This window comes from Hyperoodon ampullatus (assembly GCF_949752795.1).
Source record: "Hyperoodon ampullatus genome assembly, chromosome: 2".
NCBI classification, from domain to species: Eukaryota; Metazoa; Chordata; class Mammalia; order Artiodactyla; family Ziphiidae; genus Hyperoodon; species Hyperoodon ampullatus.
Genome location: NC_136915.1, coordinates 116,900,754 through 117,189,111, shown reverse-complemented (window position 1 = coordinate 117,189,111; position 288,358 = coordinate 116,900,754). Strand labels below are relative to the sequence as shown.

Here is a 288,358-nt window from a genome sequence, read left to right as displayed (position 1 = left end):
GATTTCATTATCTTTAAATGGGGATAATAATCATTCGTATCTCATATAGTCATTGTGAAGATCAAACTAAATAATCCATAGAAAGTGTTTAGCATAATGACTGGCACAGATGAAATGCACAGAAATGCCTGTTGCTGCTCCTGTTGGTATTAATACAGAGGTCCTTAATAAGTATTTTTAAATGAATTAGCTATGTGGTTCCAGACCCTCGCTTTTCCTGTCTCTAACCTCTCCATACCTAACCATTTTGTAATGCTCCCCACATTTAACCAACATATCAGACAAGATGCAACCAATGAAAGGTCATGAATACTGGTCACCTCCCTTTTGCACAGTTATCTTTCTCATCTAATCAGGAGTTAACACATAGTGTGTTTGCCAGACCCCTGGGCTTTCTCAAACATGTGCCATTTATCAACTTGTCCTGTGAAATCTAGGGGTAGGAATGATGGACTCACCAGCCTAAAATCTAACACTTAGGGTGATAGCTTTGGCTTCAAAATGAGGTGTGGACCTGAGGGCAAGATAGATAGAAAGGACATTGGTTCCTCAGTGACCCAGGGAAGCAAGGAAAATAACTCTAGACCTGGGGCTGGGTGGGGGGAGAACAAAAGTTAAAACTAGAAAGCAGGATAAAAATGACAGTAAGGACTTGCTTTATGTGTCAGCAAATGCCAAGCTGAAGTAATCAAACTATGCTTATAAGGATTCACCCAGACGTAGTTTATACCCTGAGAGCTCTGCATGTTATCCCCATAAAGCATCTTTGTACTCTGAAACAGCTGTGAGGGAGGGGCAGAGCAGAGGTGAAGGGGAAAGGATGTGGGTTCTGGGGCATGATCTTCGGAGGAGCCACTCACTCTTGCCTTCTGTGGTGGCAGTGGAAATGTACTCAGCAGCAAAAGTGGCCACAGAGCCTGCTGTTTGGGAGCTGCTCTGGGCAACCGCAGTATCACATGTTCACAGATCATGTGCTTTCACCAGTCCAGATGGACGCCACCTATTTCTGTGCCAACATCCTGAACTTGTGGTCACTGAGCAGTGGTCAAAATGCTATGCCCCGACCTAATCGTAGCTGTGGGCCTGAGCCCTGCCACTGAATTAAAAGTGTTTCTCCATGCCCTTGTTACTGCTCTCTCTCTATGGAGAGGGGCCCATGGCCCAGGCACTAGTGGGTAAACACCAATATCTCCCTGCTCTGAGGGGTATGTGGGACTGAGCCAGGAGAGCCTCTAGTTCAGATAGGGAGCTTGGTCCTCTTTTGAATAAATCTTTCTCCAGGCCTCAGATTTTAAAAATGCATAATAAATATTTATTTATGGGGTTGATTCCTTGATTAATGAATAAAATGTTGCTTCTAAACTTAATTTTTGGCTTCTGTAAGAAACATGTAAGCCTCTGTTTCCTCTGATCCACCCAAAGATAAAAGCCCCCTTTCTCTCAAACTCAAAACTCCTTGAGAAAATGCCTTATGGGACCCAGTCCCAGATTGGTCCTTATGAGACCAGTTTTTTCTCCTGGGTTGCATATAAAGACACTTTAAAAACAGAAAATAATTAAAGTCAGAAAGAAAATTGTCTGATCTCTATTTGATTCTCTCAAAGAACATTTAAGGAAATCCCATTCAGAATCCACATTTCTGGCACAGATCAAGCATTCCATAAACAGCGGTTTTGCTTATGTTTTTATTATTAGTTTTCATTTACTGTTGTTCTGTTTTACAAACCCCTCCCCAGAGTTCCACCTCTACTGGGGCTCTGTCCTGGAACCCTAAATTCCTTTTGTGAAAGCTCTTGTTGAAACACACATCTTACATGAATCACACAGACAGTCATTATCAGCCGGACCATAGGTTACATTTTATCAGATTGGCTTCAACCACATGCCAGAGACCAAAGTAGCAGAACCATGGAACCCAGTGAGTAAAAAAGAAGTGTCCTTGCCCCCAAAGTGAAGAGCATTCAAAGTGGCACTGGTAAGAGGCTCAAATTTCCTAGTCTAAACAAAAACCAAATCCTTTGAATGACTATGACAGAAAAGCAGTAATCCACCCATAGTGGATGGAATTGCTTCTTATACACTTGGAGAAAGTAGCCACCTCCATGCTGTGAATGTGAAAGAAGATGAATTTGCAGACTTTCTATGTCATAACACAAGTGATATAATACAAATGGAGCAGTAAGGTTCTACTTTGTTACCTTCTATAAGAAGCACTGAAATGAAATGTATGTCTCTAACATTGACTTAAAGATGCAGTTCGATTATTCAATTATTGAGATATATACCTTAACAAGAGAAAGTCAATTTACCAATCAACAGAAACTTTTAAAGCGTTAGCTTTTATTTTAAACAACTTTATTGGAGTATAATTGCTTTACAATGTTGTGTTAGTTTATGCTCTATAACAAAGTGAATCAGCTATATGTATATATATATCCCCATATCCCATCCCTCTTGCGTCTCCCTCCCACCCTCCCTACTCTACCCCTCTAAGTGGTCACAAAAACAACAACAACAAAACAAACAAAAAAACAAACAAATCTTGGGTATATCCATACAATGGAATATTACTTGGCCATAAAAAAGAAGGAAGTAATAATTCATGCTACAATGGGGAGGAATCTTAAAAGCATGATGGTGAGAGAAACCAGTCACAAATGCTACCTATTGTAAGATTCTATTTATATGTAATGCATGGAATGGACAAATATATAAGGATAAAAAGTAGATTCATGATTGTTTAAGACTAGGGGCACAGGCAGTGTTGGGAGATGACAGCTAAAGTGTATGGAGCTTCTTTCTGAAGTGGTGAAAGTGTTTTAAAATTGATTGTGGTGATTGTTTCACAACTCTGTGAATATACCAAAACCAACAGAATTATAGACTTTAAATGGGTGAACTGTATGGTATGTGAATTCTATTTTAATACAGCTGTTGTTTAATTTTTTTGTTAGCTTTTAAGAACATTCCACTGCTTAAATTCTGAATTATACAATTGCTAAATAGCTTTATGTTCTCTGCTTTGCCAACTGTGTGACCTTAGTCAAGGCACTTAAATTTCTGAGCATATCTTTAAACATTCAATGAAAAGGCTGGGCTAGATAATCACTGTGTGACTTTGAAGGGCTAAGAGATTGTGTAAATTATAATCATTTATCATTTTATCTGCTGAGTAGAGCAACCTACCACAAATCTAGCATAAGAGCGCTAGTCCCACTTCTTTTTTCTGTTTTTTTAAAATAAATAAATTTATTTATTTATTTATTTATTTTTGACTCCGTTGGGTCTTCATTGCTGTGTGTGGGCTTTTCTCTAGTTGCAGCGAGTGGGGGCTACTCTTCATTGCGGTGTGCGGGCTTCTCATTGCGGTGGCTTTTCTAGTTGCGGAGCACGGGCTCTAGGTGCGTGAACTTCAGTAGTTGTGGCTCGTGGGTTCTAGAGCGCAGGCTCAGTAGTTGTGGCGCACAGACTTAGTTGCTCCACAGCATGTGGGATCTGCCTGGACCAGGGATTGAACCCGTGTCCCCTGCATTGGCAGGTGGATTCTTAACCACTGCACCACCAGAGAAGTCCTAGTTCCACTTCTTAATATTTATATGCAAACCTCGTTTTATGACGTTTTGCTTTATTGTACTTCTCAAATACTGCATGTTTTACAAACCAAAGCTTTGTGGCAACCTTGCGTTGAGCAAGTCTATTGGCCCCATTTTTCCAACAGTATTTGCTTTGTGTCTCTGTATCACATTTTGGTAATTCTTGCAGTATTTCAAACTTTTTCATTATTTTTTTAAACATCTTTATTGGAGTATAATTGCTTTACAATGGTGTGTTAGTTTCTGCTTTATAACAAAATGAATCAGCTATACATATACATACATCCCCATATCTTCTCCCTCTTGTGTCTCCCTCCCACCCTCCCTGTCCCACCCCTCTAGGTGGTCACAAAACACCGAGCTGATTTCCCTGTGCTGTGCGGCTGTTTCCCACTAGCTATCTATTTTACATTTGGTAGTGTATATATGTCCATTCCATTATTCTTTTATTTGTTATGGTGATCTGTAATCAGTGATCTCTGATGTTACTATTGCAAAAAGATTATGACTCTGAAGGCTCAGTTGATGGTTAAAATTTTTTAGCAATAAAGTATTTTTTAATTAAGGTATATACACTTTTAAAAGACATAATCTTATTGCACATTTAATAGACTACAATATGGTATAAAAATAACTTTTATATGCACTGGGAAACCAAAAAAATTGTGACTCTTTTTATTGCAATACTTGCTTTATTGTGGTGGTCTGGAACCTACAATATCTCTGAGATATGCATGTATGTAATATGCATCTTTTTCTGTTTATGTTGCTACCTCTATTTATCTTTAGTCTGGACTGATTAGCCTACTTCTTGTGACCAATATTATTGTTCACATTGAATATCAGATTATAGTTTATAAAGTGCTGTCAGGCTAGAAGGACAATAGGGCATAATCATAAAAGAGTGGTGGCTCAAGAGCCACATTGCCTGGTCTTGATACGTTCTCTACTACTTCCTAGTTGCATGAGCTTGGAACAGTTCCTGGTGCCTCCGTGATGTCAGCTATACAAAAGGAATACAAAAATACCTACTTTGTAGGGTTACTGTGAAGATTAAATAAATTAATACTTTAAAGTGCTTCAGACAGTTGCACAGCCCATAGCAAACACTCAGTGACCATTAGCTACAATGTTATTATGATTATCATGTCCCTTGTTCTTCACAAGGCTGAAGAGGCATTCCCAGGGACCCTTCAGAAGAAGAAGCTGGAGGTTAAGACAAGCTGGACTGATTGCCAAAGTTCACCCAATGCAGAAGTGTCTAGAGATGAGAGTGGACCCAAAGCACTCTAGTTTCCAATCCAGTGATCTCTCCACACACTGCTTCCCTGTGAAACTAAGGGCTGGAGTTTGGCCATTCACTGGTCTGATGAGCTTCACTCCAGCAGAATCTGACTGGTAGGTCAGACAGTACCCCACAGTGCTCCATTAGCCATCTCAAAGTTCTCAGATTGAGAACCTTCAAACAAGGCTAATAACTATAAAGCTTTCTGTGTGGGGCACAAATCTGTACATATAGAACCTCCCAAAGACTGCTGCCTTTACGTCCTTTTCACTGGAAGTAATTAATCTCTTCTTTTAATAGCCACATCACTTTACCTGCACCTCTTCCATTGGGCATCATTAACTTCCCAGCACATGTTATGGAATCCTGCACCCATGTCTTATCTCTCTGCTACACTGCTCACTCATTGAGTAAACTGTTGCTGCCTTATTCTTTTTATACCTGACTGTGTACTCTATCAGTATCTGTTGATTGAATGGATGGATGAATGAATGAATGAAGGTATACTTGAGCGACTGAAGTATTTGGGATGAGAATCAAACCCCTGCAGAAAGACACAATTTAATTCAGCTCTAGTCAATTTTGAGTGGTGAAAATATCCCTGGCACTTTACCAGATGTTATAGGGGATCCAAAACATATGTCATAGTCTCTTAAAATTTTTTGGATGGGTAAAGACTTATCTTCATGAAGAAATTATACCTGAGGGAGAAAAAAGGAAACGATATAAGAGAGTCCTGGCAGTGCTTAAACTAGAAGGCTTCTCCAAAATTTCATTTTTTGTTAGTTGTTGGAAATTTGGAGTACATTTACATATGAAAACATTGTCATAAATTGTGATCTGTTTTCAATATTGGTCCACAATATTTTGCCAGGAAAGTCAAAGACGGAAAGGACTTCAGAATTTATCTGGTGAAAACCTTTCATTTTATAGAAAATACAGTGTAACTTTCTCAGGATCACACGGTGGGTGAACTGAGACTAGAATCTGAATCTCTTGACTTCCTATTGTGTTCATTTTAGTAACACTCAGTACTAACGACAGAAAAAGCCACCATCATGACAGTGCACTGTATTTATATAAATATTTATCAAACACCCATTATGTGACAGACACTGCAAATGTTTTTTTCACCCAAACTACTGCAGACCCAAGCATCATCCTTGACTGTTCCATCTCCTTCCTCTACCTTCTCTCCTACCTTGTCCTGCTGATTTTACTGCCTAGATATTCCTCAGATCTATCCCCTTCTCCCCATCCCTACCATCACTTTCTTAGTTCAGGCCATCTTAACTCTTATCTGGCCGATTATAGCAGCTTTCTATACAATCTCCAAAGTGATATTTCTCTGATATCTTAAAAACAAACCATATCACCTCATTTCTCTGCTCAAAATCTTTTCATGGGTCCACACTGTCAATAGGATAAAATGTATGCTCCCTAACTTGTTCTACGAAGTTCCCCATAGTCGAAGCTTCCCTACCTCCCTGTCACTCCCTGCCTCCCACTGGGTGCTACAGTAACACACACCTGCTTGCCATTCTCTGCTCAGACCATGATGTGGTTCCTCCCTGTGCCAGCTCAGTCCTCCTCCCTTCTGCTTGGATCCTCACCTCCCCTAGCTAGTCTTTATCTGCCCTTAGGTAACAGAGGTATCCATTTCACTCTCTCCAGGTTGCTTCCAACCATCTACTGAGTACAGGTTCTTGAACTCCTTACCCAATGGACTGTGATAGAGGAAAATTCAAAGCAATCCTTTCACCCCCTCATTAAGTGGCCAGAGAGTTTCTAAAGATTTGAAGTGTCCAAGAGCTTTGCTTGGGTGAGAATCCTCAGTATTGCTGGATGCAATGCATTGACTGAAGAACTGTGGATGGCCTCTCTGAGGCAGAGACAGATTGCATGCAGTGACTCTGAGTACCCAGAGAGCAAGAGTGGTCAGGGTTCCAGATGTAGATGGCCAGCTACCCTTGCAGGAGGATTGTCTCTAGCAGCCACTGCCGGAGTGGTCCTCTATGTAGGTACTATATCCAGGCGGCCTGATCTCTTGTCCACCAACCCTGGCCTTTCCTGGCCCAGTATCCCGTCTCTATAAACTGCTCTCTCAGGGACTTAGGACCCTGACACTTTTCTCTCCTGTGTCTCCCCAGGTCCTCTCACCTTTTCTCTCAGATCTTCTCCAACAAGGAGTGATTCCTCCATCTTTATATAATAGGGGTGTTGGTCCATCAGGGCCCATACGTTTTCTTAAAAGCCTATTTATCAGGTTATGATCTGGGCCATCTGGCAATTTCTCCTGTCCAGTCTTTAAACCCAAAGGTTGATCATTTTCCCAATGAGGGCAAGAAGGTGTTTATTTTGTGCCACAACATTATCTCTCTAGTTAGAAAGAAACTGGTGACATTTATTTACAACAAGGCATTTTGCTAAGCTTTGAGACTTAGTTCAACATCACCACTGACCAGAAATCACTCTAACAAGCAGCATTTTCTACATTCCCCTCCTGCTGGGCTGGATGCCTCTCCTCTGTGTCCCTTAATGAGCAGAACAATATCTCTCTCATTGCACTTATTACACTATGTTGCAATAATCTGTTTATATGCCTATCTCCACAATACCTATGAGTTTCTGAAATAAGACGAACATGTCTTATTTGTGTTCTTTATCCCAACACATGTGTGACACATAGTAGATGCTCAATAAATGATTGTTGTTGTTTCACTGACCTCCTTTGCTAATTGGAGTAAATCAGAGAGCTGGCCCCTGCCCTCAAGGAACTTACCTCCCATTTAACATTGATTATTACTACTATGAATGATGATCTTTTCCTGATAGGAGGGGTAGCTGAGAAGTATTACTATTAAGATGGGAGACACATAGAAATACATTTAGCTAACCAACAACCATCAGATCAGCTGAATGGCTAGCTGTGATGATTCAGCATCAGTCAGAGGCCTATGATAAGAAGTCCACCAGGAGCCCAGGTATCATATTCTCTGCAGGGTTCTGGATGAGATATACACTTTGTGGAGGGGTGGCGAGGGCTCTGACCCACAGAGCACAGAGTCAGGTACCAAAGGGGTATTTAACAGATACTTCTTTCAAAGCAGCTCCATGTCGAGGAAAAATCTGAAAGTCTGGAGAAGAGCTGATGAAAAAAATAATAAATAAATCTAGCAGAGTCTTAGGAATGCATGAAGGGTGCTTAGAATAGGAAGTCTTCTGGGAAGTTTCATTCTTACAGAGGAGATGAGGCAGGTCCTTGTGCAATTGGCATATAGATATCTTTCTAACCTCTTTTCTCTGAATTGCAAAAATTGGCAGAGAAGCAAGATCTAGTGGTGATGAGGGACTTCAGCTAGCAGGACATCTGCTGGAGGTCTCATGCAGACCAGCTGATGAATTCTTCCCTTGCCTTGCTGACAACTTAATCTCTCAGTAGGTAGAAAAAGCAATGAGGGGGAACTGCTACTCAGGACTTAATTATGACCAGTAAGAAAGACCTGGATCATGATGTATATGTTGTAGGAAACTGGGGGAAAGTGACTATGGCATTTCTGAAAACTAATAATAAATGATAGGGTATCCTCTTATTATAATAAAATATGGCAACCTTCTCAATACCTTTCAGGAAGCATTATATGAACACATTCATTAAAATATTCAGATCAGTGTACCCCAGACACCAGGAGAGCAGATTTCTGAAAGTTCAGAGCAAAGGATTATAATCTTATGACCCATGATGCAAAATAATCATGGAGTTCCACTCTCTAATGGGATGGGTACTTCTAAGAAATGAAATTCAAATAATATAACCATGAGTCATCCTGATAAAAAAAAGGAGAAGGCAGCTAACAAAACCCATGGGGCTTCATAAAGAGTTCTTTGATGAGCTCAGATTGAATAAAGCCCTGCACAAAAGATATAAGAAAGAAAGTGTAACTCATAACAAATCCAAAAGTCCACATGGTCCTATAAAGACAGTAATAATATTAATGCCCAATATTTACTGAGGATTTGCTGTTGTGCCAAGTATTGTTCTAAGCACTTTACATATATTAACTCATTGATTCCTTGGAAGAACATTATGAAGTAGGTGTAAAATTTATGTTGCTTTTCAGAGGAAGGTTCTAAGAAAGCAAAGTGATTAAATTACTGACCCAGGGTCAAAAAACCAAAAAGTTGGGATTTGAATCCAAGCAAGCTGGCTCCAGAGTCAGTACTCTTCACCCCTATGCTCTACTTTTATCTATTTCACAACTCTTCTCAGGCCATTATATGCAGGTTAAAGAGCAGAATGCATAGGTCTTTGGCAAAATAATAATTTAATATGGCTTTTAAAGGGGATACTCCTGTAACAGGAAGAAGAAGGAAATATAGACAGTGGAGGAGACAAAATGGGAACAGATGTCAAAGGAAAAGCAGTCCTATTAAACTCTTATTTTGTTTCCATTTTCTTTGAAGTGAGGATTTTTAAGTTGGAAAAGGTAGATTAAACATGGTTGTAACATGGAAGCCAAAATAAAAAGGAAAAAGTTTCTTGTTGCTCCAAAATAATAGCTGTCCTGGATTCTGAGGATTTTAGCTGGCCAGAAAGGAAACAAGACCCATTTGTGCTGTGATGGCATACAGGGTTCCCCTGTCAGGCGGGGTAAAGGGGTGATAGGCATGGAATCCGGGACCCTAAAGACCACCCAATTCAGCTCTTTGTCTCATTTCACTCCATATAGTTGACTAGATTTTGCTCAGTTCTGGACAGACTATTTTGTGGGAAACATTCATCAACCATTCCATCCATGTCCAGAGGAGGAAAAGCTGATGGTGAAGAGTAGATGCTGTGCTGTACGAAGATCTCCTGATGGAAATGGGGCCCCCTGTGACTATAGATGTAACGATTGCATGGTACATCACCATTCGGAAAGTGCCTTCAGGTGCATTATCTTCCTTGATCCGCACAATATTCTTCAACAGTAGATGCTCCTGGCCTATTTTATAAGAAGGTTAGAGGAGGAACCCAACACTCTTGCAGAACTGGAAATTAGTTTACACCAAAAGCTCTGCCCACTATCCCAGACTCCCTCGTGGTTGCTGTCTTCAATCATCTGAAGGGAAGTTGTGTAGAACAGGGGTTATATTTGTTCTCTTAGCTCTATTTGGGATCCAAAGGGAAAGGAATTTCCCAGCAGGGTGGCACCCTGATCCTTGAAGTGTTCAAGTGGAACCCAGAGATTAGCTTATAAGGTTATGCTACTGATTGGAGTTTGGTCTGATACCATAGTGGTCCTCAGATTTAAATTTCATGAACAAAACAGTGACAACAACAACAATAGTGATAATAAATGGAGGACCGACATAGGATTAACACTCTTACCATCTGCCTTTTATCAGCTCGTTAAAAAAAGGAAACTGAACACTGAGAGAATAGTCTACTGCTACATTGCTTTTTTTGTTTTCACATTTTGCTGTAGACTGGTAAAAAATTTGTCACAAACTGGCAACAGTCCACAGCCCATTATTTGGGAAACATTGGATTAGAGGGTTTTTAAGGTTCTTTCTAATTCCAAAAATTGTACACCTCTAAATCATACATTTTGTTACCTAATTATGCCTTTCTTATATTTTAGCTAACATCCTGAAAGCATTCTCAGTGCCAAGCAATGTGTTAAGTTCTTTACATGTCAGGCAACTTAATCCTCTAAATAACCCTATGTCATCAGTAGTTGCTGGTCCACTTTCAATGGAGACCGACTCAGAGAAGTTCTATGACTTATCCCAGGTCAAACAGCTGCAAATTCAACTTTGGTCTCTGCCTTCAATGCCTCTGCTCTCAACGACAGTATTACATGTTTTATTATTAAATACAAACAAAGTATTTCAAATATCTTCCTAGACTCTGAGTTCCTAGATGGCAGGGTGTGTACATTTTAGCTTCCAAATCCCACGATTGATGTTAGCACAGTACCTCTATTGCATTCAACAAAATTAGAAGGTATTTATTAAATACCTACTGTAGTTCAGCTCAGGGCTTCCTGAGGCGCACAAAAGATATTTGTTGATTAGCTGATCAGCAAATTAGTATAGGAGAATGTTGAAGCTATGAAATTGGTAAAACAGTTCTCTCATTTCACTTATATGCTGTCTGAGTATTCAATTTCACAGGAATCACCAGCAAGGACAGTCTTTTCTCTGATTTACCAACTCAAAGGAGGAAAGTCCTGATGTTCTATTGCTTCTCAGACTCTCCTCCCATGCCAAGGAGAACAGCAAGGACCCTGTCCTTTATTTCCTGTGTTCTCCAAGCAGCACCAGCTGCCTGCCTTGCAGCCTGAAAGACCAAATAGACTCCCCTCTGGGTCTCTTTGAGCTTCTGCACTGTTAAAAGGCCATTGGGAAGAACCCACTGTGAGCCAAATAGTGGGAAAAGCTGGTTCTCTGAGAAAAGGGGAGAGGACTTGGGATAATATGGTGAAGAGGAAAGATTCTAAAGGGACCAAGAGCCCGGTGGTTGACTTCACAGTTTATATTCATATAATGTTCATCATGTGCCCACTGTCCTGTGTGCAGAAGGGGTTTTATTGTATTGCACTGCTACCAGAACAGTGAGAAACCATGTAACTTGCCAAGAACGTCCAATCAGCATAGCTGTTATCTTAGTCTGAGAATAGCAGATGTGAATGAGCAGGCTCCCTCAGCTTGTCCTGAGGACAGGGACTCAGGCAAGGCTGCTGGAGCTGCCCTTGCTGCCCCTCTCTCTGCCACCAAGCTGGAGCTGGATGTTCCTGTCCCCTTGTCAGCACTGCCCTTCCCACAACACCTGTACACAGTCATCCAGTGTCAAGGCTCGGGGATTGTGGACAGATGAGAAGGAAAGTGAGAAGAGCAAAATCTATCCATGACAACCTGAAGGTGGCAATTATCACATTTACTTGAAAACTGCCTAAGAATGAACTATGCATTCTTGGGTGGGTATGCAAATGTATGCAAATGAACCCAAATGAGAGACCCTCTTAATTAGTTTCTGTATCTGGATGTGACACTTGTGGTGAGGCCAGAAGGAAGTGGGCTCTAAGTGATGGATTCTGCCCAGTTCTCCCTTTGGGCTGGGGGGCAGGGGTGGCTGGATAAACATATTCTTTGTTCTCTAAGCCACCTTTTTCCCATAGCTGGGATTTGGGATTTGAGATTTGGGCACGTAGCTCTTGATCAATCAATATATATTGCTTTTCTTCAGTGTGATCTGATCTGGAGAAGATGGGCTTTGTGTTTTCTGGCCCCTTCCTCATTCCCCAGCCCCTCCCATCCCAACCTGGCCCAGACCATTATGTGATAATATGACAACATTATCATGTTGCTCTCAGTACCACAATAAAAAGGGAACATTCTATATCACTGAGCCTAAACCATCAGCTAGAAAACAAGAAGGCAGAACCTGATTCTCTTTAAGGTCCCTCCCAGAAGGTCAGATCTGAATGTCTGGAATCGCTGATGGAAAATATAGCAACAGGGCTATGCTGTGATGACTCATCACCAGCTGGATGCAAGAGAGGAAGAAGCAAGGGCTTTAAAGTTGAAGTCATTCTGCAGCACAGACCCGGGTTCAAATCTTAGATTTTTCTAGTTCCTAACCATTTATGCTTGAACAAGTTGCATAATTTCTGATTAGATATTCCCTTTTGGTACTTAACCTCTGTCCTCCTTACATGCGTTAATACACACAACAGACATTTAACATTTAAAATGCATACTTTGTGTCCAGTACTGGTCTGGGTTATAGAAATTGAAAGATAAGGAAGCCATAGACTCTGTTCTTAAGACACCTAGTCTTAAGTGGGAACAAAACACAGGGACAGAGACTAAATAACACAGGGTAAAGTAACTATTGTGCCCAAGATGCTTTGGGAGCACAGAATAGGTGCACCTAGTTCACCAACCCAGCCTATGAGGATACAGAGGATAGTTACAGGTTAGGGGACACTTGAGTCGAATCTTCAAAGACAAGTTTAGGCATTGACCAGACAAAGGGGAGGTGTAGAGAGCTTTTCAGTCCAATGGAGCATCCCCATGCAAAGGCATGGGGCCCTGAGAGAAGGTGATTTGATTTTGGGGAGTTGTGCATCATGTCTGGAACTCAGGATGCTTGGTGAGGTTGGAGAGGTGGGTTAGGGGAAACTTCGGGAGGATTGTAGGTGCCATGCTAAAGCTTGGCTTTCCTCTAGGATGATGGGCCCAACAGGAGGCTGGAAATGCTAGTTCCTCCACTTACCCCAAGAATCTGGATCTGTGTAATCCCAGCCCACATCCTACCCCGTGGACCAGAGCTACTCCTTGGCAGAATTGTGAGGCTGGGAGAGTCTATCTGGGCTCCCCCACCTCTGCTCCTCCTTCCATTTGGTTCTTTTTTTCCTCCTCAGCTGCCTGATTTTCTGCTGTTGCCCTCGACCGTCCTTGCAGCAACATTTCTGATAAATTAACTTGCACTTAGTGTCTGTTTCTTAATTCATTGCCCCTCTTAAGGGAATATATATGTTAAAAGAGGAACCCGGTTGAGGGCAATGTTTACCAATGAGAGAGAGCTTTCTAACAGCAGTCATTTCAGGAATCAGCAGAGTGGACATATGTGTGACAGGGATTGGACTACGAGGCCTTCCCTACACCATCCCGTCCCATCCCCTTCCCATCCCCGACACTCTCAGACCACACAGTAGATCCGAGACAGCCTGCTGGAGTTATGTCTGTGCCACCAAATTCAGACAAGCACTGGCCTGTGAGGATGGGGCAGCACGGCCTTTGCCTAAAGGGCATGGTGCCCAGACAGCATCTGGAAGGGGAATGTGATGTGTGGCTGTGCCCACAGGCAAGTGTGAGTGTGCCTGCCTGCCTCTGTGTATGGTGTGACCCTGTGCGGTCCCCTCGCTACCTAGAGGGACTGATCCTTTTCCATTCTGTGGCCAGCAACCCCTCAACACGTGGTCACTTCTTATCCTCTCTTACCTCATATGTGACTTACTGACAGTTTCCCACTGTTGCCCTTCCTAGAGATCCCGCTCACCCAGAGTAAGAGGAGAAAAGAAAGGTAGAAAGACTGTATTCCCCATTGCCCCACAGCCCTCAAACCTGTGCCATTTGGGGCAAGACTTGAGGAAGGTCTATCCTTCTGGGGCAGAGGGAGCCTGGGAAGGAACCTGGGTGTGGTCTTTATCTCACTTTGTCTAAAGCATGGAAACAGTCTTTGCAGGACCTCCCCCCACCCCCCCGCATGATAATTCCTGAATTTTGAAGTGGAGTCTAGAAGACAGGGAGAGTGGAGAAGAGAAAGGTTCAGGGAACCAGGTCTGCTACCTGCTGGGGGTGGGGTGGTAGATGGGGGATGCTGGATGAAAACAGAGCCCAGGTTGAATACCCAACAAAGTGTGCGGTGCTCCCCAAACTTCCATGAGCCAACAAATCACCTGGGATCTTGTTAAAGTGCATATTCTGATTCAGCCGTGGGTCTGGGGTGGAGCCTGAGAGTCTGCATTTACTACAAGCTCCCAGGTCTTGCCAATATTGTGATCCATGACCCACACTTTGAGTGGTAAGGGTGTAGAATATGTAGCGTTAATCTTTCCCAAAGAGTTGGGGGAAGCTCACCATGGGCTGCTGAGCAGGCAAGTTCTCCCACAATAAGGAGCCTCCAAAAGATGCCATCTTCCAAGGGACAGAAACTATAGGAGAGACCATGTGAGAAGAGCTGGAATGTGGTCATTTTAGGGTCCCTGGGGAAAGGTTGGGTATCATAAACAGCATTTAGGTGATATCACTTTTTGGCAGTCCAGGAACACTTTGTGCTCTGCCTTAAATAATACTGTAATGCAGCAAAAGTCAGCCCAAATGCCAGCAAGATGTCTGCAACAGTCCCTATTATTACCACCACCATCACCCACACTGGGTCAGCCTCTCTTTTAAAGGCTCACTTCCTGGGAGCTTCCTATTAAACTGTCTCAGACAGATTCTGTTAGCCCTTTGGTCACAGGGTTAAGTGGAGACACAAGGACAGAGGTGGAGGTGAGTCTCAGCAGTCCAGCTCATTCTATGTACTATTGCCTTTGTAAAAACATTTCAGTGGAATGGCCGAGAAGGCAATGGACAATTTTCCCAATTGCCTGCCTGGCAAACTTTAATACTAATTGCATTGTATTTCCTCCTAGCTGTAACTCATTTTACAGCTTCCACATCTGCCAGTTCATTTAATCTTTATGTCAGATCTGTAAGCTAGGCAGGCCAATGTTGTTACCTGCTTTTTCTCAGGTGGGAAAACTAAACCTCAAAAAGCTGGTAAATGACACATTTCAGAATGCCATGATCCCTATCTCCCAACTCAACCCAATGCTCTATCCAAATACTCATTTCTCATATATTTTATATTTTCCCAGGGAATTGAAATGACCCATGGAGTCCCTAATTGATGGCCTGGTGTCCTGGGGAGTTGTCAACTCTGGTTTTTAGAAGTTACCTAAATTGAGATCATCTAAGACATGGCAAGGGGCAGGAGGAATTTGGTAAGCAATTTCTTAGTTTTACCACTTCTATTTATTAATGTTAATTCTACTGAATAACTTTCTAAAATATGTATTTAGGCTTCTCTGCTTTATTTTCATAAGGTCTCTCATCTTCATAGAGCCTGTGTCAGAAAATAATTCTCTGGCTAAACGGGGGTCTGGAGAAGTGGAGCTGAAGTGATAATTTCTGACCACTAGAGGGACCCCAGGCACCAGCTACAATTTTTCTGCAGCAGCTGGTGCCTGGAATGGTACCCACCGCCTGGAAAAATTCAGGTCAGGTGCATATCTGGCTAAGAATCCCTTTATTGTTCTACAAACCAGGTCTGGAAGAGACCAAAGCATCCCAGCTCTGAACCAGAGGGCTTTAATTCGAGGATCCAAGCAAAGAGATTAAAATGGTCACAAGTGAGACCCAGACACCAGAATCAAAGAATATGCATTTTAGTCTATAGCTCTTTCATTTAACATATCACCTTAGGGTTTTCAGAGTCTTCTAGTCCCAACTATTCGGGTTCAGAATATCCTGAATTGAGACAAGGGTTGTTGAAAAAAATCTCTCCCCGGGAGATTCTGATGCACTGCCAATTTGGGAAAAAGCTGCTGGACTGGTCCTGGCTCTATCCCAAAGCATGGGATATCCCTCGACTATATTTTGATGATTTGTTACTGTCCAGCCTCAGCTTGAGTCCTTTCTGTTACTGTGAAATCCTGACTCAAATCAGTTCTATCCTTTTATTCTTTTCCATGGCACCAGTTCTTTTCTCTTATAACAGCATTTGTAATTTATCTGTGTGTTACGTGTCTAATCTCTGCCTCTCTTGTCTCTAAACTTGACAAAAGCAAGGCCCTCATCTGCTATGCTCATCACTGTGAAACAAGAACACAGAGCAGTATAGAGCACATAGTGTGTGTGTCTATATGTGTATGTGCATGTGTGTGTGTGTTATTTTTTTACATTATCAAGAATGCCAGGGCTTCCCTGGTGGCGCAGTGGTTGAGAGTCCGCCTGCCGATGCAGGGGATACGGGTTCGTGCCCCGGTCCAGGAGGATCCCACATGCCCGGGAGCAGCTGGGCCCGTGAGCCATGGCCGCTGGGCCTGCGCGTCCGGAGCCTGTGCTCCTCAATGGGAGAGGCCACGACAGTGAGAGGCCCGCGTACCGCAAAAAAAAAAAAAAAAAAAAAAAAAAAAAAAGAATGCCACAGCCCATCCCTGTAATCTACAGTCTTGTTGAGGAAAGCCTTTCCTAATATTCAGTCAAAATCAATCTCTGTTATTCCTCCACATCCCGTGTTTCTAGTTCTAAAGCTCCAGCTACATATATGTTTAATGCTTCTTTCAAGGACAACTCTTCAGTTATACAAAGATAGCTATGTATTTTTCTACATTTTTCCAGTGTCAATGCCTCACCCGTACTCAACCCTGCTCTTCCAGCCCATGCTTAGAGAAGAGGTATGGTCTCCAGGGTGGCATCATTTTGGCACCCCCCCCCCTTGGAAGAGCTCTGATTTGTTAGTGTCTAACATTTGGTACCCAGAACTGAGCCATTTATTCCCCAAATGGCCTGTCTTGGGCAGGAGAGGATGGTGTAGTGCCCCACCTTGTCCTGTACACCACATCTCTTAATGCAGCTGGAGTCTGCATTAGCCTTTTTGGCTGCTACACACAATATTGAATCATCTTTAGCCTGTGCCCAAGCGAAACATCTAATTTTTTTTTTTATAAGAACTTTTGTTGAGCCAGGCCTCTTCCATTCTGCTTTTATGCAACTGATTTTTTTTTTTTTTTTTTTTTTTTTTTTGCAGTACGCAGGCCTCTCACTGTTGTGGTCTCTCCCATTGCAGAGCACAGGCTCCGGACACGCAGGCTCACGGGCCCAGCCGCTCCGTGGCATGTGGGATCTTGCCGGCCCGGGGCACGAACCCGTGTCCCCTGCATCGGCAGGCAGATTCTCAACCACTGCGCCACCAGGGAAGCCCATATGCAACTGATTTTTTAAAACACAGGTTTTACATTAATCTCTCAAACTTTATTTAATTTCTGCAAATTTTTTTCTATCTCAGTGACCTTCCCTCCAACTTATTCCTTTCACACTTCCAGAGTTTCCATAGATCTCCCTCTGCCAATCAATCAAGAATGTGAAGTGAGCAGCCCTCTTCTGGGGCCTGAAAGAGTGGGTGTAGAGGAAGAGAAACACGGTCATATTTTTGGAAGCTTCCAGGCTGATAGTCAAGAGAGTCCACTTCTTCCTCACCTCTTTCTCAGGCCACAGACAGAAAATGGCCAACTGATTTGTAAACAGCTTTCTTTTCCAATGCTCCACACCCATCCCCTCTTTTCTGGGTAATTGGCCTTCACTGCACTGGCTTCCAGAATCCACTACATCTACCTTATAAGAGTGTGAAAGGAAAAATGTCCTTTATTCTTGTATCTTCTCTGCCTCTGTACATAAAGAATATTCTGGATGTGACAGTGAGACAGAACTACCCATTGGCCATGGGCTTTATGGTTTGCTAAGGGTCTGTAGCTGTGAAACAGAGGCCTGGATGGAGCGGTCCATGTGACGGAGGGCCTTGTGTATTTCCAGTGTGTCCTGGGATCCGGATATATTCAGGGTTATTAGAGAGAGGGCTGGGGAAGCCTGCGAACCAAGGAAGGAAGGGGACAGGAGGGGACCAGATGAGTCCAGAGAGATGCTGATGTCCAGAATTGTGTCTGATTCACTTCTGTGTCTTCTGGGACCTCTCACAGTGTCTTGAACTTAGAAGGCACACAATACATCCTTTAAATGAAATGAATTATACACCCTTAAGTGCCTTAAAGGGTTAACCCGACCAAGTACGTAGAACTGCAGAGAGATAAATGCCACATTCTGGCTACAGAGACCAGAATGGGAAAGAAGGACCCAGAGTTCAGAGGTTGGGAAAGGCTAGGGGGCAGAGGCACTAAACTGGAACTAAAGAAGGGGAGGAGGGAGAACAGAGAAGAAAAAAATCAGCAAGGAGACGGAAATGACTTTTAGATCCAAGGAGGGTGTGGGCTCTCCCGCTGAGTGTGATGAAATGTGAGGAGGTGGCTAGGCTCCAAATTTGGTTCTGAGCCAATGGAAAACTGTCTCCCAGAACTCTGGTGAGTCTCCTGGGACTCACTTTTCCGCAAATAAAGACGAAAAATGACAGCCCTTCCCAGCTCTCCCCTGCTGTCCAAAGCTCGCAGTTTTGTTCCAAAGGAAAGCACACATTATTCCTCCGACATGGCTGGGGAACTGTTGTGAAGTCCCCGAGCTTCAGCCACCTGAAAGTTGATCCAGAAAACTGGTGCCCAGAAATCGTGTGCTGACAGCCCTCCAGTCTCTTCAGCCCCCAAATGCTTGCATGGTGTGGGAGAGATGGCCTATAAGACTTAGGGAGAGGAGCTCCGTTTTCTGGCAGTTCTTCTGTGCTAATTCTTTGCTTACTTGTTCCTCTTCCCCACGGGACCGTAAACCCTCCAGGGTGGGGACCATGCTTTATTCTTATAAAATTAATTAATTCCCATATTTAGCACATGTTTACTGAGCTCTGACTATGCTCCAGGCACAAAAGGGGAAAAGTTCTTGCACTCTTGGTGCTAGTTTTCTAGTGGTGGGAGGAAGGGTAGATTAGCAATAAGCTGGTAAGCAAACAAATGAAGAAAGAGACAATTTCAATGTGTGATACATGGTACACTGGAAACATCTCAGGTGAATTGGTGGGGAATCAGTGGGTGCATGAGGTGGCCGGGGGCTATAGCCTATTGGATGTCAGGGAAGGTCATTCTTGGAGGAGGCGAGATTCACATTGAGATCTCAAGTATGGGAAGGTGTCAGTCACTGAAAAAGCACAGGAAACAGCATTCTGGGCAGAAGAGATGTAAAGGGCAAAGACTCAGAGTGGAAACAGGACTTACCCATTCAAAGAACAGAAAGTCCCCTAGGTCACTGGACCTCTGGCTTAGTGAGCAGGAAGGAAACTTATGGACGTCCCAATAGGCAGTGGGAAAGCATATGAGTTTAGCTCTGGGTGCAGCAGGGGAGAACTAAATACCAAATTTGGGGTGTAATATTATGTTTTCCTGAAAAGAGACTTCGCAGTTTTCATCAGATTTTCCAAGAGACCTGCACTCTCCTCTCCCCCAGATGTTGATGATACCTGAAGTAGAGGGAGAAGAGATGGCCCAGGCCCTTCAGAAACATCCAGTTTGGAGTCACAGGCAGTGAATTCTTCCAGGATGCAGAGAATTACCCAGGAAAAAAAGTACAAAGAATGATCCTTGAGGAGGTCAAGGGTGGAACTTGGGACATTATCTGTGAAATCTGAGGGAGTAAACAACGTCTAAGTGTCCCCCAAATATGGTAAGAACATACCCCAAAATACGGGGAGAAATGGCAGGGTTGGGAATGTTGGGGATCTCAAGGAAGACATCAAATTTGCAAACAACTGGACAATGAATCAGAGATATTTGAGCATTACAAGGACCTCTTTCTCTTGTTTCTACAACTGTGTCTAAAAGGTTTCTAAAAGTCTAAGGGTGATATACAGATGCCTAAAATTCCCCTAATACTATGCCCCTAAATTTCCCTAAGTCAATTTTTTCAAGGACCCCTTTCTCCAGGAGATTTCCTCTTCCCTTCACCAGATAGTTATAGGGAAGATGAAAGCTGACACGCAGTTTGGCTGAATGGACTTTTAACCTCCCCCCACACCCCGCGTGCCCCACGCCACTCCTGCCCAAATCACTAGAAGATGTGCAGAGATGATTTGGAAGGGCTTGGACTTGTTTATTAACCTAAACAGTCACATTCGTCTGCAAGGTGCGCTATTGTTAGTTAAAACTGTGATTCTCCTTGTGCCCAGAGAATAATTGGATAGCGTACAACGGTTTTCATGCAAATCCCTGGCAATTAGAGTTGGCAATGAATTGGGTTTGAAACCCCAGTGAAGCTTTCAGTCAGAATTCTCTGAGGGTGGTTTCTGGAGGAAGGTGATGATGGGGCTGGGGGTTTACACAAATAGGAGTAGATAAAAGGGTGTGAGGACCAGGTATTTGCTTCCTAAATCCTTTGGGAGAGGCTGCAGTTTGAAATCAATGAACTATGGGCGTCAATGTGATCTTCCACCTTCCCTTAGGAAATAAGTCTCTCTCCATAAAGAAGCAATGCAGACTGACCCTACCCAGGGCGTGGAGTGTTCCCAGGGGCTTGCTCCCTGGCTGTCATCTTTCTGAGAGGATTTTTTCTTTAGGCCCAATAACTCATACACAGCTAAAGTCTCTGCCTTCCCTGAGATTAAATTCTTAAGGGTTCAAAGGAAATAGGATTTGTATTCCTGAAGGGTTTCAGAAAAGATGCCAGAGTTAGACTAGTTTGGGAGTGGTTGGCGGCATTCAGTGGGTTAAATGGACTGGGGTGACAGGACCCCAGGAAAACCTTAAAGAAATGACTGAGGCCAGGGTTAGACTTACAGAAGAACTATCCAAATGCAGTGTAGATAACACAGGGAAAGGCCAGCCCCCTAGGGGACTGGGGCAAAGCTGTGGAGATGGAATGGGGAGGAGATAGCCATGGGGAGGTGTCTCCAACCCATCCTGACCTCTTATCAGCTGCAGGCTTCTGCCTCTGCCTTTCTTTTGTGAAAGATGTGAGAGCTGCAGAGCTATCTGAGGGTCTCTCTAACAGGACTGAGCAAAGAGGGATTTCTATCTGCAGGCATGGCTTGGGGTGTAGATAAGACAACCCCAGTGATCTTAAATTAAGCCTCCCTTGCATCAGGTTGACACTGGAAGATTCAGCAAGTTGAAAGTGCCCTCTCCTCCCCCTTAACTAGGTCAGCCTCCGAATCCAGTAGCTTGTAAAGGAGTTGGCCAATATCTGAAGGATTGAGAGTGGTCAGGTGCTGGAGGGGGCAAACTACGAGAATAGGCGGGAAAGGGAGTAAGAAAAAAGAGAACACTGGGACACATGCATAAACTGTGGTTGGAGACCTTAGCATAATTTAGGTTTGTAAATTATGTATTTTTTCTTCATTTTCTCTGCTTTCCTTTCTGTTTCAGAATGTCTCCCGCCTCTCAATAGGTCCCTAAATCCCGCCTTTCAATTTAGGATACACCAATCGGCATATAATCTGGTGGTTGCTAAGAGACAGGAGGTGGGGGATTGAGAGGATTTGTCACTGCACCCACCCAGGAAAATTCCCCGAGCCTAGTATGCTCTAACTCATCTCTGCTCCTCTCCTGTACTCTCCTACTTAGCTCCCAAGTCCAGAGTCAAGCAGAAACGGTTTAGGGGAGAAACCAGTTATAGCACATCTTTGAAAAACAAAAGACCATACCTAGATTCAGACAGATATAAGATACCTCTCAAGTCTCCCCAGCTTTTTAACTGGGTTGGAGGGAGAAACTCATTTGTGTGTATGTGGCATCTTGGGTAGACGGTGAATTTGTTGGTGCCGGTAGAAGTTGTTCCCCTTATGAAGTGGGGCTTATTCATGGCCCTTCCCATCATCACCTGAACTTGGCTGAGAAAAAGCCCTCAGGATCATGACTAAGCATCCAGAGAAAGGGGGAAGGGGGTGGGCGGGGGCGGGGGCGGGGAGGGCGCCCAGGTCGAAAGGGTACAGCGTGGAAAGCGGAAGGATATATTTGTGTGGCAAACAAAAAAGGTTTATTTTGAGAGCTGAAAGGTGTTTGAAAGGGAAATTTGGGATCCAAATTCTTGGCATCCAAGAAAATGACCCAGCCAGATCAGGCCCTTCCCCATTAAGTATCTCAGGCTTCACAACTTGGTTTGTTTAGTTCCCTGTACACATTCTTCACGGAGAAGACTAGATACAGAAACCAGAGTAAGGAAAACTCATTTGGCAAGGAGTGAGTTGCAAATCCTGATTCCATATCCTGAGAACAAGGAAGGAGAACAGAATGAGGTGGAGGGAGAGGCCTGAGAGAGATCAGAGCAAACACAAATGCAAATCAGACACTGATGGAGAGGCAAGTATACACGTAGATTATTACATGCATGTTATTACACGCATGCATCTAATGTGGATACAGGTTCTAACAGATTGAGGACAGACAGATGCACACATGCACGCACACACACACGGGGATTAGGATTATGCTGAGGAATAAACCTCGGAGAGATGACTCCTGAGAAGTGGCTTTAGAATTATCTTGATATGTTCCCTGGACTAAGTAAGGTCCCTCAGGATGCTTCTCTCCACCTTCCCTACCACCACGCTGATCTCTAAGCAAAGCCAACAGGGAGACAGAAGGCAGGGAGGAAGGCTGGACAGGCTGAGCCGGGAGGAGGAGTCATGCTCTGGCCTCATCTTCAGTCTTCTCTGTTTTTCTCTCTCTGGCTTCTACTCCGATTTCATTTGCTTTCTGCAACAGCTTCTCTTCTTTCTTTACTAGCTAAGCCATCTCTTCTAGTTTAGGTTGAGCTGCTCTCCTCATATTCTGGTCCCCCTGCTCTTCCCCCTTGAGATGGCAGTAACCCCACACCTCAAGAGAACATCTGTGTGCCCCGAGGATGTTTGCACATCATTCATTTTCTCTCCCCAGGCCAGCCAGAGAAGCAGACGCTGCCAGGAAAGTCTGGTGTGAAATCTCTCTCTCTCTCTCTCTCTCTCTCTCTCTCTCTCTCTCCATTCTCCTCCCTCTCTTCTACAATCCCAGACAAAACAAGAAACCACCAGCTTCATAAAAACAGCGTACACTTTAATTCAGGTTGACAGGTGGGAAGAGAGCTAGGATTTGCATCCAAGGATGTCCAGATGAGAAGACTGTGTTGCCGAGAGAGGCAGGGAAGGCAGAGAAGTTTGAATGGCCTGGTGGCAGACCTGGGCGAGGAGCAGGGGTGTAGCCACACAGTGCAATATTGCCAGGGCTTCTGCCAGGTCCAGCAGCACGTCCAGGGCCTGCTGGGCCAGACATGTTGACACCACCATGGCCCTGGACCTCACCAGGGAGTCCAATCCCAGCGCCATGCCCTGAGGCCACCAGAAAATGAACCAGACACATAGGATATCAACCCAGGGACATGGCCCCCTGCCCAAAGCCTTCTTCAGCCCCTTGGCTCCCAACAAACCCAGTGGCAACAAGATGAAGATGGCAAAACAGGCTGCAGCATGTATGTACCGCAAAATTTCCCATTCCCCGCTGAAGGTCACTGTACAGAGTCCCTGGGAAGTGTCACTGCCCAGCGTGATTGGCAGTGACAATAGGGCAGCCACTGCCCAAAGTCCCACACTGATCCCCAGCCTGAGGCCTGGGACGTGACCTATACCCAGTTTGGGGCCCAGGCAGGCATGGCACCCTATCAGCAGAGCTTGGGCAAAGGCTGAGCCATACGAGACCAAGTGAGCTAGGTGGCACAGGGAGGTGATGAGGGCCCCACTTAGCCCCCGTGCCAGGATGGGCACCATAATGCTGAAGAGAGCACTGCCCACAGCCAACTGCACCAGGATAGACCGGTTCTGGTAGACCTGACGGGGGAACAGAGGCCTGAGAAATGCGTAGAGGACAGCTCCACTGATCAGGATGCCCAGGACACTGGCGAGGATGAAGAAGGGCAGTGAGGAGTCGTCGAGCAGGATACAGGAGTGGCAGGGCGCAGCTGCTTCCACATCGGTGAAGTTATAGTCTGCATCGTACATCTCAAGAAATTCACTCCAAGTGTTGTCTTCAATGGCCAACTTCGTAGAGTTGTCATCAGCCACCTGGAGGACATTCTCAGAAGGGACAAGCAGAGCATCTAGTTACCCCACTGAAGGGTATCCTGGGAACCGAGGGCAAGAGGTGGGGAGAGAAAGACAGTGGGGAAGTGGGGGCTGGAAGAGCTGGATGGAGTGGGGATGGTGGGAGAGGACAAGGCAGGGTGACTCAGGAGGAGCAAAGAGTTGTAGAAAAGCAAGGGAAGGGCCTCCCCTGGTAGCCCAGTGCAGGGGGTGCGGGTTCGATCCCTGGTCCGGGAGCTAAAATCCCACATGCCTCGTGGCCAAAAAACCAAAATATAAAACAGAAACAATATTGTAACAAATTCAATAAAGACTTAAAAAAATGGTCCGTGTCAAAAAAATCTTAAAAAAAAAAAAGAAAAGCAAGGGAAGGGGAGTGGACAGGACTGGGAGAGTGGGGAGGTGGGTGGTCTGGATGGAACTGACAAAGATGAATGAGGAGGACCTAGGACACTGAGGTAAGAAGGGGAGAAGGAAAACGAGGGAAGAGACAAGGGATGAGAGAAGGAGAGAGGTATACAGACCCGAGGGGCAGACAGAAGGAGTGGTGGGGGGCAGAGAGGGAGGGGCTGTGGGCTCAGACCCACACTCACCGGGTGCAGACAGTTCCCCATGACACTGCTGGGCTCAGGGCAGGCAGAGAGAGGGGCTGGGATAGTTCTGTCAGTGGCTGTGGTTCCCAGATAAGTGCCAGGGACTAATGAAGGCCATTGGCTCTGGGCAGGGCTATGGGGCGGGCATTGCAGGATGGGGATGCATTCAGGAAGTCTTTACCCCACGCCCACTGCCTGCCTGAGCCTCAGGACCACTTGAGGTCCTGGCCCGGGGCTTCCTGTTTTGAGGGTGGATTCCGCTGGTGGGGACCTGTACTCAGGAAAGGAAAAAGGTGGGGGCCAGAAGGTGGGTATTTTCCCGAAGGTGGAAAGGGAGGCTTTCCAAAGGTGGAGAAGCCAGGGGGTTCCCAGCATAAAGGGATTCTTCAAGCACAAGGAAGGAAGAGGGGGCCAGAGGTGAGGTGTGAGACAGAGATAAGAGATGTGCTGGGAAGTTAGAGGGAAAGGGCAGCTGATGGCTGTCACTGCTTCTCTGTCCCCTTGAACTTGATCCAAGGAAATGTAGTTCAAAAGGGACGTGTTTGTGGCAGGGGGTGTTAGTGGTGCTTGTGGCTGGATCCATGTGATGCTGACAGCCTGAGCCACATGTGTGTGAGCAGGGGCTCTTTGTGTATCAGTCTGGGTGTAGGAATGTACTTACTTATCTGTTCTTGTCTGTGTGTGTGGCTGTGTATTGTGTGTCCTGTGTATCGTATCTTAGTGCTAGGTTTTAGGCAGGTGTCTTGGTGTGTGTACTGCTATCTCCAGGTCTGGGTGTTTCAGTGTGAGAGGAGGGAGGGCTTGGGGGCAGCTGTCAAGGTTGCATAATGAAGCTACTTCAGGGAGCGACTGGGCACTTGCCCAGCCACCTATGGGCACAGCGAATGCATCTTCCATACCAAGCAGAACACATGACGTGACAAGTTAAAGCAGGCTCTGGGGGACAATGGGACAGCATATTTTAAAATGGGACTGTTGCCTATGGGGTAATCTCTATTCATATTTCTGTTGGGGGATATAAAAGCTCTGGAAATGCTACACTGGTCTGGCATCTTAGCAAGACGTAAAGTTTCCTGTGGTGGGGGAGAGCTATTTCTCTCCGGTTGGCACAGGGAGAAAAGGCGTGTACCCTGCAGGAGGATGCCCCTAAACCGACATCTCTGCTCCTTGGTACTCCCTCTCCCCACCATCCCACTGCTTTCACGTGAACTCTGCTCTTTTGTTCCCTCCACCCCTACCGTGCATTTTATTTCTTCACTTGGGGACACTTAGCCTGGACATTGGGAGGGGTGAGTCATGGAGTGTCCGAGCTGGAACGATGAGATAAACAGGGTTGGTTAGGCGACACTGTTTCATTTGTCCAAGAAAGCGCGGGATGTGGTAGCGTCAGTTCTGACGAGTGGTCTTTCCCACTCACACAGCGCCGCCTGGAGGTGGAAGCAAAGGTGCAGAGGGATGGCCATCTTGCTAAGATGGTCCCCTTTCTCCCAGGACTCTATAGCTTCAGTTTCAGGTTCAACATGAGGTGGGCTAGAAAGGGAGTTTGGGGGGTCTGTTGAAGTGGTCCCGGAATGGTGTTGGGGGGGGGGTCTCCTTCTCCAGCACAGCCTGGCACGGGACATGGGGAGCAGTCAGGGACTGCGGAATGAAAGGACCTGGCCAAAGGGGATGAACGCACTTCTCTCCCTTGGAGAGTTATATCCATTCCATACAAGATGCCCTGGGGCGAGCAGCACGGCAAGGCACACACCACCCCTGGAGGCGCCACGTGCGGGGGCACCAGCAGACCAGCCCTTACACGCACGCATCCCAACTGGAGCAAGAGCGGCAAGAAGGAGGCAGCCGAAGGACACGGATAATCCAGATATATTGAGGGTGGCCCCTCTGAGATTAGCACAGGAGAGTTAGAAAGATTATAAAGATACACGATGCCCTCCCTGCTCCCTGCCCCGCCACCCACCCCCCGACAGACACACACACACAGCACAACGGCCCCTCCCCCTCCCCCCCCCCCCCCCCCGTACAAATATGGCTTCTGTGTAATATGGACAGAGTGGTTCAGCTCGAAGAGGAAAAGTCATTTTCCCAAAAGCGGGTGCTGGGAGGCAGGGAGCCCACAGGCCTGGGGCCCTAGGCTGCCTTGCTGCTGTAAGAGGAGGGGACCCCGGGCTCTAACCAGCGGCTGGAAGATTGACAACGGTATTACCTGAACGGAAAGGGGTGGCAGATCTGCTGGCTGCAGCTGCCCCCACTTTGCACGCCCCTGGGTTGTCAGGGCAGGAGGACATGCTGGAGGAGGGGCAGAGCAGTGCCCAGGGGCACCTTGGGTCTGAGGCAGGGCGGCCGGCTGGCGGGGAGGGCGAGCAGTCTCGTCTCCACGGCAACCAGCTCGGCCACAAGGAAGACAGAAACTCAAAAGCAGGGGTGGAGATGGGAAGGAGACAGGCAGCATCCCTCCCAGCCCTCAACGCACCGGGTACAGACTATGGGAACAAGAAGTGACAGTGGTCATTCCAGGGTCAGCGCCAGGGAGAGGCCTGGGGGATGCATAGCAAAGGCTGTGGCACTGACTCCGTGGCTCTGAGAGGGGAAATGGAGGCAGGGGTTGAATGCCCTGTGTTTTAGGGAGAGATGAGGTGGACGACTAAGCAAAAATACACCCTGGGACTGTTTTCTCCATGACAGATGGGCGCTGGGGACGGCATGGAAAATACCAGGATGGAGCAACATCCCAGGTGAGGTACACAGCCTGCCTAGGGACCATCAGCTCCCAAAGCCCTCCTTTACAGGAGCCCTCCTCCCACAGCCCGCCCACATGCCCAGGAGCCCCCCTGCCTCTCACTCACACACATATGTGCACAGACACACACAGACACGCACTCACATTATTCCCTTCGTTTGGGCAGGAAACAGCTCAGTGCAGTGAAGCTCCTTTTAGTATTTTTGTTGTTATGTCTGCCTGGCTGCTGAGGGAGGGAGGGAGGACTAAGGGACAGCTTCGGGAACAGGAAGGGGCACAGGGCAGCACAAGACGGGGAGGAGGAGTTGCTGAGCAATGCCATAAGATGAGTGGTTGACGTGCAACAGGCCAGGGGCTCAGGTGAGAGTGAAGGAACCCTCGGCGGGGAAGCGGATGCAGTTTAGGGCCCAGAGCAGTGCCTCTCCCACAGCTGCTGGAGCAAGGAGGGGCAGCCTTGCTCTGCTATCCACCCCCCAAGGGCGGTTCCTGGGAAAAGGGCCTGGCTTCGTTCATCGTGGGGGGGCCATCTCCGCCATCCTTCCTCTCCAAATCTGCCCCTCCTGCAAGGACCTGTGTCCTCCCCCATGGGGAAGCCCTGGGCCCCCGCATGTGTGGCTGCATGCCACCTGCAGGTCACATCCCCTCGGGGACCCCCATTCACTCCTTTCCTGTTGGGGTGGAGAAGGGGTGTCAGATGGTACCTGCTCCTGTGTCCAGAGCTCAAGGTGTGCGACTAACAGAGGAAAAGCCACCTCCAGCTCCTGGTCACAACCTCCCCGTCCCTGGAGAAGTCCGGGAAGAGCCCCTGCTGCAGAAGATGGAGGGCTGGTGAGAGCCCCCCACCAAACTGACCCCGCTTCTTTCCTGCCCTTACCCTTTCCTCATTCTCCTCCTAACACTCTGGGTTTTTTTTTTATTTTGTTTTTGTTTTTTTTTGTTGTTTGCTTTCCTCACCCCAGGACCCCTGCCCCTCCAGCCTGGAGACGGATTTGATTTGGGATTGTTACAAAAATAATAATAACCCAAACGCAGAGAAGCCACGGAAAGGGCTGAGGGCAACCCTCCCTCCCCCCGCCCTCCTCCCTCCCCATTCCAAACCGAGTACAAAACCGCACCCAAAGCAGACATTCTGTACAGGGGGGTGGTGGTGGGGGCTAGGGAGCAAGCGGGAGGGGCAGCCCTGGGGTCGCTCTGTACAAGTCCAGGTTGGTGATGACCCCAGCAGTCCCCACGGGGTCCCTGGGGGGCTGCCCCTAGATGAAATATTCCTTCTTGTCGTCCCCGCCCGACTGCCCGCCTTCTGCGTTGATGATGGCTGTGTCCGCATCTGGGGCGTCGTCAGAGCCTTTCGCCTCGTGTGTCAGGTAGGTTCCTGGGGAGAGAGAGAGGCTCCTTCTTTTAGGAGCAGTTTCCAAACCTCTGAAGCCCCTCTGTCCACTTTCCCACCGCCCACCCACACCTTGCTTCTGTAATTTTTCTCCTGCCTAGAGCTTTCTTCCTCCCCACCTGCCCTAATTTGCATCTTGCTGCCAACATCCGTCACCTGACCACACCTCCAAGAATTAATGAATCCTGCCTTTAATTAGAGTCTGATCTATAATACAGGCCAAAAAAAAAAATGGTGTGTGTATGTGTGTGTATATGTGTGTGTGTGTATATATATGCACGTGTGCATGTAAGGAGGTGAGAGGGAAACGGCTAGGTCAGCTCCATGACAATGAACCTGAGATCTGCCTAGCATTTGCCTGGTCCACGTAAGTCCAGCTGCTGGCTAGAAGGAATAACAGAGGGGGAGGTCTGAGAGGAAGGCATGTGAGAAGAGGGGAGGGAGAGATGGCAGGGATACAGGAGAGGAGAGAAAAGTAAAGGGGTGGTGTGAGGACAAGGCACAAGGACACCAACGGACAAAAAACATGAGGCTAAACAGAAAGGAGGAAAGTGCAGGAAGGAATGGGAAGAAGATGCAGAGTTTCAGCAGTTCTCTGTCTTACGGCAGGAGACCCTGGAGGCAGAGCAGCATGGGAGCAGCAGCTGACTGAGTGGGAAGGTTTGATTTTACTTGGATGAGCACCAAGGGATCAGGCTCTACTGTGGGGTTGGAGGTGCTCAGTTATCACAGGGTTGGCTGTGTTCTTTCTTCCTCAAACTCTCCAAGGGGCCGACTGAGTCTCCAAAGGCCCTTCCTGCAGCCTGCCCTTCACTTCCTACCCAATCCCAATCCCTCTTGATGCTTCCCTCATGCCTCTGACCTTTGTGCCGGATCAAGTAGTGGCCAAGGAAGATGAGCAGGATGAGCAGCAGGAAGACGATGAAAGCTACGATCCCACCAATGATGGCGTGGTAGGTGCTGGAGGATGAGGGCACCGGACTGGGATCTGGAGGGAGGTGGGATGCACACAGTCAGATCTGGGAAGAACCTTTATCTCACAGCATTTCTGACCTGGCCATGAATCATCTTACACAGTGGAGAACATGGACTAACATAAGGAGAATGGAGTGGCATCTTCCAGCAAAAAGGGATATGTCTTATTTTGTACCTAGTTTCTTACAGACTATCTGGAACATAGTAATTGGTTTAAAATAATGTAATCATGAATAAATAGATACATCTGCTCACACTTAACCCTTTAAGTTGAGTTTGTGAACCTGAAGCTTGACCTTGGTCAAAGATCATCACTTTAATGTCTAAATCATCTCTTGTTCTCTCTCTCTCTCTCTCTCTCTCTCTGTGTGTGTGTATGTGTGTGTGTGTGTGTGTGGTGTGTCTGTGTGTCTCTCTCTTTCTTTCAATTTCTGGGTTATCAGAGTATTTCTTCCCTATCCCCCATGCCCTCTTACCCTCCCGTCTGATTTACATCCTGAGCTGGCCTTTCTAGGGGGGCTTCTTACCATATTCACCCATTGTCCTGATATCAGATAGGGAAGGAGAAGTGAAAAACTGATGGAGCCAGTAATAGGCACTTTGAGAGCACCTTACAAAAGACGATGGACTGTGACTCCCTGTATAAAGAACAGTGTTCCTTCCTGGCAGGGGAGCTTAGAGTTCCAGCAAGATGCAATCCTCCAGCAGGTCTCATCAGAGAGGTCTGGGACTCCATCTTCACTTCCCCACCAACTAAAGGTTTGTGGGAAGGACAAAGACTGAACTGCTTCCTCCCATGATGGCAAGGTCTCGGCCACTGGATATAGAATCTGTCCTCCATAGCAGCATCTATAGAGGATAGATTCCCAAGCACAGGCTTGGCCAGGCATGCGAAGGAGAGCCGCAGCCTTAGTCAGAGTTCCGCAGATCTCAGGAGACAGTGCACAGGCCCAGGACACAGTTCTGATGTGTCCCAAATTACATGAGCCGTAGTTGCGGCTCTCCCACCCATGGGAGAGCTATTGTTTTTTTAATAGACTCAGCTTGAGCCTTGATGCCTCATTGACTCCTCATACATTTTGTCTCTCCTACCTTATGGCTCCTCAGGCTAGACTGGACCAGCTTTTTAGTTCCTTGCCTGTCTCCGCCTTATTTGGAAAAAAAAAACTTATGCTCTGGTTTCTATGCTCTGCTTGGGAGGGAGGGAGAAGAGGGTCCCCGGGGCTCTATAATAGGAGGGGTGGGTGTGATGTTATAATCTGGAGGAAGCACAGTGAGGTTATCCACTGTTCTTCCTCTTCTCTCCTCTCTCCCCCCGCCCCCGGGAGGATGTGAGACACAATCCACATTAAAAATCAGTCCTGGATAATTATCCCAGAGGCTATGGGAATGTAAATTCCCTAGAAGAGCATAGGTCTGCACGACCAAAATGAACTCTGGGGTCATCAATTACATGTCACTCTCTCTAGGTAGAGCTGCATTTAATTTCACTCCAGGTAGTTGGGAGGCAACACGGTTTAGGATGATTTCTGGAAGGAGATGCAGTAACTCATTCTACCACCAGGCGTCAGCACTGGCAGCAGATGCAGTCAAACAGGACCGCGCTTTCTAGCACAGGGTGGGGGGGATCAGCAAGAAACCAACCACAAGAGCACAGGAATTTTCTCTCATTGCCAATCATCGTCAGAGATCTGGGGGCAGACACAGGACCTCAGTGCATTGTCCTTGCTCCTGGCACCCTACAATAGCTTTGTTTGTTGTGCTGAGGCAGCTCCCACTTGCTGAGGTCTGCTCCTGGAGTTGGAATCACCCCATCTAGACACTTTGGTCCCAAGATCTCCGATCTCTTATTCCTGGGAGGCCTGGCTGCTATCCCTACACTGCTTTACTGGGCATTTCACATAAGGGAGTCTCTGATGTTCCCCTGATGATGCATTTCCCCTGTTCTGAGGAAAGGCTTATTAAGGCTTTCTGGAAGGATCCCACTGCTGTTGGGGTCTTCAAAAAACCTCCTGCCAACTCTGCATAAAGAGGCCTCTGTCCTAGCCTATCACTTCTCCTGAAGCTGGATTGTGTGGTCACACCTTTGGGAAGAACTTCAGAGAAGGAGCATCATCTAGCCTCTCTAGAAAATATGGCATCTGAGAAAAGATTCTGACCGTCTCTCAGCATAGTACAAACTTATCTCTGTTTTCCACCTGGATCCTGTATAGTGCGTCCAAGGTCTGCAGAAAAGGAGATGACAGCAGCAGCATGTATCCTGTACTAGTCACAGGAGAAGCAACTCTGAGGACAGCGTGTTGCAAAGGGAGATGCATCTACACTCACACTTGAGCGGCTCGGGGGCCTCTACACACAGAATTCTTATTCTTGTTGCCAGGTGAGTGCAGGGGCTGGAGGATGGTGTTGCCTGGGTCACCACTGCTAAACAAAGGCAGATGAAAGTCCACCATTCCACTGGTTTTTCCTTATTCCACATTTTGGAATGGACCTAGAGCCTAAGTCCTCAGGCCCTCTGGTGGTGGGCTGTTGCCCTACAAGTCCACTACCAACTATGATCTGGGGATGCTATCAGGAGGTGGAAAGACCAGGGTACCAGATGTTAGAGGAGAGGAGAAGGGGTTTGCTGGAGGAGACCTGCGGAGGGCTCACCGTTCACATTGAGAGTGTAGTAAGCCTTGTAGCTGCCCATGTTGCTGGTGGCTGTGCAGCCATAGGTGCCGCTGTCACTCTTGTTGAGGAAGGGGAAGATCAGGGCGCTCTCCTGGGTCATCTTTAGCGGTGGCACACTGCCCTCCTTCTCCCATAGGTACTGCTGGGGGCTGTTGAGGTACAGAAATTGAAGGGTTCAGAAAAGAGTAGGGCAGGGAGCTAAAGGACAAAACAAAACAAAACAAAACTGGGAGCAAGGAAGTCAAGGACAGTTTGATGAAGGCTTGAGCAGTTATAGGGGCCAGAGACACTGAGCTGCTCAGAGGCAGGCGGAGAGGGACTCCTTGGGGTTCAGTCTGGGGATGAGGAAGATTGCCTAGCTTGTATCTAACTGTGACTTGGTTCCTTACAGGAAACTCAGGGGCTCAGCCAGGGGGCGGCCCCTCCCCACTTCTGCTGCTTTGCAGGAGAAGCAGTCAGAGGATGGGTGTTGTTAGACAGTGTCAGGGAAAATGAGAGGCTCAGACAGAACGAAGGAGATGGGAAGACTTTAGGCAAAGTCTTTGGACTTTGGAAAAAAACTTGGAATTTGGAAAAAAAAAAAAACGTATGCTCTGGTTTTTATGCTCTGCTTGGGAGGGAGGGAGAAGAGGGTCCCTGGGGCTCTATGATAGGAGGGGTGGGTGTGATGTTGTAATCTGGAAGAAGCACAGTGAGGTTATCCACTGTTCTTCCTCTTCTCTCCCCTCTCCCCGCCCCCCGGGAGAATGTTCTGAAGAGAAGAACAGGAGAAGCAGTCAGGAGAAGCAGTCAGAGGATGGGTGTTGTTAGACAGTGTCAGGGAAAACGAGAGGCTCAGACAGTATGAAGGAGATGGAAAGACTTTAGGCAAAGTCTTAGTCTGTAGAGGTGTATTACGACCCAGGAAATGGATCTCCTTACGCAGGATTGCCACGCCCCTCACAGTGGAGCAACAGCTTCTGGCCCTCGCGGGGATGCGGAGGGTCTGGCCTAATCTTCGCTGTTGGTGTGTCTGTGGAGAAGGAAATGGAGTCAACGTGAAACTCAAGGTCACCTCGATCTCAGAATCATCCAGTTATGCATTTCTGCCGCCACCCCTAAAGGCCTAGGAGCCCAAGAGGCTGTGAACAAAGACCACCCCCCGACCTCTGTGAGCAAAGACCACTATTGCTGTTGCATGTGTGAGGGAGTCATATGGCAACCTTGCAGAGGTAGGATTATGGAAGGTCTGTCCTTGCTGGGGACCCAAGGGATGTCTTAACAGAGAGCTGAGAAGGGAGATCACTGGATCATCTGTGCCTAGCACATAAATGGAACTTAATACATATTTCTGACGGGACAAATAAACTTGAATTTAATAACTGATTGAGTTCACAACCTCTCCATCCTCTCTGCAAGGGAGCTTAAACAGGAAGCAATGCTTTAATGAAGAACATCATTTTTAGTAGCTGGTCTAAAAATGAAGTGAGAGCTTTGAAACAGCAAGAGATGGAGGTCATATTTTGGCTGCAAAAAGGCCCTGACACAACATAGATGGGTTCTGGGAAGGAATGATGGCATCTGCCACCGATGCCGAAGGGCTGCTTAGGAGGCTGGGTCCAGATGGCCACACAGAACAATACAACCAGATGCCGGTTTAGAACAACAGATAAAGAGGCCGAGCTTCCCCTAAGGAAAGAGCCAACCTTAACATCCGGTTAATGAACATGTTTCAGTCCAATCAAACGGGACGAAGAGAATCAGGCCAGGTGAGAGAACGGGTGTTCCAGGGCCTTACAGCCAGAGAAGCCTCTAGTGCAGCACCTGTAGTATAGCATTTGTTGACTGATGGCTGATCACAGTTGGGCCAAAATGATCCCTGGAGAGTAACTGCCAGATGGTCCAGTACCTAACAGAGGAGCCTTTGGGGCTCAGACAGGGGAGGGCCTTCTTTAGCCCTGGCCAGGGACCAGGCCCTGGACAAGGAGCCCAAGGCCAGGGGCTTTACATTCAGAACTAGTAATCAGAGAAACACCTTATAGCAATACAGAACTTTGAAGTTTACAAAGTTCTTTCATTATATAGTGTTTCATTTAACCTCATGAAAATTCACTGAAGTAAGAAGGGGCCGCAACGAGATTGAATGCTTTGGTGAAAGTGACATAGCTAGTAAGCAGTGGCTCTGCGGCTAGAAGGCTAGAATCCAGCTTGTCTGTTTCCAAACTGAGAGTCTGCTAAACGGACAGTGACACCACCCCAAGCCTACCTCATGGTCAAGTTTCAGCAATGGGTCTAGCAATTGATTTAAAGAGCACTGAAGTCAGGCCTGGATCTTCCATAAGGAAGAGATGAAAGCTTTGAGTTATTTTAGAAAAACACCCAGCCTTTAGATAAGTTAGGACAAGAAGTACATTCTTTTATAACTCATTATCTTCTGCCTTTCTACTTCATTTATTTCCCCTTGACTTTTTTTTTTTTTTTTTTTTTTGCGTTACGCGGGCCTCTCACTGTTGTGGCCTCTCCCATTGAGGAGCACAGGCTCCAGATGTGCAGGCTCAGCGGCCATGGCTCACGGGCCCAGCCGCTCCGCGGCATGTGGGATCCTCCCGGACCGGGACACGAACCTGCGTCCCCTGCATCGGCAGGCGGACTCTCAACCACTGCGCCACCAGGGAAGCCCTCCCCTTGACTTTTCTACTCAGAAAAGTTCTTTTTGAAAATTTGTAAATTTCCTCAGGTGAGTGGGTTTTTTCCCACCCATATTCAAGGCAGATTCCATAGAGGGTTGAGGATCCTTGGAAAGGTTGGGAGTAGTGATTTTGTCAGTGGCCATTTCAGGTCAGAATCCCAAGAAAGATCACAGACCTGGGGCAGACTAGTGGGGGTACTGTAGGGAGAAATCTGGGAATAATGATGCCAGAGAGAGCATGTTTTCCTACCACCTCTTTTCTTGAACTCATAGTATGTTAGACCAAGAAGAAGCCTTTGTGATTCCATGTCCATCTTCTCATTTAGCAAATAAAGAATCAAGCTCAGTGGGGTAATTTCCTTAACATCACTCAGCTAGTAAGCGGTGAAGGGCAAACTAGAATCTGTCTTCTAATTCTTGATTTGCTACAGTTACTGCTACAATTTACAATCTAGATGCATAACACTGGCCTAGCCCAGGAGATGGTAAATTTACCTATCGGGCCAAATCCTGCCAGCTACATGTTTCTGTAAACAAAGTCTTATTGGAACACAGCTACGTTCATTTGTTTACATATGATCTATGGCTACATTCCTGCAGCAACAGCAGAGTTAAGTAGTTGAGACAGAGACCACATGGCCCTCAAAACTTAAAACGTTGACTATTGGGCCATTCATAGAAAAAGTTTGCTGACCCTTGGCCTAACCCTGGCAACTCTTGTCTTATTTTTTTACCTATTTACTTATCTTTGCCTGGTGCTTCATATACAGTAACCCACACTTTTCTTTTCCCCACTCCCCATCTCATACCAGATCCTCTTCACTCACAAGCCCATAACATACATAAAACTTCAATGCGTTGAGCGGTGGATCTGTCAGCTCCCTTTAGAGATTCGTGGTTCACAGAGCATACAATGTCTGCCCCATCGTCCTCCCGGGTGACCTGGAAGGTGACTGAGCTGCTCACGGTGAAGGTTTTGCCATTGGGATCTTCCTGTATTCGGGTTGGTTCCCCTAGAGAGCAGAAACAGACACACACTCGCACACACACATAGACACAGAGTGAGCCCTAACATGCAGAGATTGTGTGGGCCCCACTGTAGACATACAGATGGTGCGTCTCAACTTAGGCAGACTTAGGAAGTTGTGAAATGGATATGTACACACAAGGAGGATGGAGTCCCCAACGCGCGCATGTGCACACACACACACACACGACTGTACACAGAATATCTGTCATTCCCCTTTCTTCTTCTACACCATGTCTTATGTGCACATACATAGGCATATAGACATGTGCCTCTCACTCCCTCTCTCCTCCCCGCTGTCCCAGCACCACCTCCTCCCGTCACGCCCAAGGCAGGAAGAACTTACCCTGAAGCTCTTGGTCACCCTTCCTCCAGGTGAGCTGGGCTGCAGGTTTGCTCCCAGAAGACTGACAGTTTAGGGTAGTTGTATCCTTTTCCCGTAACGATGACTTGTAGCCAGTGATTATGGGCTTCTGTGGGATTCCTGCCATGGATAGGGGATGGCCAGGATAGGAAAGAAAAGCACCCTGAGGTCACACCTCATCTCTCCCTGCTGAGGTAGACTCTCTGAGGGTTAGGATATCTGAGTTCTATTTTGGTTTATGATGGGTAGAAGGCTAGAGAAATTATCTTTCTCTTTGATAAGAGAAAGACCACCCCAGGGGGAGGAGATATGATGGTGGGAGATTTACTATACCTGAGATGATACATGACCCAACAACCCAAAAGCACAACTGGGTGGCCACAGATATATGTGAGGCTCAGGGGAGCAAAGAAGGAAATTAAAATGTAGGATCAAGATGAGAGCATGCAGACAACTGGGGTACTCATCTTGAAAATTATAATCATACACTGCACATACTTCTCATGTTTCCCTTACACAATCTTGGGAGGTAAGTGGAAAAGACACTATCATCCTTTTGTTACAGGTTAGGAAAGTCAGGCTCAAAGAGAGTAAGAGATTTGTCCCAGAGCAAACAGTAAGCAAAGGAGAAAAGATTAGACCCCAGCACTCTTTGCATTTCATTCCATTGCAACAGAAACACACGCTGAACTTTCCCAAAATGCTTGGAGACTTGCTTGGTTCTAGGCTGCCTCAGGGGCCCATGCAGGGAGATTTGTTTGCAAGGAATCATGCTGTGGAGACACTGGGGTTTGGGAGCCTCACCGAGCACGGTGACGAGGGACTTGGCAGTTCTCACGGGCATAGTGAAGATGGAGCAAGTGTATTCACCCTCGTCTGCCAGGGCCACGTTGCTGATGCTGATGCTGAGCTCATGGGGCGTAGATCTAACCAGCTGAATCCGATTATCTCGAAGGGCTGGGGGAAATTGGAAGAATTGGAAGCAAGGCTTTTACTGGTGACTTTCATCTTTATCTTCCAATCCCAGGGCCAGCTTTTTTTTCAAGAAGGGGTCTAGTGTGGTTTGGGGCAGGGGAAAAAAAAAAACTGCTCCTGAGTTTGACTAGTCTTTAGTTTATTCAGTTACTTTCCTGGGCCATTGTGCTCAGTAGCCTCAGAGATACTCAGAAAAGTAGGATGGATTTGTGGGCCACATTGGGGCAACACTGACATCAGCTGTCTCTTAGGGCTGCTTTGGGGTGAGTCACTCCAGGACCCTATAAGACCATGCATGGCCTAGGTCAGAGCCATAATTATGAAGTTTCTCTGGAACCAGCTGAGGAGCCCATGGCCTGTTGCTTCCCCAAATAGCATCCCTTCACGTTTCTCAGCCTCTGGACTACAGGGACATTTCCTCTCAGCTCTGCAGCCCCCTTCCCCAGCCCACGTTTCCCATGGAGGCAGATAACTCGTGGGACACTACCTCTCTTCTCCCCAAAGTAGAGAGTCTGCTGGGCAGGGTTAGACCATTGCAGGGATGAATCCTCATGATCTTTGACTTGGCACTTGAGCACCACGGTGCCACCAGCCACCACTGTCTCATCAGATGTCCAGGGCTGACTGTCTGCAGGAGTAGAATTGGGTTAGTTTCCTAAGGCAGCACTAGCCCCTCCACCCATTTCTGGGCCACAGTCCACCTCATCTAATTCAGACCATCCAAGGCCCATGTCTCTGTATTCTCTTAACGCATCATGGGGGAAGGAATAGAGGTGGGGGTGAGGCAGGGGAAGACAGACCTTACTTCCTCTTGCTTTGAATGCACAGAAAAACAGTCACTTGTTGAATATTTGCTGAATGAACTGACAGGGCCACACACATTTAGAGGGATAAAGGCACCCCAAATCTACACATACCACGCCCCATGTATCTTTTCTGATAGAGTTCTACCATTCACCTTTGAAAACACACATACGAGTCTGTCATTCTGTTTTACCTTCCTGCCACCACCTGCATATAAGAGCAAGAACAGAAGTGGTTGTAATAATGCCCAAACTAAAAGCGAAGAAAAGGCCAACCCCCAAGAATGTGGGTTGCACATTCATTTACACAAGAGGTAGCTGATGAAACTGCAAAATAAACAAAAAAGACTTTTTAAAAAACCTAAAACGTTTTGACGCAGACTTTTCAATTCCTCCAACAATAATTTCCCTTCAATCATCAGCTCCCTTAACATATTCCTTTCAGTATCAGTACTACCCGCCTCCCAAATCACTATCCTGACGTTATTTTAAAGAATAATGGATTAAACTTTTCCCTTCGATGTGATAGAAATATGGTTTCTAATCCCTCTCTACTTAGTCAAGTTAACCAAAAGAAGGACTAGTAAGATATCATGAGGATGAGTCATTTGAATCTCAAATGTGCCTTCTAATCAGGCCTAGCTGTGAGCCCTTCAGTCTGTGTGACACTTGCTTCCTCCACCCAATATTGTCCCATGTTCCCCAAAGCATGGATTCTGATTCCGAATATTGATTCTCTCATCTTCAGGCCTGACTTCCTGTGACCCAATGGCACTGACCTCTGCAGAGCTAAAATAACACCTGCTAGCTCTGATTCCTGAAACATCCACACAATTTCTTCTATGGTACTAACTTACTTAACCAGCATTGTCGCCTCTGAATCAGAAACCAAGAAATGTACTTCCGACATTCCCTGATTGAGCAATTTAAAACAATCCTCATGCTCCCTATGGCACCAACCTTACCCCTGCCCTGTCTGCTTATTCCTGTCTTTCCTGGTCACCAGAGCTCCATTTCCAAGGAATATTCAATGAGCGTTCCTAGCAGAGAAGGGGCCCTGTCAGCTGGGGCTGACACCAAACACCAACGCTTCTGAGTGACTGTCTCCAAATTGGAGCCCAAAGCCTGGCTGCTAGTTTTAGTGTTTAGAATCATAAAAATTAGAACAGACAGGGATCTTAGGGATCATGGAATCCAATTCCCTCATTTTACAGATGTAGACAATGAGGCAATGGAGGTGAAGTGATTGGTTAAGATCATTCTCCCGATCAGTGATTCTAGTTAGGACTAGAATCCTGACTCTCAAGGCAGTGCTCTTTTCACTGGAATGCGCCTCAGGTAATCATCTAACTTGAGAATCAAAACTACAACTTTAATGTTAGCAGGCCAGAGACTGAGCCGGCTGAATAAAGGTGGAAGTGATATCTTCCTTAAATATCTCAACAAAAGGTCTGGGAAAACCTATCATTTACTGCTAGCCATATACCGATTTTTGACTGGTAATCCCATTGTCCCTGGTTCCTTTTGAAGAATTCTATCTTGATTCTGTCTTTCCAGAACCTCTTTATTCTGAGTAATACACTCCTCCTGGAATTTTTTTTTTTTTTTTTTTTTGCGGCATGCGGGCCTCTCACTGTTGTGGCCTCTCCCGTTGCAGAGCACAGGCTCCGGACGCGCAGGCTCAGTGGCCATGGCTCACGGGCCCAGCCACTCCGCGGCATGTGGGATCTTCCCGGACCGGGTCACGAACCCGTGTCCCCAGCAGCGGCAGGCGGATTCTCAACCACTGCGCCACCAGGGAAGCCCGGGCTTCATTTTATTTTTGGAAAAAGGTGTAAGGGATACAGAGGTCCCTGTACCGGAGTGAGGGAAGGAGGAGTAGGTGCCAGAGGAGTTGGTGGTGTAGAACTAAGTACTAAAATGTCAAATGGAGACCGGGAAGAGTTGTGTGGTAATGAGGGGAGTGAGAACACAGGGTGGAGGCAACATGAGTGGGAGATGATGTGAGGATGGCGGAGGGAACTGCGGGACATTGAGATGAGGGGGCCTGGATTCTCACCTTGACTGGCCAGCATGTCAGGGCTGCTCCAGGCTGTGGAGCTCATGGCCTCTTCGAGTGGAGCCAGAGTCCCCAGCTCCAAATTCTGCTCTTGCCAGTAGCCTGGGGAGAGAGTCTCCATGAAGGATGAGCCCTACATGTAAGCTGCTACCGTTTGGGATCTGTACTTTCATTGTTGAGGATGGGGGAGAGGACTGGTCCCTGTGAAAAGCAGGTTCACCAGGGTACCTAAGAGAAGGTGGCTTTCTCACAAAAGGGGGAGATTAACTCAAGTCCTGAAAAAGGAAGTGAAGTCTTCCTCCGAAGGGGTGAATTAAAGGAGGATGCTAAGCTTTAGTGGTCAATCACATAATGATAGAGTCAACAGAGATCTTAGAGGTCATCTGGTCCAGTTCTCCCAGTTCACAGGTGAGGACACTGACGCCCACTAGGGTTAAAAGTGACTTGGCAAAGGTCATACAGAAACAGGAAAGATAACCAAAGACTTTTCATTCCTGATCCAGGATTCTTTCTGCTACACCAAATTATCTACTAAAATAATGACAGGTTTAATAATTAAAAAGTACGTTCCCATTTAATCCTTTTGATTAACCACTTAAATAAGTACGTTGGTATTATCATTACTACCTTGAAGAGAGGAAACAGAATGAAGTGACTTGCCCAAGGTCCTACAAACAGAAGAACAAAGACTGGAAATTAAATGCCTGATTCCAAATCCAAAGCTCTGTTTCAAGGTGACACCCTTAGCACTGAAAACAGAGACCACAGCTGGCGTTGAAAGTTACCCCACGCCTTCCTAGATTGCTACCTTCTAACCGGTGCTCCAATTCTCAAGCTTTCCTCCTCCACTCTCAGTCTCACTCACCATTTTATATCACTGACTCTGCTCCCTCATCTGGCACAACACACGCCCAAGACTTCAGTCACCGGCTCTCTTCCTAGTAGGTAGCCCCTAAACCCTTTTGTGAAGTACTGTGTAGTTTCCATGGCCTATTTTCCCCAACTCAACCTGAGAGACGGAGGGACAAAGAAACCGGGCTTGAGAATCTTTTCAGATCTCCTGTTGCAAAGCCAGTAGCCAATCACATGCGCAAAATTCAGTAACGTCATCGGCTGCTGAGCAGAGTCCGGAACTGCTCCTTGTCCCGGGCCTGGAGTCCGGCAGAACTTCGCCAATTGTCCCAGCGCGCCCGCTCCAGAGGCAGCGGGGGAGGGGGGTGGGAGAGGAAAGGACGAGAAGGGGGCGATGGGACCGAGGAGGATGGGTAGGGGAGGTGGGGAGGGTACGGGGTAGCAGGGGTGTGAGACTAAAAAGATAAGTGGGACGTGGTCTTAGGGTCCAAGAGAAGAAAGGGGCCGAGGACGAGAGTTGCAGAATCAAAGGGAAAGAAGGGTGAGGGAGAGGAGAGAGTGGGGGAGGGAGGGAAGGGAGTACCGGGGAAGGGAGAGGGTGTTAGAAAGAGTCCTAGCCTCGGGATAGGGCTCTAAGATAGCTTCAGAGGTTCACTGGCCTTCAAGGAGACGCCTCCCCTCTCCACTGTTCCTCAGACATCCTCCAGGAGGTTTGAGAAATGACTCTGTTCCTGAACAGGAGAAGCGCTAATGCCCAAATGGGGAGGGGGAGTAAAGCAGTGGGAAAAAAAAAAAAAAAAGAGTATCTGTAACAGGTAGAAGTAGTCAAGAAAGCGAACAAGGAAAGTGTTGGTGAAGGGAGGCAAGAAAGATGAGGATGGGAGAAGGAAAGGCGGCCAGGAAGAGGACAAGGGCGCTCAGATCCAACAGAGAGTCCTCCTGGGTGCCCTCACCCTGCTGCCTTCTGTGGACATCAAGAATGGAGGCAACCGGAAGTTGGTGAGTGTTTCACGGTATTTTGCAGGTCGTCTGTTTGTGGGCACTTCCACACACAGTGGGAAGGCAAACTGGTTGTGCTAAAGCTTGGAATGGTGGAGGGACAGGGAGAAGCCAGAGAGGGGTCAGTGCCCCACACCACAGTATTGGTACCTAGTGCGAAAGTAAGCACTAAGTAGACCTTTGCTCAAATGGATAAAATAGCCACCTCCTACGCTGGCATAGGGCTTTCAGTTTGCAGAGTGGATTTTCAATCATGAATTCATTTCATGTCAAAACAACCTTGAGGGAGAGGCAGCCAGATAGAATCACTTTTTAGAGATGAGGTTTAGAGAGGTTCAGTGACTTACCTAAGGCACACAAGTAACACCCTCTCAAGGATCCTCTTTCTCCTGCTGGTGGTGCACTCAAAGCTTTTCCAACAGCTTCTGTTTCTTATAGCATTTCAGTCCACTGTATTGCAATTTACTTGTTTAGTTACCAGCCTCCTCCTCTAAACTCAGAGTTGGTGAAGAGAAGGAGCCTTCCCTTATTCATCTTTGTATTTTCAGCACTTAGCCCATAGCGGGCTCTCAGTACATTTATTTGGCTCTGGTAATTCATTCAGTCACGACTGGCACTTTGCTGTGTCCATTCTTACTCAGGCAGAGCATGTCTTCTGTCCAGATAGCATAGGTTTAGTCTTCATTCTCTTGCTCCTTATTTCATTTGTGCTGTTTTCTGCCTTCTCCTCAGTTGCTTTTCTCCTTGCTTATATTCCTTTCATCCCTCCCCTCCTCCTGCATTTTGCTGGCTTTTTTTTTTTTCTGAATAGGATGAATAAGTGAAATGATGATGTTGATCATTCAAACTAAACTGAATTGTTTAGATGAGGGGTCTGATAACTAAACAAATAATCTCTAGTAAATGGTATATTGGGGATATGCTTGATATACAGTATTGTCTCTGTAGGTTTACAAGGAACTCACTCTGGTTTGTTGTGTTTTAAGAAACTGATTAAGAAGTAGCTGGGGTTTTTTTTTCCTCCTGGGGGTGATACTTTACCTTGTAATTCTCCAAAGTACTTATGATCTCATGTCTCCTCTTGAGAACTGTCTGTTAATATGCCTGAAAGTTTTCTTGCTGTTTTTATAAAATCGTATACCTGTAATGATAAATTCCGAAGAGCCACTCCCCTGGGTGCAGATGAGTGATTATAATGTTATTCACAGAAACATGGATAAATGGCAGAAATTATAACCTGGAATGGAATGTGAAAGCCTTGTTCTTTGGATTTAGAGCTTGCCAATTGTTTGTGACATCAGCATAAATTCCCTCAATGGATTCAGACTCGAAAGGAAAACTTAAGAGTGCTCTGAAAAGGTGGCATGCACTTTGAAGTGGAAATAATGACAGTTCTGCTCAGGCAGGGTCATTGGAAGGAAATGCAGACTTTGAGTCCACAAGACCGTTAGTAAGGGGAGGCCCAGGTTAGTCACATTGAAAAACAGATAAAGAGAGCTCCAGTCATATGGGTCATATTGTTTCCCTGCTTAGAAACCCTCACTGACTTCCCATTGTCTGCAGATGATATCCAGATTTGTTAGCCTGGCTTATAAAATCCTGCACGGTCTGATGCCAATATGCCTTTCAGCTTTGTCTTTTCTTTACTTCACTCACCCCATATCCCAGAAATATGACGCTATTTGGAATTCTTTCTATAAACCCTTTCCTTTCCTGCATACATTCCCTTTCCCACAGTCACTCTGTTGATAATACTCTTCACCCATCTTCACACATCTAAGCCCTAAAAAGCCTACTTTCTGTGGCACTTCCTTCAAGAAGACTCCCCTGATTCCCTGATTGCCTCAGATGGAAATAATTTCTGATTTTTTTTGAGTCACAACACTTTATCTACTTTTCTTAAATTATGTGTCACTCTTTACTTTGTACTGCAAGTTTCGCTTTCTTCCTAAATTTTAACGATTCTGCAGGTAGGGTTGATATCTGATTTGTCTCTGTATCTGGTACTGGCCCTAATACAGCATACTGCACTTAGAAGGTGCTTAATGAGTATTTATTTAATAAATGAATCAAAGATACTAAACATCTTCAACTGTGAGAACTAGGTTCAAAATCTGCCAGTGAAGAGGAAATAGCAAACCAAAAAGGCTAGGAAGAAATGGGCCAAGGAAGAGGGTAGATCATCCAGAAGCTGAAGCTCTATAAGTTTACAAGATGGGTGGAAATCTCTAATTATTGATTACCTTCTGTGTGTCATGATCCAAGTGAGGTGCTCTATATTCATTATTCCAGAATAACCTTTTAATAGGTATTATTATGCACATGCTAAGGATGAGTTAACTAAGACTCAGAGACTAAGACTCAGAAAAGTTAAGTAACTTATCCACAAGATGCATCCAATAAGTGTTGGGATAAACTTAGATCTCTCTGACCACAAAGCCCAGACTTTCTGCATATCTTCAGTACACTGCCTCCCTTTGCAGGAGCATGTGCTTCGTGTGTGTGGGGGGGTGGGGGTGGGGGAGGGCAGAGGTTATAGGTGGAAAGATTCCTTCTTGCACTGCTGGCCTGGGGGTGCTCACCTAAACAAAATTCACAATGCTTACCTGCAATATGATAAAAATAACAGTGTAGCGAGTTGGAAATGGGTGCTTGTGGTGGTGGTGTGACTTGTATCCACTGAATTGCATTTTTAATTGGATTTCTTGGTGTGTCTTCATCTATATCTTTGGGGGCTCACCCCAAAGGCCTTATAATTTGGGATGATTCTTCAGTTAACCAAGCAATAGACATGTCTGGTTAAAACTAACAGAATGCCCTCACATTTTCATAGCACTCTAGCACCTAGGCTACGAACTAAGATTGTCTTCTTATTTGCTCTCAGTTGTGTGGAGGGTTTCTTAATTCTTGGTCTATTTACTCATGGGTTCCAGTAGCTTTAAGACTCCCAGCATTTTAAAGGACAAAGTAGCCTTTTCACCCACTGATTTCCTTCTGATTAATTGTTCATATTAAGAGTAGCAGAGGTGGGAACCAGGGACTTACTAATGTGCCTTTTAAAGCATACATTGGCACCTCTGATTTCATTTTTCATCCATAGTACAGGACCTCACACATAGTAAGTGCTCAATATTTATTGGATAAATAAATGAGTAACTCAAATGAATAAAAATGTATTATGTTTCCAATTTAAGTGATGCTAGTAAGGAAGTTTATATGTCAGTATAACCCCTTATTGCTTGGTTTATGTATCTTCCCTGTCCTGTCTGTTTCGGGAATCTACATTGCATGGGCCTTAGGGCCATGTACAGGGTCACGGGTGCACATTTGGGATGGTGGGACAAGGGGACAGAGCTCCCCTGCATAACTGCTGCTGGCCTTGCCAGTGCTTGGGTCCAGAACTCCACTTCCCAAATTATAGAGAACACCAACTCCCCGAGTAGGAGTTGATGGTGATGGTGATGATGATGATGATGATGATTCAGCATTTCTCTAACTCCAGAGTTAAAAATACTCTTCATCCCAGCCTACTTGTTATTCCTCACGACTACCATGACAGGTGGGTGGAGGAGTGTTATCTCCAAGGGAAAAACACATTGGGGGCTGTGGCCCAGAATGCTGAAGGGACCCACTTTTAGAATGGTTTACCCACCCCCATCACTGGGCTCCCTGACCAGGTGATATCACTCTGATTCTTCCCTAACACTAGCTACGCAGTGAATTCTTATATGTATTTCGATCACACACTGAAGAGAATGGCCATGAAATCAGAATTAGAACTCAGCGCCTTAATCTTTTCTTTATGCGCAGAGCCACATTTTTCTTTAGCAGTGGACGTCTGCTCCCGCATTTGGAGGAAAGTGGACCAGTCTCATCTGAGGCCTGATTTAATAGATAACTCCAAGATTTGGGAGGGGAGTTACTTTGACCTGAGTAACTTTAGAGCACAACACCCTGATCACAAAGGACTCTCTTTAAACTTAATTTTCTACATTTGCTCTTAGGTTGCCAGGAATTATGCTACTTCTGCAGAAGTTACTGTGTACTTTCCTAGTCTAAGACACTGAGGACAGGAGTGTCAAAATATTCTCTCACTTGCTGCTCTACGTTCCTTTCTAACTTTGTCCTCCCCAAGCTCCCAATTCGCTTCCATTCCCAATGTTATAGTGCGGTCAGACAAAAGGAAGCTGGGGCCATAGAGGTAAATAAGAGTTATTCTGTCATGGGGGCTTGTCTGTCTTTTCAGGTGTACTTCCTTCCCTTCCTGTTGCTCTTCAGGGCAGGCCCCTGTCCCCTCACAGGCAGTAGGATCCCCTAAAGGATCTCCTTGCTCAGCTCAGATATGCTCCGGCTCACATCCACTTCAGAGCCTCACAGCTCAGTCACGCTTCAGCTGCCTGCCTCCCTGATCTAGGCCTTCTCTCCAGCTCGCTGGCGCCTCCACCCTTTCTGGCTTGAGCTGCTGAGATCTTGCTCCTTTGTGTTCCCTCCCTCCATTATTTCTGTTGCTGTCTGGTTTTCCCTCCTGGAGTCTTGTTTATCTACTTTCTCTCTGGCTCCCAACAGCCTCTTGGGCCCGAAGTCACTACTCTCTGGGTGTAGCTTTACTCTCCCAGGAGGTGTACACGATATAAGTGAAACTGGAAGGTGAATAGGGTGGGGAAGAGAAACTTCCCTGTAAGAAGTTCCTACTATACTGATTAGCCTCATAGCTTGGTAAAGTGTGGCCAAGAGGTACAGATTTATAGAACCAGGGATCCTATTCTGTTAGATGATCCAAGAGATTTAGGTTTGGAAAGGATGGATCTGGGCTCAAACAGATTATTATTGCATGAAGGCAGATACCTTTTGGTTCCATCCTAAGCAGTTGTTGAAAATGAAAGGCTTTTGTTTCCTGGGTTTGGAATGGTGTGGGGCTTAGCTTTTCTAGGCTGAATGAAGAGGAGGGAATCTTTAGGGTACTTGGCTAGTTGGCTAGCTTGCCTATGGTGGGCGTGAGGGTGGGGTTAAAACAAAAAGCACATCTTGATGTTAACCCTCTTTTCACTGAAAAAAATTTAAAAACAACAGTTATTCCAAATGTTTTCCTATATCCAAATGTTAAAAATGTATACAAGTTTAAGATGCCGTGAGTAACTATATTTGCTAAAACCCTGCAGTCAATTTGCATGTTCTAGTCATTTTCTACTGACCCCTAATGGCCAGAGGTGGTTATTCCTAAGATCTTTTTGAGTCTTCTAGACAGAGGATGGAACTGATGTCCTTTCTGACTCCCTATTACCAAGGTTCAGTAATTCCTTGCCTTCTCTTTCTGCACCTCATTCTTCCTAAAATATTTTCCCATCTATGATTCTTAGAAGCATAGACTTTTAGAGTTGATAAGAATCTTAAGTAGCATCTAGTACAAACTCCCCATTTAAAAGATGAAGAACCAAGGCTCAGAGAGGCTTAGAAACTTAAGCATGGTCACACAGGCAGCTAGTGGGAGCTGTGGTTATAACCCCAGTCTTCTGTTCTCATTGCCATTTGATAGCAGTCCTGTGAACTAGCTAATTCGGAAGTTAAGTTGCCATTTAGTGTGATTTTACTTCCAGTGACATCCACTCTTCCTGCTTCCCATCTCCCTGTGCATTGTAGTGTGGAACCCCAGGACCCTAGATCTCAAGGGAAGTAACTCTACTAAATGCCGGGCAGGTTAGAGAAGTTGGGGTGAGATGAGGAAGGAGTCCCTGAAGGTGCGAAGAATGGCATCGTCACAAATGTCAGGGTCTTCATGGCAGATCCCGGTTCTCACAAAAGAGGAGGCCATGGGGCAGAAGCCACTTCTATGCCCTTTAGGAGTTAAAAGGGTGATGAGGAGGACAGGCCGTGTGTATGTGTGCATGTTAGCATCTGTGTGGTGGAGAGCTGGAGGATGCTAACCTGTTTGTGATGTGGGAGACAGAGACTAGAAGAGAGAAGAACGCAGAGGAGCTTTTCCTATTCTTGAGCTAGTGAGAGAAAAAATCTGGAGGCAGAAGTGGGCTTGCAGTAGGCTGAGGTGGAGGGGCTCTCGGAGACTTAGTTAAGATTCTGAGGAGCAGAGACTGGGAAGTGGGTGGCAGAGAAGGAGGTGGGGACAGCTGTTGCTTTGATTTGCTATTGAGTCAGTGTTCTCGGTGCATTAGCACTGGGAGGGAGCCCTGGGCTGGACCCCAACAAAAACAAGCCCCTCTGGAGCCAATACTGTGTTGTAGTAAGAACTGAAGTTGGGAGACAGAAAGGAAGGGGATCTAATCCCAAAAGAGCCCCTTCCTCGCCTTAGCGCCTACCTTCTAGGACTGGGCTCTGTGCTCCAGACAAGTGTCTAGTGTTCTGTACTAAGAGGCTGGGGGGAGGTGATGAGACAGAGCAGAACGGATGGTTCAGTAAGGGCTGCTGGGAGCATGGGTTCTGTGCAGGGCTTTGACTTTCATCAGTTATTTCTCAAGCAAGTCCCTAAGGTAGGGCATGAAACCACTCCAGTTGAAGACAGCCTTGAGCCATTTTAGAAGTGTCCTTTTACCCCTATCTCCTCATTCCCTTCCCACCATGCTCACACACTCAGAAATCACAACAGGTATACAGACCTGGAGTCTGTATTCTAATGCAATAGAGAGTCAGGAGTCTAGACTTTGAACTCTCAGATGTCCCTTGAACCAAGTGCAGGCACTTTTATACCCTTTCCCTAAATGTATCTAGCTGCTTTCACACGTATGTAATAGAACTGGGGAAAAAAAAATCACCCCATCTTAGGAAAGTACTTAGGAAAGGATACATAACAGAGTCAGCATGGAGTAAATGAAAGCATAATTCAGTTTAACTTGTTGGAAAATATGTTTAGCTATGAGAAAATAGGGACTGGGAATGGGAGGGAAAGGCCAGGGACCCTGGGGAGAAGTAAAGAACAGATTCCCTGAGGAATCTCCAACCAGGTGCCAAAGGCTTGCTCCTAACCCTCCAGAGCCTCGATACCTGTTTGAGTGCATGGATGCATTCCCTTCTCAACAAGCTCTATCTTATTCTTTGCTCTTTAATGTGGCACTTTAGATATTTCAGGCTGATGGCTTGGTGTGGTGGGATAACAATGCTGTGAAAAAGTTTAATTTGTTAGAAGTCAGGCAAGAAAGCATTCATCTCGGCTGGCTTTCATTTTACTGACTTGTTTCTCTTCACTGGGTCATCAGAATCAGGGTGTGGATGACAGGTTCAGGGCAGTGATCAGGAGGACCACATGGCGAAAAAGGTGGTCTGCTCTACACACCCACACTACTCTGGGCTCCCCTCTTCTGCCAATCCTAGCTGAGATGTAGTCTCTGCCCTTCACTCTTCTCACCTAAAAATGTATTTTTCAGCAGGTTGTTGTTCAATTAGCTTTACTTTGGGCCTTCCTGGGAATTTAACCCTTCTGTGAGATAGACACATTCTTCCAAGTCTGCAGACCTCACAGTTCCCAATATGGCAAATAATTCTGTTCTGACCCAAAGAGCTCCTCTCCTTAAATCTTCTTGAGAGTCTCTTCTTCAATGTGGATATACATTCGATTTTATTCCCCAAGATGCACATATATTCCAACCTGGTGACTCTCTTTTTCTCCTTCAGTATGTGTCCCTCACTACACACATGACAACTACAATTTTCACTATTTGTATCTCTGTTTTCATTTTTTTTTGGTCATAAACATAGCATTTTCTTATGACCCAGATACAGAGCCCTTTTCACAAGCCCGTTATTAATCAAAACCCCTAATGTCCAGCAAACCATATGGTTTAAACTCAGAGACTCTCCCCAAAGCAAAATTCAGGCTCTCTCTCCTGCTCAAACTCCCCAGGAGAGGGCCAGAATCCTTTTCTCCCCAGGGCTGAGGCTCAGTCCATCTGTCACTGACACTGGACTCCAGGGCTTGGAAACCAGAAGAGAGTTGGCATTAAGCAGCAGTTGAGGATAAATGAGAATGTGTGAGGCCCATGGGCTTAGTGATGGTGGTTTTTATATTTGTTTGAGATTATAGGATGGAGATTGGAGGAGGGAATATATAATATGTGTTTGGAAATATCTCATCCTTAAGAACTAGAGTAAGAATGAGTAAGAACAAGTGAGTATAACTGTCTCACTGTTAAGTTTGCATTTGCTGAGGGACAAATGATTAAGAGCAGATGGTAAAACGGGCCCCTCATTTTATGATAATGAGAGAACTTGACTCTAGGCTCTTCAAAGACTGACCTAGGCTAGGCTAAGCCTTAAGTTACTTGTCATCGATGTATTTATTAGAGGTTTGCTGGGTTTCCAAGGAGTATTGGGTATTTAAGTCAGAGACTCAATAAACCAGTTCACTTTCTGGAGCTTTTTACTCTGTCTGAGGCTTTGGCTGGAATTCTAGAATCCAAATTGGAAGCAAAGAGCCAGGTCCCAGAAGAAAAATGAACACAAGAAACAAGGATCTGCATATTCCCAATGAAATCTGCTATTGGAAGTATAGTTCTCCATTCTATTTTGGTAACACCTGGGATTATATGAAGGAAATGGAGAGCTAAGTAATGGCTAGCTTAGAGATGAATGGCTGAAATATCAGCCTTCATTTCTTTTTCTTTTTTTCCTAGGGTGAGGTGATGCATCTGACCTTTCTGACCCTGAACTGGAAGTAAATGAGCCAAAGGTGCTTATAATTAGCAATCAATACACAATTAGTGTAGGTCTAGCTGGGGTAAGGAAAAATAAATCCTTAGAGAAAACAACATTTTAGTTCTTTATATTATTTAGCTTTCTTATTCTCCTGGAGATGTCCAGGAGAAAGATGGAGAGAGATGAGAGGGCTAAAGGATCCCAGAGGTAAGAGCTCACATAGAAGAATGATACACATATTGAAAAAAATGTTGGAGTCTCTGCATTAGAATCCTTTCAGAAACATGTCTGCTCTTTAAGAGAACGGGGTCTCAGGGAGATGAGTAGATGGGAGAAACTCCAGCTGTTACCATAACCCTAATTCTGTCTTCTTGAAGGCTCGCTTATGGAGATAAATCACTTCCATTACCTGTCCTTGAGGAATGAAGTTTCTCCTTGTATCAAATAAGGAAATGGAAGAGGGATCCTGGAAATTAATACTGGAAACCTGTTTCCCCAGCCTCACTCTGGTGTAGGTCATTCATAAGTGTTCACTATTATATGAACTATTATGCAAAATTGACATGGGGAAATCAGCATTTAGGGGAAGAGAAGCTTGTGTAGCTTTGATGTGATGGGAGGAACAGGCTGTCTAGTCTCAGACTGGCAGGGGCTAAGCATTCTCATTGGGATCATTGGCAGATACCCCCAAAAGAGTAGCAGAGTCCAGTTTAAAGATCCATCTCCTGAGATCTGGCCAAGGACTTGGACTCTGGGATAGGGTGGTTATATTTAAGGCCATGTAGTCTGTACTAGATGGTTATAATGATGAGGGACATGAGTCAGGGATTTGATATTTATCTTCTATGCCTCTCATATATTGAATTCCTCTATTATCTATTCTGATAACCTATCCTATACGTTGTCTTTACGTTTACTGCTAAGGCTGAGGGGACAGGAACAATGGGTACCATGACAGGACAATTAGAGTTGGTTGTCAGGCTCAGAGTGGTGTTAAGAGGTACATGCTCATAAACTGAGTAGGACTCATTTTGCATTCCACATTTGAAGTGTATATGTGGTTATAGTATATGAGCAATGCTGTCTCAATCTAAACCACGACTATTTGTAGTTCTGTTTTAAATCTATGAGTCGATATATGGCAAAACATTCAGTTCTTTTGAGGCCATTTGAGGTCACTCTATGTCCTAGTCTCCTGAACACTGCAAACCACACTTCTTTTCAACCTCAGTATTATTTGCTCTTTCTGTCCCCTTCCTACAGGGGATTAGGTGGTTATGAAGACTCTCCAGATCTATATCTACAGGTCTTGTGTACCTCTTTCTGGTGGAGCAGGTCAGGGATCATAACCAGGACCATGTGTGTGTTTGTGGTAGGGGGAGGGAAATTCCAGCCCTGTTCTGAGGGCTGCAGTGTAGAGAGTAAAGAGATTAGGAGCTTGGATGGGGAGCAGGACCACGGAGAGCAGCAAGAAGAGCCTGGAGCATCCCTATCAGGGTCTAGCACCATGGAGAGCTCAAAGCACCTGTGGTTTGTTCCACAAAGAACAGGGCAACCAGGATCATAGGTTAAGGCAGCCAGCTCTCAAACAAACCAAACAAACCAGACATCAGGGCTTCTGCTAGGATCACACCACACACATCACTTGCTCTCAAAGGCCTCCTGAAGTACTCTGTTTGAACCTGCCACACATACAACCAAGAGATTGTGCTAAAAAGTGAGGACTGCCACCAGACTGAGTTTGTCAACATAAGCCTCAGTAATTATGAAAATTACATTAGTATCAGTGGCGGTGGAAGAGGTTTTGACTTGCTACAACCAATTATGAATGAAATTAATAGTATCTTTCAGTGTGGGAAAAGGAGCACCACAAAGCCTGCGTCCCCTCAGAGACACACGAGGCATGAGGAAACCAAAATGTGTATTACAGTCAGATAGGGTATGAGATGTATCAGAGTCCGAGTGCTCTAAGACACCCCAAATTGCTGTGAATAGTCCAGTCTTGATCATACACAGAAAAATGGAATGGATTATGACTCTTAAAAAGGGTATTGTCCTCAGGACTTAGAGGCCTCTGTGTTAGTTGGGAAATTTGGCCACTCTCTTTAGACTTAGGGGAATTTCAGTAAAGGGACAGATAGTTCTCTCTTTCAGTACTTGTTGCTTCTGTGAAGAATATATAGCTTTAATGAGCTTATATTTTGTAAAAAATCTCAGCAGCTTCATGTGTTCAAGACTCTTGACAACTTGACTTCTCAGTGCTAGAATGGATGGATCTCCTTGTTATAACAGGATTGGATTGGGTTTTTACTTGGGTTATAAAACCTCTGAGCATCAGCTGGTTCTGACCTTGTAAAGAATCATCTCTGCTGCTGATCCTAGAGGAAGAAGCAGATCTTTGGCCCCAGAGACTTGTTCTTCTCTATTTTACAATTACGTGGAGTGTTTGTTCTTAATTTGACTGAGTTCTTAGAGACCCTGAATCTTTTTCTGACGGCTTGCTTTTCTGGTGGCTTGTTTCTCTCTATTTCTTATAAGCATTCCCATGAGGATGGCTATTCTTGGAATTTATGGATGGACCTCTAGGACATGACCTTATCCAGGAAACAAAATGTTCCAGTACGTGGACCTATAGCCAATGATTAAACAGGAAATATTAACTTTTAGCATGAAAAATGAAAGGAGAAGATATAATTAACAAAATTATCTAATACCCTGGCTTTTTCATTCAGTAGTCAGTAAGGAGCTCGTCCAGTCCACAGCTTGCTTTCGTGGAGAACCTGGAGCCTAGATTACCACCCTTCAGTGAAATTCCATTACTGAGAAATAGATGACAAAAAAGGGATTGTTGGGCTGGTTCTATTGGAGTAGGAAACAACAAAGAATGTGACTAGCCACAGCCCCAGGGGTTTTATTATTTCTCTGATGAGAACTGTGAGGATCTTCTCCTATTCCTATTTTTTTGTGACCTAAGGACAAGCAGCTTTTGATTCTATTGTATATATTATTTGGACTGCAAGAAAGTAGTAGTAATAACAAGGGGTACCAAAATCAGATCTAAGGATTTTCAGAGCAATGGCACAACTACTTAGTCTGCTGTTTCAAAGTGACCAGAGCACCAAAAAGATGCCATCTGTGGAATTTTATGGCTGCAGAACTATGAGTCATTCTTCAAGTGAATAGTGAATGTCTCCAACAAGGCGCTCTTGAAATTAGATTTGGCCCTCCTTTTCTCCTCAGTTGGAAGGATAGATAGATAGATAGAGAGAGAGAGAGAGAGAGAGAGAGAGAGAAGAAGACACCTAAGGGTAGTGAGCTGTCTCATTTACTGTCAGTCTAGGGCAGAGGATTTCAAACTGTATGTGGCAGAACCTCTGTCTATGCCTTAAGGATTAGGGGGAGTGTAGGGGAAGACAAGAAGAAGGGTGAGAGGGCTCCAGGTCTTACTTATCTGTTTCAATAAGAGTAATTCTCCTTGGATCTGTTTAATTCATTTGATAAAGGAATTTCACATCTTTAAAGATAAAAGTGAGAAAACCACTGTACTAAAAGAAACTACTAAAACCAACAGTGCTGCCTAGCCCTAGGGAGAGCTTAGGACAGAATCTTTGGTGTAACTGCTGGATAGGCCGCTGATATGCCACAGCTTGGACCCCACATCAGACAGACTGTATGATATCAGTGTCTCTCTGATGGTTTCAACTTCTTTGTGCCAGAAAATGCACATGTCTGCAGGGAGAGCATCTCCTTCCCAGGGGTTCCCAGCTGCAACTGGGAAGAGAACAGGAACAGAAACAGAACAGCTACAGCTGCAAGGAACAGAAACTGGATGGAGTAGGTCTGCCAAGCAGATCTGTGGGCAGCTCTAGAGTGAATGCCTGCTGGACTTCTCCGGCACACTGGGCATGATCTCTGCACTGGGCACCTGGCCAGGGGGCTGCAGAATGGATGGCAGTGGACAGAAGGTCATTGGGAAGGGAAAGATATTCATGTGTGAGGCAGTGCAGTCCAAAGTTAAACTGCTATATCCTGGTATAAAGCAAAGTGAGGCTGCCCACCTGTCTGTCTCTGCACTAGATCAACTCACAGAGTGCTGGAAATAACTTGAAAAGGAAGAATCCAAGGAAGTCTGGTTACAATGTTGAATGTTGAGCTGCTCACCAGAAAGACAACCACAGAATACATTAAGTTCACAGGCCTTGTATTCCCCAAAGCTGGAACTGCCAACTTCTACCAATACTAGTGGAGAAACGTGAGAAGGAAGGGGCAGGTGGCAAACTCTGAATATCTAAGCCATCCCTGAGTTTCCAGCCACAGCACTCATGGCCAGGTTCAGATAACAGTTGTTTGCCCTTCTCCAACCTCTCAATCCCTGTTCAGCCTTATGAAACCTAAAAAAAAAAAAATGTATGCTGTACTTCAGGGAGCTGTATACCCCAGCAGCATATTAAGTTTGTTTTCCTCATTCTAAATGGAAATAGCCACTCTGCCATACACCCTTGACCACTCCAGCATCCGTGTATTAGGATATCTTGTCCTTAAACTTTCACACCACATCTCTTCTTGTTTTGGTCAAATGTTACCAGGTAAGCTATATACTGCCTAGCTCCCTGCCCAGGGGCCTCAGGCCAAGTCAGGGGTACTAGACACACCTTCTTCATGATCCTGGGCAGAATGGCCTTAGGATCACCACCCATGAGCATTAAATCTATGCACCTACCTCCCCCATCAGAGTGGGTCTTTTTTGATCCTGAAGCTAAGAAGTAGAATTAATTTAGATAGAAGATCACATGTGGTTGTGCCTCTTGTACATCAGTACATCCTGAGACATTACAACCAGACATATGTCCACTGTCTGCACAGATGATGCTCTACAAGGAAAATGATGCTTGATTTGACTCTGTCTTGGGAACAGATCTCCCTCCCCACCCCCAAATTCTCAACCCCTCCTCCGGACATTCTCCATTCAAAATTTACTGCCTTCCACTCTTCCCTCAAGCCACTGCTCTGATATATATATATATGGATAAAGCATTTCTCTTCCTCTAAAACATTAAAGCCTGAGTAGGGGCTGGAGCCCAAATCGAAGACCGAGAAAGAACAGTGCAGTTGGTGAAGAAAGACTTGGCTAGGGTATGGATTTTCTCTCTTCTCCAATGTTTACATCCTAGGATTGAGCTCACAGCTTTCTGGGATGACTTCATTCTGTTTAGGTCTCAGCCTGGCCCCATCAGTTCCCATTGCTGAACAGGGGCAGTTTGGGTCATGCTTGTCTCTTTTAAACCCAGCTACCAGGATGGGAAGGCCAGGGGCTGCAGCTGAAAGTCAAGGCTTAGTAGAGGCTCGTTATTGTGGTACATACACCCAGCAGCCTCTCCTTGCCTTGCACTTAGCCTGCCCTCCCTCAGGACTCTCTTCACCTCCTCAGTGAGTAGGGTCATCAGTACAGTCCTCTGGGGAAGGGGGATTCCACACAGGGGAGAGGAGGGGCCGCTGTCTCTACGGTGACTTGGACAGGAACTCCCCTGGGGAGTGTTAATGGGTACAGAGTAGAAGGACTCAGCCAGCCAGCTGTAGGTAGGGGATCCCCAGTGTCCTCATACCAGCAGAAACTCCTTTATCATGATGGAGACAGGGCTGGGGGAGCAGGTCAGGCGAGATGGAGCAATTATTCCTCCAGCACCCTGGCTCTTCGCCTGTTTCCTTCAGATGAAATTCTCTACATCATCATCCCCAGTTTCAACCCCTCCCCTCTCCACCCCCGCCCCGCCCTGTGCCCATCCCTTCTGGCCACTGGGTCCATCACCCAGGAGCCGCCTCCCCTTTCTCCTCCCCTGCGGTTCTTTCTGTTTTTCCTTGGCATCTGGCCGGGCATAGCCACCACCCTCCCCTTCACTGTCCCCACATCCCTTGGCTCTGCAGAGGTCCCGGTCCCTCTTCCCCTCCCCCAGCCCAGCCTGCCTCAGATAGGGGCGGAGGAGACCGAAGGATGCATTCCTTTAGTCCCTTCACAGCCTGCCCTCCCTCCTCCAGGGACCTGAGGCTCGAAGCTGTGGCTCCCTTCCTGGTCTCCCTACAAACTGCCCCCTGCCACCCCATTAATCGTCAGCAGCCTTTAAGAAAGCTGAGGTGCCCCGACAGAGCTGACCTACATAGCCCGGTCCAGGGCAGGAGGGGGCCCCAAGTCCCCTCACCCCTGGCCCCGCCTCCTTCCCCCCCCCACTCTCTTCCTTCATCTTTCTACCGTGACAAACCCAAGAAGGTTTGAGTTCCTGACTGAAGCAAAGGGGGCTAGGCAAGACACCCCACCCCAAATTTGGAAAATAAATCCTTAGCCCAGGAAAGCATTGGGTTTTCTATGCATCCTCCTCCCCAAATATCTTCATCCTACCCTTTGCCCAGCCTCTCCCCACTGCCCCCCACCCCCCACCTCCTCCGCTCTCGTCTGGGTTTCTTTTACCAGCTTCTGCCACCGCTAGGGATGTTGCCATCCCGGGGCCCTCTCTGCCCAGTGTTGTTGTTTTGCTCCAAGGAGAAGCCCCCCACTTCCTTGCCCACGCCCCCCTCAAGAGCCTCACCCAGGCTCCCTTCCCTGCCCACTCGGAGCTCCGCCGCGGGTGGTGGGGACGGGCTGGGGAGCAGAAATGTTTGCATACAGCAGTTTGGGGGATTGCACTGGCTACCCAACCCCTCCAGACATACATACACAAACACCCGACACACGCCCTGACTGAAACAGCGACAAATCTCACTCCGCCCCCAACACACACTGACACAGACATACACACAGATACTGACACAGAAACGCAGAACCAGACACCAACACAGACGCGCACACCCAGACACACACACGGACATCAACACATCCATACCCCGGGATGCTTATAACAGACCCAAACCCCGACTGCACACGCAGACACACTCGACGGTGTACAAGGAGGGGGCATACCCGGCACACCCCACGATCCACAGAGACACGGACGCTCAGAAACAGACACAGGGGTATCAGCAGCGGTTGGCGACTTTAACCCCCGCTTCCAAACAAAGCCAACAGGCTCCCTCCGCCCCCGCGGCCGGTCGGAACCCCCGCCCCGGTCCCACCCCACCTCCCCTGGCGCCGCCCCCTCCCTCACTCACCGTCCTGGGAGAGGTTGGCCCCGCCGGGCGCCCAGCAGCTGGCGAAAAGCAGGAGCAGGGGCAGGGCGGAAGGGGCCCCCATCGCGCTTCCCGGCCGGCTCCCTGGCTGGGCGCTGGCGAGCCTGGGTCCCCAGGGGCTGGGGCTGGGGAGGGGGGTAGACGACGACACTGACCGAAAGGGCGCCCCCGAGCCGCTTCGGAGCCCGGGGCCGAGGCGGGGACCGGGAGGGAGCCGGCGCTGCTGCAGTCGCTGGGATTAAATAGGGCGCTCGGAGCAAACCATTCGGTTGGAGGTGGAGGGGGGGTGACGGGGGCTGGGCTGGTCGCGGGGGGGACAGGTTGCCGCATTCCCCACGCCCCCCCCGCCTCACGCACCCCCTGCGCGCAGTCGTGGTGCCTTCCACCTTCTCCCTCGGGAGCTCCACCAGCCCGGCTCGGGCGTGGAGCAGAGGGAGAGAGAGCTGGCTCAGCAGTGGGACCTGGCGCCCACCCCTCTTAGGCTCGGGGTGGAGGGAGGGAGGGGTCGGGCAGGGCCCTGGGCCAACTGGCGGGATCGGCCACTGCCTGCCTGGGCAAGGGCGTGCCCACTAGCCCGAGATCCTCCAGCCCCACCCTCCCTCCTTTGGCAACCCGGGATCCCCAGGAGCCCTGGGGTTCCCCTATCAACAGTATGCCCAGGGACATCTCTTCCATGGGTAACCAGTTACCCAGGTCATTCTCCAAAGCACTAACATCCCCAGTTCCTCTGACCAAATGAGCCCCTAGTTATATGCCCAGTAACAATTTGTAGCCCCAGGCAACTTCCTTTGAAAGGCATCTTCCAGCAAGCCCCCAGGCCATGGGAATCAACACTTCCCTCAATCCCTCCTCAAAGAAATTACTCCCCATCTAAAAACAGTGACTTCCCTTCAGACTCTGCCCAACCAAGCTGCCTACAAAGCAGCTCAGTGGTTTCCCCCCTTAATCCTTCCTATTCCCCCACTTTACTCCCAGCCCTTACCCCCAATATTTTTCTTCTTAATATTTCAAAGGAGTTTGTCCTTCCTTCTCAAATTTTAGTGAGTAAGATTCCTGGGTGAATGATCCGATCTACAGACCCTCAGGAAGCTGCCCACTTAAGGGCCAGTGCATCTGTGGCTAATGCAATTCTTGCCCCTGAGGCCACATATAAGATGAATGAGAGAGGCAGGGTGTCTGTACTTGCTCTTGGCTCATGAGTCCCAAGCCCCTGGGGTTTGCTTTTTTGTGAGCGATTGAAGTTCTCTGGAAGAGTCTTGGTACATCTCAGAAAGAGATCCTTCTGAGTCAGTTTTGCTCAAACTTAGCTTTTGGGAATACATTCCTAAATTTTAGAATCTCTGAATCAAAGAATTGTATGTATATAAGGATTCTTAGAAAATATCTGGTCCAATCCCTTATTACACAGGTGCAACTGAGATCCAAAGGGTATGAATTGATCTACCCAAGGTTATACTGACAATTAATAGTAGAAAACACAGTGTTGGCTAGGGCATGGAATCATATGATTTTTAAAGTGTCATCCAATCTTGGGAGGCCAATTTTGTCCCTAGATGAGGGATTTGGGTGCCTGTCTTCTAAGCCCTGGACCAGTCCCCTCTCTGAACTAACTGCCTGTACCTCACTGTGCTAATCTGCAACGTTTGGGTAATCTTTCCTCCTCTCAGATAGGCTTTCGCAGCTGTTTGTGATGGACTTAATGTCTCTGTCACCTAGTAACTCAAGGACAAGGATGTGGAAAGTACTTTGTAATCAGTAAAGCTCTATATAAATGTTAGTCACTGGTGGAGAGGATGAGAAAGAATATTCTCCAGGAAGACCCTTGAGGATAGCCAGAAAGCTGCCCCTCTGTTTCTCTTCTCGCTGTTTGTGGAGTTTATCTATAGTTTCTGGGAGAAGAGCTCTGCCTACCTCTTGAACACTTCCTGAGTGTCTGGGTGTTTATTAAGAATTATTTGTAAGAGTTTTTGGCCACCTTGGGTTGCCTGACTTGCCTACCTTGACAGATCTTAGTGACTCCAAACCGTTCTACTGCCCTGGGGTTCTCTGCCTCCCTGGGGGTTCTCTGACACCTTGAAATCTGTGAGAGGCAAAGCTAGAGGGAGGAGTGTGGTTGAGGGATACAGACAACTGGATGTAAGAGAGAGGTGAGACTGGGCTATGGGGTGGGACAGGAGGGGATATAAGGGGAAAATTGGACCTTCTGACAGAGGTGGGATTAGGTTGGCATGAGTTTAGTCCTGCAGAGAAAAAGAACGAGTGGGTGTGTTTTCAAAGAGAGAATACGGCTTCAGAGAAGAAGGATCAGGCTATCCTAGTTAAAGAGTCTTGATGGATAAAGAGTATTATCTTTGGAGCTAGAAGAAGTTTTAGAGATCATCTAAGTGGGATTAAGAGAGGACAGGTTAGTGTTGGGGGGAATGTGAGTGGGGATGGGTGGGATTGGGATGGCAGGATGTGGGATTAGGCCCCAAGCTCCTGTAACTAATCACCTTTTCCATCTGCTACTCTGCCATGATCCCCTTCTGCCTGTCCTTTAATTCTCTAACGACTCTGCTGGTCTGTCCCCACCCTCTGCTGTAACTGCACGGGATGAGAACCAAGTGTGGGAGGAGAGGGCGAGAGCTTTTGTGGAGAGAGAGTATTAAGAGCAAGCAAATGAGACTCTGGAATGCTCTTTTCCTACTGGCTCCTTCTCTTTTCTGCATCATTAGCATCAGTTTGGCAGCACTTTAGGCCCTGGGAATAGGAAGCAGTCATTGGCTTTTAGAATTATAGGATAAAAGAGTATTAGAATTGTAAGGGACCTTCAGGATTACCTAATTAATACCCCTTGTTGAACAGATGAGGAAAATGAAACTCAGAGAAGTTAGGTGACTTTCTGTGTTCACACCGGTATGTGGTAGAGGGGTTAAGGTATTGGATAAAGGAGGCAGATATACTCTTGGGGGCAGGAGGAATAAGGAGAATCATTACTCTTCAGCATTGTCCTCTTTGAGGAATTTCCACTTGTGCGTATCTCAGAGTGAAAGGGTAGTATCTCCTACAGAGGCAGATGTCTCCGTTTGGAATAACTCATTACCTATAATCACTCTAATGCCCTTTGTTCCTGTGCAACCAACATCTTACAGGCACCCTTTTCACTAGGAATAGAATTTTACAAAGAAAACCTGACCTACAAGGATTATCCTCATCCTGAAAACAGGTAAAATAAAAGTATCCGTGTTGCATTGTGATCTCTATGGTTACTTTTCACTCTGAAGTGCTATGACATACAATCTGTGTTTCCCAGAGACTTGCACAAAGTCTGGAGTAGGTTGTCTGTGGGATTAAAGAACTGGTCACCACAGTGAAAACTGGGGGGAACAGTGAAGGGGAGTGGAGAGAAGGCGAGTTCTGGCTCCTGGGTGCCCCTCTCCACTCAGCAGCAGCCTGGGTGGCTAGGGTTGAGGAATGTGGCGCTGGCACCGGTGCTGGGCTGGGTGCAGCTGTGTGGGCCCTGGGCATTCCTTTCCCCACGCGCCTCCTCTCAGGGAGGGGGGAGGGCAGGAACTCGGCCTGAGTAGGGTGAATACTACATATTCATCTAGGAGGGGGATGACAGCACCTGAAGGAAAAATCTCAGAAGCCTGGCTCAGTTCTGCTTTGCCCTCTAACCCTTCGCCTCTATGACTTTTTCTTTATCAGTAAATTCTACACAGGTTTCCATATTTGCTTTCCCCTTTAATTTTCCACCCAACTAAACCAGGATTCCTTATACTGCTTCTTGTTTCTGTTATACAGTTTTAATTAACCCTATCCTTAATAATAACCTTTGTACGTGTTTTAATTCTAACTTTAATTGAATTATAATTTCAACCCTAACCCTAATCTATTACAGACTCTAACTACTAATCCTAATACCAACCCCAATTTAATTGTTAATTTTAAGCAACATCTTAATTCTAACCTGTTATAAGCCACCAATTTAGGACAGCAACTTGCATAATAAAAATGATCACAGGTACCATTTTTTGGGAATCCGTTGTATGCCAGACTTTGCACTGGGTACTTTACATGCACAGTATGTCATTAAGGTACCTGAAAGCACCCTAATGTGGTTGGAATTATTAGCTGCCTTACAGATGTGAGGAAATAAAGGTTTAATGAGATTATGTAATTTGTAAATAGTGGATCCAAATCCACTGTTGATGTTCGTCTCTCTTTCTGCTAACAAATACTTTCTGATCCATCTTTTCCTAAAATCCTAATTCTGACTAGAATCACTTCTAAAATACTGAGTTTCTTGAAAGTACATTATTAGTTACGTTAAAAAAAAAATAGTGGTACAAAGTAGAAACCAAACAAACCAACAAAAAGGCCCAAATTCTCCCTGCCCAGAAACCCCACTGCCACTTTAAAACATTAAAGTAATGTATTTATAGAGTTAAACTAATCAAACTATGGAAAGAAGCAAACTAAAAGGAAAAGCCTCCTTCTCCTCCCCAGGCTTGTGCTACCCCTGGGGGCATTGTTCCCATTGGAGTTTTGCAGCACAGCTGCCCTGCCTCCCCCTGTGTATCAGGAAAGCACTTAAAGTCAAAATAAATACCTACCAATGAAATCACCGTATATATGCACGACTTAGGCGTGAGGCCCTCTAGACAATTTGAATTTACAATTAACAATGACTGTTAAAGGCTAAGGGTGTGCCAGGTTCTATGCTAAGCTCTTTACATTTATTATCCCTTTTAATATTCACTAGCTCCTGGTGCAGAGTATGCCTTACCCCCATTTTACAGGTGAGGACAGCAAGGCCTGGAGAAGCCAGACGACTGGCACAAAATCACAAAGATGGTGAATGAGAGACACAGGTTTCAAAGACAGATTTGTCTTACTACACAGCCTCAATTTTTAACCACTAGACTTAGCCAGGGAGGCTTGTTAGAGAAGAGGTCATTTGAGCTTTGTTCTAAAGGAGAGTAGGGAAGTTGCTTGATATTAGAAAGAAGGATGACCTATGAGACTGTAGATAGACTCAGATCGATATGGGAGGAGACAATACAAGGGGAAAAGGAGTGAGATAGCAAATGGAGGGAAATGAGTAAAAGGTGAGAGCATAACAGGGAAATAGAACAAATATGAGCAGAGACCTGGGGAATTTTTTGTGATGAATTCAGGCAAAAATAAAATCATGTAATAAATATGTGTGCCACTGTTGTTTCAGCTACAGGTTGATTGATGTATTTTGGAAAGACAGTAGACACACATAATCATCTGCAAACAAAAATACACATTTCAGTTACATGGGTATCTGTAGCCTCTCCAACAAAATATCTCCGCATCCCTCCCCTCACATTCTGTGCTCCATCGATATCAAATGGCTTGTAATTTCCCAAACACAGTATGTTGTTTCATGCCTCAGTGTCTTTGCACATACTATTTTCTGTACCTGGATTGCCCATCTCATTAAGCCTGATGAAACTTGTATTTGTGTTTATTCATCCAAAATTTGATTAGGTGTCGTTGCCTCTGTGAAGCCTTCTGCACAGTGTTAATCACTGCTTGCTAGGTGCTACCACGATATTGCATATATCCTTCCACTGTTACACTTTTCTCACTGTGTTACGATAGTCTGTCTACATGTTTTTCTCGTCTAACTGTGAGCTCATTGAGGGCAAGAATAATATTTTATGAATCTTGTTATTCTCAGTGCTTAGTGTAGAAACAGAAAAATAGTAGATTCCCTGTTAATTCTGCTGAATTAAACTGAAATGATATGTTTACAAACACATAGGCTTAATCAACCGATTTTTTTTTCAGAAGCATGGGCACACTGATTTCATTGGTATACTTCCTGTACGTTTGCATGTGTTCATATAGATACAATGTGTCCCAAATTAGGTGAATGAGTCTAATACACATGTACACGTATTTTCATCCACTTATTCAAGATACATTTTGTAATTCTTGGAGTTAACTTAGAGCCTTCCACTTCCTTTTGCATATCTTCAATTGTGGAAAATTTTTATCCTTGGAGGTTAGCTTTTAATTTTGAAAATAGCCAAAGTCTGGGATCCAAGCCTTATAGATAAGTGGTGGTTCATGTTGGGTAATACAAAAACAAGATTTGGCTGTAAAGTAATAGTAAATGGCTTATAGGTTGACTAATATGTTGGTTCTTAAGGCAGTTTCTGAAGAGGAGTTCTAGAAAATTTCTGAGCGGTGGCATTCTGATCAGTTTGTTAATACAAACAAAGTCAAACAGGAGTTTTGTCATTTTATAGTCACACTCGAGTATAAGAACACAAAAAATCATTTGTCCAGAATAGATCTCTGATTATTCATTCATTCATTCATTCATTTATAGTTTATTGAGTTTTTATGTGCAGTGCACAATGCTAGTTGAAAGTGGGTGTTTTGACACAGCTGTTTTTTTGCAATCTATAAAAAAAATCTATAAACCCAGGTTTTATTTTTATAATGACAAAACAAAATGATCAGTGGATGCTCTTACCCTATCCCCAATTCTCACCCTGTTTTTTGAGGCTCACTTCATCTGCAAAGAATAATGCAAGGGTCAGGATAATATTCAGGGATGCAAAGTTCATGATGATGAAGACCAATCTGACAGTAATGGCTTACTTTTTAGAATCATAAAGTAGGAGTGAATGTTAAAAACTGTTATGTCTAGTGTTGGCCTCTAGAGAATACAAAGACAAGTCATGAAATTTACCTTCAAGGAACTCATAGTCCAGTAGGAAAGATAGGCAAACATATAATTACTACACCATGTGATAAATGCTACAGTACAATTATATATAAGGCATCATAGAATCAGGGAAGGGGCAGGGATTAAATTTATGGAGAACCTTAAGAAATGACTAGGAGTTGGTCACGTATAAAAAGGATGAAAGGTATTGCAAAAGGGAACAGCATATACAAAAGCAGGAAAGCAGGCAACAGTATAGTCTGTTGTGGCTAGATTGTGAAGGGAATTTATGCTAGAGATTGCTCTTTATTCTGCAGACAAGCAGTCATTGAAGGGTTTTAAGCAGGGAAATGTCAGTGTCACATTTGCATTTTAGAGTGATAACTCTGGCAGTGGTGGATGGATGTAGTGGAGGAGGCACATCATTTGATTCAGAAGCCTGACCCTTCTGGGGACCACAAATCCAGTTCCATGACATTGAATAGGACCCACTGAGTGTGGTCTTGTCTGATCCTATGGGTAGGGTGAAGATAACCCCAGGATACTGTTGTAAGACCCAGACATCAATATATAGTGTAGACAATGCTGTGGAACATACAGACACAAACAGTGGTGCACAGCAATGTAAAGTTGTATAGAGAAAGGGGTTAGGTACCATGACCAACTGTCCCTGCTCGCCAGAGGCACTTGCCAGGACTTTCAGTGTTAAAATTGGAAAAGTTCCAGACAAACTCAGATGAGGTTGGTCTCCTTAGGCAGTTCCTGGCAGAAACAGCCTGCATTCAGGGGCACCTGTTACTTAGACCATCTCCCTGGCAAGGAGCTAGGGTCATCTCCAGGGCAGGCTGGAGTGGGAGGAAAGCTGAGCGTGCTCTTTTCTGTTTTAGGGGAGGGTAGCAGTGGGAATGGGTAGAGGTGGCTATGAGTCAGAATAGCTAGACCAATTGAACGAGAGGGAAGAGGAAAGGCTAGGCAGGAGGTAGAGGGTGGACGTTGGTTTCTGGTCCAGGATCTCACCTCCATTCTCTCTGAGATCCCGGGCTCTCTGCTGGTGGTAAGGAGTACTGCAGACTCGAAACAGAAAGGATTGCAAAGAATGAATTGAATGTATATATTTAGCTTTTCATTCATGCATGGAGTTCATATACAGTTGACCCTTGAACAACATGAGTTTGAATTTCACTGGTCCACTTACATGTGGATTTTTTTCAGTACATATAGTCAACCCTCTTTGTTGGAGGATGTGGGACCTGAGGATACAGAGCGCCAATTGTAAGGGACTCGAGCATCTGCAGATTTGGTATCCTGGGGATGTGGGTGGGGGCCTGGAACCAATTCCTTGTGGTTACTGAAGGGTGACACATATGCACACATGTATTTATTCCTTCAGCATTCATGGAGTGCTTACTATGTGCCTGGCACTTTGCTCATGCTATATCATTCAGCCTTCACACACGGCCCTGTGTCTTGTTGGTATTATTATTCCCAGTTTACAGATGAAGAAAATGAGGCTCAGGAGATGTTGTAACTTCCTACAAGTCACACATTAACTGGTGGAGTCCTTGGTCATCCAGAAACCCAGTATATCCATCTGTGCCTGATCATAGGAATTACATGGGGGCACTGGTTAAAAATAATACAGGTACCCATGAGATTCTTGTTCCATAGGGTAATAATGAAGATTCCTGACCTCACTGTTAATAAGTGCTTCCAAATGATGCCTAGGTCCTGACATTCCTGAGAAGCAACACACCACAGCTTGTGTCTCCTCATAAGGGGCTGACTGACTCCTGAGAGAACTGTGTCTGTAAATAGTCTTTTGTGTTAAGTTTTAAAACCAAAAAATATAACTGAGTCTTTCAACACATAGCAATCCAGGGATTGCTAACCTTGTTTATAAAACCCTATGCAATCTGGCCCTTGCCTATTCCTCTGACCTCATGTTACTTTTTGGCCACACTACCCCTCCCACACTGTTCTTCCTTTTGTATCTCTAACACACCAAGCTCATGCCCACCCTAATCCTTTGCACTGGCTGGCCTTCCTGATCTGTAATCTTCCCTCTCTGCTCTATGCAAAGCTGGCCTTGCTTGCACATCTCAGCTTAAAATGTCGCCTCCTCAGAGAAGTCTTCTCATTCCCTTGTAATCAGTTAGCATTTTCTGCTATTTTCTTAATAATTTATCTTTGGTTTATTTGTTGTCTGTACTCCTTCTCCCAGTAGATGTAAACTTCATGAGGAAAGAAACCCTGTCAATTTTTCTGTCAAGTTGTGTTGTCAGAAACAGAAAGGATATTGCACATAAGAATGCTTGGCACCTAATCGGTGCTTATTAAATGTTGTTTGAATGAATGCATGAAAGAGAACTCTATCCATCACATTTGGAGAAGAGTGTCCATGTTCTTTGATTCTACACGTTGATTTTACAATCAAGAACCTCCCACTGTCATTTAAGGCTTTTCCCTCTGGTTCACGAAAGAAGACATCTCTTTCTCTTTCCTAGCATCTGTGTAATGTCCCTCTAGAGCCTTCAAGACTGTTATTAAATTGCCCCTCAACCTCCTATATATCAGGTGAAGTGTCCTAATTCTTAACCTTCTGCCATTTCCTTTCTTATTTCAGAACCTCTTCTCTGATTTCTCTTAGATAGTTGAGTTCAGAACAGGTCCCAGTAGGTAAGGCCATGGCTGATGGTTATGAGTTGAACATGAGATACTATTCCAGGTTCTCTTGTATATTTTTCTGCTATCCTTGATTTTAAATCTGTCTTCTTGGCTAACTCATGATCACTTGTGGTCCATGTTGGTCCTAAGACCTTTTTAAGCCCTAAAATTCCAGAGCTTGCTACCACTCGAGTAGTATTCCCTTGCCAGGTGACACTTGATGAGATTCGCCACCAGAGATTCCAGTCCCACGGCTTCCTTGTGAACTACTGTCCCCACTACCTCTTACCACCTGTCAGGCTGACCATTGCTGCTGCTTTTCTTGTGGCGAATGAAGCCAGACGCCGAGGCAGGTACATTAGGGTGTTCTTTCTATAGTCACATGGAGCCCTGGCTAGTGCTGGTGTGGACAAAGGAGGCCAGGAAAGGCTGTGTGTCCTGCTCTAAGGAAGTTAAACAGGCTCTAGGGTCCAGCTGCAAGGAGCTATTCCTGACTCCTTGTAGAAACAGTGCAGGACAAAGGATGGCTTTTGAAGTCGGACTGTCCTGGGCTTAAATACCAACCATGCCACTTCTTTTATTTGAGATCAGTCTTTTCACTTGTTGAATATTCCACATTATTATTTTCCATCTTGCTGTGAAGATTAAATGAAGACATTTTGGCAAAACTCCTAGCTAAGAACTCAATCCATGTTAGTTACTTTTCTCTGTGCCCCTTCACCTTAGAGCAGATGTGTGAGGGATGTTTCTCTGTTCTGCCTGTGTGTACCATACAATTTTGCTCTGTGCCCATTGTCTGAATAGAAAGTACTTCTTGGGTCTAGATGTTCGGTTCCAATAACTTGTTCACTCTTACCCAGAGCATTTCTGTTTAGCCTGCTCTCTGCTACCCTCGTGTGGCCACCCTGACCCCTCACCATTCCTGGTCCTCTGCTCCCTCGCTGTGGTTGCTTTGCTGTAATGCAGCCTCTTCCCAGCTTCTCAGCAGAACTGGCTCCCAACTCCTCTGAGTTTTGAACACATACATACAACATTTTTCAGGTTAACTTCAGTCTTTTCTCTTCAGGTAGTATTATCTCAGTTCTTCTAACCTCTCCCGATTCCTTTCTAATATTCATCTCATAAGTCAGAGATTCTGTAAGAAATGTATCCTGAATGTTATGAGTTTGGATGCCAGTAAGGCTTCTTCAAGTTTCAGATCCCATTATCTGTTGCCTTGTTTAACACCAAGTTCTCTGGCCTAGGAATGCTGAAAGAGCGGTATGTTGCCATAGGTTATTTAATCATAGAAATCCCCTCTTTTTTACCCTCAACGTCAGAGCTTTTTAAGTTAATAAGAGAAAATACACCCATTCTTGCCTTGCCAAAGGGTAGTGGTGGACCTTGGATAGACCCACAATGCCAGTGCTTCAGACTAAAGACGTGTAGACAAAGGATGTATCTGCTTTCTTTCTCTCCTAATTGCAAAGCATGTCTAGCAAAGGTAATGAAGGATTATTTAGGATACAGTCAAGTACACTAGTTTGTTTGAAAAACTTTGTGGATAAGAATAAAGGGAAATAAATTTGGTGAGGTGGCTTTAAACCAAATTTGAGAAGGTAGGACATGAAAACCAGACACTGAAAAGTTTTATCTTTAGCCCAATGTCAGTGGGAAAAATTTTTGTAGCAGAATGTTATGTGATTGAATGACCAAAGTGATTCGGTTATATATATACATATATCTATTCTTTTTCAAATTCTTTTCCCATTTAGGTTATTACAGAATATTGAGGAGAGTTCCTTGTGCTATACAGTAGGTTACTGCAGGATTTTTAAAAAATGATATAATTGTAGACACTGTAAGCAAAATTTAAAAGTAAGTTACAGATTGGGATAATTTTATTTACAACATATATAACACAGTATTAAATTGATAATATGTAGAATATTTAATAAATACACATAAAAGACAATTCAATAGAAAATTGGACAAAAAGCATGAGTAGGAATTTTCAGAACAAGTATAGCTGTCCAATAAACATCTGAAAAGATGATCTACTGCATGTGAATTTTGAGAAATGCAAGTTAAAGCAACAAAGAGACCCTAGATTGTTAAAAATTAAAATGATGGATAATATCCAAGTTGCCAAGCGTTTGGAAGAACGGGCACCTTTATTTATTGTTAGTGAGAATGTAAATCGGTGCAGGTTTTTTTTGGAGATAGTTTGGCAGAATGTATCAAAATTAAAAATGGAAATACCAGCAGTGCTATTTCCACCAATCTGTGCTATAAATCTATTCACATGAGTGCCATGATTTATGTACATAGGAATCACGTCATTGTTTACAGCAGTGAAAAATGGAAAACAACCTGAATATCCATCAACAGTGAATTGGTCAAATAAATTATGCTATAGCCGTACTTTGTAATAACATATAACAAAGAATGAGGTGAATTTATATGTACCAACATGGAAAGATAACCAAGATGTATTGTTAAGAGCAAATACAAAGAAAATACACATACTGTTATCCCTTTTGTGTAAAATAAGAGAAAGGACTAAAACGATATTTTTGCATATGTTATATTTCACATATAACGTATGTGAAAATGTGTTTAAGTAAATGAATAGCTACTTGCTGGCTGTGTGACCTCTGGCAAGATGCTTAACCTCTCAAAAATTTATTCTCCTTGAATGGAAAATAGAGATAATAAGAGTACATGTGTCCTAGGGTTGTGTGATGTGAGGCTTAAATAAATTAATCTATTTAAAGTGCTTTGAATAGTGCCTGGCACATAGGACATACTTGATGAGTGCTCCTATTATTCAGACACATATTAAGCTTGGAAAATTATTATTTTGGGGGTGGGAGTGAGATTTTCAGATATAATTTTAAAAGCTTATTTTAAAAAGGTTGTCCAAAGATGATTATAGAAGTCCAGGAACAAAGTCAAACAGTCCTGAGCTAGGGTGATGGCGCTGGGAATGGAAAGGAGGTTCTGTGTTTGGTGTTGGTGATGGAAAGACCTAGAGAGGGAGAAGGCAGGGGCCGCTCTCTGTTTGCGGGTTTGAGTGATTGACTTGGAAAATGCTGAACCCTGCAAAGAAATAGTGGAGGCAGGAGAATCTTTCTGTAGGGTGTAGTATTTTGGGATGGAGGGAGGTTAGTTTTGTTTAAACTATGTTGTTTAAGCTTCTGGAAACCCATCTAATAAATATTCAGTAGACTGGATATAAAAACTGGAGCTCTGGAGAAAGTTCCAGCTACCGCTTTGAGGTAGAACAGCAGAAAAAGTCTCCAGTTCTTAGGACTCATTTTAAGGGTTTCCATCTAATATTTCCATTATAAAAAAAAAAAAATATTGTAATATTATGGGCTAATTTCTGGGCGGCTGGGGGGTGGGGCAGAGACCAGTTCTAGTCAGTTTGTTTGTCTATTCTTTTTTTTTTTTTACCCAGCAAACATATGTTTAGCAACTCCCATGTGCCAGACACTGCTGGACTGACGACGTAGAAGGAACTCAGTTGCTCACCATCTGGTCGGAGAGAGACCTGCACAAAACTGATTGCAGTACAGTGTGCTTGGTGCTCCAGTAGCCATCTGCACAGGGTTGTGTGAAGATAGGTGTGATCCAGTCTGCTTAGGGCTATGGGGGAGGTCAGGGAAGATATGATAGAAAATGAGGTGATGGAGTTGAATCTTCAAGCAGGAGGAGCAGTTCTCCAGGCAGATGAGAGGGTGGGAAGAAGGGAAGGGCCTTCCAGAAAGAGGAAGCATTGCATCCCAAAGCATGTTAGCATGGGATTGGAACAGATTTTTCATTCTGGTTTATTTTGTTTCTATTTTAGGGAACTGTAAGTACTTTAGCATGGCAAAACATGGGGATAGGGGTGGGGAATATTAGTAAATGCATTGAAAAGTGGGGCAGAGATCAGATCATAAATGGCCTTTAGGCTCTTCTCTAGGCCATGGAGAAACATTGAGGGGTTTCGCCTTCCAGAAAAATCACAATTGCTCTTGGTGGTGATATGGCAGATGGGTAGAAGGGGCACAGGGATGGTTGCAGGTAGACAAGAGATGGGTTATTAAAATTTTTTAAATTGCCCTGGTTACAAAGGATGAACTAAAGTGATGAGAATGGAAAGTGAGGGATAGATGTGAGAGCTAGAGAAGAGGCAGAATTGATAGAACTCAGTAGCTGATTAAATTTGGAGGATAAAGGTGAGGGAAGGAGCCTTGACAGTCTCCATGTTTCCAGCTTAAGTGAATGGATGACCAGTTCTTTCTCCTCAGTACTCTTTATGGCAAATTAGCCCTCTCCTGTCAATTTACTGTTGTGTAATCTCTTCTATTACTGGGGTCCAGATCTCCATCATAACTTACCTTGATGACTGCCAAAGCCTCCTCACTGTGACCTCTTGAAATTATCCACCATGCCACATCCCAAAAGATCTTAAATGCAAATCAAATCATAGTTCTCCCTCACTTAAAACTCGTCCGTCACTGCCTCTGCATCTGCTGCAGGATGAAAATCGAAGGCCTTTAACATGACATATGAATGTCTCCAGGATGTGGTCTTTCTGGCCACGTTCTTTGTAACTCCCTGCCTGAGACTTTGGACTTAAGCCACCCCTCATTTCTTGTAGTATCTTACACAGAGCTATATCATTGCTTGCACTGTCCCCTCTCCTTAGAATGCCATTTCTTTCTCTGTTTCCCCAACACACACATACACACACACACACGCACACACGCACATACGCATGCACTCTCCTTGCTCTAACCTCTTTTGCTCAGATTCACAACTGTTCCTACTTTAAACCTCAGGTTAGGTCTGCAGCTCTAGAAAACTTTCTCAGGTTCTTCAGCCTGGATTAGTTTGCCCATATTCTTTGATATTGTAGGATGCTGGACCTACGTCTACAGCTCGGCAACTTTTTTGTTTTATGATTCTGTTTATTTTGTTTCTGACTGTGACTCTATCCAGGGCAGATATGGTATCTTCATGATCTCTGTGTCTCAAATGCTTAGCACTTTCTTGGTATATAGTACATGTTTCTGGGTTTGCAAAATTAATAAATGAATAAATGAGTAGGTGGATGGCACTAACATTAGCTAGATCGGTGGATTATGAAGAGCAGGAGATTTACAGGGAACTGTAAGTTCAGATTTGTACATTTTACAGTTGAGATGCCTGTGAGTCACATAGGGATGGCTATTTCAAGGCAGCCAAATACACCAATCTGGCTTTCAGGTGAGATGTCTGGCTTTAAGATATGGGTATGAGAATTTTTAGCTCGTAGTTGGTAGTATGTGGTATGGTGCTATTTAAGATCATTCAGGGTGAAAATATGAGAAGAGAGCAAGGCACACTTTGGGACAGTATTTTTGACCACAACTCACAGAAAAAGTTAATTTTTATTGTGCCCCAGAACATACAAGCCCACACAAATCCATGTACATGTAACTAAAACAAAATTTTATGAACCAGTACATGGTCTTATTAGAAGATGATGCCCTCTGATATTTTCTTTTTTATTTTGTCCTGTCTCATCCCATCCCATCATTTCTTTTCTCTTCTATTTAATAATATGAAAACGCTGCTAACATTCTGACTGGCACTCTGATAAATGCTGCTCTGTGGAACACTGATATTTAAGAAGGAATAGGAGGGGCTAGTGAAGGAGACTGAAAAGGGGTGGGGGGCAAGAAGTAGGAGGCAAATTAGAAGAGAGTAGCGTGTGTCACAGAAACCAGAGGAGTGAACATTTTCGAGAACAGAGGTGTGGTCACTAGTGTGAAATGCTGCAGAAAGGTGAAGTGAGACTATTGAATTTGGTGATTAGCAAGCCATTAGTGACTCTAGTGAGAAGATTTTCGCATTAGCTAGGTTGAAGTCAATCGTGGCATGGGTCGGGGGTAAGGGAAAAACCCTGGGTATAAGCTCTTCTCTGTAAAAATGGAGACTACCTGGCACTAGTCTACTAAGGATTTTCTCATCCTTTATCTCATTTATTCCTTATAATGACCTTACATGGCATTATTACTTGTGTGCATTTAAAAAATCAAATGAGTAATTCAAACCTCAGAGAGGTACATTTAGGTGCCCATCATCCCATAGTAAGTTGCAGAACTGAGATTCAAACCTTGGTCAATCCTGATTTTAAAGTCTGTAGTTTTCCAATTAGACCATTATGGTTAGTCTATTTTTGTAATTTTGGATAAGTAATTTAATTTCTATGGTCATGAGTTTGCTAATCTATGTAATTACAGATGGAGAGGGTTGACAAAAATTACAGACTACAGAAATATAGAAAATAAAGAGCAAACATGCACCCATTTAGCATTATCTATTTAATCTTCAAATCAGTTTTTTTTTAAAATTTATCAGTGTCATAAGAGCATGTGGTAAAAATTCAACTGATGCATAAGGTTAAAAATGTAGACAATTATTTTAAACTCTTTTTCTATTTTGAGCCTTCAGTGATTCTGGGAAGAGGTTATTTAATACTTTTGATTTTTTAATTTATCAGTTAAGACGGAATACTAAGCATGTTGGTCTTCCCTCCCCTTCCCCACACACACTGCATAGGGACGATATTGAAGATTCAAGAGTGAATTGGTGACACTATAATGGAATAAAAAGGGCACTGAAGTTTATCACTGCTGTGTGTTATCTAGGAAAGTTTTTAAGAGAGCAAATCCTGAGAGTTCTCAGCACAAGGAAAAATATTTTTAAAAAATTGTATCTGTATGAGATGAATGAGCGCTGTATTTTATCTAAGGATTGAATCTGTTAAAATGCTTTTTTTCGCTTACCTGTTATTTGATGTATTTCATTAAAAGATGTTTGATGTTTTCTGACTCCTACTTTTTTGCACTAAAGTAGGAGTCAGAAAACCTAGAACTGAGTGCCAGCTTTGTGAATGACTAATTGACTGATCTTGAGCAAGTTATTTTATTTATCTGGATATCAGATAAATGTTTCCTGTGTTTTGACTTAAAGTAACTGAAAGGGGAGTGAGGCCCTAAAGGGGAGCCCGTAGACAGCTGCCTTACCCAATGCTGCTGTCTGTCTTCTAAGCACCATAGCCTCTTCCTCCGCCCTGTGGCTCTTTCCAGACCTGCCTGGCCCTTCTGTCCTTCCCTGGGCCACCACCCTGTGTATGCAAAGGCGGGGAAAGGTCTCAGAATCTCACTTCCTGGGACAAATCTTACGGGCAGCCCGTGCCTATCAGCAGATCTCTTCTGTGGACAGCTGGCTGGAGTGGTGGCAGAAGTCAGAAAACGGCACCGGTGGCTCTTCTGCCCCACCGCTTCTGAGCTGAGTGACTTTGGGCAAGCCACTTCATGTCTTTTTGTTTTAAAAGGTTGTGTTATTTATTTTTGGCTGCATTGGGTCTTTGTTGCTGTGCGTGGGGCTACGCTTCGTTGCAGCGCGCGGGCTTCTCACTGTGGTGGCTTATCTTGTTGTGGAGCACGGGCTCTAGGCACACTGGCTTCAGTAGCTGTGGCATGCAGGCTCAGTAGTTGTGGTGCACGGGCTTAGTTGCTCCATGGCATGTGGGATCTTCCTGAACCAGGGCTCGAGCCCGTGTCCCCTGCATTGGCAGGCAGATTCTTAACCACTGCGCCACCAGGGAAGTCCCAAGCCACTTAATGTCTTTGATCAAAGTTTTTCTTTGTAAAAGGAGGATAACGATAATCACTTTTTCCACAATCTAGGGTCGTTCTGATGATAAAATGAGATAAAGAATTCCAAAACCTTTTATCATCATTATGACTACTGTTAATAATGTTTCTTAGAATCGTAGACAGGTAGCATGAGGAAGCACCTTGAAAATTCAGCTACCACTTTTTAAAGGAGGAGAAGCTGAGCCTGAAGGAGATTAACTGGCTTACTCAAGGTAAAATGCTTTCCCTTGACCCTGTTTTCATTGTGGAGACTGAACACTCTTTAGGACAGATTTTAGAAGGCCCAATCCTCTATAGGCAGTGATGAACTGTTGTGTAAGGATAAACTGTATATAGATGTTGCTATGGCTTGTCAAACAGAAGGTCCTTATGTAAGGACAAGTTTAGTTCCTGGGATTGAAACTTACATGGTTGTACTTTTTTTAAAATTTAACTGATGCGTTGTAAAAGATGAATACCTTTCTTGTCTGGCCATTGTGGAGCCTGCTTTATTGTGTTCACCTCCAGGTTCCTTCCAGGCTGAAAGGGAACTGGAGCTGAGGTAGGCGAAAGAGAAAGAAAGCTCAGTTTACTCCTAGTATTAGGCAAAACCAAGGTTCTTTAATCCCTTGACCAATGACTACAGGATAATTGGCCTTTTAAGGATCCATCTTCTAATTCTTCGGCCTCTGTTCTAGAGCATCTGCCCCTTTAAGGACCAAGGGCCCCATGGTCACTGTGAAGATTAAGGATCCTGGTTGCCAGCCCATCCCCCTGGTAACTCAATGCCGTGGGGATTAGCAGGGCCCTATTCAGGGTCTCCCAGTTTTAAAGCCAGTGGTGCACAGAGTCCCAGGCAAAGGAGTAAAAGAGACACAGGTGTGTTGTAGAGACTGGAAGATTCCAGGATGTCTGGAGGTGAACATGGTGAAGAAGGGAAGGACCAGCAAGTCATTCTGGACAACCCTCAGAAATCTGGCACCGTATGGACTGGGTAGGAGGAGATTCAGAACAGGTACTAAAGACTGAAGATTTAAGAAGGAGAAGAGATCTGGGCTGAAAAGATGGGAGGAAAATAAAGAGATCTGGGGAATGAAATCTAGAGGAAGGAAAAAGCCTGAGGATGAAGGAAAGACAATACCAAGACTCTGGAGCCAAGTGACAGAGTATAGTGATAGAGGGTGAGGGTCGAGGAGCTTGGGGGCCTGCGAAACTCAGAAAGTCTTCAGGATGGTGGCTACGGGGACAGAGACAGAGGAGCAGTGGGCTGAATCTGGGAGAGACCAGGCACAGTGAGTTTGGGCAATAGTCCTTAGAATAGATTAATCCAAGGGCAGATGAGAACAGGTAGGAAAATGGCCAAGAAATTGAGCCTTGCAGGGGATAGGGACTGGGTGGGAAAAGATTAGGGAATGTCAACTGCAGAATGTGGGAAGAAGTGAAATGAACACGAGTGAAGAGTGGTGTAGACAGAGGGGGAAGGGACATTTTAAATCAGGAAGTGACTAAGGTTGATGTACCCTGAGGAAGAAGGGGAAATTGATGGAGATGATGAGAAGAAACTGTAAGAAAACATGACGGGGGAGTTAGTACTGAACACACAAGAAGGGGATGGCTTGGGGTTACCAATGGAGGCATAGAGACCCTGGATTTTATTTTATTAAATTTAAAAAAACCTTTTTTAACATCTTTATTGGAGTATAATTGCTTTACAGTGGTGCGTTAGTTTCTGCTGTATAGCAAAGTGAAACAGCTGTACATATACATGTATCCCCATATCTCCTCCCTCTTGCGTCTCCCTCCCACCCTTCCTATCCTCTAGGTGGTCACGAAACACCAAGCTGATCTCCCTGTCTTATGTGGCTGCTTCCCACTAGCTATCTGTTTTACATTTGGTAGTGTATATATGTCCATACCACTCTCCCACTTCATCCCAGCTTACCCTTCCCCCTCCCTGTGTCCTCAAGTCCATTCTCTATGTCTGCGAGACCCTGGATTTTAAAAAGAAGAAAAGGTGTTGAACTAGAGAGGAACTACCAGAAATTAATTCCCTTTGGGGGGAACATTTTCCAGCAAATTCTCAGAAAGATCTGGTGGGACATATCGACTCACTTCCTCTTCTTTTGTTAGACACTGATAGCTGCCTCATCTTTTTTGACCAAACAGAGGATTCATATCCTTGGAGACGTGCCCTCTTGAACTTTGTAGACAGTTTCCTAGAGAAGGTTGAGAAAGATGGGAGATAGAGGCAACCAGGAAAGGGATATTCTATCTCCAGATTCTTGGGCATTATTTAGACTCCAGTAGGAGGTTGACCCTGTGTGGACTCCATTGTGACCTTGACTAGTCATTGGAAGTCCAGCCCATTGTCAAGACAGGTTGGTTCTAGGTCTACCTTTGGGGAAGCTTGGGAGGGCTGGGTAACCCAATGGGACTGGGCTAGACCTGAAAGTTGGATGTGATGATTAAAGCAAAATTTGCTCAGTATTTGTCCTCCTTTGGCTTGATCTCAGGCTCAGTTATTACCTGGGTTAACTCACTTCTTTCTGCTTAGATAACAGGAAAAAGATGAGGATGGAACAAGCAATCTTCAGTCAAGCTCCTTGACTGAAGAAGGAAGGAAATAGAAGGCTTTAGGAACATAAATGCTTTATTATCATGGGTTAGAAAAATGCATGAGAGGAATAGACAAATGACACGGAGCAAGGCCCAAAAAGGATGCAGTATCTGGAAAAGAACTCAAGGCCTTTTGCCAGCCTTATAGATATGTCCCTGCTGCCCTTCTTTAAGGGGTAGGGAGTTAGGAGCTGAGAATCTGTTACTTCTGCAGAATGGGCCTAACCCCACAGGCCTGACCTTGCAAAACATGTTTCTCAACCTCTCTGGGAGGTGCTGACAGGAGGAATGAGGTGGGCTGACTTGTGGGGGTGACAAAGTAAGAGGGAGCTTTTAGTCATTAGGGACACTGGAAAATGGTATATGGAAACCACTTCTGGAGGATGTGCCCACATAGATGTGAATGAATAAGTTTTGGAACATTGTAGGGACTGAAAGATGAAAGTATGGTGTTTAAAGGCTGTGCTATCCAAATGACTATTACACTGTTTTACTCCATCTAATATCCCTTAGTATTTAAAACATGGACTAGTTGGTATAAGTACCTTTAGGGAAGTTGTCAGTAGGACCACAGTAGGTTGTGGGATTTAATTGTATTTGTTTCTGGGCCAATGGGAGAATTTATTTTGGCATTTATCATATGTATCCCAGCAACACTTTGTGAATGAAATAATGTATGAGCATCACCAGTGTGTCTGTGGGGTCAAAGGGTGGTATTCAATTAGAGGCATGAGTAATGCTTGAGTCACAGATCTTTGGAGAATTCAATCAGTACAAAATTTCTTTTGGAAGGAGAATGTACTCATCTTCTTAAGGGTTTACATAAACACAAATGGCGTACCTAGTTTAAAAGAAGAAAAAAGATGTACTCTCTTTAATCATTTTGAATGGCTTAACCTTATCTTTCCTGCCCCTTTAAAAACTATCACTTTCTTTGACTGCTTCCCTTCTTATTTTTAAATTAAAAACCTAGTTGAGAGACAGTATTCACACTTATCAAGAAGCTTTATCTGATTTATGGATGTAAAGTGAAATAACAGATGTCAGAGGGACATTCCTTATTTGATAAAAACCCTTGGACAAAGTCCAAGGGTATTTTTATCGAGATAGATTGTAAGTATAAGGGGTCTTGGAAAGACTCTTGTTGAGGAGGGGTGTTTTTTTTTTTTTTTTTTGCTAGAATGGAGAAATTGCTGTCGGGGGTGAAGGAAAAATAAAGGAAGGGTATTTGAGAGGAAGGAGGCAATCCAGGCAAGATAGTCAAGAATTATAACTCATGGGACAGAGGAAGGAAGGGGACAACGGTGTGTACCATGAAGTCTCAGATCATCTTTCTCAACAGCATTTTTTTATTACCCTCAGTTTATAAGGAGGAAATGGAAGATAGAGAAGATAAGTCATTTCTCCAGGGTCTTGAAGCAAGTAAGCTGCACAGCTTGCTACTGAAGCTGGATCTTTCTGTTTCCAGAGTTACAGTCTTGGTGTGAACTTGGAAAACTGACACCTTATTTGGTGGGTAATAAGACTGATTCCATCTTTTCCTGTAAGTCTTTCAGAGTAGTTCCTAGATTAGAATTTGCCTACAGGATCCTTGAGGGTGGCACCATGTCATTATTATCTCTCATCATTGTATCCCCAGCCCCAAGTGAGAACATTACGAACAGCAAATGAAGGTCCTGGAGGGAGTTGGAGAGCTGGGGCTCTTCATTCAGGTTGTGAAGAACACATGATCTCTTAGGGTAGTGAAGCTTTGGGCAAAACTTGGGACTGATAGATTTCTTGGGTATAGGGCTATATCGTTATGAAGAGCAAAGGATGTGTGTCATGTCTCAGAGAACATGGACAGAGCCTGGTGCAAAGTACCCTGAGAACCTAGGCTTTCCTATTCCTTGTGCCCAAGGGGTTCATGGCTGGCCTAAGGGTTGAGCTTCCCTTTACAGGCACACGGATCTTCTGGTGAATTCCTTGACCAGCACCTTGCTACTAGCCACTCAAAGTAATACAATCTCTGGCCAGCATGGAGTTCTATGTATCAGGTTCTTGGAGTTGTCCAGGGTAAATGTATTAAGAATGGCCTATATTGAGCCTCCTTGCTTTAGGTTTGTAATATGCATAATCTGTTTCACTTTTCTGAGCTCCTATCTCTAGGTCCTAGACGGAAGGCAGGCTTGATTGGAGTGGCTGTTTTTCCCCAGGTGTTAGAGTCTTCCCCTTGCATCCCAGCCTGACTGAATCACCTTGGTCCGTTCTCTCCCAGATCCCATCATTGGGGCTATAGGAACAGGTAGGGAAGTGTGAGATATTGCACTAGGATGTAGTCTGAGAGTTAGAAGAGCCCTTAAAGATTCCTCTAATTGAAGCCCTTCATATTGTCATATTGTTCTTCACTTGGCCATCACCTAGATCTTGAGTTAATCGGAGTCAGTTGGCAGTGCCCAGAGCCGTGGGCCCTAAGAAGCACACACTGAGAGAGCACGAGGGGAATCTGAGCCAGCACTTTGCTCTTATTGCAACCTTTTGAGTGGGAGTGGGGTCCTGAACACTGAATTAGTCTTTAGATCAATGCATTGTCCCCTGATGTATCTGGGAATCAAATAAGATAAAATGAGCTGAAGGTGAGGTAAGAAGGGCTTAGATTAGACTTTCAGAAGGACTGGCATAGTGGAAACAGTGATTATGGCATTGTCTTCTCTAGGAGGCTTTTAAAAATAGGAACTGTGTTATTGGGTCTGGGCTGGGTATGGAGGTCTTTATGTACGGTTGTGGAGGAATTGTCAGTTTGATTGTCCTGGGACACCTCTAGTGAGCCCAGACAGCTGAGAAATCCTCATTCTTTAAATGAGACAGTCCTGGGAGGAAAGAAAGGCAGACTTGGAGCTGGGGAAGGTGGGGGAAGGGAAGCAGGTATTCGTGGAGGGCTGCTTGAAGACCATCTGTATTTCATTACAGAGCTGCCACACTCTCACCCTCTTCCCTGTGTGTGCTCTCCCTCCCCCCCCCCCCACTTTCTCTCTCTCTCTCTCTCTCTCTCTCACACACACACATACACACACACTCACTGCTGCTCCGACTCCACTCCCATCCTTAATTCTAGTGAAGGTGCTAAAGGAACATCATCTCAGACTCCCGTTACCTCGACAGATACAGCTCTCAAAGCTGAGAACTGGACCAGTCTCCTGGAGCCCAGCTTCCCTGCTAGCCGCTGCTGCCGTTCACACTGTTTCTCTACGGAGGCAGCTCCTTTGTCTCAGGGATCCAGGGTTTTCCTGAATCTCCCAGCTTTGCCCAGCCCCTGTCTGAGAATAGCTGGAATGGGATGAAACCACAGCGAGGGAGAGGGGTGGAGGTAGAGAAGGCTTCGGTTTTCTCCGCTGGGCTGGGTGTGCTCTGCTTAATTAGCATGAGAATAGAGAGGCATTCTCCCTATCCTCCCTTAGGGATGGAAAGGAAAGAAGTGCAAAGGCTGTAGCTCTGTCCTTCTCCATCAGAGATTCTGGGACTGGGAGAATGACCACCTTCACATTTCTCCAGTCCTCTGAGGACCCCAGGACCCACGGTATTGAGAAAAGCTTTGATGGAGCCGGCTGGTAGATCTCCACTCCAGATTTTCCAGCTGTCCCTGTCCCCCCACCGCTCAGAGAGCAGGATGCTGAGATGGCTCGGTGATGCAGAAGGTATGTGCTTTTTCAGTTCTGGTGCTGATGCTGTGTGTGTGGTGAGGTCTCTGTGGCGCAATGGACGAGCGCGCTGGACTTCTAATCCAGAGGTTCCGGGTTCGAGTCCCGGCAGAGATGGTCACCTGGCAGGTACTTCTTTTATTTTGTATGCTGTCATGCTAGGTCGATAATTATATTTATTCCTTCCTGGTGGCTCTGGGAAGAGAAAGGAAACCCCTTTCCTTGGGAATCCTGGACCTCCCCTCTTTTTCTGTCTCCTCCCTCTTTGCTCTTTCTCTGTTCCTCCCTTACTAATTTTCATTGTCTGATGAAGGCTCAGAGGTCTGCTGCATCTCCCTGTTCAGCCTGACTGACACAGCCTTTGAATCCTTTGCTTCATAGAAAAATCATTAGCACAGAGGGACGGAGACGCCTGGCCATAGGTTTTTGGAACCACTATGGTTCCATCCCTTTACCTCCGAGAAAACAAAAAGGCAGATCGTCCCATATGCTGATGAGGAAAGGTCCAGTTGTGCTCCAAGGTGGCAATCACCTTGACCAAAGTGGGTCAAGAGATGGATGGGGTCATGCAGAGGATGATTTCTTGTGCTGTCTTTGTTGGCTATACTTTTGTATTCCAAAGGGTGGGCTTTTTGTGCTAATGCTCATCACTCACTTCCTCATCTACAAGGTGAGATGTAATCATTGCTCTTTGTCTCAGTGGAATAAACTACACAACAGCATGCTAATTACCAGCAGCAGACAAACTTGTACAAGAAAGTCAAGGTCTTAGATGCTCTTTACTGTGAAAAGTTTGCAGCCTTTCCTGATTGCAGGACAAAGTTTGAAGTTTGTATCTGAATGTTATTTTCATAATTCCTGGTTTCCAACAAGCCTTTTTCTCACCACCTCTCTCACCCTGCATCCACTTCTGCTCTCTTTCCCTATCTCATTTAATGGGCCATATTCAGCAAGATTGGGAGCTCGGTCAGATTGGTTTTCTACTTTGGGCTGGTCTGGCTCTCTCCCTTTCATATTTCAGCCTCTAGTCTATTAGCTAGAGGGAGCCACCCAAGCCAAGAACTGACCTCTACCTCAGGTGAACTCAGGAAACCTGAGAAGACACACCTCTCCTCCTGACTGCTGGAGAGTCAGCATCTCTCCCACACGGGGACTCTGGACTGGCGACCAGAGGACACAGCCAGCCATGCACTCCTGCTCTAGGGAAGCTGGGGCGGGCTGAGAGAGGAGAATCCAAACCATGCCAAGAGGCGGGGAATTGTTAGGGCAGACAGGAGGACACTGGAAGGAGACTGATGATTTTTAAGCCTTTAGGACACACGCATGTTTGTAGCAAGTTGAAACTCCTGAAATTCTTTTGAAGTAGTCTGGTACTTTAAAGGGACTTAGGATTCTTGCAGTAAGAACCAACACAGCTTTACCTTCCTGAGTTACTTTGGTAGAACACCAATTCAAATATTAACTCTTTCCTACCAGCCCCATGGATATGCCCTTTGGAGGATACTGGTGTGGACCTGAAATCCCTGGGCAGCCCTTCTGGAGCCCATTTTTAGCTCAGTTTATCCTAGATATTTTTGTTTAAAGGTCAGGCCTGAAAGGAAATTGGTCTGTGTGTGTGAATGGGGGTGTGTGGCGGGAGGGCGTATAGGGAGGAGGTTTAGAGAAGGGGCATATCAGAGTTTTCAGCCTTAATTCAGAATACTACCTACCTCTTTCTAGCCCCCCTGCCCCTGCATCATTCTATTATAATTGTTCTGCTCAACAGTAACAGTTTTGAAAAGTAAGAGGGTTGTTCTTCTGTCACTGTTAAAGTTTGGGGTAAGAGTACAGGTTCATCATGGCCTACTCTAAGGTTTTCTCAATTCTAGAAGCTTTCTAAGAATGTAGTTTTTATGAAATTGTGGGAACTGGGAGGGAATGTGTGCCCAAGTAGGCAGTGAATTGAGATTTGTTCAAGTGTTTGATCAGGGTGGAATGTAGCCTGCTCCTTATGTAAAGTTCTATACCAGTGAGAATTAAACCCCACAGATAATCCCCCAAACTTATTTTAGCCAATGATTTCCATTTTCTAACTTAGAACCAGAAGACCTTGGTTTAATTTGCAGCTTTGCCAAGTTTCTAAACCTCTCTGAACTTTAATTTGCTAATTTATAAAAACAAAATGGTACTATCTATCCTCCAAATGTAAAAATGAATGAGAAAGTCCATTGTACAGCTCTGTACAAGTATATAGGCTCTGTTAGTTTTGGGGTTGCTTTTATCTCTCTCCTCAGCATGTGGGAAAGATGCCTGGCCAGAGAGTAGGGAAATGAAAGGGTCTGAATGATCAGCTCCTGCCTGGAACCTCCACTGTGTCTGTATGCCACCAACTGGGGCTGATGCTGACTTGTGCCACTCTAACAAAGAGGATAGAATGGACTTTCTAGCTAGTGGAGTCCTTCAGAGGGCAGATGGTCCCTCTGTGCCCTACATAGGTGGTTTCATCTCAGCCAGGTAGGTAGAGGCCCCTGCTGGCTACACCACTGAAGGGAAATAAAAGCTTCCACTTATTCAAACATCATTAGCCTTTAGCTCCCTCAACCTCTGAGGGGTGATGTTTTGGGGACTTGAAGAAGGACATCACCAGCACTGGCAGCAAGATTTTCCTCATTGGTAAGAATTCCTTTATATGTGATAACAACTTTCTTCTTAACATATAAGAGATAACTTCTAATTTATGAATATCACAATTATTGTATTTTAAAGATACTCAGAATATAAAATAGAAATGGGTGGGGTTTTTTTTAATAAACTCATTTCACTGTAGGACTCAAATGCTTCACAGGTGCTGAAGATGATCATTAATTACAAAGTATGCAGGCAGGATATGTCTTATTTATTATTGTATTCGCACTGACTGAAATATGGTCAGCATTTGATGGATATATTTGAAAGAATGAATGCTGACTTAGACTCGCTATAAATTATGTAGATAGGAAAGAGAAAGAGCCGTAGCTCCTAGGGATCAGGAACACAGGGGATATCTTCACGCATTAATTCATTCACTTTACAAATATTTATCAAGTGCCCACTTTATGCCACTTTCCATGTTGCAGGCACTGGGATCCAAAATAGCATTGCCCACTTCCCTCATGGAATGCATATTCCCATGGGTGAGATAAAGAATAGATAGGTAAATAATATTATGATTGAATTGTAGGTAGGGGTACCTGCTGGAGGAACTAATGATTAAAGATAGAGTGATGTGAAGTGTGGTGGTCACAAAAGACTTTCCCAGGAGGTGGCATTTGAGTGAAGAGTGAATGAAGCAAGAGAGCTCAATGAGATCCAGAAGATGAGTGGTCCAAATAGAGAAACAGCAAGAGCAGAGAATCTGAGTTGGGCATGAGCTTGATGGCTTTGAGGGAAAGCACAAAGGTCAGTGTGGTTGGAGGGGAGGGAGTGATGAAGAGTAAAGTTCAGAGATAAATATGGGGCATGTCATATAGGATAAGGTACTCAGCCCTATCAGTAAACTCTGGCCAACTCTGCCTTGTATAATAAGTCCAGTGTCTCCTCACTTTTCCTTTACTATATTGCAGTGAAATTTATAGGTTATATAACTTCCTACACACATAATTAAAACAAATCAATAAAATATCCTCTTTGTAATATAAGGAAATAAATTTGTAATAGATGCTGTGTATTTTAATACATAAATGCCACACTAGCAGTCATACCTATATGAAGAATCACCTTCAGTGCAACAGCTATAGATGTTATATATGCCAAAAAAATGCAGGTATGTTTTAAATATCACAAGGAATGTCAGTCACAATCAGTGTTGTGATTTTCCAAGCTGGTGCACACTTGGAAAAATGATAAATTTATGATCAAAACAAATTAAATCTTCTTACAAAGTATGCAACATTTTGCATTCCTCAATATTTTAGGAAGTTTTAAACCATGCAGAAACTGTAGTTATATGGAAAAATAAGATAGACCCTAGGTCCAGACACCAACTACTAGCCTTTCAGTAGGTCATTCAAAAGAAGTGCACAACATGGGGCAAAGTCTTCTTTGTTTGAGATGCATCTACACATTGCAGGACACACAAATCCCAGGTAATCTTCCTCTCTGCGGCTAGCAGTGGTCCCCAATCATTACAAAAACAAAAAATACTCTACTAAATTTTCAAACCACTACCTAGGGGCAATTGCAGACCAACTGGCAAGTGCTGACATAAGGCTTGTAGGTCAAACTTTCCTTCATACTAATGAAAATCATTGGTGGGTTTGAGCATAGAAGTGGTGGGATCTGATTTAGATGTTAAAAGGATAATTTTGGCTGCTGGCAAAGAATAGACTGGATTGGGGGGAGGGGAATGTTTGCAGGTCTGCTGGACCCAACACCTTTTAGAAGCAGCGGGGCGTGGCACTGTGGTTCCCAAGTGGTGGAGCTAGTATCACCAGAAGTGGAGGGGTTTATAACAATGCCCACTTACAAAAGTGATTTATCATCTCTGGAGAGCTAGTCTGGCATGGATCATTTATATTTTGTCTAGGAACTAGTTACTTTTATTTATTGTCATTACAATGATTCCACTTACTAGCAAAAAAAATGTTCATTTTGTTTGTATTTAAGAGCCATAGGAAATGGAACTTATTCTCCTAAACATGATTTCAGTGTTTATATCTTTTGCAGTTTCTATAAATTATAATGGAACAGAATGTCTTTAAACTTCTCCGTGTCTTCCTTGGAAGATATATCTTTTTGCTTCTGTAATGGTAATGTTTTCCTGTGGTGGTTCCATTGAGAGAATGGACAGCAGGTGAGACACAGAGTCATATGATACAAGAAGCTGGAAACAGGAGCGTAATGGAGGAAGAAACTGCATGGGGATGACATGGATCTCAGTCTGCATCAGAGGGCTTGCTCTTTACTTGCATAACTTTGGGCATGCACTAGGTTTCTGGAGCCTTGGTTTTCTCATCTAGAAAATGAACCAAATAATATCTAGAATTAAACAAGATAAAATGGAAAAGTGTCTGGATAGGTACATACATAGTAGGTGCAAAAACAAACACTGGCTTCCTTTGTTTACGGACAGTTTGTCCAACCAGACTTCTTCAGACTGCATGCCACACGTTATTTTCTTGGAGATCCTGTGTGAGGCTCTGGGGGACTGAGCCATGGACCACATGTTTCTCCACCTTGAAAATGCTTGGGCATAGTAGAGTGCTAAGGGAAGTAAGAAGTGTACAATGTATCTTCTATAGTAGTTACCCTCAAGAGGACTCTCTCCCCTGTGGTCCCTGTGGGAGCCCTGGATTTATCTCTAGGTCTCTGAGCATCGAAACCTTGCAACAATCCTTAGTCCAGCCCTGGGGACAAGGTTTCACAGGCCCCATGGAGAGGGTTATGTGAAGCCTTTTCTGCTAGGAGCAATGCAGGGCTTTAAAGCTAGGTATGAGGGCAAGTATGTCTACACAGGGAAGGTGGGATGAGACTAAAGACAAATTCCTGGGGAGCTGGGAGGAGATAGGATACCAGAGATTGGCTGCTGTGTTCCTGACCAGGGCACTTTCTGGGAGTTTTGCCTGCCATGCACCCAGCTCAGTCCTGAGTCTTGGAGAAGCATCATCTGGGAATCACTAACAACCCCTAATATTCTTCTTCCTTCTTTCCTTTTAGGGAAATGGTACTATCCAAAATAGCAGACAATTTAGGACCAATTATACTTATTTTGAAGGAATATGCAACTTTTTTCTTTTCTAATTATGCACAAACTTCCAACAGTACTTTAAAATTTTTGTGCTTAAGTGTGCCCCAAGTAGTGAAGGAGAGTGATTGCTTACCCCCAGGTGTCAGGAAGCGGAGCCTAAAGCGGCTTTTGCCAAGTACAACATTGCTTTGAAGTCTCATACTTTATGCTACGTTCTAGTACAAATTTTGGGTTCTACTTCATTATATTCATTTTTAGGTACAAAAATAATTATCTGGCTCCAAACCTTGTAATAAAAATGACTGGTGTGTCCCACATATGGGTGTCTGGTATATATCAGTTATAAAATCACAGAGATATATTAATATTAAGACTGAGTTTGTGACCCCTGAGTATTCACTCAGAGGCGATGGGGGAGATAGCCTAGAGACTGGTTAAGTAGATAGAAACCTGGCAGGGAATGAACATTCATTCAGTTACTCATTCAACAGATATTTATTTAGTGCCTACTCCGTGCTAAGCATCGAAGTAGATGCGGGGATACAAGGATAGGCAAAAAGAGACAGAGATTATCACACAAATACATGTAGAATTGCAACTGTAAGTGAAGGAGAGGTCGATGGAGCCCAGGTCGTTTATGGCAGAGGGAGCTGACCTCCTCAGAGGGGCCAAGGAAAGCTTCTTCCAGGAAATGTCTCTTGACTTGAATCTGAAAGATCAGTAGGAAATAGGCAAAGAAGAAAGGAAAGAGCTTTCCAGACAAAGGAACAGGGAGCACAAAGGTCTTGTGGTGGGAGGGAGGACAAATGACTGAAAAGCGAGTGTGGTTTGACTACAGAGAGGAAGGCAGAAAGTGGCGTGAAATGAAGTTGGAGAGAGAAGCAGGAGGCTGACCCCACGGGGCCTTGTTGTGACTGCAGGGGGTTTTGTCCTTATCTGAAAAACAGGGGGAAACCACTGAAGGGTTTTAAGTCAAAGAATAACATGATTAGTTTTGCATTTTAGCTTTGCTTTTGCATTACTACAGCTGCTGCTCATGGGCCAGGGTGGAAGGGTGCCAGGATAGATGCTGGAGCTGAATAGCAGTTCAGTAGTTGTTGTGCAAAGTGAGGTTAGCTTGGATTGGCAGGGGGGAGGGTAGTGGTGCAAACAGAGAGAAGTAGGTGGGGTTTAGAGATATTTAGGAGCTAAAATGTGCAGGATTTGGTGGTGGGTTGGAAATGGTACAAAGAGGAAGGACTTGTCAAGTATGGCTCCAAGATTTCTGGCTTGCCTACCATTGACTGAGATAGGAAACACTGAAAGAAGACCAGGTTTGGGGTAGGTGAGTTCAGCTCTGAGCTTCTAACTTTGAGGTGCTATGAAGTTGAGAGCCGGGTCAGGGTCTGAACTGATGGTTTGATTTTGGGAGTCATCTGCATGTTGGAATTTGAAGCCAAAAGTATGAATGAGATCACCGGGGAGAAAGTGTAGAGTGAGAAGGACCTAAGAATGAGCTAAGAGGAACTCTAATATTTAATGGCACAGTAGAAAAAGAGAAAAGCAATGGCAAGAGAAATAAGAGAGAAACCGGAATATTATCATTTCTGAACTCACAGGAAGGGAGCGTTCAAGATGGGACTTGTTTAGTACCACATGCTACTGAAAAGTCAAGAATAAGCAGAACTAAACTTATCTGTTAGATTCAGTGACGTGGAAGCCAGTGGCGGGAGTTATTTCACTTTCTATGGAGTATCAGGGCAAGAAACTGGATTGGAGTGCAGAGGAAGGGAGAGAGGAGGACATGGAGGAAACACAGAGAGGCAACTCTTAAAAGTTTGGCTGAGAAGGGATGAGGGGAGGCTGGATGGCAGGAAGAACCAAACAAGAACATCTTTTTGCTTTTTTCTATTTTAAAACTTTTAATTCTGGAAATTTTCAAATGTAAATAAATTCAACAGAGTAGTATCATGAACCCTCATGTACCCATCACTTAGTTTCAACAGTGATTAACTCATGGCCAAACTTGTGTCTATACATCCACCCATTTTATTTGTTTTTTCAGTGGGAGAGACTTGAGCTGTTTGAAAACCACTGGGGAGGAAGTCATTGGGGAGGAAGTCATTGAGAAGGAGAGTTTGAATAGTCAAGAGAGTGAAATAGAGGAAAAAGTCAAAAATGATAGCCAAGGTTTCTGAGGAAGTGGAGGGGAGTTGGGAATATGATGTAGAGTACCGTGAAGGGATTTACTTTGGTAGCTGAGAGTCAGCTTCTCTCTTACTGTAAGATGATAGCATGTGTGCGGATGTAGATTTGCATGTTGACATCTGGAAGATAAGAAAATTTCACATGATAATGGAGGTGACTCCTTCTCCTCCTCTCTTCCTCCTTCTTTTAAAGTAAATAATCATGTCATCTTGTGAGAATAACTGGGAAAAAGAGTATGTTGCATGTTTGAAGAAAGCATAGAAAGTGGATTCGTTGTTATTGTGGAGAGAGAGAGAGAATGCTATTATAGCAGAGAAATGTGGACTATTTAGTAGATGGTGTTAAAGGACCAGTTTGGAGGAGACGGATTGGCCCTGAGAAGCAGATCCAATTCACATATATATGTATGTGTGTTTGTATGTCTGGCTTGTTAATGTTAGCCTTCAGAGTATAGTAGTGGTATATAAAATGCTACTCTATTCCCCAGTGGAGGAATGTGTCTAGGCACATGTATATGTGTCTGCACAGAAGGCATGGACTCCACAATCTCCTGAGTGTGTGAGCAGAGTATATATATCTCAAAAGGGAGGTGATTTAATTCTTAAAACATTTTAATTCTTAAAATGTCCAACAGCACGTTGGCGTTTGTGTTTCACTTTAATTGGTTCAGGGCGCCACCTGCTGGAAATCTTGCTCAACAATGCCAGCCAGGCTTTTCCAATGCAAAATCTAAACCTTTCTTCTCTGGAAAGTCAGTGTTCCTGCATACAGCATTTCCCTCATGGTATGTGAGCCTCATTTGTTAGATACTCTTTTACTTTCTTGATTTGCATGTCAAACCACAAACATTAAAATGTGTTCTTTTCTGACTTGATTTTGGTCAAAGATTGCATCTATTCCATTTGAATGCACACATTGTCTGTAAACCTCACCCATGATCCATATAGGAAAGAAGAGAAATAAGATGTCAGACTTATCTGAAATGGCGTGAATAAGAAGTAGATTATTGGTTAAATGTGTAGAAAGTATAAAAGATAGAGTCCAAATTTGACCAGGTTAAGAGATGTCTTATTTAGTAATCCCTCAAATTTGGATGTTGTCCATGGCTTCCTATCCTAAATTCCTCTATATGTATTTCTTTATAATTTCCAAACTTGACCCCTCAGGAAACCAGTCTATTATAAAGGATCCTTTTCATGGTCTATCTTAATCTGAGTACGACGCCATTAAAACCTTTTCTCCAAGGTCTCCAGGTCACACCACTAAACGGCTCCCAGTTTCTAGGTTTTCTTCAAATAATTCCTTTCTTTTAAATTAACTTACTCTATGGGAGAGTTCAGAGATAAATCACTCTAATTGCTCCTTTAATTCAGTCAATAACTTTTAATTATGGTCATTTTACATATACAAACTCAGTCATGATTCACGGGGAATTTAGAGAAATGCTGTATAAAGTACTGAGTTATTCACAAGAAAAGCAGCATTTGTTTACTTTTTTTATTGGAGTATAATTGCTTTACAATGTTGTGTTAGTCTCTGCTGTACAGTGAAGTGAATCAGCTATATGTATACAAATATCCCCTCCCTCTTAGAAAAACATTTGTCTGTTTCCTCAGCCTGTCTTCATTAAATGCTTACTGTGTGTCGGGAGCTGTGAGAAGCACTGGGGAGATATGGGGAACAAGACAGGCATGATTCTGACCCTTACAGAGCTTGCTCTATAGTGTGGAAAGCAGACATTAATTATGGCATCCCAACATGTTCTGGTGAGTTCTCTGCTAAAAGAAGTACAGAGAATGTCATGGAATATCTGGAGGACAGAGAGTCATGGAGGTCTTCCTGGAAGAAGTGGTATGAAGCCATGGAAGAAAGGGAGAACAAAAAGACACCAGGCAGGCTATGGGACGGGAGCTGAATGCTGAGAGCCAGATTGTGGAGGGGCTGATAAATCTTTTTAAGGAGTTTAGGTTTTATTATAAGAGCAAATACCAGCAATGAAAAATTTTAACTGTTTGTGTGTGTATGGGGGCAGGGGTGGCCACACTCAGATTTATATTTTGGAAAGATTATTCTAGCTGAAATTTGGAGATGTTCTGGAGGAAAACCCCCGATGGGACATTTGTTTCAAGGTATGTGTGATGTGGTATTGGCTTATATTAGGGCAGTGGAGAAGGAGAGAAGTGAGTGAATCTGAGAGATATTTAAGATGTTGAATGGATAAGACTTGGTGGAAATTGGTTTTACGAGGTCAAGGGAAGAGACGAGTACAGGATGGCTTGCAGGTTTCTGGCTTGAACCAAGGGGTGAGGGGAGGTGCCACTTAGTGAGACAGTGAGTACTAGACAAGATGTAGATTCTCGAAATGGTCAGGGAAGGTGACTATTCCCCCTTGGACATGTTGAATTTGAAATGTCTAAGACGTATTGGTAGATATGTCTAGTGAGCAATGAGATATGTGAGCCTGGAATGAGGAAGAGGAATCTGGGCTGGAGAGACAAGTCAGGAATCATCAGCCTGTTGGGAGTAAATTGATGTTTTGGGAGTGGTTGACATCTCACTGAAGGTACAGAAAAAAGAATGGCTGAAAAGAAGCCCTGAGGAACCCATCATTTAAGGAATCAATAGAAGAGGGGGAAGCCAACACAGGAGACCGGCCAGAGAGCCTGGGAGACAACCAGGAGGGCAGGTGCCAGAGCCAATGGAAAGAAGCTCTTAAAAAGGGGTGTGTGGGCAACAGTGGCAAAGGCTGCTGATGGCAACTGATGTTTTCTTTAGAAGTTAGTCATGTGTAGCCTTGTCCAGTGCAGGTGCAGTGGAGGGCCAGAGTCAATTTCAGTCAGTTCACATGCAAACGGAGGCATGAGGAAGGGATGAGAAAGTGGAGGCAGTGAGTGCAGATTTGTTGTGAAATGGAGTTTAGGGATGGGGTGGGAGCTGGCGGGAGAGATATGGTTAGGGGAGTGATGTTGTTGTTTTTTGGAAATAAAAGGGTTGAGAATGTTTCAATACTCATGGAAGTTATCCCATGAAAGAAAGGCTGAAGGAACAAGAAAGGAAGTACTCACTAAATAGTTTAGTCTCTAAGAAGATAACCAGAGCTAATTAAAAGATAATAATTTACTGGGGCTTCCCTGGTGGCGCAGGGGTTGAGAGTCCGCCTGCCGATGCAGGAGACGTGGGTTCGTGACCCGGTCCGGGAGGATCCCACATGCCGCGGAGCGGCTGGGCCCGTGAGCCATGGCCGCTGAGTCTGCGCGTCGGGAGCCTGTGCTCCGCAACGGGAGAGGCCACAACAGTGAGAGGCCCGCATAATGCAAAAAAAAAAAAAAAAAAAAAAAAAAAAGATAATAATTTACTGGACCCTTCTTTGTGCAGGAACTGTTCTAAGAGCACTATCTCATTTGAGTCTTATACAGCCTCTCTGAGAGGTACTTTTTTTTTTTTTTTTTTTTTTTTTTTTTTGCGGTACACGGGCCTCTCACTGTTGTGGCCTCTCCCGTTGCGGAGCACAGGCTCCGGACGCGCAGGCTCAGCGGCCCTGGCTCACGGGCCCAGCCGCTCCGCAGCATGTGGGATCCTCCCGGACTGGGGCACAAACCCGCGTCCCCTGCATCGGCAAGCGGACCCTCAACCACTGCGCCACCAGGGAAGCCCTGATAGGTACTATTTTTATTATCCCATTTCTCTGAGGTGAGGAAACTGACGCACAGATAGGTACCAAGGCCATGCTGTACATGGTGGATCTGGGATTCATACCCATGCATCTGACTTGAGACTTGAACTATTAATCACAAGACCTTGTTGTGGGATCCTCAGCCTAGCTGGAGACATAAATAGGAGGTATCCACCCTTTGTTCTTGTAAATAAAGAGGAAGGATATGGGGCAGTTATGGATGCAGGTAAGTGCCAGCTTGATTGGCATTATTAATTTCCTAGGGATGCCATAACAAATTACCCCAAACTGGGTGGTGTAAGAACACAGAAGTTTATTATCTCACAGTTTTGGAAGTCAGAAGTCCAGAAATTAAGGTGTCATCTGGCCTCTCCCCCTCTGAAGGGGTCCCGTGTCTGAGGTTGCATACCTCCTACCTCTGCCTCTTTCTTCACATGGCCGGCTTCTCTGTGCCTCAGAATTCTTTCTGCCTTTCTCTTATCAAGAGACCTGCCATTGGATTTAGGGCTCACCCTAAACTTAGTTATGTCTGCAAAAATTCTTTTTCCAAATAAGGTCACATTCACAGGTTTTGAGGGTTAGGATCTGGATATATATTTTTTGGTGGGGACACTATTCAATCCACTACAGTTAGAAAGTTGAAGGAGTTTGGTCTGATGGATCTCTATCTTCTATGAAGTAGAATAAGAGTAATTTTCTGAGAGTGAACTCAGATGTAGAGGGGTCAAGTATCTGAAGAGAGTGAAGAAATCTTGAAGTAATTATTATTGAAATGTGGAGAATCAGCTGCGTAGGAAGCACAGTATGTTTGTGGAGCAGCGTGGAGAAGGCAGATAAAGTTTATCATTAATTTATAGCTGTGTGATTTTCTCTAGCAGCGATTCGCAGCTGGGTACAAATGTGGAGAAAACTGACAGGTGAAGTGACTGGAGTTACAGTCTTGGGGGAGGGAAACGGATGTGGAGGAACGACAGAGACGGAGGAAGTTTAGGATACCGGCAAGTGGGGGTCTTCTACAGCCCCTAGGAGCAAAGCTGGGTGTGCATGGAAATGAAGTCAGAGGGGGACTAAGGGATGGGTCAAAAAACAGGCGAGAGGCTGGGAGCAATTCAGTGAACTAGCTGTGATGCTGCAAGGTTATTCTCAGAGTATAGAGTATTTGATTGTATCAATTTACGTGAGGAAAAGAATCTGCTTGCAGCAGAAGCAGAGAGAAGGTTAATGGGAATGGAAAAGTCAAAGAAAAGAGAATGCAAGAAAATAACAAAACAGAAACAGACTCACAGATATAAAGAATAAACTAATGGTTACCAGTGGGGACAGGGAAAGGCAGAAGGGCGAGATAGGGGTAGGGGATTAAGAGGTTCAAACTACTATGTATAAGATAGATAAGCTACAAGGATATGTTGTCTAGCATAAGGAATATAGCCAACATTTTATAATAACCTTAAGTGAAATAGAATCTATAAAAATACTGAATCATTATGTTGTATGCTTGAAACTAATATAATATTGTAAATCAACTATCCTTCAATTATTAAAAAAAAAAAAAGAGAAGGTAGGATTCAGGACAGGCCACCCATGTGGACAGAGAGAGTCACACAGGAAAATGGCAGGACCTGGGTGGCAAATGCTGCTAATGGTGTGGCGTTTGACCTGGAACCCCAGGACTTTGGTGGTTGGAGGAGGCTATTGAGGTTGGACGTGTGATTCCCTTGGGATGACATTGAACACTGTATTAGTGAAGATTCTTGAGAGAAACAAAACCAATAATGTGTGTGTGTATGTGTGTGTGTGTGTGTGTGTGTGTGTGTGTATGTGTGTACAGAAAGGAAGGGAGGGTGAGAGATACTGACTGATTTATTATTAGGAACTGGCTTATGTGATCGTGGAGGCTGAGAAACTCATACCCAGGAGAACAGATAATATAGTTCCAGTCCAAGTCCAAATTTGGAGGCAGGAGAAGACTGATGTTCTAGCTTGAAGACAGGCAGAGAGGAAGAATTCTTTCTTAGGCTTTTATTCTATTCAGGTTTTCAACAGATTGGACAGGGCCCACCACATTGGGAGGGGCAATTTGCTTTACTCAAGCTACAGGTACCCTCACAGACACACCCAGAAATGATGTTTGACCAAGTATGTGGGCACCCCCGGCCCAGTCAAGTTGACACATAAAATTAACCACCACAAACACCTTGATTACATGAATGGTCTTACTCTATTGGTCTTAAGTCTCTTGGATTATAAAACGAAGGGGTGAAGAAGATTATTCCTAAAAGTCCTTCTCATTTTAACTTTTGTGTTTTAAAGTGTAATTGCAAATCCTTAAGGTGGAAAGAAACATTGTATTAAAGTTCTCCTTAATTAAGTATAACTCGAAATGACTCCTGTGAATCCACAGGTCTTAGAAACTAATGATTATACCCAGAGTCTGGCTAATCTTCACTACCTATCTGCTTTTTTTAAAAACTATAAAAGTCTTGAGAAAACAACTTTACACAGCACAGCCACAGAAACTTCTCCATCATTAACACACAGTTTCAAAAGTTTCCTAGACCACGATCCTAGTTCTGGGTTGTTCTCTGCCTTTGCTGAGCATGGAGTAAGTGGTATTGTGACATGGCAGCATCATCTCAGGTGAGTCTCTCATTCAGGTTAATGCAGCAAACTTGCAAGCAGACAGTGTATTCCAGGTTGTTACTTTTGCTTGAGATATGTGCATTTTACAGGTGGGTTAAATATATCTTTTTAAGTAGGTCTGCCTGAGATTAATAAAGACAGTACTTCCTGGAAGCAGAGGGTGGGGATGAGATGACATTTTGAAGTGTGGCACATTTGTCTAGTTTGGGGTTAAGGAAAGGAGAGTGTAAGCAGAGACCTTGGTTTACACATTTGCAGCTGAAGGAGTTAGGTGGAGGAGAGTCTTCTCAGACTGGTACACTTTATCTATTCACTCCGCTTGGAATGCCCTTCCTCCATTTCTTCACTGGATGACTTAAAACATCTTCTGAAATGTCAGACTCCTCTGTGTAGCCTTTCTTGGCTAACCTTTCCACCCCATCTAGATCAGGTGCCTTACCTTTGACTGCCTGTCACCTCCTGTGTATACCTCTGTCGTAGCCTTCCCCATGCGATATTTACTTGTCTTTTATTTCTGTCTCCCCAACAGAATGGCTGACACGTAAGAGGCAATTAATTTATACTAAAGTCATTTTATTGTGGACTTTTGATGAATTTGTCATTATCTGGCTTCTGTCGCTATGTCTGGCAACTATTTTATATCAATCACTGTGTTAGGAACTGGAAGAAGAAGAATAAACGAGACATAGGAGGTCCTGACCCTCGTGAAACATGTATTCAGGTAGGAGATATTGACAAAAAGGAAAGCAGCAGAAAAAAAAAAATAAATGAAGTAGCCACCATTTGTAATTAGTTTGTTATGAAGGGAATAAATAAGAGACTGGGACAGAGGCTGATGGGTGGAGGTACTTTGGGTAAGATGAACAAGAAGCCTTTCCCTGTAGGGGAAGGGGGGCCAACTCCAGGCAGAGGAAAGGGCAGAATGAGGCCCTGAGTTAAATATGGATGGAATAGAATGAGCTGGGCATCCTGGACAGATACAGGAGTGAGATCCCACAGAGATGTTGCCCCATAGTTAGGAGTTCAGAAGGGAGGACTTGGGAGATGAGTGACAAGATGCTGCCGGAGCATCACCATCACAGTGAAGGAGATGGTACTGTCTTGGAGTCATGCAAGGGCAGTAAAGACAGAAGAATGTAGGTTTGAGATTATATGTTAAAGATAGAAATTGATCAGATATTTTGATGATTTAGATGTGAATGATGAAGGAAGGAAAGGAATCAAGGATGTTTCTCACTGAAGTAATGGATTGCTATGTACTGATCTGGGAAGATTTGGAAGAAGGAGAAAGAAACAGGCTCAAGGTCCTACTGTATAGCACAGGGAACTGTATTCAATATCCTAAGATTAAACCATAATGGAAAAGAATATAAAAAAAGTGTATATGTATGGATAACTGACTCACTTTGCTGTATGGCAGAAATTAACACAGCATTGTAAATCAACTATATACTTCAAAAAAAAAAAAAAAAACAGGCTCAGGAGAAAGATAAGAGTTCTATTTACATTTGAGATGTGTGTAAATTTTCCAAGAGAAGTCTCCAAGCAGGTAGTTGGATATGAGTTTTAAGCTCAGAAGAGCTCAGAGGCTTCACGTGTAAATTTAAAAGGCCTCCACATAAAGATCATAAGTAGTAGACTTGTGGAAATTGATGAGGTTATTTAGGGAAGAAAATGTAGAGAGAAGAGCAAAGAGGGCTCAGACAAGCTCTTTGGACTCCCACGATTTGAAATTTGGGTAAAGGAGGAGGAACCATTCAAGAAAACCGAGGAGAAACAGCCAGTAAGAGAGAAAGTGGTTTTAGGAAGCAAATAAGAAAAGTTTTAAGGAAGAGGGAGTGCCATTGCTGAGAAGTTCAGTAACATGACTGAGAAGTGTCCATTGAACTTTGCACAACATGGAAGTCAGTTGGTGTTTCAGCATGAACAGTCAGTGAGCAGTGAAGTCAGAGGCTAGATTTCAGTAGTATAAAATTCAGAATTTAGGAACGGAGGCAGTGTGTGTAAGTAACCCTTTCAAGAAGTTTGGCTGTAGAAGAGAACTGAGAAATGGACCAGTAGGTATGGAGAGGTGTGGATCAATGAAGGATTATTGTTGTTGTTATATTCTTAAAGAGAGATAGTGGATTATGTTTTTATGCCAATGAAGATAATCCAGGAGAGGGACAGAAATTGCAGGTTCAGGAGAAGAAAGATAATGTAAGGCTTGACGTCCTCTAGGATTTAAGAAAAGATGGAGTCCAGAACCCAAGGGAAAGGTTGAGCTTCGAGAGGGAGGAAGGATGCGATGAGTGCAGGTGAGTAGGTGGGTTTGTAGGTCAGAAGATGTGGGGCTTCACATCCAGTGGCTTCTATTCTCTCACTAAGAATGAGGTGAAACCATGAACTAAGAATGAGTGAATGAGTGATTGGACCTATTCTGTTTCTCATGGCATGAAACTAATTTTGCCAATTCCTCAGATAGTCAACATCTCTCTTGTCAGGACTCTTTGGCTTTGTAACTCCTTTTTGACAGAGACAGATTCCTGTTCATCTGTGCTTTTGTTTTTCTGACATTAGTTTGTTGTGGTAGTTAATAGCTTTTTGATGAGATTCAAAATTCTGTATCAGTCAATGCCCCCCAGTCATGCTGCGGGGGCTAGGGCTGGCCAGGACAGCTGGCTCTGTGAGGTGGGAAGAATTGATTGTCATAGTTTCTAGACGGGCTTCTTCAAGGCTTCGGAGGAGACAGATGTATGAGAAAAAGAAAGCATTTGTGCAGGAAAAAAGGAAGAATAGAAGTGATTAAAGAAAGGGAAAGTTTAACTTTTGCCATGTGCTACACAATATATAACACTCATTTCCATCTTCTACAAAACATTTAATAAAATTTGTGCTATTTGTCAAGGTTGACACTGGTGCTCTTTCTGGGCTCAGTGTAGAGTAAGAGCAGAGGCTACTCTGCAAGGGGCCCCATGCACATTTGGGTTACATTAATTTTTTTTATTGTGAAATAAATTATTCATAGCCAAGGATGTATATAAAATATCCAAACAGTTTAAAATGTATAATTATGATCCTAAAATAAACACTCAAGTTCCAACCAGCCAGCTTAATAGGAGAACATTGCCAGTTCCTCTGAAGATGCTTGGGTGAGCCTCCTCTATGGTACCCCTCTTCAAGCCTCCAGATGTAACAAATCACCCCCTTAGTTTTCTTTATAGCTAAATAATATGTTACCTAGTTTTGGTTATTTTTAAACTGTATATAAGTGGAAACCTTCTTTTGTGTTGTTTGATTCCCTCATCATTGTGTTTCTTGAGATTTATCCATGTCCTTAGACGTACAACAGTTTATTTATGTCCACAGATGTGTAGTGCACTATGATATGGATATACCACAATTTATTAATACACCTTGCCTTTGACAGACATGTGATATGTTTCCAGGTTTTTCTTTATAACCAGCGCTGCTAGAATATTCTTGTATCTCATGGTGCAAGAGTTTTCAGACCATATACTTGGGAATAAGATTGCTAAATCATAGGTTATATTCCTAGTCAGCCTCATCAGGGTATACTTTATTGCTTTCCAAAGTGATACATTTTTTTACCAATTTTAGGCTGTCTTTTCATCACTGATAATATCAGAGACTGCAAACCTGGAGACAGGGATATTACCTGGTTCTCCCTTTAGAGATAACCACAGTGCAGGAAATGGGTGGGCACTCTCAGGCCAGTGAAATTTTGGTGGCACATTTCCCTGTGTTTCACTTCTTCCTTCCCTAACCCTCATTCTCAGACAGGAATATCTCTTATCACATGGATGTGGTTAGGAGTCTCCCAGGAGGCTGAGAATGTCAGAAAACAGGAGATTCAAAGTTAGAAGCAGAAAAAGAAGGGGACATTGCCCTGCACACATATTTGAGGGTCTGGAATGTCCAGAAAGCAATGAAGGAAGGGCTTGATTTGCAAACGTTCTGTTCAGAAAACTTGGCCCCAGAGTTGAAATGCTTTTTGCAGCTAGGAATTCCCATGGTCACTATAGTATGGATTGTGAGAACTGCAAGTTTTCTAATCTTTCATCCCCAAAGGATATGGAAATATGGATATAACCCTGCCTGAAATTCTGCTATCCTGACACTCAGGCCACCTTGGCCCCATGTTTCCTGGAGTAAGAGTACCTAGTACCTACAGCTTCCTCTCTCTGTCCTCTTTCCCTCTAGGGAATCATCCATGAACCAATTACATTAGAAAAACAACCTCGAATCCTCACAAGATCCCTGAAAAGTAGATACTGTTCCAACTTTAGAGATGAGAAAACTGAGGTTCAGAGAGGTGAGTAACTCACCCAGAATTAGATCGCTTCTAAGTGGTGGTGCAGTGGTTGAGAATCCACCTGCCAATGCAGGGGACACAAGTTCGATCCCTGGTCTGGGAAGATCCCACATGCCACGGAGCAAATAAGCCCATGTGCCACAACTACTGAGCCTGTGCTCTAGGGCCCGTGAGCCACAACTACTGAGCCCACGTGCCACAACTACTGAAGCCCATGTGCCTAGAGCCCGTGCTCCACAACAAGAGAAGCCACTGCAATGAGAAGCCCGCGCACTGCAACGAAAAGTAGCCCCCGCTCGCCGCAACTAGAGAAAGCCCGCGCGCACCAACGAAGACCCAACACAGCCAAAAATAAATAAATTAAAATAAGTAAATTAAAAAAAAAAAAGACTTGAGAGTTAAAGTCACATCTGTTTAATTTCATCTGTGCTCTTCTTCCCTGTGCTTTCCCTGTTCTTCTATTTTCTGTCTTGTTTTTTATAACCATGTGGTCTTGAATGAGTGTCTTCTGTCTGAGCTCTAGATCAAAATTAGCAGTTCATATAGGTTTAATAAACATTTATTAAAAAATGAAAATCACCCTATGGACATCTTACATTCTAGTAAGAGTAACGTTCTGGGCCAGCAAAAGGTCTTTCTCCTTCTGCCTTATTATTGGTATTGTTGTTATTGTTTTTATATGTGCCTCCTAAATCTCTCACAGCCTGGAGCTAAACATGTGAGTTTAGCTTGTTCTGAAGCTGGTGTGTGCCTACAATTAGGTAGGTTTTTGTTATAAAGCTTGCTCCGGTGTGTTGCTGGTTGTCTGTTATTTTGCTTTCATCCTATTTTGCCTGCAGAGAGTGTTTCCCCTCATAACGGTTAGGGTTTTTAGTGGAGGCTTTCCTGAGATCTGCTGTTACAAACACACACACCTTAGCTCTGGCATTTGTCTCAGAGAAGCAGTCAGGCTTGTCAGCACAACCAGCACAACCACCACACCCATCAATACCCCGGGGACACTGCTATCACAACCTCCCAGGCTCTTTACTTCTCTAGTGACGCCTCAACCTGCTAACAGGGCATCAGAAGCAGAGCCAGGAGTTGTAATTCATATGCGGGAAAGTTTCAGATCAGTCTCTATCTTGGTGTGGCTGGGGGAGACCCAGTCACCACCACCTAGGATGCACCGGGAGGCTAAATGATTCAGACCTTTCTCCTCCTGAACAACCTCCCTGCTGCCTTGCATGCTGGTCCACCTCACCTGCTTCTCTCTTACTCTCCTGGTTGGAGAGAAGGATGCTGGTTCTCCAGTGTAGCCCTGATACAGTGGGAATGTGAAGGCCATCATCTGAGGAGTTGTTCTCTATGACCCAAAATACTCTACCCCTAAAACAATAAATTGAGATAAAAAGAAGTTCTAAACCCTTCTAATAATGGTCATGCCACATGAAGAAAAATATTAGGGGCCTTGGGTTCTGGTTCCTTTTTGCAGTTTGTTGCCTTGTTATCCTGTGTCCTCTACTTGAAAACTGGGCAGAGATTCTCAAAGAATCATCAAGATTATCGAGGATAGCAATGGATTAGAGACCAGAAGTTTTTTATAGTCTGGAATAGGGGCTGGCAAACTTTTTCTGTAGAAGGGCAGACAGCCTAATTTTAGGCTTTGTGGGCATTTCTGTCTGTTTGGATTTACAATCCTTTAAACATGTAAAATCCATTCTTAGTTTAGAAGCCTTACAAAAATGGACCACAGGCTGGATTTGGCCTGTAGTTTGCCAACTGCAGTCCTATAAGCTCATCTTCAATTTTTTTTGTTTGTTTGCTTGTTTTGTTTTGTTTTGCGGTACACAGGCCTCTCACTGTCGTGGCCTCTCCCGTTGCAGAGCACAGGCCCCGGACGCGCAAGCTCAGCGGCCATGGCTCATGGGCCCAGCCACTCCGCGGCATGTGGGATCTTCCTGGACAAGGGCACAAACCCATGTCCCCTGCATCGGCAGGCAGACTCTCAACCACTGCGCCACCAGGGAAGCCCTCATCTTCAATTTTAGAGCAGCTGGATGATAGATAAAAAGCTTCTGGGGATTTAATATTATATATTTTGGGAGGAAGCAATGAGCAGAAATATTAAGATCAAGTATGACTAGTTAAGAAATAATCTGGAAAACAAAATGAACAAAAGAAAGTAAAGGGAAGGAAGAACAGAGATTGTGAGGCAATTATTTAAAGGAATGAGAAATGTGGAAAAAAGGCAAGGATATGGGATGAAAATTGAACGAAGAGTATCTTGAATCAAGTAGAGTCTGGGAAAATGGAGTAGACAAGGCAGATTTTCTCCTAAGCATAGTTACTGGCAAATGCACACAAGCCCTGCTGTGTAACAGACTGGATTTGCAGGGGGATTTAAGGAGGAATTTACTCCCATCTTGTGGCTTATCACTACAGTATTCTTTTAACCATATGTGTCGGGTCATAGGTCTTTACTTGCTTTCCTGCCACAATCCAACACTGTTAGTTTAGTGCTTGTTCAATCAGCTTTCATGATTAAAAAGAAAAAAAAAAAAGGAGGAAAAGAGTGCATTACTGCCATGGAGAGTAGGTTGGCAAGGGTGATTGGGAAGGATGGCAGTCGTGGAAAGTTTTCTGTGGATTGGGAAATAACTGCAGGAATATGTCATGGCACTTTAATCAAAATATGAACCTTTTTTCCCCCCAGATAATTGACCATAAGAAAATATTGAAGGTGGGGAAAGAGGACAATTAGAACATGAATGTAGAGGTAATACATGTTGAAGAGAAAATAAGGAGAAGGATCTCAAATGTAAGACCAGGTTGGAAGACAGGTAAACAGGCTAATTTTTGCTGGAAGATCATTTGAAAGGCAGAGACTTCTAAATATCTAAGAAATACTGAACATCACAAGAAAGGGCCCATTTCCTCAGAATTATGAAAGAGCACTGAAGTAGGAATCAAAACATCTTGGCTTTAGTTTTTAGTCTGCTCTGTACTGATTATGTGACTTAAGGAAAGTCATTTAGCTTATCTGAGTCTTAGTTTCTTCATCAGTAAAATGGAGATCATATGTTTTTCTTATTTCATATTGCTGTTTTGATTTGTACATGCATATTAAAGGCCTTTGTAAAATATTAGGAACTATGATAATGACAGACATTTTATGAGTTTTAGTATTTAATTATTATTTATTACTATTTTATTAGTGTGTTGACTTCACTCATAGAGCAGGCTGTGTACTATGATTGAGGGGCTTCCAAAGGACTAGCTGTCTGTCAAATTTCTCCTAAATTGGACTGTGATAACATGAGTTAATCATTTTCGTGGGGTCCAAGGTTTCTACAGTCCTTAGGTTATGAAAATAAAGAATAGTAAAAATGCAAATATATGAAAGACAGGATCAATTCAGTTGTGTACATCTTAGCTCTTGATTAGCTGGTCTTCTAGCAATGTCTTGAGAGAATGGGTCAGAATTACCATTAAATAGAAGGGTCCAAAGAGCTAGGGGTCACCATGAGAGCACTGAATGAATGCCTGTCTGAACATCAGAGGAGAGCAAGGCATTAAGGAAGAGAGGAATTGTCTTCTGCACCTGACTTCACAGTTTTGACTGACTTAGGCTAGTTTGTTCTGCCCATGTCTAGGGTTTTTGAGAGATGGCAGCTTGTGATCCTTTTTCCTTTGAATTCCTTCCCAGTGCCATTTCTTTTTCCTAAACAAGTGTTCTCAGGACAGGATCCTGACTAACCCTCCTAGAGTTATGGCATAGACAGCTAACATCCCACCAAGAATTCATGCTCCCCTTCCAGGGGCCACCTTTCCAGACTGCCTTGTATTTAGAAGGGACTGGGTGCCAATGGCATGTGTATGGATGTAATGTGAATGTCTTATAGGACGAAGTGGTTGGGAAGCAAATGCTCTTTCTCCACTCTCCTTTTTCTTGTCTGCTTACTGGATATTCATACCAGTGGTGATACTGGAAACCAAGTCTTGAGGATGGAACTGCCACAAAAATGGAAGGAAACTGGGCATCTGAGTCACTGCTTGGAGGAAAGCTGCCCCACCAGGAACACTTACATCAGACTGGAATGTGAGCAAATAGTCCACTGGGACTTCTGGGTTTTCTGGTATCACTTGGATGAATACAGCTGCTGATATTAGCAAACCTTCTCAGACTATTCTGTTCTCTACAAATTGTGATCAGTTAGCTTTTTCTCTTGATCTGTAGCCCTTTCCCTTTTCTCCCTAGGTCCTTTCTACCCTTCCTGCCATTATGTCTTCAGATGAATAATAACATCAACAAAGAGCAAGGAGAATAGAAGAACAATGTTTATTTCATTCATGCATGCATTCATTCCTTTGTTTTTTCTCTGCTTGACTCAACTGCATGGTAGTAGCCCAGGTGTTGGATGGGAGCCAAAGATGGATGTATGTAGGCTCTTGGCTTAAACTCTTGTCCTGGATATAAAAAATGTATAAACAGTAAAGACCATAAGTTTCAATGACATGATTTTAAATTCGGACTCCAAAGGAAGAGTGCTTTCTCACCACTTTACATCCATGGAATTTGCTTCATTATTATTTCTTACTTCCCATGTGGCAGAGTGCCCTTGAAATATAAGATTTGTCAGTGGAGTAAGTACCCTATGGTCATTATCTGGTTTATAAAACCAGCACAGGGAGATGAAAGAGTTGTTTAAAACCTAAAACCATGTTGTGAGCCTGGAGCCCAGGTTTAAATATACTTGAATAGAAGAAAAACTGAGAGCCCATGTGTTGAAGGAGGATAACATTACACATGCAAAGCAAGTAAACAAAAACCTAGAAAACAAAACCAAACAAAAATAGGAGCTTACAGAATCACACCAAACTAGTGTCTGAGATCTCATAATTTTCCCACGTATACAGATTGTGCTCACAGGTCCCCCCACAATACAATCAAGCAGAGTCTGTACTTAAAATGGTTGTCACAGCCTGTTATTTGAGTCATGGTGTTGGGTAAGATTGTGGTTTCTAAACAAGAAAATTATTCCACAGTCACTTAGGGATTAAGGGGCTTCACTGGAATGAAAACATGGTTGGAGGGCGCCCTTTACAGTTTCTATCACCAGTTTATGCAGGCAGTAGGGAATCTCACTGGTCTTGAATAATCCTTTGACTTTCTAAGAGCCAGTTACCTGGCTCTTGGAGGAAGAGCTTCTTATGATGTGCTGGAGTTTGGACCAGGCTCTGTTGTTTGAATCCTGACTCTGCCACTCAATATCTGTATGACTCTGAGTGAATTACAAAACCTCTCTCTGCCTCACTTCCCTCATCAGTAAAATGGGGATAATCATACACCCTACCATCTAGTTGTCAGAGGGATTAAATGAGCCAATAGGGGTAAGTCATTAGAACAGTACCTGCTAAAAAAGAATCAGTTGCCTGCAGATATTAAGGTTCTGACTCAGGTTTCTTCAGCCTTATTTGGAGGATCCTCACAGCACTAGTGTGCATGACCAGTCTTTCCCTTCCAAGTCAGAGCTAGTTCCCTCCTTCTCTCTTGAGCTGTCACTCTCTCCTTTCATCTTCTCCTCATTGATTCTCTCTGTCTTCCCTGCAATCATGTCCTCCTCCCTGGCAGTTCTACACATGCCAGCCCAGTCTTCCACATCTGGCCCAAGAGTTATAACAAAGAAGGATTTTCTTTGAAATTGGTGTAGGAATACTAAATACCTAACATTTTTCACAACCAGCTCCCTGGCAGGGGAGGACAGTTTAGTTTAGGAACAAAAGACAGGCCAATAGCTGTGATAATGACACAGGTGATCAGAAAGACGGGAAGAGGTGGCAGAGCAAGCTGCACCAGGATCCTTGCACAAGACAAGTTGCACATATCTTGTCTGCTCAACTAAAAACTGTAACCAGTTAACCAAATTGAATATTAAATAGATAACATATAACTATACAGTAAAAGGAAATATTTCAAATGTCTTTTGCACACAGGACTCTGACTCACAGAGTCCATCTTTTGGTGGCAGGTTTTCTAAGGACAAAAAGAACTCAAGGGAATCCTAAACTTCACTCAGTTGTTTTATTGTTGATGTTATAATTTTGAAATTATTGTATGCATGTTGTAGAATAAAGCAAATAAGCAGGGAATTCCCTGGCAGTCCAGTGGTTAGGACTCTGTGCTTTCACTGCCGAGGGCCTGGGTTCGATTCCTGGTCAGGGAAGTAAGATACCACAAGACACATGGCGTGGCCAGAAAACAAACAAACAAAAAGCAAATAAGCAAAACTGTTCATAGTGTTAGGATTCAAGTTTTTCAGTGTCTGAGAAAAGAAACAAGGTAATGGGGAGAACCCTATAATATAAAATCTGAGTTGGAAATATCAATAAGAGCACAAGGTTATATATAATATCATCTACACATAGTCTATATAAAATATAGCATGTGTACAATATAATCTGTGTAATTTATATTTATCTGCATATAATCTGTAAGTCTATTATATATCTCTATCTCTATCTATCTATCTATCTATACACATATACATATATGTGTGTGTTGAGAGGGACAGGGAGAGAAAGAAAATGTGAGAATATGCTCTGTTCAATGAAAGAGCTTAGAAATCAATATATTCCAGTAGCAATGAGCACACCTGACATTCAGGTATTGTTTTCTGAAATACCATTCTCACTAGAAAGAACCAAGGCTCCTTAGAGAAATGGCAAGTTCTAGGTGTGACGCAGGGAAAATTTAAAGTGAGCTTAAGATTTCTTACTCTGTCAGGGTAGAAGGAAATTCTGAAGATTAATCATCTTGTTAAAAGGGCGGAACTCTCACTGGCCAAGTTTGGGACAATATGAGCCTCGAAAGAATAATGCTTATGATTGATCATATCAATCAAAATGAGTCCATAATGATATTCAAACCAAAGATAAGAAAAGAAAAGGAAAAACAAAAATAGAGAAAGGGGGAAATAAAAAGTTTATTTGCTACAGTGGGGATTCTTAGTACACCAACTCCTTATTCTGAAAATTAGTAATTAAAAAGAAATAATTAAACTTTACTTTGTGTTAGTCTGGATAGGTAGGTTTTGCCACAACCTCAAAATCTTAGTGGCTTGAAACAAGAGAGTTTATTTTTCACTTTCACTACATGTCTATCTTGGGTTAGCAGGTGTTCTGATCTATGTCATCCTCACTTAGGGATGCACAGTGACAGAGACTCAATAATTTAGAATGCTGCTGTGGCAGTGGAAAAGAAGGTGCTGAAAAAAACACCACATGTCTGTTTATATTTCCATGGCCCAAGCAAGTTACATGGTCATGTCCCAATTTAGAAGGGTAGAAAAGTTCAATCCCACGATGGCAGATTGTATAAATTTTTTAGGAAATAACTTTCTTCTCCCCTTTTCCCCAGGAACAGAGTAAACTTCCTTCCTCTACTGATTTTGTGACTTGCTTTGGTTGATGCCATGTGGGTGGAAGTGACAGAACACTGGCCTGGAGCAGATGCTTTACAAGGCATCTCGGGCTTTTACTCTCTCTTTAGAGCTCATGCCATCCAGCAAGAGAAGAGCAGGCCCCCAGGAGCCATTGCTTCTTTTTCAGGCTCCTGGTTTGAGAGACACATTACACTGATCTGGAGACTGGAGCAAAGCCCAGAAGAGCTACAGCTGAGCCACAAATCACAGACTTGTGAGCAAGAAATGTTTGTTGTTATAAGCCAGTAAGATTTTGGATTGTTTGTTACTGAAGCAAAAGCTGACTAATCCACCCATCGTGGATTAGTCCTTCCTTCTAAGGGTTTCTTCCTTCTACTCAAAAGGAAGAAAAAAATGGAATATTGGTGGGTAGCCCAAATGACCACTGCATTGCCTTTTAAAGGAGGAAGTGATGTGAGTATTGCAGATCGCCTGCTAATAAATATAGAAGGAATGATGCCACTAGAAATCACCATTTTGCCATCCTGAAATAATTAATTCCAGCAGTTATTATCAGTGAATTTGGAACCATTAAGTGAAAGTTTTTTTAAGAAATAGAATGTTTGGATGATGCTAAGTATCATCCTATAGATTACTTCCTGTTTGCAAAGGGTTAAATGTACCTTTAAAATATAGAGGGCTGTTGGCATCAAACTACCTCATTGATAGTGGACCACTTGACATTGTGTGCCTCTTGGTGTGATGCAATGTGAAGCAACAGCATTGCCTTTGAAATACCCTTGCCTAAAATGTTTCATCTGTATTTAATCAAGACTTTAGTCCAGAGTTCCAATATACAGGGAATACAGGAGACACAGGAGCATGTTAAACAATGCTGCAAGAGAGAATGCATCAGGAATATGGTAATTTTATAAGGTGATTGTTAGAATTTCTTCAAAATCCCCACGTCACGGGTATTAAAAAAATATATGTGTGTGTGGGTGGCTGTTCTGGTTCAAAAATAACAAAAGATATAAAACAAATGTAGTGCATAAGCCTTGATTGGATTCTAGTGTGAAAAAACTCACTATAAAAGCAATTGTTCGTCTGTTTGGGAGATTTGACAGTATGGCCCAGTAGTTGCTTGATAACAGGGTATTTTTGATAATATTCCTAGGTGGTGATAAAGGTATTGAGGCTCTATAGAAGACTTTTTTCCTACAGGAGATGTATGCTGAAGTATTTAGTGGCTAAATATCATGATATCTAACCCAGTTTCAAATGGTTCAGCAGTAAATTTATACAGATAAACACCAACATAATGTTTACAATTCAGACAAATTGTTAACATTTCTTGAATCTAAGTGATGGGTATACAAGTGTTCATGATCTTATTCTTTCAAATTTATATTTGAAATATTTTGTATAAAATTTTTCATATCAAAGACCTGAGGGTGGAATTCAAATCTGTGCTCAAAATGTCATCCTGATCCAGAAGTCTAGCAAGATAAATGTGACCTCAATTTGTTTTATTTTACTTGCTTCTGAGCCATTTTATTTTAGGGGCTCTGAGCCTGAACCAATCCTGTTGACCTTCTGCATCCTCCATTTTTTCCCCTTGTACAAAGAACCATCCATTGATTTAGGGAAGGAGATCAATAACTGCACTTTACCTGACTTACGACCCACCTGGAGAAACCATATTTTACTGGATAACCCAGTGCTTCTCAGTTTGAAATAAGCATTTATATAAAAAATGCACGAACTTGATGTGTTATTATTTTTCCCATATTCCCAGATCTTCTGCCTTATAGGATGAAGCATTTCTCTTCTTCTTTATAGTTAATGTCACCTTTGCTCCAGGACACATCCTTTCCTGATGCCTTTGGGACCCTGATCTGATCTTCTGTTACTCTCACTCTTTCATGAAATTTCTTTTGACACTTGGCCTTCAGCCTAACACACACACACACACACACACACACACACACACACACCTGTCACCTCCATATAAAGCATAGTTTATTTTTCTGCTATTTACTAAACCTCCCAAGATGTATTGACCTATTTCTGTTCTTCCCTTGGCTGCAAAATTTCTGTTAACTACTCTCTATAAAAGCTATTGCCATCCCTAGTTACTTATTCATTATTCTCATTCATTTCTGAAACAACTGTTGCTGAAGTAACACAAAAAAGCAACTTGGTAGTGGAAACCAATTTTTCAATTTTCTGTACTCATCTGTATTTCTTTCTCTACAATTTCTTTAAATAAAAATTCTCAGTACCTCTTCCATCTTAAGTTTTTTTCTCTGCAGCATCCAGATTTCTTACTACAGTTTGAGAAACTGCCAAGTGACTATGGAAGGCCTGAAGTGCACAGGCCTTTTCCAAGTTGGACTGGTCACTTCATTGGATGCTTTCCTATCAAACCCAAGGCCACAGGGGTTCTATGAACTCAGGCCACTGTCTTCTTCCAGGCTCAGTTTTCCTCTCTCCACCTTAAACCCTTTGTGCTCATGTGTGTTTTTCCTCTATTGTGATTCTGTTGCCTTATGCCTGGGCTCCTTTTCAGTGTAGTCCTTCATACTGACTATCTGTGATGTTTCCTTAGCTTTGATTTCAGTTTGTCCTGTTATACTGTCTCTTGGGTCTCTCTGTCTCAGATTCATTCATAACATCCTGAAGTCCACGGTTTCACCCTTGCATTGCGTTCAGGTTCCCAGAATATCACATGGGGCCGAGTATAATGGACACCCACCTTTCTGGTAAAAGGTAATCATGCACAACAGCAGTTTTGCCTAATAAACATAGTTCTTTGGGCTTCTGTGTCTGGTTGGTGGCCTTGTAGCCAATTCAAAGGTCAGGGATAGAGTTGCTTACCTTGTGCCTACAGACCCAACTTCTACAATCCTAGGAAAAAGATATGATTCCTAATTCAGCTTTAAATATCAGTGGAGATACAGGCACTCACACTTTGAGGAGAGGCTTAAAAATGGCATTTCTGTTACCCTGCCTAAAAAAGGAGACTGAAAAGTGTGTTATACCACTGCACAAGAAGCTGGATTAAAAGGGCAAACTATGCAGGATCCCTGGCTGCCTCATGTGGTCTTTACGAAGCCACTTTCCCAGTCAGACATGGTCCACATGGGCCACAACCATTCTCAGGATCCACTGGAAGAGAATGATCAGGCATCTTGTATGATAGTGATTTATGTCTGCTCTTCTAAGATTTGGCATGAGATTGTATGCTCCCTTAGGGAAATTTGAATAAACAGTCTCAGGAGTCATGCAGGTCAGTTGGGCTAATATTGTGAGCTGGTGAAAACCATCTTTGTCCCACTAACCTGGATTTATAATAATGGTCAAGGCCACACCTTCCAGACAGCTTCACCTGGGCTCCTAGCAGGGATGGCTCCAGAGGAAGGGAATAGAGAATCAGTGAAAGTTGTGGAGGAGTGGAGAAGGAATTTCCCTTTGATGCTCCTCAAATAGTAGCCTCAGTCCTAGACTCTGTGCCCCTGGAAAGCCTGGTGTCTCCATAAAACACATCCCAGGTAAGAAATGCTCTGTTCTTGAGAAGTAATGAGATAAATGGTCAGATTCAGGTCTACTCATCCCTCTTTTCAACTTAAGGCCACGGCCTTGGATACTGGTTCATAACTATAGATTCCATGTAAAGTTGAGTTTCAAGCCATTGGAAATACTTTCTATATCTGGCCTGTTCAGTGGCCCCAGCCACCTACTGAGCCAATGCACACACTACAGGAACCATCCCTATGACGTCACACCTGTAACACTCTGTGTGGATGACCTTTCATCTATCATATGGCTTCCTTCTGCACTTGGACATCCTGGCTGGAATCCTATGCTGCGGTAATCCCCAGCACACCTATACTCTCACCAGTATTGCCTACTGTCACAGGCAGCCTCCCTAATTGTTTTACCTGTATCTGGGTGTTAAAAAATCATATAGTCGATCAAGGGAAAGGTCTTTTCACAATGGGATGCAGACTTACCTTCACATTAGAATGTGGCTGTGCCTTTCATTATATGCAGTATTTACTCTTGGAACCAGAAGAACAGCTCTTCTGGTATTATGTAGATAAGAATGTTTAATCCTAAAACAGGTTCCTGTGCCTCAGTTAATCCTGTTGGGTTCTCTGCCCTCCTCTTGAAGAAGGATGGAAATTCAAACTCTGACAGTATGGCTAGAGCCTTATGTCAGTATGTGCCCACTATCCATTCTCACTCATTGAAATCTTTACAGCTGTGAGGCTGGAGTATTCATGAAGCTCAGTCTTGGGGCTGGGGGAAATAACCACTCAAAAGGGGGAAAGTGGTATAGGAAAAGCCTTCCAGACACTCTTAGGGACACAGAAATATTAAGGAATGCATTTCTTTTCAGGATACAACTTTAGTATCTCAGCAGTTAATAAATGTGATTCTTCATAATCCAGTGAGTGAGAGTGACTGCTATCCAGAAAATCTATCAAAAACACCCCACACTGTTCCTCACTCACAACAGTCCTTGGTGTGTTTGGAGCTGGGCCAACTAGTGCAGCACGCACACAATACGTGCGTGATAGCTTAGAGGCCTCATTTGTGGATGATGGTGATATGTTCTCCAAACAAGTTTACCTCCATAATATAAGACAAGACATCCTCTGTATTTAATGGTAAGCCCCCAAGACTAAAAGGAATATAGCCCATTTGGGGGTTTGAAGGCACTACTAGAAGATCGTATCCCATTAACCACCTTATTGTCCATTTTCCAGTTTCCTTAAGAAAGATCACCTTTCCCTGAAACTTGGCTACAGCACCAGCATTTTTTTTTCTTTTTCAGGAAATCTTCTCTTGCCCAAATCTTAACCTAACCCAGTACATCATGTCCTCTCTAATGCTTTTTTTTTTTAAAATAAATTCATTTATTTATTTATTTTTGGCTGTGTTGGGTCTTCATTGCTGCATGCGGGCTTTCTCTAGCTGTGGCGAGCGGAGGCTCTTCTTCATTGCAGTGCATGGGCTACTCATTGCAGTGGCTTCTCTTGTTGTGGACCATGGGCTCTAGGCCCACGGGCTTCAGTAGTTGCGGCACACGGGCTTAGTTGCTTCACAGCATGTGGGATCTTCCCAGACCAGGGATCAAACCCGTGTCCCCTGCGTTGGCAGGTGGATTCTTAACCACTGCGCCACCAGGGAAGTCCCCCTAATTCTTAAAGACAGATATCACACTATAAAATGGGCACCATCCTATTTTTAAAAAATGCCATCTGGGAAAGCTCTACCCTCAAACCTACTTGTTCATTTGGTTTTGCCAGGGTCATCTACCTAGGATGGGAAAAATAACTGCTTACTTTTAAGTTTGCATAGAGACTCTACTTTGAGGGGCCTACATTCCTAACCCTGAGGCATGATCACGGTAGTGGTCAAGAAAAGTTCAGTTCCTGCCAGATATGATGAGTTATTTTCTTATAGGGATTTGAATTCCAGATGACGTGCATACCAGGTGGCCCAAATATCCAGATCCACAGTGGTATGACAATCCAAGTATTAGTCCTCAATGTCCAGGGGCATAACCCGGCTTTCAACCCTATTATATTCATTAGAGTTGATAGAACTCACCCAAAGCAAGGTTAAAAATGCCTAGTTCAGCACTCTCTAAAAGAACCATAAGTACCTCCAAGAAATTTCTGAAGAATGGAGAGGTCACTATAGCAGTTCAGCTACTTAAATTTTTTTTTAAATGGCTGTATGACAAAAAAATGGCTATATGTAAATGCTATAGCAGTTTAGCTACTTAAAAAATGTGTCTGACCACATAAGTGCTCAACAAATATCTGTTGAATGAATGCGTAGATGAATGAAAGAATAAGAGCTGATATTTAGGTCTTATGCTTCTGTCAGGTGTGAGTCTGGTGAGCCCCTAATGCTAATTTTCTATCCCTCATATGGTCTGTCATATCTTCTTGTACCTTATATCTGAGCTGATACCATGTTGGACATCATTGCACAAAGGCTCAACAATTGTTGTTGGGAGTGGTCCTAGGAGAACCGAGATATTACTTTATTTGCTCCCAGCCCTGGAGCTGGGAGATTATCTGGATTCCATAGTAGACCTGCCCATGCCTGCTCTAAAAGCCTCAGTGTGGTACTAATGTGATCATTATTCTAACCAATATCTCTTTCAGCCACTTCCACTGCCCTGATTTTCTGGCAGGATTTGTTTGCTCACTCAACTCTCTGCTTGGCAATCTGGTTAAAATTGCAACCTGAACCTCACCCAAGGCTGTAAGAATTTATTGGCTCAGCTGGCAGACATTTAGACAGGGATGTTCTGTGTAGTGGTTTTCAAAATTCACTGTCATCAGAATCACCCTGAAGAGCTTGTTCAGACACAGCCTGCTGGTGCCACCCCCAGAGTTTCAGATTTATTTTGTCTGGTGTGATGCCCAAGAATTTGCATTTCTAACAAGTTTCCAGGTGTTGCAGATGTTGCTGGTCCAGGGGCCACACTTTGAGACCCACTACTCCAGATGTGAATTCCCTTGAAATTTGGGAAACAAAATAAAGGAAGACCTCCTTGCTTTCATTTCCCTCTACCTGAAATATCTTTGGGTGAGTTCTCAAATGAATAGAAAAACTGTTCAGACTTGACTGGGAAAGGAAACAGGAAACTAAGAATTTGGTGGGAGGAGTCTTAAAATCCTGTAATAATTGTGCCTTTTCTTTTCCAGGGTTTAGCACCCAGGTAACAGCAAGGACTACTCCAGTTTCCAAGTGAAACTAGCCAGGACAATTTTTCCTTGTTACCTTTCAAATCCTCTTCTTACCATGTCCCACTGTTAACTAATGAAGAGATTTACCTGATATATCTTTCTACCCTAAGAAGACTAATAGTCATCCGTGCAGCATTGACTCAAGGACTAGTTTGCTGTGGAACGAGATTCCAGTGAGGTAAGGCCTGTGGGAATTTTTCTGGAAAAAACTCTGAGGAACCATTTGCTCATTGGAAAATTAGAAAGGAACAATAGCTGTGGATTTCTGTGGTGGGAAAAGGGGTGGCACTGACTATATTCCACAAAAGGAAAAGCTGTGGGTAGTCTGATTCTAAATCTTCAGTTGACTGAGGGAATAGAAGTTAGCTTTTATTTCACCACAACTGAGACCTTAACAAAAGGAAATGCATTTGGCTGTGGCAGGAATTAGAATATATTGTGCAGGAGGTTGATCCAGACTGAGTTTAAAAGGAATTCTGATTTTCTAGATGTGTTGGTCTGCAGGTGTCTTATTGATGTGAGTTTATTTTTAGAGGCTTTTGACTTCTGGCTGAATGAGGGAAAAACTTTAGGGCTGGGGATCAGTTTCTAAGAAAAAGACAAGAACAATGGCATGACAAAATGCCTATGATGTAATAATAGGCTAAAAACAGCAGAGTACAAAACTGTATTACACATTATTCTTGCAATTAAAAAAATACCTAGCAGATAAAACTCTTCACAGATTCAGAAGGGCAAGAAGTATAGCTTTTAAACTTTTTTTATTACACATTTTAATTTCTATTTCTTATAGTATTACATGGCAGAAAATTTATTTCTGTTCATTTAAGCTTGAACCCCATTTTTCCCACAGTTATGGCTAAATTTCTAGAGTTTGAGGAACCAGTTAGATTCATGTGACAACTATTCTTTGAAATTGGTTGAGACATCTTTTAAAATACATAAAAGATGTATTTTATTACATCTATTAAATACATAATAAATATTTCTAAATGTTCCATCATATGAAGTTGTTAATTGTGTTATTCAACTCTTCTATATTTTTGCTGAATTGTTTTGGCTGCTTGAATCATAATTGATTGAAAAAAACCATGCTATAACCTCCCACCACCATGGTGATTTGTCAATTTATTTTTGCAGGTCTTCCAATTTTTGTTTAAATCTACTGAGTCTATTTAATAATGTGTGTACATGTTTAGAATTGTTACATTTCTTTAGTGACTTTAATCTTTATTCATTGCATAGGAACTCTGTCCTTAATGATGCTATTTGTCTTAAAGTCTTCTTTGGCTGATATTAATATATCTATACTGGCTGTCTTTTGGTTAGTATTTGGCTGATGTATCTCTTCTCATTCTTTTCAACTTTTCATTATTTTCATGCTGTAGGTGTGTCTTTTGTAAGTAGCACAGAAGTTGGATTGTGTTGTAATCCAATCTGTCTTTCTCTTTTAACTGACAAGTTTAATTTACATGTATTGGGGTAATTGATATATTTGGATTTGGTGTGATTAGCTTTATTTTCATATTATACTTCTTCTATGTTTGCTTTCTTCTTTTTAAACATCTTTTTTTTAGGATCAATATTTATATATTTCCCTTGCTTCTTGTTTCATAAGTCCTATGTCATTAATTCTGTGGGGACAAGTCATTTTCTTAGAGTCCAAGTAAATTGCTACCAGATGTTTTCTCACTCCTTTTTTAAAATGGAGGTGAAATTCACATAACATAGAATTAACCATCTTTAAGTGAACAATTCAGTGACTTTTACAATGTTCACAGTGTTGTGCAAGCACTACTCTATCTAGTTCCAAAATATAACAAGATCTCTTTTGCTTTGCTCTATAAGGTGTTTTATTAGGCCTCATGCCAGGTTGTTTTAATTTTCTTGATAAAGAAGAGTTCTATACATCCCCACATCTCTCAGAGGAGATATGGGCTGCCCTAGGCCTCACTCCCTGTCTACTCTGCTAGAATAATCATCAGTCTAATCTGAGGTCAAAATGCAGATGAATGTACCCAGTTCTACCTGATCTCGCTGTGGTTGTTGTTACGAGCTAGTATTGTGTGGCTTCTTCTAACTGATATGAGTCTTGTCCTACTGTTTATTTTATTCATTTATGTTTTGCTTTTTTAAAAAATTCAGATATAATTGATATATTATATTAGTTTCAGGTGTACTGACTGTTTATTATAGATGCTGAACACTGGATTACAAGAAAACCACAATCCCCAGTAAGAGTTGTTACTAGAGCTCTACCTGACTCTACCCCACCTACAACATGTTATAGTGAGGATGTATAATTCCCTGGACCACTAATGGAATGTGTTGCCAGGATCCAGCACCTCCACCCTCACTCCAAATTTTCCCTGATGTTTTCTAGATATTGTAATTCATGAATGTATGTAGAAAGAAGGAGGATTAGAACAGGTGACACTTTGGCCGCTAAAATATCAATATTCATGCAAAGAAGGGTTTGATCTCAGCTCTACTTGGCACAGACTCAATTTCTCTAATCTGGAGGGGCAGCAATTGGGGGAGGGACAAAATGTCTCCACACTTTTTGAGTTTGGTTTTGGGTAGTAAAGTATATTAAGGCTACTAGTTGCACTTATCAGGTCATTACCATCAGCTTCTCACCTGGCGATAGGTTGACTGATGGTGTAAGATTTTTCTTTGCAAATCTTCACATCTATCTTTGTCTTCACAGATAATTTGCTGGAAAGTTGGGAATAGCTGCATCGGAAAATCATCATAGTTTTTTTCTAAATGACATTTTGAGGTCCATAGGCCCTTGTATACCAAGGGCAGAGCAAGAGGGTCTGAAGGAACATAGAATTTGGGTATTTTGTGCATAAATGGTGCCCCCCCAATTTGGTGACACTTCAGATTCTGGTTCTCAGAGCTTCCATTGAATAAGATGTTGTAAGATGACTCCTGAAGCAAGTTTTATGTGGAAGTAGGGCCATGGTCTTGGTCTCAGCCACACTCATAGATCAGGGAAGAAGCTGAAGAGAAACCCCACTCACTTCCTTGGCCTCTGTCCTGTGAGCTGGTCACTCCCATGGCTTCACAAAGTCACCTGCCCTCCTGGGAGGAAAAGCACCTTGGGGTCCTGAAATTCTCTCTTCTTCATAGCTTGTCTAATATGGTTTCCTTTCTTGTTCTCCATGGGGGAATTGAGAGCACCAGATCTGAATGAATTTCCTGGGTCTGCTTTGAGGTAAGTTGGTAAAGCATTGAGAAGAGCCTAACTCACATGACCTGAGTTTAATTTCTGGCTCCATCATGTAGAAGCTCAATGATTTTCTTTGCTTCATTTATTTTTTGTTGATGTGACACTACTTGACACATGTTTTTATTTGTTTCTTCCACTAGAATATAAGCCTCATTTGGGCATGGGGTTTGTTTGTCTTTTTGAATTGTATTTCCATTGCTTAGCACACAGCCTGGCACATTGTCATTAATATTTATTGCATTAGGATTGTTTCTTTTTTCTTCTTTTGCTATCCTAAGTAACTCTGAACTGAGCATCTTCAAATTTTCATTATGTGTAACTGATGTGGAATCTTCTTTCGAGTTATTTCACAAGATACATCACAAGTGCAATTGTTAAGTCAAAGTCGTAACTATTTTTTGACTCGATATGTATCAATAAGTTGCTTTCTAGGATGTCCTGCAAGTTATCAGAGTCCCCATAAATATATTTGTAGTTTTTAACTTTACTAATTTAGTAGGCATAAAATGGTAGTAATTAATTAATTTCAATTTCTTTGATAAAGTTTCTATACTACCTGTAATGTACCCTTAATCCATCATAGAGGAGGAGGTAAAGTATTACTTCCTATTAAAGAAAAACTGTGGGTTAAGGGTGAAGCCGAATCCGGCCTCTGTATGCTGACACCAAATTAAATCTCAGAGACAGAGTTTTGGGTGAAGTAGAAAAGAATAGCTTTATTGCTTTGCCAGGCAAAGGGGGCCATAGCAGGCTAATGTCCTCAAAACTGTGTGACCCACCCTGGAGGAGGTAGTTGAGGAGTTTTATAGTAATTGTTCAAAGAGGGAATGATCAGTTCGTGAACATTCTTCTGATTGGTTGGTGGTGAGGTAAGTGGGAGTCAGCATCATCAACCTTCAGGTTCCAACCGGTCTGGGGTCTACTTGCTTGCAGGCAGCATTCCTTCGTATATTACCCGTTAATTTCTCCCACGTGGTGGGGCTTTCAGTCTGTGCAAAACAGCTCAAAGATATTGCTGTGTGTATCCCTTGATGAGGAGTCAGGACCTTGCCCCAAGGCTGCACTATGGTTTTTCTTGACTGTTTGTTTCTCCCTGGTCTGGCATCCCCTCCCTTCTCTAATTAGCAACTTCTTGAATCTGCCCGGTGGAACTCAGGGAAGGTCATGGCGGCTGAATGAAGCCTATTTCCTGTAATCAGAGAATTGGGGGACACAGAAAGGCTTTTGTGCCCAGGAGCCCCCCAGGGCGCTGCTCAGTCTCAAGGGGAAAAATAAAACAAGTGGGTACTTATTTATGCCATTTTCTCATTTTTCTTTCACGTATCTCGTCTTTTTCTTGAAGCCTGCGTATGAAGAAATTTTGATGATTTTTCTTTTCACCCCTAAATCATGCCTCTCTTCAGGTCCCTAGCCAGTTCTAGAGACTTTAACATTTTCCAAAAAAGAAAAGGGCTAGAGAGGTTTCTAGAGAAGATAGAAGAACCTGACTGAGGACCAGAGGTTTGGAAGTAAAGCATCTGAGCATGTTGGTGTGTCTGCAGGGGTGTTGGTGGGAAGCTAGGCTGAAGGGAACCCGTGGCAGTTCTGCTGGGACACAGGAGCGTAACCAAACACAGTGTTATAGTCCGTTCTTTGTACCAACCTTTTCCCCATCTCTTCCACCTCCTGTATTCATTTCTCCAATCTCACATCCACCTTCACGTGGGAGTAAGGGGTGGAGGTGAGGAAATAATCTTGTCCAAAGCTACATATGTGTTTGCAACCTCCCTTATCCATGAAAATATTTTATGCTATTGAGAAAATCTCTTGAAATGGCTTTTTTAAAAGGAAGATAATTTATGTGGCTCGTCTATTCATTTTTAAGTCCAGAGGTGTGATTAACATCTTTATCAGTATACAGTTTTTGTAAAAATTTAATACTGCCTGTTAGAAATGGTCAGGACACAATTGGAGAGTTTAGACAACTTTGCTATTGGTTGGCACAGACCATATTAAAGCAACGATGATCCCATGACAGAGAAGTTTTTTTTGATTTGTATTCAATTGAAAGAAACAGAGACTTGAATGAACAAACAAACAAACAAACAAACAAAACCATTGATTTAACAGACATTTAATCCAAAGCCTTATTTTTATGTCTGGTAGTCAACCACCTAGGGCTGGTGTAGCAGCTTTGCAAAGCCATCTGGTACTCAGGATACTTCTTTTTTTCCACTTAGTCACACATAGGGTGTGCTTGTCACCTTATGGCCACAAAATGGCTCTTCCAATTCCATGTTAGTGTCCTATTCAAAGCAGTAGAAGTGGATGGGCAAAGGGCTTGTCTGTGCCTCCCCTTCCACTCCTTCACAAGCTTTGCTGTGAGATCCTCCCCACAACTTTTGCTGAGTTAGCACTCTGTCATGTGGCTCTCCCTATGCATCAGGGAGGCTGAGGAAGGTGGGAGCTGTTTTGTAGTGTTTTTCTCTCTCTTTGCTTGCTTGTAAACTGGACACATAGAGACCACATGGGATAATTTTAGAAAGGAAGAGTGAAGATTTAACACTGAGTAACATTCAGTAACATTGAGCTGCCTCAGAACCTGAACACTCTGCCTTCAGAAATGTGAATTTGTCAGCCATGTGGTGTTCATCACTGTGGAGGTTTGAGTGAGAGGTAATCACTGGGTTTAGAATAAACATTAAAAAGCAGCAAGAGTTCAGGTGATGAAAATGTTTTGATTATAAACAGCAGGGATGCTTACACATCATTGCGAATGTATTTAATGCTACTAAATTGTAGACTTACAAATGGTTAAAATGATAAATATTATGTCATATATATTTTATCACCGTAAAAATATGCAACAAGAGTGATAACCGTTAGACTGGGGGAGAGTTGTAAACTTCTCTGGGTAAGAAGGAAGTAGAGGACCTAAAATGTAATAAGATGTGGTTCTTTGTCTGGGGTGGATTAACCGTGGTAGCAGGGGTGAAATACTCTGAGGGAGAGTAAACAAAGATTCCCTCTGACCATCCATGGTCCCCTTCTGTCCCTCTTTTAAAGGACTGACTAGTACCATTGCCTTCTTTGATGTCTGCTATGGCCTACAGGCTCACCCCTCCTGCTCTAAGGAGTCATCTTGCCAAATGTGTCAAGCAGATTCTTCCCACTCACATCTGCAGGAAACCTGGCATACAGTCAGTATTGATAGGAAAAGTAGAGGCTCTTGGGGTTGGAATTGCTTGAAGTGTTAAGTTTTTGATGACTTTTTTTCATCTAAATTACAAATTATCTCCCAGTTTCAACCTCAGGGCACACTGCTTTCTTCCCCCGCCCCCTCCTTTTATTATTTATTTATTTGTTTGTTTGTTTATTTATGTTTAACATCTTTATTGGAGTATAATTGCTTTACAAAGGTGTGTTAGTTTCTGCTTTATAACAAAGTGAATCAGCTACACCTATACATTTATCCCCATATCTCCTCCCTCTTGCGTCTGCCTCTCACCCTCCCTATCCCACTCCTCTATGTGGTCACAAAGCACCAAGCTGATCTCCCTGTGCTCTGTGGCTGCTTCCCACTAGCTATCTATTTTACATTTGGTAGTGTATATATTGTGACTTCCCATTTGCTTCAAAGTAAAAACCAGAGGCCAGACAGTGGCTTATCAGTAGGGCCACCAAATATCCGGGTTTGCCTGCTTTAAGATTATTGCCCCAGTGTAATTATTAGTAACACCTCTTTTATCCTTACATGAATTCCAACCTGGACAATAAATTATATGGCCCTTCTACCTGTAAGGCCCTACATGATCTGTCTACCCCTCTCTCAACATACTTCTCTGACCTCACCTTGTATTATCTCCCTGCTTCTTGCTCTGCTGTGATCACTATGGGCTCCTCAGTGATTCTTGAACTCATGCGTGTGCTACTGCTCTAGAACCTTCACATGAGTTTTCTCTTTATGGAATGCTCTTCCCCAGATATCTGCATAATCAACTCCTTCAGGTCTTTGCTTAAATTTTACCTTCTCAAGGAGACATAGACTGCCCACCCAATTGAAAATTGCCATCACTCACTTCCCCTGCATCCCTGACCCCCTTTATTCTGCCCTGGCATTTCTTATAAGTATACTATCTCACTTACATATATTTGATATTTATACTATCTCACTTACATATCTATTATGTTTATTACTCCTCTCTCCAGCTAGACTATGAACTTCTCCAGGTCAGGGACCTTGTCTTTTTTGTTCTACCATGTAGTAGAAGAGCCCAGAATGCCTCACACATAATAGACACTCCATATATGTTTGTTGAATGAGAGAAACAATAAGTGAAAAGTTACGTGATCTGTGGCCCATTTCCTCAAAGCATTGCAGGGTGACTGGCTAGGTATAAAGAGCCATGGTGTTAATAGCTCATGGTTTTACAACTCATTCGTTTATTCCTAAACTAGATATTTTTCGTTTTTATTTCCCAAAGTAGTATTGGAACTTTGTGTGGCATAGGATTTGACCATCTTATTACAAACCAGTTTAGGGGCAATTTGGAAGACAGGTAGGTCTTCAGGATCCTTAGAAATAATCCCACAGAAGCAACTATCTGTTTTATCTAAGAGAAAGGCTAATCCTGCAGTAATGGTTCTAAAAGTTAAAAGGAATTGACATTGGCACAATACTCTGTACTTTATAGAGCTCTCTCAATCTTACTATTTTATTTAATTCCAGACCAGTCTTGGGCTTCTCCATTCATTGACTTTGTTTGACCCTCTTCTTATTCCCCCTTGAAGGTTTAATTAAGTTCAACCATATTCTGTCAACTGTTCTAGTTTCAGTGCAATCTTTTGTTATTATAACAAGAAATTATTCTCTCAAATTTAAAAAAAAAACAAAAAAACCCCAAACCCCAACCACTCTCCTTTTTTTGACAGAGGTGAAACGCTCCTGTCACTGCTGTAGTTTCTTTCCATCTTCTCCTCATGAGCCTTTCAGATCTTCTGACATTCAGCCCATAATCTTCATCTTCGTATTCAACATTGACATTCAAATGCCCTGAATAATGCAGATCCTATATCCTACTTGGGAAAAGGTGAGAAACTTCATGAAACAAAAAGAACATGTAGGTTTTCTCTGTTAGCTCTGCTTAATATATAAGAAAATTCAGGATGAGATAGGGCTATCTGTTACCAACTGTGGGAGGAAATACTAGCCAGAATAGATTTCATGTCAAACCCCCATTGTTTAATTGGGTTCCAGAATAGCTCCTTCGCATCCTCTTGGTGTTGGTGTGGGCGAATTTGGGAGAGGGAGATGATTGGTAAGGAATTGAAAGCTACACCTAGAATTTCCTTTCATGTTTTAGATCTGATCTTCAGGGAAGGTGTTCTTGCCTCTTTGCAGCCAAGAGAAGAAAAATATCTGTACAGCAACCGAAAGAGGATGGTTTAAGAGCGAGTTCATCTTCTCTTGCATTTCAATCAGTGGTAGACACTAACTCAGGACTCTAGAAAATGATTGGTCCAGCCACCTTACTCATCTATGCCCGTCCCAGAACCACGAAGTTATGAATCGAGGACTAAGCAAAGATACCTCCATCTTATCTTCTCCAATTCTAAACTTGGTGAGGTAGAGAGATGACTCTCTCTCCAGATTGACCCGGGCAAGCTTTGCTGCAGTGACTGACAGTCTCTCTGAGATGAACACTAAGCTGATGATTATCATAAGCCCAGCACAGTAGACAGGGAAAATAAAACATGGTAAACTGTGAGCATATGTGATATTACCCAGCTAACATATGATGAAAGTGAGTATACTCCCTGTGCTACATGTGGATGAGACAGCCTACAACAGCTGGAATACACTTTGGCCTGGGGGGAGGGTAGGTCTGGAAACCAAGTGGAGCTAGATCCAATGACAGTGATCTCATCCATGGGCAGTGCCCTTTAGATTTTATGAAGATTTTCAGTTCAATTATCTCACTTGAGCATAGGTCATAGAGCAGATGTTAATAGCCTGGTGTTACAGATAGGACTCAGATCCAGACGGGTTAGGGAGCTCATGCAGGGCCACAGAGCCAAGAACCAGGTCATTGACTTCGGCCCCCTCTTCACTAAGCATGCTGCCTCCTCTATGGCTAGAAGGTATGAAGAAGAATGCATGTATCCTGATTCATTGTTGTAGAGGAACATTCTGGACTGATCTAGAGCTTAGGCATAAACACAAGCTTAGCTTCAGGAAGGGTCTTATAGTCACATTTCTACTTATCCCTGCTTTCCCCTTTTGTAATAGGAACATGCAGGATTTTATCAAGTTATCTGTAGCCTGAGTGTCACTCTCCTTCCTAATTCACATATTCCTTCTTTCCTTCCTCCCTATTTCCCTTTTCTTCTTCCCTCCCTCAAACATTCATTAAGCATATTCTATGTATTAGGCACTACCTAATACACAAAAATCAGGAAAACAATGATTAATAAAATATTATTCTTTGTTTCAAGAAATATGTGGTTTATAACGGGAAACAGATTAAAAAACAAATGCAGTAGAGACAAAGAGTGGTGGCCCAGAGGTGAGAATGTTTTATGGGGGGAAGATGTGGGAAGGTTTGGAAAGGCTATATGAACATGGAGAGTCAAATGAGTGGGGTCTGGATGGGTGAGTTGGCGTATCTCAGACATTATAAGGTAGAGAAAGGACAGTCCATGTTTCTGTAAAGAGTTTACCTTTAGTGATGAATTCTGACTTTTACTAGGTTTTATCTACGAATTCACTTTTTATGTATTGTGGACATGTCCTAAGGGTTCATAATTTGATGGCAGAGTGTAGGTCCCGGTTGAAGCATAGACGATTTCCAAGGTAGAAGCCAAAATAAATGGCTAAGACTAGAAGTAAGAATTACACTCTGCTCTTGTTTTATATCCCCAAAGAAGGAAATTATTAAGGCCAATGTGTAAATGTAAACACTGGTGGGAGTATCACTTGAAGCCAGTGTACTCCTTGACATTTCTTAAATCAGTCTCCCTTAGTTCAACCTAACCTTGTTACTAAGGTTGTGCTTACCTGTTGCCAGGTTAGAATTCTACTTTAGGCACACAAGGGTAAGATTAAGTGATCCTTTGGCTTTTCTAAGGAACATGGGAGGATCCCAGAGCTGTAGGAAGTCCTTTACTAAGGAAAGTCAGTGTAGGACATGCCAGTGAGGACCTAGTGCACCAGGAAGGTGTAGTTGTGTCCCTGCTCTTGATTCAAGCATGTGATATGAAAAAAGAAAAGTCGTTAATATAATCAGACACAGAGTGATATGGTAGGTCTATGGGAGAAAAAAAACAAAACAAAACAGGTCTATGAAAACCTTGTGGAACATGGTTGTTAGCTGTACATTATAGAGGTGAGTCAGAGTTTCAGATCCTAGGTATTTCACTTACATCAGCTTTCACCTTTATTTCATTGTATCCATCTAGTCCTATCGCCACTCCTATAGGAACTTTTTTTCTCTGAATAATAAAATTTGCACATTGTCTTCTGACCACACCTTCATGTCTCTCTGTCCTTCCAGTTCTATCACCCAGTTGTCCCTGCCCTTTTTCTCCTTCTGCTTTATCTGGATCTCCAGTTTTGGACCTATTTTCTCAGTGCCTATTTGCCCCACCTGTCTTCACTGATTTTTCTATGAAACTTGAATTGCATGGCCCAGAACTTCAATAACTCTTCCCCTTATCCTTAATTCTATTGCTCAACCATCCTCTGCTGCAAAATCCTAACTGTCTGCCTTTTTTGAACCTACTTTGGGGTTACTGAGCACTGGTGAAAAAAAAATCACATAACATGAAGCTTGTGTCATTATATATAGTTTTTAAATTAATTTTTATTGGAGTATAATTGCTTAACAATGTTGTGTTAGTTTCTACTGTACAGCAAAATGAATCTGCCATACATATACATATATCCCCTCCCTTTTGGACTTCCTTTCCATTCAGGTCACCACAGAGCATTGAATAGAGTTCCCTGTGCTATACAGTATGTTCTCATTAGTTATCTTTTTTTTTTTTTTTTTTTTTTTTGCGGTACGCAGGTCTCTCACTGTTGTGGTCTCTCCCGTTGCGGAGCACAGGATCCGGACGCCCAGGCTCAGCAGCCATGGCTCATGGGCCCAGCCGCTCCACGGCATGTGGGATCCTCCCGGACCGGGGCACGAACCCGTGTCCCCTGCATCGGCAGATGGACTCTCAACCACTGCGCCAGCAGGGAAGCCCTAGTTATCTATTTTATACGTAGTATCAATAGTATATATTTAAGATTCCCGGACTCAGCTGGGTTTTCACTTCTCAGCAAACTGAAGTAGCCTCTCCTCATTATGCCATTGTTTTCCTCCATAGTGTGTGTCACAAACAGAAATTATTTGGGGAGTGTATTTGTTTATTGATTGTCTTCCTCCACTGAGGCTCTGTGAAAATGAGCCTTTGTTTATATTATATGCTCCTCTACTCCCAGTGCCTGGTGCATGATAGATGCTTGTTAAACAAATGAACAAGCCTCAGCTTGGATGTCACTATCTCTAGGAATTATTCCAGAATCCCTGTCTCCTATCAAGTCTGAGTTAGGGATTTTTCCCTTAGCATCCTGTTTCTCTGTCATAGCATTTTCTGTGCCATATTCCCATTGCCTGTTTACTTACCTTTATCTTTCTCTGCATCAGCACCCTCCAGTAGGACTTTTCACAAGGCTGGGAATATTCTATATCTGTGCTGTCCAATGCAGTAGCTACTAGGCATACATGATTATTGAACATTTAAAAAGTAGCTAGGGACTTCCCTGGTAGTCCAGTAGTTATGACTCTGTGCTTTCGCTGCTGAGGGCCTGAGTTCAATCCCTGGTCAGGGAACTAAGATCCCAGAAACCGTGCGGCATGACAAAAAAAAAAAAAAAAAAGGCTAGTGTGACTGAGGAAATACACTTTTATTTGATTTTAATTAATTTTAAATTTAAATAGCCACACATTGTTCATGGTAACCATGTTGGAGAGCACATGCAACTCTAAATTTTAAGCTCTGTGAGGTGAGGGACTGTATCTGTCTGGTTTTCTGTTGTATTTTTCAGGGCCAGCACAGTGCCTGGCATATGACAGGCATCCAATAAAAAGGGCATATAATCCATAGATTTTGTGTCGCTTAGAGGTTGATGCCTTCTATGGTGAGAGGGAGGTGGAATGTGAGAAAATTCTGTCTCAAAAAAGGTTGGATATTTGTGCTGATGATTTTAAGAGATTAAGTTCTTATTATTGTGTATGTGAAAGGTCTTCAAATGTAAGCTAGCAATAGTGGCTAGGCTTCAGGTAGCTGAATTTGTGATAGAAATGCTTCTTCTGTCTCAGCTCTCGATTATGTCATAGAAATTTTTTAAAATATATTTTCATAAATTGTCTGAAGATCTACAAAATCAGAAAAATGAAGGGGACCCCTCCTGGGAATGAAAGAATACCTCAGGATGAAGTGAGTATTTCTTTTATTTCTCTTTTATGGATGAGTGGTTGTAGCACCTGCGATTATTGAGATAAGAGAATTGATTTGCCAGTTTAGTGATGTGAGCTAACACTTAGTTTGTGCCACATAACAAGCACTAATCTAAGTGTTTTCTATGCGTTGATTTATGTGATTCTCAAGTACTACTATTATCTCCACTTTAGAGATAAGAAAATTAAAGCATAAGATTAGTGACTTGCCCAGCGTTACTCAGTTCAGTGGGGAAAGGAGGATTTGAACCCAGTCACTCTGGTTCAAAATCCACTTTCACTTGTATTGTCTCTTGTATAATCATTTGTGTCTCTCTATACTTCTCATAACTCTAAACAGGTTTGCTATGGCTGTGAAATTTGTGTGTGCATGTGTGGTGAGTGTTTCCTCAAGAAGGTAGTTCTGTGTTGCAGGCTGGGACGTGAGGGGACTGGAATGTACAAGGCCTGGGGTGATGTAACCATTGGCTAGTAGAAAAGAATTCACCTTGGGATTAGAAGCCACTGTGTTCTCACTTATGGAGTTTTGGGAAATGTTACCCACCTCATTTGGTTATTAAAATTACATGTACTATGTATTTGAAAGGGCTTTATAAAGTGTAAAAGGCTCCATCAGGGTGGATACCTAAGAATATAAAACATTGGCACAGTGACTTTTAAGGAATGCCAGATCTCAGAGATAACACAGCTACAGGACTTAGTGCTTTGCCTAAGATTTGGGGAGAATTCTCACTTTTCTATATCCTGCAGTTCAAGGGTTCATCCTCTTGGAGGGTGAAAGAGAGGCCTGAGGGCTTTCTTGCAATTTCGGATTTTCTGTGTCTTAGAGTTGCTTCAATCCCAGAACAACCTAATGTCTTGGAAATCACCCAGATCATAAGCAGGAAAGGGATTAAAGGATGAAGGGAAGTGGCGGTGGTGGTGTTGGTGGTGTGTGTGTGTGTGTATGACTAAAGGCCAATGCATTCCCCTTGTAGCCCCTCCAGGAGACAAAATCTTCAAGCAGCCCATTTATATATACCTCTGCTCTCATGGCTGGTAACACCTACAAAGAGTTACATGCATTCTTGGCTGGTTCCAGCTCCGACTCTTTAGTGAGTAGCACTCTGTCGCCATGGTCTGTCTACCTGAGAGTACCACTTGCGGTTCTGGCTGTGATCATTCTTCAAGGAGGCACTAGTAGGTCATAGAAGTCAGAAAAAGTTTAGAGAAGTTGCCTTAGGAAGCCATAGTTTTAAAATGTCTCTTAAAGCTGGAAAAGGAGACTGTGGATAAGTAGCATCAAAAGCCATTAAAATTTTTTGAAATAAAAATAAATGGCAATTTAGTTATTAGATCCTAGATTATTATTTCCCTGATATACATGGCACAACTGAACACTGATTAAGCTCATACCATTCATTAGCCATTGCAATAGGTCATACTGACATATTATCCTATTTCTCTTCACAACATCCCTGCAAGGGGGACATTATATCTTTATTTGGCAGGTAGGACTCAGAGAGGCTAAGTAACATGCCCGAGGTCATTGGCTAGTGAATGAGAGAAGCCAAGAAATGAAGATGTGAAAAAATTTTAAAGTTCCTGCCCTTTCCACTACACCAAGTTGCCTCTCTTAAATCTCAAATGAGAAGGTGTGGGTGGGGACTAAAATTAAAAACTAGTTAAAGGAGGACCTTTTCAGTGAGTAGTAACACTGTGGATGGATATCATCACAGCTGTACATTAGTTTCAAAAGAAAGCTTATCAGGAACCAGCCCTCTTTCCTTTGGTAGAAGAGCCTTCTTAGAGTCCAGACCTACTCTACCAAGACACATTACAATCTGGTTTATTGTAACAGGGGAGACTTTATAAAAGTGGGCTGGTGTGATATGATGGCTCAATTTTATTGAGATTTAATAAATTAGATGCTAGTCCAATTCCATATGCTCTGCAAATTCTTCTCAATTTAGTCCCCTCCTATCATCATAATAACTTTGACTTGAAAATGAACACCTATGGTCATCAGTATAAAGTACAAATTGAAGTGGTAATGTTTTCCTTTTCAGTGTTCCTACCTCCTTCATAGGGAATTCTTGGTAGTATACAATGTATGATATGCCAATTAAGTTATTTAAATTTTAAATGCTTCTAGCCATTATAGGTTTCCAGGCATCCATTATGATATTTTAAGTGTAGCTCTTTCCACTTCAAAGCAAGCGTGGTACCTTAAAGATCTCAAGTTACATACACTTTCAATATTAGACAGAGTAAACTAGGTACCTTTCAACATAGGCTGTAAAGGAGGAAGACAAAGAAAGGTGCAGAATATAGTAGAGAGTATTCTAGAGAACTTAGCTGGGAAAATTGAGATCACCAAGGAAGCTGTCATGTAAACAAAGAAGCCCTGTAGGCTGTGATGGCAGACTCTGGGCATGGGTGCTTCTTCCCTCTCTCTTCCCAAGCTCTTGGCACAGGCAGAGTTCACTGCTCAGCTGCATTCTCAGAAAGTGTCTCAAAACAGAGCTTATGCAACCACCACCAACTGATCGGAGTTGACATTCATAATGAGCACTATTCTCCATCCAACCTCTTTGTTTTTTCCTGCCTTGAGGGAAGGATTGAATTATTTTATAAATCCCTTAGGATACAGAGGAAAAGAGAGAGGGCAGATTCAGAGTTTTCTGCTCTCTGACATAGATTGACTAAATGATGGTTGATTATAAAACATGTATAACAAAGTACTACTCTTTCCATTTTTTTATTATCTCATAGCCAGCAAGGAAATTGATCTGAAAGGATTTTCCCAGAAGTGTCAGGAGTGCTTGCCTCTATGGGGTTATGAGTATTTTTTTTTTTTTTTGGTCTACTTTTGTTTGGCTACATTTTCTGATTTTCAGTAATGATTTAAATTGTTCTGTCACAGCAACAAAAAGAAAAATAAACCGAGCTTAATGAAAGAAATAGTAAAATATATATTTTTTGATAGTCAGGTTGTTTTATCTTTTTTGCTAGCACAAGCAGCCTAGAATGAGAATAACACTGAAAATACATTAGACACACAAAATGAAAAGGTAGAACAAAATCCTCAATTTGGGAAAAAATATTTTAAAAATGTAAACCATCATAAATAATTGTAAAAGAGCTTCATGGTATGCCAAGTTACCCATACTAAAAAAAGAAAAAAAAAACCTCACTGAGAATATTTGATGTCTTAAAATTGTTAACTACTGCATAGATACACAAAATAATATTTATAAACACATGTTTAAGATGCAGATGTATAAAAGCACACCAAATACCTGTGTACCCACCACCCAATTAATTTATGAAATAGAATATGATCATTAGCTCCAAAGCCCCATGTGCCTCTCCAGTCCCATTCACTTCCCACTCCCCTGAAGTAACTACTTTTCTGAATTTGGAGGTTTTATCCCTTTGCTTTTCTTTTAAGTTTTGTATCAGTAAACAATATATTGTTTAATTTGTACATTTTATACCTTAAATACATGAAATCATATGTATATTCTGCAACTTGCTAAGATTCATTCACATTGTTGTTTTAACTGTAGTTCACTTTTGCAGTTGTGTAATTTTCCACTACATGAATATACCACAATTTATTTGTCCATTTTATTGTTGGTCACTTTATTATTTTTTTAAATAAATTTATTTATTTATTTTTGGCTGCGTTGGGTCTTCGTTGCTGCACGCGGGCTTTCTCTAGTTGCAGCGAGCAGGGGTTACTCTTCATTGTGGTACACGGACTTCTCATTGCAGTGGCTTCTCTTGTTGCAGAAAACGGGCTGTAGGCGCGTGGGCTTCAGTAGTTGTGGCACATGGGCCCAGTAGTTGTGGCTCGCGGGCTCTAGAGCACAGGCTCAGTAGCTGTGGTGCGTGGGCTTAGTTGCTCCATGGCATGTGGGATCTTCCTGGACGAGGGCTCGAACCTGTGTTCCCTGAATTGGCGGGCGGATTCTTAACCACTGAGCCACCAGGGAAGCCCCTGGTTGGTCACTTTTTATTTCTTTATTTTTTTTTTTTTGCTTTAACAAACAGGGCTGCTAAGAAGTTTTTCTAGCATGGGGACTGCTGTATCATAGGATATGTGTATCTTCAAAATTAATTGATAATGCCACATTATGATCCAAACAATTTATACTTCCTTATACTTCTGCAGTGGATAAGACTACTTTCGGGGGGACTTTCCTGGCAGCCCAGTGGTTAAGACTCGTGCTTCCAATGCAGGGGGCATGGGTTTGATCCCTGGTCGGGGACTAAGAGTCCACATGCTGTGCGGCATGGCAAAAAAATTTAAAAAAAATTAAAAAAGACTAATTTCCATTTATCCATGTCCTCACCAATATTTGGATTTGTCAAATTTTAATACTTGCTTTTCTGGTGGTGGTTAAGTGGCATCTCACTGTGGTTTAAATTTTCATTTCCCTGGTTACCATTGATGAGTTTAAGTGCCTTTTCACATATTAGTTTGCCAGTTGTGTTTCTTCACATGTAAAGTGCTGCTCTAATCTTCTGCTTATGTATCTATTGTGTTGTTTGTCTTTTTCTTATAGATTTATGGGACTTCTCTGTATATTCTGGATACTAAACCTCTGTCGGTTGTATGGGCCTTCACATATCTTCTCCCAATTTTTAGATTGTTTTTCCACTTTCTCTGATGTTTTAGTCAACAGAAGGTCCCAATTTTAATATAATTTATCTTATCAACTTTTCCTTCATGATTTTCATTCTGTACCCTTTACAACTCCTCTGTCATGAATTTATTGTTATATGTGTTCTTCTAAAAGTATTATAGTATTTTCTTTCTCAGTTAAGTTTTCAATCCACTTGAAGGTGATTTATGTGTAATGTTTTTTCATTTCATATGGAACTATGAGAATGACTATTAATATAGTTCTTTCCTGTCAATTATACATTTGATGTTTTCATTCTATATTCCAAAACTTAAATTTATGAAAATTGATTTTGCAAATTTACTGTGCATATTTTTCTGGTCCTTTTAGGCTATTTGAGATATCTATTGTGTTAACCAATAGATATAAGCTTTCCCTTGAATCTTTGTGTTTTCAACAAATCTGGTGTTTGCTTCGAGTGAATGATGACAAAGCTCCATCAGAACAGAATCCTGTGGCATGCCTCTCCAGATTGTTCTTCCAAGCTGAATTCTATTCACAAATCAAAACTCTAGAGATGTACCTTTTAAAGCAGCTACAAATCCACTAATCAATATCATCAACTTATTTTTTCTAGGTAATCTGTAGCAAGTATTAAATACATTCCCCAACTCCCCCCCGCCACCCCGCCACTGCAGAATATAATGTGTCCGGCTACATCCACTGACCCTCAGGAAATTCAGATGCCTTTTAATATTGTATAGCCAGGGAGATAAATTGAAATAATATGCTAGACCTTGTAGAATTATACATGCCATCACTAATACTCCCTTCCATTTGTAAATGTCATGGAACTATGTGTGTGCATGTGTGTGTGTGAGTGTGTGTTAATGTCTTTCCAGTAATTTACTTATGCAGAAGCAGATTGGTATTTGGTTAAAATATTAGGCTCTAGAGAATAATTACCTGGGATCAAATTCTTACCCTCTACTTATACCTTTGTAACATCAGGCAAAGAACCCGCCCTCTTCACACCCTAGTGTCTCACTCTGAGCATAGACACTGTGATTGTTCCTATCCTTAGGTTGTGGTTGGGCCTGGAGAATACAGGGACATGAGGATACACTCTCCCCCTCTCAGCTGCCTTCATGGGGCAATGTTCCCACCCCTCCTCCGGCTTCACCATGTTTTACCCCTCCCCCAGAAGATTAGAGCTTCCGACTGCTTCAGTCTGATAATGTAACGTGGGCAGAGAATGGGAGCCAGTCTCTAATCTGTATAATTGTGGGGCATGTTTGGTGGGGTTTAACTTATGCTCTGCCTAATTAGGGCTAAAACTGTTATATACTATCACAAACTCCAGATGAACATATATTCATGAAATTTGGGACTTATTGTATATATTATGTGGTAACTTACTGTTTTCAGATAACTAACGCAACAAGGTGAACCATTTCCTGCATCATATTCTTCAATACCATTCTTAGTTTTGTTCAGAAAATATTTTCATATTTTACTGTTAAAATTGCATTAGGATGAATAGCCATTTCTTTAAATCTGAGTTCACATCTTTGTTTCTTAAGGTAAATACCAGGAGGTGGATTGCTAGATGATAATTATTTGCTCTCTTTTGTGAAGAATCTTTAATTCACTATAAGATCCAGACTGACCTAAGGATTTCACTTTTTAATCATTTCCTTCCTTAATTTGAATGAAAGAAATAGAGCTATCTTTAGGGTATGTGTCTATGGACAAATCACCCTCATTGCTTCCTGTTACATTGCATAACTCAGGGATGCCATTCATTTTTTATTTTATGTGTCCTTGAAGCCCCTCCATGACAGAACACTTCTAGAGGTGACACCAGTTTAAATGGTCACTTCTTAAAGAGGACCTTTTCAATGGAGAGGGACAAAGCCAGTTTTGCTTTGGCAATTACTGGCATTTGATGAACATACACACAAACACACATACACACTGATATACACACACTTGCATATCATTTATTGGTATCTCTCTTATACTTCAGCCTCCTAAGTTATTTTCCAAATAAAAGGGCATCCGGAGAGGAAAACCTTGAGCTGGCTGCTTTGGTTCATGCCATCCAGATTGCTCCCAAAACAGAGATAATGAGGATATATGTAATGATTGTGGGTTTTTTTTTTTTTTTCCATCTAAGAGTGTGTCTTTATTGTTGTTCTTTTTTTTTTAACATCTTTAATGGAGTATAATTGCTTTACAATGGTGTGTTAGTTTCTGCTGTATAATAAAGTGAATCAGCTATATGTATACATATATCCCCATATCTCCTCCTTCTTGCGTCTCCCTCCCACCCTCCCTATCCCACCCCTCTAGGTGGTCACAAAGCACCGAGCTGATCTCCCTGTGCTATGCTGCTGCTTCCCACTAGCTATCAATTTTACATTTGGTAGTGTATATATGTCAATGTTCCTCTCTCAGTTCGTCCCAACTTATCTTCCCCCTCCCCATGTCCCCTCAAGTCCATTCTCTACGTCTGTGTCTTTATTCCTGTCCTGCCCCTAGGTTCTTCATAACGCTTTTTTTTTTTTAGATTCCTATATATGTGTTAGCATACGGTATTTATTTTTCTCTTTCTGACTTACTTCAGTCTGTATGATAGACTCTAGGTCCATCCACCTCACTACAAATAACTCAATTTCGTTTCTTTTTATGGCTGAGTAATATTCCATTGTATATACATTCCACATCTTCTTTATCCATTCATCTGTCGATGGACACTTAGGTTGCTTCCATGACCTGGCTATGGTAAACAGAGCTGCAATGAACACTGTGGTACATGACTGGTTTTTTGGGGTTTTTTTTTTTGTTTGTTTGTTTGTTTGTTTTTTGCGGTATGCGGGCCTCTCACTGTTGTGGCCTCTCCCATTGCGTAGCACAGGCTCCAGACGTGCAGGCTCAGTATCCATGGCTCACAGGCCCAGCTGCTCTGTGGCATGTGGGATCTTCCCGGACCAGGGCATGAACCCGTGCCCCCTGCATCGGCATGCGGACTCTCAACCACTGCACCACCAGGGAAGCCCTACATGACTGTTTTTGAATTATGGTTTTCTCAGGGTATATGCCCAGTAGTGGGATTGCTGGATCGTATGGTAGTTCTATTTTTAGTTTTTTAAGGAACCTCCATACTGTTCTCCATAGTGTCTGTATCAATTTACATTCCCACCAACAGTGCAAGAGGGTTCCCTTTTCTCCACACCCTCTCCAGCATTTATTGTTTATAGATTTTTTGATGATGGCCATTCTGACTGGTGGGAGGTGATACCTCACTGTAGTTTTGATTTGCATTTCTCTAATGATTAGTGATGTAACGATTGTGTTTTATAAGTATATAATTTTATTCATGGTGTCCACCCTCAGGCATATAGGATGGTCTTGTAACTTGTGAATCTTTAAGGCTCACAGGAGTTCCTCCTCTTCTTCCTTGATGAGAATAATGAAAAGGGACCCAGCCTATAATATAAAAAAAGGAAGACAGAACCTGCCAAAGCATACCATGACAGAAGTGTCACTATGGACTGATTCTACCCTGGTTTTTTCAGGGGTCATAACAACACGTGGTAATAATTTGATTGAAGAAAAACTTTTCTGTCCTCTACACCTGTGGGATCAAGAATGCCTGAATATAGAAACTTTAACCTCTATCCCATCATTCTTTTCTCTAGCTGTGCTATTTAAGTTACTTTATCTTGTGTTATTTTGTACTGTCTTCCTAAGTTCAACATTTCCTTAGTACCGTGCAAACTAAGTTTTATAAGTTTAACATTGGGATTGAGTTTTCTCATTTAACAGTCATTCATCTTTCCTGATGACAGTCTGTACCTTTATTTCCATGTCTCCATTCAAAGAAGAAACTAAAAGGGGAAGAAGGTCAATAGAAAGTTACTGAATAAGAGGGATTCCAGGAGGGATTTGAGCTTGAGTCTTTGAGAATGAGACACTTCATGCTAATGTGGATAATTAGAGTGAGCTTCTTCCTAGTGAAAAATTTTAGCAACAACTTAAAAGGGAACTTTACCCCAAAGGGGAATCAACAATTACTGTCCCAAGGTTTCCTAGAGTTGAACCTTGCCTTACATATGTTTGATGCTGATAGTGATGGAAAAGACCTGTATCCCTAATCATCATATCAAAACAGTAGATGAACAGCTCAAAGTCAAAATGAAAACAAACAAATAACCTTCAAACACAACCTTGTAGGAAAGATTGTAAGAGTTTTCACTATGAAGTTTTTTTTTTTTTTTTGCGGTACGCGGGCCTCTCACTGTTGTGGCCTCTCCCATTGCTGAGCACAGCTCCGGACACGCAGGCTCAGAGGCCATGGCTCACAGGCCCAGCCGCTCCGCGGCATGTGGGATCTTCCTGGACCAGAGCACGAACCCGTGTCCCCTGCATCGGCAGGCGGACTCTCAACCACTGCCCCACCAGGGAAGCCCTACTATGAAGTTTTAAGGTAAAGTTTTGGACTTGGTCTGAAGTGACCATAGAAAACATTTAATTACATCCTTTTATGTAGAGATTAAAAAACTGAAGGACAAGTAATTTAAGTGGCATGATGGCAATTACAAAGTTATGAAATGTGAAGTGGTCACATACTCTAGCAGCATATGAGGACTGATTGATTGATCCCCAATTCATATATGACTTTTACCTTCTGGTATGTTTCTGAACTTTATATCCATGTGCTTTTCTGATATATATCTTTACCCTGCACTCCTGCACCTTATTTAAGGTGACAGTATTTGTGAATATGATTCAAGTTAAGAGTTGAGCATTATCTTAGGTTGGTTGCCTGAGAAACAGACTCCAAGATTTGCCTGTGGGAGGCTTATTAGAGGATGCTCTTGGAAACACTTGAAAGGAGAGAGGGAAGCAGCTAGGGCAGAGGAAGAAGTTGAACCGTGGTGCAATTGTAATGGGGATGCAGCCAATCCCTCTGTTACTTTAGAGTTGGGATGGCTTCCAGTGGTCTCTCACTGAGGCAGGAGGGCTGGAACTTTGAACCTGTCCATACGAGAATGTAACCTTGGGCAAGGCAGCTTCCTTCAACATTGAGCAATCCCAGGAGACAAACTCAGCTGTCAGCAGCCAATACTCCTGGAGGAATAAATGCTTTCCTTGTGGGGTTTGGGGATCTGGGTGGTGTTTTCCAGCCTCCAGTTCTGTTATTGTGATATTGTGATTCTGGCACCCAGGAAAATGTCCCTGAGTAGTCTTTTTTGGTCCAGGCTGGCACATAATTTAAAGAACTAAGCAGAGTGCCTTGTGTTTTGTTTTGCATTCAGCTACGCTGAGAGTAAAAGAATAGAACTAGGAAAAGAACTTCTTAAGGAAGAGCCAGATAGTGAGACTCAGTAAGGATGCCTGCATGTAGTGGAGCTGTACAAACAACCCCAAATTGCTACATCTTTAAGCAAGACATATGTTATATATTTACCTCCTGTTGATCCACGTGGTTTTTATCCTGCTGGTCACTGAGCTGTACCTCTTCATGTTGCCACCAGAGGGCAGTGCTTTATAATCTTTAAGAGCTTTGGCTCCGGCTTCACAAGGCTAAAGTTCAAACCCTATTACTGCTACTCATTAGTTATATGATTTGGGGCCAGTCACAAAACACCTCTAAGCCTCTATTTTCTCATCTATAAAGTGGGAGTAATAATCATGCTTACTTTGCACAGTTAGGATTATTAATTTAAACAATACTTGTATGTACCCAGGGCAGTGAGTGGCTCAGAGATAGCCCATCACCCAGGCCAGGAGTTTCTATGAAAACTTTGTCCTTCTCATATGTGTGACAATCCTTAGCCAGGATACTGTGTTATGTTTCAAGAAAAGACAAAGAAAGGAAGATGTAGTGAGTTGGATGATGGACTAAGATCAAGTGTGAGAATGGAGATAAGCTTAAAAATAGCTACTTTTAACCAACAATATGTAGGGGAAAAAGCTGCAGCTGATATTTGGACACTGTAGTTTCATTGAGGTTGGGGCTTGGTGGAGAGACATCATTGCCTTTTTGGAAGCATATGCTTGGGGATATAATTAGGAAAACCAGTGTGAAGCTTTAGGTCATTTCCTTGACATTATGAAACAATAAACATCAGTCCCAACTGACTCATGAGGCTCCTAGTACCTGGTGCATCTTCATCCCATGATTCTAAGGCATGTACAATGGCCACATGGCCAGGAAGATGTAGGATCCAGGTGTCAGAGACACAACTTTTATGTCCCACATATACACATATCATTCCATTTGCCAGAGCCAATTCAATCACCCCAGAACCTCAGCTATGCCTGATAATGTCAAAATAACCCTATGCTTTTTCTATTCCTCCTCCCCCTCTTCCTGCCTACTTGATGTCCCAATTAGGGTCACTCTCCTGGCTTATCACCAGTTGCATTAACTTTTTCTATCATTTTGTAATTTTCCATCATCCACTGTGGTAAATGAGAAGTAGGAAAGGAACAAGAGTAAATTGGAACATCTCCGATTATGCAGAAAACCTCAGGGGTCAAAGGACCACTTAGCACTGAAGAAATGTACCCAACTGTGCTACATGTCACTATTAAATTCAAAAACAGACTCTTGAGAATGAAGAGAAGGCCTGCAGTTGCTTTTCATAACACACAAATGGTTTGACAGGTTATTACCATTAAAAATTCATTAATAAATGATTAATATAAATGTTGGAATATAAATACCAAAATCACCATCCTGATCCCCCTGTTTTTGTCTTCAGGTGCCCTTCTGCAGTTCAGCACGAGGACAGTTCCCTCAGGCTGGCTTCCCATGGATATTGAAAGATTAACTTACTATCAGGTATGGTGATCATTTTTATTTTTTTATCACAACCTCACCTGACTACCATTATCCTTACCATCACCCCTGAATCAGCCTTGTTCCTAATATTGTCAGTATTTATGAAATTGACTAGATGTAGGGGTCAAGGAAGAGAGAAGAATTGGAGATGACTATGAGGTTTGGAGCCTAGGTCACTGGTAGGATTGTGGTTCCATTAACAGTAAAAGCAGAATCAGAAAGAGATGGTACTTAGGGGCCCAAGATAATCACTGATTTAGGATATGCTGAGTGTGAGTTTTTCATTATACATTTGGATAGAAATGACTTTTAGGGTAGCAGGTTTGTGGGGGATCTGGGCCCTTTGGGTTTGGAATTATTTTTTACACAAGTACATGAGAATCTCATATTTAATGAATGTGCATTGAAGTCTTACTAGATTCCAGTCCCAGTGTTGATTTTTTTCTTTTGTTTTTAAACAAGACAGATTCAGTTTCTACCCCTACAGAGTTTATGTATCAGGGAAGAAGGCAGATATTAGGCCTTAAACAATATGATGAGAGTGATAATACGGATGATATTAATAATAATGCACAGTGTTTGCCAAGTGCTTTCTGTCTTTCAATTACTTTGCTTAGTGCCTTAAGTACTTGAACTTTTTAAATTTTCACAGCACCTGCATGGATTAGGCACTGTCGGTCTCCAGTGGAGTAAGAGACTTTCCCAAGCTCACACAGGAGGTGGAGTGGGAATTCTAACTTTGTGCAGAGCCAGAGCCCAGGCATTTCTTCACACAATGTCGATATATGGAAGTCCTGGGTTTTATGGGGATGCACAGTTGGAGTACTTAACCCAAATTTAGGCTGGTAGGACTTGAAAATAATTTTGAAGAAAATGAAATATAAAGAGAGATCTGGAGGTGAATAGGAATTAACCAAATGAAGGATGAGGGTGAAATGGAGGGCAGGTTTGGTCAGGGTAGCCTGAGCTTAGTCTATCGGGGCAGAGGGATGTGGGGAAAGGCCTGGCCACAGAGCATAATGGATAAGATGACCAGGAAGAGAACAGAAAGATGACCACACAACACGAACAAAGGGCCCGTGTTCACAAAGTAGGAAGAGGAGGAGGCACTGAGAATGTAGGGGAGAATATGATTTAGAAGCTGGAAGAGCCTTAGGATCGACTCTCAGGCTTTTATTATTGCCTCGCTTGTGCTACATTTTTACCTACTGTCTGTTTCAGGTCATTGTGACTCAACGTAAACAGGGGAAACCAGACTAAAATTATGGAATGAGGGGTAAATGGAGGAAATGAATAATTACCTAATGACTGTTTCTAGAAGGGTTTGCTGGGTCTGAACCCCACCCTTCTTGAAACACTCTCTGTCTTGCCTTCCAGAACCGCGCCAGCTGTTGCATCTTTTCTATCCTGCTCTGGCCTTTCTTTGTAAGTCTCCCTTGCTGACTCTTCCTCTTCTGCCCAACCACTTCCTGTCTGAGCTCTCTGTGGCTCCAAGGCCCACACGGTCTTCACTCAGCATATCCTGACGATCTCATCCTGTTCTACAGCATCAATTGCTGTCTGTATTCTGATACTGTCCATTTTATTATCTGCAGTTCTGACCTTTCATCTAAGCTCCAGGGTCATATATGCAATTAAATCTCCATTTACATCTCACAGGAACCTCAAACTCAACACTTCTAGCACTCAAACCACGTCTCTTCACCTGTCCTGATGTACTCCTCCTCCAGTGCTCATATTCTCTGTAATCACCCCATCATTCACCTATGTTCTTGAGCCAGAAATCCGTGAGTGATGAATGACTCCTATGTCTTTTGAATGGGTTTACAGCAGACATGTCATATTCGTCGTTGCCCAACATCTTTTAAATAATTCACATGTAACAATTCTCACCTACCAACTCAGAAGTCAGACTCTCAAGTTCTCTTGCAGCCCAGTTGGATACATGTGGCATAGGTTTGCCCTGTCACCTGCTTCCAAGTGAGGCTTGATTTGGAAGTCCTCAGCAGGAGAACCAGGATGCACATGGGGCTTCCCTCTTGCTGATACAGCTGTTTTCAAAGATGTGTGGGTTTTAGGCGAATGCAGCAATCTAAAGGTCAACTTCCTGATATGGAAGAGGCATTAGTACTGCAGATTTCGTGAATAAGGTGAAGTCAGGTCTTGACATCTTGTGTGCAGTGGCAGAAGCACTGAGCTTGCTCCTTCAGAACAGTTTTGCTGCCTGGCTTGGAGTGTGTGAATATGGGCGGGGTAAGGAGGTGTGAGAAGCATGCGGCATTTTTTGTTTGTGTGAGTTTAGGCTTGATTTTGCTCCTTCAGCCTTCCCAATGATCTGAGAGGTTAATATCCTTTAAAAAAGCCCCTTCAATTCATTAAATCATCACATTGTACAACAAATTGAAAAAAAAGAACAACTAGCCATAGTCGATTGTGTTATTTGCAGTAAGAATCTTGAACAGCCTGAGGTTGTTGCTTCCTCTCTGGTAGAACATTTATCTATGTGTTGAGCTGTGTGAGAGCTAAGGGGAAGGATGTGGTGAGAAAGGTTGTGGGTGAGTGCAGAGCCTGCCCCTCTAGGGTTTCTTTATTTGATCTGTCTGTACTCCTAAAAAATGGCTTTCTGTATATTGGTGTGTCGTCTATAAATTATGTGCAGATATTCCAGAAAGCAGGGCACAGTGATAGAAAATGAAAGGGCATTTAACAGAAAATAACTGAGTTTAAATTCTGTCTCCACCACTGACTATCTGGGTACCCTTGAACAGGAGCCTTAACGCCTTTCAGTTTCAGTTCCCTCATCGATGTGGTGTGGTTAATGTATTTACACATAGTGTGTTGTGAGGTTACATGAGATAACCTATGGAAGACCCTACCACTTAAAGGCTAGTGATAAAGGTTAGCTCTCTGTGCCAGAGGCAATCAGGGACCCCAGGGAATAGATGACTTGTTGACTCTACATGGACAGTCCTTGAAATGGACTATTCCATTCTGCTGACCTGGGATTCTATTTTTTGTATTCCCACTTATTGAAATCTGATTCTTTCTGATAGGAACAGCCCAAATGCCCTTTTTCCCTAATGGAAACTTCCCAAATTCTCTTAGCTGGAAGTAGTTAATTCTACTTATAAAATACTATTATATCTTAATGTAGGTTGTGTTTGAAATTTTGTGTAAAATTAATAGATCCTTAGGATAAGCAGGTGGGAAGATTCTGATACTTTAATCAGCATCTAGTAGAGCCCCTTATGTTTTAATTTAATCTTTTAACAATTTTTTATTATTTATTAATTGAAGTATAGTTGATTTACAATGTTGTGCTAGTTTCAGGTATACAGCACAGTGATTCAGAATATATATATATATATATATATATATATATATATATATATGTATATGTATTTATACACACACACACACATATACATGTATATATATTCTTTTTCAGATCCTTTTCCCTTATAGCTTATCACAAGCTATTGAGCAGAATTCCCTGTGCTGTACAGTAGATCCTTTCTGGTTATCTATTTTATACATAGCAGTGTGTGTATGTTAATCCCAAACTCCTAAATTATCCCTCCCCACCTTTCCCCCTTGGTAACCACAAGTTTGTTTTATATGAACCCCCTTTTTTTTGGTACATTGTGAGAGCCCCACATCTCACAAATACATGTGATTCCTTCCTTCCATTTCCCCAATACAGTCATTTCAAAATTTTTGGTCAAATCAATGTTTGGTATTTTATATTACTATGACTATGTAAATAAAACTCACAGGTAAGCTATATACTGTATTGTGTTCCTTCCTTATGCATCTTTAATTTTTTTCTGAAGTCAATGACATTTCTTTAATAGTTTGTTCAACTTTTTATGCCCTGATCCCTAGGTCTTTCTAAACTGCCATAATTGTAAAATTCCCCTCAAAGCAAACTCACTTACTTTATAAGAGCCACTCACCACCTGCAGCACAGGCAGACCCCTCCTTCCCGCCCCCCCGCCACTCTTTCTTTGGTCAGGAGTCCTCCTTGAGTTCCGTGTCCTCCCCTTCCATCTGGACAAGCTGCTCTGCTCTCCAGCTCTGCATGGGTCAAGGTTCAGGGACTTCTCTTCATCGTCGTCCTGGGGATTCCCTGAACAATTTTGTTCCTTCCTTACACTTATGTGTAATTAATTATCAGCTGGGTATAGAATACCAGGCTAAAAATTGTTTGCCTTCAAGTGGTAAAGCGATTGCTCCCCCCTCCCATCCGCCGTGTCTTCTAGCTCCCGGTGCTGCTGTCAAGAAGGCCATGCCATTATATACAATGGAATATTACTCAGCCATAAAAAGAAATGAAATTGAGTTATTTTTAGTGGGGTGGATGGACCTAGAGTCTGTCATACAGAGTGAAGTAAGTCAGAAAGAGAAAAACAAATACCATATGCTAACACATATATATGGAATCTAAAAAAAAATGGTCATGAAGAAAATAGGGGCAAGACGGGAAGAAAGACCCAGACCTACTAGAGAATGGACTTGAGGATACAGGTAGGGGGAAGGGTAAGCTGGGACAAAGTGAGAGAGTGGCATGGACATATATACACTACCAAATGTAGAATAGATAGCTAGTGGGAAGCAGCCGCATAGCACAGGGAGATCAGCTCAGTGCTTTGTGACCACCTAGAGGGGTGGGATAGTGAGAGGGAGACACAAAAGGGAGGAGATATGGAGATATATGTATATGTATAGCTGATTCACTTTGTTATAAAGCAGAAGCTAACACACCATTGTAAAGCAATTATACTCCAAAAAAGATGTTTTAAAAAAAGGCCATGCCATTCTTATTCCTAATCCTTGGATGTGAGCCTTTTTTTTTTTTTTTCTGGAATATTTAAGACTTGCTCTCTCCTTGGTATTTTGTGATTTTAAAATAATGTGCTTTTATATATGTTGTCCCCCCCCCCATTCAGCAAGCTAGATGTTAGTTCTTTGATAACTTCCTTTTCTTTATTTTCTTGGTTCATACTTGCTTGGGCATCTATTATATATAACCACCTTGGGATGGTTAATATTTACCCAAGCATAAACCTCCACATTTCTTCTTTTCTCTCCCTTTTCTCCATCTCATTGTCTTCCAGGTATACACTGAAAAGGAACTCCTCAAAGTTATCCTCTACCACTCTATTAAATTTAAATTTTTTCTGCTATCACATTTAAAAGACACATCTCTAAAATCTCTCCTGTTGATTTCTTTATTTTTTCACATTTGTTAGCATGATCTTTTTGTTTCATTGATACAATGCTTTCTATCTCTGATGACTCTCTCTCTCTCTCTCTCTCTCTCTGTCTCTCTCTCTGTCTCTCTCTCTGTCTCTCTCTCTGTCTCTCTCTCTCTCTCTCTCTCTCTATATATATATATATATATGTAGTTTTCTTCTTCCTCATCCTTCGTCTCTGTTTCTTTTAAGTTCCTTTCTCTGCATGTTTTGTTCTTTTTCACATTAAGGGTTTTTCTGAACGTGATTCATGTCTGTTTACTCATATTTAAGAGTAAAAACAGCACACATACACAAACTTTAAAAGTTACCTTTTTTTGTAAAAATGCTTAAGATTTACTCTCTTAGCAAATTTCAAGTATACAATACAGTATTATTAGCTATAGTCACCATGCTGTACATTAGATCCTTAAATCTTACTTATTGTTAAATATTTGTTGAATTTAAAAAAGTAGATAGAAGAATTTTCTTCCAAGCATGCAGAAACAAGAGAATGATTGGCTCTCTGTGCATGTGTGTGTACATGCATGTGTGAGAGTGCATACATGTATGTGTATGTATATGTGTGTGTGTGTGTGTGTGTGTGTGTGTGTGTTTGGGTAATAAAAGCCAAACCTAAAGGTTGAAAAGAATATTATTCAGCTGAATTGCCAAAGCCAGAGATTGATGTTAATCTGCACACTCGAGTCCCTTGGTTATTGTAATTTCCTCAAATGCTGAACCCCATTGAATTTCCAAGCCAGTCGTGACCACGGCATGAAGTAACTAGCTCACTCCTCAGAGGAGTCTAGAATTTGTCTTGCTGCCATAGAACCAGTAACACACATACTAACTGTGCTGACATTTCCTACTCCCTTCCTATCTCTCCTCTCTAGCTGAACTGTCTTGGTTTGCACAACTGAGTCTGCCTCTGTTTCCATGCCATACATTTCATCCTCCTGAGAGTGAAATTCTGTAAACCTTAACTAGGTTGGCAAAGTTAAGGTTTTTTAACATTCCTTTGCTTCATCTATTACAATATCAACTGCACAATATAAATTATGGAGCATTGCTCTGAACTGTGTTTATTGATAACAGTAATCTGTGTGTTGTATACTGGAGTCTCAACCGAGAACATTACTCCACATGAATTGATTATAAGAAAAGGGGCAGGAAAATGTTCTGAATTATGGCCATTCCTCCCATGTGTCCACTGCCCTCTGATCTCTGGAATGGGCTCTCCTGACCTCCCTAAATTTCCTCTTTATGCATTACCTTAACACCAGCTCCATGCATCCACATAACAGCAACCTAAAACCTGTGACAGAAAACAGTGAACACCCACAGGTGTTTCTGGACCTCACTCCAGATCCTCTTTGCTTTTTTCTGACTTACTCCTACTTTGGTGAAGTTATTCAGATGGTTTCATATCCAGACTTCAACTATCCCTTCCATCACTCTAGTTTGTGTGAAAGTAATTGGCTTTCTTCTCTTTAGAAGACCTCGGATTATATATGAACATTAGCTGTTTTAGGACCTATTTGCAGTCATGATCTCACTCTACTTGCAGATCAGCTGGTGAGTAACCACTATAAGCTCTGCTGGCTGTTGCCATTTATTTGACATCTCAGGGCGTACGGTACTCCGAAAGGCATCCACTGTCCTTCACAGAAGTAACATCATAGACCAAAATGTTTATCAGGCCCCTCTTATTCCAGAGGTTCAGTGTTCTTCCAGAATTTGCAAGGTTTCGAAGCTGTCATGATATAAGCCCACTAGCCACTTGTGTTTACCCATGACTAATGCAGAAAGCATGATCAGTAAGCATGAAGTTAATCAGTGAGGTTAAGTAGCTAGTCATAGTCAGGAGGGCCACTAATGTCACATTTCTTTCTACATATCTGAGGAAGGATTCACATATTTGTAATGACCTTCTACTTCTGTCAAGCTCCAGGTGTGTCAGTCATTAACTGGGTGAATGTTTTAGGTACTATTTAAACCAACAGCTATTTTATAGAAAACTCACCCCCTTTCAGGAGTTTCAGTCAAAAACAGTAGAGATAGACGGTTCTTCCAAGATCTCCTCTTGCCACTGCTACTCTGAGAACAGGAAGTAAGGGATAAGTGGCTAGATGGCTAACCTTACTTCTTGTATATTTGAGAGTCATTCAAGGGAATATAGTTTTCTAATGACCCTCATGTAAGTCTGCTGGATAACAAAGTTCTAATGTTGGAACTCTTTTCATCTACTGAAATTTATAATAAAAAATTTTTGAGTGTAACTTTGCTGTAATTTTTCATTTTGATTAAGATATTTACAGGAAATAAACCGTTTATTTTCTCTGACTAATGAAACTGAAAGCTAAGAACATTGGTGGGAGGAGTCTCAATGCTGTTTCCTAACTTCTCTCTCTCCAGGAAAGCACCGTATGAGGTAGCCAGCACTAAATCAAGTTTTTGTCTAGCCAGCGCCCTTTTTCCTTGTTGTCTTTCAAAATACTTCTTTTTCCTCTGCCCTTCAGGAGATTATAAAATTCTGCAGTTCAGTCTCTGAGAGCTTTACTGATTTATCGTCCTACTTAAGCAAAATAAGCAGTGATTCTTGCATTTCTAAAGAAAACCTCAAGATCTAGACTACTGTGGAGGACATTTTCACTGAGGTAAGACTGGTAGGGATTTCTGTAGAGAGTTGTGGGTACCTGGTTGGTAGACTCAAGATGAGAAGGGAAGCTTTAGTCATGAAGAATTTGGGGGGAAAGGTTTTATATCAACTATATTCAGAAAAGTGAAAACAGCAGTAGCTTGATTCTAGTCCTTTACTGCCTAGGCAAATAATAGACATTTTATTCCACTACAACTGAAGCCTGAACAAAGGGAAATGAATTTTGACTATAGAAGATATTAAGATGTATTCCCCAGGCAACTATCGGCATGAGCTATATTTAGAGAAAAGGTTTGGTTTCCTTCCCTGGAAGATGCACAGGAAACTTGGTGGCTGTGGTGGGGGCCTGGGTGAAAGTCAAGATAGGGGCATGATAAAAGCATCATAGAATAATATTGAGTAAAAAAATACATCTGGATATAAAAATGTATTGTATGGCATTGTCCTAATTTTAGAAAACACACACACACAGAGGAGAGCAGACAAGTTTCAATTCCACAAGTACAGTTATACAAAACATGGCTTCTTTACCTCTCTTAAGACAGTTTACTTCTTCTTTTAGACTCCATTTTACACCAGCTGCCAGTGTTTTTATTTCAGTTTCTTTTAGGATTACTTTCTGCCTTCCTGAAAATTAATACTTTTCATTCTCGTGGCAAGGCATAGGAGAGAGGCAGAGAGAGGCAATTACAAATAGATTTCTATTGTCTACTTTTAGAATTGTTTAAAGACTTTCTGTATGGCCTGATACCGTAATATTTTGTATGTGCTTGACTAGAATATAAGATTTTTAATATTCACTTCAGAATCTTATGTATGTTAGATAAATGCTGTTAATCACACTTATTATATTTACTTTTAATAGGCAAATACACGATTAAAACTGTTGTATTTCCCTAGGAGGTGGACGTTTTATCATTGTGTTGTGCTCTGATGATACTTTTTATGTTCAGATCTATATAAAACCACAGTAATATAGATAAACTGGTTTTCTTTTACTTACTCTTTGCATGATAAATATTTTTCTTTTATTTTTCCACCTTTAAGTGATCTTTTGTTAACAATACATTGGCAGATTTCTTAAATCCAAGTTGACCAATTTGTCACTTAAGCTTAACCGGTTAGACCCTTTATGCTGATAATTAACATATATTGTCTTGTATCTGCTTTCTTCATTTCAATTTATGATACTTCTATATTCTCCTTTTTTGATTTGTTTTTGTTTTTTACTTATACCCCTATCTGACTTACCATTTAAGACAACTACATTAGTCAACTGTTATATTCTTTGTCCTCCCTCTCTCCCTCTACCATGTTGACATACTTCCTGCTTCTCTTCTCTTCAGTCAGAGCTTTATTTATTTTTAAGGCATAGACACACCTAATCAAGTTAAGTTTTCACTCTTACTTACCTTTCAGCTTACAGTTTTTCTTGACTTTATATATTAATTTTTACCGACTGTTTCTTCCAATAGATGTTTCCATGTGGGTCTTTGTCTGCCAAAACTACCAATGCCTCGAATACAATAGTGTTTGAAGCCCTCATATTTAAGTATCGTTTGGACTAGATTAAAAATTCTACTCTAAAAATTATTTTTCCCTCAAGGTAGATGGGGAGTACCTCTTCTCTTACCCCTGGGACTAGATATGTTGTGAAATTCACAATCTGGAAACTTCAGAAAGGCTATTTAATGAATCTAATTTATTATCCGGGGAGAGGGAGCTAAGGTCTGCATTTTATGTTTTTTTCTTCCAGTTTTATTGAGACATAATTGACATATGGCACTGTATGAATTTAAGGTGTGCAGCATAGTGATTTGATTTATATCCATCATGGAGCCATAAGCATAATAAGTTTAATGAACTTCCATCATCTTATATAGATACAAAATTAAAGAAGTACAAAAAAATTTTCTTTTTCTTATGAAGAGAACTCTTAGGATATGCTTTCATAATAACTTTCATATATAACATACAGCAGTGGTAATTATATTTATCATGTTATACATTACATCCCTAGTACCTATTTATCTTATAACTGAAAGTTTTCACCTTTTTCCTGACTTCATCCAATTCCCTTTCTCCTCACAGGTTACCACAAGTCTAATTTCTTTTCTATGAGTTTGTTTGTTTGTTTTTGCAGTATAACTGACCTACAACATTGTGGTAGTTCCTGTTATGCAACATAGTGATTCATTACTTCTTTCTTTTTTTTTTTTTTTTTACATCTTTATTGGAGTATAATTGCTTTACAATGGTGTGTTAGTTGCTGCTTTATAACAAAGTGAATCAGCTATACATATACATATATTCCCATATCTCCTCCCTCTTGTGTCTCCCTCCCACCCTCCCTATCCCACCCCTCTAGGTGGTCACAGAGCATTGAGCTGATCTCGCTGTGCTATGTGGCTGCTTCCCACTAGCTATCTGTTTTACATTTGGTAGTGTATATATGTCCATGACACTCTCTCAGTTCTTCCCCCTTACCCTTCCCCCTCCCCGTGTCCTCAAGTCCATTCCCTACATCTGCGTCTTTATTCCTGTCCTGCCCCTAGGTTCATCAGAACCATTTTTTTTTTGGATTCCATATATATATGTTAGCATACAGTATTTATTTTTCTCTTTCTGACTTACTTCACTCTGTATGACAGTCTCTAGGTCCATCCACATCATAACAAATAACTCAATTTCGTTTCTTTTTATGACTGAGTAATATTCCATTGTATATATGTACCACATCTTTATTCATTCATTTCTCGATGGACACTTAGGTTGCTTCCATGTCCTGGCTATTGTAAATAGAACTGCAATGAACATTGTGGTACATGACTCTTTTTGAATTATGGTTTGTTCAGGGTATATGCCCAGTTGTGGGATTGCTGGGTCATATGGTAGTTCTATTTTTAGTTTTTTAAGGAACCTCCACACTGGGCTCCATAGTGGCTGTATCAACTTACATTCCCACCAACAGTGCAAGAGTGTTCCCTTTTCTCCACACCCTCTCCAGCATTTATTATCTGTAGATTTTTTTAACATCTTTATAGGAGTATAATTGCTTTACAATTGTGTGTTAGTTTCTGCTTTATAACAAAGTGAATCAGTTACACATATACATATGTCCCCATATCTCTTCCCTCTTGTGTCTCCCTGCCTCCCACCCTCCCTATCCCACCCCTCTAGGTGGTCACAAACCACCGAGCTGATCTCCCTGTTCTCTGCAGCTGCTTCCCACTAGCTACCTATTTTACGTTTGGTAGTGTATATATGTCCATGTCACTCTCTCACTTTGTCACAGCTTACCCTTCCCCCTCCTCATATCCTCAAGTCCATTCTCTAGTAGGTCTGTGTCTTTATTCCCATCTTACCCCTAGGTTCTTCATGACTTTTTTTTTTTTTGTAGATTTTTGATGATGGCCATTCATTTCCCTAATGATTAATGATGTTGAGCATTCTTTCATGTGTTTTTTGCAATCTGTATATCTTCTTTGGAGAAAAGTCTATTTAGGTCTTCTGCCCAGTTTTGGATTAGGTTGTTTGTTTTTTGATATTGAGCTGCATGTGTTGCTTGTAACTTTTTGAGATTAATCCTTTGTCAGATCCTTCATTTGCAAATATTTTCTCCCATTCTGAGGGTTGTCTTTTGGTCTTGTTTATGATTTCCTTTGTTGTGCAAAAGCTTTTAAGTTTCATTAGGTCCCACTTGTTTATTTTTGTTTTTATATCCATTTCTCTAGGAGATGGGTCCAAAAGATCTTGTTGTGATCTATGTCATAGAGTGTTCTGCCTATGTTTTCCTCGAAGAGTTTGACAGTGTCTGACCTTACATTTAGGTCTTTAATCCATTTTGAGTTGATTTTTGTGTATGGTGTTAAGAAGTGTTCTAATTTCATTCTTTTACATGTAGCTGTCCAGTTTCCCACCACTACTTATTGAGGAAGCTCTCTTTTCTCCATTGTATATTCTTGCACATTTTTCAAAAATAAGGTGACCATATGTGCATAGTTTTATCTCTGGATTTTCTATCCAGTTCCATTTACCTATATTTCTGTTTTTGTGCCAGTACCATATTGTCTTGATTACTGTAGCTTTGTAGTATAGTCTGAAGTCAGGGAGCTTGATTCCTCCAGCTCTGTTTTTCTTTCTCAAGATTGCTTTGGCTATTCAAGGTCTTTTGTGTTTCCATAGAAATTGTGAAATTTTTTGTTCTAGTTCTGTGAAAAATGCCATTGTTAGTTTGATAGGGATTGCATTGAATCTGTAGATTGCTTTGGGTAGCATAGTCATTTTCACAATGTTGATTCTTCCAATCCAAGAGTGTGGTATATCTCTCCATCTGTTTGTATCATCTTTAATTTCTTTCATCAGTTTCTTATAGTTTTCTGCATACAGGTCTTTTGTCTCCCTAGGTAGGTTTATTCCTAGGTATTTTATTATTTTTGTTGCAGTGGTAAATGGGAGTGTTTCCTTAATTTCTCTTTCAGATTTTTCATCATTAGTGTATAGGAATGAAAGAGATTTCTGTGCATGAATTTTGTATCCTGCTACTTTACCAAATTCATTGATTAGCTCTAGTAGTTTTCTGGTAGCATCTTTAGGATTCTCTATGTATAGTGTCATGTCATCTGCAATCAGTGACAGCTTTACTTCTTCTTTTCCGATTTGGATTCCTTTTCTTTCTTTTTCTTCTCTGATTGCTGTGGCTAATACTTTGAGAACTATGTTGAATAATACTGGTGAAAGTGGGCAACCTTGTCTTGTTCCTGATCTTAGTGGAAATGTTTTCAGTTTTTCACCATTGAGAATGATGTTGGCTGTGGGTTTGTCATATATGGCCTTTATTATGTTGAGGTAAGTTCCCTCTGTGCCTACTTTCTGGAGGGTTTTTATCATAAATGGGTATTGAATTTTGTTGAAAGCTTTTTCTGCATCTACTGAGATGATCATATGATTTGTATTCTTCAGTTTGTTAATATGGTGTATCACGTTGATTGATTTGCATATATTGAAGAATCCTTGCATTCATTGAAGAATCCTTGCATTCCTGGGATAAACCCCACTTGATCATGGTGTATGATCCTTTTAATGTGCTGTTGGATTTTGTTTGCTAGTATTTTGTTGAGGATTTTTGCATCTATGTTCATCAGTGTTATTGTCCTGTAGTTTTCTTTCTTTGTGACATCTTTGTCTGGTTCTGGTATCTGGGTGATGGTGGTCTCATAGAATGAGTTTGGGAGTGTTCCTCCCTCTGGTATATTTTGGAAGAGTTTGTGAAAGATAGGTGTTAGTTTTTCTGTAAGTGTTTGATAGAATTTGCCTGTGAAACCATATGGTTCTGGGCATTTGTTTGTTGGAATATTCTGTTCTGTTGATCTATATATCTGTTTTTGTTCCATTACTATACTGTTTTAATTACTGTAGCTTTGTAGTATAGTTTGAAATCAGGGAGCATGGTACCTCCAGCTTTGTTCTTCTTTCTCAAAATTGTTTTGGCTGTTTGAGGTCTTTTGTGTTTCCATACAAATTTTAGATTTTTTTGTTCTAGTTCTGTGAAAAATGCCATTGGTAATTTGATAGGGCTTGCATTGTATCTGTAGAGTGCTTTGGGTAGTTTAGTCATTTTAATAATATTAATTCATTCAATCCATGAACATTATATCTTTCCATTTTTTTGTGTTGTCTTCAATTTCTTTCATCTGTGTCTTATAGTTTTCCAAATACAGGTCTTCTACCTCCTTGGTCAGATTTATTCCTAAGCATTTTGTTCTTTTTGATGTGATTTTAAATGGGATTGTTTTCTTAATTTCTGTTTTTGATAGTTCATTGTTAGTGTATAGAAATGCAACAGATTTCTATATATTAACTTCATATCCTGCAACATAAGTGAATTCATTGATGAGTTTTAGTAGGTTTTTTGTGGTGTCTTTAGGATTTTCTATGTATAGTATCATTTAATCTGCATACAGTAACAGTTTTTTTTCCTTTATAATTTGGACTCCTTTTATTTTTCTTTGTTTCTAGTTTGATTGCTGTGACTAGGACTTCTAATACTATGTTAAATAAAAGTGGTGAGAGTGGGCATCCTTGTCTTTTTCATATATATATGATTGACCTTGCTGACCTCTTAAGTTTAAACACATTTTAACAACACTGCATTTCCTCCCCCCTTTCCATGTGTATAATTTTGACATCATATTCACATCTTTTTGTTTTGTGTATCCCTTAACACCTTATTGTAGATATAGATGATTTTACAACTTTTGTCTTTTAACCTTCCTACTAGCTTTATACATGTCTAATATATTACCTTTACTGTATATTTGCCTTTACCAATGAGATTTTTTCCTTTTATGTTTCATGCTTCTTTTCTTTTTACTTGGAAAAGTCCCTTTAACATTTCTTTTAAAGCCAGTTTGCTGGTGCTGAACTCTTTTAGTTTTTGCTTGCCTGTAAAACTTTTAATCTCTCCATAAAATCTGAACAAAAGACTTGCTGGCAAGAGTATTCTTGGTTGTAGATTATTCTTTTTCATCACTTTAAACATAGCATGCCACTCCCTTCTGGTCTGCAGAGTTTCTGCTGAAAAGTCAGCTGACAGCCTTATGGGAGTTCCCTTGTATGAAACTTGTTGCTTTTCCCTTGCTGATTTTAATATTTCCTCCTTATCTTTAATTTTTGCCATCTTAACTACAGTGTGTCTTGGTGAGGTCCTCTTTGGGTTGATCCTGTTTGGGACTCTCTGTGTTTCCTGGCTGTTTCCTTACCCAGGTTAAGGAAGTTTTCAGCTATTATGTCTTCAAATATGTTCTCTGCCCCCTTTTCTCTCTCTTCTCCTTCTGGGACCCTCCTATGATATGATGAATGATAACATGTTTGATGTTGTCCCAGAGTTCTCTTAAACTGTCCTCATTTCTTTCTTTCTTTTTTTTTTTTTTTGTTCAGCTTCAGTGATTTCCATTATTCTGTCTTCCAGCTAGCTGATCTGTTCTATTGTATCATTAGCTCTACTGTTGATTCCTTCTGGTATATTTTTCATTTCAGTTATTTTATTCTTCATCTCTGTTTGATTCTTTTTTATATTTTCTAATTTTTTTGTTAAAAACTTCTAACTTTTCACTCTGTTCATCCAATCTTCTCCCAAGTTCTTTGAGCATCTTTATGGTCACCTCTGTGAACTATTTATTGGGTCGGTTGCCTATGTCCACTTCACTTAGTTGTTCTTCTGAGGTTTTATCTTGTTCCTTCATTTGGAACATATTCCTCTATAGCTTCATTTTGCCTAATTTCTTGTTTTATTTCTGTGTATTTGGTACATTGGTTATGTTTCCTGACCTTGGAGAAGTAGCCTTTTGTAGAAGATGTCCTATTTGTCCCAGCAGTGCACTCCCTTCTGGTCACCAGAGCTATATGCTCTAGGGCTGCAGTCCCCAACTTTTTGGCACCAGAGACCAGTTTCATGGAAGACAATTTTTCCACAGACCGGGGTGGGGGGAATGGTTTCGGGATGATTCAAGCACATTGCATTTATTATGCTCTTTATTTCTATTATTATTACAATGTGATATATAATGAAATAATTATACAACTCACCGTAATGCAGAATCAGTGGGAGCCCTGAGCAGTTTTCCTGCAACTAGATGGTCCCATCTGGGAATGATGGGAGACAGTGACAGCTGAAGTGTGTTGCTCATGTCCAGTCTACTCTGTAATCTCGTTTTGGTTGCTGACACTGCAGAAAACCCTGCTTCACAAAGATAGGATGTTGGAAATGGAAGCAGGCTTTTCAGTGCTTTTGTGGCAATTTAAGGATATTCCACCTTGACTTTAATACAGAATGCATGGAGATTTGAAGTTGTCTCAAACATACTGTTAAGGCCACTGTCATTTGCAGTCTCAAGCAGTTGATCCTCTTCTAGCATGGACAAAGTCAATTCACCTGGCTTATTCACAAATGAGTTGTAGATCCCTTCCTTCCCATTCCTTCCCTTCCCTTTTGTGGTTAGGAAGTAATGCTCAAACTCTCTTAAAAGCTGAGATAGGTGATCATGCACCAGCTGGGATAAAGAAGGCCCTGGCTCAGTCTCTCAAAATCTCTGCTAATGTTTGAAACATATAAAAAATCCCAATATTCACTCGTCAACCCCCTAATTCCAGTTTGGCTTTAAATGAAGTCACTTTATCTGCTGACTTGAACACAGTGTAGTTTTCCCCTGAAGTGACAGATCGAGTTTGTCAAGCAGGTTGAATACATCACACAAGTAAGCAAGTTTTGAGACCCATTTTGTGTCACTGAAATGTGCTGCCAACGGTGACTGTTTTTCTAAAAGAAGTCTCTGAGGCAGCTCTCATAACTCAAAAACTCTCGCCAGTGATCTACCTTTAGAAAGCCATCTCACTTCTGTGTTTAAGAGAAGATGTGTGTGCTCTGTGTCCATCTCCTCACAGAGCTACATGAACAAATGTGAGTTAAGGGCATGTACTTTAATGTGGCTGATAATTTTAATCACATACTGCAAAACGTTGTTAAGTTCAGGTGACATTTTTCGGCTAGCCAGCATTTCTCTATGGATGACACAGTGCGTAGACTCACATTCAGAAGCGACCTATTTGACCTGAGTAGTGAAACCAGAAAGCCGTCCAGTAGTGGCAGCCGCTCTGTCTGTGCATATACCAACACAAAATGACCAGTTCAGTTTTCCTGATATGTAATCATTCAAAGACTTAAATAGTTCTGCAGCTGTGGTGTTGGTTGGCAACAAAAGTGCACATAACATATCCTCATGCACATCCTCCTGAAAAATATATCACACAAAAACAAGCATTGTTGCTTTGTTGTCAACACTGGTAGACTCATCAAACTGGATTGCGTACCACGGTGACTCATTAATCCTCTCTAACAATTATGACTCAATATCCTCTGCTATTTCATCAATTCGTCTAGTTATGGTGCTAGCCGAAAGAGGAACACGTGCCACATTTGAACTGCAGCTTCTCCTAAAATTTCATAACAAATGTCCTTAGCAGCAGGAAGGATCAATTGTTCACTAATAGTAAAGGGCTTCTTAGCTTTAGCAATGCAATTGGCCACTAAGAATGATGCTCTCAGTGAAGACACATGTGATGAAGTGGTGGCCTTCGATAATTGCTTCTGTTCTTCGTGTTCACATTTATTTGTTTTGAAAAAATCCAAAGGCTTTTCTTTTCATGCAGGGTGCTTGGTCTCCATGTGGTGAAACAGTTTTGAAGGTTTCATGGATTCGTTGGATAGTTGGTCACCGCATATCATGCAAAGTGGGCTTGGAGAATGTGAATCACCTGTTGCAATGAACCCATAATTTAAGTAGGACTTGGTATTTTCTTTTAAATGCAGCTTTCTTTTTGTTGGCAGTCTTAAGAGTCTTCTGCTATCTCATCATTGGGTCTTTCTCCATTTTCAAAGAAGCTCTCCAGTGACTTTTGTTTTTTACTCATTTTGGCTAGGGTTAGCTTGCGGGCTTGCCAAAACTGTGACTGAGACAAGTGTGCAGTGCGGGAAAGAGGCATGGACAGAAGTAGTAAATAAAATAACGGACCAGCCATGTGCAGACTAAAATAAGTGTCGGATTCTGACTTAAGCTCTGCCACCAGATACAGCTGTACAACTGAAGTACATCAACTCACTTGCCACTATAAAGCCTACCACCAGATGCAGCTTAATTGTCACTTGCCACTCACTGATAGGGTTTTGATATGAGTCTGCAAGCAATTGATTTATTATGGTCTCTGTGCAGTCAAACCTCTCCGCTAATGATAATCTATATTTGCAGCTACTCCCCAGTGCTAACAACACTGCCTTAGCTCCACCTCAGGTCATCAGGCATTAGATTCTCATAAGGAGTGCACAACCTAGATCCTTCGCATGTGCAGTCACAGTAGGGTTCGCGCTCCTATGAGACTCTAACGCCATCGCTGATCTGACAGGAGGTGGAGCTCAGGCAGTAATGTGAGCAATGGGGAGCAGTTGTAAATACAGATGAAGCTTTGCTTGCTTGCCCGCTGCTTATCTCCTGCTATTCAGCCCTGTTCCTAATAGGCCATGGACTGATACCGGTCTGTAGCCCAGGGTTTGGGGGCCCCTGCTCTAGGGGTTCCCCCTATGAGAGCTATGCAAGTCCTTCTTTTGTGGTCGGCTGACTATTGTGGATAGTCTGGTAGGTGTGACTGGCCCCAGTTGGTTGCCAGCCCCTGCCTTGTGCCAAGGACAATGGTTGGTGAGGCTGGGTCACAAGGTTACTGGCTGTGCAACCTTGGGGGTCCCAGGGACAGTGCTGGCCCATTGGTGGACAGGCCAGCAGGCTACAGGTTCTGGCGTGTCCCAAAACTGGTGCTGATCACTGGTGAGTGGGGTTTGGTCATGGGGCAGCTGGCTGAGGGTTCCAGTGTGTCTCGGAACTGGTGTTGGCCTGTTGGTGGTTGGTTCAGGGGCCCAGTGGCCCCAGGGCTGGAGTCAGCCTGCTAAAGGACAGGACCAGGGACCAGGGCTTACTGGGACTAGTGCTGGCTCACTGGTAGGTGAAGCCAGGTCCCAGGGCCTCTGGCTACAGGACCCTGGAAGTCCTGAAGCTGGTATAAACCTGTTGGTCATTGGAGCCAAAGCCTAGGGCCACTGGCTAAGGGGTCCAAGTTGTCCCAGAATTGGTTTTGACCTACTGGCAGGCAGGGCAATGGCCCAGGAGATTCTGGGGTTGTTTCAGGCCTGCTGGTGGATTGGCTTGTTTCTGATAAGGCAGGCTATAGCACTGTGGTGGTCCTGGGCCAGTGTGGGCTCATCACTCTATAGGCCTGATCTAACTGAGAATGCTCAGCATCTCTCAAGAAGGAATAATTCACAACCCTGGGAATTTGAAAATTCCAATTATAAAAAAGGTACACAAACACATGTTACCTAACTAAAAGAATTCATGACTTGAAACAGAAAACTGGAATGCATACCATACATTGAGTGCCATCAAGGAGGTGCACAGGGTGCTAAAGAGGCCCAGAAGAGTGACACTTACTCCCAAATCAGGCCCCTGGTAGCTTTCAGAAGACAAAGCCTCAGTTGAGTCTTGAATTCTCTAAAGAGGTATTCAGAGGAATAGAGATGGGAATGGCCTTCTAGACCATGGGAAGGGAATTAACAAAGTCATGAAATATGAAAAGGTAAGGTGTGGTGTATATTTCTAGAGCAAGAAACATAAAAATTACAGAGGTAAAAAAAGAAGCAGATTATTCCAGGCATTTTAAGCCAGGCTATGGAGCAAGAACTTTTTCAAAGAGAAAATGGGGAACTGTTGAAGGATGTCAAATGGGATAGAACCATGGCTTTATAGAGAAATATCTGGTTCTATGAAAAGAACTGATTAGAGAAATTAAGCCTGGAAGGAGAAAAATCAAGCAGCCATTGAAATAATTCCATCTGTGATCCTGTCTAAGAGAGAAGGGAGAAGTCCAACAAAGGGACACTGATATGGGCACATAGGACACAGAGAACATGGTCCACGCCCCAGGGAGAGATGATGCTAATGAGAACTGACTAGGGAAGTGCCAAGTGGATGGACTAGGGTTGGTACCCAGCGTGGAACTGTAGTGCTATGGCAGAAGGATATTTGTATAAGGTGAGAGGTTGCAGCCCATTTTGTTCATAGGCCACTTCAGACATGGTGGAAAGAGTCATGAACCAGCAAGGCAGACATTCAAGAAGTAGGCTGCAGCTCCAATAAAGGATGGGAGGAGGAATCAGGGACTTTGACACTGCATAGTCCATACTTGACACACTGCAACCATTGATTATTTCTGGACCTCCTTCCACCATACCCACCCTTAAACCAACTCAAGGTCATCATTAAAATGGGAGAATTTCTTAGAAGTTTCTCATGCAGCAGTTTTCAACCCATTTTCCACAGTAACACGTCTGGTAATAGTCTCTTTTTGTCACACACACCCATGGATGATACTTTGACATATGCCATTGACTCACATAGACATAACCAGTTTTTTAAATTGTCTGTATAAAGGTGTAACACTGTATGTTATTTTTCTCTTGCAGGCACGTCCCTAACTTGAGAGATGGGGAATGAATTCAAGAGAATTGTTCTGCTGAAAGGATTTCAGCACATCAGTGATTATCAGTTTCGTGTGATTAAGTCTCTACTGGCCAAGGATTTAAGACTGACTAGTAAAATGCAAGATGAATATGACAGAGTTAAGATTGCTGACTTGATGGAAGCAAAGTTCCCTGGGCCTGCCTGTGTTGAGAAATTAATAGAATTGGTCAAAGATATAGAAGAAATTAAAGACCTTGCTAAAACTCTTAAAAATGAGAAGTTAAAAGGTACTTGGAAGAACCTCTTTCACATTCTCTCTGTACTAACCTCAACCTTAAATAAAACCCTGATTTGGTCAAAGTTTAGACCTCTCTTTCCCAAATTAGGACTCAGTAGCCATGACAATGGTAGTACTTTAGATGCCAAAAAATTGACAACTTAGAGGATGCCTTTCCTACAAAGAGATCTGGTATGTTTTAGAGGGTGTATTTTGGGGGTGTGGGCAAAGAAAATATTAGAAGGAGCTGATGAGAAAGGCTGAGGCTTCCATACATTAGAAAGGTTAGACAATGATGAAACAAAACTAGAACATGTAGGTTCTTGAAATATTTAAATCAGTTAATATGCATGCTCTATTATCATACTTACTCCATCATTTTTATACTTTCTAGAAACAACTCTGAGGCAGTACTTAAATAAAAACCTACCTCTGAGAGATGTGAAGAACTTGCCTCTTATAAAACCACTGGATTAGGAAAACATATTTTAAAAAGTCAAAGTCCAGTATCACCACTTTATCCCATCACAAATTAGATTATATTCATTTTCTGTGTTTTCAGTAATTCAAATAGATCTTCTGTAGAAATTGACCCACCACTAGCATCACAAAAACTTTAGATTCTTAAAAGGAAAATATAGAATCAGTGGATTGTGAAAGGGTTCGACTGAGCTAGATAGGAGTCCAGAGGACAGGAAGAATATGCTTGTGGTACAGGGGACAAGAAAGGAAACCACAGAGGAAGTCTGAGCCAGTACCTATACCTATGCTGCTACTGCTGGCCACCTATGACCAAGCTAGGCTAACACAGTAGAGGCAGATACAAGCTTACTCAGATCCACAAGCAGGAAGTGACAGGAAATAGTATTGAAGGTGCTTCAGGTATCTTAGATCACCTCCTCTGGATTTATCATGTTCTCTTTTACCACATCAGTTATTAGGAGAAACAGAGCAAAAGAAGCAACTCCAGTGAAAAAAAGCAAGCTGAATAAACCCAGTCCCGACCAGTCTACATCCACCACTAATAAAGCTTTGGGACCTGAATCAATCAAGGATACACCTGTGAAGGTAGGATGGCTAAGGTCTCACAAAAGGAGATTTTACTGTGGCTTTTCTACTTGTTACCTTCTTATGAACACTTAGCTCTTTATTCATTTCTCAACATGCAAATAAACGAATCAGAGAAAAGGGGATCCAGGGCCAGAGTGAAAATTAATTTTAGAGCCAGTGAATTAATAGGTACTGATCACCCATTATGTTTCTGAACTACTGTACATTTTAAATTGTGTAATATAATTCCCTATGGTGGAAATATGAAATCATTACCCCTCTTTTAGATGTATATTAAAATAGCAATCAGATTAGGAAAACAGCTTGCCACAGCCTACTCAAAGAGATTAAATTCAAACTTAGATTTTCTAAATCCAAGTCCAGTGCTCCTCTTATCAACACAGGAGTGAATACAGGAATGACATGTATAAAATTTTTGTTGCTATTTGTATGAAGCCAACATACATGTGCACTGCTTACCTTCTGGCCATCTCTTCAGACAATGGACTATATGTAGTTCCCTGGAGTTCCCAAGGACATAAATTTTAGTATAATTAGAATCTAGTAATAAAAATTTGATTTGCTCAGTGGTAAAGATGTGTTTCTTTTATTATTGAAAAGTATTAACCAGGGGAAAAAACCCTACTTTCAGGAAAAGAAAACCACAAAAACTAATGAATCTAAGAGGATGAATCTAAAGAAGGATCAGAATAAGCTTCCAGGATTGATAGTAACCAGCACACAGTCAACTGAGAGCCTTCCCCAGACTCCTCAAATGCTTCCACCAAACCCATCCAGCAGTTCCTCAACCAAGGTACCATTTTCCTGTTCCTAATACGTTCACCACCCTACATCATATTATAAGGATCCTCATGACCTTGAAAGAGTTTCTCAGTAATCCCTTACGATATAAAATTTCCTTAAATAATAAAAGCACCCATTAATTTATCAAATGCAGATATTGAGACCTCAATGTATTCTAAGTCTTGTGGCTTTTGGCAAGGTATGAATTTATGAAATAATTCCTGACCTCAAGAATGTAACTGTCTTATGTTTGGTCCTGAAATAGGGAATGGGAGTGGCCAGACAATTAGACATGACTATAAGTGTATGTTTCTCCCCTACATTTCAGTCTCCTTTCACCCCTTTCCCCTTAACCACGGGTCTAAACTAGTTCTCAGCATTATATGCTCTTTCCCATGTCAGGTGTTTGCACATAGGCTCTTTCCTTGATTGGGAATCCATTATCCCTTCTTGGAAGTCTCTTCTCTGGCTCAAATGCATTCAACCTTCAGGTACCAACCCGAATTCCTTCCCCAGGGAAGTCCTCACTGAAACAACCCCTTTCAAGAAAGGATCAGATACTCTTATTGTTTGCCTTCACAGGACACTTTACTATTCTTTTATAGTAATATCACAGCTGTGATAACTCTACATTTTTCTTTTCTTCTAGACAAGGGGCTCAGATTATTGGTAACCTGTCCCAGAGGAAGACAAGACAGGGGTGGGAAAGTGATTTCACACCTGTAGACATTGACTCCTATTCCAATCTTCTTTTTGTTTTGCCCTGTGGTTATGCAACCCAGCACTATGGAGCCTGTATTTGAGACGAATGGGCACTAAAAGATGGCCCCAAGACAACATGAGGAGTAGGCAAGAGCAGGATTTAAACCACTATTCTCTAACATAGTTTCTCACCTAAGACCCAAGCTGCCCTCTGACTCAGGCTGCATCCCCCCCCACCCTACCCCCCACACACATGACTCTTGAAGACAGACCTCCCATATAAAGGGACTCTCTATTTTGGGTGTTGTTTCCTTGTTGTCGTTTTTCTTTTTAGTTCCAAGAGTCCATATTTCATCCAGTAATCTTTCCCAAAATGTCAGTAAGTTTCTAGGAGCCTGAAGAGCAGATATCAGAAACCCACTTGTGTATTTTCTTGATCAGAAAGTCATAGTTAATAAACATCCTTAAATGCAGCCAATTTTGGACTGAGATTTGCTTCCCTTATAACCAGGGAAGTTTACCTTCCTGCTTTGGCCAGTTTGCATCAGATGTAGGACCTGGATTCCATTCCAAACCAATGAAATTTCACTTGAGCTTTTAATATTTGGAGAGTGAAATTTGTAATCCTAGTTGAGATAGGAGAAGGATAGGTAATACAGGTATCTGTATATGTGCTATTATTTCAGAAAAAAATTGAAAACTTAAGACTCTACATTAAAAAAAAGAAAAGAAATGATGTTGTGTTCTATGTGATTTTGAAAATCATTATCAAGAACTAAGGAAAAAATCTTTTTTTCTCGAGAAAAAAAATGACATAGCCACCAAAATTAATGACTTAAAAAGGAAGATCGTATCTCAGAAACAGAGTCAGCTTCCAGGAACTTCAGCAAGCAGCACATGCCCAACTGGGAGCAGTTGTCCAGTGAAGTCCATACCTCCACCAACACCATCCAGCAGTTTCTCAATCAAGGTACCTGCTTCCTGTTTCCATTCCTTGTACCTCCTACAACATAAGTACAAGAATTATCATAATCTCACTTCCCACAATTTACCATTTACTTATTTAATATAATCACTCATTCATTTTTTCGTGTATGTTTTGTGATCCCACTCTATTCTAACTCCTTGGCTATTTACAAAGCATGTATTTATGAAATAATCTCTAATTTTGAGAGGGTTACACTCTTGTGTTGAATAGAAAGAGGAGGGGAAGGTGACCAGACAAGTCAAGATTAATGTGTGTTCACCCTTACATTCCACTTTCCTTGGCCCTACTCCCCTTTGTTCACTGACCACATGATAGGGTTTATTTTCAAAGTTCTGTGCTCCTTCCCATGTCAGATGTTTTGACACGGACTGCTTTCTTTGTTTGGAATCACTTGTCCTGATTCACCACTGGTTCAGGTGTCTTCACCTTTCAGGTGCAAACCTGAATCTCTTCCTCATACAAGTCCTCACTGATACCCCCCTCCCAGAATACATTAGGTATTCCTCTTTTTTAAAAAAATAAGTTTATTTATTTATCTACATTTTATTTTTGGCTGCGTTGGGTCTTTGTTGCGGTTAGTGGGGGCTACTCTTCATTGTGGTGTGTGGGCTTCTTATTGCGGTGGCTTCTCTTGTTGCAGAGCACGGGCTCTAGGTGTGCAGACTTCAGTAGTTGTGACTCGCGGGCTCAGTAGTTGCAGCTCACAGGCTCTACAGCGCAGGCTCAGTAGTTGTGGTGCATGGACTTAGTTGCTCTGTGGCATGTGGGATCTTCCTGGACCAAGGCTTGAACCCATGTCCCCTGCATTGACAGGCAGATTCTTAATGGCCGTGCCACCAGGGAAGTCCTAGGTATTCCTTTTGTTTGCTTTCAAAGATCACTTTCCTTTTCCTGTTTAGCACTTATAGCAACTGTAATAAATGTACATTTTTCTTTGTTACTATACTATAACATCAGTTATAAGGTGCCTGTCAACTGAAGAAAAATGCACAACCTAAAAGTTGAGAGTTATGTTTTATTCGGCAGACAACATGAGGACTTAAGCAGGGGACACAGAATCTCAGATAGGCCTGACAGACTGCTCTGAAGAAGCAAGGGGGGAGCCAGGATGTATAGGAGGTTTTTCAACAAAGACCAGGTAGTTGGAACATCAAAAGATTACTGTTAATAAAGACAGCCAGATATCTCAAGTTAAGGAATTTGGCACTTTTCTATGTATAGGAAGATGCAAGAGTCTGAACTCACTGAAATCATTCCTTTGCTATGAACCTCAGCTATCTGGGGCCAGTCTCCTGTGCTTTCTCATGCTGAGTTTCCTCAAGGTGCACCATCAGGGTTGGCTGCAGCAGTTGACTGCTAGATGGCATCCTGTTTCTATCCTGAGTTCCCTCAGGGCTTACCATCGGGGCAGCTGTAATGTGATGGCTTGATGGCTGCAGCATCCTTCATTTACTGATGTGGCAGGCCATAGTTTTCATTCACAGTGCCCTCTCCCAGCAAATACCAGATGAGAATGGAAAAGTGAGTACACACACGTGTGTATCAGCTCCTATCCTAGCCTGCCTTTGTTCTGCCCTGATATGATCCCTGTGCTTATCATCACACTGGGATACAATGCCTATTTCTGCAGCAAATAAGCAAGTGACTGAGGAATAGGCAAAATTAGTATTTAAATCACTATTCTCTAAAATAGTTTGTCACCCAAGTTCCAAGCTGCTGAGGCTGAAGCCCTCTATGCAAATCCATGCATACCAGTTGAAGACAGATTTCTTCTGATAAGATTTTTCAAATTTTGTTATTGTTTTTATTACTGTTACCTCCAATAATTAATAATTCCTCACATAGTCTCTCTTTGTTTTATTTATGGGATGGAGCTAGTAATCTGTGCCTGTTTGCCTCTAGGTCCAGCTGGCCTTGGTCTAGTCATTGAAACCTCAGGCTCACTGTCTCTCTGCTACGACAATGACTTACGTGGACATCCCTAGACAACCTTATTTTTCTTTTTTTTTAACGTCTTTATTGGAGTGTAATTGCTTTACAATGTGTGTTAGTTTCTGCTGTGTAATAAAGTGAATCAGCTATACGTATACATATATCTCCATATCCCCTCCCTTTTGCAAGACAACCCTATTTTTCTATGCATACAGGCTTAGAATTGACACTTTCTAAGGTCCCATCTGCCTAAACTTGTGACATAGTCATTTCTACTTTCATAAGAATCATTCTGCTGCTCCTAAAACTCCTTGGAGCACAGGAATCCCAGGGAGGCTCATCTGTCCTTTTGGCCTCATACACCTAAACACACCATTCAGTCATTTCTTCTTTGGGGTCCAGCCACCTCTGTAGGAGACCTGGCACAAAGAGGATCTGACCCATTCTGTCTTTGATTCATCAGGGGAAAGAGCAGGAAAGCCTTGCTCTTCTTCATCATGGAGTCTCCCAACTATTTTCTTTGTAATATAGGCTCTGTTTGGGATTCAAAGACAAAAGCAGACCAATATTTTATTTGATTCCTGCTGCTATGTCTCCCAAGTAGCAAACAGCACACATTGGCATGATTCAAGAACAGGGTAGAGTGGTGAAGGAAATAAGCCAAGGGAAAAAATTCAATTACTATTTTTAAATATTATCCAGCCATATAGTATGTTTTAGGGACCTAAATCCTACTGTTATGATGGAAGTTTTTGGTTTAACCAATTGTAAAAAATGAACAAGATGCTCTTGTCAATGAAATTAAATTACTAAATGTAGCAGAAGTGAATAGAGAAGCTTCTTTAATAAAGTACTTCCCATACCTCCTCTATATTGGGTTTCCATCAAGAAGGCCAACATTAAGCATGAAACATCTGTGGATCAGAGCAAAAATAGAAAGCCCTGTGTCTACTGTAAAATAATAATGTAGTGATATTTCTAGGTAATGAGCATTTAATGGTGCTAGACTCTAAAACCTGTGTTCTTTGTGTACATTATCTCATTTGTTCTTTATAACGTCACACGAGGATGCTATTGTTAATCCCATTTTACATATGAGAAAACTGAAGTTCTTAGAGGTTAGAAATCTTCTCCAAGGTCATGCAGAAAGTGAATGTTAGAGCCAGGATTCAAATGTAGCCTAATTGAATTCTAAAACTTGAGCATTTAATTTCATATATTGTAGCATAGATGCTATAATATCTGACATTTATTTGTAAAAATTTATGTCAGATAGTGTTATATCTCAGATTTGTTTCCATTGCCCAGGCTCTTAAGCCTTCTAATGAGGAATGAAGCGACAAGGAAGGTCAGAGGGTATTCTAATCAAGTAGCTGCATGCCAGAGACAGGCATTTTAAGCAGCTCCCTCATCTACAATTTTATCAACAACTGATACTTTATGGATTGGTTAAATGAATGCTAGAAGTGGTAAGAACTGTGGCAATTCTATACTTCAGAATGTTAGAAATGGTCTTTCATCAGTGAAACCAAAGATAGTCAAAATAAATGATTTTACAGACACTTCCTGCCCTGGCTTAAACAATTATAAAAATCTATGTAACTGAGAATGCCCTGGGTGAAATTGTGAATGAGTCTGTTTATTGCTGAGAACTACGAAAGATTTGGTTGCTTGATAGAGACTATAGCAGAATCCTGCCTCTGGAATTATGAATTTGAGACAATGTCTCTGGCATGCTGATAAACAAAGCATTCAAATGGATGCAGACCTGGGTTTCCTGGATTTGAAGAGTAGATGATAGACACCAATTTGTTTATTTGGTAAATATATAAGGTAATGAAGACTTAGTTAATAAAATGTCCATAAGTACAGCCAACATTGTTCAGAGATGTGCTTCCATTATAACCTGGTAGAGTTTTCTACTAATAAATTACTCCAAGTGTTGTCTTGGTGAAGTTGATACAGGCCAGTTTGCAGCAGAGGTAGAGCCAGAATTCCAAAACAGACCGATGAAATTTTGATCACCTGAATTTTTAACATTTGCAGAGAGAAGTTTGCAATCCTGGTTGGACTCCAAGCTGGGGAGGTGTTGAGGGTATCTGAAGATATACTATTATTCCAGAGCAAATTGGCAGAGTGAAGATCCTGTGTTGTGTGTGTGTGCGAGAGACAGACAGACAGATAGAGACAGAGAGAGATAGAGGGTAAGAGGGAAATGTTATGGTTCATCTGATATTGAAAACCATTAACCAGGAAGAAGAAAATACATATTTTTGGATTCAAAAAATAGAAGACACAACCAATAAAACACTTGACTCTGAGAAAAGGAAATTATGCCTGGAGCAGAGTCAGCTTCCACAATGTGCAAACCCCAGCATAATCCCAAATGAGGACTGCCTTCAGACTCTTCAGATGCTGCCACCAACCTCACCCAGCAGTTCCTCAACCAAGGTACCAGGCTCCTGTTTTCAGTATTTTCCCTCCCTACAACATAATGACAGCGTTCTCTAGAACCATAAAGGAACTTCACACTAATCCCCTATGACATACAATTCTTTATTAATTAGATCACACGTATTGTTATTGAGTGTGTATTTTGAGATCCTACCTACATTCAAATTCGGACTCTTATTATGCTGCCCTTTGCATTAGGATATTCTATGACCTAGTGTGCACATAAATCATTCCTCTTCAGTCATGGGTATAACTAGTAATTTGTTTGTTTAATTTTATTTCTGTGTTTCTCTCAATATACCATGAGTGAGAGAGCTTAGGGTGCAATAAGGTGGAGAAATACAGAAACAAACAAAGCACTATCACCAATTCTTTCTTTTTTTTTAAAATTATGGAAGTAATATCATCTGAGAAATTTAGGAAAGGCAGATACATAGACAAAAATAGTTAATTTTAACTATCTGAAATCTCCCTTCTATCAAATGCCATATTTTGGTAAACAGTCTTTCTGATTTTACCTTTTGTTATATATATACAAAGAATATCAATTTGTCCCAGCTTGATCACATTACACATATTTTTCTATAATTCAATTTTTTTCTTTCACCTGCTATATCTTGAAGTGCTACTTAATTCAATAAGTAGAGATTTAAATTATTACTTTAACATAAGAGAATAACTGTATTTTTTAAATTTTATAAATTTAAAAATAATCCTTTACTATTTGACTTTTGGCTATTTCCAGTATTCTCTATACACACAATGAAGTTAATAAGAACATGTGTCCATCAGGTCTTCTTTCATGACCCTGAGTATAGATACATAATTTCTTCCTTAAGTCCTGTGCACTTCTTGTCAAGGTGCTGCTGTTGTTACTAGTATGAGATTTGTTGTTACTGATTAACTTGGCCTGGGAATGAACATTCAGATATAGGAAGAATTGGCCACAGTGATGAGAAATCAGAGTTAAGCCCCATGACCTCCAGGCTGTGGCCTGTATAATGGTACAAGTCAGATGACATGGAGCACTGCTGGTCTGTGGAGGCAGCTGACCTGTCTCCATGAACTGGTCCCTAAAACTCCCATGGCCCCCCCTTGCCTTCACACTTCTTACAGATCAGTAGCCTCCCCTCCAATTCAAACTGCTCTCCTGAAACTCAGAAATGGTGCAGGCACTGGGTAGACAGGGCCATAGAAAAGTCCCCTGACATCTGACTTCTCCTTTGGCATTCTTCTCCTAAGGGTCCTGCCATTATTCTAACAGGGATGTGTAGAGGAGGAAAAGCAATTTCCCATCTACCCTTCTGAGTTCTTGGCTGAGACCCCTGTATTAAAGCAAAGACTGTCAAGAAAAAACTAGCAGAAGTTTATTAACAGGTATACCTCGTCTATACAGAGAAGAGACCCAGGAAGAATGAGTAACTCCCTGAGGTGGCCTAAGCCACCAGCTTAAATACCATCTTTAGTGAAGACAGAAGAAAGGAAAGTGTGGGGAGGCCAGTTATGTGGAGGTTACCAGGAAAAGCAGGAAAAACAAAGGTGATGTTTGTTATGCAAACTTAAGTCAGTTTCTCCTCTGGTGATAGTATTCTCGAGATTTAGAGTCTTCCTTCTCTTCCTAGTACACAGGGGCAGACACCCTTAGAAATGGAGATTTAATTTATAAATACACATTTCCCTTACAAAAGGGCAACTTTCTTTCCGGTTTTAGAGCTTCCTCTATGTATGTTGTTTTTCAAAATAATCAGCTTAAGATAATCCTGTGCCAAAGAAACATATTTTGGGGTGGCTGATTCTGCTATTCTTCAAAACATCCTTTATCCAGGACATTTCCAAATTCAGGAAGTTCATGGGATTTTTTCCAGTGACTGTCTACTAACCCTTTTTCAACATAACACTGCTTTCCTGAAAAGGGACTTTCTAATTTGGGTCTTTAAATTGCCACATCTACTGGGATGAGGTCAATGGATTCTGACTGGAGCCATTCCCTACTCTCAGTGCTATCAAGGGCAATTTATTTTCATCCAAATTTGTATCTTATCTTGGGCACTGAAATGAGTTGATGGGATAATTTAAGATGATTTTTTCATCCTCATCTCTACTAGAAATCACTACACAACAGCATTGCTATTTCCCACTGCCTCTCTACTCTACATAGCTCTTCCTGGGAGAAATAGTTCTTTCCTTGAGTTAATACCCTTTAAAGATAAGTATTCTTCCTACCACACTCGTAAAACAATGAAAAAGAGAAAAATCACTGTTTAAATTGTCTCCATACATTCCATTAGATTATATATACCATGTCAGTGATCTTTGTCTAGGTTCTTTTTTTGTTTTGTTTTTTTTCCCAACTCCACCTAATTATGTTCTTTGTTGAGGTCAACATTTAGCCGTAGATGATTCTCATTAGAGAGTGAATCCTTTTCTTAATTGTGCCTGTTTTTGGTGTATACTTCTATGTAGAAACCAAGATTGAAGGCTGTACCTAAAGAAGCTTCCAGAGAGGAGGGCTTCCAGAGGGGGCCCAAAGAAGTGATGGTGCTGAAAGCAACGGAACCATTTACATATGATTTCAGAGAAGGCGAGAGGAAGATGTTTCATGCCACAGTGGCTACTGAGAGCCAGTTCTTCCAAGTGAAGGTTTATCACGTTGACCTGAAGGAGAAGTTCATCCCAAAGAAAATCATTGCCATATCAGATTATTTTGGCCGCAATGGGTTCCTGGAGGTGTTCAATGCCTCATCCGTGTCTGATGTTAACCCTGAACGAAAGATGGAGATCTCTAAAAGCCTGATTCAAAATGCAAATGCAACTCCTAAAATCAGTCATCTTTACTCACAAGCTCTAGGAACATTTGTGAATGGGGTGTTTCTGGTGCATAAGGTAAGCCCACACCATTGTTTTGCAATATTTCTTCTGCAAGCCCGGAACATAAAAGTCTTAGCTGCTGAATGAATTTGGTTAACTTCATAAACACAGAAACTCAAAGCCCCCCTGACCAGGGATAGCTGGGTGCTGTCTTCCCACTTCAGAATATAACATAGACAATCTCTTAACATTCTTCTTCCCAAGGTAACAGCATGCAAGTCCTTCAGAAATCATGGCATTTTAACAGCTGTGCTAATCCATTCATAGCCACCTGAGCCAGTAAAGGGCAGAGTTTATATCTCTCTCTATATATAGATATGTACAAATCTATATCCATCTATATATGTTTAGATATATAGATATATAGAGAGAGGTGGGGGGTGGGGAGAGAGAACTCTCCTTCTGGTTTTGTTTCTTTGAGTTCTGCCTCACCTGTTTCAGTGACAGCTTAACTTAATTGTGAATAAAGAATTGCCCTTCCAAGCTTGCATTTCAACTGTGACAACCAGAGTCAGAAATCAATAGACTACTTTGCCCTAGAATCAGCTCTTATCCACGGTTAGCTAAGATTCTGATCATTTGACCTCTAAAGTGCTCTCACTTCTTCACATTCATTCATCAAAAATTGTTGAGCAAAAAACCTTGGCATTAACTAATAAGAGAAATATGGATGTTGAAAACACTAGAAAAATCAAGTCGTTTCATTCCACAATATATTAATATAGGCAATAAAATGCAGAATTTTGCTGAATTCTTAGAATTAGGGTATGTATTTCAGTCCCAACACATCATAGAAATACTAAGGTTAGCTGAACTAACCGTTATGTGAAGTATTGTTTCATATTCCATTATATATGTCTTCTAGGGTGGCTCTTTACCTATCCCCCTGTTGTTTTCCATACACTGTTTAAGTGACTGTGCACACATGTGCATTTGTAGAATTAATGAGTAAAGTAAGTGATATAGAAATTAGAACAATGGAAGTAGATGATCTAGATTCAAGGTTGGGCAGATTAGGGAAGAATGAATAAATAGAGAAGATAGAGGAAAGAATTACATATTGAAATAATAATCTGCTTAAGGGGGATTTGCAACCATCTTTTTGAGACTCATAATAAGACATGAATGGCCTTTGTTCTCAGGGAGATCCAAAGAAACCTGTGAAGCTTATCAGTCCACACTATATCCAAGTTTCTTAAGAAATCTCAGCTATTCTGAGATGGGAGCAGGAAAAATTAGGAAAGTAATCCAGTTTTCTAGAAGAACCCAGCACACAAAGACTTAAAGGAAGGAAAGATAGAAAGAGAATTTAAATGGGAGGATAAACTGAACAAGATATCTTACACTATTTGGTACCTGTAATTCTGGACCTCCAGCTCATATTAACTGGTCTGAGACAACAGTTTCCACTAACACCCTATATTTTTCAAAGTTGTGGAAATTCCTGATCCAGTTCTCAGAAGATGGATGCTAATTTTCTTTTGCAGAAATTGGTATGTAATGAATGCATATATTATGAAATACAAGATAATACAGGAGTGATGGAAGTCCTGGTTTATGGACAACGACTGACCAGAATCAGCTGTGAGAAAGGCGATAGACTTGGACTCATCTGCTTTGAATTGGCATTAAGTGGGGATAAGAGGCAGCTGAGATCCATAATTCACAGTTTCATCAAGGTGAGATCTTCTGGGGGGTCATTATTGTTCCAAAGCAGAAGTCTTTACAAAAATTAGACTGCTGTTACTACGGAGAGTCCAGCAGATGGAACAAGAACTAATTTTTGCCATTTAGTGGGTGTAAAGTTTCTTTTCATTATTCTTTTTTTTAATGATATTTTTAAATTTATTTTTTTTGTATTGAAGTATAGTTAATTTACAATGTTTTCTTAGTTTCAAGTGTACAACAAAGGGGATCAGTTATACACACACACACACACACACACACACACACACACATATATATATATTCATTTTCAGATTCTTTTCCATTATAGGTTATTACAAAATATTGAGTATAGTTCTCTGTGCTATACAGTAGGTCCTCGTTTACCTATTTTATAGATAATAATGTGCATATGTTAATCCCAAACTCCTAATTTACTTCTGCTTCTCCCACTGCTATCCTCTTTGGTAACCATAAGTTTGTTTGCTATGTCTGTTAGTCTACTTCTGTTTTGTAAATAAGTTCATTTATATCATTATTTTAGATTCCACATATAAATAATAACATATGATAGTTGCCTTTCTCTGACTACATCACTTAGTATGATAATCTCTAGGTCCACCCATGTTGCTACAAATGGCATTATTTCATTCTTTTTATGGCTGTGTAGTATTCCGTTGTATATATGTACCACATCTTCTTTATCCATTCATTTGTTGATGGACATTTAGGTTGGTTCCGTGTACTGGCTATTGTAAGTAGTGCTGCAATGAACATTGTGGTACATGTCTCTTTTTGAATTATGGTTTTCTCAGGGCATATGCCCAGTAGTGGGATTGCTGGGTCATATGGTAACTCTCTTCTTAGCTTTTTAAGGAACCTCCATACTGTTCTCCATAGTGGCTGCACCAATTTACATTCCCAACAACAGTGTAAGGAAGGTTTCTTTTTCTCCACACCCTCTCCAGCATTTGTTACTTGTAACTTTTTTTTTCTTTACATTATCTCATTTAATCCACATAGTACCTTTTTTTAATATATTTTTATTGGAGTATAATTGCTTTACAATACTGTGTTCATTTCTATTGTATACCTAAGTGAATCAGTCATATGCATATATGTCCTTCCCTCTTGAGCCTCCCTCTCATCCACCCTATCCCACCCCTCTAGGTCATCATCCTCTTTTCCATAGTGGTTGTATCAATTTACATTCTCACCAACAGTGCAGCAAGGTTTCCTTTTCCCCACACCCTTTCCAGCATTTATTGTTTCTAGATTTTTTGATAATGGCCATTCTGACCGGTGTGAGGTGATACCTCATTGTAGTTTTGATTTGCATTTCTCTAATAATTAGTGATGTTGAGCATCTTTTCATGTGCCTCTTGGCCATCTGTATGTCTTACTTGGTGAAATGTCAATTTAGGTATTCTGCTCAATTTTTAATTAGATTTTTTTTGATATTGAGCTCCATGAGCTGCTTGCATATTTTGGAGATTAATCCTTTGTCTGTTGTTTCATTTACAAATATTTTCTCCCATTCTGAGGGTTGTCTTTTTGTCTTGTTTATGGTTTCCTTTGCTGTGCAGAAGGTTTTAAGTTTAATTAAGTCCCATTTGTCTTTTTTTGTTTTTTGTTTTCTATTATGCTAGGAGGTGGGACAAAAAAGATCTTGCTGTGGTTTATGTCAAAGGGTGTTTTTCCTATGTTTTCCTCTAAGAGTTTTATAGTGTCTGGTCTTACATTTATGTCTTTAATCCACTTGGAGTTTATTTTTGTGTATGGTGTTAGGTAGTGCTCTAATTTAATTCTTTTACATGTAGCTGTCCAGTTTTCCCAGCACCACTTATTGAAGAGGCTGTCTTTTCTCCATTGTATGTTCTTGTTTCCTTTGTTGTAAATTAGGTGACCATACGTGCGTGAGTTTATCTCTGGGAATTCTATCCTTACCATTGATCTATATATCTGTTTTTGTGTCAGTACCATACTATCTTGATTACTGCAGCTTTGTGGTATAGTTTGAAGTCGGGGAGCCTTATTCCTCCAACCCCATTTTTCTTTCTCAAGATTGCTTTGGCAACTCAGGGTCTTTTGTGTTGCTTACAACTTGTAAAACTTTTTGTTCTAATTCGGTGAAGAATGCCATTGGTAGTTTGATAGGGATTGCATTGAATCTGTAGATTACTTTTGATTCTTCCAGTCCAAGGACATGGTATATTTCTCCATCTGTTTATGTCATCTTTGATTTCTTTCTTCAGTGTTTTATAGTTTTCTGAGTACAAATCTTTCACCTCCTTAGGCAGGTTTATTCCTAGGTACTTTATTCTTTCTGTTGCAATTGTAAATGGGAGTGTTTCCTTAATTTCTCTTTCTGAATTTTCATTGTTGGTGTATAGGAATGCCAGAGATTTCTGTGCATTAATTTTGTATCCTGCAACCTTAGCAAATTCATTGATTAGTTCTATTAGTTTTCTGGTGGCATCTTTAGGATTTTTTATGTATAGTATCATGTCATCTGCAAACAGTGACAGTATTACTTCTTTTTTTCCAATTTGTATTCTTTTTCTTTCTTTTTCTTCTCTGATTGCCATGGCTAGGACTTCCAAAAATATGTTGAATAAGAGTGGCAAGAGTGGACATCCTTGTCTTGTTCCTGATCTTAGTGGAAATGCTTTCAGTTTTTCACCATTGAGTATGACGTTTGCTGTGGGTTTGTCATATATGGCCTTTATTATTTTGGGTAGGTTCCCTCTATACCCGTTTTCTGGAGAGTTTTTATCATAAATAGGTGTTGAGTTTTGTCAGAAGCTTTTCGGCATCTATTGAGATGTTCATATGGTTTTTATTCCTTAATTTGTTAATGTGGTGTATCACATTGATTGATTTGCATATATTAAAGAATCCTTGCATCCCTGGGATGAATCCCACTTGACTGTGGTGTATAATCCTTTTAATGGGTTGTTGTATTCTGTTTGCTAGTATTTTGTTCAGGATTTTTGCATCTACGTTCATCAGTGATATTGGTCTATAATTTTATTTTTTGGGGATATCTTTTTCTGGTTTTGGTATCAGGGTGATGGTGGCTTTCTAGAATGAATTTGGGAGTGTTTCTCCCTCTGCAATTTTTAGAAGCATTTGAGAAGGATCAGTGTTAGCTCTTCTCTAAATGTGTGATAGAATTCACCTGTAAAACCATCTGGTCTTGGACTTTCATCTTTTGGAAGATTTTTAATTATGATTACAATTTCATTACTTGTGATAAGTCTGTTTATATTTTCTAATTCTTCCTGGTTCAGTCTTGGAAAATTGTACCTTTCCAAGAATTTGTCCATTTCTTCCTGGCTGTCCATTTTATTGGCATAAAGTTGTTGGTAGTAGTCTCTTATATTACTTTGTATTTCTGCAGTGTCAGTTGTGATTTCTCCCTTTTCATTTCTAATTTTATTGATTTACATACTCTCCCTTTTTTTTTCTTGATGAGTCTGGCTAAGGGTTTATCAATTTCGTCTATCCTCTCAAAGAACCAAGTTTTAGTTTTATTGATCCTTGTTATTGTTTTCTTCATTTCTATTTCATTTATTTCTACTCTGATCTTTATGATTTCTTCTACTGACTTTGTGTTTTCTTTGTTCTTTCTCTAGTTGTTTTAAGTGTACAGTTAGATTGTGTATTTGAGATTTTTCTTGTTTCTTGAGGTGATATTGAATTGCTATAAACTTCCCTTTTAGAACTGCTTTTGCTGCATCCCATAGGTTTTGGGTCGATGTGTTTTCATTGTCATTTATTTCTATGTACTTTTTTATTTCTTCTTTGATTTCTTCAGTGGTGTCTTGGTTATTTAGTAGTGCACTGTTTAGCCTCCATGTGTTTGTGTTTTTTCAGGTTTTTTTCCTGTAATTGATTTCCAATCTCATAGTGTTTCATCAGAAAAGATGCTTGATATAATTTCAATTTTCTTAAATTTTACAAGGCTTGATTTGTGTCCAAAGATGTGATGTATCCTGGAGAATTTTCATGTGCACTTGAGAACAAAGTGTATTATGCCACTTTTGGGTGGAATGGTCTATAAATACCAATTAAATCTATCTGGTCTATTGTGTCATTTAAAGCTTGTGTTTCCTTATTTATTTTCTGTTTAGATGATATGTCCATTGGTGTAAGTGTGGTGTTAAAGTCCCCTACTATTATTGTGTTACTGTCGATTTCTCCTTTCATGGCTGTTAGCATTTGCCTTATATATTGAGGTGCTCCTATGTTGGGTGCATAAACATTTATAATTGTTATGTCTTCTTCTTGGATTGATCCTTTGATCATTATGTAGTGTCCTTCCTTATCTCATGTAACAGTCTTTATTTTAAAGTCTATTTTATCTGATATGAGTATTGCTACTCCAGCTTTCTTTTGATTTCCATTTTCATGGAATATCTTTTTCCATCCCTTCACTTTCAGTCTGTATGTGTCCCTAGGTCTTAAGTGGGTCTCTTGTAGACAGCATATATATGGGTCTTATTTTTGTATTCATTCAGCCAGTCTGTGTCTTTTGATTGGGGCATTTAATACATTTACATTGAAAGTTATTATTGATATGTATGCTTTTATTACCATTTTAAAAATTGTTTTGGCTTTGTTTTTTTGGGTCTTTTTCTTCTCTTGTTTTTCCCACTTAGAGAAGTTTCTTTAGCATTTGTTGTAAAGCTGGTTTGGTGGTGCTGAATTCTCTTAGCTTTTGCTTGTCTGAAAGCTTTTGATTTCTTGTTAAATCTGAATGTGATCCTTGCTGGGTAGAGTAATATTGGTTGTAGGTTTTTCTCTTTCATCACTTTAAGTATATCCTGCCACTCCCTTCAGGCCAGCAGAGTTTCTGCTGAAAAATCTGCGTATGGGGATTCCTTTGTATATTATCTTTGCTTTTCCCTTGCTGCTTTTAATATTTTTCTTTGAATTTAAATTTTGTTAGTTTGATTAATATGTGTCTTGGTGTGTTTTTCCTAGGGTTTATCCTGTATGGGACTCTCTCTGCTTTCTGGACTTGGGTGACTATTTCCTTTCCCATGTTAGGGAAGTTTTCGACTATAATTTCTTCAAATATTTTCTCAGACTGTTTCTTTTTCTCTTCTTCTTCTGGGACCCTTATAATGTGAATGTTGGTCCATTTAGTGTTGTCCCAGAGGTCTCTGAGATAGTCTTCAATTCTTTTCTTTTTTTTTCTTTATTATGCTCCTCAGCAGTGATTTCCACCATTTTGTCTTCCAGCTCACTTATTTGTTCTTCTGCCTCAGTTATTCTGTGATTGATTCCTTCTAGTGTATTTTTCATTTCAGTAATTGTGTTGTTCATCTCTCTTTGTTTGTTCTTTATTTCTCCTAGATCTTTGTTAAACGTTTCTTGTATTTTCTCAATCTGTGCCTCCATTCTATTTCCAAGATTCTGGATCATCTTTGCTATCATTACTCTGAATTCTTTTTCAGGTAAATTGTGTATTTCCTCTTCATTTATTTGGTGTTGTAGGTTTTTTACCTTCCTTCTTCATCTGTGACATATTTTTTTGCCATCTCATTTTTTTTTTAATTAGTGGGATGGTGTTCCTGTCTTACTTGCTGTTTGGCCTGAGGCTTCCAAAACTGAAGTTTGTAGGCTGTTGGGTAGAGCTGGGTCTTTGTGCTGAGATGAGGACCTCTGTGAGACCTCAGTTTGATGAATATTCCCTGGGATCTGAGATTCTCTGTTAGTCCAGTGGTTTGGACTTGGAGGTCCCATCGCAGGAGCTTCTACCCGACCCCTGGCTCATAAACCAAGATCCTGCAAACCATGTAGGGTGGCAAAAAAAAAAAGAGAAAGAGAGAGAGAACAATAACAATGTAAAAAATAAAATTGGACCAGAAACTAACAGATATGTTAGAAAGAACATAAAAATAAAAATATAAATGAATTATCAACTGGAAGGTACAACAGTACCACAATAGTAAAAAAAGAAGAGGAGGGAAAAGAAAAAAAATTTAAAAAGGAAAAAAAGAAAAAAAATAGGTGGAAAAGGCCTTGACTGTGGAGGGTAGGGCCGAAGCAAGGGCAAGGTTTGGGCAGTGGCCAGGGCCTATTCTTAGGACCCACAGTGCTGGAAAAGGCTCTGGGAACAGTGGGGGGTGGGGCCTTGGCTCAACCGAACAGAGGTCTCAGAGGGCAGGGGACCTCACCTTGGAGCCCAGTGGGCTTCCTGAGCTCGAGTGGGTGGGGCAAACACCCTCCTCTCCTCTCCTGCTCCTCCCTCCCAGAGGGCACCTCCTGCCTGCCTCTCCTGATCTCCCTGACCTCCCTCCTATGCCCCCAAGGACCCACGTGGCCTGGAGGGGCCTTTGGAGGGCAGGGCATTGGCCTGGGAGCTCAGCAGTCTCCCCGGGCCCAAGTGTGTGAGGCAATCACCCTCCACCCCTCTCCAGCTCCTCCTCCCAGAGGGCCCCTCCCACCTGCCTCTCCTGATCTCCCTGTCCTCAGGGGCACCAATCCTGTCTGGCCTCCCCCTTCAGTCCCCCCACATCCTACCCATTCACTTCGGGGTTCCTCCATCTCCTTGGGTGTCAGGGTCCTCCACCAGCAGCAGGCAGCCTCCCTAGTTGTGGGGAGATGGTAACTCGGTGTCTTCCCATACTGCCATCTTGACTCCACCCCCTTGTAGTCTTTTTAATGATTGCCATTCTGACTGGTGTGAGGTTACACTTTGTTATAGTTTTGATTTGCATTTCTCTAATAATTAGCAATATAGAGCATCTTTTTATGAGTTTGTTGGCCATTATATGTCTTCTTTAGAGAAATGTCTATTTAGGTCCTCTGCCCTTTTTTTTTTTTATTAGTTTCTGCTTTATAACAAAGTGAATCAGTCATACATATACATCTGTTCCCACATCCCTTCCATCTTGTGTCTCCCTCCCTCCCACCCTCCCTATCCCACCCCTCCAGGCAGTCACAAAGCACCGAGCTGATCTCCCTGTGCTATGTGGCTGCTTCCCACTAGCTATCTACCTTACGTTTGGTACTGTATATAGGTCCTTGCCTCTCTCTCGCTTTGTCACAGCTTACCCTTCCCCCTCCTTATATCCTCAAGTCCATTCTCAAGTAGGTCTGTGTCTTTATTCCTGTTTTACCCCTAGGTTCTTCATGACATTTTTTTTTCTTAAATTCCATATATATGTGTTAGCATACGGTATTTGTCTTTCTCTTTCTGACTTACTTCACTCTGTATGACAGACTCTAGGTCTATCCGCCTCATTACAAATAGCTCAATTTTGTTTCTTTTTATGGCTGAGTAATATTCCATTGTATATATGTGCCACATCTTCTTTACCCATTCATCCGATGATGGACACTTAGGTGGTTTCCATCTCCGGGCTATTGTGAATAGAGCTGCAATGAACATTTTGGTACATGTCTCTTTTTGAATTATGGTTTTCTCAAGGTATATGCCTAGTAGTGGGATTGCTGGGTCATATGGTAGTTCTATTTGTAGTTTTTTAAGGAACCTCCATACTGTTCTCCATAGTGGCTGTACCAATTCACATTCCCACCAGCAGTGCAAGAGTGTTACCTTTTCTCCACACCCTCTCCAGCATTTATTGTTTCTAGATTTTTTGATGATGGCCATTCTGACTGGTGTGAGATGATATCTCATTGTAGTTTTGATTTGCATTTCTCTAATGATTAATGATGTTGAGCATTCTTTCATGTGTTTTTTGGCAGTATGTATATCTTCTTTGAAGAAATGTCTATTTAGGTCTTCTGCCCATTTTTGGATTGGGTTGTTTGTTTTTTTGCTATTGAGCTGCATGAGCTGCTTATAAATTTTGGAGATTAATCCTTTGTCAGTTGCTTCATTTGCAAATATTTTCTCCCATTCTGAGAGTTGTCTTTTGGTCTTGTTTATGGTTTCCTTTGCTGTGCAAAAGCTTTGAAGTTTCATTAGGTCCCATTTTTTTATTTTTGTTTTTATTTCCATTTCTCTTGGAGGTGGGTCCAAAAGGATCTTGCTGTGATTTATGTCATGGAGTGTTCTGCCTATGTTTTCCTCTAAGAGTTTGATAGTTTCTGGCCTTACATTTAGGTCTTTAATCCATTTTGAGCTTATTTTTGTGTATAGTGTTAGGGAGTGATCTAATCTCATACTTTTACATGTACCTGTCCAGTTTTCCCAGCACCACTTATTGAAGAGGCTGTCCTTCTCCACTGTACATTCCTGCCTCCTTTATCAAAGATAAGTTGACCATATGTGCGTGGGTTTATCTCTGGGCATTCTGTCCTGTTCCATTGATCTATCTTTCTGTTTTTGTGCCAGTACCACACTGTCTTGATTACTGTAGCTTTGTAGTATAGTCTGAAGTCAGGGAGCCTGATTCCTCCAGCTCCATTTTTCATTCTCAAGATTGCTTTGGCTATTCGGGGTCTTTTGTTTTTCCAAACAAATTTTGAAATTCTTTGTTCTAGTTCTGTGAAAAATGGTAGTTTGATAGGGATTGCATTGAATCTGTAGATTGCTTTGGGTAGTAGAGTCATTTTCACAATATTGATCCTTCCAATCCAGGAACATGGTATATCTCTCCATCTATTTGTATCATCTTTAATTTCTTTCATCAGTGTCTTATAATTTTCTGCATACAGGTCTTTTGTCTCCTTAGGTAGGTTTATTCCTAGATATTTTATTCTTTTTGTTGCAATGGTAAATGGGAGTGTTTCCTCTGCACATTTTTTGATTGGGTTTGTTATTTTGATATTAAGCTGTATGAGCTGTTTTTATATTTTGGAAATTAATCCCTTGTTGGTAGCATCATTTGCCAATATTTTCTCTCAGGCCATAGGTTGTCTTTTTCTTTTGTTTATGGTTTCCTTTGCTATGCAAAAGCTTTAAATTTAATTAGGTCTCATTTGGTTATTTTTGTTTTCATTTCCATTACTCTAGGAGACTGATCCAAAAAAATATTGCTGCAATTTATTTCAAAGAGTGTTCTGTCTATGTTTGTGATAGGTGTTTTATAGTATCCAGTCTTACATTTAGGTACTTAATCCATTCTGAGTTTATTTTTGTATATGGTGTTAGAGAATGTTCTAATTTGATTCTTTTAGATGTAGCTGTCCAGTTTTCCCTGCACCACTTATTGAACAGACTGTCTTTTCTCCATTGTATATTCTTGCCTCCTTTGTCACGATTAATTGACCATAAGTGTGTGGGTTTATTTCTGGGCTTTCTATCTTGTTCCATTGATCTATATGTCTGTTTTTATGGCAGTACCATACTGTTTTGATTACTGTAGCTTTGTAGTAGTCTGAAGTCAGGGAGCGTGATTCCTCCAGCTCTGTTCTTCTTTCTCAAGATTGTTTTGGCTATTTGGAGTCTTTTGTGTTTCTATACAAATAAAAAATTTTTTTTCCAGTTCTTTGAAAAATGCTATTGTAATTTGATAAGGATTGCATTGAATCTGTTGATTGTCTTAGGTAGAATGGTCATTTTAACAATATTGATTATTCTAATCCAAGAACATGATATACCTTTCCATCTGTTTGTGTCATCTTCAATTTCTTTAATCAGCATCTTATAGTTTTCATTTAAGGGTATTTTTAATCATATTGAAGAGAGAAACTTCAGAGAGTTTATCAAAGGGTATGATATCTAAGCTAAATATTGTAGAATTCTTTGAATTTTCAGACCAGGTAGATTATTTAGTAAATTTGGACTTCCTTAAGGCAGATTTGTTTCAAATACTGGCTCTGTCATTTGCTAGGTGACTAATAACTTAAATACTAGGAACCTCTGATTCATCATCTGTAGAATGGAAGAAATACCTTTTATCCCAGAGGATAGTTAACAGAGCTCATTTCAATCTAAATGATCAAGGATTCCCCTGAGAATTTCAGAACACAAAGTTACCTGCCTTTAGTGAGATACACATACTGGTCTACAACAGAGGTGTTTGGTCCTACAGGGCAAATTCCATGGTCTTTGTCAAACTCACATATACACATTCATGTGGGATGGATTCCTGGAACACTAACAAAAGTTAACACAGCCATACCTAGTTTTATTGCACTTCACTTTCTTGTGCTTTCCAGATATTGCATTTTTTTTTTTTTTTTTTACAAATTGAGAAATTGAGGGTTTGTAACAATCCTGTGTAGAGCAAGTCTCCTGGTGCCATTTTTCAAAAACATTTGTCAATTTGAGTCTCTGTGTCATGTTTGGCAAGTCTCATAATATTTCAGCCTTTTTCATTATTCTTATATTTGTCATGGTGATCTGTGATCAGTGATGTTACTATTGAAATCATTTGGAGTGCCATGAACCACACACCCATATAAAATGGTGAATTTCTTTGATAAATGTTATGTGTGCTCTCACTGCTCCACTGATGGGCCATTCCCCCATCTCTCTCTCTCTCCTTGGGCCTTCCTATTCCCTGAGATGAAACAATATTGAGATTAGGCTAATTAATAACCCCACAGAGGCCTCTATGTGTTCAAGTGAAAGGAAGAATCACATATCTCTCAGGTTAAATAAAAAACTAGACATATTTAAGCTTAGTGAGAAAGGCAAAAAAGAGGTCAAAGGCTAGACATCTTGCATTAAATAGACAAGTTGTGAGTGTACAGAAAAACTTTTTAAAGGAATTTTAAAATGTTATGCCAGTGAACCTATGAATAACAAAGCAAAACAGCCTTATTTTTGATATGAAAAAAGTTTTAGTGGTCTGGATAGAAGGTCAAACTAGCTACAATAGTCCCAGAGTAAGGCCCTAACACTTTTCAATTCTATGAAGTCTGAGAGACGTGAGAAATCTGCAGAAGAAAAGTTTGAAGTTAGCAGAAGTTGGTTCATGAGGTTTAAGGAGCCATCTCTATAACATAAAAGTACAAGGTGAAGCAGCGAGTGCTGCTGATGTGGAAGCTGCAGCTAAGTTATACAGAAGATCTAGCAGAGATGACTGATAAAGGTTGCTACACTCAACAACAGATTTTCAGTGAAGATGAAACAGCCTTATATTGGAAGAAGATGCCATCTAGGACTTCCATAGCTAGAGAGGAGAAGTCAGTGCATGGCTTTAAAGCTTTGAAGGATGGACTGACTCTCCTGTTATGGGCTAATGCAGCTGGTGACTAAGTTGAAATCAGTGCTCACTGACCACTCTGAAATTCTGAGGGCCCTTAAGCTTGCTAAATCTACTCTGCCTCTGCTCTTGTAAATGACACAATAAAGCCTGGATGACAGTGCATCTGTTTACAACATGGTTTACTGAATATTTTAAGCCCACTGTTGAGACCTACTACTCAGAAAAAAAAAAAGATTCCTTTTAAAATATTACTGCTCATTGACAATGCATCTGATCACCTAAGAGCACTGATGGAGATGTACAACGAGATTAATATTGTTATCATGCTAACACAACATCCATTCTGCAGCCCAGGGATTATTATTTAAGAAATACATTCACAAGGCTATAGCTGCAGTAGATATGATTCTTCTGATGGATAAGGGCAAAGTCAAGTAAAAGCCTTCTGGAAAGGATTCACCATTCTAGCTGTCATTAAGCACATCCCTATTTCATGGGAAGAGGTCAACATACCAACATGAATGAGAGTTTGAAGGAAATTTGAAGGAAGTTTGATTCCAAGCCTCATGGATGATTTTGAAAGGTTCATGACTTCAGTGGAGGAAGTAACTGTAGATGTGGTAGATATAGCAAATGAACTAGAATTAGAAATGGAGCCTGAAGATGTTACTGAATTGCTGCAATCTCATGATGAAACTTCAATGTATAATGTGCTGCTTCTTATGGGTGAGCAAAAAAAATGGCTTCTTAAGATGGAATCTACTCCTGATGATGATGCTGTGAATACTGTTGAAATGACAACAAAGGATTTAGAATATTACACAAACTTAGTTGATATAGCTATGGCAGGGTTTGAGAAGTTTGGTTCCAATTTTTTTTTTTTTTTTTTTTTTTTTTTTTGCGGTACGCGGGCCTCTCACTGTTGTGGTCTCTCCCGTTGCGGAGCACAGGCTCCGGACGTGCAGGCTCAGCGGCCATGGCTCACGGGCCCAGCAGCTCCGCGGCATGTGGGATCTTCCTGGACCGGGGCACGAACCCGTGTCCCCTGCATCGGCAGGCGGACTCGCTACCACTGCGCCACCAGGGAAGCCCTTGGTTCCAATTTTGAAAGAAGTTCTACTGTGTGTAAAATGCTATTGTGGGTGAGGAAAAAAATTTCTTCTACCCTCCTGGATTCTTCGGCTGGTCTAAGAATTAAATTGACATAAGACAGATTAATAGAAGTAAAGCAAACAAAAGTTTAATAGCATGTATACATGGGAGAGACCCAGAAAAAGTGAGTAACTCGCCAAGATGGCTGAAACCCTCACCTTAAATACCATCTTCAGTTAATGACAAAAGAGGATGTTGGAGGTAGTTGTTTGGGACTTCCACTGGGAAGAAAGACAATTCACATGAAGATGGAAAAACAAATGTTTTGGTAAACAAATGTTTTCTGGGCATGCAGAGAGGATGGGACACAGAGTGGACTCTGATCTCTGGGCCCTGCCAAGTTTTCCTCCACTACACCTATCCCATATTCTTTGCAGATACCTCTGATGAGGCCTTTATTCTGGGAACAGCCCCTTTATCTAAATTCTTTACACAGCTAAAGGGGAGATGAAAAGAAAAACTTACAGACTCTTCTGTTTCTTAAAAATAATCAACATAAATTAATCCTCATGCCAGAAAGACATATTTTGGGGTGGCAAACTTTGTTCCCCTACACTATCAAACAACATTGCATGCTATAGAGAGATTTTCCATGAAAAGGAAGAGTCAATGAATCCAGCAGACTTCATCATTATCTTATTTAAGAAATTGCCACCACCACCCCAACCTTCAGCAACCATCACCTTCATCAGTCGGCAGCCATCCACATCCAGGCAAGATCCTCCTCCATAAAAAAAAAAAAGATTATGACTCACTGAAGATTCAGATGATGGTTAATGTCTTTTTAGCAATAAAGTATTTTTGATTCAGGTATATACATTAATACATTAATTAATGCTACTGCATTAATATGCTACAGTATAGTGTAAACATAAATTTTCTATGTGCTGAGAAAGAAAATAAATTGTGTATCATTTTATTGCAATATTCGCTTTATCACAGTGGTCTGGAACTGAACCCATAATATCTTCAAGGTATGCCTGCACTGGAATGCAAACAGATCAAATACAAAGGCTGACATATCAGGCACTCAGAAATGCACATGCTCTTTTTTTTTTTTTTTTTTTACTTATTACAAACTTTAATTAAAGCCTATTCTCTAATCTGACATTTAAGTGAAATAGTAGATATAAAAAAGGTCTTTACGATTGAGTGTTCTCCCCAAAATCTCTTTTGTGACTGAGGTTGTAAAAAACTCTCAAACTATAATTTTGCTCCCTGCCATTCATCATGATGGTGCTTTTAGTACTCTCTGGATTTCTAGTCTGTGTATAGATGCCTATGTAGGAATAAAGGACATCAAACTTGGAGTACTTAATTGCAATTAATCCCATAGGACCCAATCATTGCACAAAATATGTCGAATCAGCTAATGTCGAATTTGCTTATTACTGAAGATAGTCAATGTGGAACAGAGCTTGCTTGAGTGGATGATATTGATAATTTTGGACATGTGCTAAATATCTTACATAGATTTTCTCATTTAATTTTCAGAATAACCCTATGAAATAGCTACTCTGATGATCCCCCTTTTTTTTAAACATCTTTATTGGAGTATAATTGCTTTACAATGGTGTGTTAGTTTCTGCTTTATAACAAAGTGAATCAGCTATACATATACATATAACCCCATATCTCCTCCCTCTTGTGTCTCCCTCCCACCATCCCTATCCCACCCCTCTAGGTGGTCACAAAGCAGCGGGCTGATCTCCCTGTGCTATGTGGCTGCTTCCCACTAGCTATCAGTTTTACATTTGGTAGTATATATAAGTCCATGCCATTCTCTCACTTCTTCCCAGCTTACCCTTCCCCCTCCCCGTTCCTCAAGTCCATTCTCTATGCCTGCGTCTTTATTCCTGTCCTGCCCCTAGGTTCTTCAGAACCTTTTTTTTTTTTTAAGATTCCATATATATGTGTTAGCATATGGTATTTGTCTTTCTCTTTCTGACTTACTTCACTCTGTATGACAGTCTCTAGGTCCATCCACCTCACTACAAATGACTTAGTTTCATTTCTTTTTATGTCTGAGTAATATTCCATTCTATATATGTGCCACATCTTCTTTATCCATTCATCTGTAGATGGACACTTAGGTTGCTTCCATGACCTGGCTATTGTAAACAGAGCTGCAATGAACATTGTGGTACATGACTCTTTTTGAATTATGGTTTTCTCAGGGTATATGTCTAGTAGTGGGGTTGCTGGGTTGTATGGTAGTTCTAGTTTTCGTTTTTTAAGGAACCTCCATACTGTATCAATTTACATTCCCACCAACATGTACATACTCGTTGATCTTGCCATTACTCAGACTCTCAATGAGATATCCCAATCCTTCCTTCACAGCATGGTGCCAGGAATAACGTTTGCCCCTTCCTTCCACCTTTTATCCCAGTAAGAACTTTCCCTTCAACTCGTGGCATTGAGTACACCTGCTCCTTCCTCTCTCTTGTTCTCTAACAACTCCTGCCTGTCCACATGCGCTCACGCTGTGTGTGAGTGCATATCTCATTTCAGTGTCCCAGCCAAGAATTTGGGGTGGTGGCTCAAAAGACAGGAATTCACTAAAGAAGATAGGTGAGAGTGGGAGAAGAGCCCCTCAGACGGGAAGAGAAAAAGGGATGCAGCCCATAGCAAGGTGACACAGTGTGAGTGAAGGGGGAAATATATAATCAGGGTCATCTCATTGTTTATCTTATCTCTTTCTTCTTCAAGGTCACCAAGGCCAGGAAAAGCAAGGAACAATCATTCAATCCTGAATCTTATATGGAAACCTGATTAGAGCTGTTCTTCTAAAAACCTGGATGTCATTAATATTGATGTTTATGGAACTAAGATCTAAGTACAGAAAAAATAGTATATATGTATACATATGGTTGAAATACCACATTATATATACTAGCCATTAATTCTTAGGAATGGGGTGCTTTTCACTTTTTTAATACATTTCTGTACCATCTCAATGCCTAATTTTGCATCTATAACTTTTATAATTTGGAAAAAATAATAAACATGATTTTTCCTAAAGCCATTCCTCCCTAGGAATCTAATTCATTGCTTAAAAGCAAATAGTCTGTGGGCTGCAAATCAGATAGGGACATTTAAGACCCAAGCAAATTTGGATTTATACTTTGGTTGTGATCTTTACAGAATATAACTCTGGTCAAGAATGAACAGGTTGAACAAGCTGTGCCCTGCTCAAAGAAACCCAAGAGGAAGGCAGAGCAGCTGAAATCCAGTCTGTGCTTCAATTGCCAACCCCTATCCTAGGGAGGAGTTGCTTTAGTCCAAAACAATGATATCTTTTCAGAATTGATCTCCTGGAGGGGCCATAATTGGGTAATTTGTGTACCAAATAAGGCAGCTCCTGATGATTGGCATGAAGTCACTAGTATACGTTGGAAGTAATTCTAGCCCTGTCTGATGTGAAATAACTGGTTCCACTTACTTATTCAGGTACTAACAGGTAAGTAGCTCTGCAGCTATACTTCCTGTTTCTCACATGTGTGGATCCTATGAGGAAGTTGCACCAGGCAAAGACTTGCATTAGGCAAACACTGACGAATAATTAATTTAGTTTAGAGTACAATGGCAGAAAGTAGATAGCTAACACTGAAATTTACAATGTAGTTTTTACATGTATTTTATTGAAGTAGAGTTGATATATAGTGTGTGTTAATTTCTGCTGTACAGCAAACTGCTTCAGCTATACATATGAATGTATTCTTTTTTGTATTCTTTTCCATTATGGTTTATTACAGGATATTGAATATAGTTTCCTTACAGTGTATTTCTTGATCACATATTTGGTACCTGGTGTTTTGCAATTATTTTGTGTCACTTATATTAGCTCTAGAGAGTTGATAGTGTTCTTCTTTTCACTCTCCTAGTAAGAAAAATAAGGGACAGAAGGTAAGATCATGTTCCTAATGATTAGAACAGTTCCATCATAACAAGAATTTCCCTCATGCCACTTTATTGTCAACGCTTCCTCCAATCCAAGCTCCTGGCAACCACTGATATAGTTTCTTAACTTAAACTTTTCCCTTTTCCAGAGTTTCCTAAAATGGAAGTTAAAATGTATATAGCATTTTGAGTCTGACTTCTTTCACTTAATATAGTACATTTAGGATTCATCCATGTAGTTGTGTGTATCAGTTTATTCCTGTTTATTGCTGTGTAGAATTCAATGTGTGGACCCACCAAAGTTTGTTTATCCATTCCCCAAGTGAGGAACAATTAGATTGTTGACACTTTGACATATTTACAAATAAAACTGCCGCAAATATTCCCATGCAGATTTTTGTGTGAACCTGTGTTATCATTTCAATGAATAAAAATCTCGGGGTGAGACTGTTGGTTCATATGGTAAATGTATTTCAAATATATAAGAAATTGCCAAACTGTTTTCTAAGGTGGCTGTAGCATTTTTCATTCCCCTGAGCAATGTGTGAGAATATCAGTTGCTCTGCATCCACCTCAGAGTTTAGCATTGTAGGTGCATGTTAACTTTAAAAAATCAAACAAAGAAACTATCCAACTTTTTTGCCAAGTAGTGTACAACTTAACATCCCTGCCACCATTGTATGACAGTTCTAATTCCTCCTCATCTTCATCAGTCCCTGGTATGGTCAATCATTTTAAATTTTAGTCATTCTAATTGGTGCATAGTGGTATCTCACTGTAGTTTTAATTTGCATTTCCCTAAAGATAAATTAGGTTGAGCATCTTTTTACGTCCTTATTTGCCACCTATGTATTTTTTTTTTTTTTGCCCACCTTAAAACGTCAGCTGTTTGTTTTCATAATACTGAGTTTTGAGAATCCTTTATAAATTCTGGGTACAGGGTCTTTAGTGGCTATGTCACTAGCAAATACTATGTCTCAATCTATGGCTTGCCTTTTCGTGATTTAAAGGTAACTTTTGAAAAGACATGTTCATTTTGGTGAAGTTTAACTTATCAAAAAATTTTCTTATGTAGATTTTTTTAATGCTTGGGGAAAACTCAAAAGAAGAATGTGACACATGAAAATCATAGCAAATTCAAATTTCAGTGTCCACCATACAGTTTTATTGGAACACAAACATGCTCATTCATCTATGGATTGTCTATGGCTCCTTTTGTAGCCAGTGCAAGGTTAAGCATCTGTAACAGAAACTCTAGGGCCCACATAGTTTAAAATATATACTATTTGATGCTTTACAGAAAAATTTTGCCAAGCCCTCTTTTGGAACATCAGTGGTCTTCTAGTACACTTAAACATAAAAAAAGTAAATTTTATATTAACTTCATTTTTCAGATTATCAGTGAGGTTGACAATCTTTTCATGCTATAAATCTTTGATTTCCTGTGAATTTGGTTATTTTTCCTCATCTATATTAACTTGTATAACTACGTATAGTGCCTATTTTCCATTAATCATTATATTCATTCAACAGATATTGAACAACATAATATCCCTGAATATTTACATAGAGCAGAGCCCTGTCCTGGCTGTGGGCTGCAGTGAATGAGAAATACATTTCTATTGTGATAAGATGTTGAGATTTTGGAATTGTTTAACCAGGAATTATCTCATTCTGGCTAACCTGGGTTTGGGAAGGAACCTGTGTACTGCTGCTCTCCGGTAACTCACAATCTGATTGAAGAGGCTGTCTGTATTAGGTATTCTTCAATTAAATCTGTTTAGACCAGTTGATCTGAATTGATCCATTTCATTTCAATTTTTGACCTTAATAACCTGGATGGAGAAAAAATATATATAGTCTGAGATGAAGTTGATCAATTACCCCTTCAATGCTTCCACTGTCCTCCTAAAGTGCATCTTTCTTTTCTTCTCATAAAATTATCTTCTTCCCTTTCTCCCAGTACATTGTTCACTCTTGAATCACTCTCCTGAAGTTAAATCTGGCTTGAGATATACACTCCTACTTAACACGGGCACATATGCCAGTGTCTCAAGTCTCCACCCCACTGTTAAAGAGGGAGACAGCAGCCAGTGCAAACAAAGCTAAGAAATGGTGAAGAGGACCAAGTAGTGGCAGCAAGATGTACTGGTATGAGGGAGAGATGAAAACTCAGCAGTAGGGATTTATCCTGACTCAATTTCCCTGGACTATGGTAGGTGCAAGGAATTGACTTTGAGAAATGTGTCCTCAAGGTATACCTGGTCTGTGTCTACTTTTATATACCTCTTTCAGAATAATTTGTCCAACTTTGGGCAAACCGCCTGCATTAGACTTAGTGTTGAACGGCAAGTGTTCAATAGTCTGTAGGGTTGTGTGGGTACCACAGCATGTGTCTCTGCCTTATGAAGTCCATGTCCTCTTAACTGTGTGTCTAGGATGTGTACTTCCTAAAAGGAAGCTCCTAAGTTCTGTGAGCTGTAAGCGAACTAAATATCAGGGTCTTCCACACCATAACCTCTTCAATAGCACCTGTCCAGTTTGCTGAAAGCAAACACAAAACATTATCCTTTTGGAGAGTTGACTTTCCTCCGTGAAGTTCTCACCTTAATGACACTATGAACTCCAGATTTCAGCTGTAGTTTTTCTCCAGCTTTTGACAACTTGAAGAAAGTAAGTTGAAGTTTATCCCCTCTTTACACTGGATTTTGTCTCTTTTCCAAACACCAATATTTCCATCCTTCCTGTGTTGTCATTTAGGTCATATAATATATGATTCCTCTGTTCTGCTTTCTGCAAAAATAAAATCAACACCCAGCTTTTTGTAATCTGATTAAGGAATGCTACATCAATCAGACATCAGAAGTGCTGGCAACAGCCTCCAGAAAGAGATATAAGGGAAAAATTACAGGTTGAATCTGGCACATATACAGCTAGTAGATGTTAGCAACTTCAAGTAGAGAAGATAGTTATGTATTTCTTAGATCCTATTGCCTCTTATGTCCATCTTTCCAGTCCCAAGCTCCCTTCCCTTAGGAGGCTAGGATGGCCATCTGAGTCAATAATTGATAGGGCCAGTAGTCAGAATAGGCAGGGGAAAGAAATCCCAGAGTTGGAGGACAATTGCTTAAAGCAACAAATCCAAGAGACACATGAGCAAATGATGCAAAACCTATTGAAGAGTCTAAATAAGAGTTAGGAATGAGGAGGAGCACAATGTCACCCCCAAATGTAGCACTTTGACATGTGGAATTTGAGCTAAAGGCAATTAAGAAAGAGCAGACTCAGGAAAACCTTTTTACATCTCCCTAAACCTACCTAAAAGAATTTAGATAGGGGGCCTCTACCAGAAAGAGAGCTATTACCAAAGGTAACTTTTTACATTAGAAAGACTTATCTGCATGGTAGGGCAAACATCTATTTACCAAACATCTGTTCTTCTTATCTTCCTGTGAATTTTCTTCCTCCCCTTTGAAGCCCCAGAACCCTACCCCCTTCTGCTTAGCTCAGGATGGTATATAAGCCTCAGTTGCCTAGCCTTCTTTGAGTCTCATATTTTTTTATGGGGCTCCCATAAGGTTTAAATCAGGGGTCCCCAAGCCCTGGGCTAGGGACCGGTGGTGGTCCCTGGCCTGTTAGGAACCCAGCTGCATAACAGGAAGTGAGTGGCAGGTGAGCAAGTGAAGCTTCATCTGTATTTACAGCCACTCCCCATCGCTCTCGTTACTGCCTGAGTTCCGCCTCCTGTCAGATCAGCTGCAGAATAATAAATGTAATGTGCTTGAATCATCCTGAAACTATCTCCCACCTATGCCCATGGAAAAATTGTCTTCCATAAAACCGGTCCCTGGTGCCAAAAATGTTGGGAACCGCTGGTTTAAATTATAGACATTTCCTGCCACATTGGATTGTTCCAATTACTGATATATCCTGAGCCAATTTCTATTTTGCCTTGTCTCTTTGGATGCAGTTCCATGGAATGCTGATGCCTCCAGCAGAATAAGCCCTCCTACTGAGTCAGCACCCCAGCTTCACCTCCACTCTTCTCACCTTGCTCTCCCCTCTACTTCAGTCTGCATTGCTCAAAATTTTAAGCCACTTTATTTCAGCCAAATTGTTATCAAGCTAAATCAGAACAAATGACATGATGAGGGAAACAGGAAAATTCATAACCAGGGATACAGGACAGGTAATGAAAATGAGGAGCACATTACATGGGAAAGGACATAATGAGTTGGGCCATGAACCAGGTGGGTACTCAGATAACTCAGCCCTAAAATTCTAAAGTCCTAAAGACGTATCAAAACTTCTTCCATGCATACTTTTCTGTCTATAGTAAATGAATTCCTCCTTTCTTATTTTTGTTTACCACCCAATTTTCCAAACTAGAAACTTGGGATAATTGCCTTTTTCTCTCTCTCTTTTACCTTTAATTGTTGGTGAGTGCCTGTGGATCAACCTCCCTAAGCTCCAATCCCTCCTCTTCTACACTGTTGTTTCTGTTTTGCACTTCCTTAAGGCCCTAGTATATATCCTGGAAACTCAGGATCTAAACATAAAAATATAAGCCATGTTGAGAGCGATTTAGATCCATCATGGGGAATACAATTCTTTGGCCAGAAGGGAACTTAAGAGGGCACAAAATCCACACATCTACATCTGTGTTGGACCGGACACCAACCATGAACCATTTTCTCCTTAAAGGCAGCATGGCACAGTAGAAAGAGCATGACTTTTGTAATCAAATAGATGGAGATTAATCCAGGCTCTGCCACTGACTGTCTGTGTATTTTTGGACAAATTATACAGTCTCTCTGATTTGCAATTTCCCTTTTTATAAGATGGAGACAATAAAATTATCTATATCAGGGCACTCTTCTGTAGATTAAATTAGTAAATTAATTTATACAAAAATAATCACTGAGCCCAGGCTCTGTGCCAGTCACCCTTCCATATGCTGGAAATAAAACAGGAAACAAAATAGAAAAATATCTTTACCATTATGGAGTGTACATTCTAGTAGGTAGAGACATGAATAAAATGAGTAAAATGAATAAAACATATAGAATAGAAAGTGATAAGTACAAACCAAATACACTTAGAAAAAGATCTTTTAGGCAGACAAAAACCCAACAGTTACAAATGTCTTTGAAATATGAGTGTCCCTGGAAGCTTGAGGAACTGAGGAGGCCAGTGTGCCTGGAGTGGAATGAGGGAGAAATTTGTGGAAGATAAGGTCAGTGAAGTGATGATTGTCTTGTATGACTATACTAGCCATTTACAGTGGACACTTGTTCTAGTTGGTCAATCCTTGCGCCATGCAGTTTGTTAAATATTTCTTAATATCGCCTATGCTTATAGGTCGGTTAGGAGATAAAGTGTGGAAACTGTCTAGCCAGGGTCTAGAACATGGTGAAGTGAATGAACTGCCAGGAGAGAGCAAGTGGATATTTCTGGAAAATAAATTTTAATTGAAAATCAGGAGTAGAACATTATGGTGGTTAGGAAATAAGATAGATTAAGAATTCAGAAAACAAAAACCAAAATGCAGTGACAAGCAGTTATGTGCAAAATTTAGGGTGAAAGGTATATCTGACGAGGGCTAGGGTTAGAAAGGTTAGGCATGAGAGGGAAGTTGGAACACTTGCACCAAGTGGGAATTTAGTTAAATTATAAGGTGGAATTCTTTTCTTTCCAACTTGAATGTTTCTCCCATATAGTCTTTCTCCTCTCCCATTCTGCAATCTACATCTCAAATTTATTTTCTTTATTTTTTTCTTTTTCCCAAATTAATACCATAAACCTTGGATAATTCTGGTGGTAGAAAAGATATCAGTGGCTCTGTAATGATCTCCCCATTTTAAGTAGAACAAAGATGAGACTCAGTGTGGAGCAGGAAAGGAGACTGAACCTCTATGAAAACATCAGGGGTGATGTAGCTCAGTTTTGTCCTACTGTACACACCTAGAACTGGCGCCATTAATCTCATCTGCATTGCACGGCACAGGGAAAGTATATGAATGGATGCAGTTCCTGGTTCATCATAGCTATTGTTCTCTGACCCTTACAATAGTGGACAAGGCATACTTTCCCACCTCTCTGCCTTTTCTGCTATTTTCATCCCCTATTTGATCATTTTGTCTGAGACAGACCATCCTCCAGAAGGGCTTCTCTGATGATCCTTGCTAGAACAAGAATTCCTTTATTCTGCTTTATTTCAGGATTTCCTCTTTTTACTCTCAAGATTTTCTCAGATATTACTTTACGCTAAAATTGGTGATGAGATGCTTTACTGTTGAAAACACTAACTCTCCACCCTAATGTCTAATTTTGAGACTGTCCCATTACTAAAATATATAATTTACTAAGATTTACTCAGCAAAAGGGGCAAAATGAATTAGAACTTAAATTTCATAGCATTTTTTTACTTGATATATATTGACTTATTGAGATGAGGGAAATAATTTAAAAGTACTGGAGTAGTGGTGTTTGGATTCAGAATTTTCTTTCCTTTTAGTTTCATATTGGAGCTTAAGAATTTTGGCCCAAGGAAAGAAGTTCTTATGCACCCAAATAAATGTTCCTGTTGGTTAAGCCATCACCTCATGTGTGTCAGAAGAAAAAAAAAAAGGAATTATTAACATGCAAGTGGTAGAAAGTTATGGGAGGAAATGCTTACCGACTTGGCCAGTCTTGTTCCCTGGCCATGACAAATGACAGACTGCTTCTCAGGCTTATAAAGCCAAACACTGATGTAAGCACTTCACTCTGGGACTCTAGTCTTGGGATCAGCAATTAACAAAGTAAAGAACAGGATGACTTTGGGAACAGGGATATAACTCCTCCAGGGGTTTGAAATATGGTAAGTTATTGCTTCTTAGTGTTATGACAGTAATTTAGGGCTTGTGTAATTTTATAGTTTCAAAATGTATTGATATATCCAGAATAAAAATACGGCCATGGTGTCAATTATTACTGTATTCGCCAGTGAAAATATGGTTTAAAGTAACTAATAGCAGAAATGCATTCAGATAAACTCCATGATTGATTTGGTATCAGCTTACAAGTTTACACAAACTGAATTACTTTAAAGTTCCCTGTACTATACCATGTTTTACTTCTTTCTTAGAATCTAGGTTAGCTGGTATAATGGTACAATAGAAAGTTGGATTACTTTATTTGGGATAGAAGTTGCCAAGTTACTTACCTTGAATATATTTTGACGTAAAACTTAGATTTTAACAAGCCTTCTCAACCATTCTTCCTTTTGAAATCATTCTACAAGGATACATGTGAGTTGACAACTGTGATTTATTCTGGCTTTCATCTACACTATCGTCTTAGAAAGCCTAGGTAGAGAATATACACTGAGGAGATAAATGTAAATGATGTAAATGATGAATGTAAATGATGATATAAGCACATGATGCTACACTGATATAAATTGTTATCTAGTTTCTAAGGCACTTTACAGAAGGGACTGACTATGTCTTGCATTGTATTTTCCTCTGCTCAGCGAAGTTAGAAGATGTAGGTTTTAGAGATGGCCTCAAGGTGGCAGTAACTACACGTAATTGCCCCAAGTAACCCAAAGCTTTGTGATTTTCTGAGGGTGAGCCGGGAATCTAGAGGGTTGGTGAGCATAGGCTGAAGATATTTAGGAATGTCTTTTGTTTTTTCTCTAAACTGAAGAATTCATTCCTCTCTGTCCAGGATAGCACCAAATTTCCCCTACTGCAATCTTTCCTCCTTTTGCTGTTGTAATGATCCTAGAATTTTATTATCCTGACTAGGTAAAAATGATCCAGTATGGGACAATATTTCAGTAAGAGAATCTGGTTGGAAAGTTATGAATGACTGGTAGCTCTGTACTCCATATAAGAAGTCAGTTAGGTTCCTATTTTGTTTTAAAATTCCATCCTGGAGTATTCTTAGGTCTACTTTGTATGTAGCAAATTTATTTGTGCTCCATGCCACCCTTAACTATTTTCGTAGGAAACCAGTTTTTGTTTTGTTTCCTGTAGGGTTCATCTTTCATCCTTTGTTGAAGGTTCTTTCTGCATAACCAGGCATGTCTGCACACAGAATGCTCTATCAGATTCTTCTCACAACCTCTCCTCATGTGCCATAGAGCAGAGCAGAGCAGAACAGAGGGAACTGTACTCAATATCTTGTAATAACCTATAATGGAAAAATAATCTGAAAAAGAACTGAATCACTTTGTTGTATGCTTGAAACTAACACAACATTGTAAATTATACTTAAATACAAAAAAAAAAAAAAAAAAAAAACCCCAGAGAATGCTGTTCCCTCCACCACAACCCCCCCACCCCCCACCAAATAATGGAAAAGGACATCTTGAGATATGGTATTTTTAAAATCAAGGCTAGAAGTTAGCTTTTCATGAAGACATATAACTTGGCCATAAACCTAGGGCACCCAAGGCAGATGATACAGCTGCACTGTGGTGTCACTGGTGAGGGGCCAGCATGTCATCCACCCATCCATCCACTTACCCATTCAGTAAACATCCCTTGAGTTATCTAATAGGTGACAGGAACTCTTTTAGGTTCTGGTGATAAAGCAGGGAGTTTAAAACACATCCAAGGTTTACAGAGCTTACATTCTAATGAGAGAGGTAGATCTTTTTCTTGACCACAAATTAATGAATTAATAAGCTGAGGTAAGAGTTCCAACTGAAAGGATGATGGTTGTTGCAGAGCATGTGTCAAAGAAACCTAACAACAGCCGGGAGTTAGAGTGGGAGTTGGTCAGCTGAGGCTTCTCTTGAGAAGTGACTTTTGTGCTAAACTCTGAAAATGAACAGGAACGAAAAGTAGCTTCAGTCAGAGGAAACACAGTGTGAAAAAGGCCTGTGGCAGGAGTTTGACTTCCTTGAGGGCTTGAAAGAAAACCAGTGTGGCTGAAGTACAGAGAATCTCTGAAGGGTGGTATGATGCCCTTTGAGAGAAGACAATGTAAGCCCTGTGGAACATGATTAGAATTCTTTGTTTTTATCAGATGTGATTGATCAAAAGGTTTGGGGCCATAGCGTGTTACTAGATTTCATTTTATAGTGAAACTTCTGGATACTATTTGGGAAAAAATGAGTAGCCAGTTTGACTTTGGGGAGAACAACTCTTACCATAGGTCTGGAAGAGATAATAGTAACTTTGATTTGCTTATAAAATGGAAATGGAGGAAAATATACTGAATTTAGAGAGATTTGAGAAGTATTAAGATTTGGTGATAGGTTGGAAATGAAAGGTTAGTGAATAGGCATTGTCAGGGAGGATACTTTAGCTTTATTCAAATAATTTAAGTTACCAGGTGAAATATACATTTATATATAAATATATATATACCTTATACATGTAAATATATATATGTATAGATATAGATATACATTTTGGTATATATGTGTATATATGTACTACTTTTTACTGTATTATATCACAAATATAGAAGGTACACAAATCTTAAGAATAAAGCTCAATAAATTATCAAAAAGTAAATGCAAGATGATATACCATCTTGATCAGCACCCCTGAAGTCCCTTTTTTGCTCCCTCTAAGACTCACACTTAAAGATAGCCATTATCTTGAATTCTAACACCAGAAACTAGTTTTGCCTGTTTTTGAATATAAAAGGAATTTTACAGTGCAAATTATTTTGTCTTTCCTTTTTCAAATGACGTTAGTATAATTTCATCCATGATATAGTTTGTAGCAGTAGTTTGTTCATTTTAATTTCTGTATAACATTTCATGTTTTAGTTTTATACATATATATATATATATATATATATATATATAGTTTTATACATATATATGAGAGAGAGAGTCTACTGTTGATTGTTATTTGGGGCCATTATGAACAGTGCCGCTATGATCACTTAGGTTCATTATAAATATTATGAACATTAAGTATGTCTTTTCATTTATATATACACATATGTATGCAATTATATAAGTATATATATAACATTGTGCATGTGTGTGAATCTTTCTCTCGGCTGTACACCTGTGAATGCAATTACTGGATAGTAAGGCTAGTATATATTGAATTTTAGCAAACAGTTCCCAACTATTTTCTGAAGTCGTGTAGTAATTTGATAATTCTACTTAGTTCACATTTTTTTTTAAAAATCTTATTTACTTAAAAAAATTTGCCATTTTTTAAAGAGTATTTTAATATGCATTTCTCTGATAACTTTTGAGGTTGAGCACTGTTTATGTTTATATGGTTATTGACCATTTGTATACCTTATTTAGCAAGGCGACAATACTTTTTTTTGCCTACTTATCTGGTGGTGTGTCTACCTTTGAAACGTGTGGATGAGAGTTATTTATATTCTGGATACCAGTACTTTGTTTTATATATACACATAAAGTATCAAAAAGTGAACCCCCTGGGTACACTACTATCTCAGTCAATAAATGGAAATGTATCTGTTCTCTCACTTTGTGGCTTGGTTTTCACACTCTTAATGGTACCTTTTGGGGAATTGGATGAATTGACGCTGTGGTAAGCTGTAAACACGCTATCACACCTTGCATTGTGATCATGCAGATACTCATCAGGAGGTGAAGACTCCATATCTTAACCTCTGATTCTGGGTGTAGGCATGTGACCTGCTTTAGCCAATGGGGCATTAGGAAACATGAAGAACAGATGTGAAAACCATGTGTACATTGGAGCTTGCCTTCTCTTGTTTCTGGGAACCTTTCTGCCCTACTGTGAACAAACCTTGTTTAGCATTTAGGTGATGAGACACCACAAGGGGTGAAGCCCCAGTTATCACAGTCTTCCCAGCATCTCAGCTGAAGTCCCAGACGTATGTGTATGAGAAGTCATCTGCCAGTTAAGATTGGAAGAACTGCTCAGACAATCTACAGAATTATAAGAGATAGTAATGTTTGTTTTTTTAAGCCACTAAGCTTTAGGGTGGTTTATTATGCAGTAAAAGTTAACTTATGTGCCCCCCATCTTTTGTACTAGTATTATGATTATTATTATTATATATTTTACCTTTACATGTTATAATCACATACAGTGTCATCATTATCATCATCATCACTGTCACTGTCCTCATCATTGTTGTGGTATTAAACTGTCAATACTCTTTATATTTACCCATGTATTTGCCTTTTAAAGTGTTCTTCATTATTTCAGTAAGTTCTTCTTTCTGTGTGACATTTCTTTCTTCTAGCCTGAAAAATTTCCATTGTTATTTCTTACAGTAGATTTCTGGTCAATATATTCTCCTGGATTTAGTCTGAGAACACCTATGCCAGAGGCAGAATGTCTTTGTGTATCATTATATTCCTGTTCCTGTATCTCTGAAGGTATTTACCTACTGCTACAATATGCTGAAGTAGCTGTAGGTGTGTGTGATCTCAGCGCAAGTTTTGACTCAAGATAATTTTCTTGTATTCCCGAGAGGAAATATTTACATTTTCTCAGCTACCTATGTTTATCTCTTCTGGATTAATGTGCATTTATTTACTTTTAACCCATTGATAAGAAATACAAATGGAAAAAAGAAGCAAAGCTAGTGAAAGAGAGAAGTCAAGCTGAAGTGATTCCTGATGTTTCTGCAGCTCCCAGAAATTATGTCATGAACATGCCCTACTAGAAGTCTCTCATATTAGGTGTGATGGGCAAGTGGAGGGGCCTCAGTCCTTGTAAGAGCATCCTCCATTCACTGTCTTTGTCATGTCCTACATTGGAGCTCTCTGTTCTTTATCGCACAGCATGCAAGTAAAGAGAGCAAGGCTATAATATGAAAGGTATGTCTGGGTAACAAAAAGGGAAATTGCTTCAGATTCATCAGGTTAAACACCTACTGAGCTCCTAATCTCTGCCAGGCTCTGGGCATCTTAACACATTGTTACAGGGTGGATTCTATAAGAAGAAAACTCTGGAATAGACAGTTGTTTTCAGGCAGTATATGTGAGAGTGTTCTCAGGATTAATACCTGCAAGGGAATGACATAGAAGAAGAGGCGAAATTTCAGCTCCAATGCATTACAGCAAAGACCCCAGCAAATCCCACAGGGAGCTCAGGAGATGGGAATACCTTTCAGAGTTGTCATAATTTGGATACAGGAAGGAAGACCTTTATGCACCTGCACTAAGATGAGGTAGCCCTCTTCAGGCAAGAGTGATACCTGGAGAGGGTCTTGGTTTCTATAAGAATGATTACCTTTCCTAAAGAGGAGCAGCAGACAACATATGGGAGACTTACCACAGAATTCACCACAAGCGTGCAATGTCATTCCCTGTGAGGCAGGTATCATATCATTTTATAGATACATGAACTCTGGAAACTGATTATACATACTCTCTTCCTTTTGTCTAGAGCAACTACTTTCTCTGGACAGGGAGACAAGATTCAGGTGTAAGCGGTGCCTTCCAGTCATCAGTAATGGAAATATACATTATCCAGCTATAGGTACGTGGTACAAAGAGAAGAAATCTTGGAGTAGACCTAAGTGAAGCTGACACTTTCCTCAATTGGTTCAAATAGAGTCTGTTTCATGGTCCTCTAATGGATAGTGTCCTCTAATGGATAGACATTTCCTGCACTCCAGGTCCTACTGGAGATTCCACTCAGGAGGTCCTACACTTGGCCTTATATGCCTCTGTTTTTCTCTATTCCCCTTTGAGTTTGGACAGCAACTTGCTTTTCAAAAGTAGCATTTGCTTCTAAAACGACACCCTGATCTCCTATCTCTGTTAATTTGGAAAAACACAAAGAAAATAATTACCTATAATCTTATCACCTAGAGAAAACCATATTTGATATTGGTAAATATCTCTCTAGTGTGATTGTGTGTGTGACTTAATGTTTATTTATCTAATAAGAAACACATTGTATATTTTGTTTGGGACCTTTACCATTTTTGAATCAATTTATCATACTATTCCTCTAAAGCAGTTTTAATATTTATATAGTATTCTCTCGTCTGACTATCACATATTTAATTTAATCAAATCCCTTTTTTTATATTTAAATTATTTCAATTTTTTAGAGTTACAAATGACAAGATATAATTCTTCTATATAAACCTTAGTGGTAGTTCATTATTTCTAAGGGTAAATTCATAAAAGTAGCGTTGATTCTTCTTTTTAATTCTCTCTTTAACTCATTTGTAGGATCTCAGACCTAGGTCACTCCCTTTACTCATATCTAACTTAATCTGTCATTTTATCAAGCACAGGAGCATCTCTAAAAATTTGGGAATGTTTGTGCAGATAATTAAACTCCCTTACTTTTATACCAGAGAAAATTAATATTCAGGACAGTATTGGGTGGAGGAATGAGGACATCTTGTATCCTAATGGAGTCAATAGAAGGACCAGCTTCACCCCTTTGCCTTGTAAGCAATGTCTCAGAGATCTGATGGGCTCTTCACATACAGTAGAAAAGCAAGGATGCAGTTCAGGGAGTCTGCCTCCAAAGCTGGTAATATGGTCTCATCTGAAAGTAGGACATGAAATCTTGCCTATGCACTCTCTTGTCTATCTAGATGATTCTAGATCTCATATCTCTTCCTAACCCCTCTATATTTCTTCTTTGACTCCATCTACCTTGGCTGGCTTTCAGAGGTTTAATATCATGAATGAAGTAATGTTTCCTCAATAGTACCTTCTTTACTCAAGCTGAAGTCTTTCTTCTGTTGCCTTCATCCTGAGTGGAAAAAGATGGTGGCCCAGCAGGAATCCATCAGGCAAGAGCATTGCAGAAAAGCCTGTGACAGGCATGGTTCTGAAAACAATGAAGCCATTTGAATTTGAGACCCAAGAAGGAAAACAATAGATGTTTCACACTGCAGTGGCTATGGAGAGTGCGTTCTTTTATGTAAAACTTTTCAATAAATCGCTGAAGGATAAATTCACTCCAAAAAATTATGATATCAAAATATTATTGGCATAGTTGTTTCTTGGAAGCAAATAGTACCTCCCTTGTGTGTGATGTTGAATCTGACCAACAGATCAGTGTCCCACAGCACATTATCAGAAAACCTGGTGAAACCTCAAAGATCATAAGCTTCAAACTCAGCTGCATAAAACAATTGTGAATAGGCTGTTTGTAGTCCAGAAGGTAATTATATATAATTTTATGTTGATTAAAAGGAATCGTTTATTCTCCTCTATAAGCTTGGAGAGACTTTAGAAATTATTCCTTTCAAAATATTTTTATAGAGTGGACTTTCAAGATGGCAGAGGAGTATGACATGGAGATCACCTTCCTCCCCACAAATACATCAAAAATACATGTACATGTGAAACAACTCCTACCGAACACTACTGAATGCTGGCAGAAGACCTCAGACTTCCCAAAAGACAAGAAAATCCCCACATACCTGGGTAAGGCAAAAGAAAAAAGAAAAAACAGAGACAAAAAAAAATAGGGATGGGACCCGCACCTCTGAGAGGGAGATGTGAAAGAGGAAGTTTCCATACACTAGGAAGCCCTTTCACTGGTGGATATGGGGAGTGGGTTCCAGGGGGGAAGCTTCAGAGCCACCGAGGAGAACGCAGCAACAGGGGTGCAGAGGGCAGTGGAGAGATTCCCACACAGAGGATCGGTGCTGACCAGCGCTCACCAGCCTGAGAGGCTTGTCTGCTCAACCGCCAGGGAGGCTGGGGGCTGGGAGCTGAGGCTTGGGCTTCGGAGGTCAGATCCCAGGGAGAGGACTGGGGTTGGCTGCGTGAACACAGCCTGAAGGGGGCTACTGTGCCACAGCTAGCTGGGAGGGAGTCCGGGATAAAGTCTGGAGCTGCCTAAGAGGCAAGAGACCATTGTTTTGGGGTGTGTGAGGCGGGCGAGAGGATTCCTTCCCTGTCTTCCCACAGAAGGCAGAGCACCACCTAAACAAGCTTCAGAGATGGGCGTGAGCTGCAACTATCAGCATAGACAGCAGAGACGGGCATGAAACGCTGCTGCTGCTGCTGTAGCCACCAAGAATCCTGTGTGCAAGCACAGGTCACTACCCCCCCACACACACACCCCAGGAGCCTGTGCAGCCTGCCACTGCCAGGGTCCCATGATCCAGGAACTACTTCCCGGGTAGAACACACAGTGTGCTTCAGGCTGTTGCAGCGTCACGCTGGCCTGTGCCACTGCAGGCTCACCCCGCATTCCAATTATAACTACTCCCCCCCTGCATGAGTGAGCCAGAGCCCCTTAATCAGCCGCTGCTTTAACCCCATCCTGTCTGGGTGGGAACAGAGGCTGAGGGCAACCTACATGCAGAGGTGGGGCCAAAACCAAAGCTGAATCTCAGGAGCTGTGCGAACAAAAAAGAGAAAGGGAAATCTCTCTGTGCAGCCTCAGGAGCAGTGGCTTAAATCCCCCAGATCAACTTGAGGTACCCTTAATCTGTGGAATACCTGAATAGACAACAAACCAACCCAAAATCGAGGTGGTGGATTTTGGGAGCAACTGTAGACTTGGGGTTTGCTGTCTGCGACTGACTTGTTTCTGATTTTTATGTTTATCTTAGTATAGTTTTTAGCACTTGTTATCATTGGTGGGTTTATTTATTGGTTTGGTTGCTCTCTTCATTTTATTACATTTATATTTTTATTTTAATTATTTTATTTTAATTATTTTCTTTCTCTTTTTTTTTTTTTTTTGTGGTACGTGGGCCTCTCACTGTTGTGGCCTCTCCCGTTGCGGAGCACAGGCTCCGGATGTGCAGGCTCAGTGGCCATGGCTCACGGGCCCAGCCGCTCCGTGGCATGTGGGATGCTCCTGGACTGGGACACGAACCCGTGTCTCCTGCATCGACAGGCGGACTCTCAACCGCTACGCCACCAGGGAAGCCCCTAATTCTTTTCTTTTCTTTTTTTATTTTACTTTTCTTAAATTATTATTATTTTTTCTTTCTTTTTTCTCCCTTTTCTTCTGAGCCATGTGACTGACAGGGTCTTGCTGCTCTGGCCTGGTGTCAGGCCTGAGCCTCTGAGGTGGGAGAGAAGAGTTTAGGACATTGGACCATCAGAGACCTCCTGGCCACACATAATATCAATTGGCAAGAGCTCTCCCAAGGATCACTGTCTCTACTCAAAGACCCAGCTCTACCCAATGGCCAGCAAGCTTCAGTGCTGGACGTCCCATGCCAAACAACTAGCAAGATAGGAACACAAACCCATCCATTAGCAGAGAGGCTGCCTAAAATCATACTAAGGTCACAGACACCCCAAAACACACCACTGGATGTGGTCCTGCCCACCAGAAAGACAAGATCCAGCCTCATCTACCAGAACACAGGCACCAGTTCCCTCCACTAGGAAGCCTACACAAGTCACTGAACCAAACTTACACACTGGGGGCAGACAGCAAAAACAACGGGAACTATGAACCTGCAGCCTGTGAAAAGGAGACCCCAAACACAGTAAGTTAAGTAAAATGAGAAGACAGAGAAATATGCAGCAGATGAAGGAGTAAGGTAAAAACCCACCAGACCAAGCAAATGAAGAGGAAATAGGCAGTCTACCTGAAAAAGAATTCAGAGTAATGATAGTAAAGATGATCCAAAATCTTGGAAATAGAATGGAAAAAATACAAGAAACGTTTAACAAGAACCTAGAAGAATTAAAGAGCAAACAAACAATGATGAACAACACAACGAATGAAATTAAAAATTCTTTGGGTGCCTTCAAGATGGTGGAGAAGTAAGATTTGGAGATCACCTTCCTCCCCACAAATACACCACAACTACATCTACATGTGGAACAGCTCCTCCAGAACACCTACTGAACGCTGGCAGAAGACCTCAGACTTCCCAAAAGGCAAGAAACTCCCCATGTACCTGGATAAGGCAAAGGAGAAAAGGAAAAACAGAGACAAAAGAATAGGGACAGGACCTGAACCTCTGGGAGGGAGCTGTGAAGGAAGAAAAGTTTCCACACACTAGGAAGCCCCTTCACTGGTGGAGACGGTGGGTGTCAGAGGGGGGAAGCTTTGGAGCCACGGAGGAGAGCACAGCAACAAGGGATGCAGAGGGCAAAGTGGGAGAGATTCCCGCACAGAGGATCGGTGCCGACCAGCACTCACCAGCCTGAGAGGTCTGTGATCTTTGATGTTACTACTGAAATTGTTTTGGAGTGCCATGAACCATAAACCCATATAAGATGGTGAATTTCTTTGATAAATGTTATGTGTGTTCTGACTGCTCCACTGATGGGCCATTCCCCCAACTCTCTCCCTCTTGTTGGGCCTCCTATTTCCCTGAGACAAAACGATATTGAAATTAGACCAATTAATCACCCTACAGAGGCCTCTAAGTGTTCAAGTGAAACGAAGAGTTACATATCCCTCATGTTAAATCAAAAACTAGACGTTATTAAGCTTAGTGAGGAAGGCAAAAAAAAAAAAAAAAGAGAGGCCAAAAGCTAGGCGTCTTGCACCAAATAGACAAGTTGTGAATGCACAAGAAAAGTTTTTGGTACGCGGGCCTCTCACTGCTGTGGCCTCTCCCGCCGCGGAGCACAGGCTCCGGACGCGCAGGCTCAGCGGCCATGACTCACGGGCCCAGCCGCTTGTGGCATGTGGGATCTTCCCGGACCGGGGCACGAACCCGTGTCCCCTGCATCGGCAGGCAGACTCTCAACCACTGCGCCACCAGGGAAGCCCAAGAAAAGTTTTTAAAGGAAATTAAAAATGTTATCCCAGTGAACACATGAATGATAAGAAAGCAAAATAGCCTTATTGTTGATATGGAAAAAGTTTTAGTGGTCTGGATAGAAGGTCAAACCAGCCACAACATTCCCAGGGTAAGGCCCTAACACTCTTCAATTCTATGAAGGCTGAGAGATAGATGATGGTCAGCTGTTTTTAGCAAAATGTATTTTTTGATTAAGGTATATATATTAATGTTCTTGCACACTTAATAGGATACAGTATAGTGTAAACATAACTTTTATATGCACTGGGAAAGCAAAAAAAGTTGTATGTCATTTTATTACAATATTCACTTTATCACAGTGGTCTGGAAGTGAACCCATAATATCTCCAAGGTATGCCTGCGCTGGAATGCAAAGAGATCAAATACAAAGGCTGACATATCCAGGCACTCAGAAATGCACGTGCTCTTCGATCTTCCCAGTGCTCAGGCTCTCAATGAGATATCCCAATCCTTCCTTCACAGCATGGCACCAAGGATAACTTTTGCCCCTTCCTTCCACCTTTTATCCCAGTAAGAACTTTCCCTTCAACTCGTGGCATTGAGTACACCTGCTCCTTCCTCTCTCTTGTTCTCCAACAACTCCTGCCTGTCCACATGCGCTCACGCTGAATGTGAGTGCATATCTCATTTCAGGGTCCCAGCCAAGAATTGGGGGTGGTGACTCAAAAGACAGGAATTCACTAAAGAAGATAGGTGAGAGTGGGAGAAGAGCCCCTCAGACGGGAAGAGAAAAAGGGATGCAGCCCATAGCAAGGTGACACAGTGTGAGTGAAGGGGGAAATGTATAATCAGGGTTATCTCATTGTTTATCTTTACCTCTTTCGTCTTCAAGGTCATCAAGGCCAGGAAAAGCAAGGAACAACCATTCAATCCTGAATCATATATGGAAACCTGATTAGAGCTGTTCTTCTAAAAACCTGGATGTCATTAATATTGATGTTTATGGAACTAAGATCTAAGTACAGAAAAAAATATATATATATTTTTTAAGTATATATATATATATATATATATATATATATATATATATATATATATATATATATATATATATATAAATTGAAAGCTCAAAACTAGAGTAAAGACCATGGCCTTCTTATCCAAGGTTAATTTTGGCTTGAATTATTCAGGAGGACAGATTCTCTCTATCAGTTCCTCTGCACTAACGCCAGGACAGAAGAGTTTAGCCTTAAGCTCCTGGAGGCAGAGTCAGCAGGTTCCCTCGCCAGGGCTCTTGGTGCTAGCCTAGACCAGAAGCAGTCACACAGGGCTAGTACCCAGAGGTTCAGAGTCAAAATATATTATTATTTCTCCCTTCTAATAAGTCACCTCATACTAAATCTGTCTTCTATTTTCTTCTTTTAAGCACAGTTCTTTCACCCCACACTACTTATTGGACTCCCAAGTCAAATAATCTAGTTTATCACTAAACTGCAGTAATTTTGTATTTATAACAAAAGGCGCTTAGAATAAAGATCATGCGTATAAATATAAAAATAACCTAGAAGGCAAACATTATGTGCATGTGAAGTAAGCCATTTTTCAGAAGCTATAAGGATAAAGGGAACTTGAAACAGGATTGTGACAGCAACTTGGAAATAAAAACACTTTTAATTTATTTCAGTTTTAGAACATCCACTTTACAGCTCTTGAGGTTGGGGAGGTTAATTTATTTTAGTTTTTTCTATATAAAAATATTCTTTAACATCTTTATTGGAGTATAATTGTTTTACAATCTTGTGTTAGTTTCTGCAGCATAACAAACTGAATCAGCTGTATGTATACATATATCCCCTTATCCCCTCCCTCTTGCACTTCGCTCCCACACTCCCTATCCCACTGCTCTAGGTGTTCACAAAGCACTGAGCTGATTTCCCTGTGTGATGCAGCTGCTTGCCACTAGCTATTTATTTTACATTTCGTAGTGTATATATGTCAGTTCTACTCTCTCACTTCCCCCCAGCTTATCCTTCCCCCTCCCATTGTCCTCAAGTCCATTCTCTACTTCGGTGTCTTTATTCCTGTCCTGCCCCTAGGTTCATCAGAAATATATATTATTCTTAACATCTATATTGGAGTATAATTGCTTTACAATGGTGTGTTATTTTTTTTTAAGATTCCATATATATGTGCTAGCATATGGTATTTGTTTTTCTTTTTCTGACTTACTTCACTCTGTATGACAGACTCTAGGTCCATCCACCTCACTACAAATAACTCAATTTCGTTTCTTTTTATGGCTGAGTAATATTTCATTGTATATATGTGCCACATCTTCTTTATCCATTCATCTGTCAATGGACACTTAAGTTGCTTCCAGGTTCTAGCTGTTGTAAACAGTGCTGCAATGAACATTGTGGTACATGTCTCTTTTTGAATTATGGTTTTCTCATGGTATATGCCCAGTAGTGGGATTGCTAGGTCATATGGTAGTTCTATTTTTAGTTTTTTAAGGAACCTCCATACTGTTCTCCACAGTGGCTGTATCAATTTACATTCCCACCAACAGTACAAGAGGGCTCCCTTTTCTCCACATCCTCTCCAGCATTTATTATGTGTAGATTGTTTGTTGATGGCCATCTGACCAGTGTGAGGTGATACACCATTGTAGTTTTGATTTACAATTCTCTAATTATTAGTGACGTTGACCATCCTTTCATGTGTTTGTTGGCAATCTGTATATCTTCTTTGGAGAAATGTCTGTTTAGATCATCTGCCCATTTTTAGATTGGGTTTTTTGTTTTTTGATATTGAGCTGCATGAGCTGCTTGTATTTTTTGTAGATAAATCCTTTGTCAGTTGTTTCATTTGAAAATATTTTCTCCCATTCTGAGGGTTGTCTTTATGTCTTGTTTATGGTTTCCTTTGCTGTGCAAAAGCTTTTAAGTTTAAAAAGGTCTCATTTGTTTATTTTTGTTTTATTTCCATTTCTCTAGGAGGTGGGCCAAAAATGATCTTGCTGTGATTTATATCAAAGGGTGTTCTTCCTATGTTTTCCTCTAAGAGTTTTATACTGTCTGGGGTTGTATTTAGGTCTTTAATCCATTTTGAGTTTATTTTTATGTATGGTGTTGGGAAGTGTTCTAATTTCATTCTTTTACATGTAGCTGTCCAGTTTTCCAGCACCATTTATTGAAGAGGCTGTCTTTTTTCCATTGCATATTCTTGCCTCCTTTATCAAAGATAAGTTGACCATATGTGCGTTGGTTTATCTCTGGGCTTTCTAACCTGTTCCCTTGATCTATATTTCTCTTTCTGTGCAAGTACCATACTGTCTTGATTACTGTAGCTTTGTAGTATAACCTGAAGTCCGGGAGCCTGATTCCTCCAGCTCCGTTTTTCTTTCTCAAGATTGCTTTGGCTATTTGGGGTCTTTTGTGTTTCCATACAAATTGTGAAATTTTGTTCTAGTTCTGTTAAAAATGCCATTGGTAGTTTGATAGGGATTGCATTGAATCTGTAGATTGCTTTGGGTAGTATAGTTATTTTCACAATGTTGATTCTTCCAATCCAAGAACATGGAATGTCTCTCCATCTGTTTGTATCATCTTTAATTTCTTTCATCAGTGTCTTATAGTTTTCTGCATACAGGTCTTTTTTCTCTTTATGTAGGTTTATTCCTAGGTATTTTATTCTTTTTGTTGCAATGATAAATGGGAGTGTTTCCTTAATTTCTCTTTCAGATTTTTCATCATTATTGTATAGGAATGCAAGAGATTTCTGTGCATTATGATGACAGTCTGCCAGACTCTGCTCCCAACCTTCTTTTTTCAGAAACTGCCCATCTCCCCTAGCCCCACCATCCACGTTTTAACAAAGGGAGTTGCCCTCTGTGAACCACGTGATCTTAGGCCATGGCAACAGCTGATGGGTCCAGGGGTGGCCACTGGACCCCAGCTAGACAAGTCAGATTTCTTCCCAAGAAATGTGTGACTGGAAATAAGGCAGATGAGTTCATCTATCTCTGGGTCACTGGCATGGAACATGCAGACTGGCCACTATTGGCAGAACTATTCTCAGCCTGTGGAAATGGGGAGAAATGGTCTGCAGTGAGGAAGGAGCAGGAAGGAGAGGTGTAGGGACGGAGAAGTAGAGTCCTCAATGGTGCATGATCCCAGACCCAGCTGCGTCCTGTCCCCAGGTCCCAGGGACACTTCAGGAGCCCTCCTCCTCTTACCTCAGGACACCTCTGGCTGGATCTCTTGTTTCAAGCAACCCAAGAGCTTGAGCAGCTGGAAATAAGCTGTATGAACACGTGCCAAGCCCTGCAGGAAGAGACTCACAGACTTGTCTCTGTATCTTGTCTGCTCTGCATCCCTCTCTCCTTCCGAAACATCACCCCACTCTTCTGGAAAACTGTTCCTTCCCTACCTTTCCGGCCATGTGGTTCTGGGAGGTTGTTCCCCCAACCCTGGCTACCATTCACTAATATAATCCATAGCCTCCTCAACAGTCCTGTGAAGTGTCAAATGGTGGTTCTCAAAGTGTTGTTCAAGGGTTCCTTGGCAGTCTCCCTGGCATTTTCAGAGGGCCCTCCCCTTTTCACACTTGACATCTATGCATAGCTGGATTTTCGTCTCATACTTCAACCAGCACAACACGTGGCAACAGACTGAACACAGAAGCAGATACGAGAATTCAGCTGTCTTATATCAAGCTAGACATTGGAAGACATTCTCAAAAATGTAAAACAATGCCACTAAAGATTTTTGTCTTAGAAAATAGTTATTTTTCATGCAAATATAAAAAAATAAAAATAAAAATATATAAAGAAATCATACAATGTAATAACAAAAAACAACTCAATTAAAAAACAGAGGAGGAGCTGAATGGACATTTTTCCAAAGAAGACATACAGATGGCCAAAGTACACATGAAAAGATGCTCATCATCACTAATCATGAGGGAGATGCAATCAAAACCACAATGAGATATCTCCACACACCTGTCAGAATGGCTATTATCAAAAAGGCAAGAAATAGCAAGTGTTGGCAAGGATGTGGAGAAAAGGGAACACTCATACACTGTTGGTGGGAATGTAAATTGGTGCAGCCACTATGGAAAACAGTATGGAGATTCCTCAAAAAATTAAGAATAGAACTATCATATGATCCAGCTATTCCATTTCAGAGTATTTATTCAAAGAAGACAAAAGCACTATTTTGAAAAGATACATGCATCTGCATTTTCTTCACAGCATTATTTACAATAGCGAAGATGTGAACACAACATAAGTGCCCATAAAGGGATGAATAGATAACAAGAGATGTGGTATATATACATATGTACACACACACACACATAAATAATGGAATTCTACCCAGTTATAAAAAAGATGAAGTCTTGCCATTTGCAATAACATGGATGGACCTTGAGGGTATTATGCTAAGTGAAATAAGTCAGACAGAGAAAGACAAATACTGTATGATCTCATTCATATGTGGAATATAAAAAACAAAGAAACAAAGAAAAAAAACAAAATAAATGAACAAACCAAACCAAACAAAAACAAACACATAGATACAGAGAATAGAATAGTGGTTACCAGAGAGGAATGGTGTGGAAGGGTGAAATGGTTAAAAGGGATCAATTATAGCAACAGTATGGTGATGGATGAAAACTAAATTTTTGGTGGTAAGCAGGCGGTAGCATGTAAACGAGTAGAAACATAATGCTGTACACATGAAACTTGTTATAAGCCAGTTAACACAATTTTTTAAAAATTCAATGAAAAAACACATGGTTTCTCTAACATGTTTTCTATGAAGGCTAAAGGGAACAATGTAAGTGATGATGTACGCATATAGTGCTATACAGTTATAAATTGTTATGTGGTATCTAAGGAACTTTAGATAAGGGACTGATTGTGTCTGTCTTGCATTGTATTTTCCTCAGCTATTTGCAGTGAGGAGGTGTAGCTCTTAGAGTTGGCCTCAAGATGGCAGTAATTATACATAATTGCACAAAGTTACCACCAGCCCTGTACACAAGTCAATTAAGTTCCTCTATAGCTCTACTCTTGTGACTTATAGTGTGGGAGAAATTACACATATTAATTACAGTAGTTGCAATTTGTAGAAAAGAAAAATAAATAAGATCCTATACAAGTAAACACCAAGAAGACGTCTAGCCAAAGAGGAGATCTACAGGAGGATTTCCTGAGGAGGAGACATTAAACTGGAACTCAAACAATGAAAAGGTTTGACCAAGTTTGGTTTGTGAAAATCCTGAAGCAGATGGAAACACAATGTATTGAAGAAACTTTGAGTAGTAAGCAAAGGGAAGAAGCGTGAAAGAGACTCAATTGGCAGACAATGAATCTATTGCTGTTGTCACCTGTATTCTTATGGATGATTCATATTCCTCTCCCTACTACCTCCCAGGAAAACAAAATACAGAAAATTTCTTGAGGCAAGAAATAGTGTCAGATTCACCAAGTATCCCCTGTAGAAGCAAAAGATGAAAGTGTAGCTAATTTTCAATATGCCTTTGATTAAATCATAATTGGAGTTATGTTTTGTAGAAGATGAAATGAGACACAATTTTGAGGTTCAAGCACAATAATATGGATTAAAGAAAATGGAGCAAAAGAAAAACAAGAAAAAGAATTTACTAAGAAAAAAATGCCCTTGTGAACATGTGATTACTAATTAGGTGCCCAGATCTTTCACTACAGAAATCCCCACAGGTTAACCTTACTGGACTTCTTCCACAGTAATCTTTTTTTGTTTGTTTGTTTGTTTTGTTTTGTTTTTTTTGGTGCCAAAACCAGACTCAAGACTACTGTGGAGGTTGTGGAACGAACCTCCATAGTAGTCTTGATCTTGAGATATTTTAGAAATGCAGAAATCACTGTCTTGTAAGAGAAGAAAGATAAATTAGTAAAAATCTCTGTAGACTAAAATGTAGAATGCTGTAATCTTGAAAAAGACTGAGAAAATAATGTATTTAGAAGGATTACAATGAAAAATTGTGCTAGTTTAAATCATTTAAAAAGGTGACTAGTGCTGGCTATGTCATGCTGTGCCATGAGATAATTTCCTCCCTCATTTTCTTTCCTCCCAGGGAGAGAGGTTTTGAAGTTATAAGGTGATATTGAAATTCTGCCCAAAAATGTTTGCAGCTTTTGTGCAGTCAGGAAACTGCACAATTTCCTCCTGTGAATATTTTATTCAAAATGAAGAATGGTAGCAGGAATACTTTCGTTTAGTCTTTCATAACAAATTCATAGCTGAAAGAAGTTCCAACATTAAAACTTCCTTATCCAGTGAACTTAAATGTGGTTCAGAAAAAACCAAAGTTCCTTAAATTGGGCTCAAATAAAAAGGTGAGTCATCCAGCTACTTCTCCCTCCTTCACTGTTCTCAGAGTGGCAGTGGCAGGAGGAGATCTTGTAAGACCACAAGAAAAAAGCATCCATGTTGCTGCAAATGGCAAAAATTCATCTTTTTTATGGCTGAGTAGTATTCTATTTTATATATGTACCAATCTTCTTTATCCATTCATCTGTTGATGGACATTTAGGTTGTTTCCATGTCTTGGCTATTGTAAATAATACTGCTATAAGTGTTGAAGTTCATGTATCCTTTTGAATTAGTGTTTTTGTTTATTTATTTTTATTTTTTTGGATATGTACCCAGGGTTGGAATTTCTGGGTCATATGATAGTTCTATTTTTTTTTTTTTTTGAGGAACCTCCATACTGTTTCCACAGTGGCTGTATCAATTTACATTCCTGCCAACAGTGTATAAGGGTTCCCTTTTCTCCACATCCTCTCCAATATTTGTTATTTGTGTTCTTTTTGATGACAGCCATTCTGACATGTGTGAGGTGATATATTGTGGTTTTACATTTCCCTGATCACTAGTGATGTTGAACATCTTCTCATGTGCCTGTCGGCCATCTACATTTCCTCTTTAGAAAAATGTTTATTCAGTTCTTCTGCCCATTTAAAATTTTTAAAATTGGGTTGTTTGGTTCTTTTTGATGTTGAGTTGTATGAACTATTTATATACGTTGGATACTAATCCCTTATTGGTCATTCACTTGCAAATATTTCCTCCCATTCAGTAGGCTGTCCATTTGTTTTGTTGATGGTTTCCTTTGCTGTGCAAAAGCCTTTAAGTTTAATTAGGTTTCATTTGTTTATTTTTGCTTTTATTTCCTTTATTTTAGGAGACAGATCACAAAAATATTCCTGTAATTTATGCCAAAGAGTGCTCTGCCTATGTTTTCTTCTAGGAGTTTTATAGTATCCAGTCTTACATTTAGGTCTTTAATTCATTTTGATTTTTTTTGTATACTGTGTTAAAGAATATTCTAATTTCATTCTTTTACATGTAGCTGTCCAGTTTTCCAGCACCACTTATTGAAGAGACTGTCTTTTCTCTTCTGTATATTCTTGCCTCCTTTGTTATAGATTAATTGACTAAATTTGTGTGGGTTTATTTCTGGGGTCTCTATCCTGTTCCATTGATCTATGTGTCTGTTTTTGTGCCAGTACCATACTGTTTTGATTACTCTACCTTTATAATATAGGATGAACAGACTAATTAACAGTAATGAAATTGAATCAGTAATTTAAAGACTCCCAACAAACAAAAGTTCAGGACCAGAAGGCTTTACGGGCAAATTCTACCAAACATTTAGAGAAGAGTTAACACCTATCTTTATGAAGCTAATCCAAAAAGTTGCAGATGAAGGAATATTTCCAAACTCATTCTATGAGGCAAGCATCACCCTGATACCAAAACCAGACAAAGATATCATAAAAAAAAGAAAATTACAGGCCAATATCACTGATGAACATAGATGAAAAAATTCTCAACAAAATAATAGCAAACCAAATTCAACAATACATTAAAAAGATCATATACCATGATCAAGTGGGATTTATCCCAAGGATACAAGGATTTTTCAATATCCACAAATCAATGTGATACACCACATTAACATATTGAAGAATAAAAACCATATGATCATCTCAATAGATGCAGGAAAAGCTTTTGATAAAATTCAACATCCATATATAATAAAAACTCTCCAGAAGGTAGGCATAAAAGGAATATAACTTAACATAATAAAGGCCATATATGACAAACTCACAGCTAACATCATACTCAATGGTGAAAAGCTGAAAACATTTCCTCTAAGATCAGGAACAAGAAAAGGATGCCCACTTTCACCACTTTTATTCACATAGTTTTGGAAGTCCTAGCCACAGCAATGAGAGAAGTAAAAGAAATAAAGGGAATCCAAACTGGAAAAAAAAAAAAAAAGAAGTAAAACTGTCACTGTTTGCAGATGACATGGTACTATATATAGAAAATCCTAAAGACACTACCAGAAACCTACTAGAGCTCATCAGTAAATTTGGTAAAGTTGCAGGATATGAAATTAATATACACAGATATGTTGCATTTCTCTACACTAAGAACAAAATATCAGAAAGAGAAATTAAGGAAACAATCCCATGTACCATTGCATCAAAAAGAATAAAATACCTAAGAATAAACCTACCTAAGGAGGCAAAAGACCTGTACTCTGATAACTATAAGACACTGATGAAAGAAGTTGAAGGTGACACAAAGAGATGGAAAGATATACTGTATTATTGGATTGGAAGAATCAATGTTGTTAAAAAGACCATACTACCCAAGGTAATCTACAGATTCTATGCAATCCCTATCAAAATACCAGAGACATTTTCCACAGAACTAGAACAAAAAGTTTTAAAATGGAATGGAAACAAAAAAGACCCTGAATAGCTGAAAAAATCTTGAGAAACAAGAACAGGGCTGAAGGAATCACTCTCCCTGACTTCAATAAAAGTAAGTTTAAAAAAATACAAGAGATAAGTGCTGGGAGTATTTGGAGAAAAGTGCACTGTTAGTAGGAATTTAAAATACTTCAGCCACTTTGGAAAACAGTATGGATATTTCTCAAAAAATTAAAAATAAAAATACAGTATGATCCAACGATCCTACTTCTGGGTATATATCTGAAGGAAGTGAAATCACTGTCTCAAAGATATATGTGCACTCCTATGTTCATTACATTTTTATTCCCTGTAGCCAAAAGGGTTGAAGCAATACAATTGCCCATCCATATATGGATATGTATACACACACACACACACACACACACACACACACACACACACAGTGAAATATTATTCAGTCATGAAATGAGAAAGAAGAAAATCCTGCCATTTGTGACAAGGTGGATGGACCTTAAGGGGATTATGCTTAGTGAAATAAGTCAGACAGAGAAAGGCAAACACTGTATGATCTCACTTAAAGGTGGAATCTAAAATAAACAAACTCACAGGATAGATTGGTAGTTGCCATGGACAGGGGCTTGGGAAAAATGGGAAAATATTAGTCAAAGGGTATGACATTCCAGATATAAGAGGAATAAATTCTGGAGACCTACTGTACTGCATGGTGACTATAGTTAACAATACTATATTATATACTTGAAAGTTTTTAAGAGAGTGTCTCTTAAATACCATCACCAAAAAAAGGTAATTACGTGATGTGATGAAAGTGTTAACTAATCTTATTTTGGTGGTCATTTCTCAAGATACAATGGTATCAGATAATCCCACTATACATAACTCACATATAACACAATGATATATGTCAATTATATCTCAACAAACCTGGAAAAAAACAACAACTCAGACACTATCTTTCCTGACGTAGGTTGAGGCTTGTTTTTTGGCTTTGTTAGGAAGGTTCTAGAGTAGTTGCTAGCCTACTGTATAAAGTTCACTCCTAATTAACAACCTCTCAATTTTGTTAGTTTGATGCCCAGGTGCTAAATATGTGTCTTTATTTTGGCAGCATTCAACGTTACCTGCACTGTTTGCTCTCTTGTTCTTCTGTTCTGTTCTCAGACTCCTAGGGTCTGCTCTGTGGTGGACCTAATTTTATCTCACCCTCTTTATGTGCAACCCAGGACTCAGTCAATGAGCGCTCTGTATGGCTCCCTTCTCTCAAGATTCCAGATAGTTAGGTACCATGAAAACTAAATTTACCCCTTCACCCAGTGTGACTGTCATGCTCCACTTTGACACCTACTCACTGGCCTGCAATCAGGAAATCCTCCAAGGTAGAGATCTTGGGCAATTATAAAGCTTATGTTCTGAGTTTTCCTTCTCTCAGGGATTTTATTCTTGTGCTGCCAGTTGTTTGAAGACTGAAAACTCTCACCTCATGTTATTTTATTGAGTAATATTGTTGCTTATGGTGGTAAGCTACTCTGTAATCACCAGAAAGAGAAGTAGATAGTTATATTTTAAATATTGATTTTACATATTTAATTTTTTAGGTGGCATTTACTGTCACTTAGAATAGATTTCATTCACTATTCATTACTTTTTGCTCAATGCATGTCCCTATGTGGGGTCTGGAATCCACATATTTAAGATGTGAGAATAATTAGATAGAGTTGGAAAACTAATAATGAGTGTACCTACAAATCAGAGAAGTGGGACTAGGTATTCCACACCAGCTAGGGATAGGGAAGCTTCTTGCAAATATTGGTACCTTTGTGTCAATCACCAATGGTGCCTCCTCCAGAGAAACCAATTACACAAATGTTCCCCTCTGGGGGATTTAGTTGCAGAAAGTAACTCTTTGTGTGGACCAAATAAACCTTGCCCCAGGGCACAGGGCTTATAGATTTGAACATGGGCTGTGGGACTAAACTGCATCACCTTAGGCTGGCCCTGGTTAGGGCCTTGTCCTATGGAAATCACATTCAGAATGTAGACCCTAATGTTGATGAGGCTCTGTGTGCCCCACCCTGTATGGCTCATAGTGCACAGATCAACTACCCTCAAGTGGCTCACTTCTGCAATAAAGAGACCATATCCAGTACTTTTGGAGAACGATGACCTTTACAAAAGAAAATTTTATTTATTTATTTATTTATTTTAAAATAAATTTATTTATTTATTTATTTATTTATTTATTTATTTATTTTTGCGGTACGCGGGCGTCTCACTGTTGTGGCCTCTCCCGTTGCGGAGCACAGGCTCCGGACAAACAGGCTCAGCGACCATGGCTCACGGGCCTAGCTGCTCCGCAGCATGTGGGATCCTCCCGGACCGGGGCACGAACCCGCATCCCCTGCATCATCAGGCGGACCCTCAACCACTGTGCCACCAGGGAAGCCCGAAATTTTTATTTTTTTACATGATGAACATTTTAGGTAATAAGTAAATTTTATAAAAGAAAGTAACCTAATCCACAGCTCAGGTATAAAAAGCTCTTAATGTGCTGGGCTATGTCTACTGAATCTATTGTTTAAATATAAGTCTCAACTTTAAGAATATCAGTATTAAAGTCACCTGAAGATTTAAAGGGGGCGGATCTACTCTTCAACTTTCAGAATTAAATGAAAACTGATTGGTCCTTCTTATCTTCTTAGTCTTGATGACCTTGAAGGAGAGATAAGAAAGACACAATGAGATCCTAGCAGTTGACATTAAGTTCTACTCATTTTTCTCCCTTCACCCACACTTCATGTCCTAATAGTCTCCCATAGTCTCATCTCTCATAATCTTTCACATCTACTGGATTTCAGAACTCATTATGCTGTTTCACACTTTTGAGGACATGCATGTGCCATTTTCTTGGCTTAGAACTCTTTCCAATGTCTTTACTTTGCTAAGAAAAATAGTATCTAATGCAGATTTTTCACTTTGTGTCGGGCAGTGAGATAATGTATATGTATTGTCTCACTTAGCTTTTAACCAACCCTATGAGATAGAGACTTTGACCCTTTTGGAAGACCAATTAAGCTGTTTCTCTAATACCAGGCAACTAGTGAGTGCTGAAGCCAGGATTCAAATCAGGCCAGTCCCATTCAAAGCCCTGCTCTTGACCACTATGTGAAATTATTCCTCTGCCTTCTAATGTCTTCAAATATTGTATTATTTAACACTAGTATCAGATCCTTTTGAAATCTATATGAATGTCATTTCCTCACATCCTTTAAAAAATCCTCCACTTACTAACGAACACAAAAACATTGTGTTTTCCTCCCACCTGCTAGACTCTATATGTAAGAATATAGAAACTGGTGCTCTCAAAACCCAGACAAAATTATTTGCCTTTCTGGAAAACTAATGTTTCTCCATCTAGTTCCCAACTGGATGAAGCTGTGATTTTCACATGTGAGTTTCAGCTTCTGGTCAATTGTTCTCAGTTGAAAGCAGAAAAGTCAAAGTTTGTCTCCTTCCTCACACTTGATATTGTGCCATTTTCCATTCCCCACAACATCCATCTTTCCTGTATTATCCTGTATTTCATAGATTATGTTCTTCTTATTTACTTTTTTCTGCAACAGAAATTTAACACTCAGTGCCTGAAAATATAGTAACCTCTATATGTATGAGAAAGACCCTTGTGACACAATAAGCACAAGTTATAAAAAAGCAGTTATAGGCACAGGTATGCATATATGGCTTTGACAAGGTCTTCTCTGAGAACTTTCCTTTTATTGTCTTGATTTTTTATTTTTGCCTTTCTTGTTCTAAATGTTTTGTATCTGGCAATTCTAGAACAGTGAGTTTTCTTCCTATTTTCTACTGCTTCCACCTTAAGGGCAGCTTTGTTTCCTTAAAACAACTGGAATCAGGGGAATCAGAAATCCCTGATGGGGCTTCCCTGGTGGCGCAGTGGTTGAGAGTCTGCCTGCCGACGCAGGGGACACGGGTTCGTGCCCCGGTCTGGGAAGATCCCACATGCCGCGAAGCGGCTGGGCCCGTGAGCCATGGCCACTGAGCCTGCGCGTCCAGAGCCTGTGCTCCGCAACGGGAGAGGCCACAGCAGTGAGAGGTCCGTGTACCACCAAAAAAAAAAAAAAAAAAAAAAAAGAAATCCCTGATGGACAGTTTTGGCTCCTCTCTTTATACAGAAATGAATGAACATTGACTATAACTTTTCATTTAATATGTTATTAAAAATCTATGTAACAGGTTAGGCTCTGGTAACTCACTAATTTTTTCCCCTACCTTCTCCATTTACTCACTCTTCTCCAATATCTTATTTCCATTGATGTAGGTCTCACAGTTCACACTCTATATGTCTCACTCATGTAAGCTATGACTCATCAATTCTATAATTGCATTTATAGGCATGATCTCAAAGATAGTGTAAGAAAGTAATGGAGGTAAATTAAGGGGCTATCTTAGGAGACACTTATGCAGGTTTATGAAGCAGTCAATTATATAAGATGTAAGGTGAGTTCATAGAAGTCTGTAAATTTTAGGGGCGATTTAAGGTATCATACTCTCTAGTACCCTGAATTTGGAAATTGACATATCACTTAAACTCTCTATGCCTCTTGTTTTATAAATAAGGGAATTAGATTACCATATTTTCCAAATACCATGCAATACAGTATTTCTTCAATTAGTTGTTCATGAATAACTGGTTAAATGAGTGAATAGTCTAGAGGAGACAGCATTGAATTGTTATATCATTTGCCTAACTGTTGAATGTATATGCATTCAGGAGAATACAAACCAATCTCTTTATTACTCTGGATGCATGTCACAACTGGAATTCAATCTGAGTAAGGCAATCCATTCTTAAAAGTAAAAAGAAAGTAACGAATTTGCAGTGGAGTTCTGAGATAAAATTATTAGAATGTGCATATTGATTTATACCCTGCATAGTCCTTGTTCATGGTGTCTGAGAACAGGTAATTATAACTGGAGAAATGACAAGGTTTCTTGGTGAATCTTTTCAAGTACTTGCTTGGAGGTATCTTGGGTAGAAGAATGCTAACAGGCCACCCAATCCCATATCTTGTTATGTGGCAGACTTGACCACCTATCTCTAGTCAAGAAAGAGAACTGAGAACTGAGTTACAATATTCAGTCAGTAAGCAGAGCTTGGTAAGTGAAGACATTCAATTTCAGGCACTGATCGAGAAAATGAAAAACAATTTTAAGAGATTATCTGATATAACACAAACAACCCATACATAAATGTTCCTGAAGCTTGCTTGCAAAGACTACCCACCTTGGGAGTTTCTTTTGCTCTTTTGACAATGCTGTTTGGAACTTCACACTTTTGATCAAGACCAACTTCAGACACAGATGATGCTTTTTTTTATCTCCAGGATTCCTCTGCATTCAAAGTAATCTGATATGGTAATGGCCTTCTGCTTTGTGAATTTCTCTTTAAGGTTGGTATTAAAAACCTTCACTTGGAAAAACTGACTTGCAGTAATCACTGTAGCATGAAACATTGTGTTTTTCCCCCCTTCTGGTGACTCATATTCAAATGGCTCTGCTGCTTTCAGTACTATCACTGTCATTGGGCCCTTTTGCAGAACACTTCTCCTGGCAGCTACTTTATTTTAGACCTGTGTTTTCTGGTTCTTTCTTGGATGGAAACAGGAAAATAAACTTACAAGTTTGAGCAAGAAATACAAAGTCTCTTTCTCTGAGTGAAACCTCAATCATAACATTGGGCCACACAACCTTCCTAGATATTTGGACCTGGAGTCAGGCTAGAAAGGAAGTACTTAATGGAAAGGAAACAGTAATGAACTGGTAATGCTTAGTATAAGGTAGCAGACAACAGAAATAGAAGTTAGACCATCCATTATAAACAGAATAATCTTTCTGAATTAAAGCATGATCCTCAGCAAGAGCAACACAGAGCCATGGAGGATGAGAACATTGTCATGAAACATTTGAGGGATAGATTAAAATATAATAATAAATTCAAATATGTCCTCTACTCACTTAAACAACTAAAGAAAATAAAAAGAGTGAAAAATAACTAAGATAGCATTGCAAATAGAGAATGGTGCCTACTTCAAACCACAAACATTAAGGGTTTTCAAGCATCACTAGAGAACCTGGGACCATTTTGAGGATTCAAAATATTGCCTCTTCCGAAGAAATAATAGTCTGCTACAAGTAGTGAGAAAGACATGTAGTGGCTCAGAATTCCCTATTCTAAACTGGCTCAAATAAAAGATATCTGATTAGAAACATGTCCTCCTTGGTGTATCCACAGTATTTCTCAGTGGCTTGGATGCTAACAGAAAAACAGAGGACAAGTTTGTTTACCTCTATCTCCTCTCTCCACAGTGGCCTGATTTGATTGAGCTGCAGCAGAATACTTTCATAATGGGAAAGTTGCCTGGTCTGTAATAGGAAGTATGGGAGGCAAGCGGTGTGTGTGTGTGTGTGTGTGTGTGTGTGTGTGTGTGTGTGTGTGTGTGTGTGTGTGTGTGATGTATTCATGAAAGATGGAGCCAAGCTATCTACCTCCACAGACCAGAAGTTCTTAGAGTGGTCTGACCTGGAATACTACACATGGTGATCACCTGTAAATGATTGGACTTTACCTGGATATGGCTTCTCATCAATGTGACCAATTTACCATGACAAAGGAAACACCTTTGCCAAAGCAAGTTAATCAGTAACAATAGTTATATACAGACTAACAATAGTCACTGTGAAATGCACCTGTTACTGACTTGAGGAAAACTTGGAAAAGAGAAACAGGAAATGTGTACCTCAGGTAGGTGAGTGGAGGATGGAGTTGATGATCAGGCCTGGGGAGGTGGAGGAAGGCCCACGGTTGTGGGTGTGTTGGTTACTGAAGGGTACAGAGATTGAATCTGCTCCTGAGATGCCTTATTCCTTTTTGTTCCAGTCTGTTCTTCAGTTTGTTTTTTTTCTTTTCTGAAAGTAGTTTAATTTCTCTGTTAATGGTTTTCAGTATTAAAAGAAGCAGAACATGGGCTTCCCTGGTGGCGCAGTGGTTGAAAGTCCGCCTGCCAATGCAGGGGACACGGGTTCGTGCCCCAGTCTGGGAAGATCCCACATGCCGCGGAGCGGCTGGGCCCGTGAGCCATGGCCGCTGAGCTTGCACGTCTGGAGCCTGTGCTCTGCAACGGGAGAGGCCACAACAGTGAGAGGCCCGCGTACCGCAAAAACAAAACAAAACAAAAAACAAAAAAACTTTTTTATCCAGCAGACTTAGATGTGGATCAATAGATACCAAAGCCCCTTAATCAAGGCTCTTACTTCAAAAGGAAAAGGAAAGTCACTAGCTACTTATTCCTCCTTTTCTGTTCACACAGTGGCAGTGGCAGATCTTGGTTAGAAGCATCTATCACTACCAATACTTGACTGTACTTCCTGGATGGAGAAAAATTGCCTGTGAAGTTGCCTCTAGTTTCAATACTATGTGAAATATTTATATATTTATTAATAGTTGACATACCAGAGGCATAAAATCATTATTTACATGTAATTTCTTCCTACAGTATTTGGAAATAAATTTTGCCCTTGTTATCCTCTTGCCTATGACAAAGATCCACTACTTCTATGATTCACTTGCATGATTACACTTGCCTTTCAGAATTATTCACAGAGTCACAAGTGAGTAATGGGCTTATATCATCACTGCAATGAATCCTTCAAATTCTGGAAGAGCAATGAGCTTCTAGAAGGTTGAGGATTTAATAAATATTTTTTTCTACATTTTTCCCCTATAGTACAATGGAAATAAGTTGAAAAATAATCCTGAGATGTCAAATAAATGAAACCAATCAGTAGATAATATTGTGGTAGCCCACTATCTGATCTGTAAGAAGGATGAGACCATGAAATGAAAAATGATCCCAAAGACCTGGTACATTTAGTAGATGAGTTGAGGTCTCCTGAAGGGAGAATAAAACTGATTGAGTTAATTCAAACTAGGTTTGTGGAGTAGAGAGTTGAAATCTAGATTAAAACTTTTTTAAAATCTGAATATGCAGGAGTAAGTCAGGGAAAATCAAGGAGGATTTGGCAAGAGCACCACAATAACCAGTAGGTTTTCATGCATTTCCATTACAGACTTTAGTGCTGCTTATGTGGATGTGTTGTGCTGTCTAAATGTAAAGCAGAGAGAGGGACTTTAGGCACTTCAGAGGGTCCCAACCCACAGAGCAGGAGACAGAGGACACATGACAGGAACGACCATGAGTCAGGACATTTTCTTCTCCTGTTACTAGAAACTCTTCAGTTGTTTCTGCAGCAGAAATGAAAGCATATGCAAGCCCCAGTGTCCTCACTTGTTGAAGTAAAAGGCTGACTCAAGAGTTAATGATCATTCACCTCCTAGAGTAATGGAACTAAAAACAAAAAACAAAAAAAAAGAAACAAATGGGACCTAATAAAACTTAAAAGCTTTTGCACAGCAAAGGAAACCATAAACAAGATGAAAAGACAACCCTCAGAATGGGAGAAAATATTTGCCAACGAAGCAACTGACCAAGGATCAATCTCCAAAATATACAAGCAGCTCATGCAGCTCAATATCAAAAAAACAAACAACCCAATCCAAAAATGGGCTGAAGACCTAAATAGACATTTCTCCAAAGAAGACATACAGATTGTCAACAAACACATGAAAAGATGCTCAACATCTTTAATCATTAGAGAAATGCAAATCAAAACCACAATGAGGTATCACCTCACACCAGTCAGAATGGCCATCATTGAAAAAACTAGAAACATAAATGCTGGTGAGTGTGTGGAGAAAAGGGAACCCTCCTATACTGTTGGTGGGAGTGTAAATTGATACAACCACTATGGAGAACAGTATGGAGGTTCCTTAAAATATAAAAAATAGAACTACTATATGACCCAGCAATCCCACTACTGGGCATATACCCTGAGAAAACCATAATTCAAAAAGAGTCATGTACCACAATGTTCATTGCAGCTCTATTTACAATAACCAGGACATAGAAGCAACCTAAATGTTCATCAACAGAGGAATGGATAAAGAAGATGTGGTACATATATACAATGGAATATTACTCAGCCATAAAAAGGAACAAAATTGAGTTATTTGTAGTAGGTGGATGGACATAGAGTCTGTCATACAGAGTGAAGTAAGTAAGAAAGAGAAAAACAAATACTGTATGTTAATGCATATATATGAAATCTAGAAAAATGGTACTGATGGACCTAGTGGCAGGGCAGGAATAAAGACACAGACATACAGACAGACTTGAGGATGCAGTGGGGGAAGGGGAGGCTGGGACAATGTGAGAGAGAAACATTGACATATATATATACTACCAAATGAAAAGTGGATAGCTAGTGGGAAACTGCTGCATAGAACAGGAAGATCAGCTCGGTGCCTTGTGAAGACCTAGGGGGGTGGGATAGAGAGGGTGGGAGGGAGGCGCAAGAGAGAAAGGATATGGGAATATATGTATACATATAGCTGATTCACTTTGTTGAACAGCAGAAACTAGCACAACATTGTAAAGCAATTATACTCCAATAAAAATGTAAAAAAAAAACAAAAAACAAAAACTCTCTACCATAAAAGAAAAAATGTTAATGATCAGGAAATGTGAAGATGTAGAAATAAAGAATAGCTATTGGGCTTGACAACTGGTAGCAATTTAGACTATAAATCCACCACACAGCAGAATCACCAAACTCCCAGTTCCCTGAAAGATATAGATAAAGGCCTGACACACATTCCTAAGTTGTTTTTACAGGGAGCAGAAACCCTCCAGATGAAAACTGCTGACCACAAGAACATAGACTCTAGACTGGTTGAAACCAGAAAGGTGATGCTTAAAACTTCACCTTGATTCCAACCAGTCTGAGAATTTTCCAAGAGCTGATCATACCCTGCTCCTTAAACACTATAAAACTCCTTACTACCCCCTTCAGGGTGGGTCACACAGTCTTGAGGGCATTAGTCCACTGTGGTCCCCTTTGCCTGACAAAGAAATAAAAGCTACTCTTTTCTACTTCAAGCAAAATTCTGTCTCTGTGTTTCTATTTGGCACCAGTGAACAGGGACTGAGTTTCAGCAACAGAAATCACACACATTATTGGCCCAAATAAGAGGAAGTCAGAACAACGCTCTTAAATCCATACTGTGCAGTTGAAATTTTAAAAGATGGACCAAAGAAGTGGGGGAAAAAATGTGACCTTTTTCTGATTCTTAGTGGCCAAGTGGTTGATGGTTAGGGCCATCATAGAGATACAAAGTGATTTGTCAGGCTCTCAACACTTCTAGAGGATCTGTGTTTTTCTAGAATGTGCAACGCTTCATTGTTATAATGAGATGAGCTAAATGGGAAATGAGCTAAGTGGGAAATGAGAGAACTCTTAATATGGGAAAAAACGCCTGGAAAAACCTGTGTGACCTCCTATCATCTCAAGTATTATTACAGAAGATCACTCAAATTCCTCAGTGTAGAGTCCCCACCAGGTCGATGCCGTATGTCTAGCAGATACCAGAAGCCTTCTAAGAAGACGTGTCAGAGCAAGCAGAAGAGTAATTGCACCAAGAAATAACATGCAACTCAAAATTCCATATTAGACCTTGGGATAAAGATACACCTGAAAGGTCTGTAGTTTCAGAGAAGAAAATGGAAGGGAAAAGGGTGTTGGGTATAGTAAGTCAAAACTCTTTAGCTCTTATGCCTAAGCACCAGAACAAAACCTATTAGTGTGTGAGCCTGAGCTGGCCAAGTTGATTTATGTATTTACCAAGTTATCAACCACTTAAGTTAATCTTTTATAAGAACCAACATTTGGCTCTATTAATTTTCTTTATGATCTTTCTGTTTTATTGTTTTTCTGTTTACTGTTTGTTTTGTCTGTTTACTTGTGTTTCACAATACACAAAGTAAATTTGTGTATTGATTTCTGCTTATAGCTTTACTTCCTTATACTGTTGTTTTCTTCGCTCTCTTTTTTTTTCTAGTGTTGTAAGATGCAAATTTATATCAATTACATTACTACTTTTTCTTTTTTAATATAAACACTTAAAGTAAAAATATGTTTCCTCTAAGTATTACTTTTGCTTTGTTCCCTTAGGTTTTGTGGGATGTACTTTACTGTCCCTAGTAAACTTTGACATGTATTTACTAATGGCTTATTTTAAAATGTATTATATAATTTTGAGATATCTTATTGCTGATTTCTGATTTAACCCTGTGTGGTCATGAAATATACTCTAAGATTTCAGACATGAATTTTACTGAGACACTGTAAGTCCCTGCGTTTTATTTCACTTTGGCACACTTGAAAAGAACATGTAGACTCCACTTATTTTAATGGTGTTAAGTTAGATCATATTTTATGGAAATTAGATCATATTAGTTACATGTGGTATTAAATTTTTCTGATATTTTTCTTCTTGTCTATCAATTATTGAATCAGAGATTTTAAATATCTAACTATGATTGTTGATTTGATTTTGCTATTGGTTCTTGTTTTATAATTTTGAAATTCTGTAATTAGGTGCATTTAGGGAATTGTTATGACTTTCTGGTAGATTGGTCAAGATATTTCCCAAGTGCTTTGTTTTTGGTCAGAGCTTGACTTTTCTCTGACTCATGTCATGGCTTGATTTTAGGCTTTATCAAGGCAGATCTGTGTAAATCCCAAGATGTTCCCCTATCCTCATGAACTGGTGTGACTCAGACTCTGACTCATGTCAGATGGGTTTTAGGCTTTGTTAGAGTGGGTTATATAATAGTCCCTACACTAGTGCTTGGCCCTTCCTTCTGAGGTTCAATCTTTCTGTGGTCAACCTGGATGGCAAAGGTGGCAAATACATATATCTCTATTTTAGAATTCTCTGATGTCCCTCAGCATTGTGTGCAGTACCTGTATTTTTCTATTCCAACTTTACTGAGATATAATTGACATATAACACTGTAGAAATTTAAGATGTACGATGTGTTGATTTGATACACGTATATATTGCAAAATGATTGCATATCCTTAGGTAATACCTCCATCATGTCACATAATTGTCATTATTTTCTTGTGATGAGAACATTTGAGATCTACTCTCTTAACTTTCAAATATATGATACATTATTTTAACTGTTATCACAATACTGTGCATTAGAACCCTAGAACTTATTCATCGTATATGTGGAAGTTTGTACCGTTTAGCCAATATTTTCCCATTTCCCCCACCACCTCAGTCCCTGGCAATCACCAGCTTATTCTCTGTTTCTATGAGTTTAAAAATTTTAGATTTCATATATAAGTGAGATCATCCAGTGTTTGTCTTTCTCTGTCTGACTTATGTCACTTAGCATAATGCCTTATAGTTCCATTTGTGTTTCTGCAAATGGCAAAATTTCATTGATTTTTAAGGCTGGGTAATATTCAATCATCATATATATATATATATATATATATATATATATATATATATATATATATATATATATATATCACATCTTCTCTATCCATTCATCTATTTACCTCTTTTATGTTGTATATTTGTTAATATAGTAGCTATAGTAGTTACTTTTTACTACTCTTGTCTTTTAACATTTATACTATAAGACACCATATTACAGTTAAGATACGACCATATTACAGTATTTGAGTAGTCTGCTTTTGACTAAATGTCTCCTTTTTCCAGTGTGTTGTGTATTTTCATGTTACTAATTAGCATCCTTTAAATATAGCTTGAAGAACTCCTTCAATCTTTCTTGTAAGGCAGGTCTAGTGTTGACAAATTCCTTTAGATTTTGTTTGTCTGGAAAGTCTTTATTTCTCCTTCATTTTTAAAATAATGTGTTTAAATTTTTTTTAACTTATTATGTTTTACAGTAGGTCCTTTGTTATTTATTTTAAATAGAGCAGTGTGTACATGTCAATCCCAAACTCCCAGTCTATCCCTCCCCTTCCCCCTTCCACCCTGGTAACCATAAATTCATTCTCTAAGTCTGTGAGTCTGTTTCTGTTTTGTAGATAAGTTCATTTGTATCATTTAAAAAATATTCTGCATGTAAGTGATATCATATGATATTTGTCTTTCTCTGTCTGACTTACTTCACTTAGTATGGTAATCTCCAGGTCCATCCATGTTGCTGAAAAAGACATTATTTCATTTTTTTATGACTGAATAATATTCCATTGTATATATATATAACACATCTTTATTCATCTCTTGATGGACATTTAGATTGCTTCCATTTCTTGGCTATTGTAAACAGTGCTGCAATGAATACTGGGGTGCATGTTTACTTTCAAACCAAGTTTTTCTCCAGATATATGCCCAAGAGTGGGAGGGCTGGATCATGTAATAGCTCTATTTTTAGTTTTTTAAGGAACCTCCATACTGTTCTCCATAGTGGCTGTACCAATTTACATTCCCACCAACAGTGCAAGAGGGTTCCCTTTTCTCCACACCCTCTTCAGCATTTATTGTTTGTAGATTTTTTGATGATGGCCATTCTGACTGGTGTGAAGTGATACCTCATTGTATAGTCTTGATTTCCATTTCTCTAATAATAAGCAGTGTTGAACATCTTTTCATGTACCTCTTGGCCAACTCTATGTCTTTGGAGAAATGTCTATTTAGGTCTTCTGCCCATTTTTTGATGGGGTTGTTTGTCTTTATGGTATTGAGCTGCTTGAGCTGTTCATAAATTTTAGAGACTAATCTTTTTTCAGTCTCATCATTTGCAAATATTTTCTCCCATTCTGTGGGTTGTTTTTTTTTTTTGTTTATGGTTTCCATTGCTGTGCAAAAGCTTTTGAGTTTAATTAGGTCCCATTTGTTTATTTTTGTTTTTATTTCCATTACTCTGGGAGATGGATTGAAAAAGATATTGATGCAATTTATGTCATATAGATTGTTCTGCCTATGTTTTCTTCTAAGAGTTTTATAGTATCTGGTCTTACATTTAGGTCTTTAATCCATTTTGAGTTTATTTATGTGTGTGTGTGTGTGTGTATGTGTGTGTGTGTTTACACATCTTTATTGGAGTATAATTGCTTTACAATGTTGTGTTAGTTTCTGCTGTATAAAAATGTGAATCAGCTATATGTATACATATATCCCCATATCCCCTCCCTCCCACGCTCCCTATCTCACTGCTCTAGGTGGTCACAAATCACTGAGCTGATCTCCCTGTGTGATACAGCTGCTTCCCATTAGCTAGCTATTTTACATTTGATAGTGTATATATTTCATTTATACTGTCTCACTTTGTCCCAGCTTACCCTTCCCCCTCACCGTGTCCTCAAGTCCATTCTCTATGTCTGTGTCTTTATTCCTGTCCTGTCCCTAGGTTCATCAGAACCATTTTTTTTTTTAGATTCCATATATATGTGTTAATGTACAGTATTTATTTTCCTCCTTCTGACTTACTTCACTCTGTATCACAGCCTCTAGGTGTGTGGTTTTAAAGATCATACTAATTTTATTTTTTTACATGTAGCTGTCCAGTTTTCCTAGCACCATTTATTGAAGTGACTGTCTTTCCTCTGCTGAATAGTCTTGCCTTCTTTGTTGCAGATTAATTGACCATAGATGTGTGGGTTCATTTCTGGGCTTTCTATCTTGTTCCATTCATCCTAATTTCTGTTTCTGTGTCAGTGCCATACTGTTTTTTGATGACTGTAGCTTTGTAGTGTAGCCTGAAGTCAGGGAGCCTGATTCCTTCCGCTCAATTTTTCTTTCTCATTGTTTTTGTGTCTCCATACAAATTTTAAGATTGTTTGCTCTAATTCTGTGAAAAATGTCATTGGTAGTTTGATAGGGGCTGCACTGAATCTGTAGATTGCCTTGGATAGTATAGTCATTTTCACAATACTGATTCTTTCAATCCAAGAACATGGTATATTTTTCCATCTGTGTCATCTTCGATTTCTTTCATCAGCATCTTATAGTTTTCGGGATATAGGTCTTTTATCACCTTAGGTAGGTTTATTCCTAGGAATTTTATTCTTTTTGATGCTATGGAAATGTAATTGTTTAATTTCTCTTTCTGGTCTTTTGTTGTTAGTGTATAGAAATGCAGCAAATGTCTGTATATTAATTTTGTATCCTGTTACAATATTTTACTGAATTCATTGATGAGCTCTAGTAATTTTCTGGTAGCATCTATAGAATTTTCTATGTATAGTATCATGTAGTCTGTTAACAATGACAGTTTTACTTACTCTTTTCCAATGTGGACTTCTTTTATTTCCTTTTCTTCTCTGATTGCTGTGGCTAGGACTTCCAAAACTATGTTGAATAAAAGTGATAAGAGTGGACATCCTTGTCTTGCTCCTGATCTTAGAGGAAATGTTTTCATCTTTTCACCATTGAGTATTATGTTAGCTGTAGGTTTGTCATATATGGCCTTCTATGCCAACTTCCTGGAGAGTTTTTATCATAAATGGGTGTTGAATTTTGTCAAAAGCTTTTTCTGCATCTATTGAGTTGATCATATGGTTTTTATTCTTCAGTTTATTAATGTGGTGTATCACACTGACTGATTTGTGGATATTGAAAAATCCTTGGATCCCTGGGATAAATCCCACTTGATCATGGTGTATGATCCTTTTAATGTATTGTTGGATTTGGATTGCTAGTATTTTGTTGAGGATTTTTGCGTCTGTGTTCATCAGTGATATTTGCTTGGAATTTTCTCTTTTTTGTGGTATCATTGTCTGGTTTTGTTATCAGGATGGTGGTCTCATAGAATAAGTTTGGGAATATTCCTTCCTCTGTAATTTTTTGGATTAGTTTCACAAGGAGAGGTGTTAACTCTTCTCTAAACGTTTGGTAGAATTCCCCTGTGAAGCCATCTGGTCCAGGATGCTTGTTTTTTGGGAGTTTTTTAATCACCCTTTCAAATTCAGTACTTGTGGTTGGTCTGTTCATGTTTTCTATTTCTTCCTGGTTTTGTCTTGGGAGATCGTACCTTTCTAAGAATTTGTCCATTTCTTCCAGGTTGTCCAATTTATTGACATATAGTTGCTTGTAGTAGTCTCTTATGATACTTGATCCTTTGTATTTCTGTGCTGCTGTTGTAATTTCTCCTTTTTCATTTCTGATTTTATTGATTTGAGCTCTCTCCCTTTTTTCCCAATGAATCTGGCTAAATGTTTATCAATTTTGTTTATCTTTTCAAAGAACCAGCTTTTAATTTCATTGATCGCTTCTATTTTTTCTTCATTTCTATTTCACTTATTTCTGCTCTGACCTTTATGATTTCTTTCTTTCTGCTAACTTTGGGTTTTGTTTGTTCTTCTCTCTCTAGTTGCTTTATGTGTAAGTTTAGGTTGTTTATTTGAGATTTTCCTTGTTTCCTGAGGTAATATTTTATTGCTATAAACTTCCCTCTTAGAACTGCTTTTGCAGCGTCCTATAGGTTTGGATTGTTGTGCTTTAATTTCCATTTGTCTCAAGGTATTTTTTGATTTCCCCTTTGATTTCTTCAGTGATCCATTTGTTCTTTAGTAGCATTTTGTTTAACCTCCATGAGGTGTTTTTTTTTTTTTTTTTTTTTTTTTTTTTACCTGTAATTGATTTCTAATCTCATAGTGTGGTGGTCAGAAAAGATGCTTGATATGATTTCAGTTTTCTTAAATTTACCAAGGCTTGCTTTGTGGCTCAGCATATGGTCAATCCTGGAGGATGTTCCATGTGCACATGAGAAGAATATGTATTCTGATGCTTTGGAATGGAATGCTCTGTAAATATCAGTTAAGTCCATCTGGTCTAATGTGTCATTTAAGACCTGTATTTCTTTATTGATCTTCTCTCTGGATGATCCATTCTTTGATGAAAGTGGGGTGTTAAAATCCCCCACTATTATTGTGTTACTGCTGATTTCTCCCTTTATGACTGTCAGTATTTGCCTTATATATTGAGGTCCTCTTATGTTGGGTGTATATATATTTACAATAGTTATATCTTCTTGGATTGGTCCCTTCATCATTATGTAGTGTCCTTCATTGTTTCTTGTAACAGTCTTTATTTTAAAGTCTATTTTGTCTGATATGAGTATTGCTACTCCAGCTTTATTTTTATTTCCATTTGCATGGAATATCTTTTTTCTTCTTCTCACTTTCAGTGTGTATGTGTCCATAGATCAGAATTGGGTCTCTTGTACACAGCATATATGGGTCTTGTTTTTGTATTCATTCAGCCAGTCTATGACTTTTGGTCGAAGCATTTAATCTATTTACATTTAAGGTAATTATCTATATTCCTGTTCTTATTGCCATTTTGTTACTTGTTTTGGATTTATTTTTTTAGGTGTTTTTTCTTCCCTCACTCTTTTGTTATCTCCTTTTGTGATTTGATGACTGACTTTAGTGTTGTGTTTCGATTCATTTTTCTTTTTTTGTGTGTATCTATCGTAGATTTTCATTTTATGGTTACCATGAGATTTTGATATAGCAGTCTCTATATAAACAAGATTGTTTTAAGTTGCTGTCTTTTAATTTCAAATGCAATTCCAATATCCTACATTTGTGATCTCCCCTTTTCACAATTGTTAGTTTTGGTATCATATTTGTCTGTGGATAATTTCCTACCTTTACTGTCTGTTTCCCTTTACCAGTGAGCTTTTCCATGTGTAATTTTGTTTCTAGTTGTGGCCTTTTCTTTTCTGCTTAGAGAAGGTCCTTTAGCATTTGTTGCAAAGCTGGTCTAGTGGTGCTGAGTTCTCTTAGCTTTTGCTTGTTTGTAAAGCTTTTGATTTTTCTGTCAAAACTGAATGAGAGCCTTGCTGGGTAGAGTATTCTTGGTTGTAGGTTATTCCCTTTCATCACTTTAAATATATTGTGCCACTCCCTTCTGGCCTGAAGAGTTTCTGCTGAGAAATCAGCTGATAACCTTATGGGAGTTCCCTTGCATGTTATTTGTTCCTTTTCCCTTGTTGCTTGTAATACTTTGTCTTTGTCTTTAATTTTTGTCAATTTGATTACTATGTGTCTTAGCATGTTCCTCCTTGGATTTATTCTGCCTGGGACTTTCTGCACTTCCTGGACTTGGGTGGCTATTTCCTTTCCCATGTTAGGAAAGTTTTCGACTATAATCTCTTCAAATATTTTCACAGATCCTTTCCTTTTCTCTTCTTCTTGGACCCCTATAATTCAAATAGTGGGACATTTAATTTTTGTCCCAGAGGTCTCTGAGACTGTCCTCATTTCTTTTCATTCTTTTTCTTTATTCTGTTCAGTGGCAGTGATTTCTACCATTCTGTCTTCCAGGTCACATGTCCATTCTTCTCCCTCAGTTATTCTGTTATTGATTCTTTCTAGGGTATTTTTCATTTCAGTTATTGTATTGTTCACCTCTGTTTTTTTGTTCTTTAGTTCTTTTAGGTCTTTGTTAAACATTTCTTGCATCTTCTCAATCCGTGCCTCCATCTTTTTCCTACATCTTTGATCATCTTTACTATCATTATTCTGAATTCTTTTTCAGGTAGATTGACTACTTCCCCCTCTTTTAGTTGTTCTTGTAGGTTTTTATCTTGCTCCTTTTTCTGCCACAGATTTCTCTGTTTTCTCATTTTGTCTAACTCATTTTGTTTGTGGTCTCCTTTCTGCTGGCTACAGGATCATAGCTCCTTTTGCTTCTGGTGTCTGCCCCTGGTGGGTGAGATGGATATTGAGAAGGGCCTCCTCTTTGCTTTGTGGTTGTCACTGCCCCGTGAGGGGCATACTATGGTCCCTAGTTGTGGAAGTAGAGGCCTCAAGATCTGTTTCTTAACTTTGTTTCTGATCTGCTGTGAAAGGTAGGTGGAATTGGAGAACTTCCATTGGGAGAGAAGCCTCTGATTATTCGTCTTCTGGGGCTGTTCTCCTGTGATTGTGCTCTGTTGCTCCAAAATCTTGGCTCATCTTCACTATCATTATTCTGAATTCTTTTTCCAGAAGATTGCCTATCTCCACTTCACTTAGTTGTTCTTCTGGGATTTTATCTTGTTCCTTCATCTATGACATATTCCTCTGCCACTTCATTTTGTCTTTCTCTGACTGTCGCTTTCATTCTGCAAACTGCAGGACTGTAGTTCTTCTTGCTTCTGCTATCTGCCCTCTGGTGGATGAGGTTAGCTAAGAGGCTTGTGCAGGCTTCCTGATGGGAGGGACTACTGGTGGGTGGAGCTGGGTCTTGCCCCTTTGCTGGGCAGGGCCATGCTTAGTAAGACTTTATGCCACTTGTCTGTTGTTGGGTGGGGCTGTGTTCCTGCTCTGTTTGTTGTTTGGCCTGAGACTTCCCAGCACTGGAACCTATAGGCTGTTGGTTGTGTTAATGGTAGCCATTAAGAGGGCTTCTGCCAATGAGTACCCTCCAGAATTGTTGCTACCTTGTCTTTGTCCTCACAGTGAGCCCCAGCCACTCCCTGTCTCCACAGGAGACCCTCCAATACTAGCAGGTATGTCTGGCCCAGTCTCTTAGGGAGTCACTGCTTTTTTCCCCTCGGTCCTGGTGTACACAGGTCCTTGTGCACACCCTCCAAGAGTGGAATCACTGTTTCCCTCAGTCCTATGTAATTCTTGAGATCAAATCCTGCTGGTCTTCAAATTCAGATTCCCTGGGGATTCCTAGTCCCATTTCTGGACCCCCAGGCTGGGAAGACTGATGTGGGGCTTAGAACTTTCACTCCAGTGGGAGAACATCAGTGGTATAATTGTTTTCCAATGTGTGGATCACACATCTGGCATCTATGGTATTTGATTTTATTATGATTGTGCCTTTCCTACAGTCTCGATGTGGCTTCTTTGATTTTGGATGTAGGGTATCTCTCTTTTTAAGTTCCAACATTTGTTTTGTTTTTTTTTTTTTGATGGTTGTTCAGCAGTTAGTTGTGACTCTAGTGTTCTCATAAGACGAGGTGACTGCATGTTCTTCTACTCCACCATCTTGAGCTTTTGAGGCCTCTCCTTCATTTTTGAAGTATAACTTTTCCAGATAGAGTATTTTTGGTTGGCAATGTTTTTCTTTCAGCACTTTGAATACATCATCCCACTCTCTTGGCCTGTAAGGTTTCTGATGAAAAAATATGAAACACTTCACAAATTTGCATGTCATTCTTGCATAGCAGCCATGTTAATCCTTTTATCATTCAATTTTAGTATACGTGTTGCCAAAATGAGTATCTCTTGTACTGATATTATGTTTCAAACCCCATAGCAGCTATTTTCTTGTAAGTCTCATGTTGTCTCACCCACATCCATACAACCAAAGACTCAGCCAATGAATGCACCACCTCTGTATACCTTCCTTCTCTCCAGAATCTCAGGGAAGTGGAGCTCTGGGTATGTTGGCTCCATTTATTCCTCTCTAACCTCATTTTTCTGTACACTTCTCTACCTACCAAAATTTAATTTGTACAGAGCTCATTAGGCTGTTTCACACTTTTGAGTATTTACATGTGATATTTCCTCTTTTTAGAGTCTCTCAATTTCTTTATTATGCTAAGAATAATACTGTCTACCACAGATTGACTTCTCAAAATGTTCCAGAACTGTAATAAGTAATGTATGTGCATAATCTCATTTAACTCTCAAATAATCTCTCTGAAGTAAGGTGTTCCCCTATTTTAGAGAGATCCATACAAACAATTTCCCCAACATCATGTGACTAGTGAGAAAAACCCAACACTCAAACCAGGTCTGATTTACTCCATGCCCTCACTTTTGAACATCAGGTGACATCACTTCCCTGTTATGTTAATTTCTATAAATCTTTTCTCATTTAACAAAGGTTTAATATACTTTAAAGCTTATATGAATGTGATTTTCTTAATTTATTAAAACAAACTCCACTGGGACTTCCCTAGTGGTCCAGTGGTTAAGACTCTGTGCAGGGTACATGGGTTCAATGCCTGGTCAGGGAACTAAGATCCCATATGCTGTGCTGCATGGCCAAAAAAAAAATTTTTAAATCCCACTTAAAACATGAGTACAATAGAATTGTTTAAATTCTTATGCTTCCTAGTATATGATGTATGTGTAAAACAGGAATCTAGTTTCCCAAAGTCTAAACCAAATTATTTGCCTTTTTGAAAAGCTAACCTCTCTAAAGTAAACTGTCTATCCATTTCCTACCTCAATGAAATTATAAAATTTCAGGTATCAGCTTTGACCTCTGGTCTGTTGTTCTCAGTTGAACCAGGGAAACAAAATTCATCTCCTTCCACACTATATTTATGTTGTGTATATTATCCTTAATTTCAGAGATTGCAGCCTTCCTATTCATTGTTTCTGCAACAGAAGACCCACATACATTTTTACATTTTTTGAGAAAATAGTAACTACCTCTTATAAGGAAAGATGCTTGTGAAAGTATAAATAGAAGATATAGGACAACAATTACAGGTACATGTATCTTAGGCTAAGTCTTCTTACAGAGCCCTCCTTTTAGGAAACCATATTTAAGCTTCTCTTGTACTAGGTAGTTCTTTGCTTGACATTTCTGTAGCAATGAGATATGTTCCTGTTTTCTCCTGCTTCCAACCCCAGGGCAGCTGAGCTTGTTAGAGTACTTGGATACAAAGATATCAAATGTCATGTAAGGGATTTATGTCAGAAAGAGTTGATATCTGCTACAACTATTCATTCAATAAACTATGAAAAATCTGTGTAACATGTATGCTTCTAGTAACTAACTAATTTTTCATTCTATCTCAATATATTGAGTCTTCCCCAATATCTGTTTCTTTCCTGGACTCTGGTTTGCCAGCTAAAATTCTTCAGGATTTTTTGCAAAGCAAGGCTATGTCTCTTCAGTTCTACAATTGAATTTTTAAATAGAGCCTCTCAAAGAGAGTGTAGGAACGTAATAGAGATAAAATTAAGGGACTATCCTAGAAGACAAATATAATGAATTTACAAAGGTTTGGTCATATAAGAAGTTACTTAAGTTCATAGCAACATGTAGATGGTTTAATGGAGTTAAAAACCTTGTTCTAACTAACAAAAGTAGATAGAAATAATGTTTAAATCATATGCATAACTTTTGAATGTATTTTTATACAAGCAAATAGCAAGCAATCAATTTCTTACTCTGATGATGTCCTAACCATAACCCAAGCTTGGATGGGAATTCATTATTCAAATGAGAATAAAGTAATTGGGATTTTATGCTTCTGTTTCTGCATGTAAGGAGCTTGGAAGTCACCACTCCATCCTAACAACAAGTAAAAGGCTGAACAGACTGAAAATCAACAACTCTTCTAGGATCCTAAAGAGATGAGGATACAGGGCAAACTATTGCCCTCAAGACCGGAGAGGCAGAAATACAAAATACAGGGAGTCACAGCTTGCTGGGTGGCAAGTAAGGTTCCCAGGGGTGGCAACTGTTATAAGAACCAGTGCTTGGGTAGAAAAGCCTGAACTATAATTGACCAATTGCTGGATGCTCAGTGTGGACAAATCTGAGAGTTAAAATATCCAGGGGGACCTGGAGGTATTATGTGCCCTGACTTCAGTTTATATTGCAAAGCTACACTAATCAAAACAGTATGGTACTGGCACAAAAAGAGACACATAGATCAAGGAAACAGAATAGAGAGCCAAGAAATAAATCCTTGGTCATTTAATCTGTGACAAAGGGGGCAAGAATGTACAATGGTGAAAAAGTAGCCTCTTTAACAAGTGGTGTTGGGAAAACTGGACAGCTACAAGCAAAAGAATCAGACTGGACTATTTTCTCATGCTATATACAAAAATCAACTCAATATGGATTAAAGACTTAAGTGTAAGACCTGAAACCATAAAAATCCTAGAAGAAAACATAGGAAGTAACCTCATTGACATTGGTCTTAGCAATGTTTTTATGCATCTGACTGGAAAGACAAGGGAAATAAAAGCAAAAATAAACAAATGGGACTACACAACACTAAAATGTTGCTGCACAGTGAAAGAAATCATCATCACAACAAAAAGGCCATGTACTGAGTGGGAGAAAATATTTACAAATCATATAACCAATAAGCAGTTAATATCCCAAATATTTAATGAACTCATACAGCTCAGCAACAACAGAAAAGCAAACAATTTGATTAAAGAACAGGCAAAAATCTGAATGAACATTTTTCAAAAGAAGACACACAGATGGCCATCAGGCATGGGAAAAGTTGTTCCACATCACTAATTATAAGAGAAATGTAAATCAAAACCACAATAACTTATCACTTGACAGTTATTTGTTAGAATAACTATTATCAAAAAGATAAGAGTTAACTAATATTGGAGAGTGTGGGGAGAAAAGGGAAACCTAATACACTGTTGTTGGGTCTGTAAATGGTGCATATACTCTGGAAAACATTGTGAAAATTCCTCAAAAAAAAAAAAAAAAAGAGCAACCACATGACCCAGGTATTCCACTTCTTGGTATAATCCAAAGAACAATCAAAAAGCTAATTTGAAAAGATATATGCAATCCTATGTTCACTGCAGCATTATTTACAAAAGCCAAGATATGAAACAATTTAGGTTTCTAATGATGTATGGATAAAAATAAAAAGATGTGTTATATATACACAGTGGAATTCTACTCAGCCATAAAAAGAATAAAATCCTGCCATTTGTGACAACAAGGATGAATCTTGAAGGTATTATTCTAAGTGAATTACATCAGACTGAAAAAGAGAAATATTGTATGATTTCACTCATATGTGAAATCTAAACGAAAAAACAAAAACAAACATATAAATAAGGAGAAGAGTTTAGTGGTTACCAGAGGGAAAATGAATTGTGAGGTGGGTAAAATTGGGAGTCAACTGTATTGTGATGATGGTAAGTAGACCTGTGGCTGTGATTACTTTGTGGTGGATATAGATTTTGAATTACAATCTGTACAACTGAAACATATAATAAAAAAGTCAACGACAAAGAGAATCTTGATAGCAGCAAGCAAAAAGCAACTTATCAATTACAGAGAGCTTAAATAACATTATCAGCAGATTTCTCAACACAAGTCTTGCAGGACAGATGGTAGTGAGATGATATATTTAAAGTGTTGAAGGAAAAATCTGTCACTCAAGAATACTATGTCTTACAAGTTGGTCCTTCATAAATGATGGAGAAATTAAGGCATATACAGATAAATGTAAGCTGAAGGAATTCATTAGCACTAGACCTGCCTTACAAAACAATGCAAAAGGGAGTTCTTCAAGTTGAAACAAAGGGTGCTACACAGTTACTCAAACCCATACAAAAATATAAATTTCTCTGCTGAAGGTAACTATATGGACAAATATAAAAACTTGTGTTATAACAATTTAAGTCTATAACTCTATATTTTATTATTTTTAGGATTTAAAAGATAGAAGCATAAAAATTACAAACCTGTATTAACATGTACACAGTATATAAAGATGTAATTTGTGACATCAATTACATAAATATATGAGTGATGTGGAGCTCTAAAAGTGGAGAGATTTTGTATGTGATTGAAGTTAAGGTGTTATCAGTTGAAAATATATTGTTATAACTTTGGAGTTGTTTTATGTAATCCACATGATGACCATAAAGAAAGTAACTATTGAATATACACAAAAGGAAATGAGAAAAGAATCAAAATATGTCACTATGAAAAATAATCTAAACACAAAGGAAAGTGAAAAGGGAGTACTAAATGAGGTTCAAAGAAATTTTAAGACATACAGAAAGCAAATAACAAAATGGCAATTTTAAGTTCTTCTTTATAAGTGATTACTTTAAATATAAATAGATTAAACTATTGGATTAAATTAAATTATTTAAATAAGTAAAAGGCATTATGGGCAGAAAGAATTTTTATAAATGAGGATTCAACTACGCAGTCTCCAAGAGATCCAATTTAGATCTGAGGGCATGCATAGATCAAAATTGAAAGGATGGAAAAAGATATTCCATACAATAATAACCAAAAAAGAGAAGAGCTATATTAATATCAGAAAAGATAAAGTTTAAGAAAAAAACTGTTACAAGAGATAAAGAAAGACATTGTATAGTGATAAATGGGTCAATTGACCAAGAAGATGTAACAATTATAAAATGTATGCTCTGAACATCAGAATTCTTTTTTTTTTTTTGAGCATTTGTGTTTAAACTTCTTTGATGTTCTTTTATTAATTAATTAATTTATTTTTGCTGTGTTGGGTCTTTGTTTCTGTGGGAGGGCTTTCTCTAGTTGTGGCAAGCGGGGCCCACTCTTCATCACGGTGCGCGGCCGGGCCTCTCACTATCGCGGACTCTCATTGCGGAGCACAGGCTCCAGACGCGCAGGCTCAGTAGTTGTGGCTCACGGGACTAGTTGCTCCGCGGCATATGGGATCCTCCCAGACCAGGTGTCGAACCCATGTCCCCTGCATTAGCAGGCAGATTCTCAACCACTGCGCCACCAGGGAAGCCCCAAACATCAGAATTCTTAAACACAGGGAGCAAACGTTGACAGAATGGAAGAGAGCAATAGACTGCTCTATAATAATATTACCAGATTTTACTCCCCCACTTTCAATAATTAATTACACCACCAGACAGAAGATCAATAAGGAAATAGAGATCTTGATCAACACTATAGACAAATTAGACCTAAGAAATATATACAGAACACTCCTCCCAACAACAGCAGAATAAACATTTTTCTCAAGTATACATAGAACACTGTCCAGAATATACCATAAATTAGACAACAAAATAAGTATTAATAAACTTTAAAAGTTTGAAGTCATATAAAGTATAGTTTCCAATCAAAAGGGAATAAAACTAGAATTCAGTAGCAGAAAGAAAACTGGAAAATCCATGACTATGTAGAATTAAACAGCATGCTTTCAAACAAACAATTGGTCAGAAAAGAAATCACAGGAAATATTATAAAATATTTAGAGAAATGAAATGAAAGCACAAAATATCATTTCACTAGATGCAATGAAAGCAGTTGTAAGAGAAAAATTTATACCTGTGAACCCTTACCATTTACAAATAAGAAACCTCTCAAATCAACAATCTAGCTTTACACCTCAAGGAACTAGAAAAACAAGAATAAACTATCCAAAATCTAAGGCTAACAGAAGGGAAAAAATGATTAATATAAATAAAATAGATATTAGAAAACAATAGACAAAACTGATGAAAATAAGTTATATTTTTGAAAAGATAAAATCTACAAAACTTTAGCTAGACTAAGAAAAAATGAGAGAAGAAGACACAAATAAATAAAACTATTAATGAAAAAGGGACATTACAACCAATGTCACAGAAATAAAAAGGATTATGAGACTAATATAAACAATTGTACACCAACAAATTGGATAACATAGGTGAAAGGATAAATTCCTAGAAGTATATAACCATCCCAGACTGAATCATGAAAAAATAGAAAATCTGAACAGATTAATGACAGATAAGGAGATTGAATCAAAATAAAAATCTCTTAATAAAGAAAGCCCAGGGCCAGATGCTTTTACTAGTGAAATCTACTAGGCATTTAGGTAATTAACAACAATCCATTTCCAAAGAATTGAAGAGGAGAGAATACTTCCAAATTCTTTAGGGATTTGGAGGCCAGTATTACCCTGATACAAAAGCCAGACAGAGACACTACCAGAAAAGAAAACAACACATCAATATCTCTGATAAATATTGATGCAAAAATCCTCAATAATATAGTAAACAGGATACAATAGAACATTGAAAGTATCATACACCATGACTAAGTGGGATTTATGGCAAGAATGCAAGGAAGTTTTACCATATGAAAATCAATAAATGTGATAAACTGCATTAACAGAAAAAAGGACAAAAATCATATCATCATCTCAATAGATGCAGAAAAGCATTTGATAAAATTAAACACCCTTCATGAATTCTCAACAAATTGGGTATGGAAGAAAACTACTTCAGTACAATAAAGGCATATATTACCATCCCACAGCTAATGTCATACTCAATGTTCAAAAGCTGAAATCATGTCTATAAGTTCAGGAACAAGAGAAGGCTGACCGTTCTTACCATTTCCCTTCAATACATTACTGGAAGTCCTAGCCAGAAAAAGAAATAGGAGACATACATAATGAAAAGGAAGACAGAAAATTACCTGTGTTTTCAGATGACATGATGCTATATGTAGGAAACTTTAAAGACTCCACCAAAAACTTAGCACTAATAAACAAATTCAGTAAAGTTGAAGGATACAAAATTAACATACAAATACTAGTTGCTTTTTTTTTTTTTTTTTTTTTTTTTTTCCTGTGGTATGTGGGCCTTTCACTGTTGTGGCCTCTCCCGTTGCGGAGCACAGGGTCCGGACGCACAGGCCCAGCGGCCATGGCTCACGGGCCCAGCCGCTCCGCGGCATGTGGGATCTTCCCAGACCGGGGCACGAACCCGTTTCCCCTGCATCGGCAGGCGGACTCTCAACCACTGCGCCACCAGGGAAGCCCCTAGTTGCTTTTTTATACACTAACAATGAACCATCCCAAAAGGAAATTAAGAAAACAATCTCAGTACAATAGCATCAAAAAGAATAAAATACTTAGGAATAAACTTAACCAAGTATACAAAAGACTTGTACACTAAAAACTGCAAAACATTGAAGAAAGAAATTAAAGGAGAAACAGTTGGAAAGATATCCTGTTTTCATGGATTGAAATATCTAATACTGTTAAAATGTCCATACTACTCAAAATTACCTACAGATTCAATGATATCTACATCAAAATCTCAATGGCATCTTTTACAAAAATTGAAAAAATATCCTAAAATGTATATGAAATCTCAAAAGACCCAGAGATAGTTTTGAAAAAAAAAAAGCTATAGTTTTTCAAAAAATATTTTGAAAAAGAAGAATAAATCTGGAAGCATCACTCTGTCAGTTTTCAAAATATATTACAAAGCTATACTAATTAAAACAGTATGGTACTGGCATAAAACAGACATAAAAAACAATGGAACAGAATAGAGAACACAGAAATAAACCCATGAATATACAGTCAACTGACTTTTGACAAGAATGCCAAGAATATACACTGGGTAAAGCATAGACTCTTTAACAAATTGTGTTGGGGATTCTAGCCATCCACATGCAAAAAAATGAAAGTGGACACTACCTTACACCATACACAAAAATCAACTGAAGGCAATATGATCTTATATGCAGAAAACCCTAAAGATTTCCCTGTTAGAACTAATAAATGAATTCATCAAATTTGCAGGACAAGAAAGTCAATACACACGAATCAGTTACATTTTATACACTAATAATCTGAAAAGTAAATTCAGAAACAATTCAATTTATGATGGCTTAAAAAATAATGAAACACTTAGAAATAAACTTGGCCTAGAAGGCAAAAGACTTATAAAATGATAGCTACAAAATGCTTCTGAAAGGAATCAAAGACACAAATACATGGAAAGACATCATGTATTCATTGATTGGAAGACTTCATATTGTTAACATGTCAATACTACCCAAAGTGATCTACAGAGTAAGTGTAATCCCTATCAAAATCCCAACGTCATTTTATTTTTGCAGATACAGAAATATTCGTCCTAAGATTATGAAATACCAACAGACTCCAAGTAGCCAAGACAATTTTGGAAAGGACTAACAAATTTGGAGGTCTCAAACTTCCTGATTTCAATGAAAACAGTGTGGTACTGGCATAAAGACAGACATGGAACAGGCCAATGGAATAGAATAGAGGGCACAAAAATAAAATCCTCACATATATGGTCAAATTATTTTTGACACAAGTATCAAGACCATTTAATTAAGAAAGGATAGTTTTTTAAAATGGTGTTGAGTAATAAGGATATTCACATGCAAAAGAATTAAATTGAACACTTACCTGCATCATATACAAAAATTAACTCAAATTGATCAAAGATCTAAACATATGAGCTAACTCTATAAAACTCTCAGAAGAAAACATCAGGGGAAACTTCATGATATTGGATTTGACAATGGTTTCTTTGCTGTAACATCCAATGTATAGTCAACAACAACAAAAAAGATAAATCGGAGGACATCAAAATTAATAACTTCTATGTATCAAAGTAAGCAATCAACAGAGTGAAAAGGAAACATATGGACTAAAAAATCATTTGAAAATTATATATCTGCAAAGGGATTAATATCCATGATATGTAAAAATTTCTACAACTCAATGAAAAACAAAGTCAAACAACTTGATTAGAAAATGTATGAAAAATTTGAAGTAGACATTTCTCCAAAGTTCATATATGAATGATCAATAAGCACATGAGAAAGTATTTAATATCAATAATCATTATGGAAATTCAAATAAAACATAATGAAATACCACATTACATACATTAGGTTGGCTATTATATATATATATATAAATAAATAAATATATATATATATATATATATATATATAATACAAATGAACCAAATTGTGTACACCTAGGACAATCAATATTCTAATCATTAACCCGATTACAAAAATTAAAACAACCAACAAGAAGTAATGTGACATACGTTTTTGGGGGTTTTTGCTGGTGCATTCCATTCTAATTTACAAGCTGGGACATTACTTACAGAAAGCCTCTGCTGCCCTAGTAACCAGATTTGGGAACAGAGAAATGCTGCTGCCTTGTGGCCGTTTCCCACAACTACAGCTTTAAACCCAGTGCTAATGGTCACTAAATATTCACACTCATTGCAGGCCTGTAAATGACACCTGCCCCCCAAAAAACATCCTGGGGTCGAAAATCGAACAAAAAATTCAAAAGATGGCAACCTTCCAAGAAGATAATTTCAAGACGTTTATTGTACCCACACTTTTTTTTTTCTGTTTTTGTTTAACAGAAATAAAAAAAAAAGATATGGAAAAATGTTGGACATTAGGAATTGTTAAAGACATGCAAATCCAAATTACAAAAACCTATCAGCTCACACCAGTCAGAACGGCCATCAGCAAAAATGCTGCACACAATAAATGCTGAAGGGGGTGTGGAGAAACTCGTAGCCTCGGTTCAAAGTGGGACATGGTAAGAGCCAGTAATGAAAACACAGAGGAGGTGCCTTGAAAAGGTAAATATTAAGTTACCATTCAATAAAACATACACACTGCTGGGCATATCGCTACATTTCAATAAAGCATACCCACTGCTGGGCCTATCACCTGAGAGGATGAGAATCAAAAAGACACAGGCTGGCAATCCTGCACTCCAGCAATATTTACCATAGCCAACACTTGGAAGCAACGAAAATGTCCATCAACAGAGGAATGCAAAAAGAAGAAGTGGTCCATGTACACAATTGAATATTTCTCTAATAAAAAATATAAATTCAATTAAAAAACAAATGTAAGTAAGGAGACATCAGCCTTTGGGGGTTTATCCGGGCACATTCCACTCTAATTTATAACTGAGGAACACCACTGGCAGGAAGGTCTCTTTCCCTAGTTACCAGAGTGGAGAGTGCAGAAAGGGTGCCACCCTCTGACCGTTACCTGTAAGAACAGTTTTGAAACCTGTGCTAAGGGTCACTTCATATGCACAACTACTGGAACGCTGTAAGTGAAACCTGCCCTCAAAATGTCTTGATGGAGGTAATGGACAAAACGTTTCAAAATGTGGCACATACTTCAAGAAAGCAATTTCAAAGGTAAACTGTACACACAGTTTGAAGAAAGAAAGGACATGCCTGAAAGCTCAATTTCAAGGGATTATGAGACACATGCAAATCCAACCAAGAAGAGGTATCAGCTCAAACCAGTCAGAATAACCATCTGCAAAAAAACTACAAACAATAAACGCTGAAGGTGTTGTGGAGAAGTGCATACCCTCAAATTTAAGTGGGACGTAACCTGGTAAGAGCCACTAATGAGAACAGAATGGAGGTGACTTTACAAGGTAAGCATTTGGCTACGCTATGATCCAGCAGGACCACTCCTGGGCCTATAACCTAAGAAGACAGAATTGGAGAGACACAGGCAGGCAAATCTGCATTGCAGCAGTATTACAATATCCAAGACATGGAAGCAACCAAAAAGTCCATCAACAGATGAGAGGACAAAGAAGAATTGGTACATGTACATATGGAATACTAGCCAAGGAAAAAAATGGAACAATGCCATTTGCAGCACCATAGATGAATCTAGAGACAATCATGCCACTTGTAGTAAGTCAGAAAGTGAAAGACACATATACTATGATATCACTTATAGGTGTTACCTAAAAATTGATACCAGTGAAGATATTTCCACAGAGAAAGGCAATCACAGATTCATTAAACAAACTTATGGTTCACCAGTGGAAAGGTGTGAGGACTGTATACATTAGGATATTGTGTTTAACAGAGATTTACAAACACAGGAGAAATATATAATCACCAAAGACCTACAGAATACCAAGAGAAAACTACTCAACATTGTGTCATAACCTACATGGGAAAAGGATCTGATGAAGAATAGATTTATGTATATGTGTAAAAGAACCACACCTCACACACCTAGAACAAGCAAAAGATGGTAATCAAAGTTACTGTGATAAAAAATAAAAATTAAATTAAACAAACGTACAATAAGTAGTGAGACATAAACTTAAGGGGCTTTTTCCTGGCACATTCCATTCTAATTTACAATCTAGAAAACGACTTCCATTGAGGCTCTGTTGCCCTAGTAATCCGATTTGGTAAAGGAGAACTGCTGCCGCCTTGTGGCCGTTTCTCAAAACAGCAGGTTTAAACCCAGCGCTAATGGTCACTTGATATTCAAAATAATGGCAGGACTGTAAATGACACCCATCCTCAAAACAAATCCTTGGGCCGCAAATCGAGCAAAAAACTCAAAAGACGTGCACATTTCAAAATGACAATTTCAAGAGGCATATTTCACGCACATTTTGTCTTCTCTTTCTTTCTTTCTTTTTTGTTAAAAAAAGGGCATGGAAAAATGCTCAACATCAGGAATTAATAAAGCCATGCAAATCCAGTCTACAAAAACTTTCACCTCACAGCCGTCAGAATGATCATCAGCAAAAAGTCTACAAAGAATAAATAATGAAGGGGTTTTAGAGAACTGTGTAAACTCTAGCGGCTGCTGGGATTTAACCTGGCAAGAGCCAGTAGTGAGAACAGAAAGGAGGTTCATTTAAAGGTAAAAATGGAGCTACCATGGGATCTGGTAGGCCCACTGATGGGCCTATCACCTGAGTAGACCAGAATCAAAAAGACACAGGCTGGCAATCCTGCACTGAAGCAACATGTACCATAGCCAAGACCTGGAATAAACCAAAATGTCCATCAACAGAAAAAATGCACTAAGAAGAAGTGGTCCATGTACAAAATGGAATATTAGCCATGGAAAAGCATGGAACAGTGCCGTTGGCACCACCATAGAAGGATCTAGAGATAATCACCCAACTTGAAGTAAGAAAGAAACCAAAAGACAGATATCCTATGACATCACTTATAGATGTTACCTAAAAATTGATACCCATGAAATTATTTCCAAGAGAAGGACATGCAAAGATTTAGAACACCAAATTATGTTTAACCAAATGGAAGGTTTAAGGAATATATGAATTAGGATATGGGGGTTAACAGATATGTACTAATACATATGAAATATATAATCACAAAATACCTATGGAATACCAAGAGACGTCTACTCAACACTCTATAATAACATACAAGGTAAAGGATCCAAAGAGGAATAGAGAGATACATTGATATGATGAAGCAGATTCTGTACACCTAGGAGAATCTACATTTTTAGCAAATTTGCTCTGATTATTAATAAAAATTAAATTTCAAACACAAAGAATAATTAAGGAGATATAAGATCTTGGGGGTTTGCGCTGGCACATTCCACTCTAATTTGCAGCCTACTAACACGATTTCCAGGAAAGCTCTGTTGCCCAAAAACCCAGAGTTGGAAATGTAGAAATGCTGCCGCCTTGTGGACGTTTCCCGCAAGACCGGCATTAAACCCAGAGGTAACTGTTTCTTAACATTCACAAGGACTCAGGGCTGTAAAGGACACCTGCCCTCAAAAATTGTGCTGAGGTAGGGAATGGCAAAAAAAATTTTAAACTGGCAAATGTTTCGAGGATATAGTATGAAGAGGTAAATTTTACTCACTCTTTTTTTAAAAAAAGGAAAATGGATAAAAGCTCAACATCAGGAATTTTTAGACTCATGCAAATCTAATGTACAAAAAGATTACGACTCACAAAAGTCAACTACCATCAGCAAAAAGGCTACAAACAATAAATGCTGAAGGGGTTTTAGAGAACTGTGTACCCTCTAGCTGCTGGTGAGATGTAAAATGGTAACAGCCAGTAATGAGAACAGAAAGGAGCTGCGTTTAAAGAAAAAATGAGCCACCATTCCATTTAGCAGGCCCAACGCTGAGCCTCTCACCTGAGAAGACCAGAGTTGAGAAGGCACAGGCTGCAACACCTGCACTGCAGGAATTTTCAAAATAGCCAAGACACAGAAGCAATCAAAATGTCCATCAACAGATGAATGTATAAAGAAGAAGTGGTTCATGTACACAATGGAATATTAGCCATGGAAAACAATGAAACACTGCTTTTTGAGGCACCATAGATGAGCCTAGAGATAATCACAGAGCATGAGGTAAGTCGGAAAGCAAAAGACATATCCTATGATATCACTTATCGGCGTGAACTAACAACTGACACAAATGAACATATTTCCACAGAGAAAAACACTCAAAGACTTAGAAAACAAACTATGCTTGTCTAAAAGGAAAGGTGGGGGGAATGGATAAATTAAGATTGTTTACCATACGAGTACAAATAGCTATTAAATACGTATATGAAAAAAAAATGACCATATAGCAAGGGAGGTCTACAGAACACTCTGAAATCATTTATATGGGAAGAGGATCTGTACATGAATATATATATATATATATATATATATATAAAACTACAAATGAGCCAGATTATGTACAGCTAGGACAAATACCCAAATAAAAAAAATTAAAACAGCAAAGAAATAATGCGACATAAACTTATGGGGGATTTTCCAGGCACATTCCATTCTAATTTACAACCACTGAACATGACTTCCAGAAAGGCTCTGCTGCCCTAGTAACCTGATTTGGGAATGGAGGAATGCTGCCGCCTTGTGGCCGTATCCCACAACATCAGTTTTAAACCCAGTGCTAATGGTCACTAAATATTCACACTCATTCCAGGCCTGTAAATTACACTGTCCTCAAAAAACATTCTGGGGTCGAAAATCGACGAAAAAATTCAAAAGATGGCAACCTTCCAAGAAGACAATTTCAAGAGGTTTATTGTACTCACAGTGTTTTTCTGTTTTTCTTTAACAGAAATTTTAAAAGGCGTGGAAAAATGCTGAACATTAGAAATTATTAAAGACATGCAAATCCAAATTACAAAAACCTATCAGCTCACACCAGTCAGAATGGCCATCAGCAATAATTCTGCAAACCATAAATGCTGAAATGGTGGTGGAGAAATGTGTAGCCTCAGTTCAAAGTGGGACATGGTAAGATCCAGTAATGAAAACAAAAAGGAGGTGCCTTGAAAAGGTAAATATTGGCTGCCATTCAATCCAGCATACCCACTTCTGGGTCTATCGCCTGAGAGGATGAGAATCAAAAAGACACAGGCTGGCAATCCTTCACTCCAGCAATATTTACCATAGCCATTACTTGGAAGCCATGAAAATATCCGTCAACAGAGGAATGTACAAAGAAGAAGTGGTCCATGTACACAATTGAATATTTCTCTAATAAAAAATATAAATTCAATTAAAAAAACAAATGTAAGTAAGGAGACATCAGCCTTTGGGGGTTTATCCGGGCACATTCCACTCTAATTTATAACTGAGGAACACCACTGGCAGGAAGGTCTCTTTCCCTAGTTACCAGAGTGGAGAGTGCAGAAAGGGTGCCACCCTCTGACCGTTACCTGTAAGAACAGTTTTGAAACCTGTGCTAAGGGTCACTTCATATGCACAAGTACTGGAACGCTGTAAATGAAACCTGCCCTCAAAATATCTTGATGGAGCCAAAGGTTAAATATTTTAAAGTGTGGCACATACTTCAAGAAAACAATTTGAAGAGGTAAGCTGTTCTCACAGTTTGAAGAAAAAAAGGACATGCCAGAAAGCTCAATTTCAATGTATTTTGAGATGCATGCATATCCAGCCACAAAGAGGTATCAGCTCACACCAGTCAGAATAACCATCAGCAAAAAAACTACAAACAATAAATGCTGAAGGGGTTGTGGAGAAGTGCATACCCTCATCTTTAAGTGGGATGTAACCTGGTAAGAGCCACTAATGAGAACAGAATGGAGGTGACTTTACAAGGTAAGCGTTTTGGTACCATATGACACAACAGGCCCACTCCTGGGCCTATAAATTAAGAAGACAGAATAGGAAAGACACAGGCAGGAAAATGTGCATAGCAGAAGTATTACAATAGCTAAGACATGGAAGCAACCAAAAAGTCCATCAACAGATGAGTGGACAAGAGTGAACTCGTACACGTACAGATGGAATATTAGCCAAGGAAAAAAATGACACAATGCCATTTGCAGCACCACAGATGAGTCTAGAGGTAATCATGCAACTTGTAGTAAGTCAGAAAGCAAAAGACACATAGCCTATATGATCACTTATAGGTGTTACCTAAAAATTGATACCAGTGAAGATATTTCCACAGAGAAAAGCAATCACAGGCTCATTAAACAAATTTATGGTTCACCAAAGGAAAGGTGTGAGGATTGGATACATTAGGATATTGGGGTTAACAGACATATACAAACACAGGTGAAGTATATAATCACCAAAGACCTACAGATTACCAAGAGAAGACTAATCAACATTGTGTCATAACCTACATGGGAAAAGGATCTGAAGAAGAATAGATATATGTATATGTGTAAAAGAACCACATCTCGCACACCTAGAACAAGCAAATCTTTGTAATCAAAGTTGCTGTGATAAAAAATAAAAATTAAATTAAACAAACGTACAATAAGTAGTGAGACATAAACTTAAGGGGCTTTTTCCTGGCACATTCCATTCTAAATTACAGCCTAGAACACTACTTTATTGAGGCTCTGTTGCCCTAGTAACCCGATTTGGTAAAGGAGAACTGCTCCTGCCTTGTGGCCGTTTCTCAAAACAGCAGCTTTAAACCCATTGCTAATGGTCACTTGATATTCACAATAATTGCAGGCCTGTAAATGACACCTTCCCTCAAAAAAAATCTCTGCATCGTATGTCAAGCAAAAAACACAAAAGACGAACATATTTCCAAATGACGATTTCAAGGGGCATATCTTATGCACATTTTGTCTTCTCTTTTTTTTTTCTTTCTTTTTTTGTTAAGAAAAGGGCATGGAAAAATCCTCAACATCAGGAATTAATAAAGTCATGCAAATTCAGTGTAGAAATACTTTCACCTCACAGCCGTCAGAATGATCATCAGCAAAATACTTTACAAAGAATAAATGCAGAAGGGGTTTTATAGGACTGCGTACCCTCTAGCTGTTGGTGGGATGTAACCTGGTAACAGCCAGTACTGACAACAGAATGGAGGTGCTTTTTAAGGTAAGAGTTGAGCCACCATGTGATCTGGTAGGCCCACTGATGGGCCTATCACCTGAGTAGACCAGACTCAAAAAGACACAGGCTGGCAATCCTGCACTGAAGCACCATGTACCATAGCCAAGACTTGGAAGAAACCAAAATGTCCATCGAGAGAAAAATGCACTAAGAAAAAGTGTTCCATGTACACAATGGAATATTAACCATGGAAAAGAATGAAACAGTGCTTTTGGCACCACCATAGAAGTATCTAGAGATAATCACCCAACATGAAGTAAGAAAGAAACAAAAAGACAGATATCCTATGACATTACTTATAGGTGTTATATAAAAGTTTATACCCATGAAATTATTTCCAAGAGAAGGACATGCATGCATTCAGAAAACCAAAGTTCATTAATCAAAATGGAGATGTGTAAGGAATATATGAATTAGGATATGGGGATGTAACAGACATGTACTAATACATATGAAATATATAATCACAAAATACCTATGGAAAACCAAGAGAGGTCTACTCAACACTCTGTAATAACCTACACGGGAAAGAATCCAAAGATGAATAGATCGATACATAGATATAATGAACCAGATGCTGTACACCTAGAACACACACTACATTTTTATCAAATTTGCTTTGATAATAAATAAAAAATAAATTAAAAATCGAACAAGAAGTAAGGAGACATAAGCTCTTGGGGGTTGGTCCTGGCACATTCCACTCTAATTTGCAGCCTACTAACACGATTTCCAGGAAGGCTCTGTTGCCCAAAAACCCAGAGTTGGAAATGTAGAAATGCTGCCACCTTGTGGCCGTTTCCCGCAAGAGCGGTTTTAAACCCACAGCTAACGGTCACTTAACATTCACAAGGACTCAGGGCTGTAAAGGACACCTGCCCTCAAAAAATGTCCTGAGCTAGGGAATGGCCAAAAAAATTCAAAAGAGGCAAATGTTTCAAGGAGATAGTATGAAGAAGTAAGTTTTACTCAGTCTTTTTCCAAAAAAAACGTAAAATTGATAAAAGTTCAACATCAGGAATTATTAGACTCATGCAAATCAAATCTACAAAAAGGTTTCATCTCACACAAGTTAACTACTATCAGCAAAAAGTCTGCAAACAATAAATGCTGAAGGGGTATTAGAGAACTGTGTACCCTCTAGATGCTGGTGAGATGTAAAGTGGTAAGAGACAATAATGAGAACAGAAAGGAGTTGCATTTATAGGTAAAAATTGAGCCACCATTCCATCCAGCAGGGCCGCCACTGAGTCTCTCACCTCAGAAGACCAGAGTCGAGAAGATACAACATGCAACAGCTTCACCACAGCCATTTGGATAACAGCCAATACACGGAAGCCACCAAAATGTCCATCAACAGATGAATGGATAAAGAAGAAGTGGTCCATATACACAATGGAATATTAGCCATGGAAAACAATGAAACGCTGCTCTTTGAGGCACCATAGATGAGCCTAGAGATAACCACAGAACATGAGGTAAGTCGGAAAGCAAAATACATATATCCCCTGATATCACTTATAGGCGTTATCTAACAAGTGATGCAAATGAACACATTTCCACAGAGAAAGACATTCACAGACTTAGAAAACAAACTATGCTTATCTAAAAGGAAAAGAGGGGGGACTGGGTAAATTAAGATTAGGGTTATCATACGTATACAAATACATATTAAATATATATATAAAAAAGCCCGACCATATAGCAACGGAGGTCTACGGAACACGCTGCAATAATTTACATAGGAAGAGGATCTGTACATGAATATATATGTATATATATATTTATATATATATATATATATATATATATATATATATATATATATATATATAAAGGAAACAGTAGATAAAAAGCTTTGGTGAGGATGTGGAGAAATTAGAACACTTGTGCACTGTCAGTGGGAATGTAAAAATGTACAGTTGTTATGGAAAACAATATAGGGATTCCTCAAAAAAATTAAAAATAATATTATAATATTATGATCCAGTAATTCCACTTCTAGGTATATATCCCAAGAAGTAAAAACATGATCTTAAAGAAATATTTACACACCCACATTCATTGATGTATTTTTCACAATAACCAAAAGATTAAAGCAATAAAGTGTCCATCGATAGATGAATTAATAAACAAAATGTGGTATACACATACAATGGAAAATTATTTTACCTTAAAAAGAAAGGATATTCTGACACACGCTACAACATGGATGAACTTTGAAAACATTATGTTAAGTGAAATAAGTCAGTCACAAAAAGACAAATACTGTGTGATTATACTTATATGAGGTACTTAGAGTATTCACATTCATAGAGACAGAAAGTAGTGTTTCTGGTGTTTGCCAGAACATGGGGGGAGGGAGAATGGTGAAATTGTTGTTTAATGGATATAGAGTTTCACTTTTGCAAGATGAAAAGAGTTCTAGAGATTGGTTGTACAACAATGTAAATGTACTTAACACTGTTGAATTATATACAGGCATACCCCAAAGATATTGTGCATTTGGTTTCAGACCACTGAGACAAATATTGCAATAAAGCAAGTCACATGATTTTTTTTGGTTTCCCAGTGCATATGAGTTATGTTTACTATACTGTAGTCTATTGTATACAGTAGCATTATATGTTTAAAAAACAGTGTACATACCTTAATTTAAATATAATGTTATTGAGAAATGGTGCTGATTAGACTTGCTGGATAGGGCTGCCACAAAACTGCAATTTGTGAAAACACAATATCTTCCAAGTGCAATAAAATGAAGCGCAATAAAATGAGATATACCTGTACTTAAAATGGTTAAAATGGTAAATTTTATGGTATGTGTATTTTAACACAATTAAACAAAACAAAACTGTTCTAATATTCAAAGCTTCACAAGTTTTGCAACACAAAGACCCACATCAACAACTCTTTGGGAAGAACTATTCAATAAGAAAAGAAATGTTGGCAGCCAAAAGAAAAGTAAGGGTAAGCAAATGCCTTCATTAGATGTTTTACAAATAAGTAAAGCCAGAACAAAAAAGAAAACAGGAAGTATGTCAACATGGTAGGTTTGGAGGTTGGGGGACCAGAGAATATGAGAAGTCTCTAAGACTCTTGTCCTTAAAAAGAAGATAAACACTTTTAAAGAAACGACAAGAAAGGAGAAGAAGAAAGCATAGAATAAGTGTTACAAATTTTAATAAACTCTGATGGAAGAATTAAGTTAAAATATATACATAAAGTAGGTACATAAATGGACAAGAGACAAATTTTTTCAATTTGGATTAAAAATAAATCCAGCTATATATTGTTGACAAAATACACATAAAGCACAGTCACTTAAAAGTTGAATAACTAGATATAATAGTGTAGCTTTAAATAGATTTTTAGAAAAAAGTATTAGTACAGAGTTTCACTGCATAATGACAACATATTCAACCCCTGAGAAAATATAATTTATGTATTTACATTATATATATATATATGTGTGTGTGTGTGTGTATATATATATATATATACACATATACAAAACTTGTTATTACTTTACATTACTCAATATGGCAACATATAGTAATTTTTTCTTTCCCTTTATTTATATAGTATATATACTTGTATTTACAGGTATCCTCTGCTTTCCAAAAGTTCACATTATGCCACTTAACTTTTACCAAAGACCTACGTTAGTGCGGTAATGGCTTTTTTTGTAAAGGTGGAAATCCTCTGGATTTTTTTCAGTTAACAAAAACGGTACTAATATAGGTCTTTGGTAAAAGTGCAGTGGTGAAAGGCAAACTTTTGGAAAGTGGGGGACGCTCTTTGCTTTACGCCATTTTGGCTTATGAAAGGTTTCATAGCAACACTCTCCTTTCAGATAGTGGGGGAAACCTGTATATATGTAAACTATATAAAAATATATGGAAGAATTCAAAAGAACTACAATGAGAAATTGACAAAACTACCATTACAGCTGGAGATTTCATCATATCTCTCTCAATTGTTGAAGCAACAAGGCTAAAGAAAATAGTTATGATTAAGATTCAGAAGACTGACTAACACAGTTAACAACTTAAGAAACTTTGACTTATGATATTTTGAATCCAACATTTATAAACTCTTCTCAAGCACAACTTAAATAATTAGAAAATATTTATCATGTAAAAATGGCCAGTTTTACTAGTACCTACACATAGTCAGTAAGTGTCTAGCACATAGTAGGTGCTTAATAAATACTGGATGAATGAAATAATGAATGAATCGGTGATCTCCTGTTATTCAGGAGTAGGAAATACTGGGAAATAATTTGAAAGGGAGAGAGGCAACTTGTATATGGTGCAGGGATTCTGGTATCCAGCAGACAACTCCTAATCAAATTCATCCTAAACAATTCTACTTATTCATAGCAAGATTCCTTTTCCATCTCTCCCACCATCATGTTTACAACCACATTCTGGTCTGCTTGCCCTTTATTAGAAGAAGAGTTCAAATCCTTAAAGATAACTAAGTCTGAGTAAGTGTCTGAAGTGGTTCTGACCACTATTAAGCAGCTTGGCCTATGAGTGGTTGCAGGGCTTTTGAAGGGACACTGTGACTACAGAACTAAGACTATTTGGGATTTCAGCTCTTTGTCGAATTCCTCTTGTGGATTTAGGAGTCATCTCCTTGGTTCTATTAGGTATTAGACATGTAACTATAATGTTAATAATAATAGCAATCAACAAAGTTAGATGTTATTCTTGTAGCACTTAACTGGTGCCTCATTTCTGCTCCTTTCAGGGGGGTGTTGAAAGTCAGCAGCTGAAGCAACACATGGTTTAATCCTTGTAGAGGTAGATAGCAAGTGCCAATGGCAAGTGCCAATTTGTAGTTGACAATTCCAACATAAATTATCTTAATTCTCCAACAACCTAAAAGATAGGTGCTATTAACAATTTCAGTTTTGCAAATGAGGCAAAAAGGGGTTATCTAAATTGCACTACATTTTACAACTGCTGATTTGTGATTGTGATTTTACAACTGCTGATTCAAATCCAGGGTTTTCTTATTGCACGTTCTTTATATTATTACCAACACTGAAAATTGCACTTGTGGTTCTGATTTTTTGGTACTGTCTGATAGTCATAGTGCCATATATGTGTCTATAGGTATGTAGACAAGCAGAGAGGTGCAGACAGGAAGATGGTTAGAACTGCTTTATTTTTTTCTAAAAGAAAATGATAGGATTTTTTTTTCCCAAAAAGGAAATGAGAGTTTAAAAAATGTTCTGAAAGTGCAAGGTAGTGTGGTAACATCTTCCTTTGTTTGAACCTAGATGGTATACACCCCTCTTTTGTTGGGGCGGGGTGTCTCTTGGGGCATATATTTATCTTGCTCTCATATTCCTTACTTCTTCCTTTACCTCCTTTACACTCAATAAACTTTTTTTATTTTTTTAATGTTTTTTTTTGGCAGAAGTGAGGCTACTACACTCTTGTTTCTTGATGCTGTTACCAGGGCTATCAGAACAAAACCCACATCACAGCTCAAAGAAACCATGTTTCTTTAATTCATGAAGTCCAATCTCCATATTTTATATATTAACAGTAGTACAGGTCAAAAAAAATGTATATAGGTCAGGGAAGGTGTGTGACCCACTTTGAGTCAGAAGTAGTTTGTGGCAGAACCTCAGTTAAATCTCAGGCCTCCTGACTTCCACTCTACCTCCACAGTGCCTCCTATGAACGTAGGGAACAGATGCCCTTCTGCATGGTTCAGACAAAGCTGAGAGGCTGGTGTCTCCCGCAGGCCTGGGGAAAGGGCTCCTAGGAGGACCATATCTTAGAGCTGCTTTTTTTGACATACTGCTCTGCATTCTCACTTTCCCAATTAGTAATCATTGAGGGAGGCAAGAGGAGACAACTGAGGCCTCCCCAAAGCTCCCTCCTCCTCAACTCAGGCAGGGGGAGGCCTCTACAGAGAAACTGCTGATTATCACTAAAGTTGAGGCTCTGCTTCATTAAGCAGGTGCATCCCCTCCTGGGAATGGTTCCCTGGCCTCACCCTCTGGCTTTCCCAGCTCAACTAAGCAGCTTGTTTGCCTTCTCATTAGCAAATTTGTTAGCACGTGCTCTGTTCACGAGTTGCTCAGAAGAAAAGTTTTGTGGGAAGATTTCCTTAGCTGGATAGTGGGCCTCTCATGCTTCCCTGTGGGATACCTCCGTAACCAGGTCCTTCAAACAAGCTGTGTGTGGCAGTGATAATTCAGTGGTGGCCCCAAGGCTCCTCTGGTTGACCAAAGGAAGTAGAAGGAAAAGCCTAGGCTGGCTAAGGGTATGGATGTTCACTACAACTGCCTGAGATCTGAAAGGGAAGGGAATATCTGACTTGTGTTGGACACACTGCTCAAAGATTTCCAGGCTCATCTTGTGCTGTTGGTCCTCTGTGCAGAGGTGCCTGTGCTGTCTGGACTCCTCCCCACATACAGAATTCCTACAGGCTCCACACATTGGTACAGCTCTTTCATATTCACCAAGCACTCACACTGCAGCAGCGCCTCCCCACTGAGGCAAGGAAGGACAGGATAAATGTTATTATTCTCTGTTTTTTAAATAGGGGCTTGAGGCCTACCTTGTACAGAGACTGACTTCGCTGTTTTGGGGGATTTCTAGCCCTTATTAGTTAAGATCAGGTGAAATGACATTCAAAATTGCTTAACATTTCAGCCCATTCAGACCAACCATCAGTAATTTAATTTGATACCTATATATTTACCACCAACAAATTAGTAGTTATAGCAGTAATACTATCTATTGAGTGCCCACAATAATAGATATATAAACTTATACTACATGAGGAAACTGAGGCTCAGAAAGGCTATGTGACTAGTTTAGGATCATAGCAAAAATGATTCATCTAGTGATCATGGCTAGGTTAGGGGAGGGGGAGGAGAAAATTTTATATAAACACTAATATAGGACAGGTAGGGAGATGGGTTCAATAATTAGTAACAGATGGAAAGGAAGGTATACAAGGGGAATAAATTGGAAGTGCAATTAGAGATAGTAGATTCAGAAAATGTTAAAGGTCACCATTACCCTGATTTTACCTTCCCTGACCTGTGGCATCTGGATCTACCAAAAGACTCGTCCTTAGTCTCTTAAAGTACAGTACACAGTTTCTGTGTTCAACAGCAGAAAGAGAAGATTCATTAGTATGTCGGGGTCTCAGATCCTCTTCCAATTTCCCCATTTGCTCTGCCCCTCACCACTGGTAGGAGTTTTTAGTTAAGTTATGCCATCATCCAGCCCTGGGTTCCTGGACCTCAATCTGTATGCTGAGGCTCTAGTCTTGTTGACTCTTTTGTAGAGTGCATAGACTTACACTACCTGTTCAGAATGCACCCTTGTCTATGTCTGCCACAGGTAGGCAGGTGTCCTGGAATAAGGAATGCTCTTTCCTTCTTTACGTTAGTTCATCAATTGCTGTGTAGCCCTAGCATGAAGCAGACGCAGCATTCTTGAAATATCAAAGAAGACACCAGGAAATCATCTGATCTCATATTTTCAAACAGACATACAGCATTAGAAACATAATACATAAAATAGATGAGTACAAAGAAGAAAACAGACTGAAATAGAAAGTAGAAATGGGGACCCAAAGCTCTGGCCACTCCCTGTGCCCTCTTTTCTACCCTGGCTCCTCAACCAGTTCCTCTGCTGAGATGATTCAATTTCACTTCCTCACTTTTTCAGATGAGAGAACTGAGGGCCAAGGAGGTGACGTGAACTACCAAAGATGCACAGCTTATTAGGGACTAAGACAAGACCAGAGTTTGGCAGAGACAGGTCACTGTATGGATCATGAATATTCTTTATGAAAATGTTTTTAATTGTTCTTATGCAAAAACGAAATTAGAAATGTTTCTGGACATGGATTCAACCCCAGATCCACTCCAGTGGACTGGGTGACCTTGGCAAGGCTTCCTCAGCCTCATTCTCTCTCTTTGCCAAATGAGAGTAAGAAGTGGGTGACTGAGCACATTCCTTTCTGCTCAGGAAGTTTTAATTCCACAATTGCAACATTTGTAAGGAAAGCAAGATCCAAACTCCACCTGGATGAGTAAGATATGAATAAAGAGAATATAGAGGAAATAGTGTTGGTCCAAATCCTAGTTTTGCTGCTTTTTGGCTATATGATTCCAAATATAAAAACTTAACCTCTGTCTGAGCAACCGTTTCCTCATATTTGAAAGAAAAATATTTATAATGATCTCTACCACACAGTCCTATAAAGATTAAAGGAAACAAAACATGTAAAGTGATCAGTACTTAAATGTTCCTGAAGTTGAGGTACTCCATAAATAATAAAATCTTTATTATTCTAGAGGCAGGGCTGTGTATTAGTCAGAGAAGGGAGTTTGAAGACTGGTACCTGGATTCAATCATCATCTCTACCACTTTCTTTCTGCACAACCTTGAACAATTCACTTAATCTTCCTGTTTTCCATCTGTAAGATGTTCCTTCATCTGTAAAATGGGGAGAGCAGTAGAACCTCATTCAAATAATTCTTTTGAGGATTAAATTATTTTATATACATAAAACATATAGAATAATTAACACTACATATGAGATAGTCATTATTACTTCAAATTTGTCACATAATTTTTTTCAAGGAGAATTTCTTCCCCTAAGCATGCCTGATTTTACATATGTCTCACACTTTTGTCATATCTGTGGGTCAGTAGAATTGATAATACTCCAAACTGAACATCTTCCTTGGGCCTAGGTGTCCAAAATCACCCTAGACATCCTGTGTGTTTCTCCTTGCCCTTGTGAAATTTATACTATCCTTTAATGCATGGCTTTGGGGCCCTTATCCTCTTCTTACTCTTTCTGTTCTTCTACACTGTGGTTATCTCAACTTGTCTTTATTGGGGTGGTCATGGGGGTAGCAAAATACTATTCAGTCAGCACATTCCCAGGTGGCAGTCCAAAAGAATCACTGACAATTTCTTGGGTCATATTAATCAATACTGCGTAGTGAGCTTGAGAACTTACAATCCTATTGTGGAGACATCTTACAACTCAAGGTAGCATATATTTCACCAGTGATTTCTGGTATGGAGCCTGGTGTATTTTTTCATTTATGAATAAGTGAACAAAATAATGAATGAAAGAATGGACTCCTAAGTGTCAAATGACATGACAGAGATTGTTTCCTTTCTATAACCCCACCAGGAGTCATTACTCTTTTTTAGGTCAACTCAGTGTTTCAAATTCATCTTTCTCTTTACTTCACAATATTTTATTCTCTAAACCTTCTGAGGTCCTTCCCTTCAGACCTTCCTTAGGGCAGAGTTTCCTAACAAACATAGGTATTAGGTGAGCTGAGTTGCCCATCTCCCTCTACCTTACCCTTTGAGTCATAAGATAGAGCCTGAGGAAATTACAGCCTCTGGACAGTTTGCATTTAAACAATCTTTATTAACACTTTTTAAAATTTGCTAAGATGTGAAAAGAAGTGGGAAGCAATGTATGAATGTGACACATTGGGGTGGATCCCTCAGGGTCACCTCTTCCTTTTTCCATGTTGACAGCAGTTTATCACTCTAGAAGAAGTTATATGTATAATATCAACTCTGATTGCAAATTCTGCAGTAGTATCAAAGTTAACATTCTATCACGTAGGATGTATATTCAGTTTATCATTGAAGTAAAGCCCAAATGTTTTTAAGAATAAAGCAGCGCACTATTAATAGTTATCCTGGGACAACAGGCATTAACCAGAACTCACTTGAGCAAACCAGGATGTATGATTGCATTATGCCACTGTACTGACATATATTTTAAGAATAAACACATTAGTTTCAATAGATAATATACCTACATTATTAAAAAATCAAAATAGTTCATAAAAAGGTATATGTAAAGAGTATTTCTCTAACCCAGGCCCACTGGTCCCGTGCCAGCCCTACTCCCCACGATAAGAAACAACTTTCATCAGTGTTTCCTACAACAGTGCAGTGTTTCTTTCTGTAAAAACAAGTAAATATGAGTATTCTTATAAGCCCCATGGAGACCATTTCCTATCACTGTAGAAAGTGCTTTCTCCTTTTGATAAACAGTTCCATGGTGTTCCATTGTGTGTTTAATTTAACCAGTCCCCTACTGAAGGGCTCATGGGTTGTTCCAGTCTCACTATTACAAACAGAACTATAATGAATAACCCTGTGCATACATCATTTCATATACATATCTTCAAGATGAATTTCTAGAAGTAGGATTGCTGGGCACAAGTGAATGTGTAGTTTGCATAAAGATTGCTCAGCTTTCCTCCAAATTTATTTTGCTATTTTGTACTCCTATGAGCAATGTATGAAAATGTCTGTTTCCCTGCAGTTTTCCCAATAAAGCGTGTTTTTAAACTTCTGGATCTCTATAAATCTGAAGGTGATAAAAGTATTTCAATGCAGTTTAAAGTTGTATGTATCATTATTAGTTAAGAAGAATATCTTTTCATGTATTTATGTGACCTTATTGTTTTATAAATGCCTATTTGGGGATTGATCACCCACACTCCAAATTAAGTATCTTGAGGAAAGGGATTATGTTTTATTCATCTTATACTTTGCTCAGTAAGAGGTGTGTGAAATAGGAAGCATTTAATAAATATATTTCATGAATGAGTAACACAATCACTGGTTTCCCTTCTCCATACACTATTTAAGCTGCCTTTGGTAACACCTTTTCTAACCTTTGGATCATCACATTTTTTCTGTTGGAAAACAATATTCCATATAAATATATGCATAATATAGAATATATAGATAAATAAAAATTCTAAATCACTTACAAAATTATTTTAAAACAATTATTCATCTATTCCTTTCTAATAATCTCCTGTAATATAGGCTTTTTTTTCAAATGTTAACAATCATTGTACAATGTTGACACTTGAGATAATGTTTTCTTCTCTTAACACTCTAATAGGCATTCTTTGTTACGTCTTTTGCTAAATCATGCATTTCTTAATGGAAGCATCAGATCTTGTTCTTTTGCTCCATTTCTAATACAGAATAAGTGTTAATTGAGCATGCTTTACTGGTGGGGGATGACATGAGAGGAAAATAAACAATTTGCTTAGCTAAGCAAGACCTAAGCTTGAAACGCTTAAACTTTTATTTTCCCTCTTCATGCTACTTTTAGGTCAAACACCTCATTCCTTATTCATTTACAGTGCTAAATATTTTGAATATATATTTTGCACTGATTTCGGTTTGTGTTTGAGCTCCTTATAAACACATATTTGTATTACATTGATTGCTTTCTGAAGGCAAATGCACAGCCATTATATACTCTTTTGGTGCAAGCCAGGATTATATACAATTGAACACTGCAAAACATGGGTGAAGTCTGTCCCAGAATCTGCCTTATAGATCCATAAACAAGGTTACAAATTGGGGTGTTTTGGTATTCGGGAATTCGAGGGATGCAGCAATTTCATCAAATGGTAGTTGCAACTATTTATCCTGGAGAAATGTCAGGTGTTTCATTTGAAGTGGAATCTATGCACAAGGCTAGAAAAGACTGAACAAGAACCTCTAAATGCCCAAGCATCTGGAAAATAATATTACTCAAGGACAGATTCTTCCAATTGTTAGGTTACATTATTGTCTAAAGCAAAACTCTCAAAAACAAATATCACACTTTTCTGTTGTTAAAACAACTCCAGCTCTCACAGGAAGATTTTCCTAGCTGATTTACAGAGATTTAATCGTTTCTCTTAGGTTTATGTGGTCTGTCTGCAAATATTTCATGATTAATGTTCTGATAGCCAGTTTAATTTTGTTATTATCTTGTCCTCTGCCTCTGATTCCTAAATGTGAAACCACATTTGCATCAGCCAATGGTGCAAATCTACTATTCTCCAGTGGATTAATTCTTTCAATCTGTTGCTTATATGACCATTATATCCATGCAGTCTATGCTTATGTATAATGCCCAGTCAAGGTCAGAATTTGTATGCTGACTGCAGTAATTTTATCAAGATGATGCTGATGGTAATAAAAATGACAACGATGATGGAAAACTGAATAAGCATTATGTAGACGTTCCATATAATTATAATGGTTGTGGCGGTGGTATAAATGATGATAACGATTAGCAATACTGGTGGTTGTGTTGGTTTAGAGCAGTATTTGACACACGGTAAATATTCAATAATGATTGAATCAATGAATAAATGATAGTGGACATGGAGAAGGTAGTGGTGGTGATGATTGTCATGGGGATGAAGAGAGTCAAAGCAGAAGTGATGGTGCCGCTGATCTTGTTTATACTAGTAGGTTAGTAGTGGACAAATTGATGATTTACTCTTCCTAGGTCACCTAGGTCTTATTATTGGAGTTGAGTGGAAATGAAACTGAGAAGTCTCCATGCAATGCAATTTTCAAGAAGATGAAACTCACTTCTGGGGCACTCAATGGGTTATTCTATTTGTGTACATAAGATTATGCAAGATGGGTTGTCTCTTTCCATAGAAAGCTATATGGAATTTTCACAAAGTTCTAGTGGCCTAGAAAGACAATGTCCCTGAGACTTGATCCCAAAGCTCAACAATCAGGGTTGCAGGGTTGAGAAAAGTCATTTACGAAATAGAGCTACTCTGCTTCACTTTCCTGTGCCCAATATCCTGCCCCAGAGGAACCCCTACTGAGAGCTAGTTACACTCAGCAATACCATTGAATGAATGGCAAGCAGCCCCTGGGAGACCAGCATCTCCAGGAACATGAGATATAAGTAGAGAAGTGTTTTGGGGTGAAAGAATGCTGAGGAAGATACAACAAGTCCTAATTTCATCCAAACAGGTAATGGTTTTGGATGGTGCATCAGAGATAAGAGATGCTGAAGAAGAGGAGTAGAAGAGCACTTTGACATTTCCTAGTTGAGGTCTGTTAGGCTATGAGAGGAAAATGCTAGGAACCATGGTGTTCATGTCCCTCACAGCCCAGAAACATTTTCAGTGATTTTAGGAAACTATAAATTATCTGTGTTGTAAGAGTTTTAGAAAACATCTATTCAAACATTTTCGTGTTAGAGAAAAAGAAGTTGCAGTTATGCAAGGAGTTGCTTAGCCGACAGTGCACTGCCAGTTAGTGACAGAGCAAGTTCTCAAAGCCAAATCCCTGACTTAAAGGAAGACTTTTTCTTTTTTAAATACTATAGAACTTCTTGCTTGGGTGTTCTGACTTCATGGTTTTCCTCCTTGAGAATTCCCAGTGCATTTCTCCTTTGGAGATCATCTTTCAAAAGAGTGAAACTCTTAAGTGAGTTATCATCAGGCACCATGGACGTGAGACTGCAGGGGCTGTTCTCAGAAATTCTGTGCTTCTTTTATTTCCCTTTTATTTTTTTTTATACTCCTTAGAAAACTAGTCTATAAACTCTAGAGAGGATTCCTGAAAGAAGCCTCAGCAGTCACTTTTAGGGGATACTTTTTCTCTCTTCTCCAAAGCCATATATTGCTGTTTTTTAATCATTATAAATGATAAGAAGGATAGAGATAAGTTTTTTCTTATCTCTTCAGTTTCCTTTATATATATATGTACACAAAAAATTGAAGTATAGTTGATTTATGATATTGTGTTAGTTTCAGCACACAAAGTGTGTACTGTACAGCAAAGTGATTCAGTTATAGATACATATATATATTCAGTTTTAGATTTAAATATACCTTACATAAAGGTATATTTCTTAAAGTTTGTAATCTTAAGGTACTAAGAGAATTGACCCTCAGCTTTATGCATGCTTCTCTATATCTTCCTGTCTACAGAACTTAATAAAAGACAGTTTTACTTTAAGTTTGGAGACTGTTCTCTATTTCCTCTACTCTCTCCACCATCCCTTGTTATAGCTATTTTCAACCAGTAGTTAGGTCTCTCTTGTTTCCTGATGGTGGAGTAGGGAAGAAAGTCAGTTTCCGGAGTCACTAGAGCACAATATTATAGTATAGAAAAGGACTGAACTGGCCTCAGGAGCCTTGGTTTCTAGTTCCAACCCTGTCAACAACAGTTCCAACCATGTGTACCTTCAGGACTGCAATTTCTCTATTACAAAGTGAGGAGCATTGCTTAGATAATATTAAGTTCCTTTCAGGTGCCCACATGCGGTGTTCTTGACCCTAGGGAAATTTTCTGTATAGAGGAAAATTCCTGATGTTGTTAATTTTCTGTCTTTACACCTTGCTCATAGGAATCCTGGATCATGTCAATCACACACGGACCCAGAATTTTCTCCTTGCTGGTTTCACTACCACTGGAACCCTGTGACCTCTTGCTTTCTTGGGGACACTGTGCATCTATCTCCTCACCCTGGCAGGGAATTTGTTCATCATTTCCCTGATTCAGGCAGATTCTGGATTGTCCACACCCATGTAGTTCTTCATCAGTGTCTGCTCCTTCTTGGAACTCTGATATGTCAGCACCACAGTTCCCATGCTGCTGCATACCTTGCTCCATTGGCATCCACCCATCTCATCAACTGTGTGTTTTGTCCAACTATAGGTCTTCCATTCCTTGGGCATGACTGAGTGCTAACTGTTGGGTGTCATGGCACTGGACAGCTACCTTGCCATCTGTCGCCCACTCCACTAACATGCACTCATGAGCAGACAGGGACAATTATGGCTAGCAGGGCCCAATTGGGTGGCTGGCTTCTCAGCTGCATTTGTGCCAGCCAGCCTCACATCCACTCTGTCCTTCTGTTTAAAAGAGTTGGCTCATTACTTTTGTGACTTGGCACCACTAACGAAGTTGGCATGTGTGGACACAAGCTGGCATGCTCAAGTCCATATTGCAGTGATTGGCATTATCAATGCATGCAATCTTGTGCTCATTTTAGGACTGTATCTTTAGAGCTGTGCTGAAGCTGCCTTCAGCTGCCAGCCATGCCAAGGCCTTTTCCACCTGTTCCTCCCATATAACTGTAGTAGCGTTATTCTTTGCCTCTGCCTTCATTGTCTATGTAGAGCCACCTGAGAGTCACCCTGAAGACACTGACAAGCTTATTGCCTTGGTGTACACTTTTCTTACTCCTTTTCTCAACCCCATTATTTATACTCTCAGCAACAAGGAAGTGAGGGAGGCTGTCAGGAGTGTCACCCAAAGGATTAGGGCTTTGTTGAAGAGACTCTGAGGATCAATCCATAGGCCATTCATTTGGTAAGGGTAGGCTTTAGTTGCTTAGTCTATCAACTAATCAAATAACTTGTTAAATATAGTGCACATACCAATTTAAATGGATTGAGGTCTTAGATAGGGACAAATTGGGAAATTTCTAGAAGGTGGAGAAATATGGCCTCTGAGCCCACACTTGTCAAATATGGGTGAAAGATCACATAGCTTAAAAAATAATCAAATAATAATGATGGAAGCGCAAATACCAAGGTAGACTTAGACCTTAGAGAGAGACATAATTGTGTTTAAAAGAATTTGGAAAAAAACTGATTGTGAGACTTTGCTCGAGATAGAATTCCTGGAGAAGCATTGAGAAAGTAGTAAAGGAGCTAAGTGGAATGAAAAGTAAAAGAACTTCTTGGGTAAATGTTTAGATGTTAATTGATGAGCCATGGGAATAGGGTTCATAAGAGTGTAGAGTTCAGTGTTTCTGGGTGAAGCTACCATAAAAGAATGGTTTTTTTTTTAAATTTATTTACTTATTTTTGGCTGTGTTGGGTCTTCGTTCGCGGGTTTTCTCTAGTTACGGTGAGCGGGGTGCTACTCTTCTCTGCGGTGCACAGGCTTCTCATTGCGATGGCTTCTTTTGTTGCAGAGCACGTGCTCTAGGCACTCAGGCTTCAGTAGTTGTGGCGCACGGGCTTAGTTGCTCCGCAGCATGTGGGATCTTCCCGGACCAGGGCTCGAACTTGTGTCCTCTGTGTTGGCAGGCGGATTCTTAACCACTGCGCCACCAGGGAAGCCCTAAAAGAATGTTTAAAGCTGGATCTCAAAATTTACTTTATAATTGGGACGATCAGGGGGTTAGAAATGAGGGTCCTGGGTGTGCTGATGGTTAAATGTGAGTTATAGAAATATATTTTGCTCTTTGAATTTGAAATCATCAGTTAGTCAACAAGGCAACATTGTTTATAGGGGTCCTTGAGTGCAAAACTAGGTCTGGGAACCAAGAGGAGATAAAAAAAGGAGGCACAATTTGTTTTCAAATAGCTTATAGTTTTGTTGTGAAGGGTGAATTGTCTTCTCTCTCTCTCAAACACACACACAAACACACACACTCTATACCCCAGCAGCAACGTATTGATTAATATCAAGAGATAGATTTTTCCATTTTAATTTCTGTATATCTGTGATGGTGGAGGTCATGGAAAGTGGAGGGAAGGAGTGCACAGATTGGCAGAAAGGGAATGATGAAAACAAAAGTTTCATAGAAGTTTATTCTCACATTTTCCTCAAGTCTCAGATTTTGGGATCCTAAAACCCTGGGCACTCGGTTGGTACTTTTCTGAAGTTCTCTTCAAATAAGACATGAAACTGTAGTATCCCCCTTGGAGATTCTTTGTATCAGATAACATTGTCACAACTATACTGAAAATACAAAAAGAAAACTCATTTTAAAAATAGTTCTCCTGGGCAGCATATTTTGAAATGATTGAGTAAATGAGTTTAGGGTTTCCTGAACTAATGATGTTGAAATACTTTATTTCTATTGCAAGGATAACTTGGTGTTTATTTTAATTCATATTACTGGGAGAAAATGTATGTGGAGTGACATACAAACTATTCTTCCCATAGAATAACTCTCCTTCTTCTAGAGAACATGACTACCATGAGATTTAACAAGGATTTCTCTGGTCAGCCTTTCTGCTCTAGGCTTCTTGCCATCTCTCCTTTTCAAAAGTAGGAGTGGGTTCTCTGCCTCCCAGCACCATCCCATGCTCTTACCATTTATACTTGAATATTTTGTGTCCATTTTCTCATTAGATCTCCCATAGCAGGTAAATGGATGAATGTCTTTCCAAATTCAGTTAGTAGGTAAAGAGTCTGAACTCAATTCAAAAAGTTTAACTTTACTGAGCAAGAAGAAAGAACAACATTTTAAAAAACAGAGGGTCTAATTCTGCTGGCTGAGTCTTCACTCTCCCTACCATTCCTGTCAACTATGGATTTTTCAGTCTGTATGAACCCAGGAATCAGGTCACAGATGACTTTTTACTTAAATGTAGGTTAGCTAGAGAAAATCCTTTCAAATATGATTTATATGAGCCTGCATAGTCAGTATTAGAAAGGTATTTTTCCCCTAGAGTCATAAAATTCTAAAAATAAGAAATTATAGGTAACTTCTTTAGTTCTTTGACTCAGTGAACAAATCATTAAACCTTTTTGAACTTTCCCCAAACACAAGGTTATTTGAAGTAAGTTCAAGTCTGAGAGCCATGGATCTAATCTGGTGAAACTGGAAGAGGAACTGGGCAGGTGTAGCCCAGCCTTTTTCTCTGTTCCTATTCTTGGGAACCAGCCTGTCTAGTTTGTGTGTTATGCTCTCTGCCATGGAGTGGAAGGAACTTGTCCCCATGGAGGAGGGCTGTGGCGTTCAGTGCTTATTGGTAATCAGGTGCGGGAACCATAAGGAAAGTTAACACACCCATTATCATAGTAAGATGTTTGAAAACCCTTTCCTGAGTAAATATATACCAGGCAGATATATATTCCACTGAAGGAACATAGAATACAGATTGACTTTAAGCTCATGTCGAATTAAACAAATACTAAACTATAATATAAGGCTCACTGAAATTTTGTACCCTGGTGACCATAGTTAATGATACTGTATTGTGTGCTTGAAATTTGCTAAGAGGGCAGGGTAGATCTTAAGAATTCTTATAACAAAAAGAGAAAGAAAGGAAGGAAGGGAGGGAGGAAAGACAAAAAGAGAGAAAGGAAGAAAAATCATACTGTGGGAGGTAATGGATATTTTAATTAGCTTGATTGTGGTGATTATTTCACAATGTATACTTATATTGAAACATCAAGTTGTATGCCTTAAAAATATACAATTTCTATTTGTCCATTATATGTCAATAAAACTAAAAAATAAATTAAAAGTCTCAACACAGTTAAGAGAATTAATACTATGTAGACTAGTTTCTAAACTGTAGACTAGTTTCATGATATAATTAAATTAGTAAATATCCTTATGTTTGACATTAAAAAAACACTTCTAAACAACTTATGAATCTAAGATGAAATTATAAGGGAAAGTAGAAAACATTTAGCCCTGAACAATAATAAAAATTATAATTTCAAAACTGATGCGATAAATCTAAAGTGTTTTTAGAGAGAAATTCACAGCCTTAAATGTTTACATTATAAAAGAAAAAATATGCAAAATTGATTAGTCAAGCAAGCATCCAAATTAGGCACTTAGAAAAATAATATTAGGGAGAAAAAACAAAGAAAGTAAAAGGAGGAAAACTATAAATATGGGAGCAGAAATTAATGTAATAAAAATAAATATATAGCAAAGAGGATATATAAATCAAAAAGTTCATTCTAGGAAAAAAATAAATAAACCCCTGACAAGACTAACAAAGAATAAAAGGGAGAGAGGAGTAAAATTAGGAAATAATAAGAATAAAAAACTGATATAACTACAGGTTTAAACTACAAAGTTTAAAGTGATGATAGTATTAACAATATATGTTAATTAAAATTTAATTAGCTAGATTCATTTTCAGAAAATTGAAAATTACCAATATCAACTTCAGAAGCAGTAGAAAATCTTAGTAATATTGAATTAGAAGTTAAAAATATTAGTAGAAAAAAAAATCATTGGGCCCATATGGCTTAACAAGAGAGTTCTACCAAATATTGAAGAAAAAGGTAATTCCTATTTTTATAGAACTCACTAAGAGAACAAATATACTGGAAATACAATTCAGCAAAGCATTTCATGAAGCTTGCTGGTTGCTGGTTCCAAAATAAATAAAACCAGCGTATGAAGAAAAGAACCACAGGCCGGTCTCACTCATTAACATCAATGCAAAATTCTCCCTCCAAATAATCCTAAACCAAATTCAATGATCTATATTAAGTGATGATAACTGAATTTGGTTTATCTCAGAAATGCAAGATTTACTTAACATTTGAAAAGTGAATAATATGATTTATAATATTAACAGATTAAAAAAGAAAAACCATGATGAATATCTCTTGATTCAAGAATAAAAAAACATTCAATAATAATTCATAATTTAAAAGTAAGAAACAATAATAAAATTACAAAAAAAAAAAGACTTCCTTATCCTGATAAAGGGCACTTTCTAAAATCATACAGCATAACTAATAGTGATGTGTGGAAAGCATTTCTTTTAAGATCAAGAACAAAATGAGATTAATGGATAATACAACTTTTAGCATTTTATCGGAGGTCCTGGCTATTGAAGCAAATAAGCAAAAAGAGTAAAGAAATTAAAAGTATAAATACTGGCTAAAACTTTAATTATTTTTAGATGGTATTTATGTTGAAGCATAGATAACCATGGATAAATTATTAGCATCAATATGGTTGACCAGCTTGCTAGATGTTACTCAATTTAAAAAAACCAAAAACAACTGCATTATTGCATAACAACAACAATCATAAAATACAATGAAAGAGACAATTTATAATATATATATATATATATAATACTTAAAAGATATTCAAACTCAGCCATAAAAAGGAATGAAATTTGGTTATTTGTAGAGACGTGGATGAATCTAGAGACTGTCATACAGAGTGAAGTGAGTCAGAAAGAGAAAAATAAATATCTTATATTAATGCATATATGTGGAACCTAGAAAAATGGTACAGATGAACCGGTTTGCAGGGCAATAATTGAGACACGGATGTAGAGAACAAACATATGGACACCAAAGAGGGAAAGCCATGGAGGGTGGGGGTGGTGGTGTGATGAATTGGGAGATTGGGATTGACATGTATACACTGATGTGTATAAAATTGATGACTAATAAGAACCTGCTGTATATAAAAAAAAAGATATTCATGACATTTTTGAAAACTCATAAATTTGTATTTAAAGTCATTATATAGCTCTTTTATATGTGATGATATAGAACACATTCATGTATGGACATCAATATTAGAAAAATATTTCTTCTCCCTAAATTGGCCTATTAATAAAGCAAAATCTCATATGAAATTCCAAAAACGGTGTGCATGGAATTTGACAATTTTTTCCCAAGGTCAAGAAAAGGCATGACATTCAAGAAGAAGAAAGAGAAGAGAAAAGGTGATATAGAACACATTCATGATGCTTAGCATGATGGGGGTTTCCACCAGGCATCAAGTGAGTCAGATTTACAAGATAATTTAGTTATACTCAGTGGCCTATGAAGGTGACAGTATTAGAAGAAATTATAATTTAAGCTTTGATTTATATGGTAAAGAATTCTTTTGAATGTGATGCTTTTCTCTAATGTTTCTTTTAGAAACAGAACTAAAATGGGCCATGTCAGAATGTATATTCCATAAGAGAAGCTGAAAAATATTCAGAGATTGGAATCCTAAACAGGAGGTTATAGGGTGCCTGTCACAAGTTTATAGAAAGTTCCACATAATGCTCAGTTTAAAACTTGCCAAAAGAATTATTTTTTTTAGATTCCTACAAACTTAAATGGAAGGGTGAAAGTTAATGTGATTATTGCTTTAGAAATTAAAAGCTGTTCTGAATTTTTATAATCTTTCTTCTTGAAAAAACAAAGGTTAAACTCTTTTTGTGCGTGGGGAAATCAGATACATCTGAAAGGACTAACTACAAAAACAAGTTATGACCATTCTTAATCTTTCATATTGGACATGCTTTATGACATCCTAAAATCTACCAAATAATATTTTATAGCTCATGAAAAAAATGAAAGCTTAATTTTTATGTGCATAATGAAAATTAACAACAATACAGTACTGTTTCTTTCTCTGAATTCATAAAAGCAAAACAGATGTGGTCTGTGCTTATGGTAGACTTCTAAGCAGAGTCAACATTAATCATATTGAAGAACTTTGCTTCAATTTGATTAGTATGCACAATTGTCTAGTTTGGGGGGGCTTAAATAACTGTATTCTTATGTTTCTCCTATTAACAATAATCAAGAGATTTAGAAAAGAGTTTCTAAACAAACTTTGAGGTCCAAGTGATGGCTTTAGAGTTTCCTTTCAATTATAGTTTATTTCCTTCTTATAGGTTATTTCTTTCCTTTCCTCCTTATAGTTTATTTCCTTCTGACTCACTTGGTGCCTGGTGGAAACCCCCATCACCTTAATATGCCACTTTTTCCTTCCTCTAAAGGAGGCTTAGATGACATTTCACTGCGATCACTGCTCCTACCAGGGTTTGCTGGTATTATCTCTGCCACCTATAAGTCATTCAAAGGGCACTGCCTTCCAGTTCTGAGAGACAGGGTGTGGCTCTCTAAAATTCTACATTTGTTAATTGCATCAAAACTTAATAAGAAAAACTCGTAGAAGAATATCTATTTGCCCTACATTCACTTAAGACTTTTTTGCAGAATGATTACTTTCTGAGTAGGGAAAGATGTCTTTTCAGGCATCATGACAAATGGAAGCAGTCTCAAAACACTAGAGTCAGAGGAAAGTCATTCAACATAGTGTGTATGTTTCTCTGTGTGTGTGTGTGTGTGTGCATGCACGCATGCATAAAACATGTTCCCAAGCTACAGCCCTGGATCCAACTATGGCCCATGGACCAAATCAGGTACATAACCTGTTTTTGGAAACAAACTTCGCTGGAACATAGCCACATACATTTATTTACATATTGTCTATGGCTACTTTTGTGCTGCAGCCACAGAATTGAGTAGTTATTACAGAGACATAGGGCCTGAAAAGCATAAAATATTTTCTATCTGTCTCTAATAAAGTTTGCCCACGCTTTCCCTACAGTATTTACATGTTATTCTATAATGTATAGACTGGTAAGCATTAAGTTGATTAAATTATAATCTTAGGACAAATTATATTCTCAGGACAAACTAATAAGTAGTCACTTACCATTTTCATGTTGGTTTTTAATTAGGCATCTCCCCACTGATGATTCTGATTCTGAGACAGCGTCCTTTGAGGTTTTACACAATGCTTTTCTTAGCTCTACTCAAGTATTACCAGGATTTCTTACCTTCTATTTCCTTTTGCCTACAGGATCCCAATCCTATGAACATGCCATGGATATACCTGGGGAGAAAAGGAAAAATGTGGGTTGGATGAGAGTATTGTTAGGACAGCTTATAGCTAGAAAAATAACTTTTCCTAAAGAATGTATTTTTCAAAATTACTTTCAAAAAAAGATCTAAGGGTCTGTCACAGTGGTCTCTACTCAATCAGCAGTGGAACCAATAACCTGGAGGAGAACCTAAATAGTATACCTGTCAAATCTGTGGATAAAGTTGGGAAGAATACACAAAAGGGCAGAGGGAAGAATCAGAATCTAAAAGCATCAGAAAGCACTAGGAAAATAGATTGAATCTCACAAGATGAACTCTAATTGAGGTAAGAAAGGGTCTTGTGTTTGGGTTTCAAAACAAAAAGAGCAAGTTCATTAACCATAATAAAACCCTCCAGACAAGTACAGACAGGAAAAAAACTATTTATATCCATTTGAAAAAGTGTACTGAATGTCTTCTCTACTACAGGCGTTGTATCAGGCAATAAAAATATAGCATGAACGGGAGTTCCCTGGTGGACTGGTGGTTAGGATTCCGGGCTTTCACTGCCCTGGCCTGTGTTCAATCCCCGGTCAGGAAGCTGAGATCCCACAAGCTGTGTGGCGTGGCCACTAAATAAATAAATAGCGTTGAATGGACACACATGGAACAAACACAATCTCTGCCTTCATGAAGCTTACGTTCAGTTTGTAAATAGATAGAGGATAAGTTATTAGAAATGGGAGGAATTCAGAAATATGCAGTTCTCTGGAATCATGTAATAGGAGAATCTGGTCTATCCTGGTTGTAAATGATGTGTATGTGTGTGTGGGGGGGGGGTATCAGAAAAGCCTTTCCTTTTTTTTTTTTTTTTTTTTTTTTTTGTGGTACATGGGCCTTTCACTGTTGTGGCCTCTCCCGTTGCAGAGCACAGGCTCCGGACGTGCAGGCTCAGCGGCCATGGCTCACGGGTCCAGCCGCTCCATGGCATGTGGGATCTTCCCGGACCGGGGCATGAACCCGTGTCCCCTGCATCGGCAGGCGGACTCTCAACCACTGCGCCACCAGGGAAGCCCTGACAAATATTTGGTCTGATTTATAAACTTGGCAATTAAATCATTTTAAATTACATTTAAATATGATATACACTATTTTGTTTTTAAGTACCTCAGTTTTCTGACTCAATAAACAAAGCCTCCACAGGTTTTAAAAATAACATTTATAATCTTAAAAGAGCCCTCCAAAACAAGAAACAAAATTATAAATATGGCTAATCCTAAATCCTTTTAAACATTTTAATACTGTGACAAATGTAGTAAGATTTCAATTTTAAATAAAAAGCCCCAATACCTTAACTTAATGTGTGCATTTTATGGACTATAAACTTTACCTCAGTAAGATTGATTTAAAAAATTATAAATTAATTGTTTAATTGCAAATCTAAAATTAGAATTGCAAGGTAGATTTGGTATTCTAATAGGTCAAATTATCTTAAATAATGCAAATACATAAAATATTAAATATATACAAATTCCTTAGTGCAAAATATAAATAATAGGTTTTGAGTCTATTAAACATTTCTATAATTAGCTCTAAAATCTTGCTGAGTTTAAAAGATGCTAACCCACTAAGGAAATAATTAGGTGACCCATTTCCTTATTCATGCAGCAAATGTTTACTAAGGCCACTATGCCGGGCACTGTTTTAGGTGCTTGTGATAAGACCGAAAAAAGTCCCCTGCCCTTATGTAGCTTACACTGTGATAGGGGCAATATTAAAATGTATATATATTTAAAATACAAAAAAATTGCAAAATAAAAGGAAATCATGTAGTCTGTATGAAATAGAAAAAAAAAAACTATTGCAGGATAAAAGGATCTGGTGTGGGTGGGGAGATCATCATTTTAAATAAAGTGATCATAATTGGACCTCATTAGAAGGTTACATTTGAACAAAGATTTGAAGAAAATTGAGTTATTCACATGGATATATGGAGGGAGAATAATGAATAATCCAGGCAGCAGTAAAAGCTAGTGAAAATGTGATTCAGAGGCATGATCAATAAGATAGAGCAAAGATCTGAACTTCAAGTGAACAAAATACATCAAGGAGAAAAAAGTGATTGGCTTTGTCAAATCCTGCAAATAGTCAAGTAAGATAAGGACTGGAAGTTGACTTTGAACTTAGACACTTGGAGGTCATTGTTAAACTTAATGAAAGAAGTATACATGAAATAGTGGAAGTAAAAGCCTGAATTGATCAGTTGAATAGAAAAGAATTAAAGAAAAATTGGAAATTTCAAGTACAGACCACTCTTTCATGGAGTTTTACTACCACTGAAAGCAGAGAAATGAGGTAATAAGCAGCAAGTGGGATCACTAAAATACTGTTAAGTGATTCACAGTATATATATATATTATATATATATAATATATATATAATATATATAATATATATATATTTATAATATATATATAATATATATAATATATATATATTCACAGTATATTTTAAACCATAATATAGTACACATATATATGCATATATTTACATATTCATATCCATATTTATAACTAAAACAATATTTTTACAAAAGACTATTTATGCTTAGTTGATACAGTACTTCTTATCTTTTCTCTTCTTTTCTCCCCCCTATTCTATTTCATTAAAACCATTTTTGGATCTGATTTCACTAATGGGTTGTGAGCCTAAGCTTGAAAGAAAACTGAATTTCAGTCTTTAACTTTGATTCTCTTTGGATACATATTTAATAAGCTGTTTCTTTATCTTTTTTTTTACAAGGAATAACTATGTTGTGCAAGATTGTACAGGTGAGGAATGTATTCTATAATTCTACTTTTTATCTATTTATTTAGTCAGACCTTTGTAAAAATTTAGATAGAATTGATATATAACATTATATTAGTTTCAGATGTACAGCATAATGATTCAATATTTGTACATATTGTGAAATGATCACCATAATAAGTCTAGTTAGCATCCGTTACCATACATAGTTAGAAATTTTTTTCTTGTGATGAAAACTTTCAAATATACAATACAGTATTATTAACTATAGTCCCAATCTCCATGTTGTACATTACATCCTTATTACTTATTTATCTTATAGATGGGATTTGTACCTTTTAACCCCCTTTACCCATTTTATCCCCACCTCTGCCAACCATCAGTCTGTCTGTGTATCTATGAGCTTGACGTTTTGTTTATTTGTTTTGTTTTGCTTCTTAGAATCCACATATAAGTGAGATCATACAGTATTTGTCTTTCTCTGTCTGACTTATTTCACTTAGCATAATGCCCTCAAGGTCTATTCATGTTGCCACGAATGGCAAGATTCACTCTTTTTTATGGCTAAATAATATTCCACTGTATATACGTACCACATTTTCTTTATCCATTACCCATCGATGGACACTAAGGTTGTTTCCATATCTTGGCTATTGTAAATAATGCTGCAGTGAACAAGGGGGTGCATTTATCTTTTAGAGATAGTGGTTTTGTTTTCTTCAGATAAATATCCAGAAGTAGAATTGCTGGATCATATTGTAGTTCTATTTTTAATTTTTTGAGGAACCACTGTACTGTTTTCCATAGTGGCTGTAACAGCAACAGTGCACAAGGGTTCCCTTTGCTCCACATCCTCAGCATTTGTTGTTTCTTATCTCTTTGATAATAACCATTCTAACAGGTGTGAGATGATATCTCATGCACCCCAATGTTCATTGCAGTACTATTTACAATAGCCAGGACATGCAAGCAACCTAAATGTCCATCAACAGAATAATGGATAAAGAAAATGTGGTGCATAGATACAACGGAATATTACTCAGCCATAAAAAGGAACAAAATTGGGTCATTTGTAGAGACGTGGATGGACCTAGAGACTGTCATAGAGAGTTAATAAGCTGTTTCTATTTTTAACTTTGTATTTATCTATAGTTTTCTAATTTATTTATAATTAAGTATTGCATTTTATTAAAAAAAACAAGTTGTACTTTTAAAAATGGTGACAACTTAAATGTGATGAAGAAAATAACTATGCACTCTCTGACAGTACTAACAGGATATCAAAATAGCATAATCCTTTCTAGAGCAATTTAACAATATGCATCAAAATAATTAATAAGCCTGGATGTCTATTTAGAAGTAGAGGCAGAGAATGCTTTTTTGATGAAGCAGCATTTAAGCTGACACTTGAAGACTGAGAAGGAATCAGCCAGGAAAATATATAAGATAAAACAATTGTGCACACATCCTGAGATTAGAAATAGCTGGGTTTCTAGGAAAACCATTGTAGGAACAAAATGCACTTGTGCAAATGAAACACAGTAAGAGTCATGAGATGAAGATTAGAAGCAAAATATGCAAACTTGTAGGCCATGTTATGAGATACTGGAATTTACTCCAATTGCCAAGTGAAGACACTGAAGAGACTGAAGTAAGATATTAGATTCTTAGAACAGCATCTCTGTTGTATGAATACAAATTAAAGTGGAGGTGGAAAAGATGATTTAAGGGAACATAGTAATGCTTTTCTGCTACAAAACAGACTGCCCCCAGAATTAGAGCTTAAAACAGAAAATATCTCTTTATCTCATAATTTATGTGTTAATTTTGGCTGGAATCAAATAGATTGTTCTTTTAGTCCTGGTTCGCTCATGCAGCAAGGGGTCAGCAACTGTTTGCCTAGAGCTGGCTGAACTAAGACAATGTTAGCTAAGACAGTTGTACTCTTTCTCCAAGTCTTCCCTCCTGCAGCAAGCTAGTCCCTATTGTCCACATAAAGGCTGGTTGGAGTGTTAATACAGAGCCTGAATGCACGGGCTTCTTGAGACTTGGCTCAGAAATGAACACACGATGTTTTCTGTTGCATTCTATAACCAAATTAATTCACAAGGGGGACTTAGAGGAGGGAAAGAGATTTCACTTCTTGGTAGGAAGAGCTGCCAAATCACCTTGCAAAGGGCATGGATACAGGGAAGTGTTAAGATTGTGCCATTTTCTTTGCCATATGGAGATGATTGGTATCCCCACATTATGCTAAAATCTTTACTGGAACCACTAGAACTAATCCTGTATGTGTGGGCTCATATTGAGGGGTAGTGGTCTATATTTAGAGCTTGTGGTAAAGGAGTATCTTCAGCAAAGTAGACAAATTTATCATGGCATAGTGTGTTACAGTCAACAATGTTATTGCAATGGATATTTTATCTTCCTCAGGGAAATTCAACAGGCCTTGAAAAATGCCACTATCCTTTCAGAGGGTAGGGAAGTTAAAAAAAACCAAAACAACAACAACAACAACAAAAAACACCCTAATCCTGTTGAAAGAAATTCTTCATAATAATGTGTATTCATGTGTATTGATCCTGAGCAAATCTATCAAAAGAGACCATACATAAGGAAGACTCAGAGTTCTTAACACAAAGGAGAACTAATGAGAGAAGATCAGAGGAGGTTTCTATTAATTATCCTATGGGGAAATAGAATTGCTGTTTTTCTCCAGTCATCAGGGGAAATCTTCCAGTAGAGAAATCTCCCCAATAAGGTTTCAGAAAGAGGTATAACAGTCTTTCCTGATGTACTTAAGGGACATGAACTGCTTAAACACAGAAAAGGGAACAGACCTCTCTGTCTCTGTCAGAGGTAAGAGGAGAATGCACGTGGGTCCAAGATGCAGGTTTGTCAGTGTTAATGAGAAAGTGAATTACCTACTGGGTAGAAGGGAAGGACACTTATCTAGTGCTCCTTCTGTTGACATAAATACCAAATATTTGGGGACATATTTGAGATTGCATGAATGGCTGAATGGAATTAGGTTCAGAGGGGAGGAGATATACTTATAAGATTAAAAATCAGTGAAAATGTTATGTTTTATCTGGGGCATAATGGGCTGAATAATTAAGACTTTTTCCCTAATAATGATATAGTTCCTCTGCTCTCACACCTTCAGATTTTCTCTAAATTAACTCTGATCCAGGGGATACCGTTTTACACACTGGCTTCTCTTCCCAGTGAAGTGAATATAAACCAAACGAGAACATGAAATAAAGAGAGGTTAAGTATATAAGTAGCCTATTTCTGAAAATCATATCCCAGAATATTGACTCAAACTGAACAGTCTGTAGCTCCAGATCAATTTTTTTATGCACATCTTCCTTTCTCCAATGGTATTGGGTCAGCTCATTTCTCTTCTCCCAGTCGCCAACATATAAATTTCATATTAAGTTCTATAGAGCACAATATTGATTTTGCTAAAATATAAGCACCTAGATTCTATTAAAAGGATTAATACCAGTCACTCAGGGGAAATAAATAGAGAGGCTAGAAACAAAAGAAGACAACAGCTGTGACTGCTTTAGAGGTCCAAAATCTCTCCATTTTAAGGAATTAGTAGTAGTTATCTCTTCACAGATTTGTAATTGGAGATAATATAAATCTTCTTTGTTCCTTCCCTTAATTTCTTTATGGGTATGTGTCAGGGCTCAGCTGAGCTAAGAGAGAGTTGAACTGCCAGGTGTCAGAGTAGTGGATTAAAGCAACAACTGAAACAAGTGAAAGTAACAGTGAAGCTTTGAATCATTTACTGTGAGAGCGTGACGAGAGAAAGTGCCAATTCTCACCCCCCACCCCCGTTTCATAGCTCCCATGAAACTGAGCACCCATATAGAAATATTTTAAACCAGGTTTCCAGGTAATATTTGGACATCTTTTTCAATCCTAACATATTTGGCCATTATCTAGTATAATACTCTTTTATCATTTGTCTGGGAGTTTCATCCCAATATAGCTCTGTTCTTACTAATCCCAACTAATATCATTCTTTCCTATTCTTTCCTGTGACTCCCCAACAACATTTTTTTCCCTTGGCAAATAACCTTCTCTGTGTCTATAATGTCTATATACCTTCTCGCTTAACTGAAATCAATCTCTTTTCTAAAAACAATACATTTTTCAGATGAAAGTTCCCTGTTCTACTGCTTCCTATGTGCCTCTAGGCTGAGAAAAATTCTAGGGAAAATGTCTTATTGGTATCCTCTATCTCCTTATATTGCTGCTACCTAAAGATTGTTTCTTTGGCATATAGTTTGATACCTTCAGTCCTAGTTGGGTCATCCGAAGACATTAAAGTCCACAGGAATGACTCATCTAACAACTTTTCTCAGAAAATTTTACTAAATGCCCTTGAATTTATAACATCGATTTTCTCCCATGTCTAGGACTTTAGACATAGAGTAAGTATTCCATCTTAAATATTTTAAACTCTAATATATTTGTCTTTAAGAATATGGTCTTTTCCTTTTAGCTTATTGATTAGATTATTTCTGTTACAATTCCTCTTGAGTCTCATTGAAATATCAGTCTCTAGACCTCTATCTATTTTCTCAGTTATCAATGCTTTATTGTCTTCACATTCTTATCCATCCATCTTAAACCCCCAAATCCATAAAGCTAAAGAACTTATGCCATTATCTTTGGGATTTTTTTCTCTCTTGGACAAAAGTCTACCTTATTCTATCAAGTGCCTTGAGTCAATGCCACCATGTAATGTTTTAGACACTACAACTAGATTCCTGAATGCTGATGAAGGAGAAAAAAAAGTGTGATCTCCAACCTCAGGTAGGCCATGGATATATCACAGAAAACACTGAATGTATTAGTTTGCTCAGTTTTTTTCCTTGAGGCATTTCAGCCATTTTCTCCAAATCTCCTATCCTTAAAATTTTAATATCAGAAAATTACCTCGTCTGTAAGTCAATTGAGAAACTTGAAGAGGAAGACTTAGGTATTCATTAAGAATCTCTGATTCTTTTCAATATCTCTAATGGATTGAATCTTTAGGAGCCTGATTGAAAGATTTCAAGAACAGATTCCAAAGAGAGAGTTCATAGGTCACTTATTGGACATTCTTCCTACTTACAAAATCTTCTACTGCTCGATTTTTTAAAATTTATTTATTTTTCTTTATTTATTTTTGTCTGCATTGGGTCTTCTTTGCTGTGCACAGGCTTTCTCTTTGTTTGCTTATTTTGAAGGCACATATGTCCCCATCCCATCCCTCAGCACTGTGTATATATCTCTGTGTATGTTTCATGTGAGCCATTTAGGGATGTGTGTGTGTGTGTATGTGTGTGTATGAGAACTCTACATTGGAATCTGCATTTTCAGGTATGGTACAACAGTTGGACAGAGTTTAAGGTATGTCAAAAATGGGCATATTCTGTTAAAAATAGCAAATATTTAACCATAAGTTGCCCTAAGAAATAATTACAAAAATAATTTTAAATATTCTAAATTTAAATCTATAAAGAAATTGTAGAGGTCTTTTAATGTATGAAGTGTATTACTTTGTTACGGTAATGTTAGTGATAACTAAAAATCATTAGAAAATATAAAAATTCAATGGAAGAAGTAAAGAAAATATTGAACACTAGAAAACTAATCTAAAGTTTTGACTTGAGAAAATATCATATAATTCAAAGAAAATACAATGTCATGCAAGATAGATTATGTGAAAACTAAATCCTAGAAATGCAATAGTAATGACTTGAAATTCTGGAAATAAAGAGAGTATAACATGAGGAAACTTTAAAATTTCTACAACAGTTATAATAAATGAAATTATCTTCAAACAAAGCCATACAAAAATCAATCTGTTTCTAACTAAAATGGAATATACCGTACTGTCTGTGTTTCAAAAAACATAGGCTTAAGATTTATGACAAAAATTGATAGAATCAAAATGAGCAATGGAGAAATTCACAATCATACTGAAGGTTAAAAAATAGCTTAACAGAAGACCTTCAAGATGGCGGAGGAGTAAGACTTGGAGATCACCTCCTCCCTACAAATACATCAAAAATACATCTACATGTGGAACAACTCCTACAGAACACCAACTGAATGCTGGCAGAAGACCTCAGACTTCCCAAAAGGTAAGGAAATCCCCACGTACCTGGGTAGGGCAAAAGAAAAAAGAAAAAACAGAGACAAAAGAATATGGATGGGACCCACACCTCTGGGAGGGAGTTGTGAAGTAGGAAAAGTTTCCACACACTAGGAAGACCCTTCACTGATGGAGATGGAGGGTGGATGGGGGAAATCTTTGGAACCACAGAGGAGAGCACAGCAACAGAGGTGCAGAGGGCAAAGTGGAAAGAATCCCTGACAGAGGATGGGTGCCAACCAACACTCACCAGCATGAGAGGTTTGTTGGCTCACCTGCCAGGGCAGGTGTGGGCTAGGAGCTGAGGCTTGGGCTTTGGAGATCAGACCCCAGGGAGAGGACTGGTGTTGGCTGCATGAACACAGCCTGAAGGGAGCTAGTGAGTCACAGCTAGCTGGGAAGGAGTCCAGAAAAAAGTCTGGAGCTGCCAGAGAGGCAAGAGACCTTTGTTTTGAGGTGCATGAGGAGAGGGGATTCCTTCCCAGTGTGCTCACAGAAGGCAGGACACTGCTCCAGAGACAGGTGCAAGCTGTGACTATCATCTCAGACCCTAGAGACGGGCATGAACCACTAACGCTGCAGCCACTGCCACCAAGAATCCTGTGTGCAAGTTCAGGTCCTAACCACATCTCCCCAGGAGACTGTGCAGCACACCACTGTCAGGATCCCGTGATCCAGGGACAACTTTCCCAGGAGAACACGCAGCCTGCCTCAGGCTGTTGCAAACTTTGCTGCCTCAGGCTTGCCCCGCATTCCAATTAGTACTAAGGTACCCCTCCCTCCCCCGCCCCGGCCTGAGTGAGGAAGAGAGCTCTAATCAGCCACTGCTTTAGCCCCCTCCTGTCTGGGTGGGTAACAGGCTCCTGAGGGCAGGCTACATGCAGAAGTAGGGCCAAAACCAAAGCTGAAACCCAGGAGCGGTGTGAACAAAGAGAAACGGAAATTTCTCTGTTCACCCTCAGGTGCAGCAGATTAAATCCCCACAATCAATTTGATAAACCCTTCATCTGAAGAATACCTGAATAGACAATGAATGTTCCCAAAATTGAGGCGGTGGACTTGAGGAGCAACTGTAGACTTGCATTCTGTGTCTAATTTGTTTCTGGTTTTATGTTTATCTTAGTTTAGTATTTAGTGTTTATTATCATTGCTGGATTTGTTTATTGGTTTCATGGCTCTCTTCCTATATATATATATATATATATATATATATATATATATATATATATATATATATTTCTCCTTTTTCTATTTTGTGAGTGTGAATGTGTATGCTTCTTTGTGTGATTTTGTCTGTATAGGTTTGCTTTTACCATTTCTCCTAGGGTTCTCTCTGTTTGTTTTATTGTTTTGGGGGGGGTTGTTTTTGTTTTTTCTTTCTTCTTTTCTCTGAGCTGTGTGGCTGGCAGGGTCTTGGTGCTCCGGCTGGGTGTTGGACCTGAGCCTCCAAGGTGGGAGTGCCGAGTCAGGACCTTGGACCACCAGAAAACTCCAGGCCCCATGTAATATCAATTGGTGAGAGCTCCCCCCAGAAACCTTCATCTCAACACTAAGACCCTGCTCGACCCAACGGTCAGCAAGCTCCAGTTCTGGATACCCCACGCCAAACAACTAGCAAGACAGGAACACAGCCCCATCCATTAGCAGGGAGGCTGCCTAAAGGCATACTAAGTTAACAGACACTCCAAAACAAACTACTGGATGCAGCTCTGTCCACCAGAAGGACAACATACAGACCCACTCACCAGAACACAGGCACCAGTCCCCTCCACCAGGAAGCCTACATAAGCCACTGAAACAACCTCACCCACTGGGGGCAGACACCAAAAATAACGGGGACTATGAACCTCCTGCCTTTGAAAACGAGACCCCAAACACAGTAAGTTAAACAAAATGAGAAAACAGAGAAATATGCAGCAGGTGAAAGAGCAAGGTGAAAACCCACCAGACCAAACAAATGAAGAGGAAATAGGCAGTCTACCAGAAACAGAATTCAGAGTAATGATAACAAAGATGATCAAAAATCTTCCAAATAGAATGGAGAAAATACAAAAAACGTTTAAAAAGGAACTAGAAGAACTAAAGAACAAACAAACATGAACAAAAATAAATGAAATTAAAAATACTCTAGAAGTAATCAATAGCAGAATAAGTGAGACAGAAGAATGGATAAGTGACCTGGAAGATAAAATAGTGGAAACAACTAACAAGAGCAGAATAAACAGAAAAGAATGTAAAGAACTGAAACAGTCTCAGAGACCTCTGGGACAACATTAAATGCACCAACACTCAAATTATAGGGGTCCCAGAAGAAGAGAAAAAAAAGGGTCTGAGAAAATATTTGAAGAGATTATAGTTGAAAACTTCCCTAATCTGGGAAAGGAAATAGTCAGTCAAATCCAGGAAGTGCAGAGAGTCCCATACAGGATAAAACCAAGGAGAAACATGCCAAGACATATATTAATCAAAATATCAAAAATTAACTTCAAAGAAAAAAATATTAAAAGCAGCAAGGGAAAAGCAAAGAATAGCATACAAGGAAAACCCCATAAGGTTAACAGCTGATCTTTCAGCAGAAACTCTGCAAGCCAGAAGAGTGTGGCAGGACATATTTAAAGTGATGAAAGAGAAAAACATACAACCAAGATTACTCTACCCAGCAAGGATCTCATTCAGATTTGATGGAGAAATTAAAACTTTTACAGACAAGCAAAAGCTAAGAGAATTCAGCACCACCAAACCAGCTTTACAACAAATGCTAAAGGAACTTCTCTAGGCGGGCAACACAAGAGAAGGAAAAGACCTACCATAACAAACCCCAAATAATTAAGAAAATGGTAATAGGAACACACATATTGATAATTACCTTAAATGTACACAGATTAAATGCTCCAACCAAAAGACAAAGACTGGCTGAATGAAAACAAAAACAAGACCCATTTATATGTTGTCCACAAGAGACCCACTTCAGACCTAGGGACACATACAGAGTGAAAGTAAGGGGATGGAATAAGATATTCCATGCAAATAGAAATCAAAAGAAATCTGGAGTAGCAATTCTCATATCAGAAAAAATAGACTTTAAAATAAAGACTATTACAAGAGACAAAGAAAGACACTACATAATGATCAAGGGATCAATCCATGAAGATGATATAACAATTGTAAATATTTATGCACCCAACAGAGGAGCACCTCAATACATAAGGCAAATGCTAACAGACATAAAAAGGGAGATTGATAGTAACACAGTAATGGTAGGGGACTTTAACACATCACTTTCACAAATGGACTGATCATCCAAAGTGAAAATAAATAGGGAAACACAAGCTTTAAAAGACAAATTATACCAGATAAACTTAATTGATATTTATAGGACATTCCATCCAAAAACAACAACAGAATACACTTTCTTCTCAAGTGCTTATGAAACATTCTCCAGGATAGATTATATCTTGGGTCACAAGTCAAGCCACAATAAATTTAAGAAAAGTGAAATCTTATCAATAGTAAAATCTTTCCTGACCACAACGTTATGAGACTAGATATCAACTACAGGAAAAAAAAAACTGTAAAAAATACAAACACATGGAGGCTAAACAAAATGCTACTAAATAACCAAGAGATCACTGAAGAAATGAAAGAGGAAATCAAAAAATACCTAGAAACAAATGACAATGAAGGCACAATGACCCGAAACCTATGGGATGCAGCAAAAGCAGTTCTAAGAGGGAAGTTTATAGCAATACAATCCTACCGCAAGAAACAGGAAAAATCTCAAATAAACAACCTAACCTTACACCTAAAGAAATTAGAGAGAGAAGAACAACAACAAAAACAAACAAACGAACAAAAAACAAGTTAGCAGAAGAAAAGAAACATAAAGATCAAATCAGAAATAAATGAAAAAGAATTGAAGGAAACAGTAGGAAAGATCAATAAAAGCTGGTTCTTTCTGAAGATAAACAAAACTGATAGACCATTAGCCAGACTCATCAAGAAAAAAAAGGGAGAAGACTCAAATCAACAGAATTAGAAATGAAAAAGGAGAAGTGACAACTGACACTGCAGAAATACAAAGTCTCATGAGAGACTACTACAAGCAACAATATGCCAATATAATGGACAATCTGGAAGAAATGGACAAATTCTTATAAAAACACAACATTCCAAGGCTGAATGAGGAAAAAATAGAAAATATGAACAGACCAATCACAAGGACTGAAGTTGAAACTGTGATTAAAAGTCTTCCAACAAGCAAAAGCCCAGGACCAGATAGCTTCACAGCTGAATTTTATCAAACATTTAGAGAAGAGCCAACACCTATTATTCTGAAACTCTTCCAAAATACAGCAAAGGGAGGAACACTCCCAAACTCATTCTACAAGGCCACCATCACCCTGATACCAAAACCAGACAAAGATGTCACAAAAAAAGAAAACTACAGACCAATATCACTAATGAACATAGATGCAAAAATCCTCAACAAAATACTAGCAACAGAATCCAAAAACACATTAAAAAGATCATACACCATGATCAGGTGGGGTTTATCCCAGGAATGCAAGGATTCTTCAATATATGCACATCAATCAATGTGATACACCATATTAACAAACTGAAGGATAAAATCCATATTATAATCTCGACAGATGCAGAAAAAGCTTTCAACAATATTCAACACCCATTTATAATAAAAACTCTCCAGAAAGTAGGCATAGAGGGAACCTACCTCAACATAATAAAGGCCATATATGACAAACACACAGCCAACATAATTGTGTATAGTGAAAAACTGGAACTGTTTTCTCTAAGATCAGGAATAAGACAAAGTTGCCCACTCTCATTGCTATTAGTCAACATAGTTTTGCAAGTTTTAGCACAACAATTAAAGAAGAAGAAGAAATAAAAGGAATCCAAATCAGAAAAGAAGAAGTAAAACTGTCACTGTTTGCAGGTGCATGATAATATACATAGAGAATCCTAAAGATGTTACCAGAAAACTACTAGAGCTAATCAATGAATTTGTTAAAATAGCAGGATAAAAGATTTATGCACAGAAATCTCTTGCATTCCTATTCACCACAATGAAAAATCTGAGAGAAATTAAGGCAACAATCCCATTTACCAATGCAACAAAAAGAATAAAATACCTAGGAATAAACCTTCCGAAGGAGACAAAAGACCTGTATGAAGAAAATTATAAGACACTGATGAAAGAAATTAAAGATGATACCATCAGATGGAGAGATATACCATGTTCTTGGATTGGAAGAATCAATATTGTGAAAATGACTATACTACCAAAAGCAATCTACAGATTCAATGCAATCTTTATCAAGCTACCATTGGCACTTTTCACAGAAGTAGGACAAAAAATTTCACAATTTACATGGAAACACAAAAGACCCCGAATAGCCAATGAAATCTTGAGAAAGAAAAACAGAGCTGTAGGAATCAGGCTCCCTGACTGCAGATTATATTGCAAAGCTACAGTAATCAAGACATTATGGTACTGGCACCAAAAAAGAAATATTGATCAATGAAACAGGATAGAAAGCCCAGAGATAAACCCACGCACATATGGTCACCTTATTTTTGACAAAGGAGGCAAGAATATACAGTGGAAAAAAGAGAGCCTATTCAACAAGGGGTGTTGTGAAAACTGGACAGCTACATGTAACAGAATGAAATTAGAATGCTCACTAACACCATACACAAAAATAAACTCCAAATAGATTAAAGATCTAAATGTAACGCCAGACACTATAAAACTGTTAGAGGAAAACATAGGAAGAACACTCTGTGACATAAATCACAGCAAGATCCTTTTGACCTACCTCCTAGAAAAATGGAAATAAAACCAAAAATAAACAAATGGGACCTAATGAAACTTCAAAGCTTTTGCACAGTAAAGGAAACCATAAAGAAGACAAAAGGACAACCCTCAGTATGGAAGAAGATATTTGCAAACAAATCAACTGACAAATGTTTAATCTCCAAAATATACAAGCAGCTCATG

The 288,358-nt window shown here is 40.2% G+C and overlaps 4 protein-coding genes and 1 pseudogene across 7 annotated transcripts; 2 read left to right on the top strand and 3 right to left on the bottom strand.

Moving 5' to 3' along the window:
- Nucleotides 1–23,153: 23,153 nt before the first annotated feature.
- ACKR1 (atypical chemokine receptor 1 (Duffy blood group)) lies at nucleotides 23,154–26,228 on the bottom strand (the record flags this gene model as incomplete). Its single annotated transcript, XM_079722107.1, is given in 4 exon segments — nucleotides 23,154–23,183; nucleotides 23,186–24,154; nucleotides 24,947–25,036; nucleotides 26,163–26,228. Coding segments are annotated over 4 exon segments (1,155 nt in total).
- A 2,360-nt stretch (nucleotides 26,229–28,588) lies between these two features.
- On the bottom strand, nucleotides 28,589–58,161 carry CADM3 (cell adhesion molecule 3; the record flags this gene model as incomplete). Of its 3 annotated transcripts, XM_079725923.1 has the most annotated exons (10): nucleotides 28,589–28,877; nucleotides 29,755–29,880; nucleotides 32,520–32,689; nucleotides 33,462–33,552; nucleotides 36,051–36,221; nucleotides 36,582–36,719; nucleotides 37,404–37,556; nucleotides 38,062–38,202; nucleotides 40,437–40,538; nucleotides 58,065–58,146. In XM_079725923.1, 10 exons carry the CDS (start codon nucleotides 58,144–58,146, stop codon nucleotides 28,759–28,761), a joined length of 1,293 nt encoding a protein of 430 aa, XP_079582049.1. In that variant the 3' UTR covers nucleotides 28,589–28,758. The 3 variants fall into 3 exon arrangements, with proteins under 3 accessions (XP_079582049.1, XP_079582048.1, XP_079582050.1); XM_079725922.1 differs by lacking the exon at nucleotides 40,437–40,538 and having other exon boundaries at nucleotides 58,065–58,161; XM_079725924.1 differs by lacking the exon at nucleotides 40,437–40,538 and having other exon boundaries at nucleotides 36,189–36,221.
- A 67,506-nt stretch (nucleotides 58,162–125,667) lies between these two features.
- LOC307068204 (interferon-activable protein 203-like) lies at nucleotides 125,668–186,350 on the top strand. The gene is made up of 12 exons (XM_079725951.1): nucleotides 125,668–126,789; nucleotides 135,757–135,914; nucleotides 138,199–138,278; nucleotides 145,010–145,090; nucleotides 146,035–146,172; nucleotides 158,239–158,523; nucleotides 159,448–159,581; nucleotides 160,216–160,377; nucleotides 161,872–162,039; nucleotides 168,907–169,326; nucleotides 170,799–170,990; nucleotides 185,922–186,350. Exons 6-12 carry the CDS (start codon nucleotides 158,259–158,261, stop codon nucleotides 185,982–185,984), a joined length of 1,404 nt encoding a protein of 467 aa, XP_079582077.1. The 5' UTR covers nucleotides 125,668–126,789; nucleotides 135,757–135,914; nucleotides 138,199–138,278; nucleotides 145,010–145,090; nucleotides 146,035–146,172; nucleotides 158,239–158,258; the 3' UTR covers nucleotides 185,985–186,350.
- A 3,326-nt stretch (nucleotides 186,351–189,676) lies between these two features.
- LOC307065264 (myeloid cell nuclear differentiation antigen-like) lies at nucleotides 189,677–258,384 on the bottom strand (the record flags this gene model as incomplete). Its single annotated transcript, XM_079722096.1, is given in 6 exon segments — nucleotides 189,677–189,806; nucleotides 217,975–218,045; nucleotides 218,049–218,189; nucleotides 219,803–219,943; nucleotides 219,945–220,183; nucleotides 258,252–258,384. Coding segments are annotated over 6 exon segments (855 nt in total).
- A 5,005-nt stretch (nucleotides 258,385–263,389) lies between these two features.
- Nucleotides 263,390–266,328, top strand: LOC307065256 (olfactory receptor 6N1-like; annotated as a pseudogene). The gene is made up of 2 exons: nucleotides 263,390–263,480; nucleotides 265,387–266,328. The product of its transcript is annotated as an olfactory receptor 6N1-like (transcript).
- The last annotated feature ends 22,030 nt before the right edge of the window (nucleotides 266,329–288,358 follow it).

Excerpts from the sequence above, each read along its gene's own strand:
- LOC307068204 (XM_079725951.1), top strand. The coding sequence starts at position 158,259 with ATGGGGAATGAATTCAAGAGAATTGTTCTGCTGAAAGGATTTCAGCAC. Across the intron at positions 160,378-161,871 it reads CCAGCAGTTCCTCAACCAAG|AAAAAAAATGACATAGCCAC; the intron begins GTACCATTTTCC and ends TTTTTTCTCGAG. Across the intron at positions 162,040-168,906 it reads CCAGCAGTTTCTCAATCAAG|AAACCAAGATTGAAGGCTGT; the intron begins GTACCTGCTTCC and ends ACTTCTATGTAG.